Source organism: Ursus americanus, chromosome 36, assembly GCF_024610735.1.
Source record: "Ursus americanus isolate L20-20 chromosome 36, mUrsAme1.1.p, whole genome shotgun sequence".
In the NCBI taxonomy this organism is placed as follows: domain Eukaryota; kingdom Metazoa; phylum Chordata; class Mammalia; order Carnivora; family Ursidae; genus Ursus; species Ursus americanus.
This window is the reverse complement of record NC_142162.1, coordinates 10,641,264-10,929,621: the sequence shown is the minus strand read 5'-3', so window position 1 is coordinate 10,929,621 and position 288,358 is coordinate 10,641,264. Positions and strand designations below refer to the sequence as shown.

General features: G+C 39.6%; 2 protein-coding genes across 8 annotated transcripts in view; both read left to right on the top strand.

The window, feature by feature from the left end:
- NEDD4 (NEDD4 E3 ubiquitin protein ligase) overlaps nt 1–90,396 on the top strand; it is a 129,435-nt gene extending 39,039 nt beyond the window's left edge. For 5 of the 7 annotated variants that reach the window (XM_087859186.1, XM_087859187.1, XM_087859185.1 and 2 more), the window contains 27 exons: nt 1,419–1,497; nt 1,599–1,637; nt 16,398–16,451; nt 53,099–53,149; nt 54,583–54,644; nt 57,572–57,674; nt 62,723–62,889; nt 64,755–64,866; nt 64,958–65,125; nt 68,086–68,151; nt 70,704–70,823; nt 72,430–72,630; nt 73,695–73,775; nt 73,978–74,032; nt 74,128–74,186; nt 75,224–75,289; nt 79,027–79,256; nt 80,175–80,296; nt 80,395–80,465; nt 81,790–81,885; nt 82,221–82,294; nt 82,595–82,655; nt 85,603–85,662; nt 85,745–85,852; nt 86,465–86,561; nt 89,012–89,084; nt 89,841–90,396. In XM_087859186.1, the coding sequence (XP_087715312.1) occupies nt 1,453–1,497; nt 1,599–1,637; nt 16,398–16,451; nt 53,099–53,149; nt 54,583–54,644; nt 57,572–57,674; nt 62,723–62,889; nt 64,755–64,866; nt 64,958–65,125; nt 68,086–68,151; nt 70,704–70,823; nt 72,430–72,630; nt 73,695–73,775; nt 73,978–74,032; nt 74,128–74,186; nt 75,224–75,289; nt 79,027–79,256; nt 80,175–80,296; nt 80,395–80,465; nt 81,790–81,885; nt 82,221–82,294; nt 82,595–82,655; nt 85,603–85,662; nt 85,745–85,852; nt 86,465–86,561; nt 89,012–89,084; nt 89,841–89,943 (2,544 nt within the window). In that variant the 5' untranslated portion in view covers nt 1,419–1,452 and the 3' untranslated portion in view covers nt 89,944–90,396. The other 2 variants (XM_087859189.1, XM_045791065.2) reach the window with 2 other exon arrangements.
- Nucleotides 90,397–127,856: 37,460 nt separating this feature from the next.
- On the top strand, nt 127,857–276,031 carry PRTG (protogenin). Its single transcript, XM_087859162.1, has 23 exons — nt 127,857–128,055; nt 145,198–145,248; nt 149,486–150,027; nt 150,078–150,444; nt 152,265–152,567; nt 208,250–208,394; nt 209,561–209,697; nt 211,636–211,773; nt 212,028–212,186; nt 212,790–212,949; nt 213,721–213,968; nt 216,026–216,190; nt 219,143–219,448; nt 220,187–220,375; nt 252,203–252,298; nt 252,967–253,153; nt 253,840–253,967; nt 255,430–255,600; nt 262,109–262,291; nt 263,812–263,932; nt 265,229–265,394; nt 267,371–267,475; nt 267,958–276,031. Exons 1-23 carry the CDS (start codon nt 127,857–127,859, stop codon nt 268,360–268,362), a joined length of 4,671 nt encoding a protein of 1,556 aa, XP_087715288.1. The 3' UTR covers nt 268,363–276,031.
- Nucleotides 276,032–288,358: the final 12,327 nt, after the last annotated feature.

Sequence of the window (288,358 nt, the reverse complement as noted above, 5' to 3'; positions counted from 1 at the left end):
AGAGAAAGTAATCAGTAGTATCAAATACAGAGAGGACCAACAAAATAAGTGCCTGGAAGGTGTTGATTGCTTTAGCAAATCGGTGACTTTTAAAGAGCAGTTTCAGAGGAATGGGTCAGAAGGAAAGAGATAGAAACCAAATTCTAGGGCTTTCAAGAACAGCGGGAGTCAAGGAAATGAAGAAAGGGAAATGGTTGGCTATGTCGCTGAGAACATGGCTTCTGGAGCTAGGTGCTTGAGTGTGGGTTCTTGTCCTTGCACTTAACTAGCTGCATGATCTGTGATGAGTTGACTGACCTATCTGTCTGTGCAAAATAAAGACAATAACCATAGCTACCTCATAGATAGTTATAAGGATTTCAAGAGTTAATATATATAAACTGTATAGAATGGTGCCTGGCACAGAGTAATTGCTATATAAATGTTAGTCATTATTGTTATTAATGTTATTGCAGATTCTTTTCCTGGAAAGGTTGAGCTGGGAAGAAAGACAATCTAGCTTACTCTGCTGGAGGAAGGAGGGAGAGTTAAGGAGGGGGGAGTTAAAAATGCATTTATATGATTAGAAAAACCTAGGGCAAAAGAAAAGCTGGAAATGTAAAAGGGAGAAGTGAAAACAGATGATGCAAGATTCCAGAGCAGGTGGGAGGAACATGCACAAAGAGGAATTGGCCTCAAACAGGAGGCATAATACCTGAATCGCTGAGGTTAGGGGTAAAGATGAGTTATGATAAATACCAGGACGTTGGGAGTGGTCTGATGGCTTTGATTTTTGTCAATTAAAGTAAGAGGTAGGTTGTATGAGGAAATGGGAGGGGGAGTTGGTGGTGGAGAATCATGAGTCTTTAGGATCCCCAGAGGAAATTGGAAGAAATTCTACCATGGACAAGTAAAGTGTCTACACTCTTTTGCTTTGCAAACTTAAATATCACAAGATTTTTCTTTTCCATGTTTCTTTGTGGAAGAGGTTACATGACACATAATTATTTTGAACTGAAAGCACTTTGTCTTATTTTGTAAAAAAATATTTACACCCTTGAGATAACTTGGAACAAACTGAGGTCTTGCAAAGCTAGTCTCGAGAATCATTAAATTAGCCATATTAACCCAAAAGAAGAAAGACTGTAATAAAAATTGAACAAAATTTCAAAAATCTTAAAAGGTTGGAAATCATTAAATTGGATTAAAAGGTTTTCTTTCCGATTCTTTGTCTATTTCACTAACACAGTACTTTAGCTTTTTAACAAGATGCAAAAATTACTATAATTACTTACTCCTGCCTAAAAAAAACCCTTTCTTTTAAGCATAGGAAGTAATTATAGAAATTGCTAACAAGAAAAAATCTCTGATTTTTATAGTTTGAGCAATCTGAGTTTGGAAATAAGCAACAATTATTATTATTTTTTTTATTTTAACAGTGATCCTTATGTGAGAGTGACGTTGTATGACCCAATGAATGGAATTTTTACAAGTGTGCAAACGAAAACCCTTAAAAAGGTTAGACTTAGCAGTATTCAAAAAAATTTTAAGTATACTTTATTTTATTTTATATAACAAAATATAAAAAATTTAGTTATACTCTGTTTATTGTCTTTTAGACTTTGAATCCAAAATGGAATGAAGAAATATTATTCAGAGTAAGTATGTATTTTATTTCAGTAAAACAGCAAAAAATTTTTCTCAATAGGTTAGAATGATAAGTTACCACTTATAATACTCTAAATTATATCTTATTAGAATTTGTCTAGATTTTTAAAAATTTAAAAAGTGTTAAATCTGGGTATTCCCTCGATGACATGATCCTGGAACCATTTATCTTATTTAAAAAAACATGTATATAAGGTAACAAAGAGGTAAAAGACAATTATAAACCTGGAATTATCTTATTCTACTTTAATTCTGATTTAGAAACTATATGGTAGTCTTATTCCAATTTAAGAGATTTTGGTGTATTCCCCTAAAGATCATGCAATATTTGTGTCTCCCCAGTCATTTATTAAATAGACTGGTCTGGACAAGAGATGGTGAGGGCCTACCTCTAAGTAGATGCATTTCTTCTTATACACCCTTCATTCACATTCCTGCCTTTCCCCCCTCACCCTTCCTCCCTATACCATAAGAGCAAACTCCAAATCAGCAGTCATTTCAGACTCCTCAGGAGGTCCCTCAAGTTGACAATGTCTCTTTGTACCTATTTGTCAGAGTCCTTGCTGCTGCCAGAATCAACACCCTCCCAGCAGTGATAGAGATGCAAACAGTAATCTCCTTTTCTCTGCTGGATCATTCCCAGTTGTACCTTCCATCCTTTAAATGTCCTGCCTTGACCTCATATTCCTCTTTAGCTTTGAACTTACTTCTCTGTTCACCTGAATAATCAATGTTCTTGAAAGAGTTGCCTGCCCCCCTTCATGTCTGCTTCTCTGATGCATTCCTTAACCCACTCTAATCTAACTCACACCCACATCGTTGGACTAAAACTACTCTTACTAAGGTCATCACTGACCTCTGTGTTGCCACATTCATCTCATCTCATCCTACTTACACGCTCAGCAATGGTTGACGTAGTTGACCGTGCCTGAAACACCAGCCTCTCTGGAGGCTGGTATGGTGTCACACTGGACTTCAGTCAGGAAAATAGAAGCCTCTCTTCTGTATTCCACATTTGAAGATTTTTTTTTAATTCATTTTGTTTTGTTTTAATAAAGTGAATTGGAAGGGAAGAAATTGCTGAAGCAAATCTGAGAAGCTGTTACTGATGATCCAGCCAACAGCACCAACTAGAGTGCTTCTGGTTTTTCTTATGTAGAGAAGGAGCTCTCCCTTACCCTATTTAGTATGGCATGAAAACTGCATTTTGAATCAGTTTGCAAATTTTGGATTCTTGAGGAAATGGTATTGAGTCAACTGGATAGTCATATGGGGAAAAATGAAGCTAAAGTTCTGGCTTACTTTGACCAGAATAAATTCCAGATTTGGTAACCTCTGGTTTTGATTGCTTCTTTGGCACAAGTATTGCTTAGGAGAGAATTTTAAAATTCCCAAGTGGTTGAATGTTTTATTTACTTACACTTTTATTATTATTTTGCTTATTTTATTGTGTTTTTCTTAGAAATATATGTGTTTTCAATGTATTGAAGTTTTTTTGTACCTTTTACTCTTTTTTCTTTCTAACCTCATTGGCTTGCACATGTCAAATAATGTTTAGCTGTAATAGGGATGGATGTTTATTTGTCTTGTTTCCAATTTTAACGGGAATTAATCTAGCTTTTCTCCATTAAACATAGCTTTTTATTTTTTTTATCACATTAAAGAGGTATTCAGCTATTGTTATTTTTTTCAAGAATTAAAAAAAAAAATTGACACTTCCAGTTTTAGCCATGATGTAGTAAAAGGGCATTGAACTTAACCTGATGCATAAACAACTGTAAAGATATTAAGGATGTTAGCACGATCCGAAGTCTCACAACATAATATTCAAAGTGAGTCTAAAATTATTTTACATACAAAAAGCCACAAAAATATGACCAGTTCTCAAAAGAGGACAATCAACAAGTGCCATTAGCAAGATGATGCAGACATTGGAATTTGGTAGTAGAGCAACTACCAAATAAAAACAGCTATTATAACCATTATAGTTATGCTCCGTAATGTAAAGGTAGACACTCTGGAAATGAATGGGAAGATAGATATTCTCAGCAGAGAATAAATACTGTAAAAAAGAATGAAACAGAAATATTAGAATTTAAGAATATCTGAAATTTTAAAAATCACTGAATGAGCTCAATAGCAAAGTGAAGATAACAGTGAAAAGCATTAGTGAACTTGAAGATAAGCAGTAGAAATGATCTAATCTGAAGAACAGAAAATAAAGATAGAAAAAAAATTAATAGAGCCTGGGGGACCTGGGGACAATATTAAAAGAGCTTAATGTTTGGGTCATTGAAGTCTCAGAAGGAGAAAAAGACATTGGTGGAAAAAAATACTTGAAGAGATAATGGCCAAAACCTTCCAAATTTGGTGAAAGAAATGCCTTTAGAGATTAAAGAAATTCAGCAAAACACAGAGCATATGAAAACCATGCTCAGACACATCATAGTCAAATTGCTGGAACCGAAGATAATGAAGAAATTTTGAAGACAGCCTGGAAAAATGGTAGAAGAATAATGGGTAGATTCAGCGGTGCATGGTTAGCCAGAGGCTGTCAAGCAGCTCTGTAGGTTCTCTTGAAAGAGATCTAAGTAGCTCAACTCTGGCCCCTACAATTGTGATACTTAAGGGTGCACACTATAATCCTCAGAGCAGCCACTAAAAAATTAAAATGGAAAATTATAGGTAAAAATCCAATAAAGGAAAGAAAATGGAATACTGAGAAATACGCGATTAATAATTTTTTTAAAAAGATAAAAGGGAATAAAGATAAATAGAATAGAAATAGAAAGATGATGGTCATAAAGCCAACCATCTCAGTAAGTCCCCCCAAAAAGCAAGATTCAACCATATGCTCTTAATAGGAGACACACTTTGAATGTAAAGACACAAGACAGGTCAAAAGTAAAAGTACAGAAAAAGATACACCGTTCAAACACTAAGCCAAAAAAAAAAAAAAAAAGAAAGAAAAAGAAAGCCCCAAACAAACAAAAAAAAAACCCTGGTAAGGCTGTATTAACATTAGATCAGTAGACTTTAGGATGAAAAGTATTACTAGAGATAAAGAGGGACATTTTGTGAACATAAAAGGGCTTAGTCATCAGGAAGACACACCTGATAAAAGAGGTTCAAAATTATAAAGCAAAAATTGACGGATAATAGGGAAATAAATTCAGAATAGTTGAAAATTTTATCACTCCTCTCTCAATAGTAATAAAATAATTAGTAAATGTCAGTAAATGTATAAAAGATTTGAACAACACTATCAATCAACCCATACGTATAGAAGACTACACCTAATACCTGAAGAATATACATTCTTTTTATATGCCTATGGAACATTCACCAAGATGGACCATATATTGGGCCATGAAACAAGTCTGAATACATTTAAAAGGCTTGAGATTCAACATATTCTCTGAAAATAGAATTCAGTAATACAAATATACCTGGGAAATCCACAAATATTTGGAAATTAAGCAACGTTTTTTAAAGATTTTGGGGTGCCTGGGTGGCTCAGTTGTTAAGCATCTGCCTTTGGCTCCTGGAGTCCTGGGATCGAGCCCCACATCAGGCTCCTCCCCTGGGAGCCTGCCTCTTCCTCTCCCACTCCCCCTGCTTGTGTTCCCTCTCTCGCTGGCTGTATCTCTCTCTGTCAAATAAATAAATAAAATCTTTAAAAAAATAAAATAAAATAAATAAAGATTTTATTTATTTAATTGACAGAGCACAAGCAGAGGGAGTAGCAGGCAGAGGGAGAGGGAGAAGCACACTCCCTGCTCAGCAGGGAGCCTAATGTGGGACTCCTTCCCAAGACCCTGGGATCAAGACCTGAGCCGAAGGCAGATGCTTAACTGACTGAACCACCCAGGCGCCCCAACAAACATATTTTAAATAAACCGTGGATCAAAAAGGAAATCGTAAGGAAAATTATAAGACATTTTAACTGATTATAAAGGATAGCATTACCAAAATATGGGATGCTTGGAGACAAATTTACACCTTTAAGGGCTCATATACAAAAGAAAAAAAGACAAAATCAGTGATCTAAGTTTCTATTTTAGAAAAAAAAGTAGAAGGAAATAAGAATAGAAATCAATGAAATAGAAGATGGATAAAAAGTCAAGAAAATAAATGAAACTAAAGGTGATTCTTTGAAAAGATTAATAAAATTGATAGCCTATAGCTAGCACAAATAAGAGAGAAAACTCAATGACTGCTATGGAGAATGAAAGGCACAAGGGCGCCTGGGTGGCTCAGTCATTTGAGCCACAGACTCTTGGTTTCAGCTCAGGTCATGCATGATCTCGGGGTCATGAGATCGAGCCCCACCTCAGACTCTGAGTTCAACTGAGAGTTGCTTGAGATTCTCTCTGTCCCTCTCCCTCTGCTCCTTCCCCTCCCCAAAATAAATAAATCTTTAAAAACAAAGAATGAAAGGTATATCCCACAGACAATAGTAATAATAATAATAATAATAATAATAATAATAATAATAGTGTAATATGGACAACTTTATGGCAACAATTTTAACTTAGCTAAAGTGGACCAATTCTCTAAAAGCAAAAATATATCAAAGCCAGTATGAGTAGAAAGAGACAATATGGATGGATATCTGTTAGAGGAATTTAAATTGTAATTAAAATTCAGAATTTTTTTAAAATTTAAAATTAGAATTAGAAATCTCATTGTTTTTGATGGTCTTGATTTCCTTCTAGAAAAGATGCTCGAAAATAAGTACTACTTTTGAATTAATGATGTTAACACAAAAATAAGAAAGAAGGCCATTTGCAAATGATAGAGCAGCTTAGTGTCTTTTACTGTCTTTTACTCATTGTTTCTTTTACCATAATTTCACTATTACCAAATGTTCTAGCCAGTGTTGCTTTACTCTGGGATCATAGGCTGCACATTTATTTCCATCAGAACTTTGCAAATTTATTGCAACAACAACTAGACGAATCTGTATTTAGATCAATGCTAATTCATCACAGCTAGAATAGAACTGAAAGCACATGGTGATTTAGTATTTTCTGTACAAAGACCATTATTATGTGCGGTCCCCTAGTTCCCTCTTTGTCATTTATATCATTATTTATACATAGCACAAAATGTTTTCAATGGCATGTATTCACATAGAATATAGAAATAATATATTACAGTCACAACTTGGTTATTGGGCCTTTAACCAAATGGAAATTGTGGTCAGAAGTTGAAGGGAGTCTTTATATCTTCGGGAAAACATGAAGTTCAAAGAAGGTTTTTGCGGAGAACAGTTATTGGTAGATTAACAAACAGGAAGGGCTCCAAACTGAAGTTGGCTTCATAGCAAATTATAGTAAAATCTGCACTTACAGTTAGGTGCTCAGATTCGACTAAGGGAGGCAGATTATGGGAGGGAAGAGGTACTTTGCGTAGGAGCATCTAGAAAGACAGCTCACTGCATTCCTCATATTCCCATGGTGCTTGGTTTGTGTCCTCAGTAGTCATACTCAGAGTATTACACAGTGGACCCTTGAACAACACAGGTTTGAACTGTGTGGGTCCACTTATATGCAGAATTTTTTTTTTTAATAAATACAGTACAGTACTACAAACCTATTTCTCTTCCTTATGATTTTCTTAATAGCATTTTCTTTCCTTCAGCTTATTTTAAGAATACAGTACTTAATATATATAACATACACAGTAAACAATGAGCACATTTATTATTTTGATTTATGTTTATGTTATCCATAAGACTTGTGGTCAGCAGTTGGCTATCAGCAGTTGAGTTTTGGGGGAGTCAAAATTTCTATGCAGATTTTCAACTGCACCCCAACCCCCATGTTGTTCAAGGGCCAACTGTATTTACAAAATGTGTGTCTGTTCATGCATATGTTCTGTAGGGAAATGCGGATCTCAAAATGTGGGAACACAGGGTCCTTTCTGTTGTGCATGTTACACCAGCCTGGGTGAACTCTGTGTCTGAGGCTGAGGAGCTCCTTTCTGAGCATATTACTTGTCCGCCATAGTGTCCTTTTCAAAGTAGTATGGTTTTCTTTTTTTCTACCTGTGTAGTAGAGATCCTGGTTCTGAAAATTCTGACAAATGAAACAATTATAAATATTTCATATATAATTACATTTACATATATAATATGTGTTATATATTTTTTTAAAAGGAACAAAAATCAGCTGTAATTACCATAAAACCACCACTGTATGATTTTCTGGTATTGTTTCCTATGTGTTTTTATCCACATATTTATACTCCGCCACCTCTACAAACACACTTTGATTCTTAATCTCTTGGGCTAGAATTGTGTCATGTATGTATTTCTAGCCCAGTTTTGGGTAAGGAGAATGGAATTATGAGGCTTAGAAGAATCAGGATTCAGCCCCTGGGAGTGGGGAGTGGGCATCTATCCCTGACACACGTTGTCATCCACTATTTGAATAAAGTCAGAATTCTGTTAGCTAGGAAGAAGTGGGGGACACCCTATTAATAAAGCACTAAGTAAATTATGGCACAGCCATGCAGTGAAATCCTCATTACCTATTTGAAAAGAAACAGATGTATATGTATGAACAGAGATTAGTTTCAAAATACACTAATGAAGGAGAAAAGGCACAGAACATCGTGTGTATAATGCACCTATTTGTGTAAAAACAGAAACAAAAATGCTTTATCATACACTGGTATTTGCATAAAATACTTCTGGAAGGACGTAAGAAACTGCAGCTTTTTCTCTGAGGATGAGACAAGCATAAGAGAGAGATTTATATTTCAGTATGTATCTTTTTTACTGTTTGGATGTTCCTGCATGACTGTGTATCTATAATTTATTTTATTTGTTGATGAAAATAACTATATAGAGAAAGCAGACCTAAAACATGTAAATAAAAATGCCAAGATACTTTCTATTTATATAATGCTTTATGCTTGTAAAAATACCTTTCTGGGGCACCTGGATGGCTCAGTCAGTTAAGCACCTGACTTGTTTTTGGCTCAAGTCATGATCTCAAGGTTGTGAGATTGAGCCCTGTGTCAGGCTCCGTGCTGGTTATGGAGCCTGCTTAAGATTCTCTCTCTCCCTCTGCCCCTCCCACCCCTGCTCACTCTCTCTCTCTAAAATAATAATAATAATACTAATAATAAATAAAAATACCTATCTAATCCATTTAACTTTTACACCATTTTATTTTAAAATTTATTTTAAAATATTTACAATATATGTCCACACAAAAACTTGTACATGAGTGTTCATAGCACCATTAATCATTATATTCAAAAAGTAGAAACGACCAAATGTCTATCAACAGATGAATGGATACACAAAATGGGGTATATACATGCAATGGGATATTTTTCAGCAGGATGAAGAAATGAAGGACTGTTACAAGCTACAACATGGGTGAACCGCAAGAAGTAGCAAGAAGCCATTTACAAAAGACCACATATACGATTACATCCAATGTCTAGAATAGATGAATCTATAGAGACAAAAAGTAGATTGGAGGTTGCCTGAGACTGGGGAGGTTGAGGGGAAATTAGGAGCAACTGCTAAAGGGCGTGGGGTTTCTTTTTGAGGTGATGAAAATGTTCTAAAATCTTTTTTTTTTTAAGACTTTTTTAAAAATTTATTTATTCGACAGAGATAGAGACAGCCAGCGAGAGAGGGAACACAAGCAGGGGGAGTGGAAGAGGAAGAAGCAGGCTCATAGTGGAGGAGCCTGATGTGGGGCTCGATCCCATAACGCAGGGATCACGCCCTGAGCCGAAGGCAGATGCTTAACCGCTGTGCCACCCAGGCGCCCCGAAAATGTTCTAAAATCTTAACAGTAGTTGCATACTCTATGAAAATCCTAAAAACCAGTAAATTGTACACTTTCAATGGGTCAATCATATGGTATGTGAAATACGTCTCAGTAAAGCTGCTTTTTGAAATGTACCTGCATTGTTTTTTTCCTGCATCCACCAGCAGAATTTCTAGGAACATTACCTTAGATTCTTTATGGACAATATAGAATAAATTGACACTTACCAATACCTTTGTTCTTCTTTGACCATTTGGTTACTCCTCTTGCAAATTTTTCTTCTCTACTATCTTATGCATTTATAGACTTACATGCTTATTTTTTTTTTCCAAAAAAATCTATCACCAGCATTTTAGATTTTGTTGCTTCTGCTTTCACTTTTCCTGTAAATATGACCCTATCAACTTTTTTTGTGACCATAGCTTTACCCCTATTTTTAATAAATGTTTAAGAATTATCTCATCAAAAAATTCACACATAGCTTAAAATTGAGATAGTAAAGAGGGGCTTATAACGGAAAGTGGCAGACTGTAGTGCTCTCCTTCCGTCTTCCTCTCCCTGCTTCCCAGGAGAAGCCACTTTTTAACTGTTTCTGTTTGTTTTTCTGGCCATTATTTCCATATTGCTGAGTAGCTCACACATCTGTGTCCCAGACTGACTTCCAGCTATGACACGTGTGTAAATAGCCAATCTATGTTTGGCCAACAGTTTGGCCGCTCATGGGATTCTAGGTTGAAAATAATTTTTCCTCAGAAACTTGAAGGCATGGCTTCATGATAACATTGTTGAGCATTGTGTTGCTGTTGAGAAGTCTGATTCTTGTTCTTTGGGGGATGATTCTTTTCTCTTTCTCTGAAATGTGTGATAATTATCCTCGTGTCTTAAACTTTCACCGTGAGATGCCTTGTGTGTACAGTTTTAAATTTGTTGTGTTGGGCTTTCAGTAAGCATGTCAATTTAAAGACTACTGTTTCCCTTCAGCTCTGAAAATTTGTGTCAGTAATTCCTTTACTAATTTTCTTCCCTCTGTATTATCATTTGAGGATTCCACCTGGTTGGATGTAGAGTCACCTAGACTGATTCTTTCTCAACCAGAGTTCTTCATGTGAACCAGAGAACACACAGAAAATGGTTTGAGTGACTGTATTCCACACCTTTCACAGGTGGTCTTATTCAGTACCATGCTAGATATAGAGAGAAATTAATAGATAATATTACAGTGAATGTCTTGGGAAAGGGGTCAGCAAACTTTTTAAATTTTTTTAAAGATTATATTTATTTGAGAGAGAGAAAGAGCATGAGCAGGGGGAGGGGCAGAGGGAGAGGGAGATGCAGGCTCCCCACAGAACAGAGAGCCTGATGTGGGGCTCAATCCCAGGACCCTGAGATGATGACCTGAGCCAAAATCAGATGTTTAACCAACTGAGCTACCCAGGAGCCCCTAGCAAACTTTTTTTCAAAAAGAGACATGTGGTAAATACTTGAGGTTTATGGGCCTGGAGGCAAAAATTGAGGCTATTATGTAGCTACTTATATATCCATTTAAAATATAACCATTTTAAATTTTTAAAAAGTTCTTATCTCATGGGCTGTTAAAGAAAAAAAAGGAGCAGGTGGCTGGCTTGATTTGGCCTACAACCATAGTTTTCTCAACTTCTACTTTAGGGCATTAGGGTTCAATGCGTTCACTGAACGCTGAGGATTCAGAAAATCCTTTTTTTGATTTTCTCTCATACTTTCCTCAACTTAGCTTTTTGTTCTACATTTTGAGAGATCTTTGCAAATTTACCTTAAATTGTTTCTATTTGCGTTCAGCAGTCATTTTTACTTCCAACGTCTCTTCGTTCCCCAGTTGTTCCCTTTTGATACTGTCCTGTTTTTGCTTTACGGATTCAAAACTTTCCCAGATATTTCTACTTAAAGTGTTTTTATTTATTTTTTATTTTTTTTAAGATTTTATTTATTTATTTGACAGAGACAGCCAGCGAGAGAGGGAACACAGCAGGGGAAGTGGGAGAGGAAGAAGCAGGCTCCCAGCGAGGAGCCTGATGTGGGGCTCGATCCCAGAACGCCGGGATCACGCCCTGAGCCGAAGGCAGACGCTTAACGACTGCGCCACCCAGGCGCCCCTGAAGTGTTTTTTTTTTTTTTTTTAAGTGTTTTCTTTTGTTTCCTAAATCACTTGTTTTTCCTTTAAGGACAGTTTTTCTGTTTGTACATCTGTGATCTCTGGTAATCTAATCATACTTAACAGTGATGAAAGAGAAATCACCTATTCTATACATACAAGGCATAAACATTCAACAATTACCTGTTACATTTTTACTGTCCATTTAAGTTTCATATATTAAAACTGGTGGTTGCATTTTTGTAAAACCTCTAGCAGAAATCAGATGCAAAGAGAAACTCCCTGATGATGTGTGTGTGTCTGTGTATGGACCTTCCCGAGATAAAGGGCTATATGAACATTCTCTCATTGGGGTGATTGCATTGTCTTGAATTTTCAGCTTCTGCTCTGCTTACTGCTTTCATCCCTACTTCATTTAACCATTGGGGAGTTGTTGAAATTACCCACTTGCTGATGGCCCTCATATTATCATTGCTGTAATGGTTTTACACCTCTTACAAACTTCTTTACTATTACTTAAATGGGATCTCAGGAGGGAGAGGATAAATATTCGCGTTCAGGCTGCCATTTTGAATTACTGTTCTCACCAGACATGTTCAGTTGTATTATTGCATTTATCGTGTGCTTCTCATATACAGAGAACAACATAGTCAGTCTCTTATGGTATTTGCAATTCAGTAGGGAAATAGCGCATATTCCCTGTCAACTTTGATAAAAGGAAGATTGTAGTCAGTAGTGTAATACGCTGAAGGCAGAGGAGTAGAAGTGACCGGGGAGGTGAGGCTTTAAGGAGAAGGTGACATCTGAATTAAGGCTTGAACATAAAGCACGGAAGGTGTTTCAAGTGGAGAGACCTTAGCATGTACTGAAGTACAGGTCAGAAACACAAGAAGCGGTGAGTTGTCCTCTTCTAATGTGATTAGAACAGAGTGTGTATGTATATTTGAGTTGGCAGGGGACGGTTGTAAGAGACGAGGCTGGAAAGGCAGATTGGACTTAGATCATGAGGGATCATTCCACGATCAGTCATTTGGATTTCATTCTTTAGACCATTGGGAACAACTTTTGAGTAGAGCAGTAAAGATGTCCTAAACAGACTTTTAGGTAAGTCAATCCAGTTATACTAGGAAAGATAAATTAAAAAGGTATGATAGATGAGGTAGCGAATCCTATTAGGAAGCTATTAATTAAATGCTACACCAGGACGGCAGAGGCCTGATTAGATCAGATATTATACCTGGTTTCTTAGCAATATTTGTCAAACTTCTACAGTGTCAGGTACTTTGACAGACATGGAGACTTTTGATTTTTTTTCCCTCAAAATGTTTTTCATGGCCTTTCTCCCTTCCTGTTCTCATTGGGACCATCTCAGGCAAACCTCTCATACACACTTCATGCTCGAGTCCCTAGAGCCATAGTCCCTATGGACTCCAGGGTTTCTCTGCAGTCCAATTTATTTTGTGTATCACTGACAAAATAATATTTACGTGTGACCTACATCATGTTGTTTTTCCTTTAAAAGCTTCATTTTCTTCCCTACCAATCAAGTCATAACTCCTTTTCTGGATTTCGGTGCCCTCCTCCTGGCTCTAGTCTCACTATTTAAAATTTTTTGTCACTTTCTAATATAAAAATATTATCAGTTTGATCTCCTTAGAGCATGCTCATTGTACTCCCATGTCTTTCCTCATCTGATCTCCTTACTGTGAAATGTTCTCTATATTTTCCTATTCAATATTCTGCCCATTGTTAAGTTTCAGCTCAAGGTTCATCTCCTCCTTAAATTCCTCTATATCTTCTTAGAAAAGATTATTGTCTTACACTACTTTTCTATTCCTATGTCGTCTCACCCTTGATCGGGTCTTCCATCCCCATAGTTGCTCCATGGTCACAATGTGACTGTAAGAGAGCCAGCTGTCCTAACCAAGGCAGGAAGAGAAATGCAAGGGTCAGGAAGGAGAGCTCTCCCAGCTGAGTCAGCCCCACTTAAAGAGCTCTCCCAGAAGACCACCTAATGACTGCCAGTATGTTGGCCTCTTTGGTTGTCCCTGGATGTAAGGGAACCATTTTTAGGTAGTCCTATTCAGAGTGTCAACGTTGAACAAGTCCAGAGGGCACTGTTCATAGGGAAAACAATACATAAAAGAGAATGGAGCATTTGATATTTTGATCTAGGTGATGATGACATCGTATGCGTATATAAAAACTCATCAGGCCATGGCCAACAGACACATGAAAAGATGCTCAACATCACTAACTATCAGAGAAATGCACATCAAAACTGCAATGAGCTATCATCTCACACCTGTTAGAATGGTTACTCTAAAAAACACAAGAAACAACAAGTGTTGGCGAGGATGTGGAAAAAAAGGAACACTCATGCTCTGTTGGTGGGAATGCAAACTGGTACAGCCACTGTGGAAAACAGTGTTGAGGTTCCTCAAAGTAAAAATAGAATTACCATATGATCCAGTAATTGCACTACTGGGTATTTACCCAAAGAGTATGAAAACACTAGTTCTAAAAGATATATGCACCCCTAAGTTTACAGCGGCATTATTTACAATAGCCAAAATATGGAAGCAGCCCAACTGTCCATCAATAGATGAATGGATAAGGAAGATTGTTTTTATATATATAAATAAACAATAGAATATTACTCCACCATTAAAAAAATGAAATCTTGTCATTTGCAACAACATGGATGGAACTAGAGGGTACAATGCTAAGTGAAATAAGTCAATCAGAGAAAGACAAATACGCATGTGTAGAATTTAAGAAACAAAACAAATGAACAAAGAAAAAAAGAAACAAACAGAAAAACAGGCTTTTAAATATGGAAAACAAACTGATGGTTACCAGAGGGGAGGTGGCTGGAGGGATGGGTGAGACAGGTGATGGGATGAAGGAGTGCACGTGTCACGATGAGCACCGGGTGATGTATGGAAGTGTTGAATCACTATATTGCACACCTGAAGCTAATCTAACGCTCTATGTTAATTATACTGGAATTAAAATTTAAAAAAATAAAATACGTAAAGAAAAAATGATCTAAATATTAAGAAAATACTAAGAAAGATAGAAACACCATTGAAAAAAGAATTAGTGAGGATAAAGAGAATCCAAATAAATAAACTGAATAAAGTTGATCTAACAGATGTTTCTTATACCTTGCTGCCTAATATCAAAAAATGCAATTTTTTTAACTTGCCATTGGAATACTTACCTATCTGGCTCTTTGTCGGGCTACAGAAAATCTCAATAAATGAAAAAAAATAAAGACTACATTTACTTTTAATAATTCCTTCTTAAATTATCACTGGTATGTATTTTGACTATCTTAATGCCTTTTTTTATATATGTTTATTCCAATTGCATCTTCATTGTAAACACCAAATGTTATGGATTGAACCGATAGTCCTATGTAAGGCTTTCTCCTATGAAATACTTTTTTTTTTAGAGTTAATACAATTACTTGTTTTCTTTTTGTATCATTTACTTCATTTTTTTTTTTTTACTTTGAGAGGCTGTATAACCTAGTAATTAAGAGCATGTATTTTGAAATGAGTCTGACTAGATTAAAATAAAGGTTCTATCTCTTGATAGTTCTGAAACCTAAAAAAAAAAAAAGTCATCAGGCTGTGCATATAAGGTTAGTAAGCTTTATATTAACTGAATGTATCCTATACTTCAATTTAAAAAACATTAATGCCTCTCTCCCCCAGAGTTGTATATTGTGGTGACACTGGGCACATTGCTGCAGGTGAAATTAAGATTATGTTGTCTTTGTCACACCTATCGGACCTTTTGCTGAAGGTTGTTAATACTTTTAACATAAACCAAATTGGGCATTTGAGGGGGGGGGTTGTTCGTTTTTTGTAAACCTAAGTTTTAAAAATATCGCAGTATGTAATGTAATAGAGGGGAAAAATCAATTTAAAATGTGAGAATTTTTTTATATGTCATCGTAACCTCTGGTATAAAAGATTTTTTAAGATTTTCTTTGTATTTGATATTTAGTAGATATTAACTTGATGTTGAAATATTTCAGCATATGTGAAAGTGTCAGCTTTGAAAATAAAATACTGCACGTTAATTTTTACTCATCCTATAAGTGAAAACTCAGCATATACTTTTTGAGTGCTTGCGTCCTTTATATAGTAAAAGCAACAGTTTCATCAAGTCAGTACCAAAAAGGATTCAGAAAAGTAGTTTCCATAAAATCAGTATCCACTTTCAGTAGTTGTGACTTAATAAATAAGAAGTCAGTAAATAAAATTGATCATAAGAAGTTAAAATACAACCTATATTTTTAAGTGCCTACAAACATTTAATTTTTTGAAATTTTCTTTTACTTTCTTTTGTTTAATTTAGAAAAAAATGTAGGGGCGCGTGGGTGGCTCAGTCATTAAATGTCTGCCTTCGGCTCAGGGCGTAATCCCGGCGTTCTGGGATCGAGCCCCACATCAGGCTCCTCTGCTGGGAGCCTGCTTCTTCCTCTCCCACTCCCCCTGCTTGTGTTCCCTCTCTCGTTGGCTGTCTCTCTGTCTGTCAAATAAATAAATAAAATCTTAAAAAAAAAAAAAAGAAGAGAAAAAAAAGGAAAAATAAGCACCCAGATCCACTACGTTGCTATGGTAGCAGTATTAGAAAACGGGTGACATAGGATTGGCCTGCTTTTGTATAAAGTGTCTTGTGTAATTTAAAATACACCGTAAATAGCAGGAATTAGGAAATGGCAACATTTCAAGCATTTATTTCTCAGAGTCGTGGTTGATTGATGTTCACTTGTTTTTAAGAAAGGTTGTGTTTTTCTTACTTAGGTCCATCCTCAGCAGCACCGGCTTCTTTTTGAAGTATTTGATGAAAACCGATTGGTAAGTTGTGTTGGACCAGTGTGAGATGGGAAGCAAGGGCATAGCTCAGTAGAGCCGCGGGTAGCGGGCTGGGGATCTGTGACGTGAGAGACGACTTCGGGTGCTTATGGGGCCTCTGGGCAAAGTGGAGAGGCAGAGACAGTTTTTTCCCTCCTTCCTAGTGCTATTGTGAACCCTTCCATTTCCTCCCGGGTACCTCTGTTTTTGTCACTTCTCCACAGATTGTGGTCTTACTGAAGACCTCTTATGCCACGTGATGGGAGGGCAGGCAAGCTGGCCTCTTCGTCTTGCCTTCCCTCACACTCATCCTGTGTGGTGCGGTGGGTACGCCCAGCCTCAGGGAGCCCTCTCCCAGGTGGGCTACACCTGTGCCTCCGCACTGAGTGGATCTCACTCACTCTCCCCTCCCCCACTCTTCTACAAAGGAAGACCGTCTGTCCTCTTGACACCGATAAAGTCCTCTCAAGGACTGCCAACTCTTACAGAGGCAAAAAAAAAAAAAAAAAAAAAAAGGCAAAGTTAAGCTTGATTTTATTTTTATGAAACAATAGTTTTAATTCCTGATTTCCTAAAGGCTGTCTGGAAGTCCTGTCCTTTTCCTAATTTTGTCTCTTAGGAATGCTATTTCAGATCTTAGCGTCTTACATGTATGTTTTAAACCTGTAAGATTTGAACATGAAGGTGTAAGAACTGTGTTATGTATTCAAGGCATATCAGTTATTCAGCAGAAGCACCCAAAAAGAAACAGTCATTGGCTTTTTAACGAAGAAACTGGATTTTTAACATTTGCTTTTAGTGTCGGGCTACATAACATGTTTTTTCCCCCTCAAGAAATGATAACTATACTAGTAATGGAAGATACCGCAAATGAAATCTAGTAATTAGCAATCTTAAGCAAAAGTGCCTTTTTGTCACCAAAGGAGACTTCATCACTAATTGCAATCTAACTTTTTAAGGCTGAGTGACATGACGGTTGTTGATGGTTGGTTATCGGATATGGTCAGGGGCAGAGCTTTTTGTTTTCTGTTCGTATTTTGCTTTTTCTATAGAACAGAAATTCTTTCCCTTCTGTCTCTACAGATTTGTTTCCCTTCTAGATGGTCCCAGTGAAATTTAGTATTTGTGTTTTTTTAAATCATGAAATGAACACACAAAAGCGTATATGATATAAATCCTTATTTTATTTAAGATTTTATTTATTTATTTGACAGAGAGAGTGAGTGAGAGAGAGGGAGAGAGAGAGAGAGAGCGAGCAAGAGCAGGAGGGAGGGGCAGAGGGAGAAGGAGAAGCAGGCTCCCCACTGAGCAGGGAGCCCATGTGGGGCTCCATCCAAGGACCCTGGGATCATGACCTGAGCCAAAGGCAGGCACTTAACTGACTGAGCTACCCAGGTGCCCCTAAATCCTTATTTTAAATAATAAGACAAATACCTGTGTAGTTATTACCCAACTGAAGAACTAGAACATTACCAAAAGCTACAACCCCCCTTCCCCTCCCCAGTAGCATCTCCTTTTTTTCCCCCACAAGTAGTTGCCACTGTCCTGAATATTGTGCTTATCATTTCTTTGCTTTAAAAAAAACTTGTTTATCATGTATATATGTATCCCTGAGTATAATTTCCTCTTGCATATTTTTAATTTCATTAAAATATCATCACTGAATACATTCCTCTGTGACATGTTAACATGTGCCATTTAGGGTACCAACTGTGTTGGATACTCTGCTATGCATTAGAAATACAGCTTCTCTCAAGAAACAAGAAATAATTAGAACAGGGTGGTGTGCGTCATTCTAATCCTCTGATTCGTTGTTAGTCCTAGCAGGTAATTGAAGCCTACATATCACCTGAGATGTTATAGAGCCTCGAGCCATTGGTAGAGGAACAGGCTTGATTGTATAGCAGTAAATGTCCTGTGCACTATAAATGCGATTTATGTTTATCCCCCTATAGCATTCACAACTAAATTAAGAACATATCCTTTTCCTAGCAAATTCTCTTTGGAAATGTACTGCGAAGGGCACAGATAAAATTTTAAGCAGAAACAATTTCTAGTCCTCTGGAAAATATTTGCAATGTAAGTGTTACTTGTTTTGAAAAAAGAGTAGGCTGATATCCCTCTTGTTCAGCCCATGTTAAGACCTGAGGTTTATAAACTAGCAGTTTAGTGATAGTGATGACAGTAATGGGCTATTTCAGAATGAGGAGCCTTGAAATGAATTCTACCCACCAGTGCAGACATTCGTGCTTCTTTGTCACTGACCTCAGAGATACACCGGCACACATCCAGCCTCCGAAGCTTTAGGCGATGCCTATATTCTATGTTCTCAATGGGGGTTAGTGGTTGTATGAGTCAGGATTCTCCAGAGAAACAGCACCGATAGGAATACACACACGTACAGGGAGAATGAGAGAGAGAGGGAGAGAAATTGAGAAAAAGAGATGGATTTGTTTCCAGGAATTGGTTCATGTGACTGTGGAAGCTGGCAAGTCTGAAATCCGTGGGACAGGGCGAGCAGGTTGACTATTCAGGTAAGAGTTGATGTCACCGTCTCGAATCTGAAATCTGTAGGGCAGGCCAGCAAGCTGGAAACTTAGGCAGGGTTTCTATGTTGTCATCTGAAAGTGGAATTGCTTTTTCTTCAGCAAACCCATCTTTGCTCTTAAGGCCTTTTCGCTGTTAATGAGGCCCACCATTGCTTTGCTCAAAATCTGCTGGTTTAAGTGTTCACCATATCTGAGAAATACCTTGCTAGCAACATCTAGACTGCTGTTCGACCAAACAACTGGGCAAAAGAGCCTAGCCAAGTTGACAGGTACAATTAATCATCACAGTGGACTCTGGCCTTCAGAGCTCTAGTCAGTGATGAGGGTGACCCAGAGTCGCTCCCTGACGTTTAGATCATCACGTTATTTTCTGTGTAGATCATTAATAACCAAACGTCTCGGAACGTGGGGTCCTCAGCTTCAGTCTGATCCTCAGACATCATCCGTTTCATTCCAGAAGGTGAAATTCCTCAGGACTTGCATAGATTCCTCCCAGATGAGGGCCATCGGCACTCTCCAGCTCTTCTCCACTGAAGTTTAGGGTTGATGCTCCCTTTTGGAATCCGGCTAAGGGGCTACATTTTGCCCCAGGGTCTCCACGTAACTGCTGTGACGGTGGTACAGGTCCTGTGCATCTAGCCCAGAGCCAGCAACGCACACTGTTGAGCCTCTCTGTGGTTGAAACTCCCACTGGCAGGGTGCGAAGTGCACATGATTCTCTCACCTTCCTTTTCCTGGGCTGAAGCCCTCCTTGAAAATTTCCAATCATCATTCCTTCTTGTCCGGCTGTGGTGCTTTTTGATATTTCTTCAGAAGTAATAGCTGGATCAACTTGAAAAAAAAAAAAAAAGTCCTGAAGGAAAGCATTCGGCAGTACGACTAAGTGTGGCGACCATCCATTTAGCCTCCTCTCTGGTGTTAGTGCTTACTCGGCGCCCAGCCCAAGCCCAGGAAGATCAGAAGAAAAGTGTAGTGATGGTCCTGGCATTCTGGAAGCTTGAAATCTAGTCCGGGCACATGAGACCAATGCTTCTAGTGAAGCTTACCAAAGAGAAAACATGTATCTAGCCAAATACCTGAGGCCCATTATTTTACACGGACAACCAGAGGAGTTTTGCCTGTTAACTAGAAGTTTTAGGCCACAGGCATGAGCAGTTAGATTTCATTAATTAGCCGCTTAGGAGTGTTCCATTCTTTGAGTTATGAGACCCCTAACAATTCAAGAAGAAAAGCTGAAGTCATTTGAAGGCAAAGTGAAAAGATTGGGACTCTTTCTTCTATAAAGAGAGAGGATTATAAGGGCATGTTTACTGAAATCTGTAAAATCGTAAAGGAGGTAGGTTAAATAAAACCAAAATAACATAATAATTTTATTGCTAAGTTTATAATTGTACACACTCTAAAACGTTGTACTCTATCATCCTAGTCAGAAATATAATTTCATAAATTCCATATTTCTATTTCATCATATCCTAATTGATTAAAAATACTGTTTAGAACATTATGATTGAGAACAGATCTATCTTGAGGCATTTTCTTTTTTAAACAAAGTACAAGTATATGTTTTACATATTTACTTTTACTTAGAAAAAAAAATCTTACTTAGAAAAATACAACTTGGGTGTAGTACCATGTGGTGTAAACAACTGAACTATTTTACTTTTTACTTTCCTATGAATGAGCCAGTATATATTTATTACTGGAGTTCCAGCTATAAAATTCAGGTAAGGGGTTTAAATAGACCCTAGAGTATTATTTAAAAATAAATTTGTTTCTTTCAAATAGAATACCAACCTTGGTCTATGACATGTAGGGGAGAAATTAAAATATTAAACTTTTATTACCTAGTAAACTGAAAATAAAGTAAAGGTTAAATAAATACAAAGCAGAAAAAATATATATACAAAATCACAACCTCTAGGAGGACAAACAGTCTACTGTTCTCTACTGTGGGAGCTTTATCAGCAGTAGTAAGTAATTCCACCCCTAGGGCAAGGCTAGTACTCAAAAATGTAAACAAGTATGTACTTTGTTTATACAAAGAAATATGCAGCATGGTTTGTATCTCTTTATAGGTATGGAACAGCTAAATGCATTGTTTCAACACACCAGTAGGGGCCAGCAAAGAGCTCTTAGAGTTTTCAGAACAGAATTGGCATTGAGATATGTTTATTTGATGTGTTAAGTCCTTTTTCGACTTCTTTACTTACCACAACACTCTCTTAAGTGAATGAATTGCAGAGACAGTGGAATAAAATATCTTGTGTGCTCAAACTATATTGGGGTATAGTTTTTCTGTCTAATCTGCATATATTTTTAATGGAATGTTTGCTCAGGCTATTTCTTGGCAGAGTTTTAATAGTCAAAATATAAATGGCATCATTTAAAGACTGTACTACTTGGCTGCAAAAGGCCTTAAAATTACAGGAGAAAATGCTTGGTGACAGCTTCTCTTAAACTCTTCTTTCTCAGACCTATGCTCAATTTTTCAATAGTATCACTAGGCTAATTTTGTATTTCTACCCTTAAGCTTTCACTTTTCGTAAGTAGGGCTTTGGAAGTTAAAATATTTGTCTGTTTGATTTAATGCTTGAGTTCTAATTCACCCCAAAGTTTTGGTACTTTCAAATTTAGACGACTGTTTGAATTTACTCATTAAAAAAAAAAAATTAACAGAATATATGCCTTTCTACATTAACTCACTTGACGAGATTCCTAGTTTGGCTACTATTTGGAAATTCAATCCTTGATTTGATACTCAATTACATGGGGTTTCATTCCTACCAACTTCCTGTAATTCTATCCCTATGGGTAAAAATATTAGTGGTCAGACTGCCGGAGAGAGTATAGGCACCGTGATTCACATGGTTAAATGTTCACTTAGTAGAGCAGGAGTGAAAAAATACTGTTTCAACTTGAAATGCTAGAAGATTGTTGTTCTTGTGTTACTCATTCATGCAAATTGGAGAAGGTATAATTGAAACAAGGTTGGCCGTGTTTGAGGCAGTGTGCTGCAGCTGAGCTCAGCTTAAAGGTCGCTGGAAATCAAGTGCTTTGTAAGTGAAGGCATTTTGACTACAAGCGATTCAAAATATTTGGAAACGTCAGTCTCAGGAATGGGTCGTCTTTTTCTTTGTATGATATCTGGTATCTAAGGTTTTACTTAGGATAAAGACTACTACTTAAGAGCTCTTTTAGGCACCACAAATGATTTTTTCCTTCAATGCAGCACAGCTGCTGCTAGCCTGTCTACCGACAGAGATCTTTGTTATGACTTTCAGCCCTTAACATGTTTGGAAATGAGAACAAATGGCACAAAGCTTACGATTGCACTTTGCAGCCAGAAGAAGCAATACTTATCCTTTGTCAGAAAGCTCCGGAGATGATTTGGAGAGCAATGTTCCCATGTGCTTCAAAAGACCAACCCGGATTTCCACGTCTAACGTTGTTCAAATGAAGCTGACTCCTAGACAGACTGCACTAACTCCGTTAATACAGGAAAACGTTAAGTCTCAGGAAAGATCATCTGTTCCTTCACCTGAAAATGTTAATAAAAAGAGCAGCTGTCTGCAGATTTCACTACAGCCAACCAGGTACAGTGGATGTCTTCAGTCTAGCCATGTCTTAGCTGACGGGGAGGATGCTTCCTTTATGTGTGTCTTAAAGGACGGCGTTTACAACAATGCTGGGGCTGATAATGAGCTGAGCGCTGTGAGTGAGGGTAACCTCGTGAGCAGTTCTGCCATTCGCAGTGATAGCCTTAGTAACTTTTCCACCAGTGAGAATGGGTCTTACAGCAGCAACGGTAGTGATTATGGATCGTGCACAAGTATCACGAGTGGTGGTTCCTACACAAACAGTATCATCAGTGACAGCAGTGGTTATACTTTTCCACCAACTGATGATACTTTTTTGGGTGGAAATTTACCTTCTGACAGCACCTCCAACAGGAGTGTGCCAAACAGGAATACTGTTCCATGTGAAGTTTTGTCAAGAAGTCCAAGCACCGTTCCTTTTGTCCAGGATGACTTGGAGCGTGGACTAGAAGTTATGAAATTGCCAGTGAGCAGGAACTCGAAAATTCCACTGAAACGTTGTTCATCTTTAGTCATTTTTCCTAGGAGTCCTTCAAATACCCCACCAACCTCTCCAACAAGTACAGATATTCTTCCAAGCAAAGGATCCTATCAAACCTCACACCAGTTTATTATTTCTCCTAGTGAACTTGCCCACACTGAAGATGGTACTAGTGCTAAGGGATTTCTTTCCACAGCTGTCAATGGACTTCGCTTATCTAAAACAGCCTGTCCTCCTGGAGAAGTAAGAGACATACGCCTGCTTCACAGGAAGGGCTCGTTCCAAAAGAAAATTGCTATTGCAAATAATAGTCCGAATCAGACTGTCTGTGAAAAGTCATCTGAAGGATATTCTTGTGTGTCAGTGCATTTCACCCAACAAAAAGCAACTGCATTAGATTGTGAAACAGCAAATGGTGATTGTAAACCAGGGATGTCAGAAAGGAAGCTTAACTCTGATTCGGAGTGCATGAAGCTTATGCAGAGGACATCGGCATGTTTACCGTCCTCTCAAAATACAGATTACCAAATAAATATCAATGGACAGTTGGAAAGACCAAATTTACAGATAAACAAAAACCATGCTATTTTACAAAGAAGTATTTCATTGGGAGGAACTTATCCAAATGTTTCCTGTTTATCCAGCCTTAAGCACAATTGTTCTAAGGGGGGACCATCACAGTTACTCATAAAGTTTGCATCTGGAAATGAAGATAAAGTTGATAACTTATCAAGAGACAGTAACAGAGATTTCACAAATGAACTATCTAATTCTTTAAAGCATTCTTGTAAGGTAAGTTTTCTATGGTCTTGGTAAATGTTAATTTATACTAGAAAAGCTTTATGAAATATTTGGTTAAAGTTTATTATAACTTGGCTGGCAAGTGTTTTATAGTCATAATCTTTGTATTTGTAAATCTGAAGAGCCCCCAGTAATTTTTCACTCTATTTTTTTTTTACTGCTGTTGGAAATATGCCTTAAAAAGAAAAAAAAAAACTTTCCAAAGTGATTTAAGGCATGAAACATTTATGTAGCATAAAAACAAGCTTTAAATAATAATTTATTTCATAACATTTTTTCCTTGGTATATTTTTTCTTTAAGTAACATACCATTTTAATGTCTAACTCCATATTTTATTCCTCTTTCAGAAATGTTCATTTAGTATTCTTCCCCTTTAATCATTGTGAAATAAGGTAAAATATAGAATGCTTATTTAAAATATTAAACAGTAAAAAGCTTACATAAAAATGTGAAAATGTTGCCACAAAGGAATGCAGAGAGAATGTTCCTCTAAAATATGTGTATTTAGTAGCATATTGATAAAAACTATTAGGCTGCATGTTTAAAGCAGAGGAAAAATAAATGGTATTTGCATTTGTATATACCCTTAACCACAGGAATTTTGTTTCCACCCGGTTTTCCTTTAGCTACCAGTTAAGACTGCCTTCTAAAATGTAACTCGGTCTTTCAACAATAATATTGAATTCTAAATTTTATATTTGTTTTTATTTGGTTTCAATTGCTAGGCATTTCCATACTCTTCTAGTTACCTTAAATTTGTTATTTTGATAATTTTATTAGTCATTTAACTCTAATGAATCTTAACCAAAACAGTTTTTTATATAATTGAGGCTTTCCAAAGTATTTTAACTTAAATAGATTTTCCAAGGTATTTGAACTTCAGTAGATTTTTAGAATTTCTGTATTTGGAAGGTCTTGCCAGATTCCAGGAAATTAAAAAATTTTTTTTCTGGCTAAACCAGTCCTAGATGAGAGTACATAATAGTTTAGGGGGAAAAAACCCTTATCTGTTTATCTGTGTTTATATAACACTCAATATCTATATTAATTTTTTTTTTAAACTTCTGGACAAGTAGCTTTAGGTAAATAAAATATTAAGTAATTGGTAGTTTTCTCTCTTTTCAAATCTCATAAATATAATTATTGTTACCCGGTGCCCAGATATTAATATAAGCACCTACTTTATTGAAGATGAAAAAAGATCAGATTTCAAATTCTGATCTATATTTTAGGATTATTTCATTTATAAAACTTTTTAAAAACCAGCTTTTAGGAGATGATAATCCATGAAATTGTTTTGCCCCCTGAAAGAAAGCAATGAAGTGACACAATAAAGAAACATTAACAATTTGCTAATTGAATTACATGTGCCTTGTAAACTTACCTTACATTTAATGAAATAAATCAGAAAGGAATAATTAACCTAGAAATATTTACAGGTAAATATATTTGTAGACATAGCCTTAAAACAGTTGATTTTGTGGTAATATTATAGTTTGTTGTTAATGATACTTTTGAAAAAAGGTATTTTTAATGTTTTTTAATAAAGTGCGACTAAATGCCTTTTGCATAGCTAAAAATATACATTTTTATTGGTTTTATTTAACTTAAGTAAGCTAACTTAAGTTTTTTTTTGTGACAACCACATGTCTAGCTTTGTGCAGATTCTATTTTTTGGTAGATTATTGGATTATAAATAGTTCAGAAATGTGTAGTTTGCTGGAGAGCTTTAATTTATTCCTCCATTTAATGTTTATTTAACAACTCTATATAAAAGTATTGGTAAGCAATACAGTGACCATTAAATTCAACATATACTAGATCTAAATTGATCTAATTGATTGGTAAAGGCTTATTTTAAAAGGAAAATGCTAATGTTGTTTTTTCTAAACGTAGCAGTGGCAACAATACTGGGGTTTTAGAAATAATCCTGTGTTTATCAATAATTATATATTAATCTAATTATAGTGGTATATTGTAACTCATTTATAAATAAACAGCTCCCAAAATATTTCCCATGACTCCAGTTAGTCTGGGTTAGTATTCTGATATGCTGAGTCTGGATTCACATTTAACAAGTTGATATTAGAGTAACATTTAGTAATGTCAGCTATCTGTACCGAGCAGCCGTGAAATTAAATCACTGCTTTGGTCAGGGACCCTGCTTTCTGAAGCACTGAGAGTCTATGAATTCTTTTCTTACGTGTTTAGCTACCAGTCTCTAGCAGCATAGTATCCAGTTTCTAGCTCTCTGTAATAACAGTTCATTAATGGCTAATATTTTAAAATCTGGTGAGAACTTTTACCTGTATCTGCAACAGGGCTCTGTTCTCTGTTTACAACTCAGAATGAAAATGGGACTTTGTAGTCTGCATGATAATGTTTGTTTTATTTATTTGCTAGCAAAGAACATAACAATAAATGTCATATGTTTCTTATATATACTTGTTGAAATACAATATTACTTTTGTAAAGGCTGTATAAGGACTTTTGACCTGAAAGTAGATATTTGATGTTTTAACATTGCGTGTCATATTTTGTCAGCTCAGTCAAGAAGTAGTTTTTATCTAGTTATAAAAATGTCTCTTCAGTTTCTAAACTCTATGGAACAGTTTAGTCAGTTGTTATTTTATTTTTTCCTGTCTATTGTTCTTTAAATCTCCTATGTTATGTTGTTAGGATGCTCAGAGATTTTGTTACCCTGTTATTTAAAATACCTCAGCATTTTGTCCAAGTTTGTACATGTCCTCCATTCTTCACATAGATGCACATTTTTATCCAAAAGTTTGGCTTTACATTTTTTCTTTATGTTATAATATTTTTCTTCATTTCCTGTTGCTTCATCCTGGGTAGGTAAATTGTTTAACCCTCGTGTAGTAGAACTTTAAAAAACCCTGTCTCAGTTATTTCAAAAGCCTTTAACACTAATCTCAAGATGATACATTTCAATAATTTACTTAGTTGTTCTTCCTCAAATAAGTGTTTTAAATATGTATTTGTTTTAGTGTTCCATTATTTTCTCAGCTCCCGTTAACTTTAGCAGAATATTTAGGGACATCCGGTTAAATTTATTGTGAACAACACTTAAGCTTTCCTATAAAAACCAACATAATTTATAAATATTGACTCTAAAACCATGATCCAACAACGTGAATGACCCATTTTAGAAATTTGGTAAGACACGTGTACTTGTGAATGCATATCTCTTAGAACTGAGCAACTAGCGTGTGAACTTCAGAGTGGTTCAGGGAGCTGAGCTGTTTGCTTCAGAAACACTTCAGGTTTCTCTGCGGATGTGATTTCTTTAATTCATTCATCTGGCACACATTTGAGTGCCTACTATTTGCCAGGCACTGACCCCAGCCCTGGGAATAAAAGATAATAAAATACGGTCTCCTTGGGGGAACGCCCATGCTAGTCATAGAGGTTGCTGGTAAACAAACAGAAACTCCGTCTGATGTGCGACGTGCTAGACTGGAGGTGTGTGTGAGGAGGTGAGAAAGATGCAAGAAGGCTCATCTGGAGGAGAGGACCTGGTTGATAGAGGAAGACTTCACAGAGGTGGTGACATTTGAGCCAAGTGCGTGAGTGGGGGTTCACCAGGCAGAGGGAGCGAAGAGGCTCTTCTGGAGCAGGGGTGCTCCGTCTCAGCATTATTGGCGTGTGGGCTGGACACTTTTTCTTATGGGGGGCTGTCTTGGGCCTTGGCATGTTCAGCATCATCTTCGGCCTCCACCCGCTAGATGCCCGTAGCACCCCTCACTTCTAGTCGTGACAATCAAAAAATGTCTCCAGATACTGCCAAAGGTCCCCAGGGGCGAAATTGATTCCTGTCGAGAAACTTCGCTCTAGGCAGAAGCAGCGGCCCATGCAAGGCTAGATGTGTGAAAGTTGATGTCAGGAACTAAGGCAGAGGATCCAGGAGAAGGGCAGATTGGGAAGGTGACGAAGAAATCGTGCACTGTTAGGTTCATGTACTGAGAGGGTGCCCCCGTAGTGCTGCTCTCAAGCGGGGCTGGTGCAGACACAGGATCAGGGCTCAGGATCAGGGCTCAGGAGAGAAGCGAGGGCTGGAAATGCAGCTTGGGAGTTACGGCTATAGTCAGGGCCTTCGCTAAGGATGGACCAAAAAGCGTAGAAGTGAGATGGGAGGCGGTAGTAAATCAGAATCCTGGGGACCAGAACTTTGGGGAGACAGTGGAAGAAGAGAGAATGGGGAGAGGGGCAGAGCAGGGAAGCCAGGAGAGCAGGACGCCCCGAAGTCAAGGGAAGGGAAACTTCAAGCAGGGCAGCATGCAGCACCACGGAACCTGCACATCGGTGGCAGTTAGGGGTCCGTGGTGACTTCCGCAAGAGTGGGCTCGGGGGGGTAGCGTGGAAGCTGGGCCGAAGAAAGAACGAAACCGGTAAGGAAGAGCAGTATCAGTACCGTAACACGGGCATGAGTCAGTGTGGGCACGGTCTGTATTTCGTGGCTGGTGTATAGAAGCCAGGTATTGGGTGGATATACATGAACGAGACAAATCCTCTGCCCGTGAGGATGCTGTAGCCTAGTGTCTGGTGGAAGAAGGGGCTTCTAGCTCTCTGTCCTTTTACCTCCGAACTGTAGAATCAGCGAGTCTGAGCAGCGAAACCAGAAATGGAGATTGAGTAATCTGCAATGAAAGGAGCAACGCACTTGAAATGCAGACTTGACGCTGCCGGTGAATAGTCACAGCGCCTTTTGAACAGTATTATTCTTAACTTTCTCGTCCCCCTCTCTACCACCAAAAAGGAGACGAAACAAAAACAGAGCTTCCCCATAGGAAGCAAGTCAGGGTTTAAGGACTGTTGCTACAAACTACTTGGAGAATGGGCATGTCTGTCTTTCTGTCGTGGGCTTCTTGCGGGATATGGAGCCCACCGTGTACTAGCCCTTGTGAGGACTCCCCCTTCTAGACCCACTGTCCCTTTGCATTTGGGTGACAGTGAACAAGATAGACCGGGAGAAGTCAGGACCAGGAGCCTGTGTGGGCAGAAGGGGCTGTGGGCAGAGTCCCTGCGTGTGGCTAGCCTGCGTGTTGAGGCCAGCAGACTGGTTAGCAGGCGTGAATGAGTGCTAAGAAAGGGAACCAATGATCTTGTCAGCACGGCCAGGAAATACCTGACGTATTGCTCAAGTGTGTGGTTCTGTATTCTGTGTGCCATGTGTGAGACTGGAAGACTATAGTCAGATGCAGATAGACACTTAATGCAAAAAAGCATTTCAAAACAAGATGTGAGCAAATCTGTCCTGACATGGGAACAGTTGTTGAAAAGCAATTTTACCTACCCTGATATTTAACAAAACTTCTTAGATAGAACTAGAGCAGATCTGAGAACTTGAAAGGGAAAGCAGGTAGCTTCTTTAGGTACCTTGTACTTCAACTCATGGGCTAGTAACACAAAGAACATCTTGACCGAGCGGATTCACGATGTTTCTGGTTAGGCTCTAGGATATCTGTGGGGGTCGGAAGTGGTGGGAACATCAGGTTTTCTTTTGATTCAGATGTATTACAAAACCACCACCTGTGAAACATTGTGTGATTTGCCTTAATGGAAAAAAATATTACCAAGAGAAAGAAATTTACATCAAGGATATTGGTGGTACAACAATGTCTTTAAATTCAGTTGTTCGTTAAATACAGAAACATTCTTAACAAATTTTTTTATCTTTTGTCCCCCTTGCAAAAGCTGAGTGTCTAGCATTCTATGATATAGCTCAAATAATATTATCCAGGACTACTTCCTTTTTTTTCCTTTTTACTCTCGAATTTTTCTTGGCAAGCTGCCTCCCAATGCTTTGAAGATTGCAATTAGAAAATGCCTTAAGTTGTCGATTGGACCAGTAATTCTCAAATGTCCATGCACATCTCCTGGAGATCTTATTAAAATGGAGATCATTGTTCTGTAGGTCTGGGATGCCTGAGAGTTCCATATTTTTAACAAGCTCCTAAGTCATATCAATGTTGCTAATTTCTCAAACACACTTTGAGAAGACCATTCTTTTATGAGAGCATAATAAGGTTTATAGTTGAAGTATCCAATGAGTCCTTCTCCCACTTGTACATACAGCAGAGCTATAGGTATATTGTGGCCAGAATCAAAATAATTTGCAAAGAATTTTGAGCCTACTTAGGCGTTAGACTCATTATTGATTGAGACCATGTAATCTAGAAGAGGTTGTTTGGACCAAGAAACATTCAAGAGCTTGGTTGCCTACCTGCCTCATTAAAGAACTTTAATGTGACTCTTGAAGAATTCTGACTATTAAATTTTCCAGGGTTACATTTTAGTTTCATTTAAGAATTTAAAACATATTAGGGGCGCCTGGGTGGCTCAGTTGTTAAGCGTCTGCCTTTGGCTCAGGGTGTGATCCCAGAGTCCTGGGATCCAGCCCCACATCAGGCTTCTCCGCTGGGAGCCTGCTTCTTCCTCTCTCCCTCTGCCTGTGTTCCCTCTCTCGCTGGCTGTCTCTCTCTCTGTCAAATAAATAAATAAAATCTTTAAAAAAAAAAGAATTTAAAAATATTAGTCTATAACATTTGCAGTTCTACTTAAGGGAAGCTCTTAAATTTATAATGGCTATAATTCTGGTCTATGTTGTTTTTAAAATTGTTGCCTACATTAGTTTTTTTTCCCCTCTCAGCATGAGATTTGAAAAATACACAATTGAAATGTTATATTTCTTAAGTATTTTGGCTTTTTTGAGCAATATCGTCTATCTTCCTTTTTGTGAATATTTTGAATCTTTCCAATATGCTTTCTGTAGCAACATCAATTAGGCTACTACCAAGAATTTTTTAATCTTACATTGACTCATGTAATGAACTGAAAAGCTGTATATAATCAGTGCTTACTTATGAACTATCCTTTTGATAGGAGAAAATTTAGAACTCTGTTACATACAACTTTGTAATGTTTCTTAAAAGTATATATTACTTCTCAAATATAAATCAGAACATGAAAATCTTAGGACCTGTCCTTCCATTAGAGCACTTTAAGATATCTTATCGGTAGCTGGGTTTTGTAGACTTTGTAGCCACTTGTGGCTTAGCCTAATTTCAGGGAGCCTAATAAGATATTAAACATTTCAGTTAAGAAATGGGGAAAAGGAAGCACAGCAAGAAAATAGTTAAAGATGGGGAGATAGAAATAGGCAAGCAAGCAGACAAGCAAATGTAAATTTTCTAGAATTGATAAGAGGAAAATTCTATAGAAAAGATAAAGCAAATGGGGAAACTTTTCTGGGTTCTACTTTACTAGAATATAACTCCCTAAATCAGGGACTTTTTGTCTTACTCACTGCTGTATCCCCAGTTCCTAGAACAGTGCCTTGCTCAAAACAGACACTCCACAAATATTTATTAAATTAATTACGAACACCAAGGGACCCTTTGGAATGGTAGATGACTATAGAATCCTGACAGATGAGGGCAACCAGACAGCCTTGCTCAAAGAGATAACCAAACTAGGATATTTAAGGGATGACTGTCATGCTGAGTGGGAGCTACTTGACGTTTCATCCTTTGCATGAAAGAGTGACACTCTTAAATGAATACCTTGTCCCTGGGGTGGATGCCAGTGGAATATTATGATCGTGACTCAAGGATTAGTTTCCACAGTGGAGTCTGATTCATAGCCTACATATTCCACTAACTGGTACCATAGAACTATGTGTCTGGATGGAGGCTCAGATCAAGTTTTCTGAAAAGAAGATGGAATGGGCCAAAACTTTTAAGGGTATTTAAACAAAGGCCGTTTGACCAGCTTTAAATTTATCATTGTTTAATAGAGTGACTTCATTCCAAACGATGTTAAGAACTGGATTCTCAGCGTTGTTCCTGGAGTTTCAAGTAACTGTTTTACCTAAGAATGACCTTTACCTTTTGTACCAAGGCTGAAAGACTGAACCCTCTTAAAGAGTCACAGAGCTTAATGGAAACTAAAGCAGTCTTCAAAGCAAATGAGTTTAACAAGTATTTATTGGAAATAGAATATGTGCCTGCCGTGAGTGGCAAATATTATTCCTGGCTTTGAAGAGTTTAAAATTTAGATGAGAAGACAGCATAATCTATTTTAAAAAACCACAACTAGAGTACAATATAGTATAACATATAATAATGTCCATATACCTACGTTAGGCAGGTGAGCACCTAAACTCTGAGATATGTGATTGCCTATATAATTTTCAGTTAATTTAAATTTTTATCAAGATAACATGTGCTTGTTTTAAAAATCAGCTGTTATTTCTTTGAAAATTCCCTTTCTACCTTTTTCTCTGTGTTCTCTCTTCCCAGAATTCCTATGAGACAAAGTTTGCATCTCTTGGATTGCTCCTATAATTTACTTTTCTCTCCTGTTTTCTGTTTCTTTGCCTCCTTATTCTACTTTCTGGGAGATTCCCCCCAACTTTCCCCTTCTCTTTAATTTTAAAATTTTGGTTATTTAAATTTCTAAAGTTCTCTCTTGTTTTCAGATGATGCCCTATTCTTATTCTTGTTTTATAAATAGAATCTCCTATTTCTTTGAAAATGTTTTACTTCAGGGTTTTTTTTTTTTTTTTTTAAGTTTTGTTATGAGTCCCGCATTGTCTCTGATTCTTAATGGGTCGTTTTGCTATTATTTTTTGTTTCTCTTTGTTATTGGGCATTTTCCTTCAGGTGTCTGGTGAACCTTGGCTGTCTCTTTATATTTGAGAGTGAGTCACTACCAAGTAATCTGGAGATTTTGTAATTGTGTGAGGCTTTTAGACTGGTAGCTTTCATCATTGGGAACTTGTGACTGTCAGTATCTAGAGGTTTTTTCTCAGAGGTCAGTTTGCTTCCCCCACAGAAGAAACTTGCAATGATTGCCCAGTTATGTTCCTTTTTTATTTTTTTTTTTTAAGTAGGCTCCAATGTAGGGCTTGAACTCAAGAACCTGAGATCAAGACCTGAGCTGAGATCAAGAGTTGAATGCTTCATCCACTGAGCCACCCAGGCTCCCCACCCAGTTATGTTTTATAGCCATGGTTAGTGATAAACTATGGATGAAGGTGATTTCTTTAGGTTCTGAAACTGAGTCCAGTTTGGTAAAACCACGCCTTAAGAGTGATATTTCCTTACCAAATCCTTAAGGTATTGTTTTTGTTTTTTGTTTTTTTTTTAAAGATTTTATTTATTTATTTGACAGAGATAGAGACAGCCAGCGAGAGAGGGAACACAAGCAGGGGGAGTGGGAGAGGAAGAAGCAGGCTCATAGCAGAGGAGCCTGATGTGGGGCTCGATCCCAGAACGCCGGGATCACGCCCTGAGCCGAAGGCAGGCGCTTAACCGCTGTGCCACCCAGGCGCCCCAAGGTATTGTTGGTAACTGATTTAACTTACAGTAGGTGAGGTACCTGATTTTCATGCCTGTTGTCTGAATATACGTTGTGTGTATTCTAGAAGTGAAGATACTCCTAGAAAGACTAAAGTAAACATTCTTCGTAATAGAATGTGTGGTTTCCTTGACATATCTCCTAACTTTCACATCCTTGGCAATCCATTTAAATGTAATACCCATGATTGTCACTTCTGAGGAAGAGAATGGACCTATTAAAAATGTGTTTGGGTAGAGGACACGAAGGAAGAGGCAATAGTCATGGCTTCCTAATGGAATGTGATATTGGATGCTTGCTGTCACTTGAACTTGAAAGTTTAACTATGATTTTTTTTAACTTGGAGAAAATCCTGATATATTCTTTTCAAAACTCTTAACCCTATATCTGTGAAAGCTTAAATCAGTTAATATCATACTATGTATCGTATTTCAGAAAACTCTCTGTGACAGTATCTCCATATTAGAAATAAAGCAATGAGCTCAGAAGAGTTCAAATGATTTACTCAAGATTATAAATTTAGTAAATGTCGTATTTGGACCCATACTCAGCTCCATTATATATTTTAAAACACTTTTCTACTACATCACTAGCCGAGGTCTTTCATCCCATCCTTTAGTAGGAGGAATCTACAGGATAAAGCTGCTAGGGGCAGGTTATTCTAGTAAAAATAGCATCAGAAAGAAAAAAAGAAATAAGAGTTGTCTAAAAGAAGGTTTCCATTTGGGCTGAATACAATCTGATGAGTAACTTTTACACTTGGACAGAGTCCAGGTCCTTTCTTATTGCCATTGTTGAGTGAAAGCTAAGTGTGGGGATTATGATATGAACACATTGGAGAACCAGTTTATCTTTCAAATATTTCTTATTCTATTCTTCTGATTTGTGACCCAACATTTTTAGTTACTTTGTTTTTTCTGATTAATTTAATTTTACGTATTAATTTTTAAAGATTTTATTTTTAAGTAATCGCGACACCCAACATGGGGCTCAAACTTACAATGCAAGATGAAGAGTCACATGGTCCACCGACCGAGTCAGCCAGGCGCCCCCTGATTAATTTTATTGATCAAATAACATATTATATGTTTCTACCTCTTTTAACACTGTTTAAGAATTTCATTATGTTCTTTTTCTTCAATAACTGTTTTAAACTACCTAAATGACTATAAACCACTTATCTTTTTTTCAATTACATTTAAACTTTTTATTATGGAAAATTTCAAACACGCAAAAGTAGAAAGAATAAGACAACAAGCCCCTTGTGTGCCCCCAATAAACTCCCAGCTTCAGATATAATTATCGACGTGTTGTCAATCATGTCATCCATCTTTTCCCCTCCTTTTTTCTTGCCTGGATTTTTTTTTTTTTTTTTTTTAGTAAATCCCATACATCATATAATTTTACCTCAAACACTTTAGAGTGTATCTGTAATGGATTAAGAACCATTTAAATATATAAAAACTACAGTGCAGTTTCACGCTTAACAAAATTAACACTAGTTCTAAACTGTTTTGACTGGATCTCTACCTAAGTCATCGAGGTCATTTTAGTAATGACCTAGCTCAAGATGGATACCTCTCCTTTAACTTGCACCTGTCTGATTCTTCACCTCTCTTAAGATGTTTATTTCACTTTGGGGCTGAGCATGTCAATTATTTACCATTGGTAAATAGTCATAATTTTTTAAAGATTTTATTAATTTTTTTTGACAGAGAGAGAGACAGAGACAGCGAGAGAGAGAACACAAGCAGGGGAAGTGGGAGAGGGAGAGCAGGCTCTCCGCTGATCAGGGAGCCTGACATGGGACTCCATCCCAGGACCCTGGGATCATGACCTTTGCCGAAGGCAGATGCTTAATGACTGAGCTACCCAGGTGCCCCTTAATCACATAACTTTTGATACTATATTTGTTACCAATAAACTGAGGCTTTTGCTTTGGAACCTAAAACTAAGGTTATTGTTAGGACCTGGAATTTATCACCTAAACTGCACCTTACCTCAATTTTAAATCACCACAAATCTGCATTTAGGGTTTAAACATCTAGGATACCCCATTCCTCATCCATGGATAGAATGAAAATGTACACAATGATGAATTAGCTATATTAATTCCTCTTATACTCCTCTGAGTCTTAATTTCATGTTTATAAAGTATGAAATTTATGAAACTTGGCAGACTTGTCTTGAGGACTGAAAATTTCATGTCTGTTTGGCAGATAGTTGGTGTTCAGGTAAAAAGGAGCTATTAGCTACCTTATAATCTGTTGTAAGAGTACATAAAGTTGTAAACTGTAAAGTACCACAGTGTGTGAGATAGTAATTGTTGTTTTATATGTGTACTAAGTGAATCTTCTATAAATTGAAGAATCCATGTTGACAGTTATGTAATAGGAAATACGTGAAAAGAACACATTAAAAACCACTGTTGGGGGCGTCTGAGTGGTACAGCCAGTTAAGCGGCTGACTCTTGGTTTCAGCTCAGGTCGTGATCTCAGGGTCCTGGGATTAAGCCCTGCGTTGGGCTCTCTACGCTGAGCGCAGAGTGCGCTCAAGACTCTTTCTCCCTCTCACTCCGCGCCTCCCTCCTGCTCGTTCTCTCTCAAATAAATTATTAAAATCTTTAAAAAAATAATTAAAAAAGTAAAAAACACAGTTCACCCTTGAACAATGTAGGGGCTAAGGGTGCCGATCTCCCCAGTTACCATGCAGTTGAAAATCTGCATATGACTTTTGATTCCCCCAAAATTTAACTACTTTAAGTCTACTGTTGACTGGAAGCCTTGCTGATTGACAGCCAATTAACACATATTTTAAATGTTATATATATATTATATACTCTATTCTTATAATAAAGTAAGTTAGAGAAAAGAAATGTTATTGAGAAAATCATAAAGAAGAGAAAATACATTTACAGTATTGTACTGTATTTATAAAAGAAAAAAAGAATCCACATTTAAGTTGACCTGTGCAGTTCAAAGCCCTGTTATTCAAGGGTCAACTATAGCACAAAATACAGACTAGAAATCTGGGGAAGCACTTCTTCGTAAGACTCTCTCAAAGATCAAGATATATTTTCAAAGAAATACATTTTTTCAAAGCCCTATTACAAATTAAAGCACAGATCCTTTTTCTGATACTCAATTTTGATATGCATATTCTTGGGGGGAAAACTTTGTCAATACTAGATGTACAAAAGAAATATGGAAATAAATAAGAATTATACAGCAAATCAACAGAAGGAGATAATTAGCAGCTAAAAAGTCCTATCTGTGGGCCACAGAGCCACTCTTTATGCGTCAACTGGCAGGTCTAAAGAAGGTGACCCTATTACTTTTTTTTATCCCTCATTGAAAATAGTGGTTCGGACATTATCTTATTGACTTTATGTCATTGATAGAGTCAGTTTCTAGCCATAAGATGATAGATTCTTTCTTTTCAGTTTATAAACTAAAGAATTCCCAATCTCTTAATTGGTGTTGTTTTCACTGAAGGCACTTTATTTTTTAGAGCAGTTTTAGGTTCACAGCAGTAGTGAGCAGAAGGCCCAGGATTTGCTGTATTCTCCCTACTCTGAAACATGTAGCCTCCCCCACTACCAATAGCCTCCACCAGAGTGGTACATTTGTTACAATTACTGAATCTGCATCGGCACAACGTTATCATCCAGAGTCCATAGTTTAATTTCGTGTTCACCCTTGGTGGTGTACATGCTATGGGTTTGGACAAATTATAATGGCCTGTATCTATCCACCACTATAGTATCCTACAGAGTAGTTTCACTACCTAAAAATACTTCATGCTTTGCCTCTTCATCTCTATATCCTCTAATCCCTGGCAACCAGTGATCCCTCTACTGCCTTGATAGTTTTGCCATTTCCAAAATGTCACATAATTGAAATCATACAGTATGTAGTCTTTTCAAACTGATGTCTTCCACTTATTAATATTCATTTAAGTTCCTTCCACATCTTTTCATGGCTTGATAGCTTTTTTTTTTTTCTTTTTCTTTAAGTACTGAAGAATATTCCACGGTCTGAATGTACCTTAGTTTATTTACCCACTCGCCTACTGAAGGACATCTTGGTTGCTTCCAAGTTTTAGCGGTTGTGAACAAAGCTGCTGCAAATGTCTGTGTGTAGGTTTTTACGTAAACTTAAGTTCTCAACTCTTTTGGGTAGATACCAAGTAATTCAATTGCTGAATCTTATGGTAAGAGTAAGTTTAGTTTTTAAAGAAACTGCTCAACTACGTTCTGAAATGGCTGTATTATTTTGCAATCCCACAGTCAGGGAATAAGAGTTCCTGTTGTTCCGCCTCTTTACCAGCATTTGGTGTTGTCAGTGTTCTACATTTTGACCATTCTAATGTGTGTAATCATATGTTGTTATTTTTTTTAAATTTGCATTTCACGACATATGACGTGGCACATCTTCCCCGTCATATGCTTATATGCCATCTGTCCATCTTCTTTGTTGAGGTGTCTGTTAAGGTCTTTGGCCCATTTTTTAGTCGGGTTATTTGTTTTCTTATTGTTGATTTATAAGCCTTCTTTGTATATTTTGAATAATAGTCCTTCACCAGATCTGTCTTTTACAAATATTATCTCCCAGTCTGTGACTTGTGTTTTCATTCTCTTGACAGTGTCTTTGGCAAAGTGGAAGTTTTTAATTTTAATGAAATCCAGCTTATCAATTATTCCTTTCATGGAGCATGTCTTTGGTATTGTGTTTGAGAAGTCGTTGCCAAATCCAAGATCATCTAGATTTTCTCCAGTATTATTGGAGTTTTATAGTTTTACATTTTATATTTAGGTCTTTGACCCATTTTGAGTTAATTTTAATGAAGGATGTAAGGTCTGTGTCTAGATACTTTTTTTTTTTCATGTGAATATTCAGTCATCCCAGCATCATTTGTTGAAGAGACTGTCTTTTCTCCGTTGTATTGTCTTTGTTCCTTTGTTTAATATCAGTTGACTATTAGGAGATGGGGTAACTGGGTGATGGGCATTAAGGCAGGCACTGGATGTAATGAGCATGGGGTGTTATATGCACCTGATGAATCACTAAATTCTACCTCTGAAACTAATAATACACTATATGTTAATTAAATTGAATTTAAATAAATTAACAACAAAAAAGATCAGTTGACTATTTATGTAGGTCTATTTCTGGGCTCTCTATCCTGTTCCATTGAACTCAGCCTATTCTTTCATCATTACCACACTGTCAGGATTATCATAGTTTAATAGTGAGGTGGTGTCATTCCTTCAGTTTTGTTCTTGTTCTTCACTATTTTGTTGACTGTTCTTTTGCTCTCCATATAATTTTTAGAATCAAATTTTGAAATTCACAAAATAACTTGCTGGGATTTTGATTGAGATTGCATTAAATCCATAAATCAAGTTGGAAAGAACCAACGTCTTCACAATATTGAGTCTCCTATCCGTGAACATGGAATATCTCTTCATCTGTTTAGTTTTTCTTCAAAGTCATGCATCAGTCTTGTAGTTTTTCTTATAGATCTTGTATTTGTATTTTGTTAAGTTTATATTTAACTATTTCTGTTTGGGGGATGCTAATGTAAATGATACTGTGGTTTTAATTTCAAGTTCTACTTGTTAATTGCTAGTATATGGGAAAGGAATTGACTTTTCAATATTAATCTTGTGTCTTGTGACCTTGTGAAAATTGCTCATTAGCCACAGGAGTTTTTTTGTCAAATCTTTTGGATTTTCTACAAAGACAATAATATCATTTGCAGTTTTATTTCTTCTTCCTCAATCTGTATATTTTTAATTTCCTTTTTTTTTTTAAGATTTTATTTATTTATTTGACAGAGATAGAGACAGCTAATGAGAGAGGGAACACAGGGAGGGGGAGTGCGAGAGGAAGAAGCAGGCTCATAGCAGAGGAGCCTGATGTGGGGCTCGATTCCATAACGCCAGGGTCACGCCCTGAGCCAAAGGCAGACGCTTAACGACTGCGCCACCCAGGCGCCCCTAATTTTCTTTTCTTATTATATCAACTAGGACTTTTGCTACAATGTTGAATGGAGTGGTGAGAAGGGGGCATCTTTGCCTCGTTCCTGATCTTAGTGGGAAAGCTTCTAGTTTTTCACCAGTCAGTATGATGTCAAATGCAGGTTTTTTGTAAATATTCCTTATCAGATTGAGGAAGTTCCCCTCTATTCCTAATTTACTGAACATTTTTATCATGGATTGCTGTTGGGTTTTGTAAAATGTTTTTTTCTGTACGTATTGATATAATCATGTGATTTTTTCTTCTTCAGCCTATTGATATGGTGGATCATAATAATTGATTTTCAGTGTTGAAATAATTTTGCATACCTGGTCTAAATCCTATTTGGTTATGGTGTATAACTCTTTTTATACATTGTTGTATTCAATTTGCTAATATTTTGTTGAAGATTTTGTATCAGAGCTCATGAGAGGTAATAGTCTGTTGTTTCTTTCTTGTATTATCTTTGTCTAGTTTTGGTTTTAGGGTAATTCTAGCTTCATGAATGAATTAGGAAATATCCCCTCTGCTTTTGTCTTCTGAAAGAGTTTATAGAGAATTGGTAAATTTCTTCCCTAAACGCTTGGTAGAATTCACCAGTGAGCCCATCTGGGCCTGGTGCTTTCTGTTTTGGAGCATTATTGATTATTGATTCAATTTCTTTTATAGATATAGGCCTATTCAGAGAGTCTATTAATAGTTGTTTTAAGATATCACAGTTTTCAATAATAGCACTATTTTCATTTAAATTCATTTTCATTGAGTTTATAATATTTAAAAACATTAAATCTTCTATTATCTCTCTATTTTTTAATGTTTTTAGCAAAAGATTACATTTACAAAAGGAGACATCCCATTGTGCCCATTTCTCTTTATATTAAAATGTTTGGTTGGCAGTTATCAATAGGATAAGAGCAAAGTAACTCAGCTATTATAATTTCATATTTGTATAGTTACTATCTTTGGGATATTCATAAAAATTCAATTTTATATAATTCATATAAATAATTTTGTGCACCTGGTGGGGTTTTAAGAATATCCTTCTTATAGTTATCCTTCCCTTTATTGAAAGAAATTATGTATTTAGCTCTTGGGATTTTTTTTAACCTGCTAAAATTATTTTGGATATTATCCTGAAATATCATTTAAAAATTTTATCAGACAGGTGGTAAAACTGCCGAAATATATTGTACTGATAGAAGCCATCAAATCTGCATACTCAATACATGTAACCTAAGTTTTCCCAAGATTCACCAGACTGCAGGTGCTAGTGAAGACAAAATGACAGTTATAACCCACTGCCGAAATATATTGTACTGATAGAAGCCATCAAATCTGCATACTCAATACATGTAACCTAAGTTTTCCCAAGATTCACCAGACTGCAGGTGCTAGTGAAGACAAAATGACAGTTATAACCCAAGTTTCACTGAGTTAGCCCTTCTCTTCTGTCCACAAAAGATCCCAGGCAGCTGTAAAGTACTCTTCACTATTTCTGGGATTCCAAAGAGATGGCTACCATGCACTCTTGAACAAATGCAGTCCAGTTGAGCAGTGCTATTGCTAGATTTGTATTTACAGGCATCATCACTTTGGGGTACGGCTGTGTCCCACTGGGCTCCTTCCTTTTCTTAGGGTGACTTATTTCCCAAAGGAATACTTAACAAAGTTTAACTTAACATTTCTTTAGTTATGATAAGCCAAACTGATTTTTTTAAAAACTGTAGTCATGATTCCAAATACTGTATGGTGAGGGGTAGTTAGTCAGCTCTGGGGATATGTCTGAATCTCTGGGCAAACAATGAAAGTAAAAGTTTAAAACCAGAGAGTGTTGTTTTACTAAAAAATTTGCTAGAACCTCGCAGTCCAATACAGTGGCCAGTAACCATGTGTGGCTATGGAGATTTAAATTCCTTTAAATGAAATCAAATTTTAAAATCCTGAACTTCATCTGTACTAGACACATTTCAAGTGGTCAGTGGCCATAAGTAACTAGTGGCTACTGCATTGAACAGCACAGATAGAAAATATTTCTGTTATTGCAAAAAGTTCTATTGGATAGGGTTTCTCTAGAACATTGCATCCTGAGCCTGAAGGCATTGATGCTCCTGTAGCTTTGACAGTGCTCTAATCTATTGAGGAAGGCACCGGAAGCTGCAGTGCTTGGTAGCTGTGATGGCTGAAGGAATGGAGTCACATCTTAGTGACCTTATTTTTCTTCACTGGTACCTGCTGTTTAAGCAAGGAACATTTGGTTTAAAGGAATCCATTGAGTTCTTATTTTCTTATTTTTTTTTTAGAATTCTTTTATTTTTTTAAAGATTTTATTTATTTATTTGACAGAGAGAGACAGCCAGCAAGAGAGGGAATACAAGCAGGGGGAGTGGGAGAGGAAGAAGCAGGCTCCCAGCGGAGGAGCCTGATGTGGGGCTCGATCCCAGAACACCGGGATCACACCCTGAGCCGAAGGCAGACGCTTAACGACTGAGCCACCTAGGCGCCCCATGAGTTCTTATTTTCTTAAACAGTAACTCACATCCTTTCCCAACTGCCCCCCTGTTTTCATGGATACATTATATTCTTCAATAAAAATTATATGAGTTTTCAACCCTGGGGGAAACTTTAAAAACTGTTTATAGATCAGCTAAATTTACATTTGATCAAATGATCAGGTAATCAAATCATAAGAATAATCAGTTTCTATTTCTGAAATTTTTTCTAAAAACTTAAAATTTCAAAAGGTTCAAGTTGTTAAAGAAAACATTTCTTTCTACCAGTACATAAGTAGTCTTCTGCCAAAGTTTACAAAAAATGAAGAAGAAAAAGGAGGAGGAGGAGGAGAACAAGAAACACTGGGAATCATTTGATGATAAAGTATTTTCTTTGTCGTTTAGAGATATTCTTGGGCCAGTCCCTTCAGATTCTCTCTTAATACATTCATTTTACTGACAATAAATCTTTGATAGTATTTGCCAGTCACTGTACCTTGTTTCTGCTTAATACTCTTTGTTGATTAGGGAAAATACTACTGAAACTCCAGCAAAAATATTTTAAAATATTTTTTTGTTGTGAAATACAAAAGAATAGAAGACATCATCCCTACTTTTGAGGAAGACAAAGAGAATATGTAAAGTGGTTTTAAGTTAAGGATCAGAGAGTTGAAATGATGGTAGCCTCAAGGCTTCTTGCCTGGAAAGTTTGCAGGAGGATCACCTCGTTCAAGTAGTAAGAAAACTTGAATGAATCCTGACTTGTCATGGGTATTCTCCAGACCCACGACTGCTAGTTGCTGTTGAATACAGTAAAGAAACATGTAGTATGAAGTCCAGTGGTTTTTGGATTTCAGATTCAGTTACCTTTAAAGATGACTAAACTAAAATCTGGAGCAATTGACCAAACAGTGAGCTAAATAATGACTTCCTACTAGGAGCCAGACACACTGGTAAGCCCAGCACAATGTGGCAAAATTTAGGGATTATTTTTAATCTTCTCTATAAACGTTTTTAAACATTCTTAGGTTATATATATTATATATATATTCTTAGGTTATACCCCAACATTAAATGGGGTAGTTTTATCTGAATCTAAGTGTGGATTTCACCTCATGGGTGTATTTTTTAAATTTGGGCATAGTATTAATAGGAAATCAGGGTTGTAATCTCATGGGACTTGAATAATAGATTAATTTACCAACTGTGTGCAGATTGCAAGTGGTGGATTCCATAGGCCAAGGGTGGGAGAGTGGTTCATGGTCACCAAGAGCAGATAGGAAGGCTAGAGACAGTGTAGGGAAAAAGCCATACTACTCTTTCATAAGGAAGACGGCCCCTTACCAAAGAAAACTGGGTGAAAACCTTTTTCTGAGAATGAAAAGCCAGTAAATGAGCCAGGAACATAGCCATAGTCAGAGCAGTGAGAAACATGAACAGGGAATCAGTATAACAATCTGCAGCCCAAACATTACCAGGTTATCACACTGGTGGCAGAAAACTAATTCAAGTCCAGGTTGAAGAAGGCAGTCAGACTGCAGGGAATTGAGCGGATCATTTAACCCTTTTGATTTTTGCTCCAACAACGTTCAACATACTAACCCCCCTGAAATGGACAAGTGGGACTTAGTCTATTGCCTAAAAAGGAAAATCTGATACCATCTTCTTTGGGTGTTGTAGCATTTCCCGTCACGTTGCTGATTTGGTTTCACAACGCTAGAACTATTAAGTAAGTTCTCTCCACATCAGAGAGTACTTCCTGTGGTCTGAGTAGCTAGTTTTTATTAATTGACATAAGGACGATATATTCTAGTAAGTCAGACCGTGTCAATTTTTAAAAAAAAAAACAATTTAATAATTATTTGGAATACAAGAGAACTCTTATACAGATGTTAAAAGATACAAGTTAGTAGAATTACAGAGGAGGAAATTAGCAACTTAGTCTCATCAAGAAAAGTTCCATTAGAATGGCTTGGAGCTGGACCTCAAGAATAGGATTTACACAGGCAGAGAGAGAACAACTTTCTAGGAAGCATGAGTGAGTTTGAGAGGGGGAAATTTAGGATTTGTTCAGCAAAAGCATGGTACTCTGTTGGGGGTCTTATATTAAAAGATGAGGCTGCAAGGTAGATTGGAAATGCTAGGAAAGGCCTAGTATCCCATGCTAAGCAATTTATAGTTCTTCCTCTGGACCAGGATTTTTGAAATGTGTTCCTCACCAGTCTGTAAGATACCCATAGTAACCCATTCCATTGAGAAATAAGTTTATATAATGCCACATGCTATATTTCTTAGAATGTCACAATGCACACTAGTGAAGTCCCTAAAGTCCTACAGGAAATGAACTTTTGAGTTTTGTTTAACCAAATGTTTCCCAATTATGTGACCACCTTTGGCCTCATTTAGTACCCAGCAGATCTGTGATTCTTCAGAACACACTGGGGAAGTGATGTTTATTTAACAGCAAGTCTTCAAAAGTTTTGAAAAGAAGATTGTTAGAATTAGAAAACAGGTTTTTATTTTTGCAATTTAAGCTAAAAGAAATACAAGAACCTGACTCCTTTTGCTTCTTTTAGAGGAATTCTGTTCTGTTATCTTGAAGCGTCTTCCTTCACATTGTGTGTTATCTCCAAATTGCCAAATCCATTTGGAAGTAGGCAGGATAAAAATAGGTACATTTAGATGCCCTGCTCATTCTTCTTTAGCTGTTATCATTGTTTACTCTTCCTGGGTCTCTCTAGAAATTGACTTGAATAGAGCTGTGGTTCTCTCGATAGGACTACTGGATCACCTGCATGAGTATCACTTGAGGACTTGTAAGAACTACAAATTCTCAGACCCTGCCCCAGAAGTTTGGAAAACCACTTGAGTGGACTAACTCAACCCGAATCCTTTGAAACTCTCGATTAAGGCTGGAAGCAGAAACCTCTAGATTACTTTGCCCTTTATCCATTTTAAAGTGATGATTTTAGTTCATCTTCTCACACTTACTTGTTTTTAAATTAGTATCTGAGATTTTACACAGCTCTTTGGGTCTTAGAATTAAAGTCCCTAGATCTTTCTCAACAGTGGGAGCTATCTACTAATTTCTCATTTAGACTACAGATAGAATTCTCCAGAGATTAGGAGCTTCAGTCTCTTTAAAACTTTATTTATTTATTTTTTTAAAATCCCCTAATAGCTTGGCAGACATTCCTAGAAAGAAAAAAGTAGTAACATAATTTACTGGAGCTCAGAAGGGTGAATGTGTGTGTCTGTTTATTTTCAATCAAGAATGAATATTTTTCTCTCTGGAAGGAAGAGCCTTGTCCCTTTTATCAGTTATCTAATCGTAGGTATTTCCTGGTAAAATTATAACTTTATACGTTTAGTCCTCTTGTAATTTTCCTTTGCTTGGAAATATAAATGTGAAACAATGGAGAAAATTGATGAGCCCTTCACCTTTTGTGAAGGGGAAGAAAGTTGTAACAAATTCAAAACTTTCTTCTTATCTTCTATAGTCCTTTGGTTTAGGGGCCTACAATAGAAATTGCTTAACACAGTCTGATTCCTGTTCTTGTCGGCTTTAAAGTCCTTCTCTTCAGTAGCATATTTTTAAAAGATGGTTTGTATTTGAAAATCCTCACAGTAGATTAGAAGCTAAACTTTAAAGCATGTAAAGATAGAGGAATGTATCCAGCTAAATCATCAGTTTTCACAAGCCTGTGGTAATTATCAAGTGGAGACCTCTAAAGAAACTGAAATTCAGAAGATAGTTCAAACTGAAACTGATTTAGACAGTGGCCTCTCCTGACTTCCTACCCCCATCTATTAGGTAAAAATCCCTTTAAAAATATGGGAGTTGCTAAAGGCTGTAGAACACATGTACCCAAATTTTCAAGCAGCATGAAGCTATTGTCAAAGGACAAGTACAGTGTGTGTCTTATAGTTAAATCTACCAGACAGGCTGGCTGGCTGGCTGAGCAGATCTCAAACGTGGGACGTTGAATGTTTGCTTTAAGCAAAGACATCCAGTTTCCGTAGCACTATGATTTTATAGCCTCGATCAGATGATACTGTTTGTTTAGCTAACACCGTTTTCCCCTCAACATACTAAAAAGATTGAATCAATAAATCTTGAACTTCCAGAAAAACGTTTAAAATAAGCAGGTCATACTATAGCGTGAGTTAGTATGGAAGGAGGAAGGCAGAGGCTATGCAAATGTAGTTTTAGTTAATAAGATCTGCATGTGTTAGAAAATAGGTAAGCTAAAGTTAGAGTCGTTTTTTATGTTTTCTTTAAATTTATAACCTCTAAGATGTGTGAATTCATGTAGTATAGATTGTGAGAGGAAGGATGTTTGTTAAAAATAAGAGTTTTTTATGAAGTTTTGGAAGCAGAAAATATTGGTCCCTCATTTTTTTAAATGCTATAAATGGGTCCATTCATAAAAGTTTTACTTACTTTCCTCAGATAGTCACATGAGCTAATACCCTCTGTGTCAAGATGTCAACTTTTCCTGTGTTCGAGCAAATATTTATCATCTTAATATAAATAAAACTTTAAGCTTACCTACTAGAAAGAGGTTTTAGGTAATTTCACTCCTATTGTCTCTGTTTCAGAGCTTTTTACTCTCATCTTTTATGATCTCTGGAATATCTCTTGATCTCTTGACTTAATTTAAAAATGATTAAGAACAGTTTGAATTTATTTATTTATTTATTTATTTATTTATTTATTTATTTATTTATAAAGTGGGCTCCACGCTGGGTGTGGAGCCCAATGTGGGGCTTGAACTCACAATCCTGAGATGAAGGCCTGAGCTGAGACCTGGAGTTGGATGCTTAACCAACTGAGCCATAGTTTGAACATTTTTATAGCTATGGGTTTATAGTTTCTTTCTTCCTGCCTGCTCCAATTCATTTTTTTTAGAGTTTGAGTGATCTACACAGAAGAATCATGACATTCACACACCGACGATGTGAGTATAGCCGTGTGGACTGTAGTTACTGGCACTGAGTAAGACACTGATTCAGATGCACACCTTTGATCTTGATTCTTTGGTCTTTGAAAATTTATATGTGGTTTGGGCTTCCTCTGGACCCGATTCCCTTCTGCAACATCCAGTCAGCTGAGATCTGTTTCCACTTCGGATTAGTTCAGGTTAATCGACTTTATTATTGCACAAAATTAAGATTATCTTAGGTATATATGCAATATAAAAAAATAGACGTTTATTCATTGAGGCATTGCTTATAACAGGAAAAAGATGAGAAACAACTGGAATACCTGTCAATAGGAACTTCTAGTGAAATCAGTTTTGGTGTTCTATACAATGGCATACCGTCTAGCCACAGGTAAAGCCTCTCTATGTGGTCTGATATCGGACAAAGTCCTAGAGAGATTGTTGAAGAGAAAAAAAGTAAGATGCATAACAGTGTGTCAAAGAAAACTGAATAGTTTCAGACCCAAACATACCAAACACACAAAAATAGCAGCTATTGCCTCTTGGAAGGACAGAGGGTGGAATTAGGTAGATGGAGGCTGGGAACCTTTTTCCTTTTAATTTTGTACCCTGTGTATGCATTACCTTTGTTGTAAAATTACTTTAAAAGATCATCTTGATTAAAAAAAAAAGTGCTGATGGCTTAGTCTGCAAACTGAGATTATGCTATGTTTAACATATAAAGTTATTCATGTATAAAATTAATTTTAGTCATGTATAAAATTCATTTTCACTGATTAAAAAACAATTGAAAGTAAAAGTTGGATATTACAACAAAAAAAACTTTGACTATGTTGTTTGGTTTCGATTGTACAGAAGTGAGTCTCCCTTTATTATTTTGCCTTATACAGAAGATTTGCCCAGGGAAATTATTTCTAACTCCAATTTAATGGAAATTTTTTAAAGGCAAGTATTCAGTATTCTTCAAAGCTATGACACTTTGTTTTTAAATTGCTAATATTTTGTAACATTGGGTTCTCTTAAAGCAGAAATGCAAACTTATCAAAGTTAATAATAGTTTGTTCTTCTAAACTTAGAGCCATCTATAGTTCTAATTGAAGTTTTGCAAAAAGAGCAATTTGGATTTTTTAAAAATTCTAAACATTGTTTAAAGAAACTGAAATTCATACCTTTAAAATATTAGAAAATGTATTATTTACTGATGGAACTGTGCCCACTACAGGATGGTCCTGTTTAAAATCACCTGCTGTTCTAAATTCTTACTCAGATTTCAGGTGTTTTAAAATTACTTATATTTTATCAAGTGCAGATTTGCTTTATGAAGTAAGCTGCATGCAGTTCAAATATAGGTAATAACTCTTGCAAAGAAATGCTTGATATTCAGAATTTGGAACAATTGGTTGGCTAGAGAAACATTAATGAACATCACAGACTGACTTGCTTTCATAGGAATGAATTTAAAACTATTGCTTTTTCTTTGTAAATGGAAAAAGAACCTCTAATTGTCCTATATTTATATCAACCATATGTCCCAGACTTTCCAGGATAATTCCCAGTTTCATATTCTCCATCTTCTCAGACCATGTATATTGACTTTTAGTTTGGAAAATTTGTTCATTCTTCTAATATTAGGAATATAGTTCTTTGGGACCATTTCATTTTAAGTGGAAGTTAAGAAACTCATTTCAGATCACTTGTTTTAAAGAAGGAAGATGCATTGCAAATTCTTAAAATGTGTTTTTACATCCCAGAATTACTTGAGACAAGGAAATTTTCATTAAGTGGGATTTTTGTTCTAGGCTTTTGTTCACAAAATGCAATCAGTGAACAAGGAACCTGGAGCAATATATGGAATGAGATGTTTCCTATCTGTCCCACAGTGACAGGCACTGCTTCAGCAATGGAAACTGAATCTGTAGGGAAGATGTCTAAGTTAAGAGATTTTGAGAAATAAGGAGCACAAAAGTACATGAAAAAATGTTCAACGTCATTGGCCGTCAGGGAAATGGAAAAAGAAACACAATTAGATACTGTCTCGTACTGGCTAAGAGAGCTATATCAAAAAGCTAAGTAATAATAAGTGTTGTTGAGGATATGGAGAAATTGGAACCCTCATGGAAATATAAAATGGTACCGTCATTTTGGAAAGTATGGCAGTTCCTAAAAAGGTTAAACGGAGTTACCATATGACCCAGCAATTTTACTCCTAAGTGTATATCCAAGAGAAATGAAAACATATGTCAGCACAAAAACTTGTACTTGAATGTTCATAGCAGCCTTTTTTATTGTAGCCAAAAAAAAAAAAAAAGGGGGAACAACCCAAATGTCAATCAACTGATAAATAGACAAATAATAGGATATATCCATACAATATAACATTCAGAATTTAAAAAGGAATAAAGTATTGATACTTGCTACAATGTGAATGAACCTTGAAAACATTATTGTAAGTGAAAGATGCCAGTCATAAAGGACCACATATTATATGACTCCGTTTATATGAAATGTCCAGAATAGGCAAATCCTTGGAGACAGAAAGTAGATTGATGGTTGCTTAGGGCTAAGGAGAGAGGGAGGAAACAGGGAGTGACTGCTAATAGGTATGGATTTTCTTTTTGGAATGACAAAAATGTTCTAAAATTGATTGTACATGTTAAGTGGGTGAATTGTATATTATATGATTTATAGCTCAATGAAGGTGTTATTTTAAGAGGGAAGGTCTTTTACTCACTGTTGGAGGCATTCTGTTTTATACCTTCTTTATCAATGGCTCTCATCCAGGGACAGTTTAGCCACCCAAGGGACATTTGGCAATGGCAGGAGACATTTTTAGTTGTCACAACTGGAGGAGGGGTGCTACTGACATCTAGTGGGTAGAGTCCAAGAATGCTGCTAACATCCTTCAAAGCTCAGGACAGCCCCCACGACAAAAAAAATTATCTGGCTTATATTGTCAATAGTGCCCAGGTTGAGAAATCCTGTTCAACTGTGTTAACTCCAGTGGTGATTGACCACAACCATGTTTTTGAAGCACTGAAAGATCATGAATTATCAAACAGATAGATGTTTACTCTGTTCAGTTTACTAAGGGCAAGGCTATTCAGTAGGACACTCCCCCCCAAAGAAGTGGAAGCCCAAACTAAGTTAATTAGATCATTCAATTAACCAAAATATTTTATTCCTCAGTCATCCTGATTAGGATTTTTTATATTTTGTTGTATTTTACTGTCTGTCTTTTAGCTTCTTAAAGATCAGATTTACAGAGTATAACCTCTAGTTGCAATAAAAACAGTAATAAAGAACCATACCATAGAACAGCCTTGAAGGTATAACTAAAAGCTAACTTGTCCATTTCAAAAATTATCAACTCAAGTTCTAAAATAGGAATATGGCCCTAAACTAAACTAATCGGCTAGGCTTCAGTCTCCAGCCATGTTCCTTTTATTGTATGAACCTGTTTGAAATGTCTATAGACTGTTTTATTGGAAAAGGAGCAGGGGCTTCATTACAGAATCCAGCATTTCAAGTAAAACAGCTAACATTTATTGAATGCTTATTGCATGCTGGGTATTGTGCAAGCGCTGTGTGTATATTATCTTATTGAATTCTAACAAAACCCTATTAGGTAGATCCAGTTATTCCTGTTCTTCTGGAAACATCTTTCTTATAGCCATCCATCCTCCAGCTCCAGTATGCACCGGTTTTTCTGTAGATCTTACACTGTTGATATTCTGAAAGTTCCCTTCCCCATCATTTAGGGGATCCTCTTTTCTTGTCTCCCATTTTGAATCTCCTGCATCTTCCCTTAGCATGATGTACTCCTTTATTTTGGAGGAATGTATCCTCTGTTACCTTACTAAGAACACTAGTGTCTGAACACATCTTTATTCCACCTTCATTATTAAAGAAGATATTTTGGTTGGGTATAGAATTCAATGTAGGAAGTATTTTTCTCCCACAATTTAGAAGACGTTATTGTCCTTCAGTTTTGTGTATGATTTCTTTTGTGTCTCTCCAGCTCTAAAAGCTTAGAATATCTTTATCTCTGGTACTCTGAAATGGCACAATGATGTGCCTTGCTGTGCACCTTTTTTTCATGCATTTTGCCTAACACTCAGTGGGACCTTTCACTCTCAGAATGCATCTGCTTGAGTTTAAGGGGAGTTTCTTAAAATGCTTCTCTGATAATTTCTTCCCTCTTCTTTTTTCTCTCTGGAGTGCCTGCTATTTAGATGTGAACTTAAATTTGTCCTGTAATTTCCTTATTTTGGGAATAAGTCTTTTCTTTTGTCTTTTAGTTCTACTTTCTGAGAAATTTCTTTAAGTCTATTTTCCAACTCTATATTAAACTTTTTATTTGAGTTATATTTTTAATTCCCAACAGAATATTTTTTTGTTCTCTAAGTGCTTCCTTTTTTTTTTATAACTTCCTATTCTGTTTGACAGATGTTTCATCTCTTACCTCTGAGAATGTTAATTATAGTTTTTCTAAAGTATTTCTCCTGCAGTCTGACTTGATTCCGATTCTTCTGACTCCCTTCTTTCTGTTTGGGTTTTTTTTGGGGGGGGGGTGTTAGGTCTCTTTTTCATATTATATAGGCTTTCCTCAAATATTTAGTGGTCCTTAACTGTCCATAATGTATAAGATTCTGATGTTTATTGACTACTGACATGATGAACTGAGAAAAGTGCCAGTATTACTTTTATGATATTGCAAAAAAATGCATAACCTAAATTCAGCCATGAAGAAACATCACATGAACCCAAATTGATGGATGTTCTATAACTAGCCATTATTCTTCAGAAGAGTCAAGATTATGAAAGACAAAGAGACTGAGGGTATTTTCCAGATTAAAGGACATTAAGGAGACATGATAACTAAGTGCAGTGTGCGATACTGAATTGGATCCTGGAGTAAAATTAATGGGACAACTGGTGAAATTTGAGTAAGGTCTGTAGATTAGCTAATAGTGTTCCTGGTTTTCCATACAATTCAATAGCAAACAAACAAACAATCTGATTTAAAAAATGAGCAGAGGATCTGAATAGACATTTTCCCAAGAAGACATACATATGGCCAACAGAGCCAAGAAAAGATGCTCAACATTACTCATCATCTGGGAAATGCAAATGAAAACCACATCAGATATCACCACACACCTGTCAGAATGGCTATTATCAAAAAGACAAGAAATAATAAGTGTTGGTGAGGATGTGTCGAAAAAGGAACACTTGTGCATTGTTAATGGGAATGTAAATTGGTACAGCCAATATGGAAAACAGTATGGAGATTCCTCAAAAAATTAAAAACAAAATTACCATATGATCCAGCAATTCCACTGCTGGGTATTTTTCCAAAGAAAATGACAACACTAACTTGAAAAGATATCTGCACCTCAGTTGCATTGCAGTGTTATTTAGCCAAACTATGGAAACAGCATAAGGGTCCATCAGTGGATGAATAGATAAAAAAGATGTGGTGTGTGTGTGTGTGTGTGGTATATATACACCACATACATATATATATATGTGTATATATATGGTTTTATATGTATGTGGTATACACACACACTCACCAGGTGCCCCTAATGACTTTTTTTCTTGATACTTGATCACATTTTTCTGTTTCTTCACATGTTTAGTAATTTTTTATTGTATACTGGCGTGGTACATGATTGAGACAGTAAATATTACCATCTTTCCCTGAAAAGTGTTGACTTTTGTTCTAGCAAGTTGTTAACGTAGCTGATACCCAAATGCTATCTCCCCTTAGGTGAACATCAGCTGAAATCTAGGCTCAGTGTTCCAGCTTCTGCCTTTCATATATACAGTTCAGTGATCAGCTAAGAATTTGGGTAGAGTTTATGTATAGATTTGGAGGGACTTCTGTGTCTTCTTTCCTTCAGAGATTGTCCCCCTCACTTTCTAATTAAGCTGTTAACCTCAGACTAGGTCTTCATACTCCTCAAATGAGTAAGATGTCAGATTCCTGCTTGAGTTCTAATCATACCTCCATATGAACTGTGAAGTACTCTGAAGTACTATCAGGTGAAAAGTCATGGAAATATGAACCCTACGCAATACAGTTTCTTCTTTCAGAGATCCACTCCCCTTTGGTTTCTGCTTGCTTGTGGTAACTCTATAGTGCTTCCAAATAGTTTTTATATCTTTTCAGAGTATATAATTATTATCTGCAAAAGGATCAGTCTAATATACTCTATTCCGCCATTATCTACCATATTCCCTTTTATTTTCCATTGATATTGCATAGGATTAAACAACAACAAAAAAGATTTCTACCTTTTTTGGAAATGATGGTAATAGCTCATCAGTTTTTATAAAAACACTGAGCACATTACTAATCTTATATTTTCTTCTTTTTCTTGTAGACAAGAGATGATTTCCTAGGTCAAGTGGATGTTCCTCTTTATCCATTACCGGTTGGTATAGATGTCTAGGATTTTAATTTTTGTGTTTATTCTTTTTTTTTCTAATGAACACTTACAGATGTACAATGTAGTAAATGTAAACATTTGATTTGCAAAATGTGTACTGTTATTATTTCTTGAGCATATTATTTTCTGAAAACTCATCTCAATTTTCCATTTGAGTTTTATTTCCAAGATTCCCTTACATGAACCCCAATAAGAAATAGCTGCTGAGGTTGGTTGACATCAGGAAAGCATGTCTGAGGAAAATCAGTTTGGCAATATTCTGCTGAATAAGCAGAATGGGGAGAGCTTCATCTCACAGAAAGAACCTAAGATCATTTGCGACAATATGGGCATGAAACCGAATGTGGTCCAAGCATATAGCAACAATGAAGGAAGATAAGATTCAGGGAACATTCCATAACAAAACACTATTGAGCCAGGTTTCTGACATGGAGGTTGAGAAAAAAAAAATAAAAAGTAATGATAATACAGGTTGAATTTGGGAGATGAAGGTGGTGTCTCAAGTAGGAAATGTAGGAGGAAAAGCCATTTTGTTTTGAAAAAGGATGAATTTATTTTTGGCCATAATGAATTTCAATAGAAAACAGTAAAAAAGGAGGCCTAAAGTGGGCAGCTGACAGAAATAGAAAAATCAATTGTGTAGAGAAAGAGGCTGGGAGGGTTGAGAGTTACCGCATCGAGGTAACAACAGAATCTCTGAGAATGATGGGCTGTCCAAGTAAGAGAGATGAGAGCATCAAAGGCCAGACATTGAGCCTCAGTTAGTGTGGGTCAATCGGAGGAGAAGACAGACAAGGAGAAACAGGAAAAACAAACAAGTAAAATAATGTCATGAGAATTTAAGGAAAGAGTTCCAGGACTGAATGGGTAGTTCATGCAAAATGTAAGAGAGAAGTAGAGAATAATGAAAGCAAAGGGCTGTTGAACTTGATATGAAAGAGAAATAATACTTTTTTACTGTATCAGTCTTTTGAGATATTTATTGGCTCCCCACAGTCTTAGAGATTACAAGATTTTGATGATGTATTTAATCCAGTCTCACTTTCCAGGCCATTTCCTCTTTTGTTTTCCTAGAATGGCCTCTATGCTCTAAGCACGCCCACCTGCTGACATTGTAGGTCTTCCATACTCCTTTGGGGCGCCAACATCCTCTACTTTGTTTCCACTTCTTCCCTCCGTTGGCTGCACAGTGCACAGTGCAGCCTGTTTGGTACGCGGTGTGACCGCTGCAAGTCCTAGGGTGCAGGAAGGTGAAAGCTCTGTCAAGCTACCAGTTATAACCATTTCATGAGCTAAAGCCACATTTTTCTCACCTCTGACTTCAGTTATGGCTTAGATCACAGTTCAAGAATATTCCTTAAAAGTACATGTTTTTGGTGTTTATAGATGTATCTTGAAAACCCACTGTTTTATTCTAGACAGAAAACCCAAGACTGGAGAGACCATATACGTTTAAGGATTTTGTTCTTCACCCAAGAAGGTCAGTAAATATAAAATAATAACATATTAATTTTTAAAATCTCATTATACATTATAGTAGCCTCTTTGGAAATTCAAAGTTTAAACCTTTGTAAATAAGCTACTTCTTATTTTTTTAAGCTTTAATGTTATTTCTTTTTTTTTTTTTAAGATTTTATTTATTTATTTAACAGAGATAGAGACAGCCAGCAAGAGAGGGAACACAAGCAGGGGGAGTGGGAGAGGAAGAAGCAGGCTCCCAGCAGAGGAGCCTGATGTGGGGCTCGATCCCAGAACGCCGGGATCACGCCCTGAGCCGAAGGCAGACACCCAAGGACTGTGCCACCCAGGCGCCCCTAATGTTATTTCTGATTAAAAACGTAATATATGCACAGCACAAAAAGTTCTGAAAATCCAGAAAAGTATTTTTCATGCTTCTTGGGAAAGACTTGTCCCCCTAATATTTATCAGACTAGAAGGTGGAAATTTGTTATCATTGTTTTATTATTCCTTTTATATCTTAAGGTGTATGTAATTTTGTCATACTATCCTTTTAAAGATCAAAACCATTAGTTCCACGAAAAGCAATATCCAACTTGATGTGTGCAAAACCAACTTCAGGAAAACCTAACTACGTCTTGCATATGTTAATAAAGAATATTTCAGAAAACTCAAACATTTAGAGAAAATAACATGAGCAAAGACTAGAATTTAAAACCTAAATACCATGTTCATAACTCGATTTTCTAAGCTGAATTATTTGATTCTGGTTAAAATTTTTAAGCTTAAGCTGTAAATAAAACTGCTTTTGATCATCTGTACCACAGAGTCAAGTAAAATCTAGTGAAGCCATGTATGGATTTACTGTCAAAAAAGTCACAGTCAGGGGCGCCTGGGTGGCTCAGTCGTTAAGCGTCTGCCTTTGGCTCAGGGCGTGATCCCAGCGTTCTGGGATCGAGCCCCACATCAGGCTCCTGCGCTGGGAGCCTGCTTCTTCCTCTCCCACTCTCCCTGCTTGTGTTCCCTCTCTGCTGGCTGTCCCTGCCAAATAAACAAATAAAATCTTAAAAAAAAGAAAAGTCACAGTCAGAATAATGGAGTATATCTGTACATGTGTTCAACAATACTTGTCTTGTTTTTAAAATGAGAAAATACATTTGAAAGATATACTATGGGAACTTAGTAAAATTTTTCATTTAAAAACATTGAATTACTCTTTGTAATATAAATTACTAAAGCAAAATAAAAGGGACAGTGCTCTCTTACTATTTACTTTCTATAAAAGAAGTCATATTTAACTTCTGTAGAAGTCTTGGAATATAAATCTCTTTTCTTCCTTTAGTTTTAGACTGCTTGTAGCATCTGCATGCCAAGAATAAATAATATTTTCTTCTCTTATTTGATTGTCCTAGTAGCCTGCTTTTCATTTGGTCAAATGCTTTCTAGGATCTTTATCTTTAAAAACTATAATTTACATCTTCTGTCTGCACTGGATATCACTGCAAGTGCAGAAAGAACTTTAAATCAATAGAAAATGTACTACATTCTTAGACTTTCTGAGTCCCATGAAGTACAAACCCACACGCTTATTGTCTAGTTGAAAAGACGTAAGGGGCACCTGGGTGGCTGACTGGATTTTGGCTGGGTTCATGATCCCAGGGTCCTGGGATTGAGCCCTGTGTCAGGCTCCCTGCTCAGCAGGGAGTTGGCTTGTTGCTCTCCCTCTGCTCCTGTCTCCACTCTCACTCCTTTTCTCTCTCTCAAATAAATAAAACCTTTAAAAAAAAAAAAGACTTTAAACATATCACTGTAGAGAAACTCTTGTAAAAACCATTATCTGAGCAAGTTTTCTGTATACCTCTGTTATAGCAACAAGTCAGTGTTCCCTCCCCCTTAAAAATGGAGACAAAAGCCACCTTAGTGACCTTAGAAATAAACATCAGGGATTCTTCTGACCACTCAGGAAAGGTACAGTTTCCAAACTCATGAGAACTGTACAAAGAACACCTAAGAGATTAGGTGGGGTGGGGAAGAAAGTATCTCTTGACTATAGAATAAAAGATGGGATTTTTTTTTTTTGTCAAGAAAAATAGGGGTAATGGGTTACATAGCTGATATCTGTAAAAATCACCAAAATATCTATACAGAAAGTGAGGACAAGGAAAGATTTCTTAAGTAAGTAGGGTGCTAGAGTTGGTGGGGGCAATACACAGATTTCAATTTTTTTAAGTATTAACACAATGGACGGCGACCTTTAGCTTGGACAACGCATTATTCAAAGAGGTGATACAAGATACATTATGAAAACAGAGTAGATAAAGTAATGCATGATAGATTCAAACAGCTGTCAAAGAAAGACAGTAGGTCTCTGACAGTTAGTAGGCCTTGCTCTCTACTTTCCTGTCAGTCTCTACAGTCTGACTACATTAGTATCCCCACAGCATATCTCTGAGGATGCCTCTCCCTATCCCCCAACTTCTCTGGCTTCACCGTGTGTGCAAAGTAAAATCGGAAGTTCTCTTGTTTCACAAGGACCTCATCTCTGGATCATCCCTACCTCCTCTATGTATCCTGTAGGCCCGCCAAGCCCGTCGAAAGCCCTGGCTTTCCCATCTGTTTCCTCATTTTCACTCTTTTCTCCACTCGTATGCTTTTCCCTTCACTGGCACGGACCAAAATCCTCCCCAGTCTGCTGGCTCCCACTCAGATGCAGCTGCTCACGCGCCTTCTCCCTGATCTGTCACTCACATTTCCTTAGTATCTTATTTATTTCATCACTTTTATTTATGTTTGTTACACTTTCTCCACCACTCACTCCTTTGCCTAGATATCTTCTGTTCTCGAGGTTGTCTTTGGGTCTCCTCTAGTAGCTAGTAAGTATTCAATAAACGTATTAAATGAATGCTTTTCTTCTTAAAGTTTTGTGAATAATTATTTTCTTTTCTACAGTCACAAATCAAGAGTTAAAGGTTATCTGAGATTAAAAATGACTTATTTACCTAAAACCAGTGGCTCAGAAGAAGATAACACAGAACAGGCTGAGGAATTAGAGGTGAGATTTTATAAATATGTGGTTCAACTGAAAAGAAAATATCTCATTTCTTCTTTTACTATACTTTGAAGAAAAAATAACTTTATTCAATGAAGTTAATGTGTGCAATAAAAATTATTTGCATGGGCCTTTGTTTATTGTACCCAAGCATTCATTAAACATTTCTTCCTTCTAAGGACATTTTTGTAGCCATGAACAGCCATTATTGATGGCATTCTTAAAGGTTAGTGAATAGAGAATACAATGTTTATAAATGAAAGCATTTATTGTAATTAAGGAATTAACTCTTTCCATTTTTTTTTCTAAAACCATGTCCTATCCCCCACCATTAAATTAAGAATACAATTTACTTTTTGTAAGTTAAATATATGGAAGTTTTGAGAAGACTCTACCCATTAGGAACTCTTTTATGAAATGTAATTCTTGTTCCTTTTCCTCTCCTGGTTGGGGTGAGGATGGGAGGGCCTGAAGGAAAGGAGGAAATGAGAGAGGGAAAGAATTCAAGTGATCCAGTAAGAGGCCATATTTATCTGGGGCAAATAGAATTTAACAATCTTCATGGATTACAGGATAAGAAGAAGCCCTAGTTATGTATTTGGGCAGAGCTACAGGCATCGAGATTAAGTGAGGAAGAGGCAGAGAGCATGTATTTGGAATAGAATTGGATGGGGATTTGGAGGCTGGAATTCTTGTCCCAAGCTCTGCTGCGAGTGAGCCAAGTGACCTGTGAATTGTTGAATGTCTCTGAACCGCAGGCCCTTCATTTGTAGAATGACAGTATTGTACCGGATGACTTCTAGGGTTTCTTCCAGCAGAAAAATTCATGATTTGAAAACGGGACCCTAAAACACCTGCCTCTTGATATTCCCACTGAAGCAACATTTCCTGAAAGTACACGGCATATTGGCATCAATTTGCTTTGAAGAGTTTTCTTGTGTGTGCCCTCCTCAGCAGTCATGCCTCTTTGGCTGAGGGTCTGGTTAAGCCTCCAGAAGAACTGTAAAGCTGAGGGACCTCCCCCCGCACTGGACAGTACCTCACATACCCACATACCTTGAGAAAGAAAGCTTGAGAACAAGCCATGCTTTTGCAGCAGAGCTTTCTAGGAATTTTTTAAGTAGGCTCCAGCACAGGGCTTGAACTCACAACCCTGTGATCAAGACCTGAGCTGCGATCAAGAGTCAGACACTTAACTGACTGAGCTGCTCAGGTGCCCCTCTGGGAAGTTTTTATATGCACTGATAAGATTTTACTTTATGGGAAAATCTGTAATAATAGAAGGAAAGAACATTTTTCTTTAAATCACAGAATATAGTTAGCCCTTAATTTGGCAATCAGAAAACGTGGTATCCTCTCTTAAGTCTATATTTGCTTATTTGATTACCTTTTCTTTTTAGTTTTTCTCTGATTTATCATATAATAATCACTTTTTAAAAATTTTAGCTATTTATTGGGTCAGAGTTTCTCCGCCTGGCATTTTGGTGCAGGGGGCATCTTTCATAATGGAATTCTGTCTGAAATGAAGGATGCCTGCCACAAAGAAAGGAAATTCTTTATTTAGTAACTAAAAAAAAAAAAAAAGTAACAGCATTTCATTATTTCGGAAGCTGCTCCAAGTTTTGCCCACACACGCCTATCATAGGTGCCTCATTCACAGTTCAGTTGCTGTGGGTAGACTTCCTTGGCTTTATTTTGTGGTCTCAGGTCTCAGTGTTTGAATTCTCAGAATGCACCTTATAATTTCAGAGATGTAAGCATGTAGGAGTTTACTTACTAAAGGCCCTCAGAATCCAAACACATGAATCTATGCTTATTTATCTTCTGTGTAGCTAATGACCAGAGAAGTCTTGTCTTTGACATCTAGTTTGTAACTGAATATATAAAATTCTACTATTTAAGAGAAAACAATTGTCATTTTCAAAAGACACTCGCTCTTAGGCAACCTGTATTCCTTAGTATGTCAAAGTCTGGCTGTAATAGATTATTATTTAACATTTGATTTTTGTACCCTTTGCAAGTTTAGATTTAGTTGTATGTATTTTGCAAGACTAACGTTAATGCGTGTTGTGATTATGCTTGCGTTCTGATTCTCTTTGACTCCATTGAGTTGTCGGCAATTACACACTAGCTTTCAAGTTAGTAATTGAATAACATTCATTGATACTTAGAAAATTATTTTGTGAAGAATATTAGCTGATACATGTTTCATAGGGAGGCATTCTCTACAAAAAAATGAAAACTCAGTTTTTCTAAACAATATTCAAATGTACAACTGTACTTCCTAGAACTTGAAACAGGTTTTTAAAAATGAGACATTTAATTAAGATAGCTTTTCCCCTTCTCAAGTTTACTTAGATAGCATAAATTCACTAAGGAAACCGTAAAGAGAGAAATCTTTAAGAAGATTTTAAAGAAATAATCTTGTGGTACCATTTTCCTAGCTCTCACATTTTTACAGTCCTTTACAGCAGTAATGAGGACCTCTTATTAATAAGTTTTATTAATCTACAGAAAAATAATCAGTGACCGTATTTTTTTAAACGACCATTTTTCAAGAGAGTGAAATATAAAAATTCAACTCGCATACTTTTAAAATCGAGGCCAGAATAATAAAATTTGATTAAGTAAATACAAGACTAATTTTGAAGTATGTGGATTCGACAGTATGATCATTGAAAGGAATGGAAAGGAGAGAGAGAAGGAAGGTAAACATAGTTGGAGAGAGAAAGTAAGAGGATAAAGGCAAAGGAGAGAAATAGAACAATAAAAAAAAGAAAGCAAAATTAAAGAGATGTCTGTTCCGTAGAAAAGGTAAAAAGGAAAAAAACAAAAGTAAGAAAGAAAGGGAGTGAATTTTCCAGAAGAATTCTTTGTCTTCCGTCCTCCATACCCGCCCTGCGCACCTCACCTTCTGTCCTGCCTCAGTCTATAGCCGCTAACCCTCCCACCAGACCAGCCAGACATCAGACTTGCTGCAGAAACCACTGTCCTTTTCTCCAGGCTGCCAGAAAACATTCCTTTCCTTCCCAGCTCTTCTTTCTGACCCTTTCTTTTCAGAGTCAGCCTTCCAGCAGAAAAGAATTCTCTTCCACCTTCTAAGCCATCAGCTGGCTGGCACACAACGGTCCCTCAGCTCTAGATCCCCACCCAGTGCCTCGAAAGAAAGGCTGTAGATATTAAGGACATTACTTTTTTGCCTGTTGTTATGGTACCAGATAGGCTTCCCAGTTTGTCATTTTATTTTTCCACTTTGATTTGATAGTTTTTGCCATGTACAAATTTGGGGGTTTTGTCATCAAATTTATCAGTCTTCTCTTTCATACTTAAAGGCTTCCCCAGTCTTGGAACATATTTTTTAAATCTCAGGTTTTCTTGTAATACGTGTTGGTTTTACTTTGTAGCATTTAAACGTCGCTCCATCTGTACCATCCTGGTAGAAGGTATGAGGTAGCACCCCACATCATTTTTTTTCTATTTTCCCACAGATTTGAGCTGTCTTTATCGTATCCTGAAGTCCTATAAATTTAAGTCTTTATGGGCTTTCTGATTCATTGTGTTGAGCCATCTGTCTGTGTGTGCGTCAATGCTCCTCCGCTTTAAGCATGGTGTATAATATATTTTATTCAGGAGGGTTAATCACACGTTGTTCTATTTTTAGAACTGTGCTGGTTATTCTTGCTTATTTGTGTGTCCATTTGACCCTGAGAATTGCCTTGTCCCATTATTTATAAAAATCTGTAATGTAGGGGTGCCAGGGTGGCTCAGTTGGTTAAGTGTCCGACTCTTGATCTCAGCCCAGTTCTTGATCTCAGGGTTGTGAGTTCAAGCCCTGTGTTGGGCTCCATGCCCAGCGTGGAGCCTACTTAAAAAAAAAAAAATCTGTAATCTTGGCCACTTTATATATTAACGTGGGGAGAAATGACACGTTTGTGAGACTGAGTCTTCCTAACCAAGATCATATTATGTCTTTTCATTCATTCAGGTCTCTTTTTATGTCTCTTTAGGAGAATTTTTAAGTTTTCTTCTCTCATTTATTTCTGCTTTCCTAGCCATATTGGTATTTAGTAGGCCCTTTTACTACTGCCTTTTCCGTTAGGAAGTTTCTTATGTTGAAGCATGCCATTAACTCTCGCTACCCTTCCAAGTAGTTCCTTACCCTAATCACCCTGCTTTAGGCTTCATCTACATACACCCCGCACTAGTATCAGAGGAAATTTCCAGGGCCTTCCTGGCACTTAAACAAAACAAAGAAAACAAATGAAATTTTATTTCTTCAACTACTTTATGACCTGACCAAAATGCCTTTCCATGATCCAGAAAGAGAAAAGTCCGATGTGAGAATCGTAATGGCTTTTCAGTTGCCAAGAGAGTTCACTGTTGCAATTATTTCAGAATCCTTTGCCTTTCCCTGTCATGCCTACACATATCTGGCCTTCATCTAGTGATTTTTTTTCAGGTCTCAGATAGTCACAAATCTACCATAATAAGGTGCTTTCTCTATGGGAAAGTCAGTGCCCAAAAGACAAAATTCTTGTCCTTCATTCAATTATATGGCTTATAATTTAGAGAATAGACTAAGGTGACACGAGTTTCAACAGTGTTTCTCAGTGCTGTCCATCACTGTTTGTTTAAACATTTTTTCTGTCCTGGGGCACGTGGCTGCCTCAGTAGGTGGAGCATGCGACCTTGATCTTGGGGTTGTAAGTTCAAGCCCCACGTTGGGTATAGAGACTACTAAAGAATAAAATCTTTAAAAAATTAAAATTTTTTCTGTCCTTTTTTTCCTGTTAGGTGTGTTTTAAAACTTTTTTGAAAAATGTTAAAAGTTTCAAGCAAAATGTAAATGTTATCATTTTGCAGGGAAAAAAAAAGTCTTCATTATCATAAAATGTTCATATTATGGTCTTAAAAGTTGACAGTGTGCAAATTCTTCCTTGCATAATTTCTGAAACTGGATTTGCTAATCTCTTTTTAAATTTCCTCTAGCATAATTTATAAGGTTAAAAAAAATCAGGCATAAACTTAATTGTTACCACTCTGTTTTTCAGCCTGGCTGGGTTGTTTTGGACCAACCAGATGCTGCTTGCCATTTGCAGCAGCAACGAGAACCTTCTCCTCTACCTCCAGGATGGGAAGAGAGGCAGGATATTCTTGGACGGACCTACTATGTAAACCATGAATCTAGAAGAACACAGTGGAAAAGACCAACCCCCCAGTATGTGCTGGTGGCTTTCACATTTGTGACCTGAATACATTTTGTCCACAAATTTTCATTTCGAAGTTGTCTTAAATGGATTCATAGTAATATAGGGATCCATAAGCTGTAAAAATGTGAGGATTTTTATGGTCCAGGGCTTTAAAAATACCATCTTAACTGTTCGTTTTCTAAAATGATTTAATAATGTCCAAAATTATTTGAGTCAGAAATGCCACCCTTCTAATTGCTTCTTTACATTAGTTTATAGCCACAAAGGATATGTTTTTCTCTTTAGAATGGTTTAGAAAATCTTGGAAATTTTTTGTAGTTTGTTACTAAAATATAATAAAATGTTAATTTCTACAGCATACTATTTTTAAATATAAATTACTTATAAACTATAAAAGACTGAATAACAAGGGTCTTTTGTTAAACACTCATTTGCCAGTCTGGTCAATGTTGTCTTAAGTGGCCAACGCACGCAGATCAAGGATAGAATGACCTTTGAGGTATTCTAATGTATGTCTTCTCAGTGACATTTTTCTTTATCATCAGACTGTATATTTATGAATATGCATTTACAAATGTCCCATTTCTCACATTTATTATCAAATGCCCTTCCATTTCTCCTCCCTTATGGCCTTGTGAAGCCTTTCTTTAGTCTTCTACTTTTTGACAGAGACTTAAAATTTTTCATATTTGTCCATTAATTTCTTATTTTTGGCTTTGGTATTTTGTGTCTGATACAGTCCAAGCACTTTCATAGGTATTTACTGTTCTCAAATCCTTCCAAAGCAAATCAGTGATCCTGGTTCTTTAAGGCACAGAGGCATCAATGTCTGTAGGGACGTGTACAGTTATAAAACTGAAGACACTATGAAATTCTACAAAATTGTCCTACTACATGCCTCAGTATTATAGCAAGCCTGACTTGAACAGAATCACACTTCTTTCACTATGGTTGATGTCACTTTCAGCTAGCCTAAATCAGGTATTTAGGGGGAAAAAATCTGAAGCATTCCCTTAGAACCATCTGTCAAAATTACATTTTCTTCAGCAATAGTGCAGTAAGAATTGATCTTCTGACTACCCTGGGCTTATATGGCATTAAATAAATTAACAATAATTTTGTTGTTAAATATTTGTATGCAATTCTTGCTCTGATGGTCTGGTTATATTAAAGGCAAATAGCTTGAATAATATAATAAATGGGGTAATGGTGTTCAGTCCAATTTACTATAATGTTCCTAAACTCAGGCATGTTTTTACTATTATCTTTTTTCAGACCAGGCTTATTTCTGTTAATGATCAAAAACAGATCCTACGTAATCTGGGATCTATTAAGTTTTTAATTACAGTGTTTCTTACATGATATTTCCTTTTGCCCTCTGCATTCATGCATGGGGAACTCTACTCTTGGTTTAAGATCAATTTGGGACAACATTACTGTCTGGTTCTTGAAGCCGTGTGTATAACTGCTAAAGCTTCTTGTTTATAGTCTCTCCGGAGCTACTTTAGATCTTGCTCATATCATAACATGGCAAAATAATAATATAATGAGATTATTTATGAAACTCTCAGATATTCACTTATTCAGCAAATATTTTCGAGCACCCTTACATGTCACACATTCCCCTAGGCACGGTGACGAACTAAAATGCCAAAGTCAGACGTGTTACACATATTCACAAAACCTTAATTGCATGAGGTACTCTGAAGATCCCAATGTGCCCATGACCTCATCCCTGTGGGTTGAAATAGTCTTTGGCCTAAACCAGTGAATTCTGATCTAAGGTATTTTTTTTTAAAATGATCACAGCATCTTTGACTATCATTTTAACTATGTTCAGACATGGGTGATGGTTTTTCTGTTTCTAACCCAGGGACAACCTGACGGATGCTGAGAACGGCAACCTGCAGGCACAGCGTGCGTTTACCACCAGGCGGCAGATATCTGAGGAGACAGAAAGTGTGGATAATCGAGAGTCTTCCGAGGTAGAAAGAATTTTCTTGTTCTTGTCCATAGACACATGCTACAGCGATCAATTAAAGTATGTGTGGCTTAAGATTATTCTGTTTGTTTTAGAACTGGGAAATTATAAGAGAAGAGGAAGCCACCATGTATAGCAATCAGGCCTTCCCATCACCTCCAGCATCAAATAACTTGAATGTTCAGACTCATCTTGCAGAAGAATTGAATGCCAGACTCACAGTTTGTAGAAATTCAGCCTCCGGCCAGCCAGTATCCAGCTCAGTAAGATGCTCTTAGATTTTGTCGTAGCTTCAGGATCTTTATATTGTATATATTATTCGATCGCGTTTCCAACATTTACATAAAGTCTTGTCTTTTATCGAGATACAATTGACAGACAACGTTGGATTAATTTAAGGTGTACAACATAATGATGTGATATACATCTATCATATATATTATAGCATATATACATATATATATTATAGCAAAATCATTACCACACTGAGTCTAGTTAACATCCAGCACCTCACCTAGCTACAAATTTTTTTTCTTATGATGAGAAAAATGTTGTCTTATGTGGCATATAATAATGTGTTAGGGACTTTAGGACTTTGCGATATGGTCATTTTTTCAAATATCTCAATTAATAGTATGGAGCAGAGTCATGGATAACCCAGATGGGTCATTGGTGCCCAAATAGCCATGACATAAACCAGTGCCTTCCCTCCAAAGACCTCCAGGAACACACTTGTAATTAAACATGTTGGGTTTACTACTCATTTCATCAAGGAGAACACATACCCTGAGGTCTCAGTAAGAGTATATTAGAAAAGACTTCAAGGATTTGGGTTCATGTTAGGTGATTTTTTTGCAGTGGATGCTGTCAGGAAGCGAGAGTGTGGGGCACCTGGGTGGCTCGGTTAGTTAAGTGTCTTGAGTCTTGATCTCAGGTCTTGATCTCTGGGTTGTGAGTTCAGGCCCCACATGGGGCTCCATGCTGGGTGTGGACTCTACTTAAAAGAAAAAAAAAAAGCAGGGATAATTCTGTGATTGGGTGTCTCAAATCTTATGTATGGTAAGGCTAAAGCTATAATTAGTAAAAAACAGTAGCCACTCAGATTTGCCAGGATGGAGAGATATTTGATATTTTGTGGCTTGGACAGTGTTCACATTTCGTCTGTGCTCAGGCATGATTACAAAGTGGTCTTGATTTGGTGTTGATCCGACAGATGAGTGCCAGGCCAAGTCCTGCATGTCCGGGGCTGCTTTTCTCCTCCTCAATTATACCCACCTGTCACAGGTGTGAATGAGAGCTGACGTACTTGGACTAAACAGGGATGTAGATGGCATTCAATGAAGTACTATGCAGCCGTGAAAAGAATGAAGGGACTTTGGGGTTTTGTTTTGTTCTGGGGGGTTTTTTTGGCTTTGCGGTTTTTTGTTTTTGTTTTTTAAAGATTTTATTTATTTATTTGACAGAGAGAGAGACAGCCAGCTAGAGAGGGAACACAAGCAGGTGGAGTGGGAAAGGAAGAAGCAGGCTCCTAGTGGAGGAGCCTGATGTGGGGCTTGATCCCAGGACTCTGAGATCACGCTCTGAGCCGAAGGCAGACGCTTAACGACTGAGCCACCCAGGTGCCCCATGCAGTTTTTTGTTTTAAGATTTTATTTATTTATTTGAGAGAGAGTATGAGAGAGAGAGAGAGAGAGAGAGCACAAACAGGAAAAGAGGCAGAAGGAGAGAGAGAAGCAGACTCCCCACCGAGCAGGGAGTCTGACATGAGGCTCGAGCCCAGGACCCTGAGATCATGACGTGAGGTGAAGGCAGACGCTACGCTTAACTGACTGAGTCACCCAGGCGCCCCTGTACCTTTTGAATTTCATACCATGTGCATATTAATTTAAAAAATCATTTATTATTTTTAAAGTATTATATGGTTATGGTTAAAAATCCAAACAGTGTTGAAGTATATAAAATAAAAATTCAGTCTTCCATCTTACCTCTAACATGTGCTCCCTTAATTGCTGTTAATGGTTTGGCATATATTGTCCTACACATTTTCTATATATTTATAAACATGTATGCACACACATATATTTGTACATAATTTTTTGAACCTGAGATCATCTTTTGGTAACTTAACTCTTTTCACTTGTCATATCCTACATGTTGGACCATTTCGGTACATACAGATGTCCTCTTTTAAAACCAACAAAGAAAAATCATCAAACATCATTCAAGTACAAGTAATCCTAAGATATCTCACCAGTCTCCTATTGATAGACTTCAGATTGTTTACAGTTCTTTGTTATTGTAAACAATACTACAGTAGATACTTTGACTTAACTTATATGTATGTTATAAGTTTTTGGTTTTGTTATTTAATAACATCAAAAAATTCAGATAGTGACAACAGCATGCATATAAAAGCACAGGGAAAGAAAGAATAAGGGTCTTCTGGGGAACGAGTCATCTAGAATGTCCAGAGGGTGGGTGTTGAGGTGGGAAGTGCAAGAGCCATGAGGCGCAGCCTGGTCAGGGAGCTCACTGTGTTCTGGGCTACGGATTTCATGCTGGTGACCATGAGAGGTCACAGACAGCTCTCCGCTGGAGAACGATGTGACCTGGTCTGCACTGTGGGCCGCTCTCTGGCCACAGCACGCAGCGTGCAGGGTGGCTTTAAGGAAATGGGACTTGAAACAGGGAAATCTGTAAGGAGGTTGCTGCAGTAACAGGCAAGACGACAAGTGATGAAAACTTGAAATTAAAAAAAAAACCCAACTTGAACTCAAATGCAAGGAGAATATAGTTGAGAGCTAGGAAAGAAGCAGAGTAAGATCTGGTGACTGCCCTGTAAGGGACCCGAAGGGAGTCGAGTGACGAACTGATCCCTGACCAGAGCCGCTGCTGGACTCCAGTGCAGCCCACCGAAACACAGAATACCCAACAAGGAGCAGGGTTGAGTGGGTGTGGACAGGGGAAAACCGAATCCAGTTTGGGGCACAATGAGGGGTATTCATTAGACATTCAAGAAAAAGTGTCCGTGGGGCGGGGGGGTGGTGCCCAGGAGCCACAGGGTGGAAGATGCTGGCCCACGGGGGTGTGGAGAGCAGCTGAATGCCACTCCATGGTCACTCTTCCTTCCGCCCCCTCACACCCGCCCCCAGGACCTTATCTGCCGCTGGGACATAGCTCAAAAACCTAAAGCTACTGTCACTCTTTTTTTTTTTTATATGAGAATCATTCCAGCAGAAGAGGCAGCTTACAAGCCTATACTTTTGAGGAACAGCCTACACTTCCTGTGGTGAGTTTTAGCCTCTCCCCTCATTGTCAGTAAAAATAGGAAACTCAAGAATTTTTATTTTGGGGGGGGAACGCTGAGTATAAACATTTGCCTGCTTAGCCATGAGCCAATCCAGCACAGAATCTAGGTTCTTGGAGATGGGGTTCAGGGGAGGGGGAAACGGGGGTCATAGGCGGGGGAGATCTGCCTCCCCCGCGGTAGGAAAGCAAGGCCTCTGCCCCGTCACTGTGGCTGACACATGCGCTTGTCTGTGGACGTGCTGTGCTGGCTGCAGGTGGTCTGTGGTCAGTGTTCAGGTCTGGACTGTGCCGTCCAGCCGCCTCTGCTCCGTACGCCGGCCCCTGGCCTCGAGCAGCAGCGTCTGCCCCGTGCACAAGTGTCGCATCAGGACTCAGGTGCTTGGGCAGGTGTGCGCCGGTGTTGGCACGCACGGTGGCCAGGCTGGACAGAGTTCTGCTCTCCCTTCCCTTCAGACTCACGTCCGCCTCCACTGAGGCCTTCTGCCTCCTTCTCAGTAGGGTTTCCAGCCTCAGCCTTGACTGGGGCTCAGACCGGAACAGCCTCATGCCTGGACCCTTGACTCCCTTTTGGTCTTCCACTCCCCCCCCTTCCTGGCTCAACTCTCATTACTTCTAGTTTCTCTCTCCTTTATGCAGCCCCCACTTGCGTCTTACTCCCAGGCTCCCAGCCCCTTCGGCCTACCCTCCTCCTCCTCCACCCACGGGAACCTCCTGCCACCTTCACCCCTGTCCCTGCCTTTTCTTCCAAACAGGCTGCCCCATTTCCTGACTCTCCCCTCCTCTGGCTCTGTGTGCATGCCATTTCCCCATGCAGAATGCCTCCTCATGTGTTTTCACCATCTGTAATTTTGAATGTCAGTCTATGCGTTTATTTTGAAAAGTGGGGATTGTTTTTGCTTTTATGAAAATTCCAGCATAGGGATGCAGAGGCCCAGAATTCCTTGAACAAAGAGTGGCTCGTCCATCTAAAAAGGTGGCACTACACCGAGAGAGGGACACCGTCGTGGGCTGAGGAAGGAGGGGGGCAACCCACCTGTGCCATTGGCCCAGTCAGCATTGACCGTCTACAAGAGAGGAGATGCCACAGAAAGACGGCCCGCACCATCCTTTCTCTCATGACTGCCACTTGCCTGTCCTCTGCTAGCTGGAGCCCGCTTAAGCAGACATCCATGGTTTTCCCCCACTGCCCTTTGTAATGTCCTCATCCAAGGAAAATGTTGCATTTCCGATGGACTGGCAGGCATTCATCCAAGAAGGAATTTGAGGTGCACCATGAATAGCAGAATCTAGAGACGATTTATATTCATCTGTACATACACACATTTCAGTTTCTGTATGTACTAGAAAAGCGATCTCCATACGTTTTTCTTCTCAATACGTTGAATAGTTTAAGTTTTCTTGAGATATAATATACATACCATAAAATCTCATTTTTACATGCACAAATACATGAATTTCAGTAAACTTATACAATTGTGCCAACGTCCCCACAGTCAAGTTTAAGTACCCTTCATCACCCCAGAAAGTTCCTTCAATCCCAGCACCTACTTTCAGCCCCAGGTAACCACTCATCTGTATTCTGTAGCTGCCATGTTGCCTTTTCTAGAAGCTTCATAGACGTGGAGCCATACAGTGTTGTAGTTTGATGTATCTGGCCCCTTTCACGATGTTTTTTGAGATTTAACCATGCTGGTGCATGTCTCAGTAGTTCATGGTATGCTGTCGTGTAGACATATCTACTATATTTTTTTTATCTACTCACCAGCTGTTGGACCTTCGTAAAGCCGGGCAACTTTAAATTCCGTTATTTTGTAGACCAACAGAGCATTGTATCTGTCAGCAATGTACATCTACCCCCGTGTGTCTGGGGACAGTGTAGCTGGTGAACAGACCAGTGGTGATAGTTTTGATGTGTAAGACACGTTGGGGAAACAGGCCAAACCTTGGGGAGTCTAATCAGGTTCAAAAGACAAAAGGAAGACCAAACCTGGACTATTTTAAGTAAACCTGGGAATAACCAGACCTCTTTGTTCATTAGTAGTAAACTCATAAGTAGCAAGTCCCCAGCCCTTACAGAAAGAAGGCAGCAGTAACTTTTGACTCAGCACCTGTGGGTGATAAATTCTGTAGTTAGACTACCTGGCTCAGATCTCAGCTCCGTATTAGCCATGTAGCTGTTAGGCAATTACCCCAGTTTTCTAAGCTTCGGTTTCCTTGTAAATAAAAGCAGGCTAGTAATAGCAATTATCTCATTAAGATTTGTGTGGAGGTTAAGCGGCATGATCTATGTTAAAACTTTTAGCGTGTGGTGGTTATTGCTGTCATGTTTTATTAATGTTGGTATCACTCTCATCATTACGGTCTGTTCCGGTGTTTCTTTTTTTAAGTGGAATGTGGTACACTTCATTTCCTATACCTCAAAATATGATTTAAAAGTCTCTTCATTTTAAAGAGGGCAGTGAAAAAGGGAGGTGGTCTTTTTAAAAGGATGTTTCATATTCTTGCTCAGTTTTCCTGTATTCTGTGCTGTAGCTTTTGCCTACTTCTTCCGGATTACCGCCAGGTTGGGAAGAAAAGCAAGATGAAAGAGGAAGACCCTATTACGTAGATCACAATTCCAGAACTACCACCTGGACAAAGCCCATAGTACAGGTACTGTGCAATCCACCTGTTAACTTGTGTTCCTGCGTAATTCACGCCGGCAGCTTCCTGTGGAAGCTGGTACATCCCTTTGTGGTATCTACTGGCTACCGCTAGCATCTTCTAATTCTTTGCTGACCCTGGACTCCCATTTCCTGCGGATCTCTCATATACATGATTACCACTCGTTAACATGTAAAACAAGTCCAACTGGGAATAAAAGGACAGAGTAAAAGATCTGGTCCCTTGGGTAACAGTGAAGATCATTATTTCACTAAAAGGTAATCTTCGTGATTAGGGTCCGTGAAAGAAAGTTTCCTCAGTGACACTTTGTCCTTCGCAACAGGAAGAGCCTTTTGTGATATGTCCTTGTAAGTGTTTAGGAAAATGTTTATTTTGTCTTATCACCATTTCTCTTACTGAGAAATTTTTTGACACTGAAAAGTATAGAGAACAGTACAGCAAATGCCCATCTTCTTAACATCCAGAATGTACCACCATTAACAAATCACCGTATTTGTTCGTAGACATTTTATTACGGGAGTGCCGGGGTGGCTCAGTCAGTTAAGTGTCTAACTTCGGCTCAGGTCATGATCTCGGGGTCCTGGTATCAAGCCCCACCCCCAATCAGGCTCCCCACTCATCAGGGAGACTGCTTCTCCCTCTGCCCCTCCCCCCACTCACGTGCACTCTCTCTCTCTCTCAAATAAATAAAATCTTTTAAAAATGTAAAAAAATAAAACTAAATTCCTTTTAGCCAAGCACTTGGGTCCCACTACCCAGAGAGAAGCACCGTCTTAAAAGTCTGTTGGGGATTCTTCCAGTCTTTTTTTTTTTTTTTTTTGGCGTAAACAACAGAAACATTTCTCACAGTTCTGGAGGCTGGAGGGTGTGCTCAGAGGGCAGCATTTTGGGTTCCGGTGAGGGCCCTCTTCTGGGCTGCAGACTTTCGTCTTCTTGCAGTAGCTTCACATGGTTCTTCCAGGCTCTTTTATACACTTACATAGAGAGCTTTTAAAATGATGCAAAGTAGTGTTTATGTTCCTGTGTTTCAAATTTTGCAAAGATGTCATATTATATAATTCTAAATCTTTTTTTTCCACATTGTTTTTTAAATCCTATCCATGTTGTCTTATATATGGATCCAGCTGTTTCTTTTAACCACTGCCTAATATTTCATCAAATGAATATATTTCAACAGTCCATTTCTGCAATGGATATTTGCCATGCATTTTGCTTGCCCAGCATTGGAAGCCACTTCTGCGTGTGGGGGATTGTGCACTCTGTACGTCTTTGGGGCAAGCAGAGACAGCCTCCTCGAACTGGCACCGTGGCTGACCTTGCCACTGGGGCACGGTCCCCCTCTGACCTCGCTGCGGCCTTCATGCGTATCCGCAGCAGACTTGGACTGTTAGCCAGCATTGTACCGCTCAAGGATTAGCTGAGAAATTATGAGTTATTTTAAAAACAAAGTGACAAAATACTATTAGAAAAATGAGTCTGCCATGTTTAGATCTGTTTGTGAGGATGCATTGTTTGCGGGGTAAGTTACCTTGTAACCACAGCTATTTGTGTCTTCTCTATAAAACATGACAACATGACTTAATTCATGTGCTAGGCCACAGCGGAGAGCAGTCAACTGCAGTCAGGCCAGAGTTCGGGGAGCCCTCACCTGCAGGTCCCCGCGAGTGACTCAGCGCAGCAGGTGACCCAGCCGTCTGAAGTGGAGCAAGGATTCCTCCCTAAAGGCTGGGAAGTCCGGCACGCACCAAATGGAAGGCCTTTCTTTATTGACCACAACACCAAAACCACTACCTGGGTAACTTTAATACTCTCCAGCTTGAATTTAGAACAATGATCCTCTAACGAATAGCTCCGTATAACCCTTAAATGTACATTAATATAACCTACATTTCCTTGTATTCATTTAAAGAGATGCTGAATTCCTAATAGTATTATTTCTACTCAAGGAATATTTATGCCTATTTTTTAATATTTTTAGGGATTGTCGTGAAAATACATTTACTTCCTATTTCATTTTTAACTCACTAGACATAGAAAGACATAAAAAGATAGTTGTAATAATCCTTTACCTTTACATGTTGATTTGTAGTTCCAAAGTACTTTTGAATCCATATCTCATTTAATACCCAGAAAACCTTGGGGAAAACTAGGTAGAATAGTATTTTTATTTTAAGATAAGCCTTAAATTTTTTTAGCAGTTGGTTCACCACTGATAGAAAAATTACTGAAAATCAGCAACAGATGACTAGATTTCGATTAATTTATTTAAAAGACCAAAGTACCTTAATAAAACTAAAATAGCTTAATAAACTATTTAACAAAATAATATTAAAACAATAATATATATAAGTGAATCCAAATAAATTGAATTTTGTTTTTTTTCCAACAATTTGAATTGATTTTAATGACCTTTTTTGAGCTTACGTCCCTAGCTTTAAAAAATATTAATAAATCAACACCTTAACAGATAAGTGCCAAAAAGCGTGCTCAAGGCCTCAGAAATAACACGTCTAGTTTCATGTCCATTCATTCAGCATTTTTTATGTAGGGAACAGCAGGTAGTGACACAATCCCTGAAGAGGGGGGATAATTCTCTGAATGGTTTCTGTGAAGCAGATGATGAGTTAGAACTGATCCTGTTCTGAGATCTGAGAACTGGATACTGTAGCCTGGGAATGATGGGTTTTAGACGGAGAAACTATTATTTCACAGATGAAGCAAATGAAATAAAAGTAGACTTTAAAAGAGAATATTTTAAATATTAATTGATGTTAGAAAACATAGTAACAAATTGACTTTCTTGATTTTAAAATTTGTGAGTGTGTGTTGCTGTTTTCTTTATTTTCTCTACCAAAAAAGGAAGATCCAAGACTGAAAATTCCAGCTCATCTGAGAGGAAAGACATCACTTGATTCTTCCAATGACCTGGGGCCTTTACCTGTAAGTTTATAGAATTGCTAGCAATCTAACTTGGCTCTCTCCAACACTTTGTATTTTGGAATACAGTAGTTCTTCAACAACTATAAGTAATGTTATTATTAAATAATGGGATGTGGAAATTAACCATATAACCAATGCCATTTTTCTACCCATACATCTAAAACCCTTTCCAAAAATAATTGAAATACATTCTTCGTTATAGCCAGGATGGGAAGAAAGAACTCATACAGATGGAAGAATCTTCTACATAAATCACAGTAGGTGCAATGTGATTTTTCATTACATTATTTTTTTATAATATTGAACTTTGTGCAGGAAAATTAAGAACACCTTTTTTTCTTTCCCTCTTCAGATATAAAAAGAACACAATGGGAAGACCCTCGGTTGCAGAATGTAGCAATAACTGGACCAGTAAGTCTCCTTATATCAATATGCTCTGATGACAGTGGCCTCTCACCTGTCTTTTCAAGGGCAAATGGTCAAGGGCATAATCCTACAGACCTTGAGAGGAAAGCACATCTGCAATTCTGTCCTCTCCCACCACCCCCACTCCAGGTCTTAATAATTTGAAAAGAGAGTATAAACTCATTGTCCTTACCCTTACAATGGCCTTAGGAGACCAGTGAGCCAGAGAGCCAAATGCCAAGGCAGTGGGCTGCTGGGCTCAGGCTAGTACTTGCCATTGCCTGCAAAAGAATGTTGGCAATCCTCAGCAGATCAGAGAGGAGCCAAGAATGTACCAGAGGAGAAAGTAGACAGCACCCAGTCGACTCCAGGGGCATGTCTTGAACTTTTTGGTAGAAATTACTGTAAATGCTGGCGTATAAAATACTCATATTTAAGTATAAATATTATAATATTTAATATTATACTATAATATCATGATGATACGAAAAATCATTTTCTTCTTTATATAGCTACTTGTTCCATATTTTGGTTGTGAGATTGTACTTGTTTTCTAATTCACAAAAACAAGTGAAACTGAAGATCCAGTTCTTTTAAATTACTCTTTAGTCTCCATGTTTAGTCTTTTAAAATAATGGGTAAAAAAGGCAATTCCTCAGAGTTCAAGGAGAAAGTGCATTTTCCAAATTGTTCCCTTAATGGAGAAATCACTTTGAAAGTCTGTTTAGCAATGGAAATTTTCATTTCTAATATTTCTCTACTTGGAAGAAATTTCCTGTTTCTGGCTTTTTGCATTTCAAGAATATTGCATGATGAAAATCACAGCCATGGGAATTGCTGAATACAATTTAATTTTAAACAGAGAAATTAAAAATTTTGAAGTTTTGTATTTGTTTTCCTTCAAATTAAACTTTTCTTTCCAAATATTCTCTTTTAATGCCTTTAACTTGTGTTCGTAAAATACCCAAAGGGGAACTTTTAAAATTGTTCCAGAATAAAAACAACCTAAACCTTCTTTATTTTTCCAAAATTTTCAACTCAAGGCCGTGCCCTACTCCAGGGATTACAAAAGAAAGTATGAGTTCTTCCGACGAAAGTTGAAGAAGCAGGTTAGTTATATTTACGTTGAGTTCTTAGGAATGATTGTTATGCATTTTTTAAAGTAATAGAGAATTTCTTCTATGTTTTAACAACTTTGACTAGTTTCTTATAGGGAAAGGTGGCTTTTTTTTTTTTGACTACTCGATGTTCTATATCATGAGAGACCACAGTTATGTTGTGTTTTTCCTGATTTTTCAAGATACCTTATGATATATGGAACAATAGTATTAAAGTTTGCTTTTTATGAGCCCTAACCTGGTTTCCTAGTGGGGTTTGTGGAGCTTGGGCTTGGTAGAATCTGGGCAAGCTCAGATTACCCCCCAGCCTCCTCCCTGATTGTGTAGGAGGACTCTCTAGATTCCTCTTCTTCTTGGACTGTTGTTTCCCCGTGGTAGATTTTCATGCCCCACATCTTCATAGAACATATCTCTGCATAATTTGAAAATACAACTGTGATTGAAACAGTGCTCCTCTTGTTTGTCTCCTTCTGCTTATCAGATGTGTTCACTATAATTTTTTCTTCCATCACCACAAATTTAATATTTGGAGCTAAACTCATCGTCTGCCCATCTATTTCATTTCTGTTGGTGAAGACCGCTTTGTAAGGCCTTTCTAATTTGCTCATACTTTCCCCTTTTCCCTGCAGTTTAGGAATACTACCACTAGGTGGCTATGTTGGGTTACGCTTTCTTGTGTTCTAAGCCGGGAGCCTGCTTTTCCAAAGATTCAAGATGGCGGGTCTGCTACCACAGAATGTTTTCATCCAACATTTAACAAAAAACGAAGTGTAATAGTTTTTTAGTGCAAATATTTTGTGCCTTAATGAAAGCTAAACTATCAACAACTTTTAAAAACTCTTCTTCAATAATAATTTTGTGTTAAAATTGCTCTGGAAATTTGTTTTCTACTTTTTTAAAGTCCTTTGGGATTTTAAGACTTTGTTGATCTCTTGGTCTGGTAAATATTTTCACTCTTAATGAAAATATGCTGGTGGAAAAGAAGCACTAGCTTCTCCATTTACCATTCTGAACACTTAGAAACTTGTTATCATATCTAATTGTTGACGTCTTCCCGGCAGCAGGAGATATGGAGTGAAGCCTCCATAAACCGGTCACAGCACACAGAAACCACAACGAAAGCAGTAATATTCATTGAGCTCTCACTGCAAACCAGACATTCTTCTTAGCAAGTTACGTGTATTCACGTAATCTCTATATTAGCTGTCTAAGGAAGGAACTGTTATTATCACCTTTTATAGGAGAGGAGACGGAGGCACAGAGAGATTAGGTAATGTGATCGAGTCCCATGGTTATTCGTGGCAAAGCCGGACAAGTGGTCTAGCTCCAGAGTCCATGTTCATGACCAAAATGGCATATATTGATGACTAAGAGAGACATTTACCCAGAATGCAACAAAGGTATATAAAGAGATAAAAACATGGGGGCGCCTGGGTGGCACAGCGGTTAAGCATCTGCCTTCGGCTCAGGGCGTGATCTCGGCGTTATGGGATCGAGCCCCACATCAGGCTCCTCCGCTATGAGCCTGCTTCTTCCTCTCCCACTCCCCCTGCTTGTGTTCCCTCTCTCGCTGGCTGTCTCTATCTCTGTCGAATAAATAAATAAAATCTTAAAAAAAAAAAAATAAAGAGATAAAAACATGAAAGAATGGTTAAGAAACATGGAGTTGCTCCAGAGGGAGAGACTCAAGAGCATGGGGAAGAGGCTAACAAACTTGCATCCTTAGTTTATCAACAAGGGCCTCGTAGGACTTTAAAAAAATCCATATCTAGACACATTACAGCCAAAGAGCACAACACCCAGACAGAAATAAACATGTTTAAAAACCATTGCTACAAAACCTCGTCTTCAGCCTTTTCCTCTGCCTTGTCCTTACCGTCTCATTGGTGAGGAGTAAGGATGGCTAATCATTACTGAGCTCACCGTGTACCAGATACGGAGGAAGCACGTGAAATGCTTATCCCCTGATGTTCTAAACAGCTCCATAGAGTGACTATTATTAATGTCTCAATTTACAGATGAGGAAATTAGGCCTTAGAAAAGACACGTGAGGGGGAGCTGGGATCTGAACCCAGGGCTCCTGACCCCAGAGTCCACACCCTGGTCCACTACTCAGCGCAAACATGGAAGTCGCTCCTCCTACCATTGCCATTCCTCTCTCACAAGGCCTCCTTCAGGGTCTTTAACTGACTCGTGTGCCTCTTGTGTCTCCTTAAAACCACCCGTTAGTCAATCCAGGAACAATCTGACCCTCCCGCTCCCGCTCAGCAGCTCCTCCCCGCCAGCATCCGGGCTCCGTCCACTCTGGCCCCAGACCACTGTTCCGCCTTCTCCTGTCACTGCAACCCCTTCCCTCCCTCCTGCACCCTCTTGCTGTCAAATACATCAGACCCCCTGCATGTTCTTCCCTTAGCCCGCTGCTCCTCAGTCCTTCCCTGCCTCTCCCTCAAGTCAGGGCTTGACCTTAAAGCCTCCGGGATCACCTTACTTGCAATTTTAATCGTTCAGTCTTTTAGGTCCCACAGAACGTTGCTTATAGCTTTATTAGCAATTTGGTTACTCTCGTAAGTCTCAGGATTAGTAACATTTACATTTGTTTCTCACACACACACTGGATTATAAACTCCTTGAGGGAGGAATCCTATTTTATACCACATTCGTAGACCCTTTTCTTCCCATCCCCATTACCGTAGCTACCTGGCATGGGGCCTGGCCCGGAGCGGGCCCCAGGCGATGCTTGGCTGCACAGGAAGCCTAGTGTCTAGTCTAAAATTGGTTTTCTCAGATCTTGCTTTTATTTTTAATTGCAGAAGCAGCAGAGGAAACTGCTTGTATTATGCTTATATTGCTTACAAAAACTACTTACATTATTCTATTTCTGTCGGGCTTTCCGTCTTCCCTATATATATTAAGAATGAAGTTGATATTTTTTTTTCTTAGAAGTAACCTCTCTTCTTCTTTTGAAGTGACAGAATTTTCTCTTACTGGTTTCCACGTGAACATTGCACACAGAGCACTCCAGAATAAAATCATCAGACATCTTTTTATAAAATTAACGATATGATCTGTCTAAAAGCGTAGTTATCTGCATTTGTCACATAAGCAAAGGGTGTACCCAAAAAATCAGCAAGACAGCAGAGACCCGAGAGCTCAGGCTTTCTTAACTTTTGTCTTCAGTTCCTTCACCCATAAAATGGAGATTCTATCGTCGCTTCTTCCTCATGTTGTTATGAGGAATAAAGGAGTTAACCCATTAAAATGCTGGAAATAGTGTCTGGTACAGTGTGTGAATGTTAGTGCCTGTTAATGAGCGCAGCAGGGTGAGCTCCAAGGAGGAAAGGTGGGGGTTGGGAAAACCCCCAAACCACAGGCAGGCAGGAAAGAGCAGGCATTGGCTGGACTGTAGGCCACAAGACGTTCTTCACTGGAACTTAATATGGAAAGGACTGTTCATGAATTGCCTGCATGTAAGAATTATTTCCACTATCGATAGCTGCTTCCTCCAGTATAAAAATCAGAAGTCTGTATTATTATATGATTAGAGAAAAGGCTTTGAATTCTTTTATACCATGGAGAAAATATTAGACAACATGCCTAGTTATGTTTTCCCAAAAAAGGGTCTTGGGCACAGGGTAGAGTACAACAGTTTTTATAACTTGCACGAGAAATAAATTTGCCATCGTGTTGAATTGATTTAAACCGTAAGTCTCTCTTCTCTGGGTTTTCAGAATGACATTCCAAACAAATTTGAAATGAAACTTCGCCGTGCAACTGTCCTTGAGGACTCTTACCGGAGAATAATGGGTGTTAAGAGAGCGGACTTCCTCAAGGCTCGACTGTGGATCGAGTTCGATGGGGAAAAGGGACTGGATTACGGAGGAGTCGCCAGAGAATGGTTCTTCCTGATCTCAAAGGAAATGTTTAACCCTTATTATGGGCTGTTTGAATATTCTGCTACGTAAGTCCTTTTACGACGAGTGCATACAGAAAAAAAAGTCACTTTTGAAAGTAACAAAGAGTTGTATGACGCAAGGAAACTGTATGTTAACAATGTGCCAGAAAAGCGAGACGGTAACTAATGTTTCAGAAATACTTTTACAAAAATTGTGGTAAAATATACATAACATAAAACTTTCATTTTAGCCATTTTAAGTGTGTGGTTCAGCGGCACCAAGTACATTCACATTGTTGTGCAATCGTCACCACCGTCCGTCTCCAGAACTCTTTCATCATCAACTGACCTGTACCCGTGAAACACTAACTCCCTTACTCCCTGCCAGTCACCATTCTGCCTTCCGTCTCTGTGAATCATATGAGTAGGAGCGTACAGGATTTTTCCTTTTGTACTGACTTATTTCATAAGCATAATGTCCTTAAGGTTCACCCGTGGCATAGCATATGTCAGGATTTTCTTGGTGACGCGACTGCCCTTGGCTCAGGTCATGATCCTGGAGTCCCAGGATTGAGACAAGCATGGGGCTCCCTGCTCAGCAGGGAGTCTGCCCCTCCCTCTGCCCCTTCCCCCTTCTCATGCGTGCGCTCTCTCTCTCTCTCTCTCTCATTCTCTCTCTCTCAAAGAAATAAATAAAATCTTTTTTTTTTTTTAAAGATTTTTCTTCCTTTTTGAGGCTGAATAATACCCCGTGGTATAAAGGGACACCCCATTTGGCATATCCGTTCATCTGTTGTTGAACATTTGGGTTGTTTCCACCTTTTGACAGAAATGACTATTTTTAAAACCATTAAATCCAGTGGTCTCCTGTGGTTCTAATAGAGGTGAAAACTCCGAAAAGAGGGAGCTAATGTATAATTTGGTCATATGAAAATATCTATATGAAATGTGGAGAGGAGCACTGAAATGTGGTTGTCTTTTCAGGGATAATTACACCCTGCAGATAAATCCAAACTCCGGATTGTGTAATGAGGATCACCTCTCTTACTTCAAGTTTATTGGCCGGGTAGCTGGGATGGCAGTTTATCACGGCAAACTGCTGGATGGTTAGTATTCAGCATAACCCCCCCTTTTTTTTTTTAAGTATAATGATCTTATTTCTTTCACTTGGTAATCATTTTCAATATGTGTGATTTTTTGAAAGGTTTCTTCATCCGCCCATTTTACAAGATGATGTTACACAAACCAATAACCCTTCATGATATGGAGTCAGTGGTATGTCTTTTTCACTTGTAATGTAGAGAAGGCATAATTTAAGAAGCAACTGGATATTTTTAAGTTAGAATGTGACGATGAAGAAATTAATGGGTTATAAAGTTCCAAAATACAAATGAACATTTTCCCCAATATTCTAATATGAAAATTTTCTAACACATAATAAAAATTTAAAAATTTTACAGTGGACAGATGTGTATCCACCACCAAGATTCTGTTCTTGGTTTGTTTGGGTTTTTTTTCTACGCTTGCTTTATTACCGACCTATCCATCGGTCCACCCACATGCCCCTCAGTCCATTTTCTTTTTTTTTGCACTTCAAAGAATGTTACAGATGCCAGTGAACGTCTCCCTAATTACTTCAATGTGCTATCAACATTTGAATTGTGATCTTTTATGATGAATGGCATATGTTTTCAAAATGACAGTCCAGGGGCGCCTGGGTGGCACAACGGTTAAGCATCTGCTTTCGGCTCAGGGCGTGATCCCGGCGTTATGGGATCGAGCCCCACATCAGCCTCCTCCGCTATGAGTCTGCTTCTTCCTCTCCCACTCCCCCTGCTTGTGTTCCCTCTCTCGCTGGCTGTCTCTATCTCTGTTGAATAAATAAATAAAATCTTTTTTAAAAAAAATGACAGTCCAAAGGCAAGGCCTCGTGGTTAGGCCACTACAAAGAAATGGAAACCTAAGGATTCAATCCCTGACGGTAGCTTTGCTGTGTGAACTGAAAAGCCTCATGTGCTATGTGTACACATGGATTCCAAGCCCTCTTCCTGGGAACCAAGTACATTTTTTATTCCTTCCTTGTGACATTGTCAATGTGAACAGTGTAATTCTTTATGAATCGTAAGATTTCACAGTTATTGGAGTTGGTTCGTGGACGTTCTGTATTTAATCTGAGATTTTTTCTTTAACTTGGGCCAGGTATAAATAGCAGCCTGCTCATAGCTGCTTACACATTTACACCCGGTCTCGACAGGCCGTGCGAGAAAGGCACGAGGTGCTCCTGGGCATTCGTGGGAGTTAGGATTCATCTGGAAGCCCCTTTAGTTGACCCTTCAACTAGATAACAGATCTGTACCCCCACTGCCTCTACATAGAGAAAGGCTTCCAAACTGTTGGGCAAGCCCCACTCCCCTGATTTATGCATTTTTACTCACACTTCCTAGTCACCCGCTCTTTTTATAATACTTGGGTGTAAATAAGAAGACGTCCTACTACTTTTCATTTTTTTGTCCAGTTATTCAGACTCTCAGCGTACTTTCTTTGCAGGTTCGGGTGTCTTTTTATGTGCAAATTTTAAATATGCGATTTCCCCATCTAGGATAGTGAATATTACAATTCACTACGATGGATTCTTGAAAATGACCCGACAGAATTGGACCTCAGGTTTGTCATAGATGAAGAGCTTTTTGGACAGGTTTGTAAATTTTGATTAATTAAAACGGTACATAAATTGTGAAACAAATGTATAACTTAAGTTTAGGAGTTAAATAATGCATATCTTCGTCACACTTCTGTGCTCTATTTTTAAATTTATTTCCTAGTAACAAAAGCCGTCACAGCAAGAATTTCTGCTTTCCTTGACATTTGACTCATTCCATGTTTATTTTAGTAAAATTTAGGCCATATTTTAAGTTTTCTTAGCTTGTGAATGGATTTAATTTAAAACACTGGATTTCTGGTGTAACTATAATATGTATATTGTATTTTTTTCACTAAAATAACATATCAAGATATCATGCTTAATTTTAGACACATCAACATGAGTTGAAAATCGGTGGATCAGAAATAGTTGTCACCAATAAGAACAAAAAGGAATATATTTAGTAAGTATTTTGTTAGTAAGTATTTTATTATGTTTGGTATATACTTCACTACTTCAGGAAATAATTTTGTTGTTCTTTCTGGGAAGACACTTTGTACCTTCTTTCTCTTTCCTCATAGCCAGAGTCTCGGTCTCAATGTTCTTTTTTCTCTTTCTAGAACAATGCCATATTACCCACTCATATTCACTTTTTTCCTGGGGCTTACCTAGTCTTTATTTTTTATTTCCAACTGGAATAAATATACCTTAAATGTTTTTCTTCGCTCATGTGAAAAAAATGAACTGTTTTGTTTCTTTTTAGTCTTGTAATACAGTGGCGATTTGTAAACCGAATCCAGAAGCAAATGGCTGCTTTTAAAGAGGTATTCATTTACTTTTGCTCCTTCTTCTGTCATTTCAAAGTACAATTCATAAGTTCCAAGTATTGGACCTCATCACACCTGAGAATTAATAGATGACTTGCTTCTTTTTTTTTTTTTAAGATTTTATTTATTTATTGGACAGAGATAAACACAGCCAGCGAGAGAGGGAACACAAGCAGGGGAAGTGGGAGAGGAAGAAGCAGGCTCATAGCGGAGGAGCCTGATGTGGGGCTCAATCCCATAACGCCGGGATCACGCCCTGAGCTGAAGGCAGACGCTTAACCACTGTGCCACCCAGGCGCCCCAGATGACTTGCTGCTTTTTTTTTTTTTTTTTAAGATTTTATTTTATTTATTCATTCAACAGAGAGAGAGAGACAGCCAGCGAGAGAGGGAACACAAGCAGGGGGAGTGGGAGAGGAAGAAGCAGGCTCCCAGGGGAGGAGCCTGATGTGGGGCTCGATCCCAGAACGCCGGGATCACGCCCTGAGCCGAAGGCAGACGCTTAACCGCTGTGCCACCCAGGCGCCCCAGATGACTTGCTTCTTTTTTTTTTTTTTTTTTAAGATTTTATTTTATTTATTCATTCAACAGAGAGAGAGACAGCCAGCGAGAGAGGGAACACAAGCAGGGGGAGTGGGAGAGGAAGAAGCAGGCTCCCAGGGGAGGAGCCTGATGTGGGGCTCGATCCCAGAACGCCGGGATCACGCCCTGAGCCGAAGGCAGGCGCTTAACCGCTGTGCCACCCAGGCTCCCCAGATGACTTGCTTCTTAAAACAACTTTTAATTATATTTTCATAGTAAAAAAAAATATTTAAACGAATAGATATTCACTGTTCGAACCCAATCATCCAAGAGGCCCATACAGTTACTAGTAGCACTCCGCCTTCACACCAGTCACTGCTGCTCACCTTTTCCCAGTCGTGTCTCCTCCACCTTAAGTAACCTTAGGTGAACAGGGGTCCAGAGTGCCGTAGGGAAAGAGGAATAGGCCATTGATTTTCCCACATGGGATCACACTATACATGTTGGTTTGTGACTTGCTTTCTTCTTTTATCAAGTATTTATTGGAGATCTTTACACATCAAGATGCATAACTGTCCTTCCTTGTGGCTGCATTTTATTCATAATATAAATTCATAAGTTATTTAAACTTACCCTGTTGGTGGACATTTAGGCTATTGCCAGTGCACTCATTTCTTAAGCCAACTTAAAATCTTCTGTTTGGTGTTTATCATGTACTTTCCCATTTATTCAGCACTGAGCACTTGCTATGTATCTGGCACTGCATGAGGCAGAAAGACATAGGTCCTGCTCTAAGGAGCAGAAAATCTAAAGAGTGATGTGGACAGAGGCAGGCGTCCAGTGCTCGGTAAGCAGAGAGGAGAGGCGGAAACCCAGGCAGGGAGAGGTGCAGGAAGGGCCAGAGAAGGCCTGGAGGGACTGGGCAGCCGCACGGAAGAGGGCAGTGCTGTTCTAAGCACGATGAGTGGCATGTGTGAAATCTGGCCGTGAGACAGACTGTGCACATGTTGGAGAACATACCAGCAATCCGTACACTGGAGAAGATGAGGCAGGAGGTCAAACTGAGCTGAAGAGCTAAGCAGAACCAGATTAAGAAGGGCCTGTTTGCTAAACCGGAAACAAAGAGGGAATTTGGGGTGTTTGCGGAAGTCCAGTGAGGGGAAGGAAGGTGGCATTAAAGGCCATTCTACAGTAGAACACCAGGATTCAGATCGTCTGAATTTTAGTCAGATCGTCTGGAAGTGGTGTGTGGGGAGTTAGAGGTAGATAAGACTAGCACCCATTGCGAGGCTGGGTGGGAAGGTACAGCGATCCAAGGGAGAAAAGGTCAGGGCAGGAACAAAGGTGGTGGTGGTGGGAAGACAGCTGTGTGTGTAGCTGAATGGGATTCAGAAGGGACAGCTGTAGCTCACGGTGCTTTAAAAGGTAGAGATCTGCGGGGGCAGCATGGATTCGGGGATCATCTGCCTATGCATACTGGAGCTGTGGACACGGTAAGATGGGAAATTGGAAAGAATGCTAAGAACGGGAAACGTGGATGGCCACCATGGATTTGTGGGAACGGCAACATGGAAGGAACAGACGGTAGAAAAGGAGACCTCAAAGGAAATTAGCAAATGCAGACAGAGACACAAGAGAGAAACCATCGACAGCAGACAAAGTTTCAAAAACAACGGTGTTTTCAACAATCTCATAGTGCGGAGAAGTCAGATAAGATAGAGAACTAGAAAGTGTTGATCAGAGTTTGCCGCAAAGCTGTTTTTGACTTTTTCCAGGACAGCTTGAGGGCAGCAGGGGCATGGGGGGCAGATGGCAGCAGGTGGAGGCAGGGATGGGGCCAGCAGGTGGGCTCAGTCAGGTGTAGTAATTGGTGGTAGGAGAAGAAAGACAGGTTTGCTTTTTTGTTGTTTTTAAGGTAGATAGGCTTAAACAAATGTAAATGCAGGAAGTGAGCTAATAAAAGAGGAGGTTCAGTGAGATGAGCCCCTTGGGTTAGCAGATGAAGCACAGACAGAAAGGGGCACCTCTCCCCACTGCCGTGGGCAGGAGACCACAATGGATGTAGGCGCAGGCTGGTACTGGGCAGGCAGAAGGTTGAGGGAATTCCATCATCACCTCTGTTTTCTCTCTCAAATAAAAGTTATCTGCTGTAAAGAAGGGGTGACCTGGAGGAGGAGGAAGCGGCTGGGGAAATGTGGGGAGGTCTCAAAATAGCTGTTGGGAGGAATCAATGAGAGAGAACAGACTATGGACACATACGTGTTCTTGCCAATCTTGAAATGTCGGCTGACTTAATGACCCATGACTGTGGCGGTAGGAATCTGTGTGCATGTGGGATTTCTCCAGCAGCCACCCAGAAGCTGACAAACAGCGCTATCGATGGACTCTGCTAACCAGGTTTTAAAACACGTTCTTTCCACTAGGGATTTTTTGAACTAATACCGCAGGATCTCATCAAAATTTTCGATGAAAACGAATTAGAGGTAAGAAATATTCTTATTTCCAGACAGGATTTTTGTGCCTGTTATTTTTCTTGTCTGCAGTTTGACGTTTCTTATCGCGTAGCTTCTTATGTGTGGATTGGGAGACGTCGATGTGAATGACTGGAGAGAACACGCAAAGTATAAGAACGGCTACAGTGTGAATCATCAAGTCATACAGTGGTTTTGGAAGGTAATTGAAAGCTTTGGTTTCCATAAATTCCTTTTCAACAGATTTGATCGTACGTAACCATGCTAGTGGATTACATAGAGGTAAGACAGAAAGTAACCTTGTACTGTATCCATCGGCCTTCTGGGTATGGGCTCCAGCCTCCATACATACTTATAGAGAAGTCAGTGGTCAGAATGTAGTCAGTGGGGAGAACAGCAACAATAGGCACTTAGTCCCTTAACAACTCGCAGACTCTTCAAGAGAACTTGTAACAACCTGCCGTGTGTTCCCTGGGACTCCTGCGCGCCTCCTTGAATGTGACTTTGCATCTAATCGTGAAATGTGCACGTCACTCGATAATATCAGCAAATATAATTTTAAAAAAGCCATGAGCCACATCCCTGAGTCGCTTTATTAGGCTATGGTCTCATTCTAAAGAGTGACTGTGTAGCCTCAGAAATGAAGTTTTCAGGAACGTTGTAAGCCACCCAGAAACACAAGTTTAACAGACACATGTGAATGTAATAACCGATCATTAATACTGTAACCAAATGCTGATAACATATTTTTCAGGATAGTTCTGTTACTTTTTTCCCAGTGATATTCCTAAATGCTGGTTTTTCTCTTATTCAGGCTGTTCTAATGATGGATTCAGAAAAAAGAATAAGATTACTTCAGTTTGTCACTGGCACCTCTCGGGTGCCCATGAATGGATTTGCTGAACTATATGGTAAGGATTATCCACACATCATCAAAAAATGGAGTGATGCCACCGGTCTTTGTCATTGATGATTAGTTGTCAAGCTTCTATCATTTATACAAACACCGAGCTTAACAAAAAAGAATTAAGATTTTTAACGGGTTGAATTAGATACACTGCAGTAGGCCAGAATATAGGTACCCCTTGTAAGCAGATACCAAAGGAAAAAACATGAGATGCCTTGAGTTACTTTGCATTCTTGGATTTTAAATTTGATGCCCATTACATATTCCATCGCAGAAAAAGCTTTGTCTGTAGGGTGATGGTTTAGGGCAACATGTAATGTCCTACAGACTGTTAGTAAGTGTACAACAGAAAACAGAGAGTTTCATAGCAGAATGCAATTGGAGCAGATAGTGCGCTAAACAAAATTGAGTAGATTTCTTTGGGACTCATTTGGAATCTTTATTATGAAAAAAAGGGGGTTCTAAAACTTACTTGATCATGGACTCTGTATATATATATGTGTGTGTGTGTGTTCATGTGTGTGTGGGGGGGTGGTGTGTGGTGTGTGTGTGTGTGTGTGTGTGTGTGTGTGGTGGTTATCTGTATGTGGTGTGTGTGATGTTGTGGGGGGGAGACTGGGGCCAAGACTGCACATACCTTTCAATATGCAGAATAGTTACCATTAATGCAGTTTTCTATAAAGTGAAATTCTGCATATCCGAGCAAACTGTTCCCCAGTGGTTATGTCTCATAGCACTAGAGGTGGTGTTTTGTAAAAAAAAAAACAACCAAAACAAAAAACCCCTGCTGTTTCTGATGTAGATCAACTCAAATCAGTTCATATCTATTTATTGGAATGACATTTACGTGCTTTGAAAGCTACCACGAAGCGCAGATCTTTCAGGGAAGGTCTAGCTCAGGCTGGAGCCCCACGCAGAGCAACAACGAAGGTTAGAATTGTTCTGGGAGCAAGAAGTCACAACTGCTGCCTCAGCCGTCGCTGAGCTGAATTTCTCACGCACAGAGAACGCTGTTGCTGTCTGGTAGGATGGCCTGCCCCGTCGATCTCCTTGGCAAACCTGGTCTCCTTAAGCTTCATGCGTATCTGTTTGCAGAACCTGTCAAGCAGCTGCCATTTCCCGGCTAGAGTCACCACGCAGTGAGAGGAACGAGACGGGAGCTCTGCCCCAACCCATGCGCCCCTTCTTGCTTAATTGGATTTCTTTGCATTTGTCTTTTCAGTGGTTTCCCATGACTTACCCTTCCTTTCGCTTCTGCTATATTTTAGCCAGTTACAATGGGGAAAGATCAAGGCAGGCCAGACAGCCCTTTCCACGTCTAGCTCCACGTCCCTCTTCCATGCAGTCCAGGCCTACGGCCATCCACTGATTGCATGAATTCTTTGGAATTTGGAGGAAATATCCCACACGTGGAGCCAGAGTTGGAAGTATTAGAATATAATTCAAATTCTTACACATTTTCAAAAAGAAGTTGCTTCAGAATGTTAATATAATACAGTATTATCTAGCCAATAAAAAGCGTGTAAGGTTTGTATCAGTCGACTTAGAGGAAGTTTTCACAATGGATCATTTAGGTAAGGGAGTCAAGAGGCAGAGAAATATGTATGATCCCAGGTACGGGGAACAATGACAAAGATACTGAAATTGTAATTACGACGTGTGGTGTGTGAAAAGCAATGCTTTTTGAGGAAACCGTAATATTGAGAATATCCAGTGTATTTAGTGCTGCTTCTGGCAATTACACTCCCACACGTAATTAGATATGATTATAAGACTTGGGGAAAAGTATGGAAGGTTCTACATCAGGTTGTCAGCACTGATTACCTGGGTGCTTGGAGGATGTTGAGAATTGGGGGAAGGAAGAACTAAGTGAAAACTCCAGAGAGAAAAAAGAGCTTCCGAAAGTGTCTATAATAAAAGAAAAATGTAGTATGGATAGCATGATGACCTGTACACAAAATTCCTTATATATGCACATGCAGAAAACGGTTCACGATTTGATCGTGGACTTTGAGGTGATTTTTATACCCTTCATTATATTTTTCTCTTCTGCTTTAATTTTCTTGCAGTGAAATTAAATAATCAGAAAAAAAATTAAAGCTATTTTCAGTGGGACTGAAAAAAGAAAGAAATTCCTCATTTTCTCTGTGTACCTATGAAGGAGGTGGTCATAGGGAAACGCAGGGCTGAGAAAACAGCAAAAGCCCCGCCAGGCCTCCCGCCCTAGAGGCAGCCTGAGACGGTGGCCTCAGATGAGCTGATGGAGAGGAATCTCCATCTCGTGGCTGGACAATGAAGCCATCAAAGACAGGACAGCCTTCATTTCTTTTGAGTTTAAAGAAACTAGATTAGTTCTCTGTACGTTTAAGTTCTACCCTGGAAAAGATGAGTTGTGAAATTCTAGGGATTCCTATAAAGAGTAAATGAGACCACAGCAGCTCTTCTTCCTTTCAGGCTCAAATGGACCACAGTCATTTACAGTTGAACAGTGGGGTACCCCGGAAAAGCTGCCAAGAGCCCACACATGGTAAGCAGGTTTTTCACCGTTTAGAGAACAAGTTTTCAGAGAGCAAAACTCCTCTAACAGAGTCCGGGTACAGAAGGTCTGACCCGCTCTGTGCTGTGTCAGTGGCAGCTACAGAGGAGGGGGGCAGGAGAGGCAGAAACAGCAATGCGGGAACAGATGTGTCTTTGCCAAGCAGGCCTGGGCTCGAAGTCTGGGTAGCTGAGTCGTGGAGAGGCCCATCTCAACCATTGACCATGTGTTGCCCTCCATCGCATGAACGATGGGCCATCCGATCAAGAGAAGCTAGGGGGCGCCTGGGTGGCACAGCGGTTAAGCGCCTGCCTTCGGCTCAGGGCGTGATCCCAGCGTTACGGGATCGAGCCCCACATCAGGCTCCTCCGCTGTGAGCCTGCTTCTTCCTCTCCCATTCCCCCTGCTTGTGTTCCCTCTCTCGCTGGCTGTCTCTATCTCTGTCGAATAAATAAAATCTTTAAAAAAAAAAAAAAAAAAAAGAGAAGCTAGAACATTCCCTTTTGGAGGTTAAAATAACAGAGGACCCCAGGCATTCGGAGGTCTAGGTGGGAGCGAGAGGACCCCACCAAGAAGTTGTGGGATGAGTCCATGCCTAGAGTCCAGTGCTGGTATCTTCCTTCTCCCCTGATGATATGATGTCTTCTAGTGTTGTGGGTGGGACACATCACGAATAGCAGAGGTCCTGTTGGCCACCATGGCACTTGCTTTGTCGGTGTCATAACCAGGTCGTCTCTGTTCTTTCAGCTTCAATCGCTTGGACTTGCCACCCTATGAATCGTTTGAAGAATTGTGGGATAAACTTCAGATGGCAATTGAGAACACTCAGGGCTTTGATGGCGTCGACTAGATTCCAAGTAACAGTCTAGAGTGTTTCACTGCCACTTCTGTAAAATCAAAATCTTGACCTAAAATTTCCCAGGGAACTACTAAAACTTGGCCTTTGTTTCTTCCCAGATAGTGGAGAAAAATCATATAAAAGCATTAGTAGAAACAGTATGACAAGCTTACCATTATTTCATTCACTTTTAAATAGTATGTTGCATTGACGCAGCTGTTTCTTTCCATCTTTAGAGTTCCCACTCTAGGATTTAAGTCCCGTGTGCCTGAAATAGTGAGTTTTGTCCTTAACATTTACCTCTTTTACAGTATTTGCCAGGCAGTTCTTTCTTATACTACTGAAATTATAACTGTGAAATATTTGTGATAAGTGTCATGTGTGAAAAGTTGGATGCTTTTTGAGAAGGAAAATTGAAATTTGGAAAAGAATACTTTCATATTGATTAAACTACAATATACTTCATGCTGCCTACAGCTATTTATTATTTTGCAGACTGCCTACTGCACCTTACTGCCCAGATTTTTGGAAAAAACCTTGGAAAGTGTGTTACCTATCTTTTAGTCCACTGACTCACTTGCAAAAAAAAAAAATTGTTTACTTCTTCATTTTAAAAGTATTTGGCTTTTGTTAATATGTAGCTTTACTAAACAAGGTGGTTTATAAGACATGTGAAGCGAATTCAGATTCGCAAAGCGTGAAAAGTATTAACGCCTTCGTCTTGCCTGTATATCCTTTTGGTTCACTGGCATTGTCATCACTCCTTCCTGTTTAAGGTGAAAGAATTCCTTGTCAGACATTACACTAACGCTCCGCAGAGCAGTGTTTCTAAATGTGCCTTGAAGAACTAAGTTAAATGTATAGTACTTGGCTTTACTAGTCATTCTTTACACTTGCACAATTATGTAGTAAATATATGTTTACAGGGTTTATTATGTTTACAGATTAAGCTAATTTCTGTAGTTGCATTTTTGTATTTTTAGTATCTCTCTTTAGTCAAAAAACCAAATAATTTGTTAAAAATAACCAAAGAATAGTTATAATGCATAATTTGTATTAAATTTATTACTGTATTTCTTATGCTTTTTAAAAATACTGTTTACTATGAAAATGATGTTTTACTATAAATCCAAAACTCTTTAGGAAAAACGCTACAAGCAGAATCCTACTTTAACCAAATTGAAGTATGTCAAAATCACATGCATGCATTCAACAAATGCGTGCTGAATGCCTGCTGTGTGCCTAGCCCTGTGCGAGGCCCTGGAGGTGAGAGCTGTCAGCTGCAAAGAAGTCTAGCTCAGTCCTCACCTCGAGGAACTTATGGTCATGTAAATGAATTTGTAAACAGTCAAATGTAGGCATGAGCAGAAAGAGGCAAAAGAGAGAGTGTTCCGTGCAGCTGCATGGATAAAGTATGCCAAGACTTGTATCTGTATGTTTCACGCGCATATTAGAATGATGACAGAAAACGCTCTTGCAAAAAGTTAAACCTGTTTCTCAATATGGTGTCTTGGCAATTTAGGAATAATTGTACATATATGTTATGAATCTTCTTAAATACATATGTATACTCGGAGAGTTGTAAAAAGTGCTTCTGGGTATTGGTTTAAGTTCGTGGGGTATAACGCCACGGGTACCTATCAGCACCTGCTAAAGATCTCACATGAGACAGCAGCAAAACCGCTTTCCAAACATCGCATCTCCAGCGCGGCCGAGGGAAAGTAACTGACAGATCAGTGCGCCCTCTGTTTTATCTTCTCCCGTGTTAACCAGCCTTCAGGCAAGGCCACCAGATGTAGTACTAGTTTGATCACTCACCAACTGTTGAAACTGAAGCAACTTACTTAACCTCTCTGGGCTCCTATTCTTTCGTTCTTTCATCTGTCAAACGAGAATAATCACGCCCACCCTCATTGTGAGGGAAGCTTGTTCTAAGGTCTGGAGAGCCGCTTTGTAAAGTATGATACAATCCAAAGATGCTCTGTGCTTTGTGCTGACCATCAGATTTTGTCAGGTCAGGTGTGCACACTCGCTACCCTCCCAAAGAAGCATCTCTTCATTTAAAAATAAAATGTCGGCTAATAGACAAAGAAGTAGGAACATCTCTGGTATTGAATATATATATGTGTGTGTGTGTTTATATATACTATCAGAATTCATCTTCTCCACATCAGCAAAGTAATATTAATATGGGCCAATGCATTTTGAAATGTCCTCATTATAGAGAACTTAATGTGAAAACTATTTTTGTTGAAACAGGATCTTACCACATAATTGTTTAAGTATCATTTCTGTGAAATATCAGAGCAGAGCAGAGCTTAAGAAAACATAAAGCTTGCTTTTCAGCTGACTAATACTCACTCGGATGATCCCATGACTCAGATAAGACAAGGTGTTAGTGAGACCAGACGCTCCCACAGCTCCCAGACACAGACCATCATCCCCTTCGTCTCCAGGTGTGGGCTGGTGGTCTGGAAGGATCCTGTATCAAGCCACACAGCCTCTCATCCCAGAAAAAAAAAAAAAGTGACTCAAATGCACTCTACAGCTGGAGACTAAATAGGGTCATTTTCATAAAGCAAGGATGTTCTATTTTTCTAGAAATTATAAGCACATAAATTTAGCCTCTATTTTTCTCTGTAATCAAACAAACTTTAACATAGACATAAAATTGTAAAACAAACGCATTTCATCCTAACTCAAACTTAAATGGTATTTGTTTTCACTTTTTTATTTATAATGCTGAAATTATTCCACATAAGTATCAAGTCAAACACAATTCATTTTGATTATAAGCCATTTGACATTGTTCTTAAAAATCTCATATGGTGAATATATATCAAGATTAATGTATCAAATTTATTGCATACTTTAAAGTATAAAATCATTTTTAAAAATCGTGATGCCACAAATAAAGTTCTATTCTAATAAAAACAAAAATTGTGATTCATTTTTATTTTTTTAAAGGATCTCTTTTTTTTTTTTAAGATTTCTTTATTCTAGAGAGAGAGAACATGGGGGCAGGGTAGGGCAGGGAGAGAGGGAAAGAGACCACGCAGAGCCAGATGCGGGGCTCAATCTCACAACCCCAAGATCATGACCTAGCCGATGCCAAGTGTTGGTCGCTTAACTGACCGTGCCACCCAAGTGCCACCCAGGTGCTCCACTGTGATTCATTTTTAAATAGAAATGTTTCCCAGCCAGTATTCTGGGTGATATCTTCTGGCCTGGTCCTCTGGAGCCACATATGGAATTCTCAAGACCATCTTGAATTTGTATCTGATGAATTGGCATGATTATAAATTCATAATCACAGATAATCTCCGCTTTACAAACAGGTCATGTTCCAAAGGTCTGGTTGTTAGTGAAAGATCCAGAAGATAATATAATAACAAAGTTACAAATGGACTGAATTTCAGACAAGCTGTTGTTCTGTCAAGAAGCCAGCTCGTAACCAAACCATTATTTATAAACTTGTTTCTATGAAAGGAGTTCCAAGTACTAATTCAGAAGTAAGTGTCTTTTCCTCCTTCCTCTAGGCACCTGGAAGTTTCCCAGTTAGAAGGGAATCCCAGATTAATTCAAGCCAGCCCCGGGGAGCTACTGTTCCAGCCTCCTATTTGTGATAAAAATCCAGACCATAGCTTTTCATCCTTGGGAGTCAGGCCACTTACTTCCCCACTTCTGCCCCTAAAGGGCTAACCAGCTCCGCAGAAATGAGCCCACACCGTGCCTCCCTGTACAGGAAACCTTGGCTTTGCAGGCCGTCTGGCGCAGACACATTCCTCTTATAAAGACATTACGCTAAACGTTCGAATCTCAGGGTGTCACTGCGAATAAAGGGCTCCAGTAGATTTGTGTGTATCTTTCTTGAAAGTTATAGATTAACACTAAATTAGCTGCCTGTTTGGTTCTTCCGGTCTCTTCCTCTGCAGTCCATCCTGTGCAGGCCCTCCATCCCACACCACTGTTTCGTTTCTAGTACATAAATCTGATCAGGTTGCTCAGCCAAAGGACCTGTGAAAGCTCCCCAGGACCAGAAGCCTGAAGCCCCCCCTCCCTGTCGGCCCAAAATGCAGGCTGTCCTCTGCTGAGTGTAAGAGTTCCACCTTCCCTCCCAGCGCACTCAGGCACCCTGTGCTCCCCCACACTAGGCCTCTGGCCAGCCCCTGCTGGCCGCAGCCTCCCCTGTGCCTGCTCTCCTGGCATCCTTTCGCCCCTCGTGTGCGCTTGAGAGTCTCTCCGTTTAGACCAGCGGAAAGGTGCTGCGGCCCCAGCGTCTGACATACACTAGCAGGAATAGCACTGCGTTGCAATGCTTTGTTTTGCATCATTCCCTCCTACAGACCTTTGGGCAGCTTGAGGATGGCCTATCTCGTATACATCCATTTAATACATGCACTTGCCAAAGCAAATACTCAATGAATATCATGATCCGATGAATCCTGTCTGTATACAGCCCAGCCCACGTGTTCTGAGCACCGCAGTGTCCCCGGCTCTGTGCAACAATACGCAGGGAGTTCTGTATGGAGGGGGACCTGGGGATCTAACTGTATAAATACTCAGCGGAGAAGGAGCTTGATTGAGATCCTGCTGAGCACCGGGGGCTGCAGTAAACACTTGACGTGGATCCCATTTAATCTTCATAAAAACTCAGTGAGGCAGGTTGTATAGGCTCAAGAAGGACAAGCCATTCACCTGAGGCCACAGAGCTTGTCAACTCAGTGGCTTATGAACCGCAACAAAATCAGGAAAGCTATGGGATCCAACAAACAAATTACCACGCGGTATTAGTTTCCTATTGTTGCATCACAAGGGACCGCACACTTTGCAGCTAAAATCAACACCCATTCATTACCTCACTCCAGTAGGTCAGGAAGTCCACATAGGCTCAGCGGGGTTCTCTGCTTAGGATCTCCCGAAGCCAAAATCAAGGTGTCAACCAGCTGGATTCTTATATGCTTCCATGATCCCTGAGGTTGCTGACAGTGCCCAGTTCCTTGTGGCTGTAGGTCTAAGGTCTCCATTTTCTCGCTGGCTGTCAGCTGGGGGCCACTCTTACCTTCCAGCAATGGCGTGTGGAATCCTCATGCTTGGAATCTCCCTGATGCCCCCTTCTGCCACCAGGTGGAGAAAGTTCTCTACTTTTCAAGGCTCACTTGAATCGATTAAGCCCACCTGAATGATCTCCTTTTGAAGGCTGTGCCCTAGGCATAACACAATCAAGGAGTGTGAGATCTGACATTCACACTGCAGGGATTGCACACTTAACTGTTGGGGCTATTACTAGAAATTCTGCCTCCCGTACAAGGTAAAGGTAAAGAATAGCAAAGACTTACGGAGACACAGCTTGAAAAACATTGAAATATATCTAATTTTATAGTGCACAGTTCAGTTTTCCATTCACTGTCGATGAAGTGCCAGATGGATAAACTGATGCAAATACAACCGGTGAGACTCAACAGCTGGAAATTCACAGATCGGTGTTCTCAGGTGAGCCACTGGTTCCCCCCCCCCTTTTTTTTTTTTTGGTGGTGTCGAGGTTGGACAGGCCTGAAATTAGATTCAGCTTATCCTTAGGAGCCTCCTTATTATATAAAGAGAAATTTAAAAAAAAAATCATAACTGCTCTTTTTGATTTGTTTGAAGGGTCGGTATTCCCAGTAAAATCCTGTTCAGGATGATGGGGTAGGTACGAATCAGCACGGAGCTGAGAAGGGAAGAAAGCTGTTCACAGTCCAGATCTGTTATCTGGGGGGCTTTTGGTCTCTAAAGAGAAGGGCAAGGGCATCTGCAGGCACCCTGGTAACCAAAAGGTCCTGTGCGAACACTCCATTCCAGAGCGAAGTTATTTTCCTCTTGGGAAGCTAACCACGCGTCTGCTTAATTCATCGTTTAGGTTCTTATTTACATTCTCCTATGAGAAATAACCGATTATTATGAAGGCAAACCCCACGCCTTTCTGAGAGTTGTTTTTCTTTAACAAGCATATTTTATAAATGAGAAACTCAGGCATATTCTCTCAAATTAAGGAGAGGTGGTCAGCACAGTGAGCTAAGGATAATCCCAGCTTAAACAAACAGGATTTTCATTGATGCTAGACTTGAAAACACGATCCAGATTAAAGACTTTGTTAATACTCAGTCACCGGGCCTTAGCCCAAGTGTAGCATAAATATTCTTCCAGACTCCATGACAGTGAACTAGCTTATGTTCGGCCCTCCAAAGGGATGCCCAGCTTCTCAGGGATGCATGGGTAGCAGCCAACTGGGTTTGCGTTCAGAGTATTGCTGTTTATTGGAACGGCGTATGCTTGTGAATGCGTGTCGATGTGTGATCTTAGGCTAGGAGGAATTCAATAAAGTTTTATCCTTGTCTACTTTAAAAAAAAGTGTGAGATACAAAGAAAGCAAGCTCTACAAACTCAGTCACTACTAAGACTCTGAATGTCTGTGGTTGCCCCAGGGACTCAATTTACATACCTGCCCCCTTGCCATCCAGGAGCAATATGAATTGGAATTTGTGATTTATCATCAGGACCTCTAATTACTAATCTAAGCATTGCCTGGGTAGGAAGAAGGGAACATGCAGCACATACTACAAGGCTTTGGAAGGTATATTAAGACGTTGAAGACCTTACCCAGAGCCAAGGCCTCGTCTGGCGCTACCCAGTAGAAATATGACGCTGGTGATGTGTGATTTTAAATTTTCTAGTAGCACATTTTAAAAAGTAAAAAGAGATAAGTGAGTTTAGTTGTAATAATATATTTTATTTAACCCTATAGAGGGGGGGGAATATTATTTCAGCATGCAAGCAATATAAAATTGCTAGTGAAATATTTTTCATTTCGGGGGGCTAAGTCTTTGGAATGCAGTATATATGTTATGCTTACAGCGTATGTCAGTCCAGACCGGCCACATTTCAAACAGGCGTATGTGGCTGCTGCTACTGTGTTGGACAGCACTGGAAGCAATGGGCCTAAGTCATGCTTCCACACAATCTAAGGGAATTGAGAAGCCCCTAGAAGTAGCTTACCTGGTAATGTACTAAATGAGCTTGCTTTCTCCAGGCAACTCCAGAGACTTGGAAGAATTTCCTCCAGGAGAGCTAGATGCTGAAAACAAAGCAACATTCTAGCCAGTTGCTCTGTGACCACACCAAATTTTATATTTAGGAGCTTAAGGATGGTGGTCTGGTTGAAAGGGGAACTGTGTTCACACTGTAAGCGCACTGTTCCCACTTAGATTGTATGTTGGCTAGGGATGGCTTGAGAGAAATGTGATGCGGATTACGGGGAAGGAGACTAAATCCGCACATCACACCCAAGACTGCTTTCTAGTGCTGACGTTGTCCTCAGTGGTGTCCCCATACTGAAGGCCATGGAAGCTGTAGGCAGAAGCAAATATATTGGAATCGCTGGAAACCAGCATCCAGGGGGAAGCTCCACATCTGAGCTCTTGGGAGATCCTCACCAAGACAGGGACAGAGAAGGCGGTGGCTTCTCAGAAACCGCGAGAAAGTTGGGGGTGGCGATAAGATTGGACAACTGGGAAAGAAGGCCACTGCAGACGAGGGAACTCCATGGGGTCGCAGGGGGTCACCTGGGAAAGAACTCCTTTGACATTACAGGGAAGGCAGACACTGTGGGAGAGACATCTGTTTGTTTTTTCTGGTGCAAGGAGAATAACAAAATGCGACCAGGAGGGCTAATAGACTGCAGATGGAGAACTTCTGGCTGAGAGCTCAGTCCAGCCAAAGGCTTTGAACTGGAACCAACCCTCTAATTTTCAGCAGTGCGTGTGGCCCGTGAAACAGAAAGAGTGAAATAAAACAAGAGACTCACCAGAGATAATTATGACTTACTCCCAATGAGTAAAACAGCAGAGATTATATTAGACTGGAGAAATAGGGGTTTGACTGTAAAAGGCCTTATCTGCAATGCTAAGGAATCCCAACTTTATCCCGTCAGCGATAGGGAAGCTATCCAGACGTGACAAGCCAATGTGTAGGATTCAGCATAAACTTCAGAGAGCTTGCTCTAGGGGTAGCAAGACTTAGGGGCAGGTGCCAGTTGAGAAGAACATTCCAGTGACACAGGAGAGAGATGGTGACATCTGAACCCAGGGTTGAGACGTGGGTGTGGCGAGGGCTGGGAGGTTGAATCGGCCCCTGCTGTTGTGCAGAGAGGGGCAAGAAGGGCAGACGGGAGTCTAGGCTGCACCTACTCTGACATCCAGACTGGGGCAACGGGATGGGTTTCATGCTGCCCCCGGACCCGAATCGGGAGAACCGTGGACTTGGCACATGGTGCTATCACAGGGGGCCTTTGGTCGGCAGCTGTGGATCTGGACGTGGGTAGAGATTTGGAGGTCATCAGCAAAAAATTGTGAGCCTAAGAGACCATATCAGGTGTGCAGCAAGCAGGGAAAGCTGGTCCATATTACCAAATACCACTTCCAGGAATTGTATACAATAAATGATTCCATTTGGATGATTGGGGGAAGACTATAAACAATATAACTGGTAGTGTTTTTCTAGCCCAAACCCAGCTTTTAGATCTTTCTTCCTTCTTTGTTGGGTATTCCAGGACCTGCAAATATCAACAGCTTTCTCCCCCGGGCGCTGACGCGCGCCCCACCCCCTCCCCACGCACGGTGCGCACACACCTGCGGCCTGAGGCCTGTTGATGACCGGGGCTCCCGCGCCCGAGCTTCCCTGGGCCGGGCCGGATCTCAGTTTGCCGGTTCCCGCCTGAGCCCCTGCCCGTGCCTCCCCCTGCCCGGTCTGCGCACGTCAGCATCCAGGTGCCGGCAGGCAGAGCCGTGGCCCTCCAGCCCCGGCAGCTGTGGATAACTAAGCTGATGAGGAAAGCTCTAGAAATCCACGCGGAAGCGTGAGTGGGTGGAGAAACGAAAGCAGGCCCGGGCCTGAGGAGAGAGGTGAGAACGGGCTCCGCGACCCTGGGGGGTCTTGGGGGAGAGAAGTGGCGGTGGGGTGAGCGAAGAGCCTAGGAGAGCACAGAGGAGGTGCGGGCAGGCTGCCCAGCGCGGACGGGACAGGAGCCTGCGTTGTCGCAGGAGCTACTGGACGAAGCCCTGGCCGCTCCGGACGGGGAGCAGGTAAGGCGCAAGCTCTGGAGGGAGCCGTGAAAGCCCCTCCTCTCCGCGCGTGTACCCCGGATGACCCGCAAGTACCTAAAGGACCAGATTTAGTTCCCTCTGGGGGCTGGGCTCGCGGCGGGACTGCCGAGGCTCCAGGGCAGGCGGACGTGCCCCCCACACCCGTTTGCTGATGACTGAAGCGATCTTCGTAGCGAATAAGCCCTTCCACGTCCGTACTTAGAAGGTTGAAATTATAACCCAAAGGACAAAAGATTGCTGACCCCAAGTGACTTCATAGTAGCGTGTGAGGGACTGAAATAAGACTTGTTCCAACACTGATAGAGGTAGGGCAAAGGGACACCTCCCCTAGTTTGGAAAAGCACCCTAAAATGAAACACTGTGGTCCTAAAAGGCCCATATCCCCAGTCTTACCCATTTCTCTGGGGCAGTTTGCCTGGAAGCAATCTCAGACCAGAGAAATGGCCGGGGCAGAGCTCCTGGTGTGAGCAGTGGTGGTGGTGGTGTGAGCTGCAGTGTGGACCACTCAGCTATTTCACCTGCCTGAGATTTCCCCGGAGACTTCTGTGTAGACGTATTTCACGAATCTCTGCGCCGCAGAGTACTCCCAAGTATTGAGTTCCTGAGAAGATGCTTACTATTCATAGGCATGGACTCGGAGAACAAACCCGCTACACCAGGAGGGACAGACATAAATGCGAGGTTTTCTTGAATTATACCGGTTCCCTAGTTAAATATAACAGGCACTACTGTTCTGTAAGTCTACAGAGTCTTTTCCAGAGTGACAATAACTTTTTCCCTCTGACTCAACCTCTTTCTTCATCTTCTCGGCCTCCCTGCCAGCACTGTGGGGATGGCCTCATTCCAAAGTCTGTTTGCCGGGTTATGGGGGCTTGGAAGTCTCTTCAGCTGGTGGAACGCAGATTTTTTTTCAGCCCTTTTAAAATGGTCTAACATACATACAACCGTGGTTAGCACAGTGACTCAGCCCCTGAGAGGATATTTTTTAATCCATGACAAATGTTTGAAAGCTATCTAATTGTTCCCTCTCTTCCTAATTAGGACACTGGAAAATGCTAGAACACAGAGTTCACTGAACCGCTCTAGAGAGTCCCTTACATTCAGATGGCGCTTTTAATTCTCTTTAATGTATTTTTATTTATTGTCCCACTCTATTCAATGCCAGGGAAGTGGGTAGCACAGGTGTCATTATTCTCATTTGACAGATCAAAAAGGTAAAACACAGCGAGGGTTTGCCTTTGGTCACAGAGTAAATTAGGAGCAGATTTGGATCTAGAAGTGAGGTCAGCCTCTTTGGGTGGTCCCCTGACCCAGGCTTGATAGAATTTCAGAACTTTGTATCTAGGGCTCATGAGCTCACCTGAATCTCACTATGCCTGACCTACAGGTGAGGTTTGGAGGCAAACTCCCACCTCGGGAGTATCCATCACAGGGCCAGTACCCTTCCTCCCTTCCAGATAGAACAAGTGTAGATAAATGAGATGCAGGCTGTCCATCCCTGTGCTAGGGGCTAATGGGCAGTAGGAACTAACCAGATCTGCATTTTTGCATATAACCTTCTTGGGCTCTCGAACTGGTACTGTAGTCAATATCGTAGTCAACAATATTCTTAAAATAGCAAGTATCAGCAATGGATAAAATTTTCTGAATAGTTAAACATTACAACTAATTAGACATCGAATGTATCCGGGTGCTTTTGGCTCAGACCACCATTCCACTTACCCAGGGGGCTTGCTTAAGATGCGCCAGACAGGGCGGCTGTGCCAGGATCTTTGCTCTGTCCCCAGATCTTGTTCTCTGTGTCTTGATCAGTTTTTCTCTGTCATTCTATGTGCTTTGTGTGTGTGTGTGTGTGTGTGTGGAGAGTAAGGAGGGGTGTCTATTTGTAAACTTTCTGCAGTACAGCCAATGCCTGGTCCTTCCATTGCAAAGGTTTTTGCTGTCCTGGCTACAAAATGTACTCTTTTTCTCCTCCATGCTATACTGAAATTCTGTGTCTCAAATCCTAGACTCCATTGGTTATATCAGCCTTCCCCTCCCCCTCTTCAAGAGAGAAACTGTTTCTCTTTCTCAAGACATTTTATGGTTTAGGTGGGAAAAATCTGGCTCCCCACAGAGCCCTGAGAGGAAGATCCAAGAAAGAAAATAATCCTGTATTTCTGGCATTTCCTGGCTGCCCAAAGCATCCCTCTACAGCTGACATTGATAAAATTTCATCAAAGGCATTGGTCAGTCAGGTTACAGGGTTTTAAAACATCACTTACTATGTGAGTCATATTAGCACTTAAGACACTGGTCTTTTTTCTGCATAGAATGTGGCATATGCTGTCTATTTCGCATGTCCCCACATTCCTAAGGACTCAGTATATCCCCTCAAGTAATTGAAAAGCAGCTTCCAAATACAGTTTGACACTCCTGAAAACACAAAAGCATTCTTGAACAAATGGAAAGACACCTCCTGTTCTTGTACAGGATGACTCAACATTATAAAGATGTCCTTTTTCCTAAGTTAATTTAAAACTTGAATGCAATACCAAAAAGCTTTTTTAGACAAGTTGATACTGAACAAAGTTCACGTGGAAAAACAGATATGCAAAAATAGCCAGAAAACACTTGAAAAAGAACAAGAGATGACTAGCCCTACCAGACATTAGAATATGCTCTAAAACCTCTATAATTTAAAGTGTGGGGGCGCCTAGCTGGCTCAGTCAGGAGAGCCTGTGACTCTTGATCTCAGGGCTGGGAGTTTGAGACCCACATTGGGTCTAATAGAGACTACTCAAAACCTTAAAAAAAAAAAAGTGACAGTGCCACTAAGACCAATAGACCAATGAAATAGAAAAGGAAGCCCAGAAATACACCCAAGTACATATGGAAATTTAATAGACATTATAAAGATGTTATCTCAGAGGCCTCTGAGTGGCTCAGTTGGTTAAGTGTCTACTTTCCGCTTGGGTCATGATCTCAAGGTCCTGGCATGGAGCCCCAAGTCGGGTTCCCCGCTCGGCAGGGAGTCTGCTTCTCTCTCTGCCCCCCCCACCCCCACCTTGTGCTGTCTCTTTCTCTCTCAAATAAAATTTGAAAAAGGTGGCAAATCCTAGGGCAAAGATGGACATTTTAATAAATGGTGCTATTCACCATAACCAAAAAAAATGGAAACAACCCAATGTCCATCTACACAAAATGGTATATTTATATAACGGAGTATTATGCAATAAAAAATTATCGATACACTCTACAATACGAATGAACCCTGAAAACATGCTAAGTGAAAGAAGGCAGTCACAAGAAGACCACCATTATATGATTCCATTTATATGAAATGTCAAAATTGGGCAAAACCACAGGATCAGAGAATGGGGAAGAAGAGGGAGTAGATACAAGGTTTGTTTTGGGGGTGATGAAAATGTCCTAAAGTTAGATTGTGTTGATGGTTGCAAAATTCTGTGGAATCTATTAAAACCACTAAATTGTATTCAAAAGGCGAAAGGCGTGACTTTTCTGGGGTACGGATTATATCTCAATAAAAATGCTAAATAGGGGACAAAAGACAATAGAAAAATGGGAAAGGTATTTTTCAAACCTATGGAAAAAAAGTTCAGAGTCTGTCATAATGAAATAAATGCAAATTAAACAACCCCGAGAAACCACTTCTTACCTACAATATTGGCAAAAACAACTAAGTATGATGATACACTCTGAGCTGTGGAGAGACGGGCACTCCCACATGGTGCTGGTTGGAATGCAAGCTGCAAAGAGAATTAGGCAATACCTACCAGAACTGCATATGCAATGTGACCCAGCAATACCACACCTAGGAAACTACCCTGCAGGCATACTTCCAACAGTCTGAAAAGAGAGGTACACAAGGTTATCCACTGCAGTATTGCTGGGAACTACAAATCTAAATGCTCATTCGTAGGGGACTGGGCTATTACTCAGCCGACAAAAAGAATGAAATCTTACCATGTGCAGCGACGTGAATGGAGCTAGAGTGTCTTACGCTAATTGAAATGAGTCCGAGAAAAATACCATGTGATTTCACTCATGTGGAATTTAAGAAACAAAACAGATAATCCTAGGGAAAGGGGAAAAAAGAAGGCAGCAAACCATCAGAGACTCTTAACTATAGAGAACGAAGCGAGAGTTGATGGAGGGAAATGGGTGGGGGATGGGCTAGATGGTGGATGGGTAGTAGGGAGGACACGTGTTGTGATGAGCACTGGGGGTTGTATGTAAGTGATGAATCACTGTATTCTCCTGAAACCAATACTGCACTCTATGTGAACTAGAATTTAAAAAAATTGAAAAAGAAAATAAATGCTCATTCATAGGGGACTGATTAAATAAACTATAGTTCATCTATAAAACGCAGTGCTAAGCAGCTCTATAAACGAACGAAGAAGATCTCCATAAAATTGATATGGAGTGATTTCCAGGATATACGCTTGAGTGAAAAAATAACATACAAAACAGCGTCTATAGGATGCTATCCTAAATGTAAGAAAGCAGGAATATAGGAAAAATATATGTGTAAGCTTTTCCTTTGCTTAAAAAAAAAAAAAGGGGTACAGGAAGAATATACCAGAAACTAAAGAGGTTACTGTTGTGGGTCGAATTGTGGTCCCACCCTCTTTCCCCGCAGCCCAGAAAGGCTGTGTTGAAGTTCTAATCTCCAGTCCATCAGAATGTGACCTTATTTGCAAATATAATTTGTTAAAAAGTGGTCATACCCAAGTAGGGTGGACCCGTAATCCAATGTAAGAACTGGCATCCTTACAAGGAAGACGGCCGTGTGAGGAGAGGACACGAAGGGAGAGCACCATGTGAGGCTGAGGGCCGTCGTAAGCCTGAGCTGCTGGCCAAGGAACAAAAGATTGCCGGCAAACCACCGGGAGCTAGAAAGAGGCAAGGAAGGGTTCAGATGGAACACGAACCCGCAGACCCCTTCACTTTGGACTTCTAGCCCCCAGAACTGTGAGGTGATATGTTTCTGTCATTTTAAACCACTTAGTCTGTGGCATTCACAAAGTGGCAGCCCTAAGAAATACAGTTCCCTACAGGGGGTGGGTGCGGAAAGGGGTTGAGAGAAGGGAGGAATTAGAAGGGGGTCGTAGGGATAAGGAGGGAGCAACGTGCTCTGAATAAACCTTTTTGTGAAGCTCCGACTGAGAACCATAGTAATGTTTCATGTGCCACCCAAAATTAAACATTTAAACTCAACCAGGATGGGGGCGCCTGGGGGGCTCAGTCGGTTAAGCGTCTGTCTTTAGCTCAGGTCATGATCCCAGGGTCCTGGGCTCCCTGCTCAGCGGGGAGTCTGCTTCTCCCTTTCCCTCTGCCCCTTCCCCCTGCTCGTTCTCTCTCTCTCTCCCTCCCTTTCCCTCTCTCTCTCTCGCTTTCTTTCAAATAATAAAATCTTTAAAAAAACTTAAAAATCAGCCAAGATGTGTGAGAATCCAATGTGGCACCAAACAGTAAAATATGAACCTAACTGAACTGAAAGGGAATAATATAACTACACTAAAGGGAGCAAGGAAGAAAAATAACCTCAGTAACTTTGCAAAAGCGGTATTTTGATTGGAAACTCTAAGGTTAAAGACACCATCTGTGAATACTGTTCTCCAGTTCCTATATTTGTTTCTGACAATGGCGAGGATTAGCGACTCAGGAACTGCTGTATGTACTCGGATTGAACAAATAAGTAGATACATTGTCGATGCCAAAAGTCCCATTTCTCAAGGTCTTAGAAGGAAGTTACCAAAACGAAAGGGGGAAGGCTGGAAGGAGCTCTACCGTATTGTTTCAAGTTTGGAGGAATCACGATAAACTGTGTTTTGCGATATATGTAAAGATAGATCGATCCATCATTCTCCCTTAAAAGGAGCCAGGGCTCCTTGGAGAAAGAGTTGAACCCAAAGTCATGGCAGGGAAAGTTCAAGATGAGCTTGTAGTTATAGAAATAAGTTGCTCAAAAACTGATAACGGGATGGTGAGAGGACACAGAAGCCAACATGAAGGAGCTCCCAGTAGAGAAAGCCGAAACAAGCTGAGCAAGAAAACAATAGTATTGAATTATAATCCATAGAATAAAATAAATTTCCATGCATCCGTACTGATACAAATAATTGAATAAATACATGGGTGGAAAGCTTCTTCCTTACAGAAGAATTCCAATTAATATGAAAGAAATGCACTTCATGATGAGGCAAACACCCACTCATGAATGCGAAGACAAGCAAAAGTTTGAGGAGCAATGGGAATTTGAAAAAGAAAAAAAATGCTCATTCATAGGGAACTAATTGAGCTATAATTCATAAGGGATGGATTAAGCTACAGTTCATCTATAAAATGGGATATTAAGGAGCTCTATAAAAGAATGAATATGCAAATATTTGCATATTCTCAAAGTATATCCCGTGAGATATTAATTACCAAGGAAAATTGTAACTTTGCTGTGGACAAACGTGTAGACAGCACCTTAGCCAGGTGATCAAGGTTAACCTCACCAGGGAGAAGTCATGGTGATAGCACGCAGCCCTGAGGCAAGGCAGTGAGAAGGGCACACTTGGGCCGTCTTGCCAAAAACTTATGACTTCATCACAGCAATGAGAAGACATCAGACAAGCACAAATAGAGGTGGTCTAGAAAACAACCGGCCAGGGGCGCCTGGGTGGCTCAGTCAGCTGAGCGTCTGCCTTCTGCTCGGGTCATGATCTCAGGGTCCTGGGATCCAGCCCCAAGTTGGGCTCTGCGCTCAGCATGGAGTCTGCTTGTCCCTCTCCCTCTGCTCCTCCACCCTGCACTTGCTAGTACCTGCTTGCTCGCTCACTCTCTCATAAATAAAATCTTAAAAAAAAACTTAAAAAAAAGATACTGTTTTTCTTCTTCCATCTACTATAAACAATATTCTTGGCTTCCTATCAGCATCTCTACTTTGTCTTCCAGCTGGCTTCCTCTCCTTCCTTTCTCTTAATCCTGTTCATCTGACTTTGAGTTTTGCATGGTTACATTTTGTTCTGAAACCATAATGTAGTCTCCCTTGTACCGCGTATTGCATTAAGTCCAGCAGTTGAAAACCAGTAAGCAACAATCCTATTATTATGACCAGGTAAATAGTATTCATACTAATTTACGTAGCGTATGCACTACGTAATTAAAGTGCCTTTTTTGGTGCAGCTTTCTGTATTCCTGGAATTTCTTAATAGCTTTCTTTTTTGTTTCTTCTACCAATTATCATCATATTCCCAGTTATTTCCAAACTTTTCATAACGTAAGTATTCTTTCAAGTTCCCATTTTCCCGGGATCTCTTTTCTGGGATTCCTGGCTTCTGCTCTGGTCGGGCCTGTTTGCTCAAGGAATCTCTGGGATCCCGTGCTTCCCTCCTAGATTGGCTATGGTATTTCTGAGCTCTTACTTCTTCCTCAATTTGGTCCCTCCATTTTCAAGAGTGTATCTTAAAGTAAATTAACAAGAAAGGTTTTGAATGAAATTGTTTCAGTCCTTACTTACTTGAAAATGCCTTGGCTTTACCCTCATGTTCAAATGATAGTTTTGCTGGGCACACAAACGTTGATCATCTCTTTCCCTCAGAATTGTAAGGTCTTTGTCCCACTGTCTTCTAGGATTTACTTTTGCTGTTGCCATTCCGATTCTTGGTTTTTGGTGAATATTCTGTTTTAGTGTCCCTTGAAGCATTTAGGTTCTTCCTCAGCCTCCGTATTGTGAACTTTCATGTTATATCTAGGTATGAATATATGAATCTAATTATTAAATTCACTAGGCACCTAGTGGGCCATTTTAATTGCAATGTCACTCATTGACACTGTAATGTCATTCAGCATTAGATATTTTTCTTAAATTCTTCCTTTCGTAATTTCTTCCCTTCCATATTCTTGGTCCTTTTTTCAGAAACTCAGAAGATAGGAGTTTGGACCTCCTTGGTTGGTCTTCTATGTCTTTTCTTTTTTCTCTATGATATTTAATGTGTGTGTGTGTGTGTGTGTGTGTGTGTGTGTGCGTGCGCGCGCCTTAGTGTCTTATTTTTGTCTTTGTGTCTTGGTTTTATTTTACATTGTGGGAGATTTCCTATATTTCCATATTTTAAAATCTACGTTTCTTTCTTTTTTTTTTTAAGATTATTTATTTATTTATTCGACAGAGACAGAGACAGCCAGCGAGAGAGGGAACACACGCAGGGGGCGTGGGAGAGGAAGAAGCAGGCTCATAGCGGAGAAGCCTGATGTGGGGCTCGATCCCATAACCCCGGAATCAGGCCCTGAGCCGAAGGCAGACGCTTAACCGCTGTGCCACCCAGGCGCCCCTAAAATCTACATTTCTATTCTCTCTGTTAAATATCTCTCTCAGCAATCATATTTTTAATTTCCAAACCTCTTTTTGTATTTTTTCCTTTTTAAAATAGCACTCTGTTCTTGTTTTAAGGACATGATATCATCTCACATTTTTCTGAGGATATTATTTATAGATTTTTTTAAAGTCTGTTCCCTGAATTACCTTTGTTTCCTCTGGAGTCAATTTTTCTGTTTGTTTAGCTTTTTCATTCATGTAATTTGAACCAACCGTCCAGTGACCCTTAGATTTCTGTTCATGTTTAAGAATGAGGGATTAAGAAATTGTATGACTGGGAGAGGCCTGTCATCCTGCCGATGACTGAGCAGGAAGCCAGCTGTCCAGAGGATGGTCCCAAAGTGCTAGAATTGAGACAACTCTAGAGATACTCAACTTCATTAAGAGAGAACGTCTAATTAAAAACAAGAATGTTAAGTACCTTTCCAAGAGAACAGACCCAAGCTTCCAAGAGTTCTGCATATGAGAGAGGGGAAAGATGGTGGGATCAGCTGGCCACCTCACTTTCTTCTGGGCATGGCTTGGTGCCATGGAAGTCTCTAGCCTGGGTTCAAGCTCTAGTCCCTGTCCTGAGAACCTCCGGTGAGTGGCTGTCATATCGCAGGACCCAGACTTCCTCCAACTTCAGGTCCCACTAGGACATCACCCCCAATCTCCGCAAGCTCAGCTGGTAAAGGCCGATGCCAGGTGGTGTTCTCTGTGCAGCCCTAAGCCTGTGGAGCAGGGCGAGCTCTCTAAATAGCAGTGGTGATTACAGAGTAACACTCCTTTTAAATGCTGGGACTTTATAGCTTTCCATTCAAAACAGTCCTGGCCCAGTGTTTAGTCTCTCTGGGGGGCAGCTGTAAAGGCCACCTTGTTTCACAGCTAAGGAGAGGTTACAAGGCAATTAAAATATTTTTGTCTCTTTTCTCTTTTGATGATTATTCTCATGCGGTTGCAGCCACTAGAGCAGTTCCTGCCTCCATTACCCACAGGGGAACTCGCGAACATAGTGGCCGCCACAAGCCCTGACTCTGAGCTAGAATTAGAGTTTCAGCTTTAACCCTTCTGTTGGTTTTCAGAGATTGAAAAGTAAAACTCAGAAATGCTGGTGTCTTTAATCGTCATAGCTAGGCAACTGTCACTTACTCTCCAGGGGTGCTTTTCCCTTTTAGGAATAGAGTAAATGCTTCTGGTACCAGCGTAATTAGATGCTCTAAACTCCGCCTATGCTCTGGTCTGATAAATGCAGTAATTGCACAAATAAATGCACATTCTAGCCACATAGAGATATTTGGGTAAAGACAACATTCCACGTCAATTAACTCTGGTAACAAGCAACAATAATGCTGGTCATAAAAATTATCATCATATGGAAAGAACAGCTATCACGATCTTAAAATTGATCCTGGCATGTATAGCCTCTTCACGATGTTCACAGATCCTCACTAACTCCTCAGGGCAAGCTAAGCAGAGATCATTACCCCATCATATAGGTGAACACATGGGCGCCTGGAAAAGTCCTGGCACTCGTTAGTGGCCAACGCCATACTGGGCCCATCAGAGCTCAACACGATCCATGTAGTCCTTCCCCCGGGGGCTGGTGGCCAGTGGGCAACAGTCCTTGCCACTCCTTCCAATTCTCTCTCTCTCAGAGCTGAGGTGATGGAGGCTGGTCTGCACTGGCCTGAGGAAGGGATGAGGAGGGGAGAAGGGAAGAGATGATTTGGAATATTAAGGATTCTCCAACTCAGCAGGAACAGAGTCTGCAAAACCCTGTTCTTTCTCTCCTCCAAAAGAGCAATTATGAAAAATATTTCTAGGAAGGAAAATATTATGCAAATTAAGTACAGTTATGACTAAATCATTGAAGAAAAATGCTGGCACTGTTTTTGGACCCCAGTGTGGGTAGGCACTAGGACTATTGGTGGTGAGGTCAATAGAGTTGACGTCTAAGACCAAAAGGACCAGAGAGATGATCAGGTCCAGATCCCTTGTTTTACAGGTGACAACACTGAGGGGGCGGGGGGGGGAGGGTCACAGTTAGTGAATTCTCCCAGTGATTGGAGATGGCCTTAGTAAAGTAGCCAGCACAGACCAGGTACAAAGCAGGTACTTAAACCTCAGGAAAGAGTTCAGCTGCGAGCAACAGAGAGCTAGCTTTAGAGGTGTGTTTTCCTCACATAACAAGTCCACGGGTAGGCATGGTTGGGCCTGGGTGTTCCTGAGCCTAAATAAGAGAAGGAAGTCCTGCTTCTCAGGGAGCCTATCTTCCCAGAGGCCAGGGTTGGTGGGAGGGCGGGGAGCAGGTTCTGGGGACACAACGTGACCAGAGAAAGGAGACCTTTTGGAAACCATTAAACAAACCAAGGATATTTAACTTACAGGGGGAGAGCTCAGTGAAAACCTGACCACTGTTGTATAGATGACAACCTAGATAGGTCCTATGCTGCCCAAGAGGTTAAAAATAGGATCAGGGAGGGATGCCTAGCTGGCTCAGTCAGTAGAGCATGTGACTTTTGAGATCAGAGGTCATGAGTTCAAGCCCCATGTGGGGGGTAGAGATTACTTAAAAAAAAAATGAAGCAGGGAGTGCAATTGTTGGATGACAAACGAATTCAATATGAATAATTCTAATGATATGCACGTACTGAAAATACGGAGTTTCCTGGAGAAATTCAAGTTGAGTAAGGAACTAGACAGGAGTTTGTGTGTGGAGAAGGCTAGAGGGGGAGGAGGGAGGAAGAAGGGAAGGAAGGAGTAAGATGGAGAGGAGGGTTACGGCACTGAATGGAGAAATGATTTCCAAATTCCCTTTTGGAACAATTCATTTAACAAGTATCTGCTTAGTTTCTACTTTGTTCCACACAGGAACCTTATTTTCCAAATAAGCTGGCCTGACATTTACAAAAAAGCTAACGGAGAGAACGTGGTGTCTGATGAGTGTTATTTACTGATCGACTTCTCAGGAACCACTTGCCTTCTGGAGATCCCATTTCCCCACTCCCAGTGTCCCCCTCCCCCTTCACACAACGGGCCTGTTTCCATTCAGGTTCCCAGGACCAGTGAAAGGGCAATATGTGTAGTTCAGTGGCAGCATTTTTTCCAGATACATTGGAGTCTGGGCTTAATATCTGACCCATGTGATGTCCGGATGTCTGAAAGACACTGGGAAGTACCAGAAAGGTAGTAGGCAGGTCAGTCATTGATTGGCTGTCATTCGAGACTCTCTGGCCCTCACTTCTCTCACCTGGAAAATGGGAGAGACTATCATCTTCCTCATAGAGTTATTGTGAGCATGTAATGTGCTTTGTACAATGATCAGCCCTTAGGATGGATTCAACAGATGTGTTTCATTTAGTTCCTCTGTCTCAGGTCTGCCACTGATTTTATGTCACTTTTCCAGGTCTCGATTTCCTCTCATGGGACTAGAACAAGCCCTGTGATTTCTTCCAGCTCTGAACCTTCTGGCGCCCAAAACAAAATGGCTGCCATGACCTCCCAGGCTTCACCAGGGAGGTGGTCTCTGCCAGGAGGTGGCACCACTAATTCATGTTTCCAGCAGAGATGTGGGCTGACCATTTGTTAATCTCCCCTCAGCTTTGAAAAGGAGCCTGAAAACTGGACTTCTTAGCAGCTGCCTCTCAACCAACTTTTAAAATCATGGTGCTGATGTTTCCTGAATGTGACAGGATTTTCCGCTCTTGTTCCAGCATGTCAAAATCGTCTTCCTTTAGACAGTCATCAGCATTTAGGAAAGGGGTAAAGAGAGAACTCTGATGAAGCCAATTTCGCCTTTGCTCAAAAGCAAAACTGCAGATGCTAAGCACGTGCTGTTGAGTTGCACCCACCATCGGCCATTTGCATGCTCTTCGGAGGGCACAAATGGCCACTTACGCTGGCAATTGCCTAACTGCCACGTAGGAGATCACAGATAGAATTTGCAGCCTCAGATCTCTGGCAGCAGCTAGGCTGGAGCGGCCCAGAAAATGTGGTTTTCTAGTCTTCTTGGGTTACTGTGAACAGGATCAGTCTTGTGCAGTGTGAGCAGGACAGGAAAAGGACTTAAGGCCAATAGAGCCAAATTCCTAATTTTACCCAAGGCTAGTTCTGGATATGTAAAGTGAATTTAAGATGAAAATTCCCTCAGTCTCTTCCGCCCTTTGACTTTTCTCAAAAGTTAAAGAAACGGAAGAAGGGAGGAAGGAGGTGGAAGAGAGGAGAGGGGGACAGAAAAAGAGAGAAAGGTAGATTGTTTTTGTGAGATCGTTAACATTCAAATAGTTATCCTGCCTTTTCTCTCCTAAGTAAATAATTTTAAGATTTAGGAAGCGAAGATATAACCAGATTAATGGATCATGCTTCTAGCTTGCCCTATCTGTTTTACACATGTAAGCTCTAAGCATTTATTTGGTTGGAGGCTGGAAAATTAGTGGGCTAAAATCAGATTATCCTGCGGATTGATTTTGACCTTTCAAATGTTAGGTTGTCAAAACTTTCTTCTCTGGTACCAGCCTCAGCAGAAAACTTAGGATGTATCCATTATGAAGAAGAAAAAATTACTTTCAGATCCTATGCAAGATTTTTTTTTAAGCAAAAAAAAAAAAAAAAACAAAACAAAACAATGATTCCTAGTTTATGGGGGGGGGAGTGGTGCAGGCAGAACAATTTCTTCCCTGGTCTCTTTTATTAGAGCTAAACTGATTATTTTAGATTGCTAGAGAAATCACATCACACACCGTCAGGTCTCGTTGATGGTGGTGTAAATCTTGTTAGGTAAAGTAATTTTTCTTCATTACTAACTAACCGAGTACTTCGTAAGTGGCTTTGGAATTTACATTAAGAACCCACATCTTTTTGGTCTCTCAAGGTTTAAGAGGTGGAATGGGACCAGTGGGTTGTCAGAATGGTGGCTCCGCCGTGTCATGTAGATGTCACTAGGAAGCAGGGTTTGGTAGGTCCCAGAACATTCCCTCCTGCTCTTGCCCCCACACCATCTGCGCAGTGGGAGCAGGTGGCATGTGGGTGAGAGCGTGGTCATGGTTTCATCTGTCGTTGCTTACGGGAAGAGAGCTTGCCTGTTGAGCTTTCGGCTTTCTCCTGGTCTAACGAGTGAGTCCTACTCTAAAATTATCCAGGCATCTCACAACTCTACCAACAAACGAACCCTATTAGAAGGTTCTGCAGTGGCTTTTTAAAAATGTCTCAATAACACGCCCAGTCCTTGGAAAAGGCAGTGCCTTCTCCCGTTTGCTTTAAAGTCACACTTCCGGTGTGTGAGTGCCTTTTGTGACAGCACATGAAAGGTAGAGGGTTTTCTGTTTTGAGAAGCAAACCCAGACAGATTTCTGGTGAATTGGAAGATGCTGTCGGTCTTATTTCCTTCTTTGAGACTTTCCCACAGTATCGAATAGGGACAAGGGCCCCAATCCTACAGGCTCTTGTGCGGGGTAGCGCTTTATTAAAATGCATGTGAGGTGGGAAGAAACCAACATTTATTGGAAACACACTATGAAGGAGACATTTCACACATGATATGAATTATTTAACCATCAGTACAGTGTTTGAAGAAGGTTTTGTTAACCCGATCCTGAGATGAGGAAACAGGTTCAGAGAGAAGGAATAACTTGTTCCGAGTCACACTGTTTCTCGGTACTAGAAAGGGAGTTGAAATTGAGGTTTGTCTGAGCCGCCCTGTGCTTCTCTGACAGTCCACCGAGGCTGGTTTGCTCTGGAAGTGCCGAATGTCGCTGGTCCGTCGCTTCTGCAGCGCTTACTGCGTGCTAAGCATGGCTTTAGGTTAGCACAGCCCGCACTGTGCTGACTGCCAAGAGAGGACCTGCCTGAACCTGAACACAGGGGCTGGGAAAGTGGGTCCCAGGATTGGCCAAAGGAAACACCCCCAGCCCCAAGAGTGGTGCGGGGGGAGGGGGCGGAAGGAAGCAGCAGTCAGCCTTGGTACCAGGTTCCACCTGCACCAGAGTGCTATTGCAGAGGAACGCAGATGGAGCAGTTGGCCGTGGGGGAAGGTGATCCCCTCCCCATGCTACGCTGCTCCAAACTGCCAAAGGTTCCAGGAAGCAGTGGCCAGAAGACCGGGAAACCTTGCAAAGCCAGCCAGCTGAAGCAGGTTTTAGACTCCCGTGAATGTCTTTGTGGCCACATCCCCTCAAAGCAATGACGTTCTGGAGAGCCTGGCTTTGCAGTTAAACCTGGCTTCGCATCTCTGCTCCCACCTGCTTGCTCTGTGACCTGAGTTGCCTCATCTTTAACTGCCTTGGAGGGTTATGGTAAGGATCCAACGAGATTATTCACAAGATGTGCTTAGCGCAGCAGGCGTGATGTCAGCGTCCTACACACATCCTCGCTAGGATTTCACCTTCTTAGGTACCCCTCACCTCCTGGCATTTCTGCGCTTGTCATCTCTGTCTCCCCTCGGCCCGGACCACACCCTGGGCTCTCTCACCTTCATACCAAAACAACAAAATAAAACACACCTTCCCTCAACTGCTTGGTGGTGCTACCCTCCTCATTTTCCTTGTGGCACCTCCAGTCTTCCTTTAAAAAAATATTACTGAGTTTGAACTGACATATAACATTTCTCTGATCTTCTTAAAAGAGGACTCATGGGCTGCTAGCCGCCAAAAGTAGGGACATGTGTTTTGCATATTTCTGCTCCCCCAGTGTTTATCCCAGTGCCTGGCATCGAGTTGGCCCTCAAATATTTGCTGAGTAAATGCACGAATGTCTCTATGTCCTCATTATAGTCTCCCAGCTGGTACCCTTGCAGTCTGGCTTCTGCTCTGGCCACTCTTCATAAACCTCTTTCCATAATTGCCCCTGACTTGATTACCAGAGCCAGGGGTTGTGTTTCCATCCTCTTTTCTCTGAGATCTCTCCAGCCAATTCAACTCTTTAAAGCAGCCTTCCACTTTGCAGTGAAGAGTAAATGCAAAAGTACTCCAAGGGGCACAGACAGGCTGGGTTCTCCAGTTCTGAGTCATCCACTCAGTCAGCAGTACCCTTTGAAGTCCTCTGAGGTCACCTCTCTTTGATGGGGGTGAGTGGCATAAGACAGTGAACATCCCAGAAGTCATCTTCCCTGATCTCAACAGCTGGAAACAATTTCTTCCTGCCCTGACATGCTGCACAGAGCTTTATCTGCGCTTCTCTCATGGAACTCTCTTTCTATTTTGAGTTACGGTATTTATAACCATATCTGTGGCACCTGCTATGTGTGTTCCCTTTGAGGGCAGGAACCAGGCTTTTTCTCATCCTCCCATCCTGCTCAGACTCCAGCCTAGGGTCATACAAACGAACCAACTGAAAGAATTGTGAAAGGAAGAGGAGACCTTGGGTAACTATGAAAAGCCTGCCTGTGGAGAGTTTTGTAACAAGCTTTTCCACTCACGTCAGACTTAATGAAGCCACACAGTGTGCTCAGCCCTGGGCTGGGTACGGTAGGGGCAAGACAGAGCAGAGAACTAGGTTGTGACCTAGCTGTGACAAGCAGGTATATATGCAATAAAGTTAAACAGCAGTTCAGAAATGCGAGAAAAAGAGCAATGAACAGTGTGGAAGGAACAAACACATATTCAAATAATAATTATTGAGTAGCAACTAGGTGCCCTCTGTGTGGGAGAGCACTGCATGGGGCTAGGACGGTGTGGCAGGGATGAGGGTGGTTTTGGAAGGGGGTGAGAATGATACTGAACTCTTTTGATTACCCCACTTAATTTTCCACAGTACAGGATAGGGATGTCCTGGCCTTCGTTCCAGTCTGCAAGCTGTAGGTAGCAGGCACTGCCCTCTGTCATGCCCAGATGGTCCCCATGCAGTAGAATAGTTAAGAGTGAGAGCCCCGGGTCCACAGAACCTGGGTCTGACTCCCGAATCTAGCTTCGTGGCTTTGGTAGCTCGCTTTCTCTCTCTCACCCTAAATCCCTCCGCTGTGAAAGAGAAACAAAAATGCCAACCTCGCAGGTATTATGTACATATTTATTGAGCACTCACTATGTGCAAGAAACGGTTCTGGATGTCAGGGATAGAGCAATGAACAAAACAGCTGTGTTCATGGCCCTCGTGGACCATGAGGAAGGAGATACACATGAACTGCTAAGCACCATGCTTGGCACCCAGCGATCACTCTCTCAGCAGTTGTCCTGGTTATCCCAAGCAACTGATGGGGCTGAGTCCTCACCAAGTAGGCCCAATTTGGTTTGCATCCTACTTTCTGAAGCCTTCCCCGCCCTCACTACAGGATCACCGTACTGTCTTCTATAGTCAGGGGACTTTTCTCCATACTTGCAACTGGTGTCTAATCTCGAGCTGTCATATGATTTTATTGACCCTCAGCTTGATTGGGCCTGTGTTGAGCCTGGGGAAAAGGAACCTCCGGGAAGCCAGACGGGAGGACGGGCTAGCTCAGCATCACCTTGGAAAGACAGGCTAGGAAAGGAGACAGATCCTGGGCAGCCTCAGACTGAATGGGATGGTGGAAGTCCTTTCTAAATACACCCAACATTCAGGCAGGGCTTGGTCTTGACCTGCACACAACAGGTAGCAGTACCACAGTAGCAGTCGGACCCCATGCCAGTCTTTGGGAGAGAAACAAAGGGCACCCAGCAGCATCTGCTAGCTGGTGGCCCAGGGCCATGTGGTCTCCGATCCAGCAGGTGCCGTCCGGCCTGGAGTAACAAGAGTTCAGTCCACACTCCGGTATTTGTAAAAGGTCTGAAGGTCACGGTGCTGCATCCCCACAGAAAAGATTTCCAAAATGGACCCAGCACCAATGCTAATTGTAATTAAGTTAGAGCCTCTCCTAGCAATGTGGCCGGCTGGGCTCAGGAGGAGGCAAGGGTGCCCTGCCGGCCGGCCTGCTACCAGCTGCTCATGGATGATGCGAAACACTCATTGCCTGTGGAGGTGAGGTTTTACTGCTGGGTCTCTCCACTCTTCCCCAAGTCTCTACTCCTGCTGCTCCTGCAGTGGGGCTGGGTCATGAGAAAAACAAACAGGGATTGCTACTATACTCCTTTGTAATCTGATGTGTGCTGGGTCTGCTCTAGGCTTATTTGAGGAAAACTCCTCACATATTCTAGAAACCAGGTTACCTGATCTTTTATCCCACCATGTTCAAGTTAAGGGTAACTGATTCTAGGTTCCATCATTTAACCCATTCTGCTCAAATCTTGGTCTGATTTTCCACACTAGGTTATGTTCAGTTGTGTGTGTGTGTATGCGTGTGTGTGCATCTTGATTAAAATGTGGACCATACCTGTGATTCGGGGCATCCCAGGATGTCAGTGAAAACCTGTTGAGACATGCCATGTATCTAGAATGTCATCACACGTCCTGAGATTTTGAATTTGTCACATCATCTCTCAAGACCTGAGTTTCCTCCTCTGCAAAATGGAGTTGCTGTTCTTCCTATGGTTTTAATCACCGTTCCTTCCTTCCCCCAAAGAGATCTTGTATCAGCTCCTACCTCTCCAGGCACACTGCTCCCACTCCAATCTTACCATCATTACTTCATACCTTCATGCTATCGTGAGTCTCTTTTCTGGCCTCCCAGACCCCAGACTCTTCTGCTCTCCCCTGCCTCCCCCTTCCACGCCCAGCTCATCCTGGAAATAACATTCAGGCTTGTCAATAAGCACATGAGCTCCAGGGGTGCCTGGGTGGCACAGTCAGTTGAACATCTAACTCATAGTTTCAGCTGAGGTTGTGATCTCAGCGTTGTGAGATCGAGCCCCACATTGGGCTCTGTGCCCAATGCAGAGTCTGCTTGGGATTCTCTCGCCCTTTCCCTCTACCCCTACTGCTTGTGCTCTCTCTTCCTCTTTCTCTCTCTCTCAAATAAATCTTCAAAAAGAAAAAAAGCCCATAAGCTCCATGGGGGCAGGGACCTCGTCTGTTTGGTTCACTGCTGTGTTCCCAGTGTCCAGAGCAATGTTTAGTGCCTGTGGGTGCTGATGCTGGTTAATTGTATGTGTCAACTTGGCTAGGCTCTTGGGCCCTGTTGCTTGCTCAAACACCATATAGATGTTGCTGTGAAGGTATTTTTTAGATGAGATTAACATTTGAATCAGTATAATTTCAGTAAAGCAGATCACCCTCCATAATATGGGTGGACTTCAGCCAATCAGTTGGAAACCTTAAGAGAAAAGACTGAGGTCCCCAGAAGAGGAAGGATTCGGCCTCCAGACTTGAGATTTCAACATTAACTCCTGCCAGAATTGCTAGCTACCTCACAAATTTGAGACTTGGAAACCCCCATGATTTTGTAAGCCAATTCCTTAATTTCAACCAATCCAGATAGATAGGTAGGTAGGTAGGTAGGTAGGTGGATGGGTGGGTGGATGGATGGATGGATAGATGATAGATAGATAGATGATAGATGATAGATAGATAATGTGTGTGTACACACACAAATCCTATTGGTTCTATTTCTCTGGAGAACCCTAATACACGAGAGATAAAGATTTATACATTCTTACAAAAATGCTTTTGTCCTGTACAATAAGACACTGTGTTTCATGCTAGAAAAAAACAAAAACCCTCTCAGAATACATTAAACTCTGAAAATTCAGGAAGTGAAATAAAACTAACTTTGTCTAACCCAAGGATTCCTTAAGCATTTTAGACTTCAGACCACAGGCCCCCTTCACACTGGAATGTATACTCTCCTCCCCAGGGGCACTGGTGTTCCTTTGGAAAGCAATGGGAGAAAGGCTGGGATTAGCTTCCACCACGATGCAGACAGGCAAGGCCCTTCACCCTCATATTCGCAACAGCTTTCCCGACCTCCTTTCTTCTCTTTCTTTTTTATGTTACCACCATCTCTCTTTCTCTACCTCTATTTCTCCAAAATACACTGTATCAACACCTCAAAAGACTGGCATTCTCTGCTATTTTCCATATCGGGGCCTTGGCTAATGCTTTTCCTTCTGCCTGAAATGTCCTTTTGTGACCCTCCACCTCCATCCACTCCCCTACTTTCACTCAGTGTCCACCTAGTCAACACCTGTTCACCTCCTAAGACCTATTTCAGATGTCTCTTTCTCCAGGAAGCCTTCCTGGAGGGCCCAGCCCTCACTTCTCCCCCAGAGTGAGCCCTCCCTTTGCTTTGGGAGCTCTTAGCACACTTGTCCAGCTGGGTTGTAGTTACTTGTTTATATACTTATCTCCCCCTCCAGTGTAAGAGAGTACGCAGGGCAGGAATTGGCTTATTCATTATGGTAGCCCCTGTGGCTACAATTTTGTTCAGTTGAATGAATAAGTGAATGGACATTTCTTAGTTCAAAAACTTCCGAAGTTTTCTTAAGACTCAATAGAGCATTTAAACTTCCCTGACTGTTGGGGCACCTGGGTGGCTCAGTTGGTTAAGTGTCTGACTCTCAGTTTCTGCTCAGGTCATGATCTCATGGGTCGTGAGATTGAGCCCCATGTTGGGCCCCGCGCTCAGCAGGGAGTCTGCTTGAGGATTCTTTCCCTCTGTCCCCCTACCGCCACATACGTGCTCGCTCTCTCTCTCTCTCTCTCAAATAAATAAATAAATCTTTAAACTTCCCTGACTGGTAAGACCCTTCACCGATCTTCCATCCACCCATTGCCTTCCTCCTCACTCCCTCCCAGCAGTCAATGTCCACACCCATCAGCACACCAAGGATACTGCGTGGTCACTCCTAAAGTCATCCATCTGTTAGCACAACGGCTCCTTTCTGGAAGATAAGTAAATTAACCCATTTGCTTTTTACACCTTATTGTGAATTATCGTGAACATTGCCTTTCTCTCAAAAATAAAGTCCAAGGAAAAGGGATTTCTGAAGGGAGCTACTCAGACTGTTCGCCCTTCTGACTTAGGACAGCCTGCTCTAAAAACAGGTGGGAACCAGCCTTTCCAAGCAAACGGGTATATTTGCTTTTACCTAAAATGTCCTTGCTGGTTAGCCATGTAGTCACAGGAGCCCCTTACCACCTCTGAACTCAATCTCTAGGGAGGAGGCCCCCATTTGTTGCTAGAAAATGATGTCCGAATCCCACTTCTGCCGCTTACTAGCTGTGTGATCTCAGGCAAGCCACCTACCCTCGATCTCCTTACCTGAAAAATGAGGATTGTAAGCATTATGCTTTCTTTACAGCGTTGTGATGTCTAGACGAGTGAATGAAAAGTGCTTGGTAGAGTGCCTGGTACGCAGTGCATGCCGTATGTATTCGCACCTGTCCTCCTTGCCCTCTGCCCGAGCACCGGACACTTAGAAGACCCACTCTGAATGTCCGTTGAAGAGAAGGAAGACATTTTTGAACAATGGAGGGGATGCTTTGGAGACATCCTGGGTGTGATGCATTTCTTCCTTTTCTCCATTAATTCAGCGCTCAAGGAGGTGCTGTACACACCAAGCAGCCCAGCCAGACAGACAACATCCTGACCTCAAGGGCCCTAAGGTCTAGAGGGAAACAAGTACACAAGCATCCCAAATCAGAGACAGTAGATGAAGGAATCAAGAGATTAAAGGAGGGGAAAGAGAAGAGAGTGACCTCACGAAGGAGACGGATTCAAGCTGATTACTGGGGCATGAGAACAGGCTGAGTGCTGGGTGTCGAAGAACTGATGGGAGGGCGAGGAGGCACAAAACCCCGTGCCAGCACTGAGCTTTCACACCTTCGGCTCTGGGTGGGGCCTCTCTCCTCTTGCCTAAGATCAGATGGAAAGCTGTTCCTTTCTTAGGAGCCCAAAGAGATGGGGTCCCAAGCCCCCATCCTTCGTGCTCTGGGGAACCAAGGTAGGCGTACTAAATACTCTCCATCGTTGAGGATATCCATGTCCGCATTGCCAAGGGCCCCGGCTCCCAAGCCCTAAGCAGAAGATAGAGTCAGATTCACCTCCTTCTCCTGGCCCTCTGCAGACTGCTTTCTCACTGCTAAGGGAGAGGGAAGCCCTTCTTCTGTGGGACTCCCTCCCTCCCTCACCTGCCTGGGGAGCTGGCGCCAGAAGGGAACCAATGGAGCCCGGAGAGGTTTTTCTAGGACAAAAGCAGGAAGACACCAGGGAATGTACTTCTGACCATCAGGGGCCTCTGGCGGGGAGCTCTGTCTGCAACTCATCAAGCAGCCTTTGTTACCTGCTGCCGGGGGATTATTGACCCAATCGGCTATTCTGCGGAAGGTTATCGGTTTAAAATTCCTACCTGGCCTGAGGGCTGCACTTTTCAGTGCTTCAAGTCCTACCACCAGACGTGAGATTTGCATGTGTGAATCCATTAGGGGACAGTGTTTCTTCCTTTGATTTCTGTGGGGCCTTCATTTTGAAAAGCTAAATCCAGGCTTGCAAGTCATGCCAGTAGGTAACTGTCATCGTCCTGACAACAAAGCCTATGGCTCTTCTCAGTGAAATGGAAGAACTATTTTGAGAGCAGGCCCAAGGCTTCTTGTAACCAAGCTGCTCCCTGCTCACTCCCACCTCCCACCATTAGTCACTGGTGAGACCACTTGCATGTCAGATTTTCACTGAACTATTGTAAGGGTATAGTACAGGACTATTAGAGCTGCTTCCGGAAGTAATCACTCTCTAGTCCCACCCCACCTGCCACTGAATCACAGCAAACTAAGAAGATGCACCGGGGCTTCAGAAAGGCTCCTCTTCTGGTGGAGGATGAGGTAGCCACCGCGAGGACCTGGGTCCCCAGCCAGCTGCTGCAGGAACGGGAGGTCCCAGCATGATTTTGGCAAGAAGCCTGGACAACCCTAGAAAGAAAGTCTAACAACTGTTGTCAGGTGGCCATGGCGAGAACTACTGTGTTAACTCTGCTTTCTTCCCTGTTTCTCCGTTTGCTCTCCTGTGTTTTCAACCAGTTTGTCTGCGTATTGCCTTCTCCGAGAAGTTGGCATCGTGCTAGTCATGCCTTGTCGCCAGGATCCTGAAATGACAATAATATGTGACTGTAGAAAGAGTCCGGGGGCAGAGCAGTCATAGTTTGGGGTTGTTTTTAAAGCAGGGGGATGGCCACAAGGGTCTTTCCAGAGCAGGGGTGGGTCGCTGGAGCTGGGAACGGGCTTTGCAGACTGAGAAATCTGTTTATCTTCACACTCCGGAGAGGCCATCACTCTTCCCATGACAGCAGAGAGTACTGTAGCGAGCACATTCCAGGAGCGGAGATGTGTGGGCTCCTCGGCCAAGTGGCCTTCTCCTAATCAGCAGTGTGTCTCAATGAGATAAAATGGGGTAAGAGCAGCAGGAAGCCTGTTCCATCTTTCCCCCTAGGTCTTCAGAAGAAACTTTGATCAAAGGAGAAGTGGTATTTGTGGAGAGCTGAGAAAACTTGAAAGAAAGTCACAGTGGGCACGGATTATTTGTTTATATCTGTCTGGGTTCTGGGGCAGTCTGGCCTCTGCTGCTATGCGGCAGGCCTGCCCTTTCTTCGGCCCTCCACCCCTCACCCCATCCATTCCCCCAAATGGATAGCTTTTCTACAAGTTAAACATTTTCCTATAATTCTGTAATTTCCCCAAGCACCTAATACATTAATGATTTTATGGGCCAAGAAGGAGCTGTGATGGTTTATCTAGATTTCACAGTTTTTAATATCTATAGAAATAGATACCCTCAGTAATGTTCTTTGTCTCCGAGGCCTCAGAAAGGAAGACGTGTGGACACAGACTGGATAGAGAGAAACCAAATGCGTGTGTGTGTGTGTGTGTGTGTGTGTGTGTGTGTGTGTGTTGGAGGGTATTTTTTTAGATCAAAGAGTTTCATTTGGTGTCCTTCCTTCTCTCCTCTTTCCTTCCCGTCCCCCCTGCATCCCAGATCTGTTTGAAAAGGACTCAGATCTCTTTTCCCACACACAGACTGACCTGATAGTAGAGGAATGAGTGGAGGAGGGGTGTGGAGTGTAGCCAGTTCAGCACCCCTGGTCTGTGATCTAAAAGAGATCCTGGTAAAAGGAGACTGTGAGCTATCCCTGTACACTGGGGAGGTGCAAAAAGTCAAAACAAATGCCCCACTTTGATTTTAAGGATCAGACAGTAGTAGCATTGCTTTTACCGGTTCACCCCAGACTACTAATGGTTGCCATGTATTGTTTATGTTCCATGCATTGTGTTAAGTATGTTCCAGGCATTGTGTTAAGCACAGTGCATGAATTACCTCATTTAATGCTACTGACAATACTGCGGGATAGACATGATCCCTGACTTCCGGATGAGGAAATGGAGGCACAGGGATATTAACTGGCCCACGGCTGTGTAGCTAGTAGGGACTGTATTCACATCCAGGTCTGTCGCACTTCAAAACCCGAGCTCTTGGCCACTATGCAATGAATGTTGCTGGATGGGAATGTAGATATAAATCCAGTGCAAGGACTCCTCTGACAAGTGTCAGGCAAGGTACTGTCCACTAGAATGCAAACAGAATTAATAACATATGCTAGTAAACATGGAAGCCTTCCTGAGAGCAGGACTACAGCCCGGCTGACGGATGGAGATGTTATTGTATTCACCATTGACTGTTGCACATCTGGAAGCAGAGGCGAGCCTTGAAATCAGATGTATTCCAGACACGCACCGGTCCCCCTGCCTCCCCCTTGGAAAAACCTTTGCTGGGTCCTGCTGTGCCCTCCAGCTACGATCCTGTTCGCTCTTCCCTCTCCCTGCCAAACTTTCTGAATGAAAAATGGAGGCACTCATCATCCCCTTTCCTCCACCCCACCCCCTGCACTCCGGCTTCCTCCCACTGCTCTCCAGAAAGCTCTGCAAGCTCCAAGAGGTTACCAGGGAGCGACTCATTTCCAAATTCAATGACGTTTTCTTCAGCTTCATCCTCCTGACCTGCCCCCCAGCACGCGATGCTGTTCCTCACCCCCTCTTCCTCCCCCCGATTCTGTGATTTTACCTGTGTGATCTGTTGTTCCTTTGATGGCGTCCACCCTTGCTTTGCCCCGCTTCTCTTTGTTCTCTCTACTGTGCTCTCTCCCAGCAATGTCTCCTGCTTCTCTCGCTGCTTCAACTCTCATCTCTGTGGAGAAGATATCTAAGGGGATTCAGTGAAAGGAGAACACAATGGAACCCTGGCCATTCCTCTCCATACCAGCTGGGAGGTCCCGGGGAAGCCATGTAATTACTTTCCTGAGCCTCCCTTTCCTTGTCAGTAAATTAAGGACGGCCACAGGTACTGCACAGGGTCAACGCCCTACACACACCATAAAGCACTGTAGAAGGATCAGCTACTGCTATTGTCATGACCTTCTGCTTAAAAATAGTGCTCATGTGTTTTTCCTCAAAATTTGGAGCAGGATTTCTCAAATTCTATCATTCCCATCCTAATGTGCATAAATACTGTGAGTTAGTAAAATATATCATGTGCAGACCCACCATGACAATTTTATGTCCTCCAGCTCGACTGTGCTCTGGCCGGATGCCAGTAACCCTCCTGCGAGCTCTCAAGCTCAATTCCTACAGGGACTAACCTTCTCTCTCTCTCTCTCTCTCTCTCTCTCTCTCTCTTCCCATTCTGTTCACCAACCCTCTGTTCACAGAGAAGATGAGAGCATTTCAGTCTTGGAGTGAGAGAGACATGGTTCAAACCCCAACTCTGACTCTCACTAGCTAGATGACCATGGGCAATGCATGTAGCCTCTCTGAGCCTCAGTCTGCTGATCTGTAACATGGGAACTCTTATTGGTTGAATTGTAAACCCCCCCCACACACACCAAAAACAAATGCATTGACTCAGAATACAACCCATAACTCAGAATGCAACCTTACATGGAAATAAGGTAGTTGCAAATGTAATGAATTAAGATGATGTCACACTAGAGTAGGACCCCTAATCCAATATGATTAGTGTCCTTCTAAGAAGATGGGCCATGTGAAGGCACAGGGAAGACACCATGTGAAGATGAGGCAGAGACGGGAGTGATGCATCTACCAGCCAGGGACACCAAAGACTGTCTGCAAACCTCCAGAAGCTAGGAGAGAGGCCTGGACAGGGTCTCCCTCAGGCCTCAGAAGGAACCAAGCCTGTCAACACCTGGATTCAGACTTCTAGCCTCTAGGACTGTGGCGCAGGAAATTCCTATTGCTTCAGACATCCAGTTTGTGATACGTTGTTGCAGCAGCCCTGGAAAACTGATTCAGGAAAATACCCACCTGGAAAGGAATAAGATGACAGATCTAAGTGTTAAGCTGCCGCCATGTGCTCAGTGCCACGCCACCTTGCTGGTCCCCATGTGGTCTGCCCTGACAGCTACACCCTATCTTCCCTGTGGTCTCAGAGGGGGAGAGATGTCTTTCCGGTGTTGAACCACATACTCACCACTACCACCTAAGCTCTGGCCCTGATGCCTTCCCTACGCTGAAATCCTGCCAGCAGCAAATCTGCTTTCAGAAGCTGCCATGACTGCCAGAGCCAAGCCCCACCCCCTCATCCTTACCTTTGCTTCCTCTATCCCTCCTCTACCCCCCCAGCCTACTGACTCAACTCCCATCACACCCTCCTGTTTCCACCAACATGAAAAGAGAACAATCCTTGGAATTTACAGCCTCCTTCCAACTGTCACCCTGTTTTCTCTCTCCAAAAAGCTGGTTCTTCAAATGTATGACCCAAATCAGTGGTTTAAGATCCACTTCTTGGTTATGTACACTTTTGCCCTTTCTGGTCTCCAAAACACTGTCCTAAGGACAACAGTAACTTTTTTTTTTTTTTAAAACGAGGTCTTGTTTTCGTTTTGCAACTTTTGGGGATTGGACAGTAATAGCTCTTCTCCTTACCCAACATTTGGTTCCTCCAGAGGTCGATTTCTTCTTTCCCCTGCCCTGTTCTCTCTTCTGCCGAACTTTTCAAACAGGGACCTCTGACCATGGGGTAGACACTTCCTGTGACTCTGCAAGGCTTACAAAGACCCCTGAGGAATGGCCCCAGTGACCTCAGCCATAGTTTGTGGATCCGGGGGTGGCAAATTCCCCCTAGGGTCCCTTCCTAGAAGGTTAGGCGTGGAGGGGAGAGAGGACAAGCCTGGATGTTGCTGACACTAAATCACGTCTGTGGCAAGACTCTTGAGACATCAACTTCCATGGCTCAAGTACCCAGAGCCACCCTCAGTTCTCTTCTTCTCAAACTAGAGTCATCTGATTCTTTTTTTTTTTTAAAGATTTTATTTATTTATGTGACAGAGAGACAGCCAGCGAGAGAGGGAACACAAGCAGGGGGAGTGGGAGAGGAAGAAGCAGGCTCCCAGCAGAGGAGCCCGATGTGGGACTCGATCCCATAACGCCAGGATCACGCCCTGAGCCAAAGGCAGACGCTTAACGACTGCGCTACCCAGGCACCCCGAGTCATCTGATTCTTAACCCAAAGTAGACCTGACAGAGATTTCCAGTTTCTGGTCCTACATGGAAGGAACTTAGAGGTCATCACTCCCATCCACACAAAAAGGAAAATGCTGAATAAACCAAGAATCAATAATTCTTAAACCCGTCAGAGAACTGAGGTCACAGGACAAACCCCTGCCCCCAAAAGTTGAAGAGGTAGGAGGATGCAGACAGACACAACGTAGCAGAGTGCAAGGCCAGGAGCAGAAAACTCCACGGGAACCACTACCAGGTTCCTTTTATCTGGCACATCACATCTGGCTTTCAGCAAAATAGGCACCATACAGTCCCTTTCTTAGGTTAAGGTAGACAGTGTTGGCTCATGGTGCACAACCCCATTGGACACATTCTAGTTTCCACATGCTTTCCACCTTTGGACGTTTCTACATTCTTTCCCATGTTCAATAGCTGCCAAGTGCCCACAACTGAGGATTGCATACTGGCCTCTGTGAGAAATACGCAACATGGGATTCCTGCTTCCATGGGGCTTACAACCTGTTGGAAGCAGATTTACAAAAATAATGCTACATTCATGTTTGGTTGTAATCTTCTGCTAAAGTAGAGGCACCAACGCATGCTATGGACAATTACATTTGTGGATATTTGGGAAAGATTTATGAAAGTCATGACCTTGGCACTAGGTCTGAGAGAGTTTCAACAGACACGGATGGGGCAGGGTGGCGGCCCTGTACACGGTAGGAAATGAGAGTACAGCGGATTTGGGACCAGAACACGAAGGACAAAGAACGGGCAAGGTCTGAAGTTTGGGGCTCTGGCATTATGGGGCCAGACTGGTGATTAAAGTAAATCTGACACCTTGGTGTAAGATGAACTGGAAAGAGGAGATACTGTTGGGGAGATCGCTGCACCAAGCTGAAAAAGTACTTAACGCTCAAACTAGATAGAGGCAGAGGGCAAGAGGGGAGAGAGAGACAAGCTCTGTGGGAGGTAGAATGGGTGGGATTCATGAATTGGATGGGCGGACCCTGAGGGGACAAAAGGAGACAGAGATCCATTTGTTTGCCCCACAACCTGCTTAGCTCTGGTCACCCACCACCCTCCACCATCTCAGAGGGGCCCCACGACTTCTCGGGGCCCCTGTGTCTGGGCTGGGCTGCATCTAGAGAATGAGGCAACCAACACCATCTTGGGGAGGCACCCTTGGCAGGGCCTCCCCACCTCCAGCCCACCGCCTGGGAAAGGCAATGCAAGTGAGCAGCATGTGGTTCAGCTTTTAGAAAAGAAAAGAAACTACAGAAAGGGAAAGGGCTTTTCCGAAGGATCTGTGTGGAAGGCGTGTGGTGTGGAGAAGAGGGGCAATCCTGCCACTTGCTCTGCGAGAAGGGAACATAGTGACTACTTCTGGTCCTTTCTCTCAGCATCTGCTTTCAGAATACCTCTTTCTCCACCCCAAGCCCTGCGCTTGTCACTCCCCTCATTGGCACACGTTGCATTTTAGTCACGTTCCTGACTGTTAAATCACAGGTTTTCCAAACTTCAAGCGATCTTGTAGATCACAGGGTCCGATGCCCTTGCTTCAAGCATAAGGAAACTGGAGTCTCGAGGCCTTCAGAGGCCGGCCCAGGGCTGGGCAACTGGCCATAGAGTTGGTCAAGTACCCCAAGCACATACCTTGACCTCTCCAGTTCTCCGTGTCTTTATCTGAAAATGAAAATAAAAGTTGTGCTTATTTCATAGCTTTGAGACTCGGACTCAACCAGACTAGGGAGGTAAAGTGCTTGGAACCATATTTAGAACATGCAAGTCTTTACTATTGTTGACTGCTCAGATGTCTTTGTTGTTTTGGGTAAACATTTTTGAATGGATATGTAATTCCTTTGAAGGGATACAGCATTCAGACAACAAATGTTCACTAAGTAACTACCATGTGCCAAGCACTGTGCTGGGGATAGACTCAGTCCCTGCCCTCAGCTAGTCCCAGGTCAGCGGTTGCTGGTGTAACTGGGTCTGGAGAGAGAGCTACGGGAGAATACTGCTGCAGGCATCAGGAAAGCTTTCAAGAGAAGACGTTTGATCTTCTTTAAAGATGAGTTTGATCTTCTTGAAGGATGAGTTTGCCAGCTGGGGAAGAGAAGGGAGAGAGCCCCATCGACATTCCAGCCTCAGGGAACAGCCTGGCAAAGGGTGGAGCTGAGAAGCGGGTGGTCAAGGAAGGCAGTAGTGGGAAAAGGCTACAGAGGGACCCTGGGGCCACATGGCAAAAGGTTCTTATAAGTAAATTGCAAGCTTCCTGCCTGTCCCTTAGGGGTAATTAGCACAGTGGTTAATTCAAAAAATGACTTGATTGATTTATTTTTCCCCTTAAGATACACATGGAGAAAACGGATTCACTCTCAGTTTCCGTTACCAACGTTCTATGTTTTTTTATTCCCAAATCTACCTTGCTGGTTCTCTTCTCTCTACCACGAGCCCCACATTTGCCAGATGCCGGTGTGGTTGAAACACTAAAGATTGCCCCACCCCAGTATTTCCTGTCACAACCTCCACTCTTCCTTAATAGGGCAGCTAGAATGGAGGATATCCAGTGCCTTACTAAGTGGAGGGAAAACTTTGGACATCAGAGCAGGTTTTCCCACTCTTAAGCCAAGATGAAGCTCTTCTGCTTTGGAAGGAGGCAAGTCCAGTCTGGGGAGGAAGACAGTGATAAAAATCGTAGCAGGTAGCTCCCTGAAAAGCACAGATTTTGCCTTGCCTGTCTCTTCTAAATTTGCCTGGGGGATGGCAGTGGAAAATGATGACAGAATCTGCAGGTGGGTGTGGGGAAGTTGAGAGCAGAGGACACTCATCCCCCAGGCCTCTGGTAGACCCAACAGGTAGCAAAGCCCAGTGGGTCTGAGAAGCTGACCCCACAGAACACCAGCGTAGTAGAATGAGTACCTTTGAGCCTGAGGGCCACAGAGAAGAATCAAGGAATGAAGAACACCTCAGCCATGAGCTGTGTAGATGGAAAACAAAAAATACGATGGTTCTCTTTGAGTCCTCCAGGAATTATATCTAGTCCCAGGGGAAAGCAGGAGAGACCCCCTAAATTTCTGCCACCCTGAGAAAAATGAAAAGGATTTACAGAGATGTAACTACTTTTTTTTATACATCCAGGGTTTGGGGCTATCCCCAATACCTACATTAAAAATTCAACTACAGTAACCTTTAAACTCACTATGTGCCACATTTTATTTCAATAAATGCTTCTTGGGCACCCACTAATTGCAAGGCACCCACCAGAGTCCAGTGGGGGAGGCAGACAAGCTAATATGTGCATATTCAAAATACAAGCAACATAGGAGCGCCAGGGTGACTCAGTTGGCTAAGCTTCTGCCTTTGGTTCAGGTCAGGATCTCGGGGTCCTGGGATGGAGTCCCGTATTGGGCTCCCTGCTCAGCGGGGAGTCTGCTTCTCCCTCTGCCCCCCACCAACTCGTGTGTGTGAGTTCTCTCTCTCTCTCAGTCAAATAAATAAAATCTTAAAATACAAGCAACGTGTTGTAAGCACACAGAGGTGCATTCTGACTGACAGGAGGAAACAGTCTTAACGAAAGGGTTAGTATTGGCCTGGGCTTAGGGAGATGGGTAGGAAATTGACAGGGAAATGACAGGGAAACAACTCTGAGTGTTGAAGAAGTTCGCCAACCTTAGAGCATAGGCTGGAGGGAAGGGTCCACAGGGGACTAAATGTCCCAGATCCTAGTCGCACTCTTGATGCACTGGCACCTCCATTTTCTAAATCCCTAAAGTAATATTTGATGCTTTCCTCCCCCTCTTCCCGGGGCTAAGCACTTTCAAGTCTCATTTTTCCTATAACTATAACAATAGCAATTAATATCATTGTAATAGCAACTACCATTTAGGGATTTGACCTATTAGGAAGCTTTTAATCTAAATTATCCTCTTTATCCCTACAATAATCCTAAATATAAAAAGTGTTACCCCCTGCAGGAGATTATCTTCTCTTTTCCAGCCTCTACCCTAATCCCAATAAGTGTCTAAATAACCACTAAGATTTTTTCCAACATGTTCTGTATGATCCGAAGTGTTTTTTTGCCATGTACCTATATTATTTTTTCTTAACAAAAATAATTTTAAATTAAGCTTCCAGAGTGATCTTGTCTTTAAATTTTCTTCCTGTTCTCCATCTAGTGATTATAATTTCACATTTTTTTCCCTCAAGATGATTTCACACTAATATTTAACTGTTTAAGAAGCTACTCACTAATTCTTACCTGTATGCCTCGTGACATCTGCTGCCTCTCTGGGATTTATTTCAAGCTGTTTTCTCTTCCTCCTCCCTGGAATATCCTCCCTGACCTCTGCCCCCCCAGCAAAATCTGTTCATTAAATTATACCCGTTCTTCAAGACCAGGCTAGAATAACTACCTCCTACATGAAGCCTTTTGGAAGTCAGAATGACTCCCTTCCTCCTCTCTATCCCCATGAGTGTTGCTTCTATGTCTTTATGGTGGTTGTATGTAAGTTCTGTATATTTTTGTTTTCCTCTTCCACTGAATGGGGGGCCCACATCTTACACTTCTTGTGTGTCTTATGCATCCTCATTGCTCACATTACAGAGTTCCACTCATCAATATTTGTTGAATTGAGTCAGATGTACATGAATCCACATTTCTCACTCAGGTGCTCAGGGCCTTTCCTTCCCATGTTCTATTCCTCCACCACGTATGCTAGATTTTTGTGAGGCCATGATCATTAACACAATCATTTCCTCCTCTTCCCCTGGTTATTTTCTCCTAAAATGGAGGCGGAAGGAACTAGATGAGCATCTGGCAGCCAGAACTGCCCGTATGCCTGCCTAAGTCCTCAACAAGCAAACACCATGGGGTGTGTGTTGGGGGGGGGTGGTAGCGGTGGGTGGGGAGAGGCTCTGACTTCCAACCACTGGATCAGCCTCATCCGGGGGCACCCTGATGCCGTAGTCAACTGTGGTTTCACGGAGCTGAGATTACTATCGCTGAAAGCCTGGAAAATATTCAAAAGTCAGACCCAGATTCCAGCAGACTTTCCAAAGAAAGGTAAAGAGGAAGTGAAGAGGTAAAGAGAATTCATGGTGAGCTTTTGCTGATTTCCTTTTCAAATTGATGGAGAGAGTTTAATGAAGAGGAAATGTCCCTGAGTCAGTTAAGGTATAGGCGAGCAAATCACTGAATTTCTCTCTTTAAAAGATGTTTGTCCAAATGTGCTTTAAAATGTTCGGAAGGGGAAAAGACAATGTATCTTTAATAAGAAATCATTATTTGAATTTACGTACTACATAATATACAAGGTAGATGCTAAAGAAACCAATACAACTACATGCTAAGCATACACCATGTGCAAAGGCTTAGAAGCTTAATCTAAAGTTCTTAAGTAGTTTGGGGATGAAAGCAGAGTTAGTACTTGGGATAGGTGCCCAAAATGTTTTACTTACAGCATGAGGGACAGGAAATGCCCCATGTCCGTTGGCCACCCTGACAAACAGAAAGAGGCTTGAACCCCAGCATCTGATCACCCATGTGCCCCTAGGCTGGAAAGGTCAGCCAGTGAGTCAGTTTTCAAATCATGCTGGCTTTTAGAAAACAGGCAGGGAGAGGCCAGAAAGAAGAGAGGGAGGGACAGAAAGCTGAAGCCTTTTAAAAGCTCTCCACAAAAGGCAAAGAGTTCTCCTCAACCAATCCTGACCTCTACCGACCTCCTGACCTTGTTACCTAAGGTCAGCTTAACACTTTAGAAATGGTCCTGGCTGGCTCTGTAACCTCTGTCACTCACAACTAACAAATATGTCTTTACAGGGGTCACCTTTTGGCCAGAAACTGGCAGATCCTTTCCTTTCAATTCATATTAACCAAAAGTCTCTTTGGCTTTTATTATGAAATCCAAGCTAATTTGAAACCATTTTCACTAACACAAAATTCTCTAAAGAGTCTGGATTAAGACACAGTTTGGAAAACTGAATACATTTCACATGGACACGCACAGAATAAACACAGTGTGCACCCCTGTAAACGTTCATGCTGCTATTTAACGAGAAGAGAACACAGGATGGCTGGAAATGTAAATGTCAGGGGTTCAAATAGGTCTTCTCTTTGGAGGAATTGTCAGCAGTGTGTATAGAGATACTTGGAGAGTAAGAATACGGGACCTAAATAAGGAAAATGACCATCCTAACAAGTCTCATCACACAGTCAAATGTTGAAAGACCAGCTTGTCTGGAGCGAGGAGTGTCCATGTCCAAAGAGAAGATTAAAAAGGCTGTAGGTATTCAGCATAGTCCTCAAGTTTCAATTTTACTCAAGGCAGGAGAGCAATCGAAAGAAGTTATGCTTAGTCCCCAGCCCTCAAATTTCTCACATTTACTGTAAAGATATCTTACTACTCAAGGGATTTACTATTTCAAGATTCTCTCTGGTTAGTCTTCAAATTCAAATAAGGTACCATCCAAATTCAGCAAGTTTCCCTTATAAGAGTAGAGTTTACTTCCAAGTTCTGGTCCTCAGACCTTCTTGCCTCAACTAAATTTAATTCAACCATCCTGTGCTGGATGTGAAATTCAGAACCAAATAAAGCATAACCCCTAACTTCAATGAGTTCAAAATGAGGGAAAGGGGAACTGACCTGAAAACAAATGAGTGAAATGAAGGGTAGTGAGAATCCAAAGAGTGCAGAAGAAGCACAGAGGAGTGTGGTGGCCGCAAGGGGACGGTCAGAAAGGATTTCAAATGAAGGGTGTGACGGTGTGGTCCCCTGCCTCCAATATGGCCCCAGTTAGCCTCATTTTCTGGCATTCACATCCTGTGTAGTTCCTCTGACACTGTATCAGAGTTCAGCTTTGTGATCTGTGGAATAGGGCGGAAGTGTTGGCGTGGGACTTCTGAAGCTAGCTCATGACAGACATTGCCATTTCTGCTTTCTGGGATCAGTCACTCTGGGCGAAGTCATTAGCCCTATTTTGTGGATTTGCAAGCAGTAGAAGAGAGCCCCGTGTAGGGAGGAACTGAGGCCCTTCACTAAGAACAAACATCAACCTGATGAGTTACCTGGTTCATCCCCCAAGTCCAGCTGACATCTGGACTGCAACCTCGCAGGAGATCCTCAGTTAAGATGCACCTGAATTTCTGATGACGGTAATAGAATAATGACCCCCTCTCCAAGATGCCCGTGTCCCAATGCCCAGACCCTATGAACATGTCATATTACGTAGCAAAGGGGAACCAAGTTCAACGGCTATGCTGGCTGGAAAGATGGAGAAAGGGGCATGAGAAAAGGAATAGGGTGGTCTCTAGAAGCTGCAAAGTGCAAGGAAAGATTCTCCCCAGAGCCTCCTCCAAGGAAGGCAGCCCTGCCAACCCCCGGGTGTTAGCCCAGAGAGACCGGTTTTAGAATTCAGAACTACAGGGCTGGAAGATAATAAATCTGTGTTATTTTAAGTCGCTGTGCTTGTGGTAATATGTTACAGCAGCCATAGAAAAGTAACACATTGACAGAAACTGTAAAGACAAAACACGCTTACTGTTGTTTTAGGACCTAAGTTGGGGATAATTTGTTACGCATCAGTGGGTAACTGATACAGATTTTGATGCCTAAAAGTGGGCTGCTAACAACAAAAACTTAGAATATGAGAGAGATTTGAAGAAATTAGGAAGACTTTGAGGGGAGTCTTAGTAAAATTCTTAATAATAGTAATAACGATGATGATGATAGATAACTAACATTTGTTAGGTGTTTATTATGTTCTAGGGATTTTACAAACATTTTCTTATGTAATCCTTGTAACCTTAAAAGGTAAACACTACACTATTCCCATTTTACTGACCAAGAAAGCTCAGAAAGGTTAAGGAACTTAGCCATGTCACACAGGAGGTAAGCTTTTGCCCCTGGAAACCATTCTTCCAGTGTTGCTTTGACCATAGATACCATGAATTTTTCTCTCACCAGATCATGGTGCCTCGTTGACCTCACACTCTCTGACAGCTTCCCAGAATAGTTGTTGGTTTTTTCTGAACTGGGCGATGGCAGAGATTACATGTTTATATTTTCCTTTACTCCTGGGACTCTAGCTGGACCATATTTCCCAGCCCCCATGTATTGGCCATGTGGTTGAGTTCTCACCCCAGGAAACATGGGCTGAAGTGATGTACCCCACTTCTGAAACCGGCCCATGAATACCTCCTGCACCGTCCTCTATTCTGTCTTTCTCAGTCTGATGGCCAGGTGAAGAATCGCCAGCAGAGGACTCTGAAGCCCCATCAGATGGTGAAGAGCCATAAGGTGAAGAAAGCCTCCTGGGGCCCTGAATAACTCTGTGGATCTTCATCCACCAATCATGAATATTTACCCGTGACATAGCATAGCATTAAACACGCTTTTACTGAGTTAAACCATGGAATTTTACAGTAGCCATTGTTATTTATCATGAGTGATATATGGGCCTATCAAAACAGTAGGAAGAAACAAAACTGGATAAATCCATGTCATAAACTGCTCAGCACCTTCCTTATACAAAACACCTTCCTATCTGGTCATAGTTGCTTCAAATATCTAACAAATGATTTTAGAGTCAAACTAGTGAAATTCTTATAACCTCAGGTGACTGTTATGTGTAACACTGATATCTGGAAAAGGTATATATGTAGATATATATATGCCTATATGTATATCTCTTTAGAGAAACAACATATATATATATACATTTATATATATATGTATGTATATATATATACACACACACACCTTTAGAGAAACAATAGGTAGAAGGGTGATTTTCTTTGATATATACCCACTCTACAAATAGGTGTGTAACCCTATTTGGTAGGGCAGCTGGATTTGAAGCTTCTTGGTCATCATAGACATGGAATTGGATACCTTTGCATTGATTCTGATAGTTCATTTGGAGGAAAGATTGCATCAGATATTTTTCTGACCCTTTGGAGGCCAAGAAGCCTCCTTATATTCACTGAAAAAAAATCTGAACTCTTTTGGAGTACTAAGTGTTTAACTGAACAAGGAGCTCGGTTGCATATTATATATGCAAATATAGTGATTTACATTTATTGAGCTTTTCTTTACCATGTACCAGGCACTCTGCCAAGCTGTTTATATGTGTTATCTCATTTAGTCCTCTAACAACTCTGTCATGTAGGTACTAATTATCATCCACATATTTCAGGTGGCGAAACTGAAGTTCAGGGAATTAAGCTTAATTTGCCCAACATCACGAAACTAGGTAAATGATGGGAATAATTGAAACCAAGTAATCAGACTCAAGATTAGAAAATTCACTCTTAATAACTACAATGACTATGAAAGTAAAAGTGCAAGTTTGGAAAGAGAACTTCATGTATATATTTGGTTCCAAATCAAGTTTAGTAGTTAAAATTAGCTTTTTTTTTTTGCCAATATAGTCTAAGACTTGCATTTCTACTGAACTGTTTTTAAAAAACCAATTAGGCAAAGAAAAATTTAGTGAATTTTGGTTTTAACAACATTGTGAATTTTTGTTCTACCCTTGTGAGCATTCACATAGCTTAGAAAGCCAAGGAGGCTACTCTTAGATCAAAGACCAGGGCAGGAGATGTATTTCTATCCTTAGACTGAATGGGAAGGCAAAAGATACTTACTTGGTGGTAAAGTCAGAGACTGAGGAAAGGATTTATCATAGAAACCCTCCCCATTTTCAGGCATCCACACTGGAGATTTTGTTGCATACCCCTCTCTCAGCAAGTTTTTGGGCCCTTACGTACCAGTGAAGTTAGACCTGTTTGTCAGCTTTGTACGAAAAGCATAACATTTTGTTTCAATTTCTATGTCTTCTAATACACTAGCCTGGTTCCTCTCACAGGTCATTAATTGTTTGTGGTTTTTGTCTTTTTTTCTCTGTGGATTTCCCATTTCTACATGCAGATTACCCATCTCACTTCTCACATTCTTCACCAGACAGCCTTTTTTCATTAACCTGTTCTTTTATCTAGAGTAAAGAGAATGCCAAAATGATCCCTGATCAAAGAAAATCACACTTCTTGGGGCACCTGGGTGACTCAGTTGGTTAAGTGTCTGCCTTCGGCTCAGGTCATGATCCCAGGGTCCTGGGATCGAGCCCCACATCGGGCTCCCTGTTCAGCAGGAAGCCTGCTTCTCCCTCTCCCTCAGCCTGCTGCTGCCCTGCTTGTGCTCTCTCTCTGTCAAATAAATAAATAAAATCTTTTTTAAAAAAATAAAAAAAATCACACTTCTTGTTGTTTCTTTAAAAGATAGAAAAATGGAAATGTCAAATGTTTTTGTTCACTGTTTTTCTGATGTATCTTTTAAAAAATTTTACAGACTAGCTGATAAAATATTGTATGAGATCAAGTTTGTGAAAACACCTAATGAGCTATAAAAATTGTATAAATGGAAGGCATTATTATATGGTATTTGTTTTGCTTCCTAGAAAACACTGCTTTTGAAATTTCTTTCATATTACAAAAATTTTAAATTGGGATAAGTTAGGCAAATAAATAAAAATATTCAAAGTACAATTTTCTAATTTTTCTGAAGTCCCGATCAGACAACCTTGCAAGCTAATAAAAGTCGGTAAAATTGTTGCCTCAAAAAATTTACAACTTAGAAAGACCCCACTGGTTGTTTGAATGATGAATGAAAAATAACCCATATCAAGGCATATGATGATGAAATTTCAGAACACCTTTGGTAAAGAGATAATCCTTAAAACATCCGGGTGGGGGGGAGACCCACATTCAAAGAATTAGAAGTCAGAATGGTGTATAGAGCTCCCCAATGCAAAATGATGCCAGAAGACAGTAGATGCCTTTAAAGTTTTGAAGGATGATGATTTTCTTTTTCTTTTTTTAAGATATTTTGTTTTATTCGAGAGAGAGAGAGAGAAGGGGGAGGGGCAGAGGAAGAAGGAGAGAGAATCTTAAGGAGGCTCCACACCCAATGCCGAGCCCAATACAGGGCTCTATCTCATAACCCTGAGATCAGGACCTGAGCCAAAATCAAGAGTTGGACGCTTAACCGACTGAGCCACAGAGGGGCCCCTTAGAGATTTTATTTTCACGTAATCTCTATGTGCACCATGAGGCATGAGCTCATAACGCTCAGATCAAGAGTCACGTGCTCTACTGACTGAGCCAGCTAGGCACCCTGGGATGATGCTTTTCATTCAGGAATTCTGTATTTTGCCACACCATCAGTCAAGCACAAAGAGTGAAACGAATATTTTCAGCCATTCAAAGATTCAAATAACACCTACCAGGCACCCTTTCTTGGAGATCTACTACAGGATGTGCTTTAGCAAAATAAAGGAATATGCAAGGAAGAAGATGATGTGGGATCCAGGAAACATGGTTCAACTCTGGAGAGCTGGGAAGGACAGTCCCAGGACAACAGCTATGCAGCAGGCTGTTAGAGTAACCAGGCCAGACTGCGGGAGGGAGACGGACGCTCTGGCCGGGAGGAGCAAGGTGCACAGAACTGCTCATTGGCATCATGACTTTTTTTTTTTAAAGATTTTATTTATTTATTTTACAGAGATAGAGACAGCCAGCGAGAGAGGGAACACAAGCAGGGGGAGTGGGAGAGGAAGAAGCAGGCTCGTAGCGGAGGAGCCTGATGTGGGACTCGATCCCATAACACCAGGATCACGCCCTGAGCTGAAGGCAGATGCTTAACCGCTGTGCCACCCAGGCGCCCTGGCATCATGACTTTTAACTCCATGTACATGTGTTACTTTAGTAACATTTAAATTAATATTTTAAATCATGTCCTATCTTGAATTGTTCTCTCCCCCACTTAAACACATTCCTACCCAGCCAAGTCCCTCCAGCACAGCGTTCATATTGCTGTTACAGCATATATCACGGAGCCTTATCAGGATTTGTTTATATGTCTGTCTCCACAGTTATGATGTGAGCTTTATGAGGGTTGGGGCTGCATCATTTCATCTTGATTTTCTCACCGTCCAGCAGAGTGCCTGAGTAGAGAGTATGTGTTTGCCCAGTTGAACCAAATACTGATTAATTAAGATAGCGCTGGAAAGAAATTCCTCAAAAGGAGCATTTTATATTGACGTAATAGAGATTCACATCAGAGGAAAAGTCTATTTCAAACAACTAACGTTTCAAAAATATTCTCTTGAAGTTAATATTAAACTACCAACGAATTGTTTATATCTCCAAAATGTACTAATTTGTTCCTTTAATAGATAATGTCCACTTTGTGCCAGAAAAATCTTCTACCCATTGTAAACCAGATAAAGTCTTCTAGTGGGAGACAGGAAATCAATCACAAATAAATACATGCACTAATGCTGGGTTGGGTAAGGGAACGGAGAAGGGCAGGGGGATGAAGGGATGCTCTCTTAGATGGGGTGGCCAGAGAAGGCCTCCCTCCCATCTCTTCGTCCCTATTCTTCCTCTGCTTCCTTCCATCTTATTAGGAAATAGTGCAGCCTTAGAAAACACCTAGCAAGTTTTTAGTCAGGATGTCCCTGCTCTAAATAAGATTTTTTAAAGAAGAATTGGAGGGGCGCCTGGGTGGCACAGCGGTTAAGCGTCTGCCTTCGGCTCAGGACGTGATCCTGGCGATCTGGGATCGAGCCCCACATCAGGCTCTTCTGCTATGAGCCTGCTTCTTCCTCTCCCACTCCCCCTGCTTGTGTTCCCTCTCTAGCTGGCTGTCTCTATCTCTGTCAAATAAATAAAAAATCTTAAAAAAAAAAATAAAGAAGAATTGGAGGAAGAGGAAGAAGAGATGGCAGCTCCTCCTCCTTCCCTACGTTTAAGGTGACTAAGCAGAACCCCTGTGGGACTCAGGAAAGGATTCCCTGCCCTCTCAAAGGCTGTGAAGGAGCTGCTGTGAAGCCTTAGAAGAAATAAACACTCTTTCACTATTGTAAGAGCTTTGAACTAAAAACAAGTATGTGGGCCGCCATTCCACGCTAGGTGCTGCCGTTCAGTGATGAATGGGATGGGACTGGTATGAGTGGGAATGTGATTGCTCAGTGGACATCAAACCTGAGGGAAACTGTAAGAATCAAGCTTGAAAATGAAAATTTCTCCCAATTCTTAAAACATACATAATTAAGGAGGATTAAGTTTTGTCCAGGTGTAAGTCATACCTACCACTCCCAAAATGTATAGTCATACATTTTCATCTTGGAGAGTGAAGACGTACCAAATTACTCTTTGTTCACAGTTACGTTGTCACTAAAAACGCTGCATAAGACAGTGGCTCTGTTATGAGTATTTATTGATAGATGGTACTTTTAAAAAAACAAATATAGGGCAACTAGTAGCTTATTAAGTCATCAGTCTTAGTTATCTTTTTTTTTTATAGATTTTATTTATTTATTCGACAGAGATAGAGACAGCCAGTGAGAGAGGGAACACAAGCAGGGGGAGTGGGAGAGGAAGAAGCAGGCTCACAGCGGAGGAGCCTGACGTGGGGCTCGATCCCATAACGCCGGGATCACGCCCTGAGCCGAAGGCAGACGCTTAACCGCTGTGCCACCCAGGCGCCCCCAGTCTTAGTTATCTTAATAAGAAATTTGAACTTGCAGAATATAAATTTTCTGAAAAATGCTGACGAAAGCAAAAGAATTATAGTCTACTTGTATGATGATATGTATCCCTACATTTATTTACCTTTTCTTCTCCAACTCTAATAGCCAAGAGATCTAAAAAACACTTTGGAGTGTTTTCCAAAAACCTTTGGAAATCTTACACAAACTCTAAAAAAATGCTGTACCCTTTAATTACCTTCTCCCTTAATTACCTTCACATAGTATATTATGCTTTGGCAATGATAGCCATACAATTTACAAACTAGAGAAATTTAAATGTATGTTTGTTAGCTGGAAGCATGTGATTTAGTCAAGGATCTACAGGTTTATAAGCTTCTAGATACGGACGGTGAACCACGTGGGTGTGGCCACCCAGCACATAGTAAATAGCAATTACTAAACACTCAGTATTACTAAACGCTAAGTGCTATCACTTATGATAGGAGCAGGAAAAATAGTAAGGTAATATATAGTGACAGACTTGACAGATGGAAGTGACAGACTTCACATTTCCCAGCGATATAAAATTCATTTTCAACGAAACATTAAATTAACCAACTTACAGAGGTTCTTCAGGAGTTGATCAAGAAAATTGTTGGTTCAGGGGCACCTGGCTGGCTCAGTCGGTGGAGCGTGTAATTCGTGATCTCAGGGTTGTGGGTTCGAGCCCCACATTGGGTGTGGAACTTACTTTAAAAAAAATATAAAGTCTTTTAAAAAATTATTGCTTCATAAAACCTAGCTCAGTAAATTATGGACTAGAAACTGCTACTATATCTCTCTCTCTGTGTCATCAACATTTTGCATGGGAGGGAGCAGAGAGAGCTTGATGTTCCTTGAAGCTCTGGCCTTGAATCATTGGCCAGGTGGGTTGGGAGCGGGGCAGACACGATTCAGAGGCTTCTGACTGTGAACTTTATTTCCACATCAGCCCCATCACGCACATACCGACCATAGACTCTAGATTATCAGCACCACTCCACTCATCAGGAGACAAAGTGAAAAGTGATTTATTCTTCCTTTTGAAAATTTGGGGACCCCCTTGTCCACAGTGTGCAAAGCACTTTGCTAGGTGCTATGTAGAGGTGTTGAGGCATGGGGCACTAGTTGAAGACAGTCATAAAAGATTTATGAATGTACTCAATAAAAGCTTAGCATGGGTGTGTCTAGACGTGCAGTGCTGAAGTCCCTTTAGACCCCTGGAGTGCCTCTAATGAAGCATGAAGGTGCGGGGCCAATATCTTAGTACACAATGTTCCCTCCCTCGCCACCACTTTTCTCTTTTTCTCATCCCCCAAGCAGAGCATGAGTAAGAACACGCACCTCGTCAGCGGCCAGCAAATCGGCAGCAGGGCGGTTTAGAAGCTGCGGGATTTCTAATCCCACAGTCATGTTGTGAATTTATTCCACAACTTTGACTTCGGTCTAAATGTTTTCCTACCTCTTCTTATCGCTTTTGCCTTACAGATCTTTGCTACACTCCTCTTCAGCACCCTCAAATTTCCCATTTCCTAATTTTTGTCTTTTTTCCCCTTCAGTTGCATCAAGTAGCACTAGAAATAGAACTTTTTAAAAAAGATTCATTCATTCATTCATTCATTCATTCATTCATTCATTCATTTATTATTAGAGAGAGAGAGAGAGGAGGTGGGAAGAGGCAGAGGGAGAGGAGAGAGAAACCCAAGCAGACTCCCGGCTGAGCGCGGAGTTCGACAGGGGGCTGGATCTCATGACCCTGAGATCACAACCGAAACCCAAACCAAGTCAGACGCCTAACTGACTGCACCACCCTGGCACCCCTAGAAATAGAACCTTTATTCAAAGGTAAGCCCATTGCTAAGGAGGAGGGAATAATTAAGCTTAGATGCCAGATGTTATATTTAGGCATCCCATTGCTGTGTTTTCATACATGCATGTATTTTGCTTATTTCTTCAATGCTTGGCAGTAGAACTCCTGAAACAAAAATGCAGTTGGTCTTAAATCCAAGTCTCTATAGACTTTTGAACAGTATCAAAGACAATGAATCCAGTGATACGCTGTTCTCGGTGTGGTTAAAGAAATACATGTGAAGCAATAAAGCATGGATCAAAAAAGCCCAAATTTGAGGTCTACGTTATCACTTACTGGTTGTATGACCCTAAGCAAGTTTCTTTCTTTTTTTTTTTTTAAAGATTTTATTTATTTATTAGACAGAGATAGAGATAGCCAGCGAGAGAGGGAACACAAGCAGGGGGAGCGGGAGAGGAAGAAGCAGGCTCCTAATGGAGGAGCCTGATGTGGGGCTCCATCCCATAACGCTGGGATCACGCCCTGAGCTGAAGGCAGATGCTTAACCGCTGTGCCACCCAGGCGCCCCCCTAAGCAAGTTTCTTAACCTCTCCAAGGCTGTGTCCTTCTCTGTAGAATAGGATTAGCTATTGCTTTTGCTAATATTATCATTTTGGCTCCCAAACATTTCACCCTCTTGGTTATTCTCTGCCTGTATGCTAGACTTTGCCTCTTAAAATGTGGTATTCAGAGATGAATATAATATGACCAAAGTGGCATATAGTAAATCTAAACCTTCCTTGTCCCGGACAATGTGTATCTATGAACAGAGCACGGATATGCATTAGCACGATTGCAACAACACACGTTGTTGGCCCAGTTGTGATGGATCTCTACATGTCTTTTTCTCATAAACTGCAGGTAAGCTAGGTTTCCCCATGCCCAACTCTGACTCCTGTCTATCAAATGCAATTAATTAAGGCAAAAAAAATAGGAGTTTATGTTTGTCTCAGTTAAATTCCATGCTGTTTTAAAAACAAAGGAGCTGCCTCTCACCTGTCACACAACCCAGCTATACCTGTTGTCTGTGGTTACTGGTCCATGCAAAGGAGAAAACAGGTGGTAGTCTCAGGTAGACTGTGGTAGGAGAATGGAGAGCGTGCCAGTAAGAACCAGTGAGTAGTGTCGTTTCAGAGCGTAAGAAATATAGAAGCAACTCTTGGCTAATAAAACTTATCTTGTTAGAATCTGTTAGTAGTTCTGCCTACCTCCTGCTATCACTTCTCCCTCTCTTCCCCTTTTCACAGGCCACTCCGGGTTCTAAGAACAAGGACTCTGAGTCAAGTAGACTTGGGGGAGCATCATGCTTGTGTTATGTACCTGCTGTGTGAACCAGATTAAGCTACTTAGCCTCCCCAAACCTCTGCTCATCTGCAAAATGAGGGTAGCAATAGCCAGCCTATCTAGTTGGGAAGACTGAGTGAGATAAACTTGCTGAAGGGCCTGGCATAGGGCAGAGAGCAGAGAGTGCCCTAGAGGCAACTGACCAAAGGGCAGCCTTTGGGAAATCACAGCCTGCAGGACAAAGTTCAAGCTCCTAAGGATGGCACGAGGCCTCTTTGAATGTGGCCCTCTCTCCCCTCCACTCCCCAGTGTGGCCTGTATGCCAGCTATGCTGACCTAGCCATGGTTTCCTGAATATATCTTGAACTTTCATACTTCCATGCCATGTTCATACTTTCTCTCTGGAAGGCGAGCCACAATCCAGTCCAGCTAGAAAACTTCTACTCAGCCTCAACATTCATCGTAGCTCCTCTGGGAAGCATGTGTTGGGAGGCACTTCTTCATGGTTCTCTAGAATTTCTGTCCAAGACAGAATAGCTTGCAAGAGAGATAGCAGATGCACTTTGGATCTGTCTCTTCAAGAACGTTGGTATAGTGAAGAGCTGGGGAAGACGGAGAGAGTGTCTCCCTCTGGGACAGAGGGAAGGCACACTTCCTGCCCCTTACAAGGTTTGGGCTTCTTTTTCTCCTCCTCCTTCTTGTTGTTGCTGCTGCTGCTGCTGTTGTTGTTGTTCTTCTTCTTCCTCTTCCTCTCCTTCTCCTTCCCCTTCTCCTTCTCCTTCCCCTTCCCCTTCCCCTTCCCCTTCTCCTTCAGCTTTGGATTTCCTAAGTTTAGGATTCCTCTCCTGTAACATAATGTACTGTATGTGCGGGTGATATCCGGCCCTCTTTCTATGGTCCTGTGGTATCTGTGTGTGCTTAGGGAACTGATGCAAAATCGCTGGTATTTGGCTACTGTTATTGCCATGAACAATAAACTGTCCTTCATCTCCAACGCAGGAGTTTTGTGTCTTTTACCAGTATCCACAAAATGGTGGTAGGCTGCCTTGTTCGCTTGTGAGCAAGTAAAACCTGAGACCCTTCATACTTCTTGGTAGCATGCTCCCTCCCTTCCCATCTCATCCCACTGTAGGGATATACATTTCTTTTCTTTCTTTCTTTCCTTTTTTTTTTTTAAGATTTTATTTATTTGTCAGAGAGAGAGGGGAAGAGAGAGAGAGAGCGAACAAGCGAGCACAAGCAGGGGGAGCGGCAGGCAAAGAGAGAAGCAGGCTCCCCACCAAGCAAGAAGCCCAGTGAGGGACTCCATCCCAGGACCCTGAGATCATGACCTGCGCCGAAGGCAGATACTCAACCGACTGAGCTACCCTGGTGTCCCTGGGGTATACATTTCTTAAGCTCTGTTCTCAAAGTATCCCAAATATTGCACTTTATCACAATATTCAGTATCTACATAATTTTCTCTTTTTTAAAAGATTTTATGTATTTGTGAGAGAGAGAGAGCAAGCGCAAGTGGGGAGAGGGGCAGAGGGAGAGGGGAGAAGCAGACTCCCTCCTGAGCAGGGAGCTGGACATGGGGCTTGGTCCCAGGACCTCAAGATCATGACCTGAGCCAAAGGCAGACACTTTATGGACTGAGCCATCCAGGCGCCCCTACATAATTTTCTTACAACTATATCTACAGCATTATCAGTGCCTAGAATACACTGGGTGCTCAGTACGTTGTTGAATGAGTGAATATGGTCAGCCCTCAGCAGTCCTCTAAGACTCTTCCCATTGCTGGTATATATATATACCCAAGAGGATGCCCAGTGCTCCTGGCGTCAGTTCTGAATGTCTTGTGCTCTCTTCTGCCACAAACCCTTGATCACCTCTCCTTTCCTGCCCTGGAATGACCAATTCAGTTCTGGTGTCTTATGAATTATTCCTGGCCTCTGTTTCCTCTTTCCTGTGCTAGTAACTAATTACTAGTAACAAATCTTCACCAAAGAGTCCCCCCAGGATCTCTCTTCTTAGTTTCCACATTCCTAGACAACTATCAGGAATAGAAAAGATTTTCATTCTATCATGCAACTTATTGGCTATGCATTTTTTTACATGCAAATTCAGATAAATATGTCCTCTGTATTTTAATCCAAGCCAGTGGTAGTAGATATAGACTAGACAAGTTCATCTCCAAGTACAGGACTTTGCACTACTCTTCCCAAGAACTTTCTCTCAATTGTTTTCCACCTATTTAATCAATATTTCAGTACAATAATTCATTATTTCTTCAGTGAACAAACGTCTATTCAGTTCCTCTTAATTGCAAGGCCAGTGTCTTTCTCACTTTAAGGAACGCAAAGATAAATCAGATATTATTGGTGCCCTCAAAATGCTAGTGATAAAATATGTATAAATTTTATGCCACAAAAATACTGTAAGGTTTTAGACAAAATAACATCTGTGCCATGTCTGAAAATATAGATAAAATTCAGAAAGCGCTCAATACAGTGTGGGGTTGAGGGTAAAGAAAGTATTCTAGGCTCTGGGAAGAGCTTCTGCAAAGGCTCAGAGTCAGGGCAATTCAAGTACTATCGGGCAATCATCAGAAGGTTCACTTTGGCCTGAGTGTTGAATACGTTTAGGAAAAGATTGACTGTAAAGTTGTATTGGGAGATTGGAACCAGAGCAGGGGCCGTTAGGATTAAGGCGTTTGTTATATAATGAACACTTTGTTTGGTATTTTACAGGCAGTGAGAGGGCAGTGAAAGTTTCTGATCAGAAGAAAATCTTGATCACAGGCAAGTTAACCTGGTGGTCACTATAAAAATGGATTGGAGCATGGAAAGGTAAGAAGATTTGGGAGACGTGTGTTGATAGCTAGAACATGGCCAGTGGCAGGAGATACTGAGTGGAGAACAGATTTTAAAAGATACCAGAGAGAAAGTTGAAAACATGGAGCACTTGAGTGGAAGCAGAGTCTCCAATCAAGTGTGATTTTGCATAATCCCTTTAACAGCCAGTCAGTATTTTTCCATAAGAATATCATGAGGTATGGGTGGTCAGACGTCTTGTTGAAGTCAAGATGTGTTTTGCTTTTCCATTTGCCTTGACTGACGTCCATACATGTATTCTTAGCAAACGTGGGCTCCTGCCTTGTCATCACCACTGGCTTTCCTATGCATTTACAACCCTCTTTTTTTTTTTTTTTATTGTGGTAAAAAGAAAACCCACATTATATAAATTTATTCTTAACAATTTTAAGTGAACAGTAAAATATTGTTAACTATATGTACGTTGTTGTCAACAGATCTCTAAAACTTTTTCATCTCGTGTAACTTCATACTCAATGAACCACAACTCCATCTCCTTCTCCCATAGCCCCAGGCAACCACCATTCCTCTTTCTGTTTCTATGAGTTGAATTACTTTAGATACCTTAGATTAGTGGAATCATGAATTATTTGTCTTTTTGTGATTGGCTTGTTTCACTTAGCATAATGTCCTCAAGGTTCATTCATGTTGTAGCATATGACAGGACCTCCTTTTTAAGGGCTGAATACTATTCCATCACATATATGTGTATATACCACATTTTCATTATCCATTTATCTGTTAATGCACATTTAGATTGCTTCCACTTCTTGGCTATTGTGAATCGTGCTGCAATGAACATGGGTGTACAAATATTTTCTCAAGATCCTATTTTCAATTCTTCTGATACACATCTGAAAGTAGAATTGCTGGATCATATAGTTCTATTTTTAATTTTTTGAGGAACCTCAATACCATTTTCCATAGCAGCTGCACCATTTTACAATTCCACAAATAGTTACCACCCTCCTATGAAAAAAAAGTCCATTTCAGAATGCCTCTGATGGCAAAAATTAAGTTCATGGGTGAGTGATTTCTGAAATCATGAGACGATTATAGCATGTGATCCTTATCTAGGGCCTGGTCTTCTAACCAACATAGTAGGAGCTCAATAAATATTTGTTCAATGAAAAGTCGAACAACTCTAGACTTTTGCTGTCTTTTCTCAATCTCTTGCTTCACAAACATATACCAGTGGTCTAGGATTTCAGGGAATCAGATTGATGTTCAGAGATCAGAGAGCTTCAAGATATTTGGTATAGCTCCATAATTTGATGCGTGAGGTTATGTGATTCTTTTTTTCCCCAAAGTTGGGCCAGGTGACTTCAATTTATTTACAGAAACACCAATTCCTTTTTGTTTTCTTTTTTAACTTACCCTCTGATTTTAGTTCTCAACTATATAGGCTCTACTCTTTTCATCCTGAAAATAATTGTTGTTTTAGAATGTGAAAGCAAAATAGAAACAGAGCTTAGGTAGTTGTTTATCTCAATGAGCTTTATCTTTCAAGGGGATAATTTTGGGAGATTAAACAACTAGGCACGTCCTACCTCTTTCAGGACCGACTTAGGAACGTTTCAAAGAAGTCATTAGTGTCACCATCAGTATAATCACCAAACAAATTAATCAGATTTGACTCTTAAAAACTTAAATATTTAAAAATCAAGCCTACTCTGAAAGGACAAAAATTTATCACTATTGGGAATATTTACTAAGTAATAACTACAATTATTTATAGAACTATACACAGGTACTTTCCATGCATTAAATCATAACAGCTCACTGGTATTATACTTATTCGCATGAAATAGATGAGATCTGAAACAATAAATAACTTGTCTATGAAATGCTGAAATTTGAATTCTAGTCTGTGAGACAGCAAAAACATGCTTTTCATCACTGCAGTGTTACTTACCAAATGCAAGGAACTGTGCTGGAAGCTATGGAGCATTTGAGAACCGTGTAACAAGTCCTTAAGTAGTTTATGCAGTCTGGTACATGATATAAAACAAGTATTATACACAAAAGAAAATGTGCCTGTCCAAGAAGACATGTACTGTGTTATTTAAAGAAGTATGCTATGAATTCTGAAGCCAACTGGAATAGGTGTTTAAAAAAAAAAAAGGGAAGGGGCCACCTGGGTGGCTCAGTCAGTTGAGTGGCCAACTCTTGATTTTGGCTCAGGTCATGATCTCGGGGGTCCTGAGATCAAGCCCCATGTCAGGCTCCACGCTCAGTGGGGAGTCTGCTTGAGGATTCTTTCTCCCTCTCCCTCTGCTCTCCCCCCCTCAAATAAATATTTAAGAAAAAAAAGGGAAAAAAAAAGAAAAAAGAGTTTAAATTAAAAGCAGAACGGACTATATAGTAGAAAAGGCAACAAATCAGAACACATGAATTCTGGTTCCCAGTTACCACTTATTAATGAGTCACCTTGGGTATTCTGCAAATTTTATATAATATGGTATAATTACATCATCAGAGTAAGTTTATTGCCGCCTAACATGAAACAGTAAATATATCAGAAAAGTTCCATAGGGTTGTTTAATCTCACTACATTATATACATTACATGTATGTGTGTGTATATATATATACACACACACACATCACATATATTATTTTATTTCATATTAGATGCAATGCTGTGTTCTCCAATGCAACTCAAGGAGCAAAGCCATCCTGTAAGAATCAAAGGCTTCTATGATCAAGTAAAATGTTAAAGGGAAGGCAAAGTGGCAATTAAAAAAAAAAGTTCTTCCCCTGCTTTTTAGCTTATCTCTCCCTTCCCCCAGCCTTTATTCTTCTGATTCATTCAAGAAAGAGAGTATAAAAGCATCTTATTAGCAATTCTTATGCAGGAAATATGAGCACTTAGGGTCAATTGAAAGGAAACCGAGAGAAGGGGGAGTCAAGAGGAAGAAGAATGTCATACAATTAGGGAATTTAGAGACACACAGTTAAGAATGTCATGCAAATGTGTGTAACTTTGCCAGATACTTAAAGCATTCTTGTATTTCATTTTATTACCTCAACATTTTTCCCTTTCCACGAACCTTTATTCTGATGCTTAGAAATAGTTCTAATTCACCTAAATTATAAGTAAAGTTTTGGAGGCAGTATAGTCAAGGGTATGACTGTTTTACACGGGTTAAAATTGTTAAACAGGCTGACCCTTATTACAGAAAGCTTCCGGGGAAGGTAGTGCTGCCCTCCCAGCAGATGTTCTAAAACTGTTGATCTCCCCAGCTCCTCCCCTCCCTTTTTCATAAGGAAGATTTTGCGAACATGCTAAAGGCAGTGTGGTGATGTCTTAGTGACAAAAGCTAGGTTTCAGTCAGCAGCTTTCATTAAGGTTAGCTTTTAGCCTGTGCCCTCATCATGTGCCATAGATTTAGTTTAGGATTAGCAAGTGCTAATCCACGTGGAAATGATCTCTATGATCCACATATGCTTAGCAATCTGATTACGTTTTCAAATGTACCTTTTAACTCCTCTTGTTAGCCTTAATTTTAAGAGATGTGAACAAATTAATAACATTTGTGTCTTTCCTGGTCAGTTTAACTTTTAACCAGGTAGGCTATGAAAGCCTAGTTCCCCAAGGCAAGCTCATAGACTCTAGAAATCTCCTGATCTCGCCTCAGCTCTTAGGACAGGGCCCTTTGTGCGCACCGTCCTCACGAATTAAAGAACTTGACTAACTGGAGAAACAGATAATAAAACGTCTCCCCAAAAGGTAATTATTCATTTCAGGGCACTTTTTGGAGATGTTTTTAAGCCAGCGCTGCATCTGATGGGGGGCAAGGAGGGTAAGAGCCATCCCCAAATGTGGGGCTTAACACCCGGAGATGCCTCCAGTCTGGCTGACAAATCTCCGAAGTGGGAATAGTCAGTTTTCCCTCCACAGGGCCTCGGCGTGTGAGGGATGGAGGGGGATGGGCAGGGGCCATCAGGGGAAAAGTCTCCGGCCTTTCCACGTCTCTCAACACCATCCCTCCCCCACCCCTCCTCCTCCTTCCCCGAATCCTAAACAAGCCGGCAGGAGAGGGGCCCCGGGGGCAGCCTGGGCCGCAAGGCTCGGCCTTTGTGGTTCTGTCCTCGACGGTGGCGGGCAGGCAGAGGGGGCGGGGCTGAGGGCCGAAGACCCTCAGCCGGGGCTTGACCCCCAGGTGCATTGTCCGGCGGGGCCCGCCCCCACCCCGCGGGGCAGCTACAGGGCCGCCACGGGGCCCCCTCCTGGCGTCTCCCTCCGCCGGCCGCACCGACCTCGCGGTCCCCAGACCAGGGGCCAGATGTAGAAAGTAGTCCCCAGGCCGGCAGCGGCGGCGCTGTCCACTCCGCCGCCCCCGCCCCCTCCAGCCGCCGCCTCACTCCGCCCCCAGGCCGGACTCTCGGGCCCCCTGCCTCCTGCGAGCGGGTGTCCGTGCGCCGGCCTCGCCGCGACCACAGAGACCCGCCGCCGGCAGCGCCGAGCCACGCCACGCCACGCCGGAGCTCGGGAGGGAAGCCCCGGCTGCGCGCGTCCAGCAGCGGCGTGGGGAGCGCCCGGAGGCGGGGGCCGGCAGGCGGACAGCGGCTACGGGGCGGCCGGAGAGCATGCCCGCTCAGCCCCGTTGAATGGCGCCTTCTCTGCGACCCCTCGCCCGGCTGCGGCCGCCAGGGATGCTGCTACGCGCGCTCCTGCTCCTGCTTCTCCTCGGCTCCGGTCCAGGTGGGCGCGCTTTCTTCTGCGTTTCTTTTGCGCCTGTGGGGTTTGAGCAGGCGCGAGTGGGCTGGGGAGAGGAAACCGCGAAGGGGGGGTGTTGGGGGGACGGCGAGGTCCTCCGCGGTGAGGTGACCACCGGACCCTGCCCCCTCCCTGCAGCCAGTCGGGAGCTGCTGCTGGAGGCGCGGGCGGCCCGGGGGCTCTGCGGGGGCGCGGGCAGAGCTGTGGGCGCCTCTCCCGGCACACGCCCCTCCTCGCTGCGCTCCCCGAGCCGCAGGCTGCAGGGCCGTGGCGCCCGCTGTCCACTCTTCCCCCTTTCTCCTCGCGCCATTGTCCGTACTCCGGCCGCGTCCTCGCCTCCGCCGCCGGCCCCGGCTCCAGCTCCGCGCCGCCCGCCCGCTCGCCCGCCGGGGCCGCCGCGGCGCACGTGGCTTTATTTATATTGTTTCCTTAGTGGCAGCCTGGCCACGCAGGGGGCGCCGCGGTTTCTCGCGGCTTCCCCTTTTTGCAGTGGGGGTTCTCCCCAGGTTTTAGGGCAGGGGAAAGAATAGGTGAACTCAGCGTCCAGGGCAGCACCCCTAGGGGCCCCATTTTCCCAGATCCGGATCAAGAGAGGAGAAGGGAGGGGTGGAATTCGAAAGACAAGGTGGGTTGGAAGGTGCATGGCCGATTTGTGCTGGGGGGGGGGGGAGGAAGGTACCTGGAGCTGAGAAGGCAGATATAACTCTATAAATAGGATTCTACCCCCTCCCCCGTAGCCAGGTATTTTGGGGCAGGGCCTGAGGTGTGTACCAATGTGAAGATTCCTCAAAACTCCAGATTAACCTTGTGCAAACTTGGATGAACTAATTTTTCTCGTTTGCGTCTGCGTTGGTTTATCCTCAAAGAGATAAAAAGTGTAAAGTGGATGTGATGATTGCGGGGGGCGAGGAGGAGAGATGTTCAGGAGAATGGGTTATTTTATTTATTTACAGGTTACAAACCCCGGACTTTCATCTTTTCTGGAGGAGTTAGTTTTCTGTTAACATGAGAAAAGGATCAAAGTCAGATGTGACTCGGAAACACAATGGGCGCCTTCCGGAGTGGTCCTTGCAGCGCGGGGCTGTTAGGGTCGCTCGCGTTGCCCTGGGCATGTATTAGAAGTCCACAGCCCGAGCGTGGGAGCGCGTGACTGGTGTGTGAGGTTTCCGAGGACCTCCCTTGATGAGAAACAGATCAGTCCCGGGAATTTGTAATCATGTATTCAGAACATCATAAGGAAGATGAAATGTTCCCAAACTCCTAACATTTCCCAATCAATAAGCCACACTTTAGCTGGCCTTTGCGCAGAATGCAGAAGGTGACGGGTTATTAGGCAGTCATCGGACGCTTTCTCCTGGCAGGGACCGGAGCGATGTGTATGCTTAGGATAAAACCTTTCCTCTGCTCTGATAAAAATGTGTATTGGTTGATTAAGCAATCTCCTATCCCTATTAGACAGTAAGGACCAATTAGTCACGCACTTTCTTCCAGCAGTTGGTAGTTCTAAAAAAAAAAAAAAAGAAAAGAAAAAGAAATAAAAGTTTTCTAATCCGATCACCCACTGAGTACAATCAGCAAGAGTTACCAGCGTTTTAAAGTCTACTGTTTGTCCATTAAATACCTACCTTACTCTGCAGAAATTAAGTAAATGGATCTCTTTCAAGGAGAGGAGACAGAGTCCTTGCTGTAAAAGGACAGATATAAAAATGCAAACTTGTAATTTGTCACAAAAGATAAACGCACTTCCCAAAGGAGTAGGTGCCAAGGGGTCCAAAACATTTCAAGGGACAAGGAAATAAACTTGCTTGTTCACAGAGTTGGAGTTTTGCTAATGATTTCTTGTAAAATTAGACTTTTACGACTTACTCTGTTCAAGATCTTTTTGACAAGCTTGTAAAAGTAGCAAACAGCTTGTGCTCATGAGTTTTCCTGATGATTTTGATACTCTAGCAAGGAGCTTGAGAACAGGATTCCTACAAGGCATAGAAGATTATGAAATCTTCCCTATGCTTTTAGAGTAGATATTGTAAAAGATGATTTTTCTGATTTGTTGAAAAAGTTTGCTGAGTTTAGATTGGTTTTATTAAGGTGTTTATCAGTTAACTAATATAGTTTGTTAAACTTTGTCATGTTACACCCTGGATATGTTTTACAATTATGTGTTAAGAAATGATTTTATACCTGTAATTCTGGATATACCTCCCCCCTTTTTTCCCTTATAGGAGTGTGGTGCTTTAGTGAACTGTTTTTTATAAAAGAACCACAGGATGTAACTGTGACAAGAAAGGACCCAGTCGTTTTAGATTGCCAGGGTCATGGAGAAGTTCCTATTAAGGTCACATGGTTGAAAAATGGAGCAAAAGTGTCTGAAAATAAACGGATCCAGGTTCTGTCTAACGGCTCCTTATACATCAGTGAAGTGGAAGGCAAGCGAGGAGAGCAGTCTGATGAAGGATTTTATCAGTGCTTGGCAATGAACAAATATGGAGCCATTCTTAGTCAAAAAGCTCATCTTACCTTGTCAAGTAAGTGTTTAAACTTCATTGTTTGACATTTTTCATTGCTACATTTTGATGATTTTGTGATTCACTATGTGCTAACCCCCAAAATCACACAGACATTAAGAATTTTCCTGGAAATAGTAACTGGTGTTAACTAAGGCATGCAGAAAAATCTGAGAAAAAATAATAAATTTGAATGAGTGATTGAGAATGAAAGTCAAGTTAGGTTTAGAACAGCTAAACGTGTAGAAGTGGCTTTATATAAATTTACAAGTGTTTCATACTATGAAAAGAGTTGGGTGTAAAAGTTTGGCTAACAATGAAAGTTTTAAAATCTAATCTTTCATAAATTAATAATTAATTTTTAAAAATCACAAGCAAATCTTTCTGATTTGTAGATGGCCCTTGAGTGCTAAATCTTTCTTATAGCCCAACCTTCCGTTTCTCTGAGTGCTTTAAGATCACTCATGTTGCTTTTTAATTGTAGAGAGGGCATTGGTCAGTAACTCTCAAGCCTTTGAAGTATTCCTAGTCTTTTTCTGCTGGGAGAGAAAGAGGTTAAGGCCATTTCCATATTATGCCTAGTGGATTTAAACCAGATCTGCCCCCTGTATTCCAGTTGTCATAAAGTTTGCTGTCTGATGATTTCCTTTGTATTAACAGCCCCATCAGATCAGCCATTTGTCCAAGTGATCCAGTGCTTGGTGGCTGCCCTGATAACTGTTGAGTGTAAAGATGGGCCTAGGATGGATGGGGAGCTCCTTGTTCCCACTGAGGCTTTCCATCTTTTTGGAAGATCAGACATTAACACTCAAGATCACAGTAGACAATGTAAATCTTAACAACAACAACTGTATCTTAAAAATAGTTTTTTACAAGTATTGTAGCTACATTGTTTTGTTAATCCACGAAAGATAGATCTTGTGCTATGCTGTCAAATTGATCATTTACAGAATGAACAATAGGGAGAGCGAACTCTTGAGATAAAGACATAATCTTTAGGAAACAGTTACTTCAGGGTCTACACGTTGAAATTTAGAAAGCTGTTAGCGGGTATTTTCTAGGTGACTTTCTTTTAACAGTGTATGACCATATTTATGCCACCAGCATATTAGTAATTTATTTTATTTGTGCAGTAATGATTAATTGTAGAAAATAAGTTCCAAGCAAAGATACTTTTATATTGAAATTTATCAGAAAGGTAGAAAAGTTTCCAGTTTTATCACCCCCCCCAAAGGTTTTTCTCAGCAAAAACCTGAGAAAATTTCTGATCAGCTCTTTTGTTTGCCATAATCACTGGCCAATAATCATTTTGTTGTTGTTGACTAATGTTTTTCTTGTGCTGTTTTCAGGATAGTGTGCTCTTTATGCTTATGTTCTGTTCATTTATTTTTTGTGTAACATGAAGTTGTTGTATAGAGTTGTAATTTTGTCACCTTTTCAGGGTTGTGGAGAGTTTCATGCCCAGGAACTGTAGCTTGTATTTCTTTGCTGGAGAGGAGCAGGCTAGAAAGGTGGAGGAGGGCGGATGGGCCTTAAAAGGATGAAGCGTTTATCATGACCACACATTATTTCCAGGACGTCCTTAGAAGCCTGACAAAATTCTAGGGCACTCAGAAATGCCTTGAGAACACACAGAGCTTTAAAGCCTGTATAGGATGATAAGTGTTATTAACAGTGACACAAATGTTAGTATTGGCCTTTTGAGTATCTTTAGATTTTTGTAACTGTAAAAATTATGGATAATATATATTACATGTGAATAGTTTTGAAAGCTGTGGTGGGAGGAAGTTTTTCATATAATGAATATCAAAAACTTTCTAGTGAAACTGTGTAAGAACATTGTTATTAAATGTCAACGGTACAGTTATAGCGACCACACTTTTCCTAGGCACATGTTTTATTTAACTCAGTGGAGGTATTTTGGTGGGAAATTACATTCAGTATTATGGATTTAAAATGACTGCATAGTGGTTTCAGATTTTTCTTTAGAAATATGAGACTTCTTAGAGATTCTGAATTCACAAAGTTCATTTGGATATTTAAAAAGCAATGTCCAGTGATGACTTTATCCTATGTTCAGGGTAAAGATGTTATACATATTAAACAGGAATAGAATAGGCATTAAGTGGACATTCTGTTTTGCTTTAAAAAAAAAAAAAAGCTGGTTCTCGCCTAGTTATTGATAGCAGCAGGGTGCAAGCATGTTCTTTTTACTTTCGGATCAAAGATTTGTCAGCAAGCATATCTTTTGATTCAGAAGTGTAATAGTACAGCATCTGAAAATCTAAAATTCTAAACTATGCAAGTTTTAGATTTTTAACACATAGGCAATCAAGTCTTGGTTTCTAAACTTAGGAACTAGAAGCTGAAAGTTGCACTCTAGGCAAGAATTCCATTATTCATGTGTAAATTAGGAATTCACAGGGTTAAAAGGTTAGAAACTGGCCAGGATGAGGTTTACCCTTGTGATAAAGAGCAGATGACCCTCATTCATTGGCCAAAGCTTTCATGTAGCTCTTCTGCAAAGTTAGTTATTGCCATGAATTGTTCTTGAGGAATGCAGAAATTCAAATGTGAACAGGCCTTTCCTTAAGTGTCACTATGGAGCCTTATCTCCCAAGCACATCAGAGCCGGCTGCAGGGACAAGGTTCCTCCCCAAAGGCCTGGAGGCTTTGCTTTCCTGTTGTTCATCCAAGCACAAAAGAATTTGTCTAACTTAGTTTTTCTAAGGCACCCCATTTTTAAAGGAAAGTATAGGGTTAAAGTAATATTTAGGTTTTTTTTTTTTTAAAGGTAATCCTTTTTATTGGTAGGCATTTTAGCTGTTTTACATTTTCATGAAATTAGAATAGAGTGTGGGAGGCCCTTTTTCTGGTTGTATACAATAGTAAGAACAGAAGATTAAGCAATTTCCTATAAATTTCAGTATTTTTAGCTTTTGGCAAATTGAATTGTCACTTTCACAGGCACTAAATCTTCATTATGTAAATAATTTAATTTAAATATTTTAGGAATAAGAAATAATCCATGGACATTTTGATGTGCCTTGCATTCTTAACATTAAAGTAAGATAAATTTCATAGGAAAGCATTAGTGTGGTAAAATGGTCTCATATTTCAGCAAGTTTAAATTAAGATAAGAGACATTTGAGAGAAGTGAAGGGGGAGGCGGGTTGTGTTCTGTGATGTGTAAAAGACTGGCTGTAAGCTAGTGATTGAACAGGAAGCTCGTTGTTTATTTCCTTTCCATAAAAGGTGGAAATTGAAGTCTTAGGATAGAGGGAAAGAGAACATAAAGCCAGCTTATATTTCTTAGGTATTTCAGGATGTTCACTTGGGTGAGAAATCATTTTTTAAGTGAGCATTCGTTAGCTGGGAGACCATAGTATTGTAAATTTATGGTGTTCCCCCCCCAAATTTTGAGGTTAGTTTTTGCATGTGTAAAGTTGGGGGGGGGGTGATCTGTTTCTATACCTTTACATAGTGATAGTAATTCCTTTTAAAAGGATGCAGTTCGTTTTCCATGAATAAAATGTTTATGACTTCAGTTTAAATGGTGATGAAATTTAAGGGCTTTTGTTGTTGTTGTAGTTAGATTAATGAAAACCTGTTCTATGAGTGTGGTTTCTATTTTAAAGAGTAATACATAAATTATAGCCCAAAATGAGTTAAAATGTATTGAGAACATTTAAATGACTCGTTAAAAAAAAATAAGGTGGGTGGTTGAAAAGAGAAAGAAGAACTATGAGACTGTTAGCCTAGATTTTGAATTTTAATAGTGATCTAGGACCCAAGATGGGCAAGATTTTACTACAGAGTCTTTTTATTGAGATTTGTAGATGCTGTAAAGAGGAACATCTCTTCAATGTGTGCATTTTCACTTCAAGCTGTTAACAGTTACCTGCCCTAATCCCACGATGGTAACACAGAAGTAAAAGTCATTTGATTTCAGAAAAATAAGACAGAACTGAGATATTTAGAGAGACCCATCTGTTAACACTGTAGATAAGGTTCAGATGATGCTTTCTGGGATCCAAGAAAAATCATCTTTAAAGAGAAGGGGTGGGACGCCTGGATGGCTCAGTTGGTTAAGCTTCTGCCTTCAGCTCAGGTCATGATCCTAGGATCAAGTCCCACCTCTGGCTCCTTGCTCAGCAGGGAGCCTGCTTCTCCCTCTGCCTCTACCTGCTGCTCCTGACCTCTCTCTCTCTCTGACAAATAAATTTAAAAAATCTTTAAAAAATTTAAATTAAATTTAAAAAAAATAAAGAGAAGGGGTTATGGTTCGAGAGTACACGTTTAACTTAAAAACTGACCATCTTGGGGCGCCTGGGTGGCTCAGCCATTAAGCATCCGCCTTCGGCTCAGGTCACAATCCCAGGGTCCTGGGTTCGAGCCCCGCATCGGGCTCCCTGCTCAGCGGGAAGCCTGCTTCTCCCTCTCACTCTCCCCTTGCTTGTGTTCCCTCTCTCACTGTCTCTCTCTGTCAAATAAATAAATAAAATTAAAAAATTGACCATCTTAAAATTGCTTAAGTCTGGGAAGTAAAAGCACATAGAGTTCTAGAGGCTTATATACAATGACATTTGGTTCTTTAAGTCTGTCTACTTAAAAGGTTTATCAGGTACCTGATAATCTCTGGGTAACGGAACCAGTTTTTCCCACTTTGCACTTGATTAGTGAGGCTCATTTCTCATCTTCAGAAACCTGTAACATTATCTCACTGTTTTTCAAAGTTGTTGTATTTTTAATATTATAACCAAGCAGGATCCACTAAGGGGTAGAATTATAATTTGCTTGAAGATGTATATAAATGTGTTTGCTTTATTTCTGTTCAGCTTCTTAATGGAATTTTGAAAGGGCATTTGGTATGGCCCTCTTTTGTCAACTATCTCTGATTATTCTAAAGAAAGGGTCTCATTCTCAGCACTTGTTTGCCAAGGGATTTGTTGTCATTGCTCCTGAATTTAACAGCTGGGCCTATTGATGGAGTCCAGAGCAATTTAAAAGAATAGCGAAAAAACAAAAACAAAAAACCCCCAAACACCCCCAAAAACAAACCTTTTAAGCAGGACTTTAAGTTGAAGGAGTATTTCAATTAATAAATAAATACATTTGAGGTTACTTTTTTGAAAACCCTAATAGCCCTGACTACAATTTTAAGAGGTAATTTTTATCTCTCATAGGCAGATTTGCTCAATTAGGATGGATTACTTTCAGCTTTTTTAAATTGGCAATGACTATATGAAAAATAATAACATTAGGCACTTTGTTGAGGCTCATACTTGAATTTTAAGAACAGCTGTAATTTTTGAGATGTTTTAAGAGAAAATCTAAAAATTGTACCCCAGATTTTCACTTTCAGCCAGGACTATTTTAATACTTCTGAGTGTTAAGACTCTTCATTTTTTAAGCTCGTTATTTAAATCTGGTAAGAGAGGAAGAAGACACCGTTGTAATTATTGAAGTAACGTCGACTGTTGCCTTAACATGGTAATCTGCACAGAGCAAGCTCACAGTCAGCAGTTGACAATGGTGATGTGCAAAAAAGGGGAAAATGTACTAAATTACCTTCAGTGGCTGTAATTCTGAAGCCAAGTGACTCCCTCTAGGGGTATGTATTGCTGAGGATGAAGGTGTCATCCTCACAAAGGTCTCTGACACTAATCTGACAAATACTTTCCTGACTTTTACATTCCTTGTTTTTTTCTTTTTTCAACCTCTGGTTCTCAGAAACTGCTTTTGATGAGTGTTAAAAGCCAAATTCTTATAGGCTGAGCAGAAGGCATGAATTAAAAATGTTTGTTTTTTCAGTTTCTGGAGGGTTTGCCCTTTTCTCATGTTTATGTCTGTGTTTTTTTTTTTTTCTTTTTTTTAAGGCTTTAGCATTTGTGGCTAGATTAACAAGAGACTGTTGGAGAATGCGATCATTGTTCAGGGTTCTGGTTTCAAACTCGTGTCCTCACTGGGCTTATTTCTTAGGACTGATGGAAAGGAAATTTTCTTCCTCTCTTTCTCTCTCTCTCTCTTTCTAGTAGGCTCCATGCTCAGTCTAACGTGGGGCTTGAACTCACCACCCTGAGATCAAGCCCTGAGCTGAGTTCAAGAGTCAGACACTTAACCAACTGAGCCACCCCAGCACCCCAGAGAAATTTTCTTTTAAAAATTTACTTTATGATGATGAACACTGGGTGTTACACACAACTAATGAATCATTGAACACTACACCAAAAACTAATGATGTACTTACTATATGTTGGTTAATTTAATTTAAATTAAAAAAAAAGAAAAATATTTACTTTATGAAACCATAGTAAATCCCTGTTTAAAACAGTGTGATAGTTTTTTATTTTTTATTTTTAAATGATGCTACTTTATATAGACTGCTTTCTTTAAATCCTATTCCTTGGGAGTAGTCCTCCAAAATGGCCTTTTTATTGTTACTGTTTTGTAATCTTTTTTCTTTTTTAAAAAGACTTTATTTATTTACTTGACAGAGCACCAGCAGGGGGAGCAGCAGAGGGAGAGGAAGAAGCAGGCTCTCCGCTGAGCAGGGAGCCCGATGCAGGGCTTGATCCCAAGGCCCTGGGATCATGACCTGAGCCGAAGGCAGCTGCTGAGCTGACTGAGCCATTTAGGTGCCCTGTTTTGTAGTTTTTTTAGTAATACTCAAAATGGGTCTCTTTCACTCCACCAACTTAAAAAAAAAATGATACTGTATTTCTACAGTGGGTTACATTTCTCAGGGTTTCTCAGCCTGGTGCAATCAACATCTGGGGCTAGATAATTCCTCATCGTGGAAGCTGTCTTATGCAGTCTAGGATGCACATCAGCATCCCTGGCCTCTACATACCAGATGCCAGTCCAGTAGCACTCCCCCTCCCCAGCTGTGACAGCCAAAAATGTGTTTGGGGAGGCAAAATCATGCCTGGTTGAGAACTACTGATGTTTCTGAAAGAGGTAGAAAACTTCTTTCCAAGTGATACTGGGCCAACAGTTATTTTAACTACTTTTGTCTTATGCTTGATAGTCTAATTTTTTGGTGTTAACAGTGCTAAATTTATTGATTGTAGAACTAGTTGCTATTCTTTAGTATTGTGAAGGAGGCTTGATTTAAAAAAAAATGCGTCTGGGTCATTGTTTGTCTGAGTGGGAGTGAGTTGCCTCCCCATTCCTTCTTCACACACGGGGTACATTGAAACCTGCTATTAAGAGTTCACCCTTCTGGGGCTCCTGGGTGGCACAGCGGTTAAGCGTCTGCCTTCGGCTCAGGGCGTGATCCTGGCGTTAGGGGATCGAGCCCCACATCAGGCTCCTCCGCTATGAGCCTGCTTCTTCCTCTCCTGCTCCCCCTGCTTGTGTTCCCTCTCTCGCTGGCTGTCTCTATCTCTGTCAAATAAATAAATAAAATCTTTAAAAAAAAAAAAAAGTTCACCCTTCTATAGGTCCATTCATTTTGATCTCAGTATTTTAGATCTTTTATTGAGGATATTTGGTCAAAGCATAAATGCAAATTTTATTTAACCCTGTTTACTTAGTGCATTTTATTTTCTGGATGTGATGGACTCCAGTGTTGAAAAAGACAGGAGAAATCTCCATGTGTGGTAAGTGGTAAAGAACATCTTTTGTGATGTTCTGCATGGAGTCAAGTGAAACTGTATGAGATTAACAGCCCAGAGAATTACATTTGCTGTGTGGTAGGTGGTTCTTTGGGTGAATGGTTAACAGAAATCTTTTCACCTAATTCAACAGTAGCATAGATTTATTTTGGGCAGAAACAACTTCCTTTAGATAATGATGTAAAGATGGTAGTGTCTTGAGAGGGCATCAAGGGGTAGGTAAAGGGAAAAGAATTAGACACTATAGTATGTTAACTAACAAACAGGAAGTTGCAGGCAAGTTTTGAGTGGTTATTATGAAATAGTTGTTTCAGATTACTTTGAGTATTTAGTAGTAGTGGGCAGTGATTTCAAAGTCTTCATCTTTCTCAAGGTAGCATTCTTTGTGTTTGCTTTCGTTTTGGTTATGCTAGTAAAAGTTAAGATTGTTCCTATAGGTAGTTGGTCACCTGTAGAGGCCAGTAGGCACTGGTGGCCCAAGAGGCAGTTGAGAAGGATGAAGAAGAAAGCCAGATCTTTTAATGAGCGGCTCTAGTGCTGAGCATGGATGATTGAACATTTGACACCATGTGTTCTACTCCAGAAGAGTGCTTTGAGTAGAACACATCATCCTCGTTAGTTCACACTAGAAGAGAAAAATGCACGTTTCCTGAAATTTAAGGAAAATAGTAGTTGTGTCAAAACAGAATTTTAGTGTTCTTGTTTTCTTATTCTCATAGTCATTTCATAAATTATGAAGTTGACAGGTACCAATATCTGGTAAATATTCTTAGTGCTGTTATTATTATTACTTTTTTAATTGAGTTCCTGGGAGCTGCGGTGGAAAAGCAGAATGACAAAATGCGGGAGAGCCAATCATTTATGTCTTCTCCATTGCTGGTGATTTATAGGATTTTAGGCAAATCACTTAATCATTCTTCTCCCCACCTTGTGTTATCTGTAAAAATGGGTAGCTGGACAAAAAGGAGGGGGGATGGGTGTTGAGCAACACTGTGCCCTTATTTTTGTAATTCTGTTATTGTAATTCTATGTAAATGGTCAGTAAATTGTATTTTTTAATAAGACTGAGTCCAATCACACATTGTGAGAGAACCATTTAAGTCACTGCAGAAAAATTAAAATAGCTTGACCATTATTTAACTTGGTACTTTTAAGAATTCATAATTTTGCCATGAATCATAGGGGAATCTACTCTGGTGGGTGGGGGGAGTCTTAAACCAATACTGGTAATTTGAACTAGTACTATTTTTAAGAGTCAGAAAAATAAGTTACTTTGCCTGGCACTGGGCAGTTCATAATAGTTGTGCTCTTTGAAGGTTGACATAGTACACGAGAGGTATAACTTTACAAATGTGTCTAGTTTTGCTAATTAATGGTGTATTCTGGTGTTTATTGACTCAGTGTTTAAAATAGTGCCAATTTCATCTTAACAGAGTTTTGCTAATGTATTAGTATTTTAGTAGAAATAGATTATACTGCTTGCCTCCACCCACCACCAATTCCTATTAAGAATGATAAAGTTTAATTTTTCCCCAGCTTTCAAACTGAGTTAGCTTGAGTCCCTCTGATTGGATTTAAAGTAACTCCAATTAAAATATTGACCTCAACGTGAACACATAATAGGCAAAAAATGCTTTGATGTTGGTATTGCCATTTTGGTATTTCTTTTTGAAAGAGAGATCACAGCTTTTCTTAAATAATTTTAACAGTTAAATGTATTTACTGTTTTTAATAAAAAGAATTCACTTTTTATGTGTTTAAGAAAGTCACATTTCCATGCTCTGTCTTAGTTATTAATACTTTTAACATAATTTTAATTGAGGGACCAACCTCAGTAAAGCAGTAAGATTACCAAAAGATTTACCAAAAGGATTATTAAAGTTATCCCCATGATGGAATGATTTCTTCATAGCCTGCAAGTATCTTTACCTGGATGACTTACCACATTTTTAGAAATCTGTGATGATACATGAAAGATAGTATACAGGCAGTAGAAACTTTGTGAAATTTAATTTTCAGTCCACCAAATGTCAGCTTGGAAGCTATGATATTCAGGGAGAGAATTTTATTGCTTAGCAGATGGTACATTGAGAAATTACAGGTTGGTCAATAGAGAAGTGACCCGTTTCTCACAGTAGAATTGACTGTTCTCAGGACAGAAAGAAGCGGACAGAAGTTTTTGCCCTGTTAAACCATTTTCGGAAGGGGATAACATTAAAAGAAAAAATGGAATAAAAGAAAGACAAAAATGCATTACTATTTTTTCTGCTGATCTCCAAACTTTTAAAGACTTGTTAAAATACCAGCAATGAACCTTTTGAAGAGAAAACTCTAAGATTTTCTGAAACTCATAGTCAGTAGTGTCCTTGCTCCCTAATTTGACTTGCAGTATCATTTTGCCTTCCTCTAACATGAGTTAAGATCACAGCTTGTAGGGGCACCTGGGTGGCTCAGTAGTTAAGCGGCTGCCTTCGGCTCAGGGCATGATCCCAGAGTCCTGGGATCGAGCCCCGCATCGGGCTCCTCCACTTGGAGCCTGCCTCTTCCTCTCCCACTCCCCCTGCTTGTGTTCCCTTTCTCACTGGCTGTCTCTCTCTCTGTCAAATAAATAAATAAATAAAATCTTTAAAAAAAAATCACAGCTTGTAGTCTTAGAAGTTTCTATTTTGCAGATAAGGAATATAAAGGTGGAAGGAGTTAACTGCCTTCCCCAAAGGCACGGCTACTAGGTCTGGTATTAAGCTCAAGTGTGCTGATTTGAGTCATGAATTTGCAGTGTTTAAGTAAACATTTTCTCCTGTGTATTGTGTGGAAACGTGTCTTTCTATATTCAAATATATTTCTTCTAATCCAGAATTTAGAAAAGAGAATTGTAGTGGAACTGACCCTGAGATTAAAGACACTTCTTTAATTCCTTAATATTTACTTTTAAAGTATTACTTTATCATTGTGCAACTCACCCTTTACTGCTGTATTTGTGTAAGACTTTGTTGTTGCTGTAGAAAATAGGCAATTTTCAAATAAAATCACTAATGCGTTTCTACATTACCTGCCCTGTAACACTTCATGGAGTTTCTTTTCCTGTGTCTAACTCCAGTGCAGGGAGATGGAGCTCAAGCCCTATTAGAGGTTCAGCGTTTGTTGATATATCTGTTCACATGGAAGTTTGAGCTAAAGCAGTGATTTTCAGTGTATCTTTAACCTCCAAGGAATGAGGCTCTTGTAGTCAAAAGGTTGAGGGGCACCTGGGTGGCTCAGTAGGTTAAGCGTCCTGGGATCAAGCCTGCTCAGGTCATGATCCCAGCATCCTGGGATCAAGCCGGAGCGTGTTGGCTCTCCACTCAGTGGGGATTTTGCTTCTCCCTCTAACCCTCCCCCTTCCGCGGCTCGCGCTCTCACTCCGTGCTCTCTCAAATAAAATCTTTTAAAAAAGGTTGAGATTTAAATAAATGGTTGACTCTGTGTCATTATTATTATTATTCCTTGGAAAGAGGGGCATAGTGGTAGCCTATATCTAGCATGGAAAATTTTTTTAGTAGCAGTTTTATTGAAGTAGAATTCACATATCACAAAGTTCACCTTTTGAAAGTGTGTAATTCTGTGGGTTTTATGCATCTGTCACATTATCTAATTTCGGAATATATCCAGCACCCCAAAAGAAAACCCACACCTCCCAGTTCTCTCTTCACTTATACTCTGGAACCACTAATCTGATTTCTGTCTCTGTAGATTTGCTTATTCTGGACGTATCATAAAAAATAGAATTCTACAACATGTGGATTTTGTGTCTGGCTTCTTTCACTTAGCATAGTATTTTCAAGTTTCATCCATGTTGTAGCATGTGATTAGTACCTCATTTTCATGGTTGAATAAGATTCCATTGTATGATATACCACCTTACATTTATCTAGTCATCTGTTGATGCATAATTTGTTTGTTCCTTCTTTTGGCTCTTGTGAGTAATTCTGCAGTGAACATTGGTATACAAGTATCTCAGTCCCTGTTTTCACTTCTTTTGGGCATATGCCTAGCAGTGGAATTGCTAGATCATAGGGTAATTCTGCATTTAACCTTTTGGGGAGCCACCTGTTTTCCACAGTTGCTGCACCATTTTACATTCCCACCAGCAGTGTGCAAGGGATTCAGATTTTCCATGTCCACACCAATGCTTATTATTTCCTTATTATTATTATTATCCCACAGTAAGTGTGAAATGTTACCTCATTGTGGTTTTGAATTACATTTCCCTAATGACTAATGATCTTTTCATGTACTTACTGGCCAGCTGTATATTTTCTCTGGAGAAATATCTATTGCCCATTTTTAAAAATTGGGTTGTTGAATTTTTTATTATTGTTGGGTTGTAGGAGGTTGTTTTTTTCATATTCTGGATAGTCATCAGCTATATGATTTACAAATATTTTCTCCAATTCTATATTTTGTCATTTCATTTTCTTGATAATGTTCTTTGATGCACAAAGTTTTAAATTTTGATTACATTCAATTTATTTTTTCTTTTGTTGCTTGTACTTTTGTTGTTAGATCTAAGAATCCATCACCAAATCCCGTGGTAGGAAATCCAATGGTCCCAACACTGTTCATTGAAGAGACTCTTTGTTCCTTATTGAATGGATTTGGCACCCTTGTTGAAATCAATTACCCATAGGATTTATTTCTGGACTCTTTATTCTGTTGGTCTATATGCCTGCCTTTATGCCAGTACCATACTTTTTGATTATTGTAGCTTTGCAGTAAGTTTTAAATCAGGAAATGTGAGCATTCCAACTTTGTTCTTTCTTTTGACTTTTTTTTTAATAATAATTTTTTATTATGTTATGTTAGTCACCATACAGTACATCCTTAGTTTTTGATGTAGTGTTCCATGATTCATTATTTGCATATAACACCCAATGCTCCATGCAATATGTGCCCTCCTTAATACTCATCACCGGCCTATCCCAATCCCCCACCTCCCTCCCCTCTGAAGCCCTCAGTTTGTTTCCCTAGAGTCCATAGCCTCTTGTGGTTCATTCCCCCTTCTATTTACCCCCCCCTTGTTCTTCCCTTCCTTCTCCTGCCGATCTCCCTATTTCTTATGTTCCACAAATGAGTGAAACCATATGATAATTGTCTTTCTCTGCCTGACTTATTTCACTTAGCATAATCTCCTCCAGTCCCGTCCATGTTGCTGCAAATGTTGTGTAATCGTTCTTTCTAATGGCTGAGGAATATTCCATTGTATATATGGACCACATCTTCTTAATCCATTCGTCTGTTGAAGGGCATCTCGGCTCCTTCCACAATTTAGCTATTGTGGACAATGCTGCTGTGAACATTGGGATGCATATGGCCCTTCTCTTCACTATGTCTTTATCTTTGTGGTAAATACCCAGTAGTGCAATTGCTGGGTCATAAGGTAGCTCTATTTTTAACTTTTTAAGGGACCTCCACACGGTTTTCCAAAGTAGCTGTACCAACTTGCATTCTCATATTTGGGAGGTTTTTGATTCCTGATTCAGTCTTTTTACTCATTATAAGGCTATTGTGATTTTTAATTACTTTGAGTCATTTAGATAATTTGTGTGTTTTTAGAATTTCTGCATTTCATATAGTTTAAGTTGTAGGTATACAATTGTTCATAATATTGTCTTACAATCTTTTTTGTTTTTGTAAAGTTGGTAGTAATGTCCCCATTTTCATTCATTTGTTTTCTTTTTTTTTTTTCTTTGTCAGTCTAGCTAACAATTTGTCAATTTTGTTCATCTTTTCAAAGAACCAGTTTTTGGTTCTGTTGATTGTTGTTTTTCTAGCCTTCTTCATTTACCTCCATTCTAATCTTTATTCTTTTCTTCCTTCTACTAGCTTTCAGTTTAGTTTTTACTTCTTTATCTAGTTTTTCAAGATGTAGTTAAGGTTACTGATTTGAGGTCTTTTTTCTTATTTAATGTAGGCATTTATAGCTCCAGATCTTCTGAGCACTGATTCCACCAAAACTCCGTAAGTTTTGGTATGTTGCATTGTCATTTTCATTTGTCTCAAAGTGTTATTATTTTCTTCTTCTTCTTTTTCTCCTTTTCTTCTTCCCCTCCTCCTTTTCCTGCTGTGCCTACCCCCTCTTTCCTCCCCCTTCCTTCTTCCCTTCGTCGAACCATTGATTAATAGTTTGTTTAATTTCCACATGCATGTGAGTTTTCCAGTTTTCCTTCTGTGCTTTTACTTCTAGCTTCATTCCATTGTAATTGGAGAAGACACCTTATATGAATTTAACCTTTAAAATGTATTGAGACTTGTTTTGCACCTGAGCATGTGGTCTGTCCTGGAGAATGTTACATGTGTACTTGAGGAGAATGTGTGTTCTGCTCTTTTTGGGTAGAGTGTCTTCATGTGTCTGTTAAGTATAATTAGTGTACCATGTTGTTCAAGTTCTGATTTCCATATTGTTCTTCTGTCTAGGTGTTCTATCCATTGTTGAATGTGCTGTATTGGAGTTTCCAACTATTATTGTAGAACTGTCTATTTCTCACTTCAATTCTGTTTGTATTTGTTTATATATATATATGTGTGTGTGTATACACACACACACACACACGAGTCTATATATAGATTGTTTTTTGGTGCACATATGTTTATAATTGTTGTATGTTCTTAATTGACCCTTTTGTTAGTATATAATGCCCTCTTTTGTCTCTTATAACAGTTTTTGACTTAATGTCACTTTTGTCTGCCTCTTTCATTTGCCACCCAGCTCTCTTTTGGTTACCATTTGCATGGAATACCCTTTCTAGTCCTTTCACTTTCAACCTATTTATGTCATTGGATATAAAGTGAAACTCTTGTAGACAGTATGTAGTTAATTCCTGGTTTTTTAAAATCCATTTTTCCAGCCTCTGTCTTTTGGTGGAGAGTTTAATCCATTAATCCATTTACATTTAATATAGTCACTGATATAGATTTCTGACATTCTGCTATTTAGTTTTTGAATGTCTTTTACCTTTTTTTGTCCCTCTCTTCCATTACTGCATTCTTTTTTTGTGTTTAGTTGATTTTGGGTAGTGAACCGTTGTGACTCCTTCTCATATCCTTTGGTGTATATTTTTTAGATATTTCTTTGTGGTTACCATAGAGATTACACTTAATATCCTAAATTTTAACAATCTAGTTTGAATTGATGCCACCTTAATTTCATTTTGGTCCTATGCAGTTCAGTCTTCTTTTATGTTATTGTGGATGCATTACATCTTTATATGTGTGCCCAGTAAGATAGATTTATATTTATATAAATCCGTTTGTCTTTTAAATTGGAAAATAAAAAGTAGAGGCATAGAGGTGTCTGGGTGGCTCAGGCGGTTAAGCATCTGCCTTCAGGTCAGGTCATGGACCCAGGGTCCTGGGATTGAGCCCCACATTGGGCTTCTTGGTCAGTGGGGAGCCTGCTTCTCCTTCTCCCTGAAGCTCCCCCTTCCCCCTGCTTGTGCTCTATCTCTCTCTGACAAATAAATTTAAAAAATCTTAAAAAAGTGGAGGTATAGGCCAAAAAATAGAATAACATTGAGTTTAATATTTGCCTGTTTAGTTACTTTTATTGGAGATCTTTATTTCTTTATATGGGTTTGAATTAATTGTCTACTGTCCCTTCATTTCAACCTGAAGGACTCACTTTAGCATTTTTTGTAGGGCAGGTTTAATGGAATAAGCTGCCTTAGCATTTGTTTATCTGGGAAGTCTTAATTTTTCTCTCATTTCTGAAGAACAGTTTTACTGGATATGGAATTCTTGTTTTACAGTTTTCTATGTCTCTTTAAATATGTCATTCCACTGTCTTCTGGCCTCCACAGTCTCTGATGAGAAATTAGCTCTTAATCTTATTTGAGGAATAATAAGTATGTGATGAGTTTCTTCTCTCTTGTTGTTTCCCTGGGATTTTTTTTTTTTTTTTGTCTTACAACAGCTTGATTATAAATGTATTTCTTTGTAGATCTCTTTTAATTTATCCTACTTGAAGTTCATTGAACTTCTCTGTGGATTCACTTCTTTCATCAAATTGGAAAAGTTTTCAGCAATTACTTGTTCAAATATTCTTTGTGCCCATTATTTCTCTCTATTCCTTCTAGAACTCTCATAATGCATATGTTTGCACAGTGGTATCCCACATGTCTCTTAGGCTCTGTTCACCTATCCTTTTCTTTTTTCCACATCTGTATGTTATTCCCTATGGCATTTATTTATTTATTTATTTATTTATTTATTTATATTTTAATTTAAATTCCAGTAAGTTAACATACAGTGCAATATTAGTTTCAGGTGTAAAATTTAGTGACTCAGCACTTACATACAACGCCTGGTGCTCATCATAATAGGTGCATTAATCCCCAACACCTATTTAACCCATCCCCCCATCCATCTCACCTCTGGTCACCATCAGTTTGTTCTCTGTAGTTGAGTCTGTTTCTTGGTTTTCCTCTCCTTTTTCCCCTATGATCGTTTGTTTTGTTTTTTAAATTCCACATATGAGTGAAGTCATATGGTATCTGACATTTACTGCCAGATAATAGATACTACCAACTGAGTGGGGGGAGGGGCATGATCTATGCACTTAACATGTATTTGTCTAATCCTTATAATCTTATGAGACGCATACTATTTTCATTTTAAAGATTGAGTAACTGAGGATCAAGAAGATATTATTCATTGCCTATGGCTTTTATTTCTGTCTTTTCTTCCATGATTTTAAATATTTTATTATCTTTTAATTTCCTTCAACTGTACCATTATCTCAAATTCTTGAAGTGTCAGGTAATTTTCTCTTATGGCAGATTGTTTCCTTATGTGATTTTTAATTTTTTATTATGATCTCATCTTAGGTAAGGCTTACCATATATTATGGAAGTGTTTATTTCTCTTTGGTGCCCCAAGGTTTCACTGGTCATGAACCACTTTTGGGGTTAATTCTTGGCTGCTCTACATTAATTGTATAAATTTAGATTTTAAATTTATATAAAATTAGATTTGTGTGGTATAGGTCAGGGGTTTATATTTGTCATGGGAAACATTTCTTCTTATTGAGAATAAAGCCGCCTCATTGCTAATCTGGCTGGTGAATGAGTTTTTCCACTGATCCTTTCTCCAAGTGCTTTCAAGTTCCCAGTTTCAGGTCTCAATTAACTATGTTGTGATGGAACAAAACCACTTCCACTTTCTAGAAACCTTTAGTGCCTGTAGCCACGTATAGAGCATCATGACATCAGGCCAAAGTTTACTGCTCTGACGTGGACCTTAAAATTTTGTTAGTAGTGGTGATGCTGTTTTGAGTATGTTCTGTGCAGAATTTCTATGTATTTTTAGTGGGAGAGAACGTCTCTGTTTACTGTCTACTATTTTGTAGGAACTGAATTAAGGATGGAGTCCTGAAGAATCTCATTGTACTTAGAAACTACATGCCTAATCTTTAAGGGCTTAGTTCCTAACTTCCTAACTTCACTTCTCTGTGTAATCCTGGTTCTCTCCATTTTCATTTTCGTCATCCCTCCCAACTGCATTTCTGTCGTTCTTCATTGTCTCATGTTGCTCATGTCTCATTGTCTCATGTAACTAACACGTTCCTATGTTAGTTAATGGGATTTTTCAGTGACCTTGAGTGATACTCCGTTCTACTGCCAGAGTACCTAAGATACTTGGCATGTTGTAGGCACTAAAATACTTGCTGATTGAGAATTTTGTGTTTAGGCTTATTTTTGACTTAGGACTATCATTTATTTCTTCAACAGATACTTATTGAAACCTACTCTGCTAGGTCCTGAGAATGCCACAGTCAATAAAAAACAGTCTCTGACTCGAATGATTTGTTAGGGGAAGAAAGGAATTCATAAATAGGTAATAACTAAAATGATATGGTTGTAAAATAGTATAGAGTACTCTTAGCAGAGTTGCATATGTGGTGTTATTTTCTCCAACTTTTTATATTGAAAATTTTCAGATCTACAGACAAGTGGAAGGATAGAATAATGAACACCTGAATAACTTTAACCTAGATTCCCAGCTGTTAATTAACATTTGCCATGTTTACTTTATCTTTCTTTATAAAAAAGTTACAGACATCTTGACACTTTACCTCTAAATACTTCTCCATGCATCTCTGGGTTTGGAGTAGGGGCTAAGGGGCACTTAAGGGCGGGTTCTTGTGGACGTGATGCTCACGCTAGACTTTAAAGGAAAACTAGATTTTGGTTAAATGAGGGGATGGATAGTCCAATAAGTGAGAAACAACATGGTATGTGTGGAATAATAAGCTCTTTGGTGTTGCTTGAGAGTAAATTTCAAGGAAGTGGCGGCCAGAAGTGCAGTTGGAGATGTAGGCAGGATCCACTCACGGAAAGACTCATTACATGCCATATACTGTGTTAAGGAACCTGGAATTTAATCTGTGAGTGATGAGCTGCAGGGGATTGGAATGGCCAGTTTGTGTTTTAGATTGATCCTACGAGAGTCTGGGAGGAAAACAGAAGTCCAGTGAACAAGGCTAGAGGCAGGTTGGAGGCTGTGACAGTAAGCACAGTGAGAGTTTATAAGGGCCTGGACTGGAGCAGTAAGAGGATGAAGGAAAGAGGGATGTTAGGTTGTAATTAGGATTAAAAATTGGCAGTACTTGGGGAATAAGGGAGAAGAAGAAGTTCAGGATGATTTCAGTATTTCTAGTTTGGGTGACTTGGTGAATGGTGGTGCCTCCAACTAAAATAGAGAACACAGGAAGAGTAGCCAATACAGGGGTCAAGGTTATGAGTTTGGCATGGAAAATGTTCATTTTAGGTGTCTGTGAGATGTCTTAGGTGGAACTGGTTAGCAGGTAGTCCAAAGAACAGTTGGAAGCCAGGAGAAGCATGGCATAAAGATACTGAGTTGAACATTACCAGTTACTAAGTGGAGTTTAAATCATGGGTGATTTTGAGCAGGATGAGTGTGCAGTGCAAGGACCATGGTCAATCAACAGAGACCAAAGCAGTTGCTCAGATTGTCAAGAGGATAGGTGGAGGAAACCAGGATAAGAGTACTAAACCACAGAAGCCAAAGGAGAAGTTCAAATAACTTATGAAACAACATCAGATGCAACAGAGTTTCAATAAAACAAGATCTGAAAAATACCATTTGTACCAGGCAATTAATAGGTCATTAAAGTCTTAGAGGAGACACAAGCACAATTTTTAGGGACACAGAATTTTGCCTAAAACTTAACAGCAAGGTAATTTCTCATTGTTTTAAGATTGTCCAACATGATTGTAGAAATTAAAAATAGAAATAATTAGAAATTAGAAATATGTTGGAAATTATGGGGCACCTGGGTGGCTCAGATGGTTAAGTGTACGACTCTTGATCTCTGCTCAGGTTTTGCTCTCAGGGTTGTGAGTTCAAGCCCCAAGCCCAGCGTGGAACCTACTTAAAAAAGAAAAAAACAAAGAAGAAATATATTAGAAATTAGAAATAATACTACTATGCTATGATTTAGGAAATAATACCATTTTATGTTTTCCTGAAAACTTTTATCAATGTCATGGTGATTATCAGCAAACTTAGTTATTTAGTGTAAATGAAGCGGCTAAATTGCTATTGTATTTTATCTGAAATAACTGTTATATATGTACAGTTCTACCTCGGGGAGCATACTCTTTAAAAATAACAATCAGTGAATATGTGAAACCATTAATAGGCATTCATTATTTATTAAACATCTCTGTGCCATCTATTAAATTCCTTCAAAATATGTACTTCTAAAACTTCAGCCTGCCGGGTCTTCAGCTTGAGAGGGAAAGCTTGGTTTTTAAAGAAACAAACTTCCCTTTTCTTTATATTATCTTCTAATACCAACTTTGCAGGTAATGTTGATGTAGTATAACAAATACAACCATTTCTCATTAACCTGTAAAAATTGGATTTTATTAAAATCAAATAAAATAAGGAAAACAGTCCCCCAACCCTTGTTATTGGTACTATGATTTTCTAAGCAGTTCAGTTATTCAATTTTAATAAGCAGTCCAACTAATATAGTGGCTTAAAAGTGTGTATATTTGTAAAATCAGTTATATATTTATATGCATGTGTAAAATTATTATGAAAAGTAATTTGATTCTTAAGAGACTTATCATCATAAGGCAGTGTCTCCATATTTGAGGTCAAACGAAAATACTGCATTAAAATTTGCATGAATTTTTACGAGGTGTTTTTCTTTTAAGAAAAAAAGGGTTCGTGTTAACTTTCATATTGTGGACATTTTCATATATGATAGTGAAAATTATGATTTTTAAAAATATAAAACAGAAACAAAACTTTCATCTTAATGAAACAGCAACATAGGTGTCATTAATAAGACAAGGACATTTGGCTCTTCAAACATATCGTGTCCCACTACATAATAGTTCACTAGATTAAATGAAATTATTGATTTCTGCTTCATTACTGACATAAATTTATGAGCAGTTTCTTCGGCACCATAGCACAATGTCAAAGGTCACAACTTTCTTTCTTTGGAAGAATAAAAGCTTTTAGATGGCGAATCCCAGAAACCTTCACTGTGGCCTCTTGCTTTTTCCTCCCTTGCATAGAATTACTGGAGAAGCATGGTTGAAAGAAACATCTCATAAATCAGCAGGAGAGAGCCTTTACCCCTGCAAGGCTTTGTAAAATCATTAACTACTAGTAGAATTCCACTGCAGGATAATATTGTACTTTACCCAGATTTTTGACAGTTTTCAATAGGAAGTGTTCATTGTAATGTGCCTTCTTATATATACTATCGTATGTGAGATATCATTTATATTTTTATTTAAAGCATTCTGTTTGAAATAAGTTAGGTAATTGCACCTGTATTAAATGTATACATTTTCCACTGTCCTGTAAAAGCCAGGTTTCTATGACATCTTAGGGATTTGGACATTTCTTACTTAATTGTGCCCTGTAACTAAAGCCCTTGCATCAATGGCTGGATTTTCCACTTTTCCTTAAATTGTTTTATTAAGCCACATCTTTTACCATAGCCAGACACCATTTTGCGTGTGAGGATATTGCTAGACATGAATCCTATTTGAAAATGAAAACTCTTTTAATTTCATAAATCACAGCTTGAGTTTTAGGGATTATCAAGTTTTATAAATATATATACACACATATACTATATATATTTGTTACATATATTTCTGTGAAATTACTTTTTCTGTGCTGTGTTGAACTCAGCAATTATAATCCTAAGAATTTTCATAGCTTTGTATGATTTGATTAGGTAGATACAAAAGGAAAAAAGAAAGGAGAAGTGATTTTTTTTCTCCTAGGAGGTTATTTAGAAAAAAAATTAAAAACTAGATTATATTGTATCCTTGAAGATTAGATCCTCTCAGCACTTGACTGGAAGATAGTTTCCATATTATGAAGATATTGCAGCATGCTATTGAAATCCTCTTCATAGTCCAAAACCTCTTCAGTGACTCGTTGCCTCTCATAAAACTAAGGACTAACTACTAATTTAGTCACGTGGATTAGAGAGGAAGGGAAGGTTCTTTAGTTGGCAGAGTAATTGTCATTCTTCAGCTATAGGTCGTTTATTCTGAATGAAAGCTTAGTTAACATTAGTTAACAGCAAACTGGGTTATTGTGTTTGATAACAAAATTTTATTTGGAGAATCAGCTGATCGTCAATCTAAATTCACTTACAAATTGGTAAATGATACTTCTTTGCAAGGAAAGTGCTATACTCTGATTTTCTCTGTGATAGCTTTTGGATGGTATCTGAAGAAATGAGTTAATGTGAACAAGTGTTGAGCATTTTAATGTTGAGCATTTTAATAGCCATGCATTTATTGGATAATTTACCTATGCCTTCTCCAACATGTGCCAATTCAGAAAGAAATGAATTATTTATCTAAATGTTTTATCACAAAGGTTTCCTGTCACTTGGAGTTGGTGTTAATTGATAGACCAAACCAATAGTGGTCAAATTCCTTTTTGAGTTTCTTTCACTGCCTTTTTAGCTTAAAGATTAGCCCTTTTTAATCTTAAAACCAATATTATTTTCCCCACGGACCTCTGGTTAGGATCCTTAGTACTCAGGGTTTTTTGGAATACTATAGTTCCGGAGGACCCTGGATGTTTTGATCCCAAATCAAAGACATTTATCTCTTCTTTTAAGGAAAAAGGGATTAGGAACTTCCTGCTGCTTTTGCAAACACCGAAAGCATCCTTTAGGGCTCGGAGTTGCCCTTAGGTCACTTTTACAAATGCTTCAAATGCTCTCAAGGCCCCAAGTCAGCTCCTAACTCCAAGCTCTTGCTTTTAGGGCTAAGGGCTGGAATTCCTAATAGTCTAATAGCTTTGTGTATAGAATCAATGAATCAATAAGATTAAAAACATAGTTGAGATTATTTAGAGAAAGTGTTCTTATCCCTGAAGGCAAGTGGAAAATCTCTTGATTAGCTTGAAAATTCAGATTTACTTTCTTATGATTTTACCATGGGCATGGTGGAAACTAATTCATTAGACAGGAAACAAATGTGAAAGCTTTGGCGCCGAGATCTTTGGATGGTAGTGTTTTGTTTCAGTGTACAGCCTGTCATTGTAGCCTCAATTAAACAATAGATACATTACTTAATAGTTTCTTTTTAAATAAAATGAATGTCAAGACAGCTGATATTTTGTTAAATGTTTTTGGTGTTAATATATTTTACTATTTGAATAAATGAAAGATAAATTATTAGATTAAAAGAAAAATCACGACCATTGTATTCAATGTTATTATTAGAGTATCTTATCTGTGCGTTATAAAGTTCTGCTCCTGAGACGTTAAGGAACTTCGTAAATGGATGTTTCTCAAAAGTCACTGTGGGGTTGCCATTTGAATTCCTTAAGCACAGAGATTTTTAAGGATTGTTCCTAAGTTTTGACTTCAGCAACATCAGAGATGTTTATATATTTTTAAGAAGCTCAGTTTTAGTGCATAAACATTTTAGGTAGAAAAATGTATTATCTCTTATAGCTGTTTTGTGTATGTTTGTTTTTAAAGTGTAATTGGTTAAAAGAGTTGAGTAGTCACAATCTGGACTACATCATGACCTCTGAAACAATTAATGCTTTAAAGCTTATGTGACACAGAAGCAAGGGAAATAGTCTTCGCTTAGAAACGTATCCTTACCTAAAGCCTTTTCTCCATTAAAAACAAAAAGATGGTGACAGTGAGTTAATGCTCTGACATACTCTCTCTGCTCCAAACGTATAACAATAGGTAAAATATAAGAAGAGAAAACTTAAAAAGATATCCTGGCTCAAAAACAAGAGAAACATCTATAGAAACCAAAACAGAAGAGAAATATAGAGGGTTAAGTGGCCTGAAATTTTAGGCTTGTACCTAATTCTGGGTCAGGAAGAATTTAAAAATAATTTCTAAAAAGCCTAAACCATGAAGAAAAAATAGTATGTATTTTTTTTAAATTGTAAACTTCTGAATTTCAAAAAGGCAGTATAAGTCAGTAATGAAATGACAAGCCACAGCTGAATTAAAATATGTACAATGAATCTAAATAACAAATGATAAGTAACTATGTAAAAATTCCTACAAATCAATAAAAAAGCAAACATCCTAGTAGAAAAGACTATTAACAGGAGTCAGTTCATAGAAGAGAAAACCTAAGTAGCTGTTAAACACAGGAAAATATGCAAGCTCACTTGTAACCAGGGAAATGAAAAAAAAATTAAGATACTATTTTATACCCACCAGACTGACAAAAATATATGAATATATATATAGATAAAAATATATATGTCCAGGGGCATCTGGGTGGTGCAATCTGTTAAGTGTCTGCCTTCAGCTCAGGACATGATCTCAGGGTCCTGGGATCAAGCCCGCATCAGGCTCCCTGCTCAGCGGAGAGTCTGCTTCTCCCTCTCCCTTTGCCCCTAACCCCTGCTTGTGCGTGCGCTCTCTCACTCACTCTACTCTCTCTTTCTCAAATAAATAAATAAAATCTTAAAATATGTGTGTGTGTGTGTATTTCTACATGATGGCAAAGAAAGCCGATGGTACTCTAAATTGGTAGAGCTGTTTTAGAAAGCAACTTGGCAATATCTGGAAAAATTAAAAATGCATGTGCCTTTGACACACCAATTGCATTTCTAGGACTGTGTCAGAGAAAAACTTGCCATGTACATAAGGACACATATATAAAAATGCTCCTTGAATTATCCTTTGTGATAATGAAAAGTTGGAAACAACTTACGTGTCTATCAATAAGAAAATGGCCAACAAATTGTGGGACACTATATACAGTGAAATGCATTTGATTAATTTCACTCAAAATGAAAATGATTGAAGTTATGTATATCAATGTGGATAAATGGCAACCAAAAAAAAAAAAAAAAAAACCACAACCACACAAGAAAACCATAGCTGAGCATGAAAGTAAATTACAAGGGTGCCTGGGTGGCTCATTCAGTTAAGTGTCTGCCTCCGGCTCAGGTCATAATCTCTGGGTCCTGCTGAGTGGGGAGCCTGCTTCCCCCTCTCCCTGTGTTCCTCCCCACTGCTCATGCTCACTCTCTCTCTGTCTTTCTCAAATAAATAAATAAAATCTTGAAAAAAGAAGTAAATTACAGAAGAGAGTATGATGTCTTTGTATATAGATTTGAAAGTGTGCAGAGCCATGCATATTTTGTATGATATTTAGTAGTAGTATAAACGATCCATGGGATTTACAAGCACTAAATTCAGGGTAGTAGTTACTTCTGGGAAGGGAAGCAATAAGATCAGATCAGAGAGACGTATACAAGAAGCTTCAACCAAATCTGTAATGTTTTATAGTCTTAAAAAAAGATCTGAAGCAAATAGGACAAAGTGTTAATATTTGATAAAGCTTGGTAGAATATACATAAGCATTTATTACTCTTCTATATGTTTGAAATAGTTTGAATAAACAATCTTTAGATGAGGTGATTTAAAATACATTTCCCTATTTTGTCAGAGATTAAGTGACCTATTATTAGTGGCCTTCTGAAATTAGATTATCTTATTGTTGCTATAAATGGTTTTTGTTTGCTTGAATTATTTAACAGCTTATTTTTAAATTTTATCTTAACTGGCTTTTTACTATTTTTCTTACTTCCAAGTCTTAACAATAACTTGAATTTGCATTAACTTTTATGATTGAAAAGGCTACTAATAACGTCTGCCCTGGTAGATGTTGAAAAGTCAAAACCATATCTGTGCTTGGCACCAAACTGGATTACGTCAATCCAGCATGGCCCCTCAGTTATCAGTCAGACTGCCACATGGTTAATTCAGTTTGGGAGGTAGCACAATTCTAACAACCAGATCATGCACCGTTATTTTGGTTGTCTTAATGATCAAATTGGATGAACAATTAGGAGTTGAATCAGCTGCTTTTCAGTTAGCTATTATAATACCCGAAAAAAGCAAATCCACCTGAGATTTGTGGATTTGGTTGAGACTTGCAGGAAAACTGCATTCTGGTACAGAAAATGAGCCTCTCTCTCTGACGACTAAAGCTATTATTTGAGACAGGGCTCTTTGTCTGTCTTTGACCAGTGGTCAGTGAACTCTGACCAAGCATTTCATTTTACCGTCTTGACCATACTGTGGGTTGCTACTGATTGATTCATTAACCCTCTAGAGTTCACATTCTTGTGTCAAAAACTTACCAGTGTAGGAAAAAATAAAAGATTCTATATGAGCTTATTCGTTTTATTTAAAAGGCTAGGTTGCAGTTGTGTGATAAGTTTACTTTGAGGCCTGGAAATTATTGCTCTATTTTAATTTGACCCAACCCAAATCCTATATCCAGAATCATTTGCCCTTTTTACCATTTCATCTCACTGTAATCTCTTCCTTCTCTGCTGAGAGTTGTCACCTATTTAACTTACTTTTTACTTATCACTTGCATTTTCATTCATTGACCAAATGTTTTTCATGTACACACACTATTGATCCTTGAACAACGCCTGCACATCTAAGTTGAGATGCAACAGTTGAGAATCTGCATATAACTTTCAACTCCCCCAGAACTCAATCACTAGTAGCAAGAACACAAGAGATCACTTTTTACCACCATATGCAATTTATTGGAGAGAAGAAGCACTCACACAGAGGGGACTCGTATCACATATTTTAAGTGGATACTTGCAACACTTGAATTCACTACAATAACAGTAGGAGGTGACTATGAAATTATTACAGTAGTACAGTACATACTACAGTTAATTTTATACAGTTATGTTTTAACACTGCATCTATGTTTGTTTACATTTCTCTTGACTGCAAATGGTACCATCTATGGCTTATAAGTGTTTGCATAAGTTTAGATAGATTTTAACTTTTATAGTAGATTTGTATATATTTTATGGTAGTAAGTGACGAAATAGACTAACATCTACATAGATTTTATGCATTTATGATATACCTTTTTCTTAAATTTTTTTTACAGATTTTATTGTCAGAGAGAGAGAGAGCACAAGTAGGGGGATAGAGGCAGGCAGAGGGAGAAGCAGGCTCCCTGCTGAGCAAGGAGCCCAATGCGGGACTCAATCCCAGGACCCCAGGATCATGACCAGAACCGAAGGATGTTGCCTAACTGACCAAGCCACCCAGGCATCCCTCTTTTTCTTAATTTTTGAATATTTCTAGACTACATGGTTTGTGAGTTGTCCCACTGTATATATAGATATACATAGTTACTAAAATTATTTTTATAATATATACACACACACATACACATGAGTGATTACAGGGTGAGAGGAAAAACAGAGGGATGAACTATGGGATCTTTCCAACACCCAGCTCAGAGATGGATGCCTGAGTTAGGGCATCATGAGAGCAGAAAAGAAAGTGTATCAGTTTAGCTATCACTGCATAACAGACTGCTCTTAAACATGATGATGACTTAAAACTGTAAGTGTATATTATTGCTTGCAAGCCTTGTAAGCTGATCTCAGCTGTACTTTGTAGCGTATCCTCAGTTGGCTAGGAGGTCTGCTGGGAGGAGGGATGCTGGTTGGTCTGGGATGATCTCAACCCACATGACTGCTTTTTGGTTGGAGTGATGGGAGAGGTTGGACCACATGTCTTTCATCATCCAGGAAGCTCTTCTGAGTTTGTTCACAGGTCTGTTGGTTGGAGTGATGGGAGAGGTTAGACCACATGTCTTTCATCATCCAGGAAGCTCTTCTGAGTTTGTTCACAGGTCTGTGGCAAGTTCACAGGTCTGTGGCAAGAGTGAGGGAAATCACAAAAGGCTTTTCAAGGCTCTGGCATGGAGTTAGCATGCTGTTACTTCTGTCCCGTTCTGTTGGCCAAAGCAAGTCTCAAAAGTAGCTCAGATTTGAGAGGTGGGAGGAGCTGCAAAGTTACATTGGAATGGATATGGATATGGATAGGGTGAAGAATTTTAGCTGCTTTTGCTGTCAGTATATTGCAGATGGAAAGGATATGCAAGAAAATATGGAAATGAAGATTTGGTGATTTCTACCCTTGAAGATAACTTGAAGATTTATGGCTTGTGTTTTTGGATGGTGATATCATTAAATTGGATTAGAAAGGAAGGTGGGGTTTGCTAGGCAGAAAGAAAGTGTTACTGGGTACTTAGAGGAAGAAAGGGTAAAGAATAGGAAAGAATAAGAATGAGTGAAAAAGAATGAGTTTAGTCCTGTTATATCAAACTTTAGGTGTCTTTGGGACATCTAGATGGAGACATTGAGCCATATCATTGGTAGAACTGAAGGTTTTCCAAGAGAAAAATTTAAATCTAGAAATATAGATTTAGCAGTTAGGAGCATATTGGGTGCCAGAAATTGAGGGGGTTGCTAAAGAAGGGGGTTGTGTGCAAAGATAAGAGACTGAAGACACAGTTAGCCTTACATGCAAGGAGTGGGTGAACAAAGAGGAGTCATCAAAGCTGGTCAAGGAAGTAGTGAGAGAACATAGTGACCTGGGAATCGGAAAGGAAGTAAGTCTCCAAATGAGAAAATTCTGTTGGAGATGCTATGGAGTCCAAGTCAGCTGAGGATGGAGGAGAAACAGTTTGGTCCATCACTATCATCATGATGGGGTTGAAAAATAAGTAGGAAATGTAGTGATGGAGGAGTGAAGTGTGGAAAAGGCAAAGGGTATAGAAGCTAGCTCAGGAGACCATCTGCGTAGGATAGGAAAGACATGGGTGTATTTGTAAGCTAATGGCACCTAGGGATGAGGAAGAATTCGAAGACAGGTTATAAATGAATCAGGATTACAGAGGAGTGGGAAGGAACGGACAGAATTAAATCTTTTACATAGATATTTAATTTAATCCTCCCAACAATTTTGTGAAATAAATTTCTTACCCTTTTATAGATTAAGAAACTAAGACATAGGAGACATCAAGTAACTTACAAAGTCACACAGTTATTAATTGGTGGACCTAATTCACTGTTTCTTTCTGAGCCCTCACCATAATATTTGTTTTTGTTTTATTTGTGTTTTTAAAAAACATACCTGCTATATATAGCCTTTTAGGAGGGAAGGGGCAAGTCCGAGGGCAGATATAAAGTTTAACTTTCTGTCTCCCACTGTGTCTTAGATAAAATTTGGGGGATATGTATATTTTAATTGATAATTTTGAGTAGATAATCCATATATTTAAACTGATGAGAAATCAACTAAATTCATTGAAAGGGGTATAACATTTTAGCTTAGAAAATACCTTTAGATCTGTTAAAAATAGAAGAGTGATTTAAGGACAAATTAAAAGTATTTAAACATACCTAAAGTAAATAGCCTAGCCAACAAAATATTAAATTCTAGAATATTATACTGCAATTACAACCTAAAATTTCAGAAGATGAGACTTTTAAAAACAGAACTCCAGCTCCACATCTTTCAAGTATAATTATCAGAGAAAGACACAAACTAAGTATGAGTAATTATAGTGGTTTGGAGTTAGAGAACACTTTTCCATGAGGAAAAAAGGGGTATACACAGGCCTGTTTGCAAACAGACCTGTTTTGACTCATGTAGTAGCTAATAACTTGTACACATATAATTAAAAATATTGCATATTGCTATAATGAGCATAAAATTAAGTAGATTACCATTAAAACCAGTAAGAAATAATGTCTAATAGTTGAGGATGAAGAAACTGGTGGAAACGTTTGTGATTTTGAATAGAGCTTTCTGGAACTTTTAAAGGCTATTGCGAATACATCTGATTTCTATTTTTATTTTTGAAGTTATGGAAGTAATACATGCTTACCATAAATATTGAAGTAATGGAGAATAAATTAAGTGCTGAGTTCTTCTAGAGGTAGTTATTGTAAATGGTAATGTAGTTTCTTCCAGGACTTTTTTCTGTGTATTTACAAACACGTTTATTTCCATACACAGAGGGTTTTTTTTTTTTATCATCAGTCTTTTAAAACTGCATTGAGCAATAAACTGTACATCTTACAGTACACAACTTGGTGAAGTTGACATATGTATGTACCAATGAGACCATTAGTACAATGAAGGTGATGTGCGTACTCACCACTCCCAAAAGGTTCCTCGTGCTCTTTGTAATCCGTCTTTCCTCCCCATCCACACGCAACCACTGATCTGCTTTCTGTTACTACCAGTTTGTTCGCCTTTCTCTAGAATGTTATGCAAATAGAGTCACATAATATGTGCTACTTTGTCTGGATTCTTTCCGTGTAACTATTTGGAGATTCATCCACGTTGTGTATGTATCGATAGTTCACTTCTGTTGTTGAGTCGTATTCTGTCGTGTGGGCATACCACTGTCTGTTTATTCATTTGTCAAGGGACACTTGGGCTGTTTTCCAACAGCTTGGAGCTGTTCAAGCTGCCATATACAAATCTTTGTGTAGACTCTTGAGTTCATTTTTCCTGGTTCGAAACCTAGGAGTAAAACGGCTGGGTTTTATAGTAGATATACATTGAACTTTTTAAGAAACTGCCGAGCTCTTTTCCAAAGTGGTTGTTGTAATCCTGTTAAATAGATTTCGCTTTATATTGGTATTTAACCTTTTTTTTTCCACTTAATGTACAAATACTTTGTTTTTGTTATTGGACCCTTGATGCTGTTGAATTCAATCACATCCTTACATCCATAATTACAGTCATAAAGAAATTTAAACTGTTAGGAAGTTCTTTTAGACCTCAAGAAATTCGGTAATTCTATTAACTACTCATTTTCCCAGATAATTTTTTAAGAATTTATTTCACAGTGCCAGTGGGGATCAGTTTGAAATCATCCTGGCTAGACATATTTACTAATAGAGTCAGCTGCAGTACTTTGTCACCAAACTAAAATGTACCGGAAGCCATTGTCATCAGTGTTTAGCAGTGGTTAGTAGACCAGTAATTTGTTCCTTTTTTTTTTTTTAAAGATTTATTTATTTTAGAGAAAGAGCATGAATGGGGTGGGGGGGAGGGAAGCAGAGGAAGAGAGAGAATCCTCCAACCTACTCCCCGCTTAGCACCAAGCCCGATGGAGGGCTCCATCCCAGGACCCCGAGATCATGACCTGAGCCGGAATCAAGAGTAGGCCACGCCTAACGGACTGAGCCACCCAGGTGCCCCTGTTCCTTTGTTTTTAAATTTTGTTTCCTTTTATTTGCACCATTCATTCCTGATCTCTTCCTTCTCTTTGTCTTTTTACTTGTCTTCTTGTCATGTAATATTTTCCCCTTTATTTTTCCCATTTTGTTCTTTTTCTTTGCCCTCTTTCTCACTAACTGTTTGCCTCTGTTTTCTTTGCCAGCTTACTCCACCTTGCCATTGACCTACACACAGACTCCGCCCGTCAGCAAATGTGTATTTGTGGGCGAGACTTCCCAGCCCTCTAAAGGGCTGCCCATCACAGAATGGAAGGGGTTGGAAGACACTACCTTTGTGGCCTCCAAGCTTTGGTGTATTTTCAAAAATCTTTCCAATTACTCGATGCCACTGATAATCAGGGTCTCTTGTTAAGCCACATGGAATGTTTACATTAGGCTATGAATAGCGCGCTCCACAAAGTTGGGGTATCCAGCTTTACAACTGGATCTGATTGTAGTTTTATTCATATCAAAGTCATGATCCTTTTGGGTCCGGTGGCTGTGAGGACTAAATATGGGCAGAAGTATCATAACTTCTGGTCACTATAACAGATGCATTACCTGTTCTAACACACATAACTACTTTTTTGGTATTGCTATCCGTTCTATTATCTTTTTTTAGCAGGGTCATGTTTCTTTAAGTACAAAATCCTTTCAGTGACATTCATTATATGCCATCAAAGAAAAAGTCAGGCTGTTTGGCTCTCTCTATTGTCAATAGCAGGCATTAAAAAGCAGATTTTATCAGTTAACTTTCGTCTCCTTGAATGAATGTGCCACTTGACAGCAGCTGAAATAAGAGCTGCAATTCTTGCTCAGCCCGTTCCTATAAACCCTGCGTTGTTTTGATTTGGCTTATTGGACACATAATAGGGGATTTCTGTATGGCCGTGGTCCAGAATTCTGTGCATTTATTCTTCTGAGCTAAAGGTTGCATATAATGTAGCAAAAATTTCTAGGAGAATATAGGCTTCGCTCATTTAAAGGATTATTTATGAGCAGCAAATATAGCCAGTATCGCCCCTACCTAAGTAATTCAAAGGCCTTTAGCAGGTAAAATAAGAGTGAGCTGTTTATGCAACAGCTTAGAGTTGATGAAACGGTTTAGGGAGCATGACTGCATAAATTTGATTCAAATCACTAGTTGGATATGGTTAGACATGCCTTTGTCCTATAGAAGGTGCATTCTTGGTGTTTGAGATAAACTTGTATGTTCCTCCTGTCATTAGGAGCCTCTGTACACATAAGGAAGAATTTTTTTTTTTAAATTTCAGCTTTGTTGAGGTATAATTGACATATGAAATTGTAAGATATTTAAAGTGTACATCATGGTGATTTAATATATGTATACCTTATAAAAGGATTTCCCTCTTCGAGATAATTAACATATCCATTACCTCACATATTTATTTTTGTGTGTATGTTTGAAAACATTTAAGTTCTGTTCTCTTAGTAAATTTTTTTTTAAAGATGTTATTTATTTATTTGACAGAGATAGAGACAGCCAGCGAGAGAGGGAACACAAGCAGGGGGAGTGGGAGAGGAAGAAGCAGGCTCATAGCGGAGGAGCCTGATGTGGGGCTCGATCCCATAATGCCAGGATCACGCCCTGAGCCGAAGGCAAACGCTCAACCGCTGTGCCACCCAGGCACCCCTCTTAGTAAATTTAAATTATTCAACTCAGTGTTATCAACTGTAGCCACAGTATTTTACGTTAGATCCTCAGACCTCATTAATCCTATAGCTGAAAGTTTGTACCCTTTTACCAACCTCTCCCTATTTCCCCCACCTCCCGGGTCCTGACAACCATGGAAACCGAGAGTACCAAAGTAGGAAGCACTTTTATGAAACAATCATTCTCAAATAGAAAAATTCAATAGCAAGTAAACCATTAAAAAAAAAACCCTACACATTTGCATTTGTACCCACTCGTAATCAGTCTTGTAAATGGCTTTCAAATCTGACCGTGTATATCTTTTGCTTCCGATATTTTAGTAGCTTGTCGTTCCCTTCAGAATGCAACCTAAATGGTTAGAGCTGTGCTTCTCAAATTTTAAAGTACATATAAGTCACCTGGACATCTGTAAAAAATGCTGATTGGACTTGGTAAGCTCAGGGGTGGAGCCTGATATACTGCGGATCAAACAAGTTAGAAGGCTGGTCCAAGGACCACCCACACTTAGAGTAGCAAAGCATTGGAGCATAAATAGGCAAGGCTCTTCACCATCTGGTCCCTCCTGCCTGGCGGCTGCAGCCTTCACCACCCTGTCTCCATGTCTCCACCTCATCTCACCCCTTGGTTCCTCTGTACACCTCACGTTCCCATTACGTGGGATTTCCGTTCTCTGAATGTGTTGTGCTCTTGCATTGCTCTTTGCCTCTGCCTATGCTCTGCCTTCTGCCTGGACCACTCTTCATATTCCCTTGCTGCTTACTAGTCCTTCAGCCTTCAACCACACGTCACCTCCCCTGCAAAGCCGTTCCTGACTGCAGAGCATCCTGTGGGTTTTGCTTTTCGGGAGAGACTTAACGTATTTGAATTCTGAGTGTTCTTTAAAGAGTGGCAAGTGGATTTATTTGGGGTAGCCAAAATCCATATTGGTGAGTGATGTAGAATGTTGGATAAATAATTGTACAATTAAATTGATGTTGATGAAAAATAGGTAGAAAGAGGGAGAAAAAAACTGTTGACGAAAGATCCTAAAGCCCTCATTGATGACTTTGGGAATGATGACTATTTAATCAAGTGAAACGTTGGGGAAATCTTTTTTTTTTTTTCTGCTTCCAGGAATTTTTAAAGGAGAGAACCTGGGGGAGAGGGAAATTCTGTCCTTTGTGTGTGAATGTATGTTTCCTACTGGGAGAGTAAATTCCTGAGGTGAGAGGAGGAGCACTGCTTAAAAGTGCTGGGGGGGAACTCCTTACTACTCTAGGGCTGCAGCTTGAGTGTAATTTAAAAGACAATAACACCGTTTTGACTCCTGGCTCCACTATTTGCTAATTCTACGACCCTGAATGAGTGGCCTGACCTCTCAGAACATATTTCCCTACCCATAAGTGAGGGAAATATTACTTCCCTGTATGTATTTATATATATATATATATATATATATATATATATATATATATGCACGTGTATGTGTGTGTGTGTGTATGTGTGTGTGTATATATATATATATATATATATATATATATATTAGACACATGTCGTAAGTTAATTCTCTCTTTTCCCCTTTAGGGCTACGTGGTCAAGGCTAATAAAAATGTGAGCTGTGATATTATTAAAAGACTTCATTATGTTGTGGACAGGTAGTTTAGAACACAAGGTCCACTTTATGAATTCACTTTAACAAGTTTATCAGGTGTGTGTGTGTGTGTGTGAGAGTGTGTGTGTCTGTATTTTTTTTCTGTTATCAGTGAAATAAGCTTTGTCTTTAATAGCTATTAGAAGATGAAAGAGCTGCCCAGATGTTTCATATTGATTGATTCCAAGTTAATAAATTGAATGTCATATGTAGAACGTTTAATTGGTGGAATAAATTGTGATTACTTAAAGTTTAATGAATTGTACTGCATAACAGGCATTTGCTGAATATCCACTGAGTGTGAGGTTATTAAGAGGAAGAGAAAGGAAAACGAGACCAATTATAATCTGAGAAAAGAATATATAAAACAGCAATGGAAAAGAATACTGTAAAGTTTATCAAAAAATGATTTAATATGCTGAAGCTCTGGAATTGTGTTAGAGGAGATATTCATTTGGAAAAGCAAAAACAATCCTAGTAAAACATTTCTGCTGTAATTTTGACAGATTCTGTATTTTTCTCATTACAAATTTCTACTTGGTTGAAGTTGCTAAGTGACATGAGTTTTGTTACAAAACCTCACTCTTCTTAATGCTTTCTTGATCCTTCTGTTTCTCTGACCGATGCAAAGTGTAAAATTGCATGGAATGTTCTTCCTGCACAGTTGAGCTATTAAGCAGAACTAATTCTTTATGGAATGACAACAAGGCCTACGAAAGGCATCTCTTGGATTAGGCGATTGAGGCAAGCACTTGGCAAACGGCTGAAGGGGAAGTGGTCTTGGTGAAGACAAAGCAACGGCGCTTTTTCTCTTCCCCTTGAATTCATAGGAGCCACACAAGTTGAACAGCTTTGAAGCTGGATAATGTGGCTTACTAGACATGTTTTTTTCTGTACTGTTTCCTGCTTGTTTTTGCCAGCAAAGGGGCCAAGAATAATCACTTGATAAATGCATTAGCATGTCTCATGCACTTCTGTGACCACACACTACTGCTGGGAAGACAGATAAGTTGAGAAGAGGAAAATCCCGGTTGGGGACGTCTTTCAAAGTAAGATCAGATTTTACTCCCAACGAACAGGATTCTGTCTAGATTATGAGAGTACCATATGGAGACTAATTATTTGAAAAAGAAATTTAACTCAAGATTAAGTAGAAGTTGGGAAAGGTGAAAGGCAAAGTGAATAGTGGCTTATTTTCATTTTGTAAGTTCTAAAAAGGAAAACAAGGAATATTGGTAGTAATTTTATGATGGTTTAAAAAATATTGGGACGCCTGGGTGGCTCAGTTGATTAAGCGGCTGCCTTCAACTCAGGTCATGATCCCAAGGTCCTGGGATCTAGCCCCACGTCGGGCTCCTTGCCCCGTGGGGAACCTGCTTCTCCCTCTCCCTCTGTGGTCTCTCCCTCTGTCTCTCAAATAAAAATAAATAAAATCTTTAAAAAAATTGAAAACCATTTTTATTTCAATGGAGTTTTCCTATTGGAAGCCTGTTCCTCTTTATTTTGCTTAGTGTGTGATTTTCCTTGTTCCTAATCTCTTCCTTAAATTTCTACCAAAACAGATCCTCTCTCTTACAGCATCACATTTCCTCGTATGCTTCTGGTGTTCTTATGATCCCGGCCTGAAAAGCCACCCCTGTTGCCTGTCACTCTCTACTTAGTGCGGTCTTCATCAAACATGAATTCCAAAACCCTGTCACCACTCTAGAAAATCTATTTCACATGTGAGGTTCTTTGGATCAAGCCAGTTGGTTCTAGGACCTAATTTCTAAATAATTTCAAGCCTGGTCTGATGGCATCTGTGTCAGGCTGAATATTATGCGACTTCCCAAGATGGGCTCAGAATGTCAGGGGCCCTGGGAACTGACAGGCATCTGCAGAGTGTGCTGGGTCAGGACCCTGTGAAAGGTCCCTGTCGGAATTGCAACCCTGCAGTGTGCTGCTGGCATCAAGAGGCAGAGGACTGTGCTGGGCTGCTCAGGAAGGGCTTATTTTTTTAGGTGCATGCTTGCGTGTGTGTGTGTGTGTCTGTGTGTGTGTACATGCATGTGTTCACGTGTGTGTAATGCCTTACTGACTTTCCATTCTTCTAGCCTCTCAGCAGAGGTGTGACTGCTTTCCCACCATTTCCATAGGAAGAGGAGTACGAGAGCTCTAGGTTTCTTACTCCTCCTCTTCCTTGGGTACATAGATCCATTCCTATTTATTAGAATAAATATTTTTGTGTACACTTCTCATTTATAGTATGCTAAAGATAATGTAAACTTAGTTTCAGCATCATGTGGTCCTTCAGATTGTTATTATGCACACATTTTACTGTATACACTCTAGATGATGGGGATGGTGATGGAACTGAATGTATTGTACCCTTAGTCATTTGTTTATCAAGTATCTATTGAGAGCCTTTTTTTGTCTTTGTGTTATGCTAAGAATACAGAGTTGAAAAGACACAGGGGCGCCTGGGTGGCGCAGTCCTTAAGCGTCTGCCTTCGGCTCAGGGCGTGATCCTGGCGTTCTGGGGTGGAGCCCCACATCAGGCTCCTCCGCTGGGAGCCTGCTTCTTCCTCTCCCACTCCCCCTGCTTGTGTTCCCTCTCTCCCGCTGGCAGTCTCTCTGTCATATAAATAAATAAAATCTTAAAAAAAAAAAAAGACAAGACACAGGGCTTGTCCTGTGATTAGGGGCAGAAAGCTGAGCTGATTAAACAATGGAACAAACAGCATACTCCAAGATCCCGGGAGTATGAAGGAATTCTGTACTTGGGAAATTCAGGTGTGACTTCACAGAAGAAGTAAAGATGGTCTGCAGGAGTTGGCTTGTATAACTTATGTGTGTTATCATCTTGCTTAATTTATAATTCTTTATTAAGAGTAGAAAATTAAAAGCCTTCTGTTCTGTAAAGAACATAGCCTTTTTTGAAATTTATTTTTTAATTTACATACTTTAAAAAACTAAAGCTTACAGGGTGTTTTGGTGGCTCAGTCAGTTAAGCATCTTGACTCTTGATTTTGGCTCAGGTCATGATCTCGGGGTCTGGGATTAAGCCCTGCATCAGGCTTGTACTCAGTGGGGAGTCTGCTTGAGGATTTCTCTTCCTCTCACTCAGCCCCTCCCCTGACTCATGCACTCTCTTGCTCTTTCTCTAAAATAAATAAAAATCTTAAAAAAAGAGTAAAGTTTACTTTATAGGGTCCATAGTTTTGTGAGTTTTGACATATGCATAGCCATGTAACCATCACCATAATCAGGATACAGAATAGTATCATCAGCCCAAAACATTATCTCACTGCCTTTGTAGTCCTACTTCCCTCCCCCTAACTCCTACAGCCACATTATCTTGCATTTTCCAGAATGTTATATAAATGAAATTATACAGGACGTAGCCTTTTGGGCTTTGCTTCTTTCACGTAGCCTTATCTGTGTTGTTGAGTGCATTAATAGCTTGTTCCTTTTTATTGCTGAGTAGTATTCCATTGTATAAATTTACTGCAGTTTATCCATTCACCAGTTGAAGGATGTTTAGGTAGTTTACAGTTTGGGGCTATTAGAAATAAAGCTTCTGTAACCTTTCTTGTATAGGCTTTTGTGAGAACCTAAGTTTTCATTTCTACTGAGTAAATATTTAAAGATGAGAATGCTGTAAGTGCATATGATAAGTGTTTAACTTTCAGGAAACTGCCAGGTTATTTTCCAAAGTGGCTGTGCCAGTTTGCATTCCCACCAGCAGTATATGAGGATGCCAAGTATTCCACATGCTCAACTTGGTATTGTCAGTGTTTGTTACTTGAGCCATTCTAATAGGTGTGTAGTAGTATCTCATTGTGTGTTTTTTTTTTTAAGGATTTTATTTATTTATTCGACAGAGATAGAGACAGCCAGTGAGAGAGGGAACACAAGCAGGGGGAGTGGGAGAGGAAGAAGCAGGCTCATAGCGGAGGAGCCTGATGTGGGGCTCGATCCCATAACGCCGGGATCACGCCCTGAGCCGAAGGCAGACGCTTAACCGCTGTGCCACCCAGGCGCCCCGGATCTCCTTGTGGTTTCAATTTGCACTTCCTTATAACTAATGAGGCTGATCATCTTTTATTTAGCTGCTACTCATATATCTTCTTTGGTAAATTATCTGTTCACATCTTTTGCCCCCTTTTAACTGTATATTTCCTAATTACTGAATTTGGAGAGTTCTTTATATATATTCTGGATACAAATACTTTGTCAGATATGCGACTTGCAAATTTTCTGTCCCACTCTATGGCTTGTCTTTTCATTCTTTTAACTGTTTTTTTTTTTTTTTCAAGAGCAGAAGTTGTTTTGTTTTGTTCTGATGAAGTCTAGTTGACAAATTTTTTCCTTTCATGGATTATACTTCTGGTGTCATATCTAAGAACACTTTGCCTAACCCAGGGTCACAGAGATTTTTTTTTTTTTTTATTTCCCTCTAAAAGTTTTACAGTTTAATGTTTCATGTTGAGGTCTGCAATCCATTTTGATTTAATTTTTATTTGTTTATTTGAGAGAGAGGGAGGGAGAGAAAGAGAGGGAATGAGGTGAGGGGCAGAAGGAGAGACTCTTCAAGCAGACTCCCTGCGGAGCACAGACCTGACACAGGGCTCCATCTCATGAGATCATGACCTGAGCCGAAACCAAGAGTCACATGCTTAATAAGACTGAGCCACCCAGGTGCCCCTTGAGTTAATTTTTACATAAGATGTAAAGTTTAGGTCAAGATTAGTTTCTTGTACACGGGGGTTCAGTTTTTCAAGCAGTATTTGTTGAAAAGACCATCCTTTCTCTGTTGAATTTCTCTTGGAACTTTGTAAAAAATGAGTTGACGTATTTGTTTTGGTTTATTTCTGTGTTCTTTCTTCTGTTCCTTTGATCTATGAACCTGTCCTTTTGCCAGTACCATAGTTCCTTGATTACTGTAGCTTTATCATTATTCTTGAAATTGTGTCTTTACATCAAGCAGTACAAGCCCTCCAGTTTTGTTCCTCTTTTTCAAAATTGTATTGTCTATTCTAGTTTTTTGCCTTTCCATTAACATTTTATAATAGGATGTAGCTTTTTATTCTACTTGTAAGGACAGGTGCAGCCTGGGAAAATTGCCTGTCTTTAGTCTTCTGCGACTTCTTTTTTCCATATATTTTGTACCCAACCTTCTTAACATCTACTGGCTACTTAATATATTTATGCCACTTTCAGGCTTAGTAGTTCCCTGCTCCAGATTTGACAGGACCCTTTAGACCAAGCAGAATATAACTGTTTGCATTCTTTTTCATAAACATGGCATCTGCTGGCTAAATCTGGTCTTTTAAGTCCCAGTACATTCTTGTGCTTTATGATACATATGTTTATGCACAGATATAAGGATGTCATTGCCTCCTTGTATACTAGAACTCAACCACACAAACTAATGATGCTATAAATATTTAGTATAAGAAAAATTTGACTGATTTTTTAAAAGATTTATTTATTTTAGAAAGAAAGAGAGGGGTGCCTGGGTAGCGCAGTTGTTGGGTGTCTGCCTTCGGCTCAGGGCGTGATCCCGGCGTTCCGGGATCGAGTCCCACGTCGGGCTCCTCCGCTGGGAGCCTGCTTCTTCCTCTCCCACTCCCCCTGCTTGTGTTCCCTCTCTCGCTGGCTGTCTCTCTGTCAAATAAATAAATAAAATCTTAAAAAAAAAGAAAGAAAGAAAGAGAGTGACAGCAGGGGGGAGGGGCAAAGGGAGAGGGAGAGTCTCAAGCAAACTTCATGCTGAGCATGGGGCCCGATACAGGGCTTGATCCCACCGTGGTGAGATCATAACCTGAGCTGAAATGAAGAGTTGGACATTCAACCGACTGTACCACCCAGGTGCCCTTGGACTGATTTTAAGTCAGTCATAGTCTCATTCTAAGTTTTCTAGTTTTTCATGAAGCACATTACCATCATCATTAACTGTGAGTTGATTTCATTTCAGTAGATATTTCATGATAGGCAGTTAGAGCTAAAACATTATGACTTTTAGGCCTGTTGAAATTACTGCTAATTCCTGGCTCTTGTGATCCTTGCATATTTTAGGAGACAGATGCCAAGTTAATGATACTGGTTCTTTTGCTGAGTATATGCATTGGAAGGGGTGCCAAAAAGTGGAAAAGTAGGGGGAACCTACCAAAACAAGCCCTCTGTTTAACAATTAAGCCTCAGCCTTAGTAAACTTGCCCCTGAAAATTATGGGTAGCTTGGAATATATCATTGAGAATTAAGATCACCCATGTTGGGTCTTTTTTTAAGGGCTTTAATGGCTGTAGCTGGACCAGGAATGTCTATTAGCTCCGTGAATCCTCTGTTTCCAAGTTCAAAGATGGATCAGAGCATACCGAACTGTGCCTCTGGGAAGGTTCTTTAGGAGTGGAAGGAATGGCAGTGATGGCTGAGAAGAACACTACCAGTTTTTTTTCTTTTTTAAAAATCAGCATTATATAGTTCACATGCTATTCAATTCACCCACTTAAAGTATATGATGAAAAAAATATTTTGTATATTCACTTGGGGCAGCCATCACCACAATCTAATTTTCGGACATGTTCATACTCCCTAAGAGAAAGTTGGGTAGCCATAAGTAACCATGCCTGTGGTCCCCCATCTCTCCCACACCCAGGCCTAAGCAACTGGGTCCATTCTTTGCAGCTCAGCACCCAGGCTGGGGGTCAGAGTCGATGAATGAGTGGAGAAGAGCACTACCATTCTGAGTATGAGGACACTGAGAGCCAGAGGGAGCTTAATTTTGACAGGTCCTACAGCTCATTTATCACAGAGCTTGGAAAGAATACAGGTCCCTGACCTCAGTGCAGTCCTATTTCTCAATTTGCATTGCTTTCTGTCCTGTAGCTAAGGTCCATTTATACCCCAGCTCAGGAGCCCTGGTGTGGGGTGTACAAAATACTCATGCCTTAATCTTATTCCCTCCTCAAAAGAATCTGTAAGGTAGACGGCACTACCTTGCGGGAGATTCTGATCTATGTATGTTAAAGGCAGGGAGTAAGTGAGCCGAGACCACAGCTTGGAGCTCATGACTCCAGGACCTCTCTTTATCCCACAGCTACCTCTGTGTCAGATTTAGCTTCCAAGAGCACAACATATGCTGCTGGAATAATTGTGTCATAGAACGCACTTTGAGACCATGAAGGTCATTCAGTCATCCACCCAATTTGGAAATCTTTTGCCATATTCTTTAAGGTAAAAAACAAGCAGCACCTTTTATGTTGATTTTTATTACTAATAAATATTTATTACACATTTATAGTAGCTACCTACATATGCATTCATTTATTTAATCAACCAATAAATAAAATTCCCTGCCTCAGTCTCGCTTCTCTCCTAAACCAATTATCCTTTGCTGTAACTAAGAACTTTTTTGAGTTCTCATTGAGCTGTTTTTAAGTTTTTCAAAGAGGTCAAATGCCTTTGCTTAATTTTTTGCTTTTTTTCATGGTCCTATGGACTCACATCTTTTGCTTCACTCTGTCTGCATCAACATTGGCCAGTGCCAATCTATTAAGCCCAGCATCGTTGTCAAGTACTAGCTCTTAGGTGCCTGCAAAAAAGAACTTTGGCTGGCCTGCTCATATTTTATTAAGAACAAAATAAGTCGTTAAGAATGAATTCCAGTTCTCCAGTTGAGCAATCATGAGATAGTTGTCAATACAATTTTGTATTTTTTTTTTCACTTAGTATGTCACAGACTTTTTCCTTCGTGATAGGATAGTCACAGTAAGAGCTCTGAGTTCCATTAATTGAAGACAGAATAGTGTCCTTAGGCATTTTTTTTTTTTTTGTTATACGTTCACCTTTTTTGATACTGTACCGCCAATGGCAATGTATTATGAGAATATTTGTTGTCTTGCACTGTTGAAACGTTTGCCCCTAAGTTCTCTCATACTGGTACCACCTCCCAAACATCTCTATTCTGTCCCCACACTTCCATCCCCAGTCATTCCTCCAGTCCAGGCCATAGTTATTGTTCCGGAATGTCTTCCAGAGACAAAGGAATTTGGAAAGAGAGAGTGAGAGAGAAGGACAGAGGAAGGAGAGAGGGAAGAAATTGAGGAGCAAGGAGACTGTGTTGGTGGCTGGATAACACAAAGTCAATGATTATAATTTTTTCTCTAAGATGAAAATTGATTGCCAAGTGTCAGATAATTACACATAGGCCAGGCCTCTCCACGGGGGCACACTAGGCATTACACTATGAGTAAACAATGGCAAGAACAAGTCTTGAGTGGTGAGAAGCCACACAAAGGGTTTGTAGGAGAGGTACATTTTCAGTCAGTGTCCGTTTGTTCAGTTCTTGTGTTCAGGACCCTGGGGGAGTCAGCAGCCTCTTCTCTCTCTTGTTAATTGAGTATCTCCCCTAAGTGGGGATTATGGTTTCTTTCTCTGGGTGTTTTCCAGTCAGGCCCAGTGGATGAACTGTATTTGCTCTGCCCCATTCCAGCTTGTACTATAGTAACCCCCGAATGGTGGGCCTACCTGTGTTCTCTGCCCATGTTTCTCTTGCTGGTAGTCTTGTTAAAACATTCAGAAATTTTAGCCAACAGCCCACATGCGTTTCCCTCTCCCCTCCCTCCTTCTCCTCATGTAGATATATTTATGGGTCCTGATGGTTGCCTAATTTGAGAATCAGGCAGCCATGAATTTTGACACACTCCTCACCAATTTAGGTCAGGTTTTTTTTTTTTTTTTTAACCAAATCTATGAGTACTACTTCTTCTCTTAAGATAAATTTCGTTCCAGGGGCACTTGGGAGGCTCAGTCAGTTGAGCATCTGACTCTTGATTTCAGCTCAGGTCATGGGGTAGAGCTCCATGTTAGGTCCTGTCCTCAGCAGGGGGTCTGCTTGAGATTTTCTCTCCCTGCCCTTGTGCGCACTCTCAAATAATAAATCTCTGGGGAAAAAAAAAAGATAAATTTTATTCCCAAGGAGGTGCCTGAGCCCTGCATATAAATACAGTTGAGCCATGAACAACATGGATTTGAACCGTGCAGGTCCACTTATACACGGATTTTTCAATAAATACAGTACAGTACTGTAAATGGATTTTCTCTTACGGTTTTCTTAACATTTTTTCCTCCAGCTTTGTTGTAAGAACACAGTGTATAATATATATATAACATACAAAATATGTGTTGATCAACTATTTATGTTACCTGTAAGGCTTCTTCCAGTCAGCAGTTGGCTATTAGTAGTTAAGTTTTGGGGAAGTCAGACTTATACATAGATTTTTTAGTACGCCGGAATGTGTGTGTGTGGGGGGAGTCAGTGCCCCTAAAACTTCTGTGTTGTTCAAGGGTTGACTGAATGCCTGTGGCTCTTCTCCCTTTATCCTCTCCATCCCTACCCTGTCCCGTGCCACTCCACCCCACCCCAGCAGAAGTAAAGCATTAGGTGGGTGGAGTAATTTCAGAAGAATGACAGTGACAGAAAAGAGAGGTACTTACGAATATTGGCTTGGCTTGAGTTCTGTACTACTATTTAGGGTGGGAAGATATAAATATGTTTATAGTCAGAGAGGAAGAAACTGGTAATGAGGGAGTAACGCAAGAGAATAGAAATATTAAATGGAATAGGGGCACAGAGATGGTTATTGGGGATGGGATTAAGAGTGCCAGGAGAGGGCTAACCTTGGCACTGATTGGAATGGTTACTTCTTCCTCAGAACCAGGAGTGAAGGGAGAGAAGCACAGTGAAGAGGGAAAGATTTTTAGGTGATAAGAAATTTTATGTCCAAGAAAATAATAGAAATAGCTAAAAATCATGGAATGCCTTTGATGTTATGGGCACTGTGCTAAGTACTCTGCATGCATTTACCTTCTGTAATCCTTAAAACCCCACTTTAAGAACCCTATTTTACATAAACATATTTTTTAAAAAAAGATTTTATTTATTTGTCGGGGAGAGGGCACACACAAGCAGGAGGAGCAGCAGAGGGAGAAGCAGACTTCCTGCTGAGCAAGGAGCCCAATGAGGGACTTTTTCCCAGGACCCTGGGATCATGACCTGACCTGAAGGCAGGCGCTTAACTGATTGAGCCACCCAGGAGTCCCTTCATAACCACATTTTTAAAAGATTTTATTTATTTTTTTTAAATAATCTCTACACTCAGTGGCTCAGATTTAACAATCCTCAGGTCAGTAGTTGCATGGTCTACTGACTGAGCAAGCCAGGCACCCTTACATAACCACTTATGTTTAAGAAGAGTAATTTGCTCAGGGTTATACTGTACGGAATGCTATAGCCAAAATTTACCATAATCTTCTCAGGGAGATAAGAGTCAGAGTTTTCTGTAGCAAATAGGATGGAGATGGTAATGTGGTTCATTGAATTCACTCTCAAGAAATCTTTATTGAGTACCTGTTGTATGCAGGGCGCTGTTCTGGCTCCTGGAAGCATACAGACATATACAGTCAGAACGCAAGGAATTTATAATCTAGGATTCAAGTGGTTGGGGACCTGAATAAATTGGAAAGTTAGAAAATTCCTAAAACCAGTTGTTAAGAAGAGAACTGTTGAACAGCAATGAGTGGCCCAGCTGACAGAAGGGGACTTGAAGAGCTTTGTGTCACTCTTTCCAGTCAGAGAACTTGAGTGTGGGGAGAGCCATGTCTGGCATTTGGCAGGACAGGGTTGATAAAATATCAAAGAAACAGGTAATTCTCAGGTGTTATTAAAGGTGTCTTTTAACATGGATACAGTAGAAATATACTGGAAAATAATCTAGTCTGGAAACCTTACAGGTGGGATCTATTTCTGAAAGTCCCTGCACTCCAGCCTTGTTATAAAGTTTCTAGCCTTTATTTTGTTTATATTTATTTTGACACATATTTTGGCTAAACACTTCCTTTGAAAAGCAGAGATACAGCTCTTAGCTGCTGGTTGTCGGAGTTGCTGCAGTTTCAAGCAGGATACTAAATTGACTAGAAGTCAGGTAATAAACCATTTATAGAATAGCTATGTTATACTCGGTACAGCTGAATAAAGAGGTTGACACCCAAGACACAGAACGAATGCATCTGTCTTATATGTTACATTATTTCTATTAAGGAGGTGAATTTTTTTCTGTAAAATCATTTTTTAAAAAAGTACAAGTAGGGGGTGCCTGGGTGGCTCAGTCAGTTAAGCATCTGCCTTTGGCTCAGGTCGTGATCTCAGGGTCCTGGGATTGAGCCCCACGTTGTTTCTCCTTCTGCCCCTCCACCCACATGTGTTTGCTTGCTCTCAAATAAATAAAATCTTTTTTAAAAAAGGGTACAAGTAGTTTCTTGTGTAGACTTACAGATAGAATAAATTTTTAATTTCTGTTTGAAACTTGTACCTTGGTTGGTTTTTACCTCAGTAGGTAAAGTATCAGGGTAACTGATGGCTAACTGATCAGGTTTTTACCTCAGTAGGTAAAGTATCAGGGTAACTGATGGCTAACTGATCAGGTTTTTACCTCAGTAGGTAAAGTATCAGGGTAACTGATGGCTAACTGATCAGGTTTTTACCACAGTAGGTAAAGCCTCGTTTACCCTGATGCTTTGATTAAATGATGGATTGGGTCTCTCGGTTTACTTCCTGTTCATTTGCAGGTCAGTCTTCAAGTTTGAAGACTCAAAGTGAAATGGACTGGATGAGGTAAGAAGTTACAACTGTGTTTCGATCAGTAACGTCTGGAACAGACAAATGCATGATTTGAAAGATCAGTGTCATAGAAATAAACTTTAAGCTGTATACACTCCATGATGGACTCTGAAACTGTACACATGGAGAGTCTGAGATAGAAATCTCCCTGTATTCTTTTTTTTTTTTTTAAAGGTTTTATTTATTTATTCGACAGAGATAGAGACAGCCAGCGAGAGAGGGAACACAAGCAGGGGGAGTGGGAGAGGAAGAAGCAGGCTCATAGTGGAAGAGCCTGATGTGGGGCTCGATTCCATAACGCCAGGATCACGCCCTGAGCCGAAGGCAGGCGCTTAACCACTGTGCCACCCAGGCGCCCCTGTATTCTTGATGAGTTCACAGATTTCCTCAGGCTACTGATCGGTGACTTAGACCCATGGAAACAGCACAGGTGCACTGGAACGTGACCACTGGCCATGTTCCCCTGCCATTTAGGATTCCCCAAGGAGGGGTGTAGCAGTAGCAACTGGTGCGGTCCTTGACCATCTCAGGCCTCCAGAATCTTGGCTGATCCACAGCCTTAGGACCACAGACCCCGCATCAGGACTCCGACTGACTGAAGAATATTCTGTTTAGTGAAAGAATATTTTAAATTAGATTTTTAAAAGAAGTGGTATTTTTCTTAAACTAGGGAATAGTCTGTGAACTTATTTATTTTTTACTCCATCGTCTGTGAACTTATTTTAAATTATTGTATGGCTTTGTCATTTCAGACTGTGTTTCCATAATTTTTAGTTGGTTTTAAAATCAAAATGTATTAAAATTTTTTTTTTTTTATTCATTGCAACCTTTAAGGAACCTGAATAGCACATTAGTTCAGTATGGTAGTCCTGTATTTCCAGTGTAACAATATACATTTGTTGCTTTCTGATCAAGTAAAAGTTTGAAGAACATTTTCCTCGTAGCGTCTTTGATCCTTTTTTTTTCTTCCTGACTATAAATCATAGAAGCAAATGATTAAGTAGACAGGTGGAGAGGAGGAAGTCACAAATAAAATAGGCACTTACATTTATTGTGTTCGCAAGGTTGTTTTTGAGGATGGCGCATGTTTCTTGAGACCTTGTTTCTTACCTATTTTATAGAGCTCTGGCCTCTTAACGGCACTGCTTTAATGACTTCTTGTGGGGCTCTTGCTTTATGTTAGCACCGGCTGTGGAGGGAAGAAAGAGGTCAGGTTTCACAAGGAGGCTGTAGACTTGTAAAATCATACCGAATTGGCAGAAACAAAGTCCATGTCAAGGAGAGAGCCAAGATTTGCATAAGAATATAAGAGATGTTTTGCCATTTAATGCCCCCCTTAAAAAAGTCAAAATTACTCCTGAAACCAATATTGCACTGTATGTTAACTAAAATGTAAGTAAAATTTATAAAAAATAAAATAGAAAAACGTGAGAAAAAAAATCAAAGTAGAAAAATATTTGTCGGAAAACGAAGTTTAAGACTATCATGATAGAGACATGCGTATTTGCACGCTATTCTGAAGTTTCTAATTTTCATGTAAAATTCTATACAATTTGGTTTTTGTTGAAAAAGTAGCTATTGTTCAGATGTTCTTTTTCTTGTAATTCTCAGATTGAGGCTCTGGCTGGGGAGAGAATCAAGCATCCATAGCTCATAGGTGATGTCTACCCAAAGAATGAGAAGTTCAAAGTACTAAAAAGAAGGCAGATAAAATTAAAGGTGAGGGATTTTATGAGGTAGTGGGGCAACAGTAGAAAATTTATGCAATCTTTTCATTCCATGCCCCATGTAAGCATATAAAATTTATTTTAAAATATTACTTTTTCTTAGTTATATGTATTGTAGGAAAAATATAAGTACAAAAAATTATACACAATTCTGCCACTAGAGATCTGAACTTAATTACCTATCTTCTTGTAATCCATCCCCTATTATTTCGTTATTTAAGTAGGGGATTTTATCCTCTCCAAATAATTTATATATGCACATGAAAAATGGGAGAATTATTTGTCGAACATATTTTATGGCTTAGTAGCAAAAAAGAATTTTAGATCTTAGAATACCTCTGCTTTTGTTAGGGCTTTAAAGTTTATTTTTGTTGCATAATGGTCACTAACATTCTTTGTTTGCCTTTCTGTAAGTCATAGTCCTGAAAGTAACAGCAGTGTATTCATAGCAGGACATCCTGTTACTGTTACCACCTCAAGCACCACGACCAGGGAGGGTTACTAGGTGCCCAGCAGTGCCTCCACACATACTCATGTTGCTCTCTGTGTATATACGTACACATATGTATATGTGTGTATCATTTAGTATTCTTATAATAGCCTTATAAAACATTATCCCCATTTTACTGAGGGATATGAGGGTTGAGGTTGAGTAACTTCTCAAGGGCACACAGCACCTGAACATGAGTCCAAAGCTGTGATTTTAACCCAGAGCCATAGATTTTAATATATCTGCATTTTTTTTTTAAGATTTTCTTTACTGGAGAGAGAGAGCACGCACAGCTGGTGGGGTAGGCAGATGGAGAGGGAGAAGCAGACTGCCCAGTGAGCAGGGAGCCCCACACGGGGCTCTATCCCAGGACCCCAGGACCCCGACCCGAGCCGAAGGCAGACGCTTAAACGATGGAGCCGCCCAGGCGCCCCTAAAATCTGCACTCTTAACTGCAAGGCTGTACTGCTATACTGCCCCCCTCTATCTGCCTAAGTCGTGTCCTGTAGTTTATTTGGATTTTATTCCTGATTTTCTTTAAACCAGCTAAGGCTAAGGTTTTGCCTTAGTCTTCTACTTTGGTTTCTAATACCTTGATTTCTATCATCAAGAAGTGAGAATAGGGGCACCTGGGTGGCTCAGTCGTTAAGTGTCTGCCTTCGGCTCAGGGCGTGATCCCGGCGTTCTGGGATCGAGCCCCACATCAGGCTTCGCTGCTGGGAGCATGCTTCTTTTTCTCCCACTCCCCCTGCTTGTGTTCCCTCTCTCGCTGGCTGTCTCTCTCTCTGTCAAATAAATAAATAAAATCTTAAAAAAAAAAAAAGTGAGAATAAGTTAAATGTGAAGAACAGTAAACTCTATGTTTCCCAACCTCATCCCAGCAGAGCCTCAGAAGTAAGAAATTCTTTTCTCTGCTTATTTTACATGTTATACATTGCTATTTTTGTAGGCTGCTATTCTATAAACTGAGGGATGTCTTCAAATCTTAATGACAGCCCAACATCTGGACCAGTTGAAAAATCAGGCTGGATAGATATTTGATGTTTGTATTATTAAGCCCTGGCCTTTTGTTTTATAAATTCTATAGTTTCCCAATCTTCCTTAATATGTCCGCTTTCTTCTCATTCTGAGGAAATGAGTCCGTAATGGTGATTCGCCAGTCTGTCTGAGCTCTTCTTTTGTGCTCCCTGTGTAGACACGATACTGTACCCCAGCCTTCCAGGTACATAGGCCAGAAACCTCAGCCGTTTGGATCCTTCCTCTTTTTCCCTTGAACACCTTGTGGCCAAATTGTGGTGTTTGGTGTACATCATCTCTTATATGTGCCCTCGCTTCCATTCCATAATCTCCTGCATCATTCGGACCCACAGTCGGTCTTTTGTCTACTGTTCTGAGAGCCTCTTAAATGGTCTCCCTACCTCTAAGGGCTCTCCAAGTATTTGGCTTTCTCATGATCAAATGTATGTGAGCTAAGAACTAGGTGAGTAATAATGTAGGAATAGCTAGCATTCCCATTAGGTAAACTATTTTTAAAGAGATTTTTATTTTAAAAATTTATTTATTTATTTATTGCAAGTGGGGGGGGCAGAGGGGGAGAGAGAATCTGAAGCAGACTTCACGCAAAGTGTGGAGCTTGACATGGGGCTCAGTTCTGTGACCCAAGAGCAGGACCCGAGCCAGAATCAACAGTCAGACACTCAACTGACTGAGCCACCCAGACACCCCTCAAGTAGATTTTTTTAAAAAATATATTTGATTTCTAAAGAAATATTAGACTGAGATAGTATGATTCAGTTTGCATGCATTCCTGTCTCTCTTCTCTTCCATGGGTTCCTAGAGCTAGAGGTACTCCTGCTTGTGATGAGAGCCTTAGCTTCAGAATCCTCCTATGCAAGAGTTTAAAGGTGTTACTGTGTTTTGGAAATTTAGGATTTTTAACACATGTTCTTATCCAGTTAGAAAGTCAATGCATATTAACTTCCACCAAAGCAGAAGTGCTTAGATGTAGAACCAGTAATTTTTGTCTTCAATAAAAACCTTGCAGATCTCAAACTTTTACTCATGAGCGAATTCACATAGGGTGTCTGGAGATTGCCTGGATTTAGATCCCAGCCTCACTGCTTATTAGCTGCAGAACCTTAAGTAAGGTGCTTAACTTCCCTATGCCTCTGTTTCTTCAACTGAAATTGGAGTAATAATAGGTGTGGGGTTTAAATAAATGGGAATATATAATGCATTTAAAGCACTGCCTGGCAATAAAGTATGTTAAGCTATTGTTATTTCTGTTATGTGCTTTCCTAATACTTGGTATTTTTCCTTGAAAGCACTTATCGCGGTTTGAAGGTATATGCTTGCATAGTAATTTAGTCAAATGCCTTTCTGTAGCATTAGACAAAGATCCCTGAGGGTAGCACCTCTGTTAGTTTTGTTCATTATTGGATCCTGGACACCTAGAATATACTAGACAATGAATATTTGTTGAATGAATGAATGAACTTAGAAGAGATTACTTTAGCCTAAAATTTTTCTAAAATAGGTATAATTGAAATCCTTTTCTGGACTGAGGAGATAGTTAATCTGACCCATAATATTTATGAATAATTGCATGACTCAAAGCGCACCAGCATGGGTAAACTACAAACTAAATGAATGGTGTGATTATACAGATAATGGGATTGATATTGTGTGACTTGTAGAAATTAAATGCTTTGTGTTATAGTAATAATGTGTATCTCTAATTGCAGAGATATTAAGTGTTTTTTAAATATAACTACTTAAGAGTGCCTGTTTAAATAGTGCTGCATGCTTACCCTATAAAGAGTTTGGTTTGGAGTAATTGATGTCAAACTACTTTTCCTTTTTGCAAAAAGGAGTCAGTAAATCTGTTTATTGAGAATGTACTCGGCCAAAGAAGAATTAAAAATATGTAGTTGGCATAAAGAAAGCTATTTGTTCCTTTTGATGTAGCAAGGATACATATGCATTCAGTTTTCCTAATAATTAGGCTAAGCAGTTTAAAGACTTAGGAGGGGTTACTAAGGCACAGTGCTTTTTGACATTTAAAATTAGAATCACATTTTTTGTGAGATTATTCCTTTTTTGGTTTTAGCAGTAATGGGTTGACCTGTGGAAGCCTTTGAATTGATAGATGGAGGCCGCTTCTGAGCCCAGTGCAGCCATATCAAATATTTGTGTAGAAATACTTTTTGAAGCAGGGAAGAGGAAAAATGGGAGTAAGAAGACGAGATAAGGGACTTTTATAGTGGTTCCAGGAGAGACGTTGGGAGAGGAGCACAGCAGTGGATCTGACGTGTTTAGGAGTTGAGGTCAGTGGGAACAAGTGAATGAGAGTGCGGAAGAAGGAGTTAATGGTGTCTAGCTCAGGTGAGTATCTGGATAGTCGTGTGACAAACTTAAGTAGAGACACAGGCCGGAGGAAATCAGATAATTTCATTTTGGACCTGATGAGTTGGAAGTACCTTTTATGAATTCCAGGTGAAGATGTCCAGTAGCAATTGGAGCCCTGAGTATGAAGTTCTGAGGTTGGTGATCTAAGCTGGAGATGTATTTTGGGAAATCAGCAGCAAGAGAGGGATGTCATTGAAAACTGAATGTGGATGAGTTCACCCAAAGAGAATCTGGAGAGAGAAAAGAACAGAGAATCTCTGGAAGGAAGGGCAGAAGGGGAAGGAACACCCCTGAAAAGGGAGACTGGAAGGAGGAACCAGAGAAATAGATATGAAAGTGTGTAAGAAATAAGAGTGTGCAGTGCCATTAACACTGTTTCAATAAAATAATAGGGGAAGAAGGCCAATGAGATGTTTGAGGTATAAAGTCAGAGAGGAAGACGGGGAAGGAACTGGAATCATCTACTCTTTAGAAAAGTTTTAATGCCATGAGGAAGAGAGAGGGTAGATCGCTGCTAGAACGTTACATGCCGTAAAGAGAGGTCTAGAGTTTTGTTCTTTTTGTGTTTTGATATTTGGAGAAACTTAATCACTCTTATAGGCCCAGTGAATGATCCAGGAAAAGAATTTGAATATGCAGGAGAGACAGACAAAAGGCAGATACATCAGGTTCCCAGAGGTGAGGGAAGAGAATGGGGTTGGTACGCAGATGGGGGAGTTATGGTCAGACGGACAGCAACTTATTTTTGTTGAATCATGAATGCCTCTTTTTTCTTTAGTCTCAGAGGTACTAATGAGAGTCCCAAGGGGTATCTGGCTTAGTTGTCATCTTTTTTTTTTTTTTTTAATATTTTATTTATTTGTTTGGTAGAGAAAGAGAGCACAAGCAGGGGGAGCAGCAGGCAGAGGGAGAGGGAGAAGCAGGCTCCCCCACTGCACAGAGTGTGAGGATGTGAGGCTTGATGCCAGGACCCTGGGATCATGACTGAGCTGAAGGCAGACGTCCAACTGACTGAGCCACCCAGGCACCCCTGGCTTGGTCTTCTTTAGGAAAAATCGTTTTGCCAGCAGGTTGAATTTTCAAAGAAGACCAGAAAGTGAGAAATGTTAAATATAAAGGTGTTTAGGGGCTTAAAAAAAATCTTTATACTTACTTGAGACCTTGCTGAGAACCAGAGTGAGGTCAAGAAATACCCTTACTTGGGTCTCATCATGTGGCTCAGTTGGTTAAGTGTCTGCCTTCGGTGGGTCATGATCCCAGACCCTGGCATGAAGCCCTGCATCGGGCTCCCAGCTCAGCGGGGAGTCTGCTTCTCCCTCTCCCTCTGCCTACTGCTCCCCCTGCTTGTGCGCGCTCATTCTCACTCTCTCTGTTAAATAAATAAATAAAATCTTAAAAGAAAATACCCTTACTTGATGGATGTGTTAACTAACCTTATTGTGGTAATCATTTCCCAGTATATACATGTATCAAATAATCCCATTATACACAATGATGTTATAGGTCATTCTCAACCCAACAAACCTGCCGAGGGAAGAAAGAAACTAGTGATTGCCTAGAGCTGGAGTTGGGGAGGGGATGGATAGATTACGTAGTGATAATCCGAAGATACGGAGTTTCTTCTTAGAATGATGAAAATAGTCTAAAATTGATTATGAGGATGGTTGCAGACTCTGAATATACTAAAAACCATTGAATTGTACTCTTTGAATGAGTGACTTGTATAGTATGTAAATTACATGTTATGTGATTATATCTCAAAAGTTGTTTCTTTCCTCTTTCCCCAAAAGAAATACCCTTACTGAGTCAGAGGATGCATCCATCTACATTTTATTTCTTGGAATTTTCTGACTCCAAAGTTCTAGCACATTTGACCTAAAGTACAAAGTTAGTTCAGTTTTCATAAAAAAAAATCCTAAGGGTTTCATAGACTTATGGATCTGGGAGGCAAGCAGGAAGCTGCTCAAAAAAAAAAAAAAAAAAAAGGTTCAGAGAGATCATATTGTTTGATTGGTTAGACGAGATTTAGGGTAGGAAACAATGCTCAGGTGCCTTAGTGGTTGGAGGGAAATTACTTAAGGCGGAAGTGATTATCTTTATTCTCAATAATCACAACAGTTATTTAAAAAGTCTTCTATAAAAAGCCCTCACTTATTTTTTTTAAATCTTCATAAAAATCCTTTAATAGTCGGGGATCAGATTTTTGTCTCTAAAGATAAATGCCACTAAAATATTGGGGACCATTTGGAATTATAGCAAACAGAAAAACAATAAAAAGCATTATTCTCTTCTCAAGATGAGAAATATTTGTATTTGTGCCTGGGGAACTCCCTGTATTTCTAGTTACTGTGTTTAAAGACCTAATAGAATTAGAGAAAAAAATATGTAAGTTCAGTTCAACAAGTATTTTAGTGCCAATTCTGCCATTCACTGTCTTAAGGGATCTTGCAAAGACTACGACCCATTACTAGCCCTCAGGGAGCTCATAGTGTGGAGTGGGAGAAAAATGTGAAGACGTGGTTGTGATACTGTGGGATAAAAGTGTCAGTGGAGGTCTGTAGCATACAGAAGTTGCAGAGAAAAGGATCAGGAACAACTTCCCAAAGGAAGGGACAAGCAAACTAGGTGCTAAACAATGATAGGATTTTCACCAGGTGGTCGGAGGGACCCAGGATATTTGAGCAAGAAGGATATGCTCATATAGTGCTTAGGGGTATGAAATATCATGGTATATTCAGAGAATTACAGGTAGTTCAGTGTTCATGGGACATAACTGTAAGTGACTGAGGCAAGAGAGTTTGCAGGGGCTTTTTTTGTAGGAGAGATCTCACCTAAGAGGTGCCTACAGGACTTCAGGCAGGAGATGATAGGGGCCTGGATGGAAGAGAGGACTATTAGGGATGGAGAGAAGTCAGAGAGAGAGAGGAGGTAAAACACACTGAATCAGGTGCTTGATATGTTTTGGGGTAAAGAAGTCAGATAGGGCTGAAGGAACAACTGCTTTATGAAGAAAAATTAAACTATATTTAAGATATTTCATTCTAGAGTGGTAAAGCCTGGAGAATAAGATAAATCTCCCACTTTGAAATCTGTAAATTGAATATAGTCTGGATTAGGAATGACAACCAGAACTAAAATTCACCCCTTCATACACGAACAAGGTAAATATGAGATCAATAAGAGAAATTAATGCTCCATAAATCAGGCATATCTCCTTCTGCATTAAGTCTGTTGCAGTATCGTCCGCCACACCGTACACTCGAGAAACAGAGTGAAAAAGGCAGATGATGGTGATCATGAAAATGGTTTTGACTTTGTTATCTGCTCACCATAGCGGCTTGAGAACTACTGTTCTTGAGGAAGCAGGATTTTTTTGTTACGTACACATATAAGGTATTACTCTACCCCCATCTGCTTTTTGGAAGTAGAAGCTTCTGAGTGTTTTCACCATTATTCACCGGCTGTGTCCTGTACCTCTAAAGTCTTGTGATCCATTTTCAGATCGATGGAACGAAGTCTAAGGGAGAATTTGTAGCCTTCTGTCATTTTTTACCCTTCTTGGTCTAGTGAAAAATACGTAAGTCATATAGGTCTTATTCCCTCTGCTTTTCTTCATGACTTCTCACTTTGTCGATAAACTGGAAATGCATGCGTATATACATATATATAGAACTGGGGTCTGCAGAGGGGGAGTAAGACCATCACTGGGGCCCTTTCTTTATATCCTGAAAAACAGTAGAGGGAAAGAAAACCACAGTGTTACCTGGAAGCTGGACTCTATCAAAATGTAAAAGCACGGACACCAGTGACTAGCTCCTGGAGGCCTGCCTAGAATGAGAAAGAATTATCTCTAGAAATATCAACACTTCAAGACTTATCTCCACTTTGGAAATACATGAGACTAAAAATAGTCTCTTGAGTCTCTCTACCTTTTATTCATCAGGCACGCTCACACCATTTGTCTTCTTTCTCTCCTTTCTCATTCAGCTCCATCAATACCAACCTCACTTGATTCCAAACACAGAGTGACGTGTCTGTGTCCAGTGAGAACCATGTCTTTGTTTCCATTGAGATATCTGTAGAATCTCACCATTCTCACTGCCACCACCCAGTTCCTATTTAAACAGCCTGTTGGTCTTTTGACTAAAGGCTCTCCTTTTTTCACTCTATCCTGTGTATCCATGCCTGATTGATTTCTCCCAAACACGGCTATTATCAGGACTGCAGTTGTCCTTTGCTCAAAAATTTTCAATGATGTCTTAATTTGTGTCATGGTACAAATCTGCTTTCTCACTACTCTCCTCCCACTTTTCCATGATCCCTTATCTTCTGCAGCAGTTAATCCTGGCTGTTTCCTTACAATCCTGTGAACAGAAGCTACACATTTCTTCTGTGCTTGCTTGCTTCCTTTTACCAGGGATGTCTTCTTTTCCCGCCTTCCATCTAAACCCAACTGAGTCTTCAAAACTTAATTCAAAACCAATCCCTGTAAAGGCTTTTACCTGTCTAATCTGTCTTTCTTGACTTCCCTATTTGAAGTTTGTGCTACAAAAATGGTATGTGATTACGTATCATTATTAATTATTTATTTTTGTTTCAGTTGTGTTAATTTTTTTTTCCTCCAAATAGGTTGTAAGTTTCTTGAGAGCTTATTTATAATTTCATCCTGGGAGAGACCGGATTCCCTGAGCTAGACAACTGTCAGTGGTTTTTCCACAATTATTGCCTAAATTATCTTTGTGCTGGTTAAATTGGGTCGGTCTTATGTCTGGGCAGGAGTTCAAGTGTGATAAGTAATATCTAGCATAATGTTATTTCCAAGTACAGTGCAGTATAATAGTACCCGTCCTTATTCTAAATTTGTCAAACTTTATCTTATAGCTATTTCTGCATTTGAGATTCAGCCAGTTTCTACTGAGGTCCAAGAAGGTGGAGTTGCTAGATTTGCATGCAAGATTTCCTCAAAGCCTCCTGCAGTCATAACATGGGAGTTAAATCGGACGACTCTACCTGTAACTATGGACAGGTAAATGCAGCCTTTGTCTTTGGGGATGATGCAGGTGTAATGAAGGTGTCATGAGACTTACAGGGGTAAAGACCATTATGGAGCTTATTTTCATTTACAGTAGCATTTACCAACCTCTTAAAGACATTTCAAACTTAGGGAAAGAATTAGATCATCAGTCTCTGGCACATAGGGAATAATTTCTGATTTTTGGCCTAGATCATAATTCAAATAACATCTTTTCCAACCATAGGACCACCTGAGCACCTGCTTTGCAGCCCAAGGATTTAGGAAACCAAATTAGACTTTCAGTGCTGGCAATAGCAGTTCTACTGTAGGGGTCTCCCATATACACTGGTAGCTGCCCACTTCTGTCTCTGCCTCCCACTTCCAATCTCCTCTCGGCTACACACACACACACACACGCACACACGCGCACACATACCTAGTGCCCTGCAGGTGGTTGAAATTTAAGGATCAAGAACTTACTAGCTACTTCATAAAGTTTGATTCTTAGCCTAATGAGTAACAGTATTCCAAAGTAGGTAAAAATCATTTGCTAAAATCTCAGGATACTGAGGGTGGAAGAAGTTATTCAAGAAAGTGTTTTTTGTTTTTTTTTTAAACTTAGATTCAGGTGCATCTTGGAGAATACATCTATATTAATAGACAAGAAATCAGGATTTGAAAAATCATGCTAGGTTCTAGACCACCAGTTACATAAGCCATAATGTCCGATGTGACTTTGTATAAAATTAGACTGGTCGATTTCACAAACCACACACCGCAGAGCAATGTTTTGGAGAGCTGTAGAGACCCAAATAAAAACAATTGAATCAAGCTAATATTTTAAATGGTCTTTAAAATACTGCATCATCTTGGGGCGCCTGGGTGGCACAGTGGTTAAGCGTTTGCCTTCGGCTCAGGGCGTGATCCTGGAGTTATGGGATCGAGCCCCACATCAGGCTCCTCAGCTATGAGCCTGCTTCTTCCTCTCCCACTCCCCCTGCTGTGTTCCCTCTCTCGCTGGCTGTCTCTATCTCTGTCGAATAAATAAATAAAATCTTTAAAAAAAATAAAATACTGCATCATCTGGCACTTTGAAAAGGTTGAATATATTAATCTTAGAATACATGTGGAAATAAAATACGAAGTCTTCTACAAAGAATTTAATCATCTTCTCGCAGCAGGATAACTGCCCTACCAACAGGAGTGTTGCAGATCTATGATGTTGGCCAAAGGGATGCTGGAAATTACCGTTGTGTTGCCTCTACTGTAGCCCACAGACGTAAAAGTATGGAAGCCTCTCTAACAGTAATTCCAGGTACCACACAGAAGTGATTTCAGCTTTTCCTGGCCTAGCTGTTAATTTTTCTTCTGTGGCTGTAATAGTATGCCATAGAACAGTACTTTCATTTCATTTAGGTTATCGTAATCTAGTTGGAAATGGTCATCTTTATCCATATTAGGCACCTCTTCTTTCACAGGCCAGCTTTTTTTATGTTATGTCAACATCTTAAAGAAAGAATGAATATTTGTTTTGTAAATAGTTCACTTTTGTTTTCGTTTTTTTTAGTTTTTTTAGATTTTTATTTATTTATTTGAGAGAGAGCGAGAGTGTGCCCAAGCAGGGCGAGGGTAGAGAGAGAAGCAGGCTTCCCTCTGAGCAGGGAACAGCCTGATGGGGACTCGATCCCGGGACCCTGGGATCATGATCTGAGCCGAAGGCAGACGCTTAACGACTGAACCACTTAGGTGTCTCTCACTTTTGTTTTTAAAATATAAAATGAAGGGGTGCCTGGGTGGCGCAGTCGTGGCTCAGTCGTTAAGCGTCTGCCTTCGGCTCAGGGCGTGATCCTGGCGTTGTGGGATCGAGTCCCACATTAGGCTCCTCCGCTGGGAGCCTGCTTCTTCCTCTCCCACTCCCCCTGCTTGTGTTCCCTCTCTCGCTGGCTGTCTCTCTCTCTGTCAAATAAATAAATAAAAATCTTTAAAAAAAATATAAAAAATACAATAAAAAATAAAATATAAAATGCAAAAAGAGAGAAACAATTACCCATTTCCACCAAAATTGTCCATTGTCAGTAGAGATATATTTGTTTCCAGTTTGGTAATTTTTTGTTTGTTGTTTGAAGAAAAATTATAATTTTCATTTGTAAAAATGATACATGCTTATTATGAAGAGTAATGTCTATGAAAATATAAAAATAAAAATTTTTACATTAAACAATGTAAAAAAGTACAGATAGAAGTTTAAAAATATCCCCAATTCTAATACCTAGAAATTATCATTGTTAACATTAAAGGAACATAATTTTCTATATTTTGCCATACAGGAATATTGTTAGAAGGGAAACTAGCTAAAGAGATGAATATGAAGAAAGAAATATATATCTTATTAAAATGGAATTACACATAGATACTAGTTTTTATTTTTAAATAATTTAAATTTACTTGAATATAGTGGAAGAAAATCTGGACTATCACTAAACATTCATATTTTTTATTTCTCACAAGATTCCTAAAAGATCGTTGAAGTTCAAAAAAAATCTCTTTGGAAAACACCGAGAAACTGAAATTACTTTTTTAATCTATGTTTTAATATCAGGTAGTATCTGTTAGCTTCCTAGTTTGAAAGATTAAAGACAAAAGCACTCCCACACTTTTCTTCTCCCCACTGTCACATAAATTCTTAACAAGATTAGCAAAAGGATTAAATGAATGTTTGAGCCTCAATTAAAAGTGAATGATATGGAAACAACCTAAATGTCCATCAACTGAAGAATGGACAGATAAAATGTGTTCTATCCATATAATTAAATTCTGTTATTATTGCTCAATAAAAAGAAATGAAATACTGGTACACGTTGCAACACAGATGAATCTTGAAAACATTATTCTAAGTGAAAAGAAGGCAGTTACAAAAAGACCATATAATATATGGTTCCTTTGTTATGAAATGTCTAGAATAGGAAATCTGGGGAGACAGAAAGATTAGTGGTTGCCAGGCTGTGGGGAGAGGAGATTGCTAATGGGTGTGGTGTTTCTTTTTGGGGTTCTAAAATTGATTATGGTAATAGTTGCACAACTCTGAAAATACTAAAAATCACTGAATTCCTTAAAATGGTGAATTATATATTATATGCGTTATATCTCAATAAAGTTATTTTTTAAGTGAGAAACTTAAGGATATTTTAACTTGTTTCACTTCCTATATCTTATTTGTGATTTATTTTCATATTGTGCCTTTTCCTCCTCAAAGCTAAAGAGTCTCATTCCTTCTACACACCAACCATTATAGCAGGCCCACAGAACATAACAACGTCTCTTCATCAGACTGTTGTTTTGGAATGCGTGGCCACGGGAAATCCCAAACCAATCATTTCTTGGAGCCGCCTTGGTAAGTTTTCTCAGGGAAAAAAGTCTTTAAACTTTGTGCCTTCTAATGAGACTGATAAAATGTTTATTTTATATACAAAACACATGTTTGTCGTGTAAGTGGCTTTTAAACTTTTTTGGCATTTCAGTGTGTAGAGAAAAAGGTTTTGTATAGCGAATTTTGAACTTTTTATGATACGATTAGATAGTGATCTTTTGACATGATTTTAGATCTTATGTTACATTATTTTGACTGAAGTTTTCTCTTGGAAATAGATCACAAGTCCATTGATGTCTTTAATACTCGGGTACTTGGAAATGGTAATCTCATGATATCCGATGTCAAGCAGCAACACGCTGGAGTGTATGTTTGCCGGGCCACAACCCCAGGCACGCGCAACTTTACAGTTGCCATGGCAACCATAACTGTCTTAGGTATGTTTTATTTCATTCTGCATTCAGGAGAATCTTGTATTTTAACATTTGTTTTATCTCATTCATCACTTCTACCTTTCTTGAGTTTTGTAGTATTGATATGAAATACTGTAATCCAACAATGAATTTTAGGAGAAAATTAAGTCTCTGGGTTAAAATTTAACTGTCATGCTGAAGTCACCATCCCGTTTTCCTGCATACCATTATGTTCCTTCTTATTTAAACATCCCTTTTAAGTCTTTGTTACCCAGCCACAAATCACATATCCATTCACCAATCTAAAATTTTAATCTGTTGGTTGTATGCACTCATGAGTGGCTATATATTATTGGGCTTAGTTAAGCAGGATTATAGTATACATATTTTTAGTGTGTTGACACAGAGAGTCTCATAGGGAAAACCTTGGGGGAGTGGACATCTAAATGAGCAGTGCTGAGAAAAGGCATCTGGATAATTATATTTAGAGTGTAGATTAGAGGCTCAGAATGTTAACTATGTTCAAGGATGGAACTTGAGTCATTTGCCATACTCTTTCTTGACTCTTTGTATCATTCCTCTTGGGGACAAGGAAATTTTTTTCTTTTCTTTTTTCTTTAAAAATAGCTCCTCCTTCATTTGTTGAATGGCCAGAAAGTTTAACAAGGCCTCGAGCTGGCACTGCTCGATTTGTATGTCAAGCAGAAGGAATCCCCTCACCCAAAATGTCATGGTTGAAAAACGGGAGGAAGATACATTCAAATGGGAGAATTAAAATGTACAACAGGTGGGCTATGTCACTTTGCTACTATTTTAGATAAGATATAATAGCTTTAGTAATTGTTATGTGAACTGGTTATAATATCAAATATCTAAATTATCTTGGTATTTTAAACTAAAATAAATAAGAAATTAAGATTATAACATCAGCATGCCATAGATAGTTTTGTATTTTATATGTGGATCATGGAAGTGGTAGATTATAATGAAATAAATGTTGGACAGTCCCCCCTAGACCTGGGTTCTAGTCCTGATAAGCTAATAGCTAAGTTCTTAGCAAGCATATTAACCCTTTGGGGTCTCAGTTCCTTCTTCCATAAAAAGAGAAAATTAGAAGGAAATATTCAAATCTCAAGGAATTTTTCCACAGCTCAAACTTAATGATTTTAAGAACTCATTTTTATCAGTATAAATATGAATTTTCTTATAACATTGCCATATGTTTAACAAAACGTTAAAATTTTTGGTGGATCTGAATTTATGTAACATTGCAATATTATATAAATTAGAAGCTATTACACAGTAATATACTTTCTTATAAAAGCCAAATTTTCAAAAAGAGATTAGTCTCTCACCTAAAGCAAACAGGGTTTGGATATCACTATTACTTAATTAAACTCAGAAAATAAGAGTAATTTTAAGCAACTCATAGATATTTCAGTACGGTTGACTACACAGTTTTTTGTCACTTAAAATGAGAGTGAATTTAGCAGTAGTTTAACTTTATTTTTACATCATTCTTAGGATTTTTCATGAAAATATTTTTTTCTTTCCTCAGTAAATTGGTAATTAACCAGATTATTCCTGAAGATGATGCTATTTATCAGTGCATGGCTGAGAACAGCCAAGGATCTATTTTATCTAGAGCCAGACTGACTGTAGTAATGTCAGAAGACAGACCCAGTGCTCCCTACAATGTGCATGCAGAAACCATGTCAAGTTCAGCGATCCTTTTAGCTTGGGAGAGGCCACTTTATAATTCAGACAAAGTCATCGCTTATTCTGTGCACTACATGAAAGCAGAAGGTAAGCAGTTTGAGGAGTATTTTATTTTTAACTGCTACTTGCTGTCAGTAATTTCAGTATGAATGACATCTTACATAGCCAGAAAATATTTTTGAGGCTTTATGGCATTTATCTCTTTTAATAAAATAATCTGTCACCTGCATATCGGTTTTTGCTAAATGTTTTTATTATTGTATACTTTCTATATATAAGTATAGTGTAAGATTTTTATGTTTAGAAATAAGTACCATCTCTGCCGGCTAAAACTTACAGAATGGTGGAGTAATGAATTTCATTCCAGCCAAGATGTAAATCCTTTAGCTAAGACTTAATATACCAATTTAAGTATACAGTTACATAGGAACAATGGTGTAATTGGTTCATAAAATAATATGGTGAATTATGGTCACTATAGCATGTTATTTTCAAGGGGGGAAGGAAACATCAGATCCCCTTCAGTTGATTTTATATGTTTTGAATGTTTCCTGAAAACATTTAGAACTCTGAATATTGAACAGGATTCTCTTTGTTGATATGTCATTTCTTACATAAAAGTAGAAATGAAATCTGTCTTGAAATTTTTATTCAGAACTATTAATTCCATTTTTTGCAATCTTTTTTGCCCTAGTATTTTCTTTTGGGGAAAAAAATTAGAGGGGAAGGAAAAGCTTCTTAGAAATCCTAGAGATTTCTCTACTGATCTCTCACAGAAACCACAGAAGTTTCCAAATTTTAGTTGTGCACATGGTCTAGATTTTATGCAGTAGACATTAAAACAAATCCCAGCACCCAAAAAATGATGGTATGATAAAATTGTCCATAGAAACAGGTGGTTTGTTGTTGTTTGTTTTTTTGTCCTTTGAAGTAGTATTTTGAAAAGGAATATTTTGAATTTAAATCAGGGGTTGTGTTAGCAAGAAGAATGAAAGTCTAACTGAGCATGTTGGAGTATGTTAATTCCCTTCTTAGTGATTTAGGAACGTAAAAGGAATGCTGGTTTTGGTGGAGACCACTCTTGTTCCCTATTGTGGTTGTTTCATTAGAGCCTCCACATGCGGCTCAGTGGTCTATTCAAGGACAGAACAAGGCTTTTTAATTCGAACTCAAGGACCTTGTTTGGTAGGTCAGAAATCGTACTGTGCAGTTCCTAATTAACGAGCCATTAGCCAGTCTGTTGTGAAATGGCTGTAATCTTGTCTAATTAAAATGCTATCAAGTTAATTCAGAAATGTGGGAAAACTTAATAGTGGAATTTGCCTTCTGTTTTGTTTATAAATCCAGTGCGGGGGAGAAGGGCCTTGGTCCTCAGAGCGTTTTGATGAAGTTGACGTGCATTTACCGCGCATTGTTCGCAAAGCACGGGAGCTGCCTGTGTGCTGCTTTCACTTTACAGATTTGCGCTGTTGGAATTAAATCCCACAAAGACAAAGTCTCTTCTATACCTTGCCATGCATATTTTATTAAGAATTGCTGAGACATTTTTTTTTTCCTCTTTGGGGGGAAAAAAGTTCATTGTGGAACAAAGTGTTTTGAAGCACGTTCTCTGCCTCCCAGTTCTTTTGCTTTCAGTATAAATAAAAAGAACGACTTGTGTCAGTCAAATTTAATAGACTCTCCAGGGCCAAAATGAGATCTTTTGCAGGACGACTTTTGGTTTGGTTTGTTTTTATAAAGCATAGAGCCATTGCATTCCCTACTGTCTCTCCATTTATGTTTAAAAGGAAAAAGAAGCCATGAGTTTAAGCAAGTAAAGCATACACTGTTACGAACTACAGCGTTCTGTAGCGTTAAGCTCTGTTGTGTTACTGCTGTACATTGTCTGTGCTGTGGGTTTTGACTGGCTACCAACACAAATTTAGAAGAGGTTAATTATTTTCAGTTTGATTTATTAGGGAAGAATTCAAACTACTGATTTATAGCAAGACATAGATACTTTCAGAAGTCACTTTTTTTCTGAAAGAGTCACAAAAGATAATAGAGATTAGGTGGGAAGGTCAGTGTGTCACAGTAAGGGAAATTGGTCTTGTTCATTTTATTTTGAATAGTCCTAGTTTCTAAACATGGATTCTTTAATCTAGGTTTAAATAATGAAGAGTATCAAGTAGTCATCGGAAATGATACAACTCATTATATTATTGATGACTTAGAACCTGCCAGCAATTATACTTTCTACATTGTGGCATATATGCCGATGGGAGCCAGCCAGATGTCTGACCATGTGACACAGAATACTTTAGAGGATGGTAAGAAAACACAGTCCGCGTCATTATTTAAGTGTGAACATTAATATGTTTAAGCCATTTCAATGAATAAATGTGTTTTAAATTAGGAAAAATACCCTCTTTTTGGCTAAAAAGATAAAACAGGTGCAGTAACCAGTTGGCTAGTTTGCCATTTCAAATTTGACCCTCACTTTTTGACAATAACATGATAAGGATAAAGAGTTTTTATAACTTATAATGTGTAACATAAATTTTAATAATAAAATTCTTATATTGTGTTTTTCAAGTTTCCTAGTTTAAATTGTAAATACATTGACTTTTTAAGAATATTTTTTCGACATTGCAAGTTTTCTTTAAGTGAGTGGAACAAAATGTGAAATTTTCTAAGCATGAATAAATATAAATATAATGAGTAAATATATAATGAACAGAGGTCAAGACCTCAGAGGTCTTGGACCTCTGAAACTGGGAGTTTTTGAAATTTAGCAAACTGTCAGTTAATAAATATTCTTAAAAAATCAGCAGTTAGTCTAATTTTAGGTATAATATGTTTATTCTGCTTAAAGAGGAAAGTAAGAGTTGTTCAGTTTGATAATGGACCCTGAGTTGGAAGCTGAGTTGTAGTCCTTTGAGGGCAGGCCTCCATGTATTCTTATAATGGTGGAGAGCCCATCCATTAGGAAAGTCCTCAGACTGACTCTTCTCCTCTGGTTCATCATCTCTCTCTCTCCAGGGGCTCTTTAGAATGCCCATTTTTGTACCCTTCACTGGGAAAAGGGAATGATTTAACATATGCTTAATTATACTATTCTTTGTTTTCTCATCATCACAAAATTGTCCACTCTTAGTTTTCAAAACATCTTTTTTGAAGCATTTTTTTATTTATTTGAGAGCAAGAGAGACAGCATGAGCGGAGGGAGGGGCAGAGGGAGAGGGAGAAGCAGACTGCCTGCTGAGCAGGGAGTCAGACAGCGGGCTCCATCCCAGGACCCTGAGATCGTGACCTGAGCGGAAGACAGACTCTTAAACGACTGAGCCACCCAGATGCCCTTCAAAACATTTTTATGTAAGTGATTTCCATATCATTTTCTTTGTTCATATGGTCCCAGATCTCTTACTTACATCTCTATTATGCCACTTACTTAGATGTTTATAAAATCAGAGTTTGACTAAATGAAAAAAAAATTACTGATCTGGATACTCAATTCCAAATTCAGTTTTCATTTAAGAGTCTGTTCTGTTTTAGGGGCACCCGGGTGGCTCAGTCGTTAAGCGTCTGCCTTCGGCTCAGGTCATGATCCCAAGGTCCTGGGATCAAGTCCTGCATCAGGCTCCTTGCTCAGGGGGAAGCCTGCTTCTCCCTCTCCGTTTCCCTCTGTCCCTCCCCCTGCTTGTGTGCTCACTCTCTCTCTCTCTCAAATAAATAAATAAAATCTTTAAAAAAAAAAAAGAATCTGTTCCATCGTAGAGTGCATCACAGTATGTACGACCTCTCGAGTTCTCATCACATTGAACGAACTCTGACATGCATACGTAAGGTGAAACGCAGGCTGGGGGGTATGCTGTTTTGGAGTTTGTTGGGGGGGTTTGGTGTATGAGGTGTATTCCTCCCTATCCTTGAAGAAAAGGAGTCTAACCATAGCAAGCAACTTGTTAAAGCTTGCCAATTCCAGTTGTGATCTCAAAGTTTTTTTCCTTTAAACCTTTTCTTACTCTAACTTTTTTTACTTAAGTTTCATTTTATTTCCTGAATAACACAGACTTCTGACCCTGCTTTTCACATTTCTACACCAGTTTGTCCCCATTTCCTAAGCCCATACTTCTCAGACGGAGATGTGTGGGTGTCATAGGGCACAGCAGCGTGCAGCAGATACAACTAACACTTGTGGAGGGCTTGCCCCTGCCTGTTCTAAAAACCTCTCCATTATCTCACTTAATCCCTACATAACCCTGTGATAGAAGAACTATTGTTATATAAGACATAGTAAAGGAGAGGGGATAAGAATGTGGGCTTTGTTCAGTCTGCCTCCATCTGCTTCTTCACTAACGACCTGTGTGACCTTGGGCAAGTGATTTGACCTCTTTGTACCTCAGTTTCCTCAACTATAAAGTAGAAATGATCGTGGTACTTCCTTTGGTTTTTGTGAGAATTCATGAGTTTATACACATCAAGAACTCAGAAATGCTTACTTAATAAATTGATTTTTTTCTTTTCCACCTATTATTTCCTTCATGCAACAAATATTCATTGAGTACCTGCTGTGAGTTATTCAATATTTAGTAGTGAACAATAGAGAAAAAAATCGTCCCAGATTTCATGGAGTTTACTTCCTAGTGGGAGAGGGGGCGGAGGAACAGTAAACAAGATAAACAGTCCATTATGTAATTATATGCTATGTGGGATATTGATAAGTATCTAGGAGAAGGGGAAAAAAGCAGGGAAAAGGAGTATGGAATGTCGGGAGGGTTTGAGACTTGAGACAGGGTCACCCAAGAAGGTCTCACTGAGTAGGTGACATTTGAATGAAAACCTGAAGGAAGTGAAGGTGCGGGAGCTGGTGAGGCAGGTGACTGGGAGGGCGGGGATGCATGCTTGGCAGAGGAAACGAACATTGCTAACGGCTGGAGTGGAGGGAAAAAGTGGAAAGCAGTAGGAGGTTGGGGCATAGAATCCATAAGGAGCCAACCCTGTAAGTACATGGGGCTCTGTATGAAGTCACAGTGAAGACTTGGGCTTTTACTTTTAATGACACTTCGCTTCCTTTGGCTCTCTGTGCTGGATCCTTCTTATTATTTTTCCTTCTTTTTTTCTGGTTTGTGATCTACTCGCCCGAAAACCTCTGCTAGGGCTGGAAGTATCTCTCCCTTATTATGTTGTGTGTTGGTCTTGAGAGAATTCAGTAAACACTGGTGTGCTCATTGACAGTTTTGATTCTAAATATTCATAAGCAACCTGTTTTCTTGTATGACTAGTTCCCCTGAGACCTCCTGAAATTAGTTTGACGAGTCGAAGTCCCACCGATATCCTCATCTCCTGGCTGCCGATCCCAGCCAAATACCGGCGGGGCCAGGTGGTCCTCTACCGCCTGTCCTTCCGCCTGAGTACTGAGAATTCCGTCCAAGTTCTAGAGCTCCCGGGGACCACGCACGAGTACCTTTTGGAGGGCCTGAAACCCGACAGTGTCTACCTGGTGCGGATCACTGCTGCCACCAGAGTGGGGCCAGGAGAGTCATCCGTGTGGACCTCACATAGGACACCCAAAGCTACAAGTGTGGAAGGTAAATTTCTCAACACTATCGAGGAAGAATAATTTTACTTTTTTAAAGTTTACTTTTATAAAATCTAAGTTTAAATGGTGTTTTATGAATGAAACTATTCCATAGATCATGGACTTTACTGGAAAAAATTTTAAACTTTTTGTGGCATAGTCCCTTTTGACATAGAGCGAGCTCAATAGTGTGTAAGACTCTTGGTTATGCTGTGAGTTTGCTTAGCAAGTTCTTCATAGGTGGGTGAGTCCAAATCACACTGAATTACCAAAAGTTATATATTAATAAAGTCCTCATTAATATTATTGCCATGTATATTTTTAAATCATCAGTGAATAGAAAGACAATAGACTAGGAAGTCCTAGATCCTCTTCTTTTAATAATATGAAATGTAACATGACTAGGGTTTTTGTTGTTGTTTATTGATTAATAATAATGCCTGTTCTACACAGAGGAATATTGGATGGTCAAAATTGGAAGTACTCCTTGTCTCTTTGAAAAAAAATTAAAATATACAAATAAAGATGGTATCATGTTCTTATTTATATACCTTAGGGGTTTTTTTTAGGTAGTATTTTATATTTTTAATTCTATCTCAAAGTTTAATATCATCGTGCAGTTTTGAAAGTTAAGTTAAAATGTAATTGCTTGGAATTGCACTTTTTTGCAGCCGTTGGTTTAAAACTGGGTGTGTTTGTATGAATTATGGATTTTTTATGCATACATTTCTGTGGCGGATTTTTCTAGCCCCCAAGTCTCCAGAGTTACATTTGGAGCCTCTGAACTGTACCACCATTTCTGTGAAGTGGCAGCAAGATGCTGAGGACACAGCCACCATTCAGGGCTACAAGCTCTACTACAAAGAAGAAGGACAGCAGGAAAATGGACCCATTTTCTTAGATACCGGTGACCTTCTCTACACTCTCAGTGGCTTAGGTGAGTGAGCCTGCACTGCACTTTCCTTTTTTCCTTCCTCTCTGATCGGTTGGGAAAAGAGTTTTTGGATATAGGGCAGAAGACCTGACTTACTGACAACAAGAGAATTACCTTTAGGATATCACGTGTGTACCCTACTGCTTAAGTCCGTGCTGGTCTTCGACTCACCATCGTGAGCTCACTGACAAGGTGTCGGATCACCGTGGTATCTTTCTATCTTTCCCCCACCTCTGGGCATCTGCTTTTCTTTCTACAGTTCAGTTCTGGTAGAATGAGGTCTGACCAATTATTGTGATTATATAGTGTACGTAAAATAGCAATATCACCAAATGAGCAGAAAATAGACAACGATTCACTTAGAAATGGCCTGAGGGTACTATGTAGGTGCATTTTTTCACATGTAAAGTATATTTAAATTACGTACAAAATAATGCTCTTACCGATGACCCGTGTCACTATACATATTTATTTTTCTAGCTTTAACACAGACACACCAGAGAAGAAGCACTCAGCCTTGTCTTTGGGTTTATCACAGTTCCGAAAGACACTGTTTTATTCTCCGTTCGTCCTGTCTTTGCTGAGGGAAGAATTTCATAATGTGACCATGTTTAATGGAAAGTGAGGAAACTTATGTCTACAATAAGTACAGGGGTATGAACAGACATATACTCAAGGGGTAAACAGCAAATTCAGTTATTCCTTAGTTATTTGTTAAAGCAGCAACTTTAAATATGATCCCCAACGAAATTCCTACTGAACTGTTACAGCATCCTCTGCGCAGACTGGAATTTCACAGTGCTCTCTGGCCTTCCCCACCACAGACTACCCTTTGGAGTGCAGAAGGGAAAGGGGCGCAGCGATCCCCCTGGGGATAGCTCCATTTGCTTTCTGGCCTCACGGCACAACCTGTGAAAACAGCAGTGGTCCTGAGACCCTTCGCAATGACAAGCAGTGGTGGGAGTCTGTTTTTAGAGGCTGGGACATAGGACCCCATCCTCTGGTTCTTTGCTGTAGTTTTCCAGATGGCATTTTGCTTCTAATCTTATTGTCTTGGATTTTAATTTAATCTACATTTGCTTAAATAAATTTCACTATTGATCCCTGTCACACGGTTTTATAAATGAAGAGGAGAAGTTACATATGTTCCAGGGTGACCTTCCTTAAAACCATTGATGCAGAGGTGATGTTAGCCCAGCCTGTCACCAAAATCTGGAGCGTTTATTTCTAGCCATGACTTCTCAGTATGCTCTCCCTTTCTGTGTTCGTATCATTTATTTAGAAGAGTTGTAGTAAGTTATCAAGTAAGAAACAGGATTTGGGACAATTGCTGATGAAAAATCACACATCAAATTCAGTATTTCCAGTTTCTTCACTGTTAAGGAACTATAAGCAGAAGATACAAGAAATAAATTCATAGAGCACTCTTCTTGAACACATAGGTAGCTTATTTTAAACAAATGAATAATTTATTGGGAAGAACAGAATAATGCTCTGCTTGTGAAAAGTTTAGAGAAACATCTTATTAAAACTTTGTCCATTAAAAACAATGCTTTGGGGGGCCTGGGTGGCTCAGTCGTTAAGCGTCTGCCTTCAGCTCAGGTCATGATCCCAGGGTCCTGAGGTTGAGCCCCGCATCAGGCTCCCTCCTCAGTGGGAAGCCTGCTTCTCTCTCTCCTGCTCCCCTTGCTTGTGTTCCCTCTCTTGCTGTCTCTCTCTCTCTCTGTCAAATAAATAAATAAAATCTTTAAAAAAAATAAAAAATAAAAACAGTGCTTTAGGAGCGCCTGAGTGGTTCAGTTGGTTAAGCATCTGCCTTCGGCTCGGCTCATGAACCCTGGGTCCTGGGATCGAGCCCCGTATTAGGCTCCCTGCTCGGCGGGAAGCCTGCTTCTCCCTCTCCCTCTGCTGCTCCCCCTGCTTGTGCTTTCTTGCTCTCTCTGTCAAGTAAATAAGTGAAATCTTAAAACAAAAACAAAACAGTGCTTTAAAATTTAAAAATTTCCTGTGAGTGCATATAAATATACAGAAGACCCATTGATCTTTGTTGAAATTTTTTATAATCTCTAACTAATAGCTTTTAATACTATGAACTTTTATTTCCTTCTGTGTTTTTTAAAAATAAATCACATCTATTACGGCCTGTGCTTTTATGTTGTAAAATCCTCTGTGTATACTATTTGGGATAATTCAGCTTAAAATCACTGTATAATGCATAAACTGGGAAATTATTTTCTTATAGTCAGTATGGCTCTCTATTAAAATAACTCCATGTTTCCTGACTGTGGAATTAGACTGAGTAATTGAGCTAATTGCAGTGCGGGGTAACAGGGGACTCTGTCTCAGCTGTAGGACTTTCTTGTTGGACAGTGGGTTCCACCCCATGGAGGTGCCAAGCTAGGGCTGGAACGGGCTGACCAGCAGAGGCAGGTGTGTAGATCGAGGCATTGTACAGCTATTAACCTAGCTCACCTTCAAGATGCCTTTTAATCTTGAGAGCCCTTTTTTAGGAAGACGCCTTCGGGACCTAGCCGAGCGTATAGCAAGTTGAACGGGTATAACCGCTAAGCAGGCAAGTGTTAAGAGCGCTCACTGCTTTTCCTTCTTACTTTTGGCTATTGGGAGGGCAGTATGTTCTGTTAACTGGACAACTGACCATCTGTGACCATTTTTAGCAAGAGCGTCTGGTGATAGCTGCCTGTTTAACAGAGAGTGATGTGTGCAGAGGGCAGTAGGTTAAGGGAACCCTATCTGTGTCTTGCATGGTGAATACTCTCTTTCACAGAGCTTTTGGACATTAAAGATGCTCTAACTAGAACTAGATTTACTAAGTGGACTTGGAAATGAAATTTAAATGCTTCTGTTTGCTGATTCAGTGTCAATTTGAGTAGCAAACTGATGTCTCAAAATTTCATTTTCATGCTAATCCCTTCTCTGATGCCCTAATACACATCCTTTTGTTACTTCTGGTAATTAAGTTTTCAACTAAAAAGTATGTTATTGGGACACATACAGTTCTTTGTTTCTGAAAGAGAGAAATGAATTTGTGTATTTCAATTCATTTAACAAGAATTTACAAATTATTTTTCTAAATAAGGCATTGTAGTACTAAATAAAAAGATTGAACAGCTGTGACCTCTGCTCAAAACAAGGAAAATTAAACTAAAAGATATTAACTTGATTTACTTTCCTGATTTTCTCCCAAAGTTCTGATTAACTAAATTTAATTGTACTTAGTAATGAAAGTTGTTTTACAACATTTTACTCTAAACCCTCAATGCTTAGTTCAAAGATGTAGAATGTTTTGTTTTTTTAAAGTGGCTGAAAAGATTCTCGTGGCTTTGTTAGAGTAATGTAAATATTGGTAGAGCAGGGGAAGTATTTTGATGTTGCTGGTTTGTTCTAGCTTAATGATTTGTAAATTCACAGTTTGCTTTTAATTAGAAATGGTTTGGGGGCTGGGAAAAAAGCATTTGGCTTGTGAGTTAATGTTTATGTGATTTGTTCTAAATTGTGGTTTGAGGTTTTCTTCAAGATTTGCATCTTTGTTGTGATTATTTTCACTCAATTTTTTTTTTCTCCCTTGGCACTTCTCATGTTTACCTGTTTTAAGCAGAATTTTAAAACATTCGTTAAGTTTATCACACAATAAACTGAAGCAAAATTTATAGCACACTTGTGTTCTCTGATAATAGACTGATTGAAATAATTCATTCCTTTTTTTTTTTGTCTGTTTCAGAAATTGGCTTCAAATTCTGAAGTTAGGGTTTCTAACTGGAAAGAGGACTGTTTTCATAAGCTGTCAGAAACTGCTTAATTGTTCAGTATTTATATAATAAGGGGGAAAGAGGGGATTATTTAGATGGTGCTGCTGTTTAGCGTTTGGGGCACTGGTAATCCGCGGCTTCTATTTTGCGAAAGAACGCGTGCTATTATATTTCACAGCAACCTTGATTAGTGAACATGAGATTTAGCACCGATTACAAAGATCCAAAATATTTAAGATCATTAGTAATGTTCCTGGATTCCTTGCACACCTTCAAAACTTACAGATTTTTGAGAGATCCGAAATTGGAACTCCCAGTTACTGTGGGGGAAATACGAGGCAAAAGAAACAGTCCCTGGGTAACAAGTAGTTTTAGAGTCTCTTAGCCAGTTTGTATAGAAGCTCGGTAAAATTAAGTCAGATTTCTGGGTGTTATCCTTGACCATAACAGAATAGGATTTGGTTGTGTGATTACATATCTGAGGAAAGAAAATCAAGAGCTACCACTGGTGAGCCAAACTCGGGTAGCTGGAGGGAGTTGTAATCTTTCCTTTAGTCAAGACAGGACCAGATTTTGTGGCATAAATGAGGCTACTTTTATCAGAGAGGGTTCATTGTGAACCTCACTATAATAGTGATTTTGTTTTGAAGAGAACGAGAATCACTCAGTTTACGAAATATGGAAGTCACGTTTTAAGGCAAGCCAAAGTCCTTTCAGAGACTCTGTTCCCTCATTCCTCTCACACAAGGAAGCCTTAGATAACACTCAGAAACATCTCTGGAAACAGGCTACAGGTGAAAATCCTTGTATTGCGGCTGTTTTGCAACTTTCTCACTGCACCCCTTTAGAGTAAAAAACGACACCATATTTTATAAACAGATCTTCCTTTTTTTTTTTTTAAAGATTTTATTTATTTATTCGACAGAGATAGAGACGGCCAGCGAGAGAGGGAACACAAGCAGGGGGAGTGAGAGAGGAAGAAGCAGGCTCATAGCGGAGGAGCCTGATGTGGGGCTCGATCCCATAACGGCGGGATCACGCCCTGAGCCGAAGGCAGACGCTTAACCGCTGCGCCACCCAGGCGCCCCTAAACAGATCTTCCTGATTGTGTATAGTTTCGAGTATATCTTAACATACTGACTTTTAGCCTAAAAATTCATTTCAGATAATCTGGTACGTTGATGTCAACTACCAACTCAAATATCATTATAGATGCCAGGATTCTTCTGTTTTCTAAAGTATAATCAACAACGTAAGCATCATTAAGCACTCTGTCCAGATTAGTGTTGACTTCACAAAGTAGCATTGGTTTCTGTGAGATCACTATGCATTTATTTGTTAACAGATCATTTTTAGAGATTGGTGGAGAAATTCCATTGTCATTATTGCTGTCATTTACCACAGGCAAGATAGTGGGGGACATACCTCGCATTTTTTTGCCTCTCTTCAGGTCGTCCTGTACTTGATCACTGTTAAATTCCACCTTCAGTAGAAATACCTCCTCTGAACAGTGTCCGATTGTACTCTTTCTTTCCTCTCCTTCAAAAAATTACAAAATAAATTCATTTAACTTACATGAATAATTTTGGAAACCACCTACTCTGTAGGCCAGAAAACTGACTGACAATGTGGGAGTACAAATTACAATAAAGGGAACATCGTAAAAGTATTGTATTTCACTTATTTCACTATTAATTATCTTTTAAGTTACCCTTTCTTGTGCTGTGTTTAAGCTGTTATCTAGCCAAAATATGTTGGAACGTCAACACAGATTTTGGGAAATACTCAACTATTTTTTCTTAATTTACTGGGAGAAAAAAAAACTTTTAAGTATTTCTGCAGTATTTGAACATACCGCATATGATAGATACTCAGCTCAAACTTTAGAACCTTAATACTTAAAAAATTTTAAAAGCAATACCTCAAAAGAAATGGAGCATCCATTTCTTTAAAAATCCTCTTACTAAAATATACAGTTACTTTAAGACAGTAACAAAGGGAAAATTTTCATTTGCCAATTTGCAACTACCTCCATTTAAAGACAAATGTCTACAGATTTGTGAAACTGTAAGAACTATACAAAAGTTACAGTGCTGGTACATCTGGTAATCTTTCCTTAAATTCTTTCTCTTGAATGAAAGGTTGTCTGCCATTCTAAAAATATTTTTGATACTCCCTGGATGAAATCGGAGATAATCTCTTTCATTTGGAAAAATCTTCCCCAGCTTTTAAGTCTCAACCCTCTGGGAATCCTCTTGTGACCTCAAATGGTGTCAGTCATTCCCATGGTACCTCATTTATAATGCTCTGTTATAGGAGCCACTTGGCACTGACAGTTAAAAGAAAAATATCCGTGAAGTAAATTTTATGTCTGTTGACTGACATTAGCTCTGTAACGTATTAACAAATTAAATCCTGGTTATTTGCCTAATCTTTTAGATAGGGATAATAATAATAACAGCCATTTTAGAACATTAGGAAGTTTAAATGAAATAATTTACATAAAAGTTAGCACAGTTTCTAGAAAACTGCACCGTAAGTCCTCAACAAATGTTAGCTGTTGTAACTGTTTTTAAAATTGTTCTTCTCCTAGCATGGAGCCTGGAAATCTGTATTTAAAAAATTTTTTTTGTCATGTGATTTACCATGATCAATAGATCTGGAAACCAGGGCTTCTTGAACTATAATGTCTACACCCAGAGATCTTGTTAAGATGCAGATTTTAATTTAGTAGGTTTGGGTGAGGGAGGGCTAAAATCTTTGCATTCCTACCCACTTTGAGAAGCAATATCTAGACCAGGGGTAGGCAGACTTTTTCTGTAATGGGATGGATAGTAAATATTTTAGGCATTGTGTGTGTTGTGGACTGAATGTTTATGTCCTCATCGAATTCATATGTTGAAGCCCTAACCCCTGGTGTGACTGGATATGGAAATACGGCCCTGGAGTAGGTGATAACTGTTAAGTGAGGTCATAAGGGTAGGGCCCTAATATGATAGGCAGGTGCCCTTATAAGAAGAGGAGGAGAAGCAGAGCTCTCTCTCTACCATGTGAGCGAGGACTCAGTGAGCAGGTGGTTATCCCCAAGTCAGGAAGAGTGCTCTCATCAGAAACGAAACACTGCCAGCACTTGATCTTGGACTTCCCAGTTTCCAGAACTGTCAGAAATTAATTCCTGTGGCTTAAGCCATCCAGTCTATGGTATTTTCTTGTGGCAGCCGGAACAGAATTATACCGCGGGCCATAAGATCGACCACAAGTATTCGTTCTGCCACTGTAGCACAAAGGCAGCCAGGGGAAATACAAAAATGCATGGATATGGTTATGTTCCAATAAAACTTTATTTATGGACCCTGAAGTTTGAGTTTCATGTATTTTTGATGTGTCACAAAATATTATTTAAAATTATTTTCTGACAACTTAAAAATATAAAAACCATTTTTAGCTGTCAGGCTGACCCAAAGGCCGTGGACCATAATACTATATTTTAGCAATTCCACGTGTAGACTCTAGTTAGTCTTTGTTTTAAAGTCTGTTTTGGGGGCGCCTGTGTGGCTCAGTCAGTTAACCATCTGCCTTTGATTCAGGTCATGATCCCAGGGTCCTGGGGTCGGGCTCCCTGCTCGGTGGGGAGCCTGCTTCTCCTTCTCCCTCTGCAGATCCCCCTCCTTGTGCTCACTCTCCCTCTCTTTCTGTCAATAAATAAAGTCTTAAAAAAATATAGTCTACTTTATCTGACATAAGTATGGCTACTCCAGCTTTCTTTTAACTTCCATTTGCATGATAGATGTTTCTCCATCCCTCACTTTCAATCAGCTGTTGTGTTTAGGTAGGGTCTTTTGTCTCCTGCCAGCTGTAGCCTCTGGTGTTCTTGCTCTTGAAAGCGTGGTCCCAGGATCAGCAGCAAAATCTGGAAGTTTGTTGAAACGCTGAATTTCAGGCTTCCCTTGTCCCCTCTCCAGATCTTCTGAATCAGAATCTCTATTTTAACAGGATTATTAGGTGATTAGGATGCACATGGAAGCTTGGGAAACACTGGAGTAGACCATTCTCGGATACTTTCAAAGCTTACGATATGGTGGTCCCATGTTAGGTACTGCCATATTTAATGTCAACGTAGTCGTAGCATTTGAGTCTAGGAGGAAGACCCACAAATAAGCAACTCACATGCCAGGTGACAAACTCTTTAACAGCATTTGTCAGGTGCTTCGGACCTGTTTCAGGGCTGGAATGGGATGGCTTCCAGGAAGAAGTAACATTTAGGTTGAGATCTAAAAGATGAGTAGGGTTAGTCAGGCAAAGGGGCAGGGGCAGGGACAGGTTATATAGGTATAATAACATAAAAGTTATGTGAAAATACACTGTCGGTATAGGGCCTTGTACCTACACCATAGGTCTAGGCTCTATACGAGTGAAGTGTTCTGAAAATTAAAAAGTTCTCATAACTTCATGGTAAATCCTCTCTGCAAAGAGGGAAGGGCAGAACCCAGGAGATACTCAGGGACTGGTGAAATTCACGTGGGACGTCCAGGAGGTGAGGGGCACCATGCTCCAGAGGAGAAGTGACTGTTTGACGTCGGAGTGCTGCCAGCACCTGGGAAAGTACATGAGGGAATTTGGGCTTTATCCTAAGGGCAGCATGAAGCCACTAACTGATTTTAAGCAAACGAGTGACCTGATTAGAGTTGTTTAGAAACATCTTTCTGTTGCAGTGTGTAAAATATAATGTGGAGAAGGGAGACACGAAGCAGCTCAGAACTGCCTCTTCCCTGAAAGAGGTTTTTGTGAGTTTTCTTTTTCACTTCCTTTCTGATTCAGAGATGTTACAAGTCTATACTCTGTGTTTGCTACAGTCCTGTTGCACATGGCAATTTCCCTGCTCCGGATAATAAAGATTTCTTCAGAAAACAGCATCTTGTGCTGCTTTTAATCAGTTTATACTCAACTTTTGGGAACTACAATCACTATATAATATATGTATATCGATATATACATATATCTCTCCACCAAATCAGTAAATTTGGAAATTTCCTTGTGCAGACTTTCTTCAAAAATCAAAAAACAACAAAACCTACTATTTTATAAAGGGAAAGATATTTGGATCTTTGGTTTATGCTTATCTCAAAGTCAACCCTGTAACTGTGTTACAGCGTTTTAATTTCTCCCTCCCTTTGCTTGAGTCAGCTCTCAGGAGGCATGTAGCCCCAAATCTAATGGTGTCTTCTGTCCCCCTGAGAATGCCTAATTACTCTTGGTTTGGTACTTTTCATTTTAGGCAACTGTGATATTGCCACGTTAGTTAAATTTCATGTTTTTAAATGAACAAGGAAGTAAAGGAAATATAGCCATGGATTCCATAAACCCATAATATACGGTGTTCTTTGAAGCCACAGCGTGAATCCAGGAGCATTTATTAGTCACTCAAAAAAAGAATATTTTTGAGCCCACTGAGCTGCTACCATTGAGCTTTAGGATAGGTTCTTAGAGCTACAATACTGTTTGCAAAGCCCTCGTTAACTGTGTGAATACAGTGAGCACAGTGTTTTATGGAACTCAGTAGATCTCAGATAAAGAGACTTCTGTGCTGTCTTGGTTGTTCTTTTGCGCCCCTCCTAGAAGGCTTATGACACAGAAGCTCGGTGCCCTTGCAAATCAGAAGATGAACTCAATTTAGAAGTTCCTGATAATGGGCCGTAGTTACCATTAAATTAAATTAATGACCAGTAAATGAATCACAAAACTGGAACCATCCCCACAACATGCAGTTTTTTCACTTGCATGATTTCTTCTTCTAACACTTCCTGAAGACCTTGCCTAGAAGATAGTGTTCGTTAAATATGCAAAATTTCTAATTTTAGGGTTGATACAATATATATTTTTCTCAGAACTTTATATAAAGCTATTTGGTTTAATAACATGAGATTGCGATCTATACCAATTTAATTGCCATTTCTTGTTTCGTAAAATTTTCATGTTAAAGTGTACCCAGCCTAATTATGGATGTTAAGTTTATTTTCCATCATTGTTAAAATTTAAAAATTAGTGTATATTCATTGAAAGCACATACTCTGTACCAGGTCCGGTATTGGCGACAAGGAGTAGGAACATAAAATGGCATGCCTGCTTCCAGAGTATTTAAGCTCAACATGAAGAACCTATAAGTGTCCAAAGGAAAATGTGCTAATAGACAAAATTGAGGTATAGTCAATGTTCCAGAAGCACAGAGGATAAATGGCTAATTTTCACTGCATGATGGAGAATGGTTTGCTTCGTAGAGAATGGAGGAAATTCACCCCAGTAATAGGAAGTCACAAGGTACAAAAAGAAGATTGAAGGGGTAGCCTTTTGGGTGTACGATGGCTAAACCATTGGTCGCATGAGTAGGAGTTGTAGAGACTGAGCCATAGAGTTTTAAGAGCCCTGTGTACCCTAATAATTGCTTTGGTCTTTGTCCTATAATACAAGTGATGAGGAGCCATCAAAAGTTTTTAAGTGAGAGTAAAACATGGCTTGTTTTAGAAAAGATAACGTAATGACAGCGTCGGGGATAGGTTTAAAAAATGCAGTGAGTATGGGCCAGGGAGGTAGTTACTGAAGACAAGAAATCAGTACCATGGTTGTTGAAGTAATCTAAGATGATGAGGGTATGAACTAAGACAGCGGTTTCCTGGAGAGTAGGCAGATGTGAAGTTGTTTTGGGCTTAGAACAATGACGGGGTGTCTGGGTGACTCAGTTGGTTAAGCATCTTAATCTCAGCTCGGTCAGGACTTGACTGATTGCAAAGGCCTGATGGGAGGCCTTCAGATATAGGTATCAAGGTCACACTTAAGGGATCTGTGAAAAGATGCTCAACGTCATTAGCCATTAGGGAAATGCAAATTTTAAATTTTAAATTACAGTAAGCTACCACTACATACCTATTAGAATGACTGAAAATTTTAAAATGCCAAAATGGCCACTAACCAGTGCTGACTGGGACGCAGAACGCCTAGAACACCTGTGCATTATTGCAGGAATGCAAAATGGTCCAGCCACTCTGGAAAACAGTTCAGTGCTTTTTTTTTTTTTTTTTTAAGTTAAACATGCCTAAACCATATAACCCGACAGTTCCATCCTAGGTATTTACTCTAGAAAAATGAAAACTTATGTTCACACAGGAACCTAGAACACAAATGGATAGCTCTGTTACACCCCAAGTACTGGAACCAGTGAATGTCCTTCGGTGGGTGAATGGATGAACAAACTGCAATATAGCTGTAGAGTTGAAATACTCTCAGCAATGAAGAGCAGTGAACTCTCTTGCTGCTTGCAACCATTTGTGGGCGAATCTCAGTGGCATTATACTGAGTGAAAGAGGCCAGTCTCAAAAGGTGATATATTCTGTATCGTTCCCCTTATTATGACATTCTTGCAGAGTCAGAACTAGATTAGTGATTGCCATGGATTAGGGATGGGGCAGGATTTAACCACAAAGGGGAAGCACAAAGGGGTTTCTTGATGTGAAAGAATTCTTCTGTATCCTGATGGTGTTGGTGGTGGTGAACAAATCTATACACGTGTTCACTAAAACTGTACCAAAAAAGGTCAGCTTAAATGTATATAAATTTAGAAATTAAAATAGAAGACTGGGTTTTGAGCTCAAATGGCCAGGATTTTGGGGGTTTTTTGTGTGTGTGTGGGGGGTTATTTTATTTTTTATTAACATATAATGTAGTATTTGTTCCAGGGGTACAGGTCTGTGATTCATCAGTCTTACACGACATACGGTGCTCACCACAACACATACCCTCCTCAATGTCCATCACCCAGCCTCCTCACCCTGCAAGCCCCCTCCTGTCCAGCAACTCTGTTTGTTTCCTGAGATTAAGACTCTCTTATGGTTTGTCTCCCTCTCCGGTGTCATCTTGTTTTATTTTTTTCTCTCTTCCCTTATGATCCTCTGCCTTGTTTCTGAAATTCCACACATCAGTGAGATCATATGATAATTGTCTTTCTCTCTGATTGACTTATTTCGTTTAGCATAATACCCTTAGTTCCATCCACATTGTTGCAAATGGCACGATTTCAGTTTTTGATGGCTGCGTAATATTCCATTGTATATATATACACACCACATCTTCTTTATCCATTCATCTGTCAGTGGACATCTGGACTCTTCCCATAGTTTGGCTATTGTGGACATTGCTGCTGTAAACATTGGGGTGCAGGTGCCCCTTCGGATCACTACACTTGTATCTTTGGGGTAAATACCCAGTAGTGCAATTGCTGGGTTGTAGGGTAACTCTATTTTCAACTTTTTGAGGAACCGCCATTCTGTTTTCCAGAGTGAATGTACTAGCTTGCATTCCCCAAATGGCCAGGATTTGAATCCTAGCTCCCCACCCACTAGTGTCAAGTCACTCCACCTTCACGATCCTCAGCTTGCTGTAAATGTCTAGGATGTTGAGGAGGAGGAGGGGGGGGAGGGGGAGGGGGAGGGAAGAAGAGGAGGAGGGGGGAGGAAGATGGGGAGGCGGAGAACGACAACGACGATGATGATTTAAGCAGGCTCCACACCCAGCATGGAGCCCAGTGCAGGGCCTGAACTCACAACCCTGAGATCAAGACCTGAGCTGAGACCGAGAGTCAGATGCTTAACCCACTGAGCCACCCAGGCGCCCCTAGAATGTTGAGGATTAAATGTGCTAGTGCATGTGGAACCCTCAGCATGCTGTATGGTACAAAGTAAGTGCTCAGTAACTAGTTATTCCTTATAAGAATGATTACAGAGAGGAAGAAGTTGGAATGGTTGCCAAGAGCTCTAGGTGGATGATACTTTGATTGGAGTAGGGCTTTTAGGAGCAAAATCAGGTTTGGGGAAGTGGGAGATAGTGAGTTGAGTTTTGATCATGTTGGGTTGAAAAGGCTGGTGTCCTAGTGGAGATGTCTATAACAGCTTAATATGTTTAGATTTCAGAGGATCTGAAATGGTGAATCTGTGTGCAGATGGGAGTTAAGGCTGCATACTGATGCAGCCCTGCTCCAAGAGACCTGGCATCTCTCTGGCTTAGCTACCTTGAAAGAAACTGATGAGAAACTCGAGCAGAAGAAACCTCTGTCAGCATAACTGTAAAACAAAGGACATTAGGTCATTTTCAGGAAAGTGAGACACATCCAGCAAATCCCACTGAAATTCCTCTTACTCTGTGAAACCTTGAACATTCTCATTTTCTGTGTTAGCCACTGTCAATCCAGTCTTTTTTTAAAAAATCATCTTCTTAGACCTCAGGAAACTGAGATTCTTTCTATAGTTTCCATATAGAGAAAGTCGTGCATACTCTCATTTTGGTGAAATTCTAAACATTTATCAGCTCCTTTTCTGGCCACACAAACAGGAATTTTAAATAAGAAGGAAGCAGTTGCTGCGATGTTATGGGAGAAATATAGTTGGCAAATTCCAGACTGAATCTTGTAACAAATTACAGAAGATATTTTACACTGCAATAGCAATAGTATCATAATTTGTCTTTTTGCCTCTTCAGAGGAATGTGAACAGCATTAAAACTCTTCTGCTGTATATTGTACTGCATCAGAATTGTATTAGTGGCATCCTATGCGGTGTCATACCTAACAATTTTATTTCTCATTTTAAGGAAAATCATTTGGAGAGACAGAAGGAAGGGAGAAATAAATGCCTGTGCTTTCTTAAATATTTTTTTTTACCATCTTTTAAAAAGTAATAAGGTTCAACTTTCCATATCAAACCCAAAAAAATAATTGAGAAAAGAATTTTGATGGTTTTTCCCGGGCTTTTATATTCCTAGTCTTGAATAGTCATCACCTTTCAAAGTGCTCTACAACATGGGAAGCTCTGTGGAAAACATCTGTCTTGTTATTAAATGCAGTGTAATTTGTGAACAAAAACGATGCACAGCTACTACTTTTCTTTTTTTTTAAGATAAAGCCAAGTTGTTTTTTCCCCCAAGAATGAAACGGATGCATTTGCCTAAATGGTCATCACTTCTGTAGGCTTGAAGCTGTTCTGCTGCTTCAGCAGCTGTGTGGCAAGTTTTTGAGCAGACAATGGAGGTGGGGAGGGGGCTCAGCTGCATCTGGTTTCTCTTTGTAGAATGCCTGAAAAGTTGATATTTAGTGGCTTCTTGAGAAAGCAATTTATCTGTAGAAGAGGAACTTTCTTAGTCCCTAAATTAGTTTGCTCTGATTCATATGCATTCGTTTTGTTCTGCTTAAAAAAAAAAAAAAAAAAGAGAAAGAGAGAAAAGAGAAAGAAAATCATCTACCCTAAAACTACATAGCACAGATAACCCTTTGACCTATGGCGCTGGGTAAAGATTTACAGTACTTTGTGAAGCCTCAAGCCTCATTCACATGCCTGACTGAAAAGAGCCCTAAATAAAGTAAGGCCCCCGTGGAGATGGAGAAAATAAGCAGGATAAGGAGTTCCATTATTTCAAGTGGCTGTGTGTTGTTTTATTTTTACTAGTCCATAAAGTGAAATGCCAATTGTGATGTGTTTGCAGGTTTGAGTCTGATGTCACTGAAGTTTGGGGTCTGATGTTAGAGTAGTTTGGGTCAGGGATGCCCTGGGCAAAGCATCCTTCTCTGTCCCCTTGGCTACCAGCAAATACCCCTTCCTGCGTACTCCCTCAAATTAAATTTCCATTTGAATTATTTTTCCTTTAAGGAAAGCAAAACAGCAGAAGACTTACAAAAAGGAAAAAAAGGTACTATCAAAAAAGGGGTGAGAATGAGAATCACCAGTTGTGTAACTCTTCCTCTGTTTCTTTAAGAGTCAAGCTTTTCTTCAGCTATAAAAAGTATTAATGGTACATGAGGTCAAAATGAGTCCCACTGTTTGTCTCCAGAAAAAGAGTGTTTAGCTTGGTTCCAAAGGACACTTCAAATTAAGACATTTGAAGAAAATTTAATTATTTACATCTGATGACGTTGACATCTGTTTCATGGCTTTTAACAAAGAGCTTTATACGGAAAATTTAACTTTATGCATCTTTCTTCTAAAATATCCCATTGTTCTCTACAGCACTTTGTATTTATATTTTGAAGCTTATTTATTAAACCGATTTTACTGTTTTATTTCCTGTTTCTTTTCTAGATGGGCTAGTAAAACCTCATTAAAATGGTGACAAATAAAAGCAATATTTTCTTGGTCTTAGGAAGATACTCCTAGCCATCGATCAGCTCTTGATTGTTTTATAGGCCAGAGCTTTCAAATTGTACTTCTTGAACGATGGAAAAACTTCAGTAAGCTTTTCAGGCTCCTGTTTTTTTAAGAATCTGTAAACATGGCAAAATGACATGAATTACGAACAGTTTTCCTTATAGAAGGAAAAACTCTTGTAGAAAATTAAATCAACACTGTCCATTAATCATACTGCTTGTCAGCCCTCAGACTGCTCTGGAAGTTTCTGGGGAATGTAAAGAGTCTTTAGATGTGTGAGGTCCTTAAAGATCTAAGTAAGTTAAAGGAGAGGAGGTTTTTTAAATACCACCATTAGCACATGAAAGAAACTTCAGGGTGGAAAGAAAAAAATTGTTGTAAAGCAGTAATTATACTTGGGGGGGGGTTTGTTTGGCTTTTGTTTTAAGCCTGTTCTTAAAAAAAAAAACAAAACAACTTAGTTCATGCAAATAAAGTTTTTAGCTTTGTACTAATTACACACTCCGTGGGGTGGAGGGGAGCTGCAAGACAGGTCATTACTGCAGGAAAATATTTTGTACCTTAGCCTTTAAAAAAATGTTTGTGCATGTTTATTTCATGTTGTGCATAGTCTATGAGGACAGTCATACATGTATGTGTTATAAATAAAAGTATAGATGTTATGAATATGCCTGCTAGAAGAATATCGTACTAATGGAAGGTGAAGTAAAAAGATTTGGGGGACCACTGTTCTAAAATATTGAATCAGATATTTCTAAGTAACTATCCAGGTATGAGGCTGTACAATCTAGAAGAGAAAATAGACATTCATAAAATCACTACAGAAATCATAATTACAAACTTTAGTAAAGTGCTGTGATGGAAAAGCCGAGGGAGTTAGAAGGTGGTGGTACGGGGGACAGGAGGTCAGGGTAGATGTCCCTGAGAAACTGATACTGAGTTGATACCCGAAGGATAACAGGTTAACCCTGTGACGACCCTGACGGGATAATGGAAGAATTAAAGAAGGCATGGTATAAACTATAGTCATAGACTAATCGTCAGAACAGGCTAAGTACTGGAGTATCTTACTATCTAAACAGTCTATCAATTGATTTGGATAAACTAGTGTGATAATGTAATCCTGACAGACTTTATTGAGATGTTATGTATTTTTCTACTCTGTCTTAAAACATTTGAAACCTTGAAAGACTTGGCATAACATCCCAGAAAATGTAGTCTGCCCTGTGCAGGTGGAGTTAGCCAAGATGGCGGACTCCATTGACGCTTATCTTGGTTTATTACAGAAACGAGAGCTTTTGCTTCAGCTGAAGGTTAAAATGGCATCTTTGTTTTCTCAGCATGCCAGGATGTTAACAAAAACTTAAGAAACCTGTGCGGACGGTAGGCAGCACATTTTGCCTGATTACCACAGTGTGTCCATCTTTCCTGGTAGATTGTGTAAATATATCTAAGAAGTCATTATTTCAGACGTAAGTATCTCCTGCTTCCTTTTCCAAGAAAGATTTGGAGTGACTCAGTATGGAAACACAAAATTCAACAACAACAAACAAATAGGTGATATAAGTCTCGGTGTTTGTAAGCGTTTGGGATTAAACAACCTTCATGCTAATAGTAGGAGTAATAAATTCATACACAACTTTTCTAGGCATAACTGGGTGACACCCCAAGAGGGTTTGTAATATGCATACTCCTTTACGCAGCAATTCTGTTAGTAGACACCTGTCATGAGAAAGTACTAATGAGCACACACGTAAGCTTTATTTTATTTTTATTTTAGAGCCAGAGAGAGAGAGAGAGAGAGAGAGCGCACACAGGCAGGGGGAGAGGGAGAGAAGCAGACTCCCAGATGAGCACAGAGTCCTACACGGGGCTCAGTCTCATGACCCTGAGGTCATGACCTGAGCTAAAACCAAGAGTTGGATGCTCAACTGACTGAGCCACCCAGACGTCCTGTGAACCCACACATTTAACATAAGGAACATACGGATGTTCGCTGCAGTGTGCAGGATCATTTATCACGTGAAAAGCTGGAAGAAACCTAAATATTCCATTACAGAGGTTTAGTAAAATAAACTGTGGTACATCCATACAATTTGAATAAATGGGGACATTGAAAGGAATGTTTTAGAAGAATATTTAGTAGCATGAATGGTTATTCACAGTATATTGAGTGAAAAACAGTCTATGAAATACAAAGAATATTGATTATGTGTGTATATGAATAGAGAAGAGAATGAAAAAAGATACAGCCTCATGTTAAAAGTGCTTATATCTGGGTGCTGGTATTAGGATATTTTATTTTTATTTCTTCTTTTTGCTTGTCTGAGTTTTATAAATTTTCTATAACAAACATTTGATCCTAATGAGGAAAAAACATATTTTTAAAAATTGAATATACTAGATGAAGAATTTGGAGCAAAGATAAATAAAAGTTGGAGAATCGGTGAGACCAGGATGTTGGCTTCTTTATCGCATGCTGTGAGGTCCTGTACAGTTGCTAGAAATGTCTGTAAGTTTAGCTGTGAGCTTGCTTGCAACCAAAGCAAACTACAAACCCTGCTGGCTTTGGGGCACAGTGTATTTTAATTATTAGGAAAAAATTGTAATATACGAAATAAATTCCCAAAATATAGCACCTTCAGAAAAACTCCATATGCTCAAATTGTTGAAGACTGTCTATGAATTTATGTATTGGAAACCATATTAACTTACGCTTGACAGTGACTTAACATAATTAGGAAAGAGGATTCCTGGGTTTCGAGGATCATTTGACAAGTTATAGGGTTTGGGATGATCTAGAGATATTAGTGGAGGAAACAATTAAAATAATTTTTTTGAACTTTCACCTTTCTCCATCTGGATGGCCAATTAGGATGGTTTTTAGTGTGTTTCCCTTGAATACATTCCCTTTTTTTTTTTTTTTATAAAATGACCTTTTGTCTCAGAAGAAAAATCATGGCATATTGGGCCTTAATTCTGACTCCAAAAAACTATAGAAACTACATTTTAAGTCTCTGAAAACTTCAAGAAGTAAGGAAACACTCTTCCCCATTTTGCTAACGCATATTTCTATTCTGAGAAACTACAGGGTTTGTTTTAATTGTATTCTCTTTCCTATGTTGGCTCAGTGGCACACTTGTGTGGCCCTGGCTCCTCGTATGCCTTATTCCCATGCTACGTGCATATTACAAATTGGCATTCCAGCGTGACTCATTTAGAATTTTTTAGAAAAGAAGTCTACATTTGCATTACTTATATAAAAAATAGCAGGTATTTCTAGAAATCTTTCAAGAAGCCTAAAAATATGCTGGTGCTTTTCTCTTTTATTGTCCTCAGGGTCAGGCAAGAGTTCATTTATGTGGATAAATGTAGAATAACACGTAAGATTGGCCAGTGAGAAAATCAGGCCATTCTGAGGTTAGGAAAGCTTTTGAAACCCTAATATTCCCCTTCAACAGCAATCTAACAAATTCAAAATTCACACAAAGTCACTTGCAAAAAATGCGAGTTTTAAGTTTTATTTCCCTGAAGGAAAGACCCTAGATTGGAGTCCTAATCTAACTGACAGAGTAGTCTTACCAAAAAAAGAAAATGTTTAATCTGAATCTAATAAATGAAGAAACAAACAGATAAATCCAGATTGTGGGATCGTCTACCAAACATCTGTACTGGAGTCTTCAGAGGTGTCATTGTCGTGAAAGATAGGGAAAGGCAGGGAGCAATTCTCAATGAAGGAGATAAGACAAGCAGATACGCAGTGTGTGACCCTCCCTTGGGCTGGAAGGGAGGGAGCCGCTATAAAGGACATTTTGGAAGTAATTGGGGAAATTTAGAAATGAGTTACACATATTGGATAAAATTGTGTTTTTGTTAAATTTGCTGGATGTGATCATGGTATTATGGTTGTATAGGAGAGAGTGTTCTTGTTCTCAGGGGAAGCATGTCTAAGGTGTGAAGTGTGATGATTCAACAAAAGAAAAGGTGTGCGTGTGTGTACACATGCACACACAAATAAGAAAACAAGTAATAATAGAGCAAATCATCAAAATGTTTTTAAAAAATTTAAAAGGTTAAAAATGCCCTGCTTTGTTTTTAACCTTTAATCAGTATTTCCAAAGTAGGAATGGTTTTACAGCGACTATGCACACAGTTAAAACAAGAGCACTTCTGAAATAACAGATACTGAGTGTAAGAAACCTCAGATCTTCTGTTGAATGTTTTATTTATCAGAAGATGCCTTTCGGTCTGACTCTGTATGCTCAGATTGTTTGAGATTCTCTATTATATGTGTTGAAAACCATCTTAAGATACATTGAATACTTTCCAGTACCCCAGTGATCTTCAATGTCTTGTAATACCTGAAAGATTTAAGGTTTGTATAGAATTTGAGTAGGCTGTTGATAGCCAATTAACATGGTAATGACCTGCACCTGCTTGTATCAAAGAACTCCCACAATTCCCTTATCTGCTAACATTAAAATCGGTTTCAGAGTGATACATTCAGCAAAGTTTAAATAAATCGTTGTACCGTCGTTTTTCTTGTGAATTCTAAAGGAGGCATAAAAAATAACACGATCGTGTTTTATCACTGTGATTGATGAGGCTGATATTTCTCGGGCTGGCATTTCCCACTTGAGAAGAAATTTAAGATTGGTTTCAAGCTGTCTACCTGCATCCTTCCCATCTTGCAAGCATGCTTTTAACTGCCGAGGGCTGAGATTTGGAGGAGTGGTTATCAAACCACAGATGTTTTTGCGATGAAACTGTGCCCCTCCAACCAAGTCGCTGTGGTTCAGGGGATGATAGATGGTATTTCCATATTGCCTCACAAAAGGGTCAAAATGGCATGGCAAGCCCACGACAGTGAAACAGAGAAATGTTAGTCCTGGAAGGAAATTTATTTCATGGCTTCAGGGGAAATTTGGTTGTCGTGAATAGGCTCTCTCTGTCAGTCTATAAAAATATTGTTTGTAAGGCTGTGATGTATGTGAGACAGACAGTGTGAGTGTGTTGGCAGAAAAAGCAGCTACTTAAATGCTAAGCCAAGTACAGTATTGTAAGTCAAGTACTTGGATGTTTTTCGGGTAAGGATCGTTCTTGATAGAAATATCGATATAATTAAAGTAATTTATTTCATTTTCTTAAGTAAACTTTGTAAACTGTATAGCTTCTTAATTGTCCCAGGAGGCTGCGTGCCCCCCCAATTCTAGCACAGTTTTTAAATCTTATAATTCTGAATTCTTATAATCAGCAATTGTTTCATTATATTCACTCTTAAGTTATTCAGGAACATAGATGTGGACCAGCTTTATCAGTACTGTTCACATAAAGCTCTCACAAATTTGGGGACAGTTAAGCCACTGCTCTTTTGGAGTCTGCCTTTTTCTCCTCCCCACCCCAAAGGAGATACCAGGCACCGGCATAATTCCATTAATTGCATATGTGGTGGAGAGACTCAGTGGCCGTGCTCTATCACCTTAGAATATTGGACCAATGAGGTATCTTTTTTCCACAGGGATTCACAAAAGGAAAAGAATATCATAAGAAAAGAACAGAAAAGATCAAAAACCGTGTTTCTGGGAGGTTTTGTTTTTCAGGGTTTGGATGTAAATCAGATTTATTCGAGGCAAGGTTCAAGTAGAAATCTTCAACACCAAATATTTCTTATCCAGACAACCTCAAGTAATGCATTTGTCCAAAATGAAAAATAGTTTTTACAAGAAGTCTTGAAAGCCTGATAGATATATAAAAAGGAAATCACATGTTCAAAAAATAACATGACCAAAATATTAGTGAACACAATGTGATTGAAAAAGCCATTTGCTTCTGGATTTTGCAAAAGCAATCCCAGTTTTTTGGGGGGAGGTTTTAAAAATAGAGATTATGAGTAGGATATGCTTATTTTGGTAGGAAACTGATTCTCAAATGTCACATGCAAAAAACTTTCTTCCAAATTATCCTAAACTCAGTAGGAGAGGGGATGTTTTCACTGGGAATGAGAGGCCTGATTTGTCTTAAGGCCCTTCAGGGGGGCCAAACAAAAGGGACTGAGTCATTTCAGGTTTAGACAAATACTCCACCATCAGCTTCCGTAGAGAGTTGTTACACCGAACACAGGGAAGTTTGGGGCGTGGGGGGTTGCCCCCTTTCATCTGCCATTGTGTCTACTTTACACTCAGATATTCTGTATTATCACAGAATAGATTTATAACATGTTGGCATAGCGTTCATTAACAAAAATCCTTTAAGTTTATAATGGATAGGAAAGATGTTTATCATTAATCCTTTGTAGAAATTCAGTGTATAAACAAAAGGAGAATGAAATTTTAATCTAGGCTTTAAGTAAAATTTACATTCTTTTAGCCCAAAACCTGTTTTTCAATCAGCATACTAGCGCGTTCACGTCAGGCATTGTTTTAACCATCACAAATTAACTTTTTCCCATTCTAACTAAGTCTGATGATAGGAGACACATTAGAATTCCCACTCGAAAGAGGCCTGCTCTTCTAATCTCTCTCTCTACGGTTTCTCGGTTTCTCTTGGAGAGGAGAAACCTGCAGTCTAACAACGTTTGGATAACTTGAACGCACATAGCGTTGTTCACATGTGATTCGTGTTTTTGTTACTGTGCTCAAACATACCATTTTAAAGCAGAGTATTTCACTCTGCTTTCCTTTCCCACCCATCCCCCTTAGCGATTTTCCTGCTCCTCTGCTGCTGGACCAGACTTGGGCTGGCCCCACATCCTGTGTCAGAGGCCGTGACCCAGGTGTCACAGCAGTCACACTGTTGGCCTCTTCTCTGAATAATTATATGGGGGGGGTATTGTGTTGGAGGGACAGGCTTGGGGGCAGTGCAGTCACCCTGGCTAGCCAGACCAAGGGGCTCTCCAGTCGGACCACAGGGGAACAATGGTCCTGAAAAGGCTCACACAAAACCTTGTAACACAAAAGATTAAATTAAAAATGGACATTGGGGCAGATACTAGGTTTCACCCTTCAGAATTTCACCTTTCTCACTTACTCTGAGCGTTTCCTAATTTAACATTTCCAAACTTCACACGTGGTGACTTTGTATCAGCAAATTTTCAGATGGCTACTTACCTCTGCATATGTAGTCTAATTAGTCAGACTTCTTTAATGCTTCGTAGCCATCTCTTAATTGTGACACTTTGTGGTTAACATGAGCAAAGCTTTCGATAGTGGTATTTTAAGTAAATAAAGTAGTACATAGTGATTTTTTTAAAGTTACGCTTTGTATTTTCTTAAGACATTTTACTAAACATGTTCCATGTCTGAATCAAACCCAGTGGCAGGAACTGTCCCAAAGTAGATTCAATTGCTTTATCTTCCTTTTGGTCCTAGGAAGACCTTCCCCCCCAGCACCTGAGTTTTCCTTAGAAGGATGGGGGATAAAGCTCATGAAGTCTTATCTAGATTTGGATTTCAGAAATGATGTCAGAGGTGGCTTTATTCATGTCAGGTAAAAGTTTTTTCATGGTCCTGACCTCAGGTGTTTTCTTAGTTTTATCTACCTTCGACCTGTCCACTCCAGCCCAGGTCTTTCCAAGGTTTCTGGAGCATCACCTGCACAGCAGCTGAAGGAAACAGAGACCTGGTGTTCATGACCCCAATACTATCTCTTTTTGTAGGTCCATAGCTAAACACTTTGTAAATAATAGTTTTCTATTATGCATTTTCCAGGAAACCCAATTTTAAAAGTGTTAATATTACAACAAAGAATCCATAAAGTTTGAATTGATGTCTGTCAGTTTTGCCATCTGACTTCTAATTCTTTACTATTTTATTATTACCAAAGCCGTTCGTATTTATTGTAGAACAGGTAGAAATACAGGAAGCAGAATAACTAAGAATTCTACCATATAGAGCTAGATACCACTGTCCACACATTGGTACGTGTCAGAAAGTAATGCGTTTCCGTTTTCATTCTCCTTTATAGTTCTCCCTCCCGTGTCACCGCGTCCTTGCTACCGACGTCTGTATTTTCTGCTACCCTCCGATGCCACCCTTCCCTGATGAATTTACTCTGTTAAAGCACCTAGAATCCAGACATCACTTTCACCCTCAATGACTTCTCTGTAGTGCTAGATGGTGTCAGCCAGTCTTGTGGCTCCCGTGATACCTTCCCGCTTCTCCTCATGACTCCTCAACACCACTTCCCATCTCACGCCCAGGTTTCTAGCTCCTTGGTGCCCTGTCCTCTGTGTACAGGACTGCTGACTGCAGATCTGCACGCTCACTGCCAGCTCAGCCCATGCTTTCTCACCCACGGGTCAGCTTGAATGTTCCTCTGGCATCTCTGATTCAGCCTGTCACTGGCTCTGCATCTCCTCTTCCATTTCTCTTGGTCCACCCAGCCTGGACACTTGGGAGGTTTCTGACTCTTCATTAATCCCTTCCCTCAACCATTCCACTTACTCCAGCCATCTTTTGTGTCTATATAACAAAATCCACCCTGAGCCTAGCTCTCAAAGTTCTCTGAGATCTACCCCCGCCTAACTTTGTCTGTGGGACCTTCACTCATGCACCCTTACCGAACTCTTCTGCATTACTCATCCCTGATCCGCGTGTTCCTGTCCTTGAGCCTTTGCTTACCCTCTTCCCTTGGGCTTCATCTCTTCTGCCCTATTCTTACTGTAAGGTCAGATTCTGCTCACAGGCACTACTTCAGTGAAGCCCTCCCCCACGCAATAAAAAACTACTAGTAACCTTTCCTTCGTCTGAATTCCCTTAGTCTTAACAAATCTCCTTGCAGCAGTTATTCCTGTCTTGCATGATACTTGTGCCTTTGTCCTCGCTTCCGTAATACTCTGTAACCTAAACAAATTTGAAGACAACTGATATATTCAACTTGCTCATCTTAAAGGTGAGGAAACTGACTTCCAGGGAACTACCTTTGCAGCCACACCACTACTAAATCCAAGATTAAAATCCAAATCCCTTAATTCTCAAACCAGCCCTCTCCTCTGTATTTATTTATGCAGCACTGGAAAGCACCTACTAAGGGCCAGGCATTTAAGAAAGCGTGTTACAAATATAAATGCATTTAATCCCCATTTTATAGATGAGGAAACTCAATTTAAACCCAAATAGTCTGGTTCCAGAGTCTATCCTTTAGTCACTATGCCAGCCTGCCCTTCTACCTGACAGTGAGCAAGGATTAGGAGTCATGTGAATCTGCCAGTAATTATTTTATCACTACTGATATTTTTATCAGTGTATTATTTTTATACACTGGCACTTTTGCGGACACTTTCTGTGAATTAATTTATTTCCTCTTCCCAACAGCCTTGAGAGGTAGATTCTTTTATCTTCATCATTACCCATCTTACAGGTGATTTTAACCAAGGTGCAGAGGGCGAAAATAACTTCCCCAAGTTGCACAGTAATGACCTAGCTAGATCAGAATCCAGGCAGCTTGGGGCTGCATTTGAGGCCTTCACTGTTGTGCTAGACTGTCTCTTAGCTTTCAGGTAGTGCTGAGTCATTAGGAAAGATGTCTTTTGTTTGTCTCAGCATCCTTCTCTGTAGAGGTCAGGGGACAAAAGCAATGATCTAACTCACAGGGTTTTTTAAACTCCATGTGAAATATTTATATATGTGAAAAATACAGTTCCAAGGCACCCTTCTTTTCACTGATTTGCACTTCATGCAGTCCTTCTTTTGATGAAACTTAAGCAATAGCCATATTTTGTGCATGCCTGTTTTGAATTGCTCTTTCATAGTTTCATTTGGTACCTGAATAGCTCCCACCAGTAGTTGGATGAGTGGGGCCATCACTCTCCTTACAGGCACACAGGTGCCATCTAGTGATAGAGAAGAGAAGTGCAAGTTATTTAAGGGAAACACTGGAAGAAGACATGGGTTTGTTGTTTTGCGGTCTTTGGAAATATGTTGCAATGAAAATTGGGTACATTATACCAAAGCTTTTTGTAAGTTACTTAAGATGTATAAAGATACAGTTAATGCACTATTATTGTTAAATCAGGTGCTTTTAGAATGGAATTTATGTCCTTGATCAGTACATCTTTAAAAGACTTTGGCATTACAGAGAATCTAATTTTATTGCATTTTTTTCTTGTTCTGAGTTGCAGTCATTGAGGGTAATAAATACTTAATTGTTAAAACTGGATATAATTAACAGAGTGAATGAATCTGTTGTCTCCATCTGCTTGCTCTTGCTAATGCTAGCCCTCAGACTTCCATATTTCCATTTCATGAAACAATCTGTTCTTCCATTAGGGAAGGAGTCCAGTATGTTGTTTTCTAAAGCTTTTATATCATCAGGTAGTTTCTTTGTTAGCAGATGAGAGATTATTAAATGAACATGGAAGACGTGGGTGACGGTGGATTTGACACTGAGAGGATTATACCCCATGTGACTTGGTTGCCAAAACAGCAGGCACACAGAACACAGCTCCTTCCATCATATGTACAAGTCAGACACAAGTCAGCCCTTGCCTGCTCCACAAACCGGGGAATATTAATGAGGACAGAGAGTGGTTAGAGCTCAGCTTCAGTATTTGCCAACAGCTGATTTACTGACCTTCTGGATTCCAGACCTTGTTTGGATGAATGACCATCCTTGATGTTTTTTTGCCTTCACAGAGATGACTCCCAAATTTAAGTGTACCAAATTTTTGATAGAATCTTTTCTGTTCCCCTGGGCAACTTTCCTCATTATAATAAAAACAATAACAACATTGTGTGCTTACTAATTATAGGAACTGTACAAAGTCCTTAATAACCATGATTTCATTTAATATTCTTAAAATCTCTGGTTTGGGGATTATTTGTCTGTTTTCCAAATGAAAATAAGCAAGGCTTAGAAAACTAAAAAAATACGTTCAAGGCTATACAGTTAGTAAATAATATTTACAGAATATTCATTTATCAGTCTGTACTCTGGTAGATTGAAATTAAAAGCATGAGTTCTGGCTTTTTTTTTTAATTTTAATTTTATTTTTTAAAAAATTTATTTAAGTAATGTCTGCACTCCGCATGGGGCTCAAACTCACAACCCGGAGATCAAGAGTCACATGCTCTTCCAGCTGAGCCAGTCTGGAGCCCCAAGAGTTACAGCTTTCTAATGCTGAGTCTTCACGTAGTGTCTGACTTTTAGGAGGCATTTGATAAATGTTATTTGATACCTGTGAACTCTCTCTTGGCCAACCAGACTTCCAGTTCTGATTTCTCCTCATGTGAAACAAACTCAAGTGGAAAAATTAGTGGTGAGAATGAATAGGAAAGGAAAGGAGGTGAGACAAATCCTAGAGCCAGAGGAGAAAAGAGAAGGAGTGTGGCCACAGCAATATTTCAGGAAGGAGATCTTCATTTTTTGGCCAAAGTTTCACTCCGTAATAAAGGCACACGTTAATTTGGCTGGGACCACAATTATGTTAAGTTAAGCTGCCATTCGCTGGAGGTTTGTGTTAAATTAAGTTGAACTTTCTTTCCTGGCCCTCCATCTTTATATATTGCTAACTCTTTAAGTTTAACCATAAATGCAAATACTACCTATGTGAGCCATCACTCCTGAGACCGTTAAGAATTAGCCCCAATGTGTGATTTTTATGCCCCTCGTGTTGAGTTTGGAAGGAAATGGGACCAACTCTCTCTCCCCTCTTTCCCTTTCTCCTTTTTCCCTCACTGGGTTTTGGGAAGGCCTGTACTATTCTTTGTGGCCGCTCTTCCTGACTCTGCTGTTTTCCCCCTAAACCACATTGCCAAAGTCTGCTGAGTCTCATGAAACCAAGCACTGCAGACGTGGCAGTGCAGACTCAAGGAGGCCTGTGAGCGGGCCTTGGAAACTGGTTCCCTGTGGCATTTCACAGCGTTGATCCTGGGTCTCTGCTTTGCCCTCCATGCATTGGAGGGTCTTTTCAGAACTGCAGAGTTTTAAGACGTGTGCTGCTTATGCTAACGTACATTATTTGTGCATTTAACTATATGTAATATGTTGGTCCTCAACTCTGATTTTTTTTGCTCTGTATCTTGTTAATTATATAGATGTTCTCTCTTTTTTTTTTTAGCTGATAACTCTTATTGCCTGACAGTGCTCATCTTAACATTATTCGAGGGCTCTGCTTCTCTGAGTCCATGATATCAAATTTCTATCAAATGGATGCAGAAACATGAGCCATGTTGTTCTGGGGTCTCTGGATTAACAAACCAAAATAATAAGGTGGCTGGATTTTGGGGTTGAAGTCCTAGTTCTCAGAGCCTAAGAGGAGCACGTGGCAAATGCACATGGCCTGCTGCTCAACTTGGCCCCCAACCTGGCACTTTAATTTCGTTACATGAGATTCTTTGAAGAGCATACAGAGTCGATCACATGTGAACAAACGCTAAATGGGCTTTCCCTCTCCTTTATTTTTTGCACTAAAACAGTTTCCAAAATTATCGTGGCTCTGGCTGCACTTTTTGTGTGTGGATAGAAAGGAATCTCGTGCACCTGATTTGCTGGCCTCATGGTTTGCCTTTTCCTGACCTCGTGGAAACGAGAAGGGCAAGGAGCCCAGCCCGGGAGATGGTTGCTCCGGCAACTCGGATGATTTCCAGATGGGCCCCAGAAGGGCTGGGCTGTTGCCGTGCTGAGTGGGCTGTACAGGTGCTAGGTGTACTCTTCTCTCATTGTCTCAGGACACGTACGCTGCTTCTCATCAACCAGAAGAGGTTAATTTGGGGTTTAAAATTTCATGTACACAGCTCATTTTTTAAAGACGAAGAGGGGAAAATGAAGAATCCATTTTAGGACTAAAAATAAATAACCATTCCAGAGAAATATTCATGAAGTGTGGATTGGTTGTTTGCACAGTGGAAAAAAAGATTCATCTCTCCACCCATACTCATAACCCTCATCAAAATCCACTTTCTGTGAGAGCTGGCCGTATGCATGTCTGGCTACCTGAGAATGTGAGCTACTTGGGGCAAACTGTGTCTCATCCATACTTCTTTTTCTGTATCTCCTAATTCCTGACATGATGCCCCACACTCAGGAGGCTTTCCTAAAGATAGTCTTCTTTCTTTTTTTTTTTTAAGATTTTATTTATTCATTCGACAGAGATAGAGACAGCCAGCGAGAGAGGGAACACAGCAGGGGGAGTGGGAGAGGAAGAAGCAGGCTCATAGCGAAAGAGTCTGATGTGGGGCTCGATCCCATAACGCCAGGATCACGCCCTGAGCTGAAGGCAGACGCTTAACCGCTGTGCCACCCAGGCGCGCCTAAAGATAGTCTTCTGATTGAGTAGAGATAGAATAAAGAAACACGCTTGAAGAACTTGACTGCAGAGAGCCACATGACTTCCATTTGTACCCATTCAGAGGCAGTATTTGTAAGATGGCACTCAGTTGCCTAAGAGCTCAGCAATACGTTAGGAGGAAAGAAAGAAGAACGCGGGTTCAAATTAAGTTGCCATTAATCGGCACAGAAATCTTCAAATCTTAGAATTTCAGGGCTTAATGGTGGAAATCATTTGACGAATGAAGTCCAAATGTATTTCTGTGTTTTCTGTAGTTACTTTGTAAAATGTTTGAAAATACTTGTGTTTTAAAATCCATTATAAGGAGACAGACTTACCTGCTGTGACAAAAGCACATGTGATAGAAATATCCACAAGTCCTTAGTTTGGCTTTGTGTAACACTAGACATGCTACTTAGCAGTTTAGTACCACCGTTTATAGAACGGGAAGAACATTCATAGAGTTTCGTGTTACTCAAATAAGATATCATTTTCTGTAGTATAATCGAATATTAGTCTTCTACTTCCTATCTAAAAAGTATAGAAACGTCCTAAGTTGTACACATTTTTCTTCTTGCGATTTTGATTTTGTCAAAACAAATAGAAACAGAAATAAAAATTTTATATTTTAGGACATCCTTTTAATGCATTTTCATATTCAGTAATAGATCAGTTTTTAAAATGTACAGACTCAAATTATTTTGGAAATTTTAACTTCACGTTTTATTTTTGAGTTTTTGTTTTTAAAGTTGATTTACTTTAATCTCCGTACCCAACGTCGGGCTTGAACTCACAACTCTGGGATCAAGAGTCGCATGCTCCCCCAACTAAACCAGCCAGGCATCCCTATTTTTGGATTTTTAAATGTTTAAATTCACTCTGGAATTATTTTTATCTTTTTATTGTAAGTTTTTCCCACATTGGATATAGCTATCAAGGATGATTTTTCCGTTATGAAGTATTAGATGTATTTGTGTATTATTATTTAGAGAAATATAACATGGAAATACATTAAAGTTAGAAATATAACTACCATATAATCCAGCAGTCCCACTTCTGGGTATATAGCAAAAGGAAATGAAATCAGTATCTTAAAGAGATAACTGCACCCCCATGTTCATTGCAGCATTATTCGCAATAGCCAAGATATAAAAACAACCTAAATGTCTGCTGATGGGTGAATGGACAAAGAAAATATGGCCTGTATACACAATGGAATATTAGTCAGCCTTAAAAAAGGAAGGAAATCATGCCATTTGTGCAACATGAATGAACCTAGAGGGTGTTATGCTAAGTGAAATAAGCCGGATACAGAAAGACAGTTACTGCATGATTTCATCAATGTGTGGAATCCAAACTAGTAGAACTCATAGAAGCAGAGAGTAGAATGGTGGCTGCCAGGTGCTCGGTGATGGGGGATATGGGGAGATGTCGCTCAAGGGTGCAAAGCTTCACTTATGCAAGATGAATAAGTTCCGGAGATCCGGTGATCTGGAGAGCATGGTGATGATACTTATCAATACTGTGTTGTATACTTGAGATTTACTAAGATTTTTTTTTTAACTATCACAAAAAATGCTTTATTGAATATTTGGTATAATTTCACACACTTATGCAAACATTTTCTGAGATAAAATTGCTGGAAATTGTTAGGTCAAATAGGATGCACATTTTAATTTTATTATTTCTTTTCTTTTTTTTTCTTTTTTTTAATAATAATTTTTTATTATGTTAGTCACCATACAGTGTATCCCTAGTTTTTGATGTAATGTTCCATGATTCATTACTTGCGTATAACACCCAGTGCACCATGCAATACGTGCCCTCCCTACCACCCATCACCAGCCTATCCCATTCCCCCACCTCCCTCCCCTCTGAAGCCCTCAGTTTGTTTCCCAGAGTCCATAGTCTCTCATGCTTCATTCCCCCTTTTGTTTACACCCCCTTCATTCTTCCCTTTCTTCTTCTACCGATCTTCCTATTTCTTATGTTCCATAAATGAGTGAAACCATATGATAATTGTCTTTCTCTGCTTGACTTATTTCACTTAGCATTATCTCCTCTAGTCCCATCCATGTTGCTGCAAATGTTGTGAAATCGTTCTTTCTGATAGCTGAGTAATATTCCATTGTATATGTGGACCACATCTTCTTAATCCAGTCATCTGTTGAAGGGCATCTCGGCTCCTTCCACAATTTAGCTGTTGTGGACAGTGCTGCTATGAACATTGGGGTGCATATGGCCCTTCTCTTCACTACGTCTGTATCTTTGGAGTAGATACCCAGTAGTGCAATTGCTGGATCATAGGGTAGCTCAATTTTTAACTTTTTAAGGGACCTCCATACTGTTTTCCAAAGTGGCTGTACCAACTTGCATTCCCACCAGCAGTGTAAGAGGGATCCCCTTTCTCCACATCCTCTCCAACATTTGTTGTTTCCTGCCTTGTCAGTTTTTGCCATTCTAACTGGTGTAAGGTGGTATCTCAAGATGGTTTTGATTTATATTTCCCTGATGGTTAATGATTTTGAACATTTTTCCATGTGTCTGTTAGCCATTTGTATGTCTTCATTGGATAAGTGTCTGTTCATATCTTCTGCCCATTTTTTGATTTGATTATTTGTTTCCCGTGTATTGTTTTCAACATACCCACACAAAAATGGTAACTATGTGAGGTGATAGTATATATTTACTAGCTTGATTGTAGAAATCACTTCACAATGTATACATATGTCAAACATCAACTCGTATACCTTAAATATATACAACTTCTATTCATCAGTGGTACCTCAGCAAAGCTGGGTTTCAAAAAAGAAATACATTATTTTTTCATAGTATTTATTTTTTTGTCCCAAGCGAGTACTCTATAATTAAATGTTATCATTTAATGTATTTATATCATTAAACTTCTTGAATATATTCTAAAGCATGTCATTTAAAATGTATAACCATTTATTTCCTCAAAAATCTGAAAAATTTTTTTTGTTTCTGTCAGTATGGGATGGACTTTGGTTTTCATATTGTGACAGTTAATGAAGACCAGTAGGGGGAGCTCCAACTCCTCTTTCTTGGAGAATTTAACTGTCAACCTGAAACTAGGTTTATGGAAAGGGCACACATAGGAATAAACTTAAATAACACATGATTACAAAACTTTTTAAAGTTACTAAAGGATGAAAATTATAATTATCTTTACCTTTGAGGGGGAAAATAAGCTCAGTTTGATTTCCATGCTTTTTAAGGTAGCTACCCCTCCAATAACTAAAAACTTCTATATAGTGTAATCTCTTACGAGTGATCCATCAGGCAACCCCCAAGGCTTTTAGAATCAAGAATCCATCTCTGGTCAGTTGAGGAGGAGGACAAAGAGTAATAGTGTTAATGTTATTGTTTGAAGAGAGGTTAAGTAATATTGTAAATAACTGGTAGATAGTCACAGTAACAATGTCACACAAAGGTGAATTGCTGAGTCACTGTGTAGGAGAGGGAAAGGGAAAAACCCTCTCATTTCACTTAAAACTGTTATGCATCCAAAAGATTTTTAAACCAAAATCTGCAAAGGCTCTGGAGGGGTGATATCTAGAGGGCTGGACCAAATTATTACCTGTCAGTTTCTTTATAGACCCCAGAAGAAAGTATCATGTGAGGCTGCTGGCTTACAACAGCATAGAAGATGGCTATCAGGCCGATCAGACAGTCAGCACTCCGGGCTGCGTGTGTAAGTAAGAGTTGTGGGAGCACGTTTCACTCCGTCTGGCTCACAGTCCTTGTTCTCGAGAACCCTTCCTTCTGCAAATTTAAGTCTCGTTACTACTTGGAATCATTGGTGGTTTTATCTCTTCCGTGGCACCTAACATAGTTATTTTGAACAAAAAAGCATGTACTTACATGCTCAAAATAAATACTTGAGCGAGGTGTATTTAATTATAAGAACCTGTTTTACTTTTGCAATCAAAAGACCCTTAGAAATATAAATGGGGAAAATAACCCTGAATACCTATCTGCTCTAATCTTAAGGCTGTTTATTTCCTTCCAGTTACTGTTCAGTTCGGCTGCTAAGACCTGTTTGGTTTTATTGCTACTGAAGAGGGTGTCAGTTTAGTTTTAAGTCCATTGCTGGCCTTCGGAATGTGTTTGGCTAGTAGTTTGACTTCTTGGTGCTTCTGTTTTACAGTCTAAGTATTGATCATATTTGATTGCTTATCTAACTCAGGAAAGAGTTGCTCAGAATTGAATGATACCTCTCTAGATATATCTATGAACCTCTTTAATGAAAAAAAGAACCTAAAGTCAACCAATAGGGTGGGGAATTACGATTTTATCATTTTACCACTTTCTACAGTAATATTACGCTGTGCAGTAAATTAACGTTGTCTTTCTCAATAGCTGTTCGTGATCGCATGGTTCCTCCTCCACCACCACCCCACCATCTCTATGCGAAGGCTAACACCTCATCTTCCATCTTCCTGCACTGGAGGAGGCCTGCGTTCACCACTGCACAAATAATTAACTACACCATCCGCTGTAACCCTGTTGGCCTGCAGAATGCTTCTTTGGTTCTATACCTTCAAACGTATGTAGCTTCTATTAATCGTGGTTTTCTTTGCACTTCTCCCCACTCACACTTATTTCTTACCATCTTGGGCCAGCTTGACCTTTAGCTGTAAGCACCTGTCTCAGGACTTACCGTACTTATAAAATGGTTGGGAGTTTTGCATCTTTACCATATTCAGTTCTGGAAACTGCATCTTCTGACATTTAGTTTCTATAAAGGATTTTGTGTTGGTTTCCTCAGCCTCATGCTGCAAGATTAGGCAAGAAGCTATTATTACTTTCAAGTGGCTAAACTTAGCATGTTTAAAGGAAAACACGAAAGACCACTTTCATGCTGGCATCAAAAAATAAAGCTTATTCTGTTTTCTTGGTTATAGTTAGAAAAAAGTCCATCATTATAGTTTAACAGAATGATTTGACTCCCAGTATTTCAGAGGAAATCCCTTTGTATTGGGATATTTCTATACTGCTAATTTCGTAGTTCCCTCTCAGAGAGGCAATTCGTAGGCTCATTTCTATAGGATAATACCAAGTATAGTATTTTAATAGTCAAAGGAGATTGCTTTTTTAGTCTAAAAAATTTTTTTTAAAGAAAATGAGGTAATAAATAATAACAATATGCTTACTTGTGTTGACTAGAAATACTGATACTCTTTTAGAAACAATGTATTATCAGCATTAACAGCTTCGTTACTAATTTGATAGATCAGAAACTCACATGTTGGTTCAAGGTCTAGAACCAAACACCAAATATGAATTTGCTGTACGGCTGCACGTGGATCAGCTTTCCAGCCCCTGGAGCCCCGTTGTCTACCATTCGACACTTCCAGAAGGTACAGACATTAATCTATCTGTTAAAAAAATAGATATGCCACTTTAGGGGCTCCTGGATGGCTCAGTCGGTTGAGTGTCTGCCTTTGGCCCAGATCATGATCTCAGGGTCCTGGGATTGAGCCCTGCTGTCAGGCTCCCTGCTCTGCTGGGAGCCTGCTACTCCCTCTCCCTCTGCCTGGTCGTGCTCTCTCTTTCTCTCAAATAAATAAATAAAATCTTTAAAAACAAAAATAGATATGTCACTTTAAAGAAGATACTCCCTGGTTACCACCCTGGTTGCCATGTATGCATTTGTTTTGTTTTGTTTCTTAACTTTCGAAATGTATTTTCTTCTATTATAGTAGATGTTTATTTCCTCTCACCGTATTTTTTCCTCTCACTGTATATATCACACAAGCCACTGGGCTTAAATTTAACGTCTCTTTGGGGAGCACTACATTTTCTAAAGTCAGGTGTGCTGTTCAAGACTGTACCCAAATAATTTAAAATGGAAGTACGTGAATAGTGTACTTAACGATGTTAGGCGCCCACCTTAGAAGTCATGTGTGTGGTAGCTTGCCTGCTGTGCACAGTGCGGGGGAGAGGGGAGACCTGATCGAGCACCACTGCTGAAGCTTACCTGTGCCTCTTGCTAAGGTATCTCACGTCTGTGGACCTGCATTTCCTTTTCTCTAGAATGAGGGTGAGGGAGTAGATGATCTATGTTAAGGACCATCGCGGCTCTATTCTAATTTATGCTGAGAGAAAACAAAGGAAGGACATTAACGTCAGCAAGCATGGGGCCTCTTGGCTGTTGTTTTGGCTATATTCCACATGTGGTGGGGTGCCAGAAACCAGCTCTTCACACTTTTAGTTCATATCAAACACGTTGTCAGCTAAAAATCCCAAGACTTGACTACTTTCGCAAGTATAAATTATTAGTCTAAGGTCTGCCCTGTAAATTCACTGATTGACAACTTTTTGGAGAATAAATGTTTTGGTCTCAGTATATCCTTCAGTGGCTTCCTATATCACGTGAAATATATATTCTGTATGTTTTAGTAAGAAATGTGGTTTAGATTCAATACCTAATGGGGTGAGATTCAATACCTAATGGGCAGGTGCTGCTGGTGGAATTGTAAACCTTTCTAGTTATCAGTTTGGCAAAACAATACCAAAAGCCCTAAAAACGCTTACACCCTTTGACTTAGTAATTTCCCATCTAGGAATCTACCATCTCCTTTTTTTTTTTTTTAATGTTTTAATTATAAAAATGAAATTAGCTCTCAGAAAAAGAAGAAAAAATAGTGTTTTACTCTTAACACTAATGATCTGTAAAAGCTGTGCTTCTGAGATGTTTTTATAGTGGTTTCTAGTTTTTCCACACTCTTTTCCCAAAGTTTTTCAGTCCGTTGGCCAGGTATGTGAGTGTTTATCACCATGTAACCCTGGTAATACAATATTTTCTCCATGTATGTACAGCACCGACAGGCCCACCAGTTGGAGTAAAAGTGACGTTGATAGAAGATGACACTGCTCTTGTTTCTTGGAAACCCCCTGATGGCCCAGAGACCGTGGTGACGCGCTATACCATCTTGTACGCGTCCAGGAAGGCCTGGATTGCAGGAGAGTGGCAGGTCCTACACCGAGAAGGTAATGATCATAAGTTATCAAAGAGGATGAAATGTAAGATTATTGATGATAAGGAAACAAACAGAAAGAAGGATCTAGAGTTTGTTCTGAATTTATATTTATGAAGTAACATTATAAAAGATTTGGGTTTTATTCACAGAGCACTGGGGAACCATCAGGATATTTTAAGCATGAGCCTATGATATACATTCTGGGAAGATCACTCTTGACTATTGTGATTAGAACGGGTTTGGTGCAGGAGGGATGGATCAGAGTAATGTAGAGAATAGGAGGCGACTGTAGTGGTCCAGACTATAAGCCTGAATTAGGATACCGAGGATTGAGATGGAAAGGAGAGGATGGTCAAAGGATAGTAGCTTAAGTAGAGAAAGAATGGGGCAAGAAAGAAGATCCGTTATAGTTGACTACTAGATATCCAGTGTTGGTGTGTCTTACACTGGAGTAGCAAATGCTGGAAGATCTGGTTTAAGCTAGCAGACCTTTTTACTAAAATGGTCCACGTACGAATAAATTGGTCCATGTGAATATCAGGGTCCCACTGAAGTACAGGGAAAAGCTGACTGGGGCATAAGAACACTGAATTTACTTTTTTAACACTAATTTTTTTTTTTTTGCTAAGAAAAACAGTTCTAAAATTTTTAACATTCTTACTGCATGCTTTTATCATTATATCCTTTTTACATTTTTGAATCTTCCATTTGGGCAAGTCCCACATGCCAGTTTTTAGATGGGCCATCACATAAATAGTAAAGTTTCATTATTTTGGCACGTTCTTAATTCAGACACGTATTGCTAAGCAATTAAAAGCTTGAGAAGGATTTCAAGAAGGAAATTTGTTGGCCATCTGCATATTCTAAGCACTTTTACAGTACTGAGCATTTGTACGTACTTTTTACCTTTTAAAGGGAATACTTACCTACTTAGGATAAACTTTAAAGACACTTATGTGGATGTAGTATAAAACTCTATGCAGTTGTAAAACAAATGAATGGTGACTGTCGTGGGAATCTTAATAGTCATATATTCATATTTTTCATTATGCAGAAGCCCCACTAAGTAATGCTTTCCCAGTCACTGAGGAGACTTGAAAGTCATAAGTACTTGCCAGCAATACAATTTTATATTTGTGTCCATTATCTATTGCTACCTAACAAACCACTTTATAAATTAGCCATCCTATTTTCTCACAGTTCTGTGAGTCAGCAATTTGGACTGGGATCAGCTGGGCACTTCTCCTGGTCCCTCCTGAGGTCACTCATGAGACTGAAATCATCTCCTGGTTGCAACAGAGTGTGAGTAGCTCAAAAACAGCAAGAGAGAGTTCCAAAGTCAGGAAGAGAGGGAGGGAGCTGCACGTACAATGCTTTGCGAGCCTCTGCTTGTAGCACATTTGCTGATGTCCCACTGGGCAAAGCAAATCAGGTAGGCAAGCCCAGAATTAGTGCAGGAGAGGACTGCCCATGGGTGTGGAGAGATGGAGGTACAATTTATTTGGAGCTAGTAGTCTTACAGACTACCCCACTATTCTTAAAATGTACAACTCAAGTTTTAGTTAATTCCAAAATGACTTATTGACACATTTGACCCTGACTAACCTGATTTATCCCATGAGCACTTCTTCCCTTTATCTCTTTATTTGTACCTGCCTAAAAAGAAACTGTATTTTGTTTTGGTTCCTTTTAATGCATTCATTTGCCGGTTTCAGACAAGGATCAAAAAACATTTATCCTCATCCATGACCCAATAGTGAAATGGATTGTAATTGCAGGATTTACACCTATATAAAACTTTCTAACTATATAATCATGCATGGGAGAAAAAAAATCTTTTTGCCATTATCTGACTTTTGTGATTTTAAGAAAAATTCTCAGCAAAAAGCTATACCATCTTGTACGTGTCCTTTTTTATAGCTAATGCTAATATTTCAGAGGACAAAATAAACAATACAGTTAAAAAACAGTTGAGGTTTTTTTTTTTTTTTGAGCGCAAAAAACATGAAGGGTTTGAGTCACCCACTTTTATTTTTATTTTTTAAGATTTTATGTCTAAGTAATCTCTGTACCCAATGTGGGGCTTGAACTCACAACCCCGAAATCAAAAGTTGCACACTCCACCGACTGAGCCAGCCGGGCGCTCCTTGAGTCACCCACTTTTAAACCAAAAGCAAAAAATACATCATGGCATTTGAAGAAAAAAAAATAAAATATAAAATGTTCTTTAATGTCTAATTATGGCAACTTTTGGAAAAGGTGAAAGTGTAGAAAAAGATGAGGAAAGAAGAAGAGGGAGAAAATCAGTATTTCCTATGATTCCACTAATCTTCTATACATGTTTATACATATTTACATATATAATTAATTCACATATTTATTGCCAAGTGGAATAAGAGTTTTTCATTAGTGAAAGCATTTTTAAAATGTTCCTGATGACCAGATAATATTTGTGGCTAAAAGTGTACATGGTAAAATGGTTGAGCAGAAATGTGATATGAAATTATACTTGTGTGTAATTTAAAGTGAATCAGAAATTAACAGCCTTTACCTTCCTGATACACAGTAAATCAGCACAAACTAGCCAATTATTTCAAAATCTAAGAGACACTATAGGAAACCATGCCCTAGATATAGCAGTTCCTGAACTCTATTCCCCATAGCATGAGTTTCTTACAAATTGTACAGATGATCCTTCTTCCAAAAAAAAAAAAAAAGTTATACGACTAAATAAATTTAGCCTAAATAAATATGCCATTTCCTCCTATTAGAGATACACATTGGAAATTAAAGTCCTTCAATAAAGGAATTTAATTCCACATTCACCAAGTCAATCAGAATACCAATAGTAGGAACACATTGATTTATTAAATGAATTATTGAGTGATTACTGTGTGACAGGCTCGCTCGTAGGCATTGGCAGTACCACAGTGAACAAAACAATGTTCTTTCCCCCATTGAATCTCCAGTGACACACAAACAAATATATAGATATTCAGGTATTGTTATAAGTGGTATTAAGAAAGCTGCAATAGGAGGGAGGAGACAGAGTGATGGAGGTAGTAAAAGGTTAAGTCCTTTTGGAAGCAATGACACTTAAGCAGAGCCCTGTGAATATTGGAGGAAATGCAAAGGCCCTGAGACAAAAGCATGCTTGGCATGTTGGAGGAACAACAAGAAGACCAGGGAGGCTAGAATGAGGGGAAGAGCAGGCAGTAGGAAATTAGGGAGGAAGAAACCAAGGGAAGACTTTGTAGACCACAGATTTTATTCTAAGAGAGATGAAAGGCATTGGAGACTTTTGATCAGATTTACATTGTAAAAGGATTACTTCGTCAACCACCTGAAAAACTGATTACAAGCTGGTAAGTGTAGAAGTTGAGAGACCCCTGAATATACAGGTGTCCACATGAGAGTTAGTGGGCAGTTCGGGCAGGGGTGATAACGAGGAAGGTAATAAGAACTATTAGAACACTATTTGAAAGAACAGCCTATGAGGTTTGCTGCAAATTGATGAGGAGTGTAAGGAAAAAAAGAAGCAAAATTGATGGGGGAAATCAAAGGTTTGGTTTTTAACATGTTAAATTTGAAATGCATCCTAGATGTCCAAGTAGAGAGGTTGATTAAGCAGTGGGTGGTAGGGTTAAGTTCATGGGAGAGGTATGGAAAGGTACACTAGTGGTATAACTAAGTACATGATTTTCAACACTGTGGAACTGGGAAACAATCACTTAGAGAGTGTAGACAGAAGTGAGTTTGGGGACTGCATTCTGGAGCACTTCTCCAACCTAAAAATCTTACCCTGTAGGCTCTTTTATCCTAAAAGAACACTCCTTTGGCACAAATAGCTCAAATTTTAATATAAGTCCAGTTGGCATTTACTGGGAATTATCTTGTACACACATTATGCCAGCCACCTTAAGCTGTTCAAATACGAAGAAAATTTCTGTCCTCCAGAAGGGAAAGAAGGGCGGGTCAGAGGTGCAGAAGAAGACTCACTTTCATTGAGTATATACACTTAGGTCAGAGACTTGCCAGTGGTAGTTTATTTAATCCTTTCTAATAACTATATGAGGTGGGAATTATTGCCCCCATGAGGAAATTAAAGCTCAGTAATGTGCCCCAAGTCACAAATTACTTCGTTGGTAGCATGCCAGCATTTGATCAACATTGATCCAACACTGAGGCTATTGCACCGTCTGGTTTCTGAAACTCCTAAAATAGAGAAAGATTCAGATACACACGAAAGGCAGTGGACTGGCGTAATCACACTAATTGAGATTGAGATAGTGTGCTGAGAGAGTAGAAGGACAGGAAGATCACTTTAATATTTAGGAACTGCTTTGAGTGAACTGCTTTTTTCCTCCTAGAGGAGCCAGAATGTTAGTTTCCTTTTGTATGTGAAGGAGGACTCTTTGTGGAAGGAAGGGAGCACTTGCACGCGTCTACACAGCTCATCTGCTTATAAAACTTGAATTAAATGAAAAAACTTTTCGGGGCACCTTAGTAGGCTCATCGGTTAGGCATCTGCCTTCGGCTTGGGTCGTGATCTTGGGGTTCTGGCATGGAGCCCCATGTCCTCGTGCTCTCTGCTCAGTGGGGAGTCTGCTTCTCCCTCTCCCTCTCCCTCTGTGCTCGCTCACTCTCAAATAAATAAATAAAATCTTAAAAAAAAAATGGAAAGACTTTTAATTTCAGATAGGGACTGGTTTTTGCCAAGTATTTTAAAAAATTAAATGTGAAGTATTCTGTGCTAAAATGGAAACTGTTTATATGTCTCTTGTGAAGAAATTGAAATGTTCTTCCTTCTAGTTAACTGTAACACGTCACAGTACAGCTTTGGTTTTTATTCACCTGTCTGAGAACATGGTAACAGTAGAAAGTCTCTTCCTGATTCTAAATAAGGGTCAGTTTGTTTATTTAACAGTTGTGTACTCAAGTAGCTCACACTTTCTTCAGGCCAAGCCGAAACCAGAGAACATGAAAACAAGCCATGTTCAGCCCTCGCGTAGCTGCTTGGTTGAACTGCCTCACACCATGTGACCTCAGGGGTGGCCTCTGAATCATGACCTGAGCTCTGAGATCACCCCACATTTCACTTGTATACTGAAATATACACTAGCAAGTGTAAGAGAATAGTCTGGTCTGGCCTGGAGGTGCCTGCTACAAGCTATCATAGGTTCTTCAAAGCTATTGTAAGGATGCTCTGAGTCGGGGGAAAGGTGAGATGACATCACCTGAGGGAAGCTAGGTTCCATGTGAATATTGACTCACAAATACAGTCCGTGCTGGAACAACTTTGTGGTTGAATTTGTTACACCCGCGTTCTTAACGTGAGAGTTCATCCCTAGGATGGGAGTCCCTTTTGTAAGAAAATACTTCAGGGCCGTGGCAGAACAAGAGCAGAAAGACCCCTCAAGCATTAGCAGCACACACATAGGAATCCTTCTTAGCCATCATGCCAACAGAGAAAATGCCTTTGATACCAAATATCATATACAAATTCAAGAGATGGTGACTTTGGAGAGAAGTAGATGCTGGCGGGTTACTGGAGGAAGTTTTGATAGTTAACCTGAGGTTGAGGTCTTCAACACTCTGAGGTTCCTCTATAACTTTAGCATTTTCCTTCCTGTTTATTTCCAAGAAATTTTAGATAATGGTTGGGTGAACGGGAAATATATTCACACTTTTAAAAACAATTGTTTCTAATTTAAGAACAGGATCATCTGTCACAATGATTACCATAAGTAGTTTAACCATTTCTTTTTTTTTTTTTTCAGTTTTATTTTTTTTTAGTAATCTCTTCACCCAGTGTGGGGCTCACACTCACAACCCCAAGATTAAGAGTCCCATGTTCTACCAACTGAGCCAGCCAGGTGCCCCTGAACATTTCTAAAAGAAAAAAAGCCTTTCACATTGGATTTAGAAAATCTAATTATAACTGTTGAATCTGGGTTCATTATACCGTTCTCTCTCCACCTACGTTTGAAATATTCCGTTCTAAAATGTTTTTAATGCTCTTTGTATCCATACCTATGTAAAGCAGTGTGTGTGTGTGTGTGTGTGTGTGTGTGTGTGTGTGTGTGTGTGTGTAAATAAAATTTGGGGGTAAAAAACATTAGATACAAATGTAAACAAAGATATCTATTACTTTAAAACACAGAGAAGGATTATATAGAGGCAATGTGCATGGTACAAAGTTAAGTGAAAACTCTAAAATATAAAAAATGCATATAGTAAATATATACCCACACATGTACAGTGCACATACCCGCATGTGTGCGCGCACACACACACACACACACACACACACAAATATTCCGATATGTTAACAAAGGGAGATTAGATTCTCATCTTATTATATCTGTGTGTGGATTCCAAATGTTCTGCAATGAGCATGGTGTTACTTTTATAATCAGAAAAATATCTGTTAAATAAAGGGCCATGATGGTGTGTTTGAAAGAATGAATAAAAGATAAATTTAAGGTTTACTTAATTTGTAATTGATCTATTTATAGGGGCAATAACCATGGCTTTGTTAGAAAACCTGGTGGCAGGAAACGTGTACATTGTCAAGATATCCGCATCCAATGAGGTGGGAGAAGGACCCTTTTCAAATTCTGTGGAGCTGGCAGTCCTTCCAAAGGAAACCTCTGAATCTAATCAGAGGCCCAAGCGTTTGGATTCTGCTGATGCCAAAGGTCTGTATGCCGCCACAGTAACTGGTTTTTCTTAAGAACGTACAGTGTTTCTTCGGCCTCCTGCACTTTATCTCTTCTCCTCCCGCAGCTGTATCCCTGCACTTGGTCTCTTGAATTGCTGGTACCATTCTTTTGCTGGGGAATTACAGGCTCCTCCCTGCACTCCCCAGGGAGACAGACTTACCTCCCAGTCAGCTGCCCTTTTCAGACCACTGCGTCCCAGCTACTCCTCTTCCCAGCCGGGCCCCCACCAACACAGATGGGAGGAGGTTTCACGGAAATAAACAGCCGCGCGGGTTGCGGTGTTCGAGCTGAGAGCATGGTTTTCATTAAGAGTTGTTACCGCAGAAAAACAGCCCTTCCGGAGAGAAAGTTGTTTCTCTCCAGAAGAGCAACTGGAAGAAGTGTCTTTAAAGAGTCACCCTCACTCTAGGGTAACTGTCCTGCCCCAAAGGAAGCCAACCCCCCCCCCCCCCCGCCCCGGCCCTGTGGGTACAGGACAAGACACCTTCTTTTCCTCCTTTTTGGGAGAGTGCGCCTGTGGAGGGCGATGGGGAGCTCCTCAGAGGATAGTCATTCAGTGCCTCTGTGTGGGGGGGGGGGAGGGGGGTCGAGAGAAGAGAGAAACAGGGAAGGAGAAAGAAAAAGAGAAAGGGTAGGTTTAAGCATTGGAGGGACATAGTGGTGGTAGCTCCCTTATCACGGGAAAAGGAGAGCAAGGCTCATACTCACTTCTCCAGTACCTGCTACTCAGAGTGTCTAGGGACCAGCAGCATGAGTATTACCCAAGAGCTTGTTGATGTGCCGAATCACGGACCCCACCCCAGACATAGTGAATCAGATCTGTATTTTAACATATCCCCTAGTGATTGTGTGCGCATTAAAGTTTGAGGAGCACTGCTATGTAAATGCAGATATGGACAAGGGAAACTCACCTTTAATATACAGATCTGCTATTAAGTTAACCTGACATGAAAGCTACCCTTTGGTTCAAGAAACGTCTATGCTTTGTGCCTTTTAGCATTATAAGTTATTAACTGATGTTCATGTTTGATATAATAATATGGTCTTTAGAACTCGTATTTGGAATCTTCAGTATGGGAATATAAACTGATCTTTGAGATCACTGATAAAAAGAGTAACAGGTGTCTTTTTTGCTTAGACACAGATACTGTCAAAAATTTTCCCAGGAGAGGGGCGCCTGGGTGGCACAGTGGTTAAGCGTCTGCCTTCGGCTCAGGGTGTGATCCGGTGTTATGGGATCGAGTCCCACATCAGGCTCCTCTGCTATGAGCCTGCTTCTTCCTCTCCCACTCCCCCTGCTTGTGTTCCCTCTCTCGCTGGCTGTCTCTATCTCTGTTGAATAAATGAAATAAAATCTTTAAAAAAAAAAAAAGGAAAAAAAATTCCCCAGGAGAGGAAGAAAAATTATAGAAAAGCAAATAGCTATCTTAGAATTATAATAAATGGAATCATTTATTTTTCTGATTGATACTGAGTAAATGTGTTTCTGCTTCTAGTTTATTCAGGCTATTACCATCTGGACCAAAAATCAATGACTGGCATTGCTGTAGGCGTTGGCATAGCCTTGACCTGCATCCTCGTCTGTGTTCTCATCTTGATATACCGAAGTAAAGCCAGGTGTGTTTCCATTGCTAGACATGTCGAGGTGGTTAAAAAACATTTATGTTACAGTAACTGCAAGAAGCAAATTGAAACCAAGTGCCTTCTAGAGTAACTGGGATTTTCCACTTTAAAATAATGTTACTTGAGTTCTTAATTGCTATAGAGATGTGCTCACTTTGGAAGGAGATTTTTTTTTTTTGCCATTTGAAAAAATTACTGTGCCAATAAAATGTTCTTAAATGAGGCCCTAGTTTCATTTCCTTTTTATTTTGAGAAGTACAAAGTATATCCTCTGGTTTCTTTTTAAAAATGGCACACTTAGTCTGATGTATATGCCGATTGAGGAGATTCCTTACTGTCTGGGATATTTTCATATCTAAGTAGCCTGCCATTGAGAGCTCCTCCCTTATTTCCATAGGACATATGTTTGGGATTCTCCAGACATGGGGTTAAAATAAATGTGGTAACTAGGGATTTGTTCTCTGTAAACTCTGTTAGGCAATCTCATTTGTAGTTTGACTTTGGCTAAATTCTCAGCATTCAGTAAGTTTGTCTGTTTCTAACCTTTTGTATTTTGGCGTTTGCTTTCGCTTATTTTAAGGTTCTTTCTTGTATTAAAAAAAATCAAAGTCAGATACACATTATTTTTGGATAATCCTTATTGCCAGGCTCCCTCCATTAGCATTGACTATCAGGATTTACTCTTTATGTATGGTACGTGTGTATAAAAACACACTCAGAAAACATATGTTAAAGAAAGAATTCTAATACCTTTCTGTATATTTAACTGGCTTTGTTTTGCAGTACAAGTTTCTCCCTCGAATATTGTTATAAAATCCATACAAAAAAACCTTTATGTATATTGATTGTTCTAGTGATTGTTCTAGTAAATCTTGCAGAAGTGCTACTGTAAATTTGCCGTCCTCAACTGGCAAGTGAATTGTTACGCTAGTGTGACAGGCAGACCTGAAAGAGAACGTGTAAATTTTGAAATGATAATTTCTGCCTAAATTTGAAATAATCAACAGTAATAAATAACAGTACTTTGTAAATATTAAGGTTTTTATTAAGTGTAAAAAATAAATTTATGTAAGCAGATATTGGGGCAAAAAGAAAGACAGTTCCTAAAATCATAAAAGTTTGCAGCAGTGAGTTTGAGGTAAAAATCGAATACTCCGTTTCTAAAGATATTCGAGAAATAAGCATTGAAGACCTCCACTTTTTGCAAAGTTGTGATTATAGGCCAAATTTGGTACATCCGTCCAGATCTCCTATGAAATTGGAAGACTTCCTTTTCTTGCAATATTTCAGGAAATCATCTGCTTCCAAGACTGCACAGAATGGCACTCAACAATTATCTCGTGCTAGTGCCTCCCTAGCCAGTGGAAATGAAGCAGGAAAGAACCTGGGAGGAGCTGTAGACAATGAAGACTCCTTAATGCCAATGATAATGCCAAACAACTTCATTGATGCGAAGGTACTCTGAGCTGAGATACTGATTTGCCGTGTAACCCTTCCCTCCATTCATCTTCCCTTGATGCGTGAAATTTGCTTACTAAAAAAAATCATATGTTGAACACATTATATCCATAGTCTCCTTGATGAAATATAAAACAGTTTCACCCAGAGCCTTCCTTACACAAAATATATGGGGAGAAGAAGATAGGGATGGATAAAAGATAAAGGAATAAAAGTTTAAAGAGATAGAGGGAAAAAATGAGGAAACAGCATAAATTCAATTAGTTGGGATTATATGGAGCTAACATGTTTTAGATAAGGACACAGGGTCATTAGTCTATATTTACTGTAATTTGGACTGCCCTGTATTTACTTGGCTGGCAACTTTTTTATTAATCCATTTCTATACTTTGGTTGATTTTTTTAACGGCCTTGGACATTAGAACATTCCAGGTATCAACTGTATTTTTAAAAATACGGAGTATCTAAGTAGATGTCTCAAGATCCTTCCCTTTACGGCCTGAGGAAGTTGGATATAATAAAGAAGTGTCATTGGAGGATGTTACTTCATGTCCTTTCCACTATATGTAATAATAGGACAGTGATAAGCATTAGGAACACCAACCGAAAATTATTTTTAGTCACATTGCAACATTAGATAGTGTGCATTATTATAATAGCTCTCGTAACCAATGCAGTATAAATCAGGCCTCCACAAACCATAGGCCCGCCCAGGCCAGCCCATAGCCTGTTTTTTGTATGAGCTAAGAATGTTTTTCACTTTTTTAAAGGGTAATTAATAGAAAGGAAAAAAAAATAGAAGAAATTGAGACAGAGGCCATAAGAGGCCTGCAAAATCTAAAATATTTATTATCTGGCTCAACAAATCCTGGTCTAAATTCTTCTTCCCAACCCCTTCCTGAAACTTAGAATAACAGAAATACAACAAAATTTCAGGAAGTTTTGATATTAAATTTTTTAAAGACTTTATTTGTCAGAGAGAAAGAGAGCACAAGCATGGGGAGTGGCAGGCAGAGGGAGAAGAGGCTCCCCTCTGAGCAAGGAGCAGATGTGGGACTTGATCCTGGGACCCTGGGATCATGACCTGAGCCGAAGGCAGATGCTTAACCGACTTAGCCACCCAGATGTCCCTGACATTAAATTTAATACAATTATATTTAACAGATGTAATCTCAAATCTAGCACAGGGCTATGTACTATATATATTATGAGTAAATAATAATGACTTGATTTTTGTTACTCTTGTTGTCTTTTTTGTTTGCAACTTAATTTAGCTTTTATTTTCTGGCACAAATGTAAGCCATTCAACTTATTTCCAATTAATCTAGAACACTGGAAACCGGAACTTCTAAATAAGCATAAAAAGTACTAAAACACATTGGGGTTCTCTTAGTCCTAACTTGGAACTGAGCATGAGAAAGGATTGAGGAGAAGTGGCATGGGGAGGAAGACATGGAAAAAAAGAGAATCTTAAGTGAAAAGAAGCCTTTCAGAGTGGGGGCCTATATGAAGCAAAGAAGCCAAGCCAGATCTCTCTGTTCCTTCGGCTTAGCCTAAGAGCTGATCCTCCATTTATTTACATTTTGTTGAGCATATGTGGGCCCAGGGTCTTTTCTTCCCAACTGCTTTTTCAGTTTTTCAGATACGTGGAAAGATTGAAAGAGTAATGTAATGAATGCACAAATAATTGTCAATATCTTGCCATGCTTCTCTATTTCTACGTATTTGTGTGTGCTGTAACATTTGGAAGTAATTTTTGGAACTATTACACTTCACCCCAAATACTTCAAGAATAAACCTATTACGTCTTTTTGATCACTGACAAATACCCTGAATTTGTGGTGTGCTGCTTGTGGAAATAAAGAAATAGTGATGTCCCTGACAGCTTTTTCTTTTAACATTTAAAAATGTTGTGTACTACTTGTAATAAACCGAAATCTGTAGTATTTACATTTTCTCCTTTTATTTCTCCAGGGAGGAACTGACCTGATAATTAATAGCTATGGTCCTATAATTAAAAACAACTCTAAGAAAAAATGGCTTTTTTTCCAAGATTCTAAGAAGATAAAAGTTGAACAGGTAACCCACCTAAATGAGAAAAAATTTTGGTAACCCATGGTATCATGAATTGATAATTAAAAAGAGAGGGAAATGTAAATGAATGCCTTAATTTGCTTGTTCTGTCTGGATATGATTTTATTAATTTGGGGCACAACTATGCAAATCCATGGTGTGTGATCACTGAAGTGGCGGTTGGAATAGTAAGCAGAGCTGTGGTTTTCACCTGGGAATGGGGGGCTGTGGGGGAAGGGATCTGGCAAGAGTATGCATCAAAATTCACTGAGGAAGCCTTTGGACACTTCGCTTGCCCCGGTCATTCTGAGGTGTTGCCACGCGGGTGGGGAACTCCTGACCTAGATCATCTCTTCGTGATGATGGCCTTTCACCCATGTCCTTGAACAGATTACTATCTCAGAATATATAGACTACGTAAAACCGTATTTATGATTTTTCAAGAGCACTCCCCCATCACTGACAGTGTTTTATGTATTTTTGCCTAGCCTCAAAGAAGATTTACTCAAGCGGTGTGCTTTTACCAGCCAGGCACTACTGTGTTGATCAGTGATGAAGACTCCCCCAGCTCCCCAGGGCAGACGGCCAGCTTCCCGAGACCCTTTGGTGTTGCTGCTGATGCTGAGCACTCAGCAAATAGTGAAGGCAGCCACGAGACTGGGGATTCTGGAAGGTTCTCCCACGAGTCCAATGATGAGATACACCTGTCCTCAGTCATAAGCACCACACCCCTGACCTCCAGTTCCTTCACCGGCAGTGATTCAGGTGGGGATCCCTCAGTGAGGAAGTGTGAAGACCCAGCCATGCCGCCGGATGCCCAGCAAACTTCCTCTTCAGTTCTGCAGCCACCGTCAGCCATGCTGCATTTTGATAAAAATGATTTTCCAATCTAGACAGCCATGGTCAGGTTTTCTCACCTTTAAGTCTGTTCGAAGGACAATGAACAGGGAGCCAAAGCCTTTTGTGAAAATCTTGATGTCTTATTGGGTATCTCAGCCTTTTTTTTTTTTAATGTGTTTTGTTTTTTGTTTTTAAACTCACATATTTTGAATGTTTCATTGTCAGCAATGTGAAAAGACAGTCAAGATATTTGACTGGATTATAAAATAAATCACTGGAGCAAAGGGAAGGCTTTCGGAAGCCCCTTTGCTGACTATCTACCTCAGTTTGCCAGGTGGCAAACTCAGAAGACAACTTTGTTACCTCGTTTATTGTGATAGTTTATCTCTGCTCCATAACCAATGATACTTCCTAGTAGCCTTTTGTTTCATTGCTGTATGTGTGGTGTGTGTGCTCAAAGGAGTCATATAGGTATATGAGTAAGAATGTTTATCTGAAGCTCTGATTTTTTTTTAAAGGAAACTGTGACATCTGCATGGTTTGGAGAATGTAATACCTCAGCCGTGAGGACTGTCCAACCCCTGAGAAGAGAAAAAGTGGGACTGTTGATTTTAACGAATGACCGAAACAAAAAAAGTGTCTCTCTTTTGAGAACAGAACTATTCAGTAGCATATAGGGAATACTGTGGCTTCAAGGGCCTTTCTGTTTTGGGCATTAGAGTCTGAGTGCTTGGCCTGCTATACCCCAAACCTCAGGTGCCTAGAGCCGTGCCTTTTCTACCTTCCCCTTTGCCTGACGGTCGGCCAAAGGCTGCGCTGTCTAGTTTGCAAAGCATCCTCACCGTTTCCAGAATTAGTTGCAAAACTCCATGCAGAAAACAGATTTTTAAAGAGAATCGGTTAGACTTTTTGTTTTTTAATCCCACCATGACTTAAAAAAAATAAAAGGGGTAAAGAAATTTCATAAAATATTAAGAATAAAGATAAATGCAACAGTAGACCATAAAATGAACTGGACGTTATCATGGTAACAGTGCCTTCCATTATGTATTATGAAATTCTTTGCCTTATACATTTTTAATATTCATGAAATTGTTCAGGATAGGAGTACAGAAAGTTGCCTTAAGAGTTTCTTGGGTTTTGTCAATAACTATTTTGATGTATGGTATCTTATCAAAGCATTTTAGTTTGTTTTCATGCAGGTTTGGTTTAGGGATAAGTATTCAGAGCTCTACCACCTTGCTTGTATTTTCTTGAATTCTTAAGAGAATTTGGTACTCTATTTAATCTTCTTTCTGTGTCAATGCTGTGAATGAGGAGTGCTAACTCCAGGAGTGAGTTAATCCTCTTGCTGGTTTGAAATCAGCAAACTGTTTACTCAGCCACATAGAAGAGGCCTTCTTTCAGTCCTAAGACAGTTACCTACTAGGTACCCAGCAGTGGAAGAGGAAAAAGAATTAAACACATGGTGTAGAGAGGGGGCCGCATATTTTTTTGTAAGTATTTCTTCACATTATCTGGAAATGACTTCTGAGCCTTGTTTTGAAAAGAATCTTAATGGGTTTCCCCTTGAAGCCTTTGGTTTACGGGTGGGGGGAGGGGTAGGGAGGTTATGCTAAATGATGTTCTAAAATCGAAAGACTATTATTGGGTAATAATCCTACCCCCATCATCTCCTATCCCAGTGTTTGATGATGCGTCTCTTAGTGTTTCTTAATCTGTAGTTTTGTGCCAAACTGGATGTGTTCAGAAGCAGACCAACATGAAGTGCCAGCAACCACTTCTGAACTAAATTCAAAGTCCCCATTAAGTATGGGCTTCATGGCAAAACAAAAAAAGCAGAGCTTTAGGTGAACAATCTGAGGCAAGGAAACTTGCTGCCCCTGCCTTTATAGCTCCTGTCTTATACTACCTCCTTTTAAAGTTATTCTAGTGTTATTTTTTTCCTGTACTCAGGGAACATTTTGTTACTTTTAAGCTGCCTCATGCAAGCATGGGCAAACTGACAGGGTATGGTGTCTTTTGGTTCGTAAGTAGTTTTGTGGGGCCAACTTTTATCAGCATCCCAAATTAAGGAATACAAGGAGTTTGTTTTATTTTTTAAACTTTTCATTAAAAGGCAGATAAAATCTAAAGTTGAAACATCATCCATCATGGTTATGGAAGATGTGTCCAGGACTGAATGAATTTGAATCATTTTAAAAGCCTAAAAAGATGATCTGAAAGTCCTTGAGGAAAGTATTTTGTTTGTTTGTTTTTTGGTTTTTGTTTTTTGTTTTGATGAATAGGCCCATAGTTATTGTAGATCTTTAGCCTATAACTGTTTGCTAATTATTTACCAGTACATTTTTACTTTTTCACCTTTTCATTTTGTTCTTATACAGATTTTTTTCATAATAATCCTGTTACCAAAGAATTTTCAGTAGAAAGTAAAAATCTGACTATAATTTCCCCCCAAAATTGAATTAACTAGAAACATCTATAGGTATGAAGCTTATATAAGTAGTTACTAACCCAAAATAATAGGGTTTATATTGATTGTTGTAGTTAAATAGACTAGTAATTTCAACTACCTTATTGTTACCAGAGCATTTAAAATAAGTTCTTTACCAGCAGATAGTTCCAAAGAATTTCAAGTGTAATTTTTTTTCTTCAGCAAGTAAATCTTCATATACAGTATTAGAGTAAAGTATTTTTAAATTGTTGAAACTACTTGTTGGAGAGAAAAAAAAAATCTTTTCACCAAAGATAAATATTTTGGTCTCATTGAATAAGATGTTTAGTATACACCAAAGACTTCTTTTTACTTGGCCAAAGCTAGCTTCTTTGAAGTCTTAAGTATGAAACTGTAACTAAAATGGGAAGGTTCTCATTTATCTCTCATAGTGGTGTCACTTCATGGTATTTCATTCCAATGGGGTTAATATGCAAATGGTAACTATTTTCTTTTCCAAAGACTTATTTGCTGTAAGTACTGATACACGCATGCATTTTATGCCAAATATTACAAGATACTGCTCATCAGTATTTTCATACCAAAGACCATTAAAATATATAGATTAGCCTTTAAGTAAGTAAAGATGAGCAGATTTGAAATAAATTTATTTAGAGGCTAATAGGAATCTAGCTTTAGTAGCAAAAGATATCAAAGGGCTAAGTTTACATAATTAAAAGCAATACAATTATGTTGGTATTTATCAGTGTTTTTATTCAAGTACTTTTTGTCAGCGAATTATAAAAAAACCAAAGATATTTAAGGTTACCTCCGCATATAGACAAATTTAGTTATACATTAAACTCTTGTTTCTTGTTTTTATGTCAACCAACCTTGTCTCTCCAGAACCCAGTCTGTATCCAAACAGCATACATAGGGACTTTCCATCAAATCTGCTGATTCAGCCACAGGATGTTTTTGCCAAATGATGTGATTACTTTCCTAAGCATCTTGAGTGAGAGATGTCAACAAATCTCAGTTTTTCCATTCCAGAGCATATAGCAACCCCTGAATTAGCCTGTGCAGTCTTCCTCCTGCTTAAAGCATTACCTGGTTAACTCAGAAGGCTTGAGGCAGTTCCGAAATAATAGTGACGTTCTCATCTCTGGGGAGCAGTGGCGCATAGTGGGCAAACAAATCATACCACTGTTTAAGTGGGCTATGCTTCGACCGATGTGCTCTTTCAAGTGTCCATCAGTTGAAATATTTGAATTGCATCAAGGGACCCTAGTGTTTCAAACTTTAGGGGGAACCTTGGGTGAAACTATAATCTTTTTTATGAAATCTGGGGTTTTATATTTTGATTAGCCTAAAAGTAAGGACACAGCTTTATCCACGAAGTAGCTTTTAAAAGAATCGGCTTTGACACACCAGGGAAATTCGATCCTCAGTGAAATGCCTTTTATTTGTCTTTGCTTCAAACAAGAGCACTGCCAACATTGGGAACAATGACAGTTGATTTGCATTAGTTTGTCTTGACTTTGTTAAGGACTTCTGCCAGAAACGCTCATGCTGACTACTCCGGATCACTGGTCAAGTCCATTAACGGGACACCTTTGAAGAGTGTCCCAAAAAGATGGAATTGAAAGGATGGGTTTTGTTTTGTTTTTAATGCAAGAATATCCAGATGTGGTTCTATTTCAGTGGTGGCTGTAGTGATTCACGTGTATGTTTCTCTTTCATTGAATGTAAATTTTTAATACGGAATGTAAAGTTTCAGTTACATGGAAAAAGTCATGATCTTTCTAAGACTAAACATGTATTTTGTAAACTGTGTTCCTGACAATTTGCCCCATGGATCTCTGGTAAAATTGCTTTGGTTCAATAGAATAATCTTTGTGGGCTGTGAGCACAGAGTAGAGGGTTCTGGAGACTACCATATACAACTAGTTGTCTACTTGTGACTTTTATTGATGTTTAGAAGAACATATACATAGAATTCTGTGTTAAGTTGATTTATGCTCAGGACATAAGACCACAGGCTAATGCAATGTGTATGTTTGCAGGCTTTAATCTTCTCAGGCAGTTTCCCTTTTTAAGCCTTTGAAGGTGTTTAGGATTATGACAGTCTTGCATTTTTATCAGACAGATGCTGTATCTTCTTCATGCTTCTGTAACAAATTACCACAATCTTGATGGCCTTAAAACAAACAGATTATTACCTTACACTTCTGTGGGTGGCAAGTCTGACACAGGTCTCACTGGGATAAAATCAATGTCTGTTTCCTTGGTTTTTTTTCTGGCTTGTAGAGGCTGTGGACTCTTCGCTCTGTCTTCAACGCCAGCAGCGTAGCGTCACTGTGACTCTGGTTCCGTCATTTGTCTCTTTTTCTGACCCTAACCAGGGAAAGTTCTCCAGTTTTAAGGACTCATGTGATGACATTGGGTCCACCTGGATAATCCAGGATAATCTCCCCATCTCAGAATCCTTAACTTAATCCTATCTGCAAAGTCCCTTTGCCACGTACGGTAACACAGTTAGAGACTAAGTCTAACACAGTTAGGTTTGGGCATGCACCTCTGTGGGTGGCCGTTTGTTCGCCTGCCGTAGATACATTATTACTATAGAACTGTGGAACTCTGATCCCTACAAAACGTCTGTTGCTTTACAGAGACTGGAAGTCTGAAGTCATGTACCCTTTAGGGATCTTCAAAATTTCAAAGCTGTGTAAACCTTGGCTCGTGGCTTATCAAGTGTACACATCAAACTTCGTCTCTAGGTCACTTGCAAAAACAGTGCAGCTTCAAATTTTTTGCATATGTGCTTCATAAATTAACGTCTCGGTTCTATGCATTTAACAGAAAGTTTCCTGAATATTTGGCTCTCGTTTACGGAAGTTCATTAGAAATTTTTGGTAACCGTTCTTATTATAGTTGAATTTTCTGCTTTTCTCTTGAGTAATTATGTTGCTGGGGGAGGGTTGGGGGAAGAACACCTCGAACATAGGGGCTCAGTAGACGAACAGAAGCATGCCGACGCTCATTCTTCATCTTCTAAAAGCATATTTGCGACATGCCACCTTTCTACCTTTTAAATCAGGTTTTTTCCTTCACCTTCACCAGCGGTTTTATTTTCGGTTCGGTAACCCCTCAATTTCCCATCAACCTCAGCAGGAGCCTCCACTCGCCTTATCATGGCACACCCTCGTCCGCGTTCTCTTCCTTGTCATGCTCTCTTGATTTCAGTTGTCCCTTTTCCTGGAAAGCTTTATTCCATCTGTATCTGGTTCTAATTCCTGGATCGTTCAAGTCAAGCCTTCTTTCAGGTTTGAAAGACAGTTGCTAATTCTAACTCTAATTTTCAGTATGTATGTCTTTCACTAAGGAGATAAAGCTATCTCCATTATGGGGTAGAGACCATGATGATATTCTGAGTAGGGATAACGTGACAGTCATTTTTCAGCTGGTTTTGACCCCAGTCTCTAGGAAGAGATAATGTGATTTACTGAGCATATGCGGTATGCCAAACACATGCTTCATTCCAGCAAACTACTACATTCTGTGAAGCAAATATTTCCCCCCATTTTAGAGATCAGGAAACTGAGGTTTAAAATGTTTAACTTCCCAAAGATCACAGCTGGTTTAGTGGCTTAGCCAAGATACAAACCCAAATTGGTCTAATTCCAAAGTTGATAGGATTTCTACTAGGATACATTTTCTCAGCTAAGAAAATATATTTAATTACTCAGGCTTCTTTTCTCTGTTAAAACCTTCAATTTCTCTTAGCCAATATTGCTTGAAAACTGATGGTTGTGCCTAGGATTGCATTAGAAATAAGATAGTTATGGTTTCCAGAGTCCTTATGTATTCAAGCATTTGCCTAATAGAGTAGGTGTTTAGAATTGAATTTTATCTTGTGTGATTTTTCTGTAGTCCCCATATCCAAATAGGAATTTATTAACTGGAAAAAGCCAGGCATGTCACTGGTCATCCTTCCTTGCTAGATCTGGAGTCGATAGTTTTTATATGAATTACAACCTACCTAATTCTTTACACTAACTTAGGAGGTAGCAAAGTTGCAAAGTTGAGGGAGAGTCGTATAATGGAACAAGTGTAAGTTTAGTTATTGGAGGACCTAAATTCTAATCATTTACCATTTTGAGAATTGTTTGGTAGGAAAGTTCTTAACCTATTTCTGTTCTTTCTCTAACCATGAAATGAGGGGATTTCTTGTGCAGAATGAAACAGTAGTACTGTGAAGACTTAAAAGGAAATTCAAGTGTAAATAATTATAATCTGAAAGTCATTTCTATGAGGCTGTGGAACATTTCTTAATGGATTTTTTTTCTTTACAGGTGAGCTTTTTCAGTTACATTTTGTCTGTGCTAAAATGAAAAATGTTTGCATTTCCTGTATATGCACCAAAAATTAACAGAACAGTGGTTAAAAGATAAAGACTAGTATTTAAACACTCATCTGTAATGTAGGAAAACCTACAAAAGGAAATAGGAATTTACCTCAATTTAAATCTTTCATTTTTTTAAGATGATATTGTTCTACATTTTATTATGATGCTATTTACATGACTGTATACAATTACCAAATTTTATCAAAATTTACCCTTTAAAATGATCTATTTTGTAATTTAAACTATATATCAAGAAAGCTGGGAAAAAAGTAGTAAGTATTATTCTGCAACATGATTTTTCATAGTTAAAAGTTCATCACAGAGATTATCAAGATTTGTTTAAATGTGCCCTCTATCCTCACAGCCACTAAACTTAAAGATCTTTCAAGACTTGCCAAAAGTGAAATTTCCTATGAAAACATTTTATAAATAGCTAACTAGTGTAACTTGAATAGCCTTTCTAATTATGCAACATCTTGCTTTTTTTAAATACCAGTTTAATATGACTTTTAAAAATCTATGTTTACATTTTTATAGTTGTGTCTAATGCCTATCTATTCTTTCCGGTTTATAAAGTCCATGAGAGCGGGAGTCATGAATTTTTAATTTTAACTTTAGATGCCTAACATCATTCCTGGAATCTTGGTTATTCAATCAGTAGTCAAAACTCAGACCTAGGGGCGCCTGGGTGGCACAGCGGTTAAGCGTCTGCCTTCGGCTCAGGGCGTGATCCCGGCGTTCTGGGATCAAGCCCCACATCAGGCTCCTCCGCTAGGAGCCTGCTTCTTCCTCTCCCACTCCCCCTGCTTGTGTTCCCTCTCTCGCTGGCTGTCTCTATCTCTGTCAAATAAATAAATAAAATCTTTAAAAAAAAAAAAAAGACCTGAAGCAAGGACCTCAGGCTTCTTCTTCCTTATAGTTTCCATTTATTGTAGAGGGTTTTTTGGTTAAAAGTTAAACAATGTAATAGGGAACTTACTTCAAGACTGCTACACTGAAGGTAGAATACAATGAGCTAAGATGTCAGTAAGGATCCTAGAGCTGCCAAATCTTGTCTGTAGAGGAGTCACCATAGAAACAAATCTGGTTGATGGGGGAATGTCCTCTTAAGAACCCTAGTTCCTATCCCTTGTGCTTGCCCATAGGGTCTCTCCAGATAGACTGGTTCAGGCTTCCCACAGCACAGTGACTGGGTTCCATCACCACGCATCCTTGAAAAAGACGTGAAGTTCACTTGTGGAGCGGGTGTCAGAAAAGTTGTAACTGTTACTGTGAGTTGGCCTTCAGCTCCAAAGAGCAGGTAAGGCACAGCTTGAGGACAACTGTCCTCGGATTCCCCTTCCCGGGGTCCTTGGCCTCAGTGACTCCCCGGGGCAGCCTTGCCCCTGGGGAGCGTTTTGAGGGGATGCAGCAGTGCCCGGAGCCAGGGACCGGGGGCCCTTCCTTCACCCGTCTGGGCCCACGAGGACGCGGAGGGTAGGTGTCTCGCCCTGGTCCGGTGCTGGGCCAGGGCTGAGAAGGTAGCGGCTGCAGGCTGAGTGCAATGAGCATCTGGAGGACTTGTGTGCTGCCTTTGGGGTGCACTGCATCCCCAGGACTCACCTGGCTCTGGCACGGCCGTCTCTCCTCTTCCCTAGATCTTTGCTTTTTTTTTTTTTTTTCGGTGATATTTTGGCTTCTATAGATTTAAAGAGAGAGTCAAATATCCTGGGAGGGGTAGATGGGTGAGGAGAAAAGTGCATTTTTAGGCTTCTTCTCTACTTATCTCCAGATCTACTTTTTCAAGGTTATGGAACGTCGTAACATTTCTCTGAACTATTTGGAATGAATTTTATATAGGGCAACACCTATTGGCACCTAATTATAGTTTACTCAAGTCTACCGTTAAAGGTTCTTGGGAAGTGTTAATGATTATCACGAATCTGAACATCTTTGCAGATCTACTCAAGTTTTTATCTTGTAAGTAGTTCATGGTATGTAGACACAGTTCTTTTAAACCATCTTTAAAAATTTGTTACAGAAGAATATTTTTCTACAGAACTGTCTTTAAAAACAACAAAAATATTTAGAATTTTTAACCTAAAACCTTCTTCTTCCTGTTACCACATTCTCTATATTTATTCTGTTTGCAAATGAAAATGATTACGTATGATTTAGCGACTTGAGCCTGTTATAAGAATTCACAAAGCCTGGAATACACACACGTTACCTTAGCCTATCTGTAGAATAGAGGACATATGTTACCTCAGTTTGTCTATTTGTTGCTGTTGTTGGACAAAATTTTATGTCTGTGTATGCGTGATTTTTTTCTATTTTCTTCAAAGATGTGAATTAAATGAAAGTGTGGGAGCCAGTTATATTATTTCATATTATGGGTGTTCTGGATCCTTTCACTCTGTATACCATTTTCTTGCAAGGGCAGCATTTGCAGACTAGCTAATGGACTCTAGAGCTGAGCTATTTTAATTTTATGCTTGACTCAGGGGATCAGCTCTGGGAACTCCATTGCATGAAGAAAGCAAATGTTTGCCTTGATTTTGAATGTACCTTTTTAATGTCTTCTTAAAACATATTTTGTTTAATAACGTGGTTTTTTTTCTTTTTCTAGCATCATAGTAAATATTGCCTAGTATTTCCCCCCCTCCCCAGGGTAGTTTATATACTATCCTACAGGTCATGCCAAAAATGAGTAAAAGTTTAAATGCCAAAATGTTTATGAAACTGCTGTCTAAATACTGATTGATTGCACAGTTTAAATAAAAGCTTTCCTTAGTTAAAAAAACAAACAAACCCGTGTTTTCTTTTACTCTTGTTTTTCAGGGAATGGAGAACAAAAGCTCTCAGCTTATAGAATGATGACTTTCATATCCTGTATGGGATGACTATAGAGTCCACTCCAAGCAACAGAAATAGAGCCTGTTAAAGGGATCTAACAATTTTTTTTTCGTTTTTTGTTTTTTGGGGTTTTTTTGAAGATTTTATTTCTTTATTTGACAGAGAGAGACAGCGAGAGAGGCAAAACAAGCAGGGCGAGTGGGAGTGGGAGAAGCAGGCTTCCCGATGAGCAGGGAGCCCGACGCGTGGCTCGATCCCTTCAGATCATGACCTGAGCTGAAGGCAGACACTTAACGACTGAGCCACCCAGGCGCCCCTAAGAATTGTTTTCACCTGGCATTTACCGCATAGCAGCAAGGAAATAACAATTTCCCCTTTCCGGTAGATGGCTGATCACCTCAGGAACTAAATAGTAGGTAGCCTAAAAGCTAAGCACTCAAGCAGATAGACGCAGTTCTAATTCAGGTTAAAGTTTTTGTTTTTTAAAAGTAAAACATCTGTACGGTAAAAGGCACTCTAAACAAAAGGCAGGTGAGACACAGAAGAAAATATCATTAATATACAAAAAGTCCCTGTAAATCAATAAGGAAGAGGCCAAAGGAAGAGCAAATTGGGCAGTGAATTAGAAATCCACAGAGAAAGAACTAAATTAGCTAATAAACATATGGAAAAAGATGTTCTAGCTTGCTAGTAATAAGGGAAATGCAAATGAAAATGACACAATACCACATTTGCCCATCAGATTGGGAAAAACTAAAATGATTGATAACAACCTGTGGTGGCAAGGATGTGGGGAAATGAGTACTCCTAAACCATTGGAGGGAGGAAGAATTGGCTGAACCTTTGGGAGAATAGTTTGGCCGTATTAAATAATGTTTTAAACCCACACACCCTACAACCTAGTAATCCCACTTCTAGGAGCTTCTACAGAAATGATAGCACAGGCACTCATAAATATTCATGGATTCTTATAACAACATTACCAATAAAAGTAAAAAAGAAATTGGCCTAAATGTTTATCAATAATGGAATGTTTGAATAAAATATAGCACCTCCATAGTATGAAATACTCTGCAGCCATTCAACAGGAGGCACATCTATATATAACAAGATAAAAGATGTCAAGGCATGCAGTGCTATTTCAGAAGAAGCCCATTTTTATAAATGTTTGTTGGTATATGCCCCAAAAAAGCTAGAGGAAAATACCCAGATGTTAGAGTGATCACCTATTAGTTAGGAATGTGAGGGAGCTTTCATGATCTCTGTTACTCACAAATGTGTTGTTGGATTTTTTTGTGTAATTAGAAAAAAATCAATGAAGACTGGGTGGCTTAGTTAAGTGTCTTCTGCTCAGGTCATGATCTTGGGGTCCTGGGATTGAGACCCTTGTGGGGCTCCCTGCTCTGTGGGGAGTCTGCTTCTCCCTCTCCCTCTGGTCTTCCCCACTGCTCATGCTCTTCCTCTCTCTCTCTCTCTCTAATAAATAAAATCTTTAAAAAAAAGAGAAAAACTCAATGAAGAGTTAGTTTTTAAAAAATTATTTTTGTTTTTTAATATTCTTATTTTAAAAGGTTAAGAAATACTGAAAACACTCCCACTAGAAAATAGAAATAACAGATAAAATGTGATCTAAACAAGCTTTTTTAAGATAGCTGAATTCTTATTTTTTTTTTTTAATCCTAATTCAGGAAATGAAAGGGAGACTGAAAAAAAGAAAAGTAATTTCTTGAAATGATATTGTGATGACTGTGGAGAACATAAAGAATTGAAGCATAAGAGAACAAGAAACTATTTTTTTTTAAGATTTTATTTATTCATTCGACAGAGATAGAGACAGCCAGCAAGAGAGAGAACACAAGCAGGGGAGTGGGAGAGGAAGAAGCAGGCTCATAGCGGAAGAGCCTGATGTGCGGCTCGATCCCATAACGCTGGGATCACGCCCTGAGCCGAAGGCAGACGCTTAACCCCTGTGCCAACCAGGTGCCCCCAAGAAACTATTTTTTAAAAAATATATTAGAAAAATGAATAGAATTTCCAAAAATAAAAAGTCATTGAATTTTTGAAAATCTGTTTAATAGCATCCCAAATACACTGAAAGAATGTTCTAAAATTGGAAGATATTATCCAGGGTGCAGCACAGAGAAATGAACAGAAAATAGAAAATAGAGGAAAACAGAGAAGATTTGACATACTTCCGACAGCCACTCTAAAATGAAAGACTAAAGAGAATGAAAGATAAGCGATATTCAAAGAGAAAATGACTAATTTATGAAATCATCACATTCAGGAAGTATAAATCTCAATCTAGAAATATAAGAATAAATCCACACCAAGACATTTTAGTGAAACTGCAGAACATTGAAGACAAAGTGAAGAACTTAAAGGCAGGAGGGGGGAAAAAGATGATACAGATTGCAGTGGGAGGACTCAGTGACAACTAAAATAAGAAGATGGTGGTATAGTATCTTCAGAACATCACAAAAAGAAGTAACTACAATATGGAATTCTATACCCAGATAAACTATCATTTAAATGTTAAAGTTAAATAAGCATAATTCTGGATTAAGATTGAGAGAATTTACCATTCATACACCCTTTCTAAGTGAACAATAAAGGGTGTACTTCAGAAAAAAAGAAATGCAATCCACAAGGAAGATATGAGAAAAAAGGAGCAATGATGAGCTGGAAATACAAATCAAAAAGGCAATGAGCTATCACCCCATATCCACTAGGATGGCTATGATAAAAAGGATAATAACAAGTATTGGCAAGGATGTGGAGAAATTAGAATCCTTATACATTGCTGGTGGGTGTGTAAAATGATGCAGCCATCACGGAAAATAGTTCAGCAGCTAAACACAGAATTATCATGAAGTACTGATCCATGCTACAACAAGGATGAATTTTGAAAACGTGCTAAGTGAAAGAAGCCAGTCAAAAAACCCCACACATTGTATGATTCCATTTGTATGGAATGTTCAGAATAGGCAAATCCATAGAGACAAAAATAGATTAGTGGTTGCCTAGGACTGGAAGGTGGCAGGGAACAGGACATGACTGATGGTGGGTATAGTGTTTCTGGTTGGGGTGACAAAAATGTTCTAAAATTGATGGTGATGGTGGTTGCACCACTCTGTGAATATACTAAAGACCATTGAATTGTACCCTTCAGATGGGTATATTATATGGTATATGAATTATATCTCAATAAAGCTGTTTTTACCAAAAAGCCATGTTGAGCAAAGACAGAGAGAAATGTGGGTAAATCTAAATCAGCCTTGACTACATAAGACAAAAATAGAAAGACCTTCTAAAATACAACAAGAAAGAGACCAACAACCCAACATAAACATGGACAAAGGTGTTGAAGTGACATTTCTCCAAAGGAGTAGGCAAATGGCCAATGAGCACATGGAGAGCCTCAGCATCCTTGGTCACTGGGGAAATGCAAACCAAAGCCACAATAAGAAAGCATTTCACACCTACTAAGATGGCTATAATAAAAATTTTAAATTTCTTAAAGGAAAAAAAATACTGGCAAGGATGTGGAGAAATTGGAACCCTCATACATTGCTAATCAGAACATAAAATGGTGCAGCCACTTTGCAAAATGGTTCAGCTTCCTCAGAAAAACTAAACATAGAATTACCACATGGGCTAGCAATTTCACTGCTAGGTATATACCCAAAAGAAGGAAAACAGGGACTGAGACAGATACTTGTATGGCAATTTTTATTGACAGCATTATTCACAATAACCAGAAGTTGTAAGCAGCCTGTGTCCATCCACAGATAAATGGATAAACACAGTGTGGTGTATCTGTACATATCTATATAATGGAATGTTAGTCATAAAAAAAATGAAGTTCTGATACATGCTAGAACATTGACAAACCTTGAAAACATTACCACTCCTATTCAACAATGTGCTGCTAGAGGGATTAGACAGCATCACACAGGTTGGTAGGTAGGATTGCAAAGGAAGAAAGAAAACTTTCATTATGTGCATATGATGTGATCACCTACATAGGAAATCCAAGAAAAATCTGTACAGAAACTATTTGTCTAAATGGAGGAGTTAAGTAAGACTGATGAGTTGTAAGACCAAAATACAAAGTGCAATTGAGTTTCTAAATATCAACAACAAACCCCCAGAACATGTAGTTTTAAAGAAAAGTATATTACCAAATTGACACAAACTAAGGATTAAGAATATATCATACCAAATAGGTGTATAATTATAAAACTCTATTGAAGGATATGTTTGAAGACCTATTTAAAGAAGGAGGTAGAACATGTTTATGGAAGAAATATTCAGTATCTTAAAAATGTCAATACCCCAATGAAACTCAAATGAAAATCCTAATATGGATTCTCATGGAAATTTCGATCTGAAAAAGATAATATTGGAAGCCCGCCTCATGGGAACTCAATGAACTCAAATGAAAATCCTAATATGGATTCTCACGGAAATTTCCATCTGAAAAAGATAATATTGGAAGCCCGCCTCATGCCATAAGTAAATGAAGAAAACATTACAGACTGGATTGTGAAAAATACAGCTAAATCGTTAAACTCTAGAAGAAAATGAATTTTTATGATATCAAGATAGGCAAAGATATTTAAAAAGGTGTAACTAAAAGCAAAAACTAGATGGATAATTCAACTACATTAAAATTTATACCTTCCCCATGACTACAGATAACCTAAATGAAATTAAAAGAAACCACGTACTTGAAGAAGCTATGTGCAAATATCAACCTCAAAGGGTTGGTATCCAGACATTATAAAGGATTTCCAAAAAGCAATAAGAACACTTCAAGCCACACGACAGAAAGATGGTCAATTCACAGAAAAGGAAATCCAAATGGCTTACAAACCATTTGGTAATCAGAGAAATGCATCTAAAACAGGGAAACGACTCTTCGCACCCATGATATTGACACACATGAGAAAAGCCTGACAATAATAACTATTTGCAAGGATTGGAAGCTCTAAAATCCCTTACACGCTTCTAGGAGGGATATCAACTGATGAGATTACTTTGAACAGCAATTTGGCAACTTCTAGCAATTGCCTTTCTAGGTACCTATTCTAGAAAAAAACTTTTTCACATGTGCACAAGGAAACACATACAAAATTGTCTCTCACAGAACTATTTATAGCGGTAAAAATGTAGACATAACCTGTCTCTTAGGTGGACAAGTTAAATAAACTACTCTTTAGTTAAACTGTGGAGTATTATACAGCAGGTAAAAAAACCCAAACAACTACTTACACCAGCATAAACCAAGATTTACTATAAAACCACAATCAACACAGTATATTATCTGTACAAAGATACACAGGCTAAAACAGAGTACAGATCCAGACTCATAAATATAGGTGCCCAATTTATGCCAAAAACACTGAGTAAGTTCAATAAAATTTAAAATTAAATTAAATTTAGTAGCCTCTGATTTTATTTATTAAAAATTATTGATTGATCAAGGCAAGAATTCGCTTAAATATATGCTTGAATATTCCAGTTCCCAGGGGCAGCAAACGAATATTAAAAACAGACACTTAAAATGTCCAAAAAAATATGCAAGACCTATATCAGTGATTTTTATATGAAGAGGCTTTTTCAAATCATTAACCACCTTCCCCTCACAACCCTCAACCCCAAGATTCTCCTATAAGCCTTCATTAGGATTCAGTTTCACCAGAAGAAACAGATAAACTGAAAATAGCAGTGACTGGAACAAAACAGAAGTTTATGTCTCTCTTTGTCAGAAGACTAGAAGGTTCAGTGCAAGGCTGGTCAGGGACGCAACAGTGTCCGGCTTGCAAGCTCTCTTTTATCTCTTCCCTCCACCAATGCGTGGATTCCCTTTTGAGTTTATTTACAGTCATATATGGCTGCGGGGGCACCATTATTATATTCACACCCTATTCTAGCAGACATAAAGGAAAGAAGGGAACTTTCGGCTTCTACTTTTAAGGACACTTGTATCTCATTGCTCCAGACTTATTCTCCTGTTACACCTTTCTGCAAGAAAGCCTAGAAAATATAGTCTTCGTCCTAGGCAGACAGTTTTCCAGCTAAGCACAGAGTTCTGTTACTCTAGGAAGGAAGGAAGGAAGGAAGGAAGGAAGGAAGGAAGGAAGGAAGGAAGGAAGGAAGGAAGGAAGGAAGGGAGGGAGGGAGGGAGGGAGGGAAGGAAAAGGAAGGAAGGAAGGAAGGAAGGAAGGAAGGAAGGAAGGAAGGAAGGAAGGGAGGAAGGAAGGGAGGGAGGGAGGGAGGGAGGGAAGGAAAAGGAAGGAAGGAAGGAAGGAAGGAAGGAAGGAAGGAAGGAAGGAAGGAAGGAAGGAAGGGAGGGAGGGAGGAAGGACGGACATTCAGAGACAACCGGCAGTCTCTGCTGCACCACTGAACCACTATGAATCATTTAGTGCGAGATGGTAGGACATGCCCTTTGTGGATGTGGATGGGAGGGAAGCAGAAAAAAATTGTTGAAAACCAATGACCTCTAGGAGGAAGGAAATCAAAACAAGTTACTGAAGGACATATGAATTAACTTTTTACAGGGCACTTTGGCAAGAAAAGAAAATAATCAAAGTGCACAAATGAGATTTATGTACAATGATGTTTAGCCCAGTTTATAATAGGAAAAATGGAAACATCCTGTCTCATCAGTAGGGGTTAAAAATTAAATTAGAGTACACCCATATAAACGACTCTTATGATGCCATGACAGCATGTAAGGCAGATCTTTTTTCATTAATGGGGAAATAAACATATGGAATATAATTGAGTTAACATAACAGGTATGTGTAATTTGATTCTATCTTTGTAAGAAAATAGAGACTAAATACAATCATGATAGCAAGCATTTACATTGTACTTACTGTGTATCAGGCACTATTCTAAGCACGTTATGTACATTAACTCATTTAATCCTCACACGAACCTTATGGAGTAAATATTCCTTTTTTTTAAAGATTTTATTTATTTATTTGACAGAGAGAGAGCACAAGCGGGGGGAGCAACACGCAGAGGGAGAAGCAGGCTCCCCACATGCAAGGAGTCCGCTGCAGGACTCAATACCAGGACCCTGGGATCATGACCTGAGCCAAAGACAGACGCTTAACTGACTGGGCCACCCAGGAGCCCTGAAGTACGTATTCTTATTGTCCCTATTTTGCAGTTGAGGACAGCGGGGCACAGAGAGGCCAGGTACTTACCCAAGATTACACAGCTAATGTACGTTGAGGCAGGATTTGGTCAGGCAGCCTGGGTCCAAGAAAATGAGTGCTCGACCACTATATACACACCAACTCAATATCACTCTACGTACTGACTCCATCCGTTTACACAAATGTTCATGCTGAGATCAGTACATACGTAAAGGAAAAGTGATAATTAGAAAATTTTAACTTTGCGTACTATTTGACCCTACCCTGACTTTCTTTAATCCTTACTTCTCTTGATCTCAAACTTCTTCACCTCCAAGTCCTCCAACTCAACCTTACGAGAGCTATCTACTAATTTCTGTGTAAGGTGTTAACTAATTATAAATCTGTAATTTACATTTTAATAGATATCTCTTCAAAAGCAAAGCGATTTTACAATCCAAAAGGATGAAGTCCTAATAGTAGAATAATAAGTGGTGAGGTTTGCATTTTGGGGAAAGAGGAACTGACTAAAATTCATTGAAATGAATGACCGTATACTCTCAAATTGTCTGTATATGCATACGTGAATGCATGTGCTTGTAATTTGTGTGTGTTGTTAATGTGATTTTGAAATTAGAAATGAAAACCGTTGCTTTCATATTTTGCTTATTTAGTAACAAAAGTCCTAATAAAAATGGGAACTTGGGGACCAGGGTTCTCACTGCAGGGGAAGAAAGATACAAAGAGGGAAGAGGTAAAAGCAAAGAAGAACCGTGTGAAATTGGCTCAGAATTAGAGGTATCCATATGTATTCGTATGAATTCATGAATTACTATATATATTTGAACTATATAAATTGCGTTCCCTTCCTCTACCCGCCCCCACCCCCCCAAAAAAGCCTATAAGCAGTGACACTTTAGTGGCAATAGCAAACCAAGCACTCAGACTTTGTTTTCTAAATGTCATTCCCCCCACTGGGTGCCTGGGTGGCTCAGTTGGTTAAGCGTCTGCCTTTGGCTCAGGTCATGATCCCAGGGCCCTGGGATGAGCCCTGCATGGGGCTCTCTGTTCAGCAGGATGTCTGCTTCTCCCTCTCCCTCTGACCCTCCCCCCTGCTCTCTTGCTCTCTCTCTCAAATGAATAAATAAAAAATCTTAAAAAAAAAATATCATTCCCCACTAAAAAGGGACCACGGCTCCTTGGGGGAAACTGCTATTTCCAAGGCTGAATCAGAGACAGTACTGGATCCTGACGCATTTTGTGTCAGAAAGTAAGGAAGAGCTCAAGAAATTATGGAATATGCTCAAAAGATCAGAGCAGTCACCTGAGGGACTCTTTAGAGCCAAATCTAGGACAAATCAAGTATCAAAAATGAAAAATGAATAATATTATAACCCATTGAATAAAATAAGTTTGATAGGAAGGAAGGAAGGAAGGAAGGAAGGAAGGAAGGAAGGAAGGAAGGAAGGAAGGAAAGGAAGAAGGAAGGGAGGGAGAAAGGAAAAGAAGAAAAAAGAAGTAAGGCAAGATCTTTCTTACGGTAGAATGCCAAATAAGAAATATAGAATGGATGACAGTTAGAAATGGTTGTTTTTGCAGCTAGGATAGCAATAGCTGATTCAGTTAGGAATCATCAATGGATGCAAAAACTCACGGGTGGAAGTTTCATGAGGAAAGGAACACAATCTCAAAGGGTTTTCCCAGAGTGTACTTATGAACTTTACAGCAATGCTGACTTCATAGTAGGGAAATGTAGTGGACAGCATATTAACCAGTGATCAAGGTTAACACCACCAATAATAAAGCATTGGTATCATGTGTTTCTCTCCGTGTGATGCACTGAGGAGGGCACAGCCTCAGCGACCCATTATTTCTGCCAGGAACGCACAAATCTTTTTTTTTTTTTTTTTAAAGATTTTATTTATTTATTCGACAGAGATAGAGACAGCCAGCGAGAGAGGGAACACAAGCAGGGGGAGTGGGAGAGGAAGAAGCAGGCTCATAGCAGAAGAGCCTGATGTGGGGCTCGATCCCAGATCGCTGGGATCACGCCCTGAGCCGAAGGCAGACGCTCAACCGCTGTGCCACCCAGGCGCCCCGGAACGCACAAATCTTAATCCGATCCTGAGAAAACCCCAGACAAGTCCAAACGGAGCATCATTCTATAGAACAAGTGACCACACTCTCAAAATGTCAGCATCGTGAGGGACAAGGGAAGACTGAGGCACTGTCCCAGATAAAGGAAGACCAAAGGGACATACATGTTGGTTAAACGCAGTATGGATCTTTGATCTCAGAGAAAAGACTGATATGACGGACGTTACTTGGAATATTGGTGATGTTTAAATATGGACAGTGTATTAGATACTAGTATTTTACCAGTGTTAAAGTTCCTTAACTCAATCATTGTTCTGTGATTATGTAAGAGGCTATCTCAGTTGTAGGAAACACACATCAAATGTACGAGGGTAGAGGGGTATGACAATTCAGAAAATAAGAAGAGCCACAAGGATAATACTGTGTGAATGTGTACAGAGAGAAAAAAGCCTGAAACAAAGCAAACAAGCAAACGAGGCTGTTAATTTATTTATCCAGGTGAAGGATATATGAGCGCTGTTCTGATTATTCTTGTACCTCTTCTGTAATTTTGAAGATAATTCAAATTTTAAAAATTCAAGAAGGGAACGTTCTGTGTATCCTTACAGCAGAATATTGTTTAGCCATACAAAGGAATGAAATACTGATACATAGGCTGGATGAACCCTGAAAACATTATGTGAAGGGAAAGAAGCCAGTCTCAAAAGGCCACATTTTGTATGATTCCAGTTCTATAAAATGAAATGCCCAGAGAGGACAAATATAGACCTCATATAGCATATAGACAGAGAGGAGATTAGTAGTGGCCAGGGCCAGGGGGTGAGGGGAGGGGAGGAGGGGAAGTTCGTGATACAGAGTGGCTGCTAACTGCTACAGGGTTTCTCTTTGGGGTGATAAAAATGCTCCAGATTTAGATATGGTGATGGTTGCACAGCTTTGAATATATGAAAATATACTAAAAAGTGAATAAAATACTATACACTGAATTGTACACATTACAACAGTGAATTTCATGATATGTAAATTGTATCTCCATAAATAATGTGGATGTACAAAGAAATGGGGGACTCAAAGGGAAGGCTATTGCACAAAGTTGTCATTACCTTGCCTTTTCTACA

What these genes read in the sequence shown, in the direction of transcription:
- PRTG (XM_087859162.1), top strand. Translation starts at nt 127,857, where the DNA reads ATGAGTTTGCCAGCTGGGGAAGAGAAGGGAGAGAGCCCCATCGACATT. An exon ending in CTACCTGTAACTATGGACAG is followed by an intron (nt 208,395 to 209,560) that starts GTAAATGCAGCC and finishes ATCTTCTCGCAG; the next exon opens with CAGGATAACTGCCCTACCAA. An exon ending in ATATACCGAAGTAAAGCCAG is followed by an intron (nt 263,933 to 265,228) that starts GTGTGTTTCCAT and finishes GCAATATTTCAG; the next exon opens with GAAATCATCTGCTTCCAAGA.